At 42.8% G+C, this 266,595-nt stretch overlaps 6 protein-coding genes and 2 long non-coding RNA genes across 23 annotated transcripts; 5 read left to right on the forward strand and 3 right to left on the reverse strand.

Moving 5' to 3' along the window:
• Positions 1 to 2,213: 2,213 nt before the first annotated feature.
• On the reverse strand, positions 2,214 to 129,803 carry SLIRP (SRA stem-loop interacting RNA binding protein). Of its 2 annotated transcripts, none has more exons than XM_068192732.1 (4): positions 129,307 to 129,803; positions 129,094 to 129,152; positions 127,310 to 127,417; positions 2,214 to 5,636 (listed from the first exon to the last, which is right to left on the reverse strand). In XM_068192732.1, the coding sequence occupies exons 1-4, from the start codon at positions 129,398 to 129,400 to the stop codon at positions 5,361 to 5,363; spliced, it is 537 nt and encodes a 178-aa protein (XP_068048833.1). In that variant the 5' UTR covers positions 129,401 to 129,803; the 3' UTR covers positions 2,214 to 5,360. The 2 variants fall into 2 exon arrangements, with proteins under 2 accessions (XP_068048833.1, XP_068048834.1); XM_068192733.1 differs by lacking the exon at positions 2,214 to 5,636 and adding an exon at positions 125,403 to 125,526 and having other exon boundaries at positions 129,307 to 129,757.
• Positions 9,545 to 98,661, reverse strand: ADCK1 (aarF domain containing kinase 1). Of its 9 annotated transcripts, none has more exons than XM_068192718.1 (12): positions 98,117 to 98,289; positions 96,917 to 97,033; positions 95,659 to 95,796; positions 91,231 to 91,314; positions 69,469 to 69,672; positions 49,408 to 49,566; positions 45,485 to 45,643; positions 42,148 to 42,264; positions 33,189 to 33,338; positions 32,761 to 32,958; positions 28,969 to 29,162; positions 26,619 to 27,616 (listed from the first exon to the last, which is right to left on the reverse strand). In XM_068192718.1, the coding sequence occupies exons 3-12, from the start codon at positions 95,782 to 95,784 to the stop codon at positions 27,445 to 27,447; spliced, it is 1,563 nt and encodes a 520-aa protein (XP_068048819.1). In that variant the 5' UTR covers positions 95,785 to 95,796; positions 96,917 to 97,033; positions 98,117 to 98,289; the 3' UTR covers positions 26,619 to 27,444. The 9 variants fall into 9 exon arrangements, with proteins under 9 accessions (XP_068048825.1, XP_068048819.1, XP_068048820.1 ...); XM_068192719.1 differs by having other exon boundaries at positions 98,099 to 98,289; XM_068192724.1 differs by lacking the exons at positions 26,619 to 27,616; positions 28,969 to 29,162 and adding an exon at positions 9,545 to 10,497 and having other exon boundaries at positions 98,117 to 98,290.
• LOC137475434 (uncharacterized) lies at positions 24,362 to 26,891 on the reverse strand. The gene is made up of 2 exons (XR_010999892.1): positions 26,770 to 26,891; positions 24,362 to 26,466 (listed from the first exon to the last, which is right to left on the reverse strand). It is a non-coding gene; the product is annotated as an uncharacterized lncRNA (long non-coding RNA).
• Positions 98,665 to 104,047, forward strand: LOC137475435 (uncharacterized). The gene is made up of 2 exons (XR_010999893.1): positions 98,665 to 98,964; positions 102,798 to 104,047. It is a non-coding gene; the product is annotated as an uncharacterized lncRNA (long non-coding RNA).
• On the forward strand, positions 107,074 to 125,469 carry SNW1 (SNW domain containing 1). Its single transcript, XM_068192727.1, has 14 exons — positions 107,074 to 107,206; positions 108,222 to 108,375; positions 110,758 to 110,919; positions 116,606 to 116,701; positions 116,793 to 116,899; positions 117,728 to 117,832; positions 117,932 to 118,001; positions 118,786 to 118,851; positions 120,131 to 120,247; positions 120,602 to 120,743; positions 122,430 to 122,526; positions 123,347 to 123,464; positions 124,465 to 124,628; positions 124,705 to 125,469. The coding sequence occupies exons 1-14, from the start codon at positions 107,193 to 107,195 to the stop codon at positions 124,907 to 124,909; spliced, it is 1,617 nt and encodes a 538-aa protein (XP_068048828.1). The 5' UTR covers positions 107,074 to 107,192; the 3' UTR covers positions 124,910 to 125,469.
• ALKBH1 (alkB homolog 1, histone H2A dioxygenase) lies at positions 129,452 to 143,740 on the forward strand. 3 transcript variants are annotated; one of them, XM_068192730.1, is made up of 6 exons: positions 129,452 to 129,595; positions 132,335 to 132,443; positions 136,740 to 136,861; positions 140,334 to 140,424; positions 141,505 to 141,698; positions 142,219 to 143,740. In XM_068192730.1, the coding sequence occupies exons 1-6, from the start codon at positions 129,507 to 129,509 to the stop codon at positions 142,637 to 142,639; spliced, it is 1,026 nt and encodes a 341-aa protein (XP_068048831.1). In that variant the 5' UTR covers positions 129,452 to 129,506; the 3' UTR covers positions 142,640 to 143,740. The 3 variants fall into 3 exon arrangements, with proteins under 3 accessions (XP_068048831.1, XP_068048830.1, XP_068048832.1); XM_068192729.1 differs by having other exon boundaries at positions 129,458 to 129,595; positions 136,699 to 136,861; XM_068192731.1 differs by lacking the exon at positions 129,452 to 129,595 and adding an exon at positions 129,948 to 130,098.
• Positions 143,741 to 161,753: 18,013 nt separating this feature from the next.
• On the forward strand, positions 161,754 to 241,552 carry SPTLC2 (serine palmitoyltransferase long chain base subunit 2). Of its 3 annotated transcripts, XR_010999895.1 has the most exons (13): positions 161,754 to 161,910; positions 172,989 to 173,183; positions 180,493 to 180,647; positions 181,689 to 181,837; positions 182,166 to 182,290; positions 188,156 to 188,249; positions 190,886 to 190,991; positions 191,822 to 192,041; positions 193,884 to 194,010; positions 228,327 to 228,462; positions 230,432 to 230,561; positions 235,609 to 237,510; positions 237,959 to 241,552. XR_010999895.1 is itself a non-coding variant. In XM_068192734.1 (12 exons), the coding sequence occupies exons 1-12, from the start codon at positions 161,818 to 161,820 to the stop codon at positions 235,726 to 235,728; spliced, it is 1,650 nt and encodes a 549-aa protein (XP_068048835.1). In that variant the 5' UTR covers positions 161,754 to 161,817; the 3' UTR covers positions 235,729 to 241,552. The 3 variants fall into 3 exon arrangements, 2 of the variants coding, with proteins under 2 accessions (XP_068048835.1, XP_068048836.1); XM_068192734.1 differs by having other exon boundaries at positions 235,609 to 241,552; XM_068192735.1 differs by lacking the exon at positions 161,754 to 161,910 and adding an exon at positions 161,917 to 161,980 and having other exon boundaries at positions 235,609 to 241,552.
• A 2,111-nt stretch (positions 241,553 to 243,663) lies between these two features.
• On the forward strand, positions 243,664 to 263,098 carry ISM2 (isthmin 2). Of its 3 annotated transcripts, none has more exons than XM_068192737.1 (6): positions 243,665 to 243,935; positions 256,578 to 256,838; positions 257,347 to 257,719; positions 258,521 to 258,661; positions 259,171 to 259,242; positions 259,670 to 263,098. In XM_068192737.1, the coding sequence occupies exons 1-6, from the start codon at positions 243,795 to 243,797 to the stop codon at positions 260,185 to 260,187; spliced, it is 1,506 nt and encodes a 501-aa protein (XP_068048838.1). In that variant the 5' UTR covers positions 243,665 to 243,794; the 3' UTR covers positions 260,188 to 263,098. The 3 variants fall into 3 exon arrangements, with proteins under 3 accessions (XP_068048839.1, XP_068048838.1, XP_068048837.1); XM_068192736.1 differs by having other exon boundaries at positions 243,666 to 243,935; positions 259,165 to 259,242; XM_068192738.1 differs by lacking the exon at positions 258,521 to 258,661 and having other exon boundaries at positions 243,664 to 243,935; positions 259,165 to 259,242.
• Positions 263,099 to 266,595: the final 3,497 nt, after the last annotated feature.

The following is a 266,595-nucleotide window of genomic DNA, read 5'->3' on the forward strand; positions in this document are numbered from 1 at the left end:
GGATCAGCCCTTATTTTTAAAATTATTTCTAAAAGTGTAATATGACTTTTTCAAGCAGATAACTAGGGGTTAATGCCCTGAAAAGCTTCACTCTGTGCCCCTTGATCCTACACATATACATGTAGACTTGACTTCAGCATCAGGGCTTTAGACATGAATATGGACAAGAAATAGACAGAAAGGGGGCAAACACCAGAATGACTAAGAGAGCATTCAACATGTTGGTTGCTGTGATTTTTACTGTTTTTCTCCCCTTTCTCCTGTTTTTCATCCAGTTCTCACCCATTCACAGCACGGTGCAGTGGCAGGTGAGTCTTTCCTTGGAAGTGCTGAGAAACTAAAAACCTTAATTTTAGAACTTTAGAAAGAGCCCCTTCAGTAATGCTAACACCACTCAGTGTGATGTTGGAATACAGTTGGGAATTAATGGGTCAGAACAAAAAGCTTTCCCCACTCTGGGAAAAAAAAATTATTGTTGATTGCTTCATTTCTTTCCAAAGTACATGAGAGAGATTTCTTGTCAATAAGATTTCAAGAAAAGACCAAAAAAAAAGGAAAAAAATTGCAGACTTTCTATATTTAGTAGCTTCTAAATTTTGGCACATTTGCTTGCTAAAAATACCTAGATGGTATAGCCTATTGCTGTGGTGGGGGAATTGGTATTCTGCTTTTTACCATCCAATTATACAAGCAACAAGAGAGGCAGACAATTGCAACTTGATATTCCCTGACAGTTGTCTGCTGAACATAGAGCATTTAAATGCCCGTTTGCAGAACATGTCGAGGAACAGAGACCAGTTAGTGCATAGCTGATTTTTGTCAGCACACCCAGCTGTGTCAAGGCTCAGCCCAGAGAGCCAGCAGGCAGGATACCAGTGCCACTCCTCACCTGAGGCTGGGAGATAGAGCCCTCATTCCCCTTGGGCAAGGCACAGTGAGTGGGAGGGACCACAAGCCACCAAAGACAGCAACAGAATGTGCACAAGGAAAGGGGACATGCCTGGAGCAAGATGCCTGCCCGAACTCTCATTCCAGGACACCTCTGAGCAACTGGGATACACAATCTATCCTCATTCCTGGATTAGGATGCAAGTTATTTCCTTAGGGAACATGGGACTATGTTTACTCTGTTTCTTTTAAGCGCTGCCCCAGCATGGTGCGTGTCAGGCAGCCCAGTGTCCAGCGCAGCTGAAGACCCAAGCTGGGAGCATCCACAGCCTGAGGGAGCTTGGTTGTCATAGCCAGCCGTGCTTGGTGCCTGCATCTCTGAGGAAAGCTACTAATGCTGCTGCAGAATTGTGCTGCCCATTGTAACCTGGCTTACTTGAGTCACATTTTTGAACCAAGATCTAGGAGCAAGTTTCTTTGGGTCAGTTCTTAGCTTCAACCTTCTTTATGTGACCAATCATCAGTTTCCTGGGACTCAGCCTTCCCTTCAGTATAAATACCACTAGTAGTAAGTAACTACTTCCAAGTATGAAGTGGATTTTATGAGTACACATGAAGCTGCTGAGAGCCATTAGTTTAAAGTGCCGACTGTATCCTTTAAACAGGAGCACCTTAAACCTAAAGTAGAAATGATTCCTAAAGAACAGCATAATAAACAATAAGTGTAGCTGCACATTTCGGGGGGGACCCCCCAGGGGTGTCCCCGGGGGCCCCCAAGGCTGTGAGTTGGCTGGTAGCAGCAGGCAGGCAAGGAGACTCCACACGGCTTAATGAGGGTGCTCATTAGGTGAGGTTTATTGGGGGTCCTAACCCCGGGGAGGCAGCATGGTTTCTGAGGAAAAGGGGAGAAAGGGGACTGAGGGGGGAAAGGGGAGGGGGAGAGAGGGGCTGAGAGAGCACCGGCCAGGAGAGCTGGAGAAGAGAGAGAGAACCATCCTCCCGGCACACTGAACAGGGAGATTCAAAGTGGGCGCGGAACAGATTGGGCAATGGGATTACAGACACAGGATACTGCAGGGGAGGAGCACAGGCTTGGAATAAACCGTACATTTTCTAGGGGTGAGACAGAGCATACCATTTAACTAAAATATAACACCACAAATGAGGATTTACAAGAGCATCTCTAGTCACAGCGATCTAGTCTCTCCTTCCAACAGAGTAACAGGGCTTGGGAGGCAGCAAATGCAATGTCTCGACACTTTGACATGTGACTCAAGATATTCAAAAGAAGATTGTCTAGGAGAATGTACTGTGGGATAATAACATTTGGTTAGAAAAACATTTCTTTAAAATACTTATCATTATTACATTGCCAAATGAAAGGTGTATTGAGTGGACCTTACAGGTATTCATTGGAGAGTCCAGCACTAGTCAGTGTTTCCATTAATGACTTGGATAATGGAAACAAGAGTATACTTATTAAATCTGCAGAAGACATCAAGCTGAGGGGGGACTGAATACACCAGAGGACAGAAATAGAATACCAGACAATCACACCAAATTGGACAAATGATCTGAGAACACAAGATAAAATTCAACCAGGACATATTCATGTAATTAGACTTAAGCAGGAATAATCAACTTCATTAATAGAGAAAAAGGAACAGCTGTCTAGGTGACAATTCTACAAAAAGGAGTCTGGAGCTTACTGCACACAGCAGTCTGAAAAGCAGTAAAAATCATGCCTCACCACCACAGGACAAACAAATATCATATTGGGACTCTAAAGTCAGTCTGACATTAGAGTGTGATGTAGATTTTTCCCTGAAGGATTATGTCCAGTGTTAGGTGTCCCTCTCTGAGACAGAGGCCAATTGGAGAGAGCCCAAGAGAGAAGGGGAATGGTCAAATGTTTAGTATCCATGGCCAACAAGAGTAGACAGAACAGACAGAGGATGTCCAGATAAAGAAATGATGACTGGGGAAGCGCATCATAACAGTTTTCAAATATCTGAACAGCTGCTACAAGGAAAAAGGTAATCAGTTTTCCATGCCCGTGGTGAATAAGAGGCAATAAATTCAACTTCAGCATGGAAGATTTGGGTTAATCTGTTAAGAATAGGGAAGCACTGGAATAAATTGCCCAGAGCTCAGTCAAAATATTGACAAAGGCAAAGGAGGTGCAGCTGGATATGCCGTGGGCAAGGAGACAGACTATATGATCTCTCAAACCCCCTTCCAATCCTATTTCCTATAGCTTTTTTGATCCGTAGTAGCAAGTTTAAACTGAAGCTGTTCACAGAACTCTGCATTACCCAAATCTCACATCAGATATTTTCCACAATGAAAAGGGAGAGTTTTGAAGTTTTTACAGTACAGCAAAACACAGACACCACTCCCTACCCAGCTTCAGCAAATCTCTTTTTTAAATATGCCAGACACATATTTATGTGCTCTCACCGCTATGTGAAGCAGAGCCTGGAACATTAATCTTTTAGTAACAAAACTATAGTCCTCTTCTAACAAGTCTGTGTAACTGTTCCTAGGGGTGATTACAGAGCCTCAGACCTCCGTGGTTTCCTGCTCATGCCTCCCTCACTCCATAGCCCCAGCTAGGAAAACTGTTTACATCCCAGGCTCGCTGGTCTGTGCATATTCCAAAAATACAGAGTTTTTGGGGGTTGTTTTGTTTATGTCTTCCTGTGTGAACTTCTCACACCCTAAATCTAATGCACCCACCCAACACATTACAGTCACATCTAGAAAGATTATAAAAGCCTAAAACCACTTTCAGTCTCAGACTCCAAGAATAGAACCAAAGGCAACTAATGTTTGTAACACCTGTATTTGAAGTCAGCCCCCCATCTCTTTACAAAAAGAAAAGTCCTTCTGCCAAGAGCTAGAGCTGTTGCAGGATCTGTGGTGCAGGCAGATGCGTCACAATGTTCTGCTGTAGGGCAGAGTGTGCTCATGGAAATGGACAGTGAGCATGTGCTGGGAGCATCATGGCCTGCAGTGCTCCTGGAGGAACATGACACAGGTTATGGAAGTGTTTACTACCAAGAGGAGAAAAGTGACTGCAGGACTGTGACTAGTGGAACGAGGGCAGACAAAGACATAATGCTTCCTTATTTAGTGATCATAAAACTTTCCTGGTGTTATGATCAGGAGTGCATGAAACACCATCTCCCATGCCATACATATGTCTCCATATGGTCCCGTGGTCATTCCCTCCAAATTGAGAAGGTCATGCTTCCTATTCAGTCTGCCAGCAATGAAGATCATTAAGGCCATTTCTTAGATCAACCATAAAGTCACAGACCAGCACCTAGCAAAGTCAAGGAGTAATATATTTTCATGCTGAAGAGTTTCTGAGACAAGCTGTCAGCTGGCCCCAGTTGTCCCAGCTCCTCCTGCAAGGGCTCAGCTCAAGCTGAGGGGTTTTGCTTCTCTGCTGCTCTGGCTGGGGGGCTACTGCTGTTGCACACTGGGTGTCCCCACCTCCTGGAGACTTACAGGAAACAAAGACATCTCCTTAAGAGGCTGCCCAAGCAGGACATTGAGGAATTTTGGTAGAACACAGAAAGAGCTCATGTGCACCTCATCTGGGGAGATGTGGGTCCCTGCAGCCTAAGTGGACGTGCCACAGGGACAAGGCACAACTACACTTTCCTTATCGATGCACTCAAGGGGGGAACGGGGACCCCTGGGGCAGACTATCTCTGCAGCTGCCCATTCTTCCTCTCCCATCTCTCGCCCACGGCAACTCCCAGCGATGCTCCCAACACTGGCTGTGCCCCTGCTGCTTGAGTTAATTACAGTAATTATACCTGTGCTCCTCAGCTCCAGCTCACTTCTGTTGTCACTTCCCTGCCCATTCATTTGCAAATCTAATCACTCCGTGGATTTTTTCAAAAGAAAAAGCGGTAGGGAGAGCAAGGATACAAATGAAAAAAGAAAGTATGATTCCTGCAGCAACAATACAACAGAAATTGAGGCGCCATTGAGCAGCACATGGGGTTTTTTTTAGCGACTCTGTGAGGGCTGCATGCTGCTCCCAGTTCTGATAGATAGGCCTTTGCCGAGTTACAGCACTAGAACAGAGTGGGGAATAAAGAAAGAATTGCATCAGCCTCCCCCAGTGCCTGCCAAATTGCCTCAAGATACTGCCCGGTGCTTGAGAGTTCACTTGCAAAAAGGCAGGAGAGCTTCCTGGGCATCCAGTGTTCCCAGCACAGCAGGATGCCCACATGGGCACAGGCACCATGAACCCCCAGCAACCACTCTGCTTGGTGTGGGTCCTACCCATTTCTTGGGCAGGTTTTATGTGTGCAAGGGGTGCTGCAGGATCTGCAGCTGTGGAAACAGAAATCTCTTTTCATGCCTGGGAGGCTTTCCAGCAGTGACCCTGGAAGAGCTGCAGCTAGAAGCATGCACTTCAGGTCACCTGTCTGATAAGGATAGATTTGAGGTCAATCCTTTGAACACAGAGGGGAAAAAGTGTAACCAGAAAAAAATGGGCAGAAATGGCTTCCTAATTGTTTGCAGGTGCTCTGAAGAAGAACCGAAAGAAAGAAAACGAAGCTATGATGTGCCCTGCCAGCTGACACTGGGACCAGTGTTATATTGCTGCCAGGCAGCAAAGGAGAGCAGATGGGTTTTGTCACCCAGTACTGTGTATATGGTTTTGAGGAGGAAAATACAAAACTGTTACTTTTGCTTTTTACTGCCAATACAGTGAGAGTGAGAGGCAAAGGGACAGCCTGGTTCCTTTGCACTAAATGCAGCAATTTAATTACACTGCACTGAAGCATTTTCACACCAGCCATTACACCAATTGTTCTGTGTAGCCACACACTTCTGAGCTTTTTCACAGTATTATCCCAGATGCCAGAATTTCCCACTGTGTGATGACACTTCAGTATCAGGGCTTCTTTCTCTCATTGACCATGCTGGAAAAGCAGCCCAGGGGCTGCAGAAGTCCAGGAGGCTGACAAGGTTAAGATAAACCTTGATAAAGTACTAGAAGTATTTAAGAAGACTGAAAATAGCTGATGTTTCTCATTACCATAGTAAATGTTTCTTATCACTGTATGCTTTATACACAAAATATTTCTTGTTTTGCATATCTGCATAGGTAAGAGGGCACTTCTCTGGACAGAAGCAGGAGGTAGAAAGGCCTTCTGAACATCATGGGCAGGAAGAGAGGCAGTCAGGGAAACATGTTGGCACTTCTATTTGCAGTTAATATCCAACTGGAATATTTTTGGTGAAGTGAAAGCAACAAATTCATTTTAATGTAACAGATGGGAAAATGCAAACCCCCCAAAGTAATGCCTTATTTCCAGGCAAGAAATATGAAATGAATACTGCACTGCAAAACACGTAACTGCAGCATGGCAAACTAAAGGGCATCCAAGTCCTTTAGGTGATGTGCTCAAAAGGGTTTTCTATCTCCCAGGTGGCTGATTGCTGGGGGAGGACAGAGAGGACCTACAATTAGGTTGATTAAAATAGTGGTCCCAGCATGGTCTGTTCTTCACTGTTGCCAGGAGACTACAAGGCTAAGATGAACAGTTCAAACTTTTTGTAACAAAAATAGGTGTTTACTTCCACACCATATGATCTTGGCCCTCTCTAAGGCTTAGCATTCTCCATTAGCTCACAAGAAAAAAATCCCAATCCAACTCCACTTTCTCAGACTTGTGTTAAGATGGATTTACCATGTTCAACTGCACCAATTCTTCCCTTCCTCCATCATCCCAGCCCAGTGCCAAGCTCCAAGCTCTATGCTAACTGTTCAGTGGCTGTTCTTTCACTTTTTGTGATATTAATCAGGTCTTTCTTTCCAGATCTGGGCCCTAGAAACCAGTAAGCAGGTCAATTCTAGCTTACTTGTCCCCTCCATAGAATCTACACCTGAAGCAAAGGCTGGGCAAGTGGCTCAACTGATGAGTGAGGACACTGAGATGGGCAGCCATTGACAGGTTATTAGGTGGACATACACTACCCTCAGTCAGTGACTTATGCTGGAAGAGGTGACTGTAATACATCAGGAAACAGAAGATCTTAATGGAGAAACCAAGCCAGGTTATCTTACCAACTTGCTCCACTTCCCCCCACTTTTCCCCCTGATACAGAAGTAAAAGAAACACTAAGTATATTGGTGGGAGAAGGTTATAGTCCAAAGTGAAGCCCTACTTTTTTGCTCAAGTCCCTTTTGGTTAGCATCCTAAAGCATACAGAAAAAAAGCACCAAAAGCCAAAACAATAACAAACTAAAAAATCTGCAGTAGTAGCTATTCCAAAGTTCCGAGCCTGCAGATCTTTATGCATTTGAAGAATTTGATTTAGACCCTTTGCTTCAAGGTAGGTCTTGTCTTTTCTAAAGCCAAGTGCATTAATAAAACTTAGCCAATATGCCTTTTCTAAGGCTTTCACTTGTTATATCTGTTACTACAAAAACTGTACATGCCAAGCAATGTGCTTCCTTTTTAACACCCCAATGGGTGTTAAAATCCTGAAGAAAGTGGCAAGGGGCTGTGATGGATGGATAGCAGGCATGACAGAGTTTTAGAAAAGAAGGATAGAGATGACAGTGAAGGTAGAAGATTGCAAAAGTAGCAGCAAAATTAGCTGAAAGCTGAAGTCCCTGCTACAAACGTACTGAACATGCAGGGTTTGAATGCCAAAAGAGAGAAGATCCTTGCTCCTGTTAAGTCAGCAACAATCAGGCATAAGCTAGAAAGAGGCATTTAAACCTCCCTGTGTACCTGTGTTGCAACACAGTACATAATTACTCATCATGCTCCTTTCCACAGCCTGCACAGGCTGCCTGCTGGAATTCACAGAGTCACAGAATGGTTTGGGCTGGAAAGGACCCTAAAGGTCACCTAGTTCTAACTCTCATGGACAGGGGCCGTTCGATTAGACCGGGTTGCTCAGAGCCTCATCCAACCTGGCCTTGAACACTTCCATGGATAGGGCATCCACTGCTTCTCTTGGCAACCTATTCCAGTGTCTCACCACCCTTGTTGTGGTGTGTTTTTGTTATATTACTGTTTTCTTTAAGTGGTTTTGTACCCCCCCCCCCCCCAGGCATTGGTTCAGTCCCTGCTGTCAGTCCTTCCCAATTCGTACACCTTGTTCCAGAGGATTCCCTGTCATTTATGTATCCCTCGATGCCCCATTGGTTTAGTTAAACTGCTCCCCTCCCCTGGAACTCCCTATTGGTTTAAACATTGTAATCCCTACCTTATGTTCCTCCCCTGCTACTCTGTTATTGGTTCCTAGTCCCAAGCTCCACCCTAGTCCTTTCCCTTAAAACCCACCGCTCTGTGTGTTTTGGGGTCCTTGCCTCTGCTGTATATTTGAGTTATGAATGTTTTTTGTTTTGCTCTTTTGGCATTATAAATGCTCCTCGGATAAGCAAGCAAGGCCCGTCTCATCTTTTCCCCGTTGATCACTCGGCGACTGCTTAGGAGATTCGGGGTCCTGGGGGAGGTGTAGTGCCCCCTTCTGTTGCTCACACCCAGCACGCCACTGCGTGCCATTGCTGTGCCCCAACACACCCTCACAGTAATGCATTTTTCCTAATATCTGAACCTACTTTCTTTCAGGTTTGAAGCTATTCCTCTCTTGTCCTATCACTACATGATCTTGCCAAAAGTCCCTCCCTGTCTGTCTTGTAGGCTCATTTTAGGTACTGGAAGGCTGCAATTAGGTCACCCTGATGCCTTTTCTACTCCAGGCTGAAAAAATTCAGTTCTCTCAGCCTTTCCTCATAGGGAAGGTGCTTCATCCCTATAAAGAACTCGGCCATTCACTGGATGTACTCCGACAGGTCCATGTTAGAACAACTGTGTTGGGGACCCCAGAGCTGTACACAGCACTGCAGGTGGGCTCTCACCAGAGCAGAGGGGCAGAATCCCCTTCCTCACCCTGCTGGCCACGCTGTTTTGGATGCAGCCCAGGATACAAACTGTCTCTCTGGGCTCCAAGACCTGGGTCATGTCCAGCCTCCCATCCACCAGCACCCCCAAGTCCTTCCCAACAGAGCTGTTCCCATTCTGTTCATCCCCAGCCTATGTTGATATCAGAGGTTACCCCAGTCCAGGTACAGCACCTTGAACTTGACCCTGTTAAACCTCATGAGGTTTAACATGGCCCGACTTCTTGAGCTTTTCCAGATCCTTCTGGATGGCAACCCCTCCTTCAGGTGTGTCAACCACACCACTAAGCTTGTTGTCACCTGTAGATTTGTTGAGGGTGCACTTGATTCCTTCATTTATGTAATTAATGAAGATATTAAATAACACTGGTCCCAATACAGAATCTCAAGGGACACCACTTGCCAATTGCTGTACTCTGTAGCCACTTTAGCACGGCTTGGCTGTGACACTCCTTGGATACCATCTGGATCAGGCAGAGAGGAATTCACACAAGAACCTAAAAGTCTCCTGACTAAATCCCATCATGTGCATGAGGCCTTCATAGTTACCACACCAAGCCCGCTGCTTCCTTGTACTCTTGTGGAGATATGGCACCATTCACAGGGATTTCTAGCCAGAGAAAGAGGGCAGGCAGCAGCAGTGCTACCACAAAGTCTGGTTTGGTCCTTAGTCTTCAGGTACTTCACCACATTCAGACTGGACAGCAGCCCTGTTAGTGGCCCTTCCTTGCATTTGCTCCAACATATACACCTAGTACTAGGAACAAGGATCTCTGGCAGACACATCCAGGAGTCCTTGGAGGGGCTCAGATGAGAGCATGAAAGCACAGCCACATTCAGGAGGATACAAACCCACTATTAATAGCACTAGAAAAAGAGCCTCAGATTTCTCAACAGCATTTTAATAGGAATGTTTCTGCTTCAAAACCACCTTGACTGGATGTCAAGGACACATTATAAAGGCAGGTCAATCCAGGTGTGAAGCAATGTAGCATAGAGATAGCAGCTGAGAGTGCCAGAAGCAAAAAACTAAAAACCACCCCAGAACCTTAAACCCAGCAAGCTCACAGTGGAATTACTAAATGAATTGCTTCCTGCAACCTCAGATGCTAATTATTTGTGTGTTTTAATTTTTGTACTTAACGTTCTTCTGTCCAAATTAAAGTAAATCTAATTTAATGCCCCCCCACAGACTCCAAGCATTTTTTTTCCTTGAGAGCTTTTGCTGCAAACCAGCACCTAGATACCATAGGAGGAATCGTATCATTTTAACTCCTATTGTGGCTTTTGTCTTCATGTTGTGAAGACATTAAATTGTGTAACAGGGAAAGAATGGACCTTCAGTCATGTCTGTCAACTAGACATAGCTATCCACCCTTCAACAAAAGCTATCGGGAGGGTAACAGCGCCCAAAGAGATTCACTACAACATGTTAACAGAATCCAACAGATGCTTCTCAGATTCATTTCCTGACTCTGCAAGAAGTGAGAGGCAGCCATAGAGCTCAAGGGTGCATTTCTAGCTTAGCCTCATAAATTCCTATCTATTTACAAACTCTTCTTGGATAGCAGCCTCAGAGTCTTGCTTGTATTCCTTCCATCTTGGATATTGCTCCTCTGACATTGTTCATTCCTCAGGTTTCCAGAAAGTCCTTGTGGCTAAGACAAAAAGATTTAAAAGTCAAGATTGCTTTGTAGGGTCTGCAAAACCAAAAGTTGTTATTTAGCATCTTGACATCGAAGTAGGTGGTGAATTTACAGAACTATATATCCAACACCTATTTTGCCACAGATTCCTATCACTTTACAGAAGCTCTTTGCTTCCACCTTGATGACCTTTGCCAATGATGGTAGGAGAGGAGGACATTTGTCTCAGCAGATAAATGGCTTCACAGATACAGAGGAATCTGTGAGGTCATGTTATTGAGTAGCTGACACAAGGGGGATTAACAAGAGTATGGGTTATCTTCATAACAAATACAGCCTGCCACAGACCTCAATATTTAAGAGCAGCCTCTCAGGGTAGGCTTGGTAGCTTTGGTCAGTCAATAAGACCTAGTACTACTGTCAGCAAAAGTCTCAGATACTACTTAGTAAAACATGGTTTATATTTTGAGTCTCCCGGAGATGTTTCTACTGCAAGCTTCTCCTCACATGGCCAAATTCTGTAGAAGACCAGGGAGGAAAACAGAGGTGCTGGTGAGCCAACAGGCAACAATGTTTTTTGTCTTTGTAAGCAATGCATTGATGCCCTCAATCAAAATTCTCCTCAGTGACATGGGGCGAGGAGGAATACAGGCCGGTAGAGACCTCCAAAAACACAGCTCCATCCAAACGTCTCTGCACTGCTTTGCTTTTCTCACGCTTTCTCATTTGTCCTCAGCTGTGATCACGCATCATCCCATACCCACAACCAACATACAAGACAGGATGAAGGTCCCCTCATGGACTCATTGTCAAGCTCACAAAGAAATTCAAGAAGAATTCAAAGAAATTCAATACTATCATATTCAAAAGCCATCACCATCTTCAGGAGCAGCACTTCCATTAGCCACCCTTGCCTTGTTTTTTTCCCAGAAAAAGAAGCAGGCAAATACTTGCCTTTTTCCAGGTCACCAGACAAAACAACCCTGCTCCTTGGGACCTTCCCTGCTCCTTGGGACCCCCCCTGCCCCTTCTTCCCTTACTTCTTCACATTGCCTACATGTCACACCAAATGAGTTACCAAAGCCTTCAGCAGATGCACTCGTTAACTTCAGCAAGAGAAGACGCAACCAAAATTCAGAGCTGCAACCTCATTATAATTTGTAATGAGTTGATGGAAAAATATTTCTGCCTGATTAGAATCTTTAGTGATCTCTTGATTATTTTGAGTGGAATATAGCTGGCCTCCTCTTTGCCCCAGCCATAATTGCAGGACAGCTTCTAGTACACTGCTTGTATCTCTTACCCTCAGCCCAGCAGGAAGAGGTACACTCACTCTTCCCTTTCTGTGCCACACCCTGACAACAGCAAAAGAAAAATACTGCTGGTATTAATAGATCAGCCCTTGCTATAAATCAGGGTTAAGCTTTTTGCTGATTGGGAAAAACCTTTAGTCATCAGCGATGTCACCAAAGACGTCAGCCAAAGACACTGAGTCATGTTGCACCAGAGAATGTGCTGTGGTTGGGGGTTTAAAGACCCTTTAACAAGTGCTTGGAACCAAGATGCTCTTTTTCCCTTGTACTGTACCTATTAAAAAATTGTTTGGCTGAAGCAATGAGTACTGTTGAGTAATTCCACTTACAGAGAAAAACTGCAAAATAGGTATTTACAAAAAAACATGCACTCAATACTGCATGGCAACCACAGGGCTGGGGATTCTCAAGGCTGAAGCACAGCTCAGGAGTTATCACACTTTCCCCAGATATCCTCCTTGCTGGCAGCTTCAGGAGGAGCCAGAGAGGCCATGACAGCAAATGATCATCCCAAGGGGGATCCCTGCAAGGTGGGCTGTGGTGCATCTGCAAGGCTGTTCCCTGAATTACATCAAGAGTTTTCTTGTCTTCTTTCAGCTTGGAACTACAGATGCCCCCACAAGACCCTGTCCCTCCACAGCCTCCACATTTCCCCAGCACTGCAGGCCCACCTGACGACCAATAGAGGCCAGCCCCTCTCCACCCCATATATAAAGTCTAGGACTTATATATATGAAGAGTCCTCCACTTTCATCTCCTGTCCATTGTCTCCAATTTAAGGCCCTCAACTCTTCCTCCTTCAAATTCTTCAGACAAAACCTTTGCAGCCTGCACTCTTGGCTTTCTCTCCAAAAGCCATGACATCAGTTCTTCTCATCAAGTGATTCCTTCTTCCACAGGGACCAGCAGCATCTTTTCTCTGGCTCCCCAACACCAGGCCAATGAGTGGGAGGGGACAGGAGAGGTTCTCCAAGCCCAAATTACTTTCTAACACAACTGATGCACTTGGCATGGCAATCAGTTTAAGTTAGCCCGTTATAAATACACAGAGGTAGATTTTCAAAAAGAGGTGGAGGGAGGGAGGGAGGAAGGGAAGGAAGGGAGGAAGGGGTCTGGAATTTACATGCAGTTGACTGGAGCAACTGAACTGATCTGGGGAACTGAGATGCCTCATATGGTCTTAGTGATTCAACTCCAGCCCACACAACTTAAGTTCCTAAGATGATCTGGTGATGGAGCCAAGTGATTCATATGACTAGGAAGGCTTGGACAGGACACTTTGGTGACCACTGTGACTCAGTCTTTGCCACTGTTGTATCACAAGGAATGCCTGGGCCCAGAAAGACACAGTCAGTTGGTTTGTCAGTGTGCCCTGCATTGGTTCTAACAGTTTCAAGGTACTCAGGCAAAGCTGCAATATACGTAAATACATACATTTATATTCGTAAATGTTAAGAGAGAGAAACTTTCTTGTTATGAGTTTAGCCCTGTTATAAACAGAAGTATAAAGTAGGAAGAAACTGCTCTACTTGGCACATTTTAAGCGTTGTCCATTTGTGTGGCTTTTCCACCACCCTCTGCACCAGCCAGAAAGAACTACTTTTAGAGGCTGCAGGCTGGACTAAATGGAGCATTGGTCTAATCTGGCCATTAAGATTCTGGTCTTATGGTACAAATTGTGGTTTTTAATTGTAACTAGTGCTAATATTTTTAATTACTTTTTTCCATCCATTGTCCTTTAGTCTGTGTAATGCCAGAGGTTTAGAGCATGTGGTTTGTCCTTCCAGCAAAAGAGAACTAGAAGATTTGTGCCTGGGAATAGTGTACATATTTGCTTTATACATGCAGCCCTGGAACAGAGGTGGTGAACAGCCTGCAAGTGCTCTCAGAGACCTCAGTCCAGGACTGGTGTAGATTTCCCTTTGAACTGACATCAATGAAAACCCACAACAAACAGTGGTGCTTACAAGGCTCTCACTTTAGGTCTCTGGACTCTGTCCCAAACCTTGCAAAATCTCTGTGCCATATCACATCCTTCTGTGGCCAAACAAAAGAAAAACAAATTGAAAGACTGTGTGTAGTGGCATCATCCATTGGCACATGCCATGACAATAATAAACTTATCCTGTCTCTTGACACTGGTTATTCAATTTTTAACTCAGGCATTAATACTCAGGACTTGCAATGCTTTCAACCCCTATATATCAAAGCTCTTATGTGAAATGAGAGATGCTATGTAGGCTGCTAGAAGCCTAGAGATAACCCATTAAGATTTGGAAATATACTCACTGACCCAGCTGCAGATCAGAAAAGTGAAAAACCCTCTGCCCAACGTACAGCTGGTTTGGTGTGAGGCCCAGAATGGCTTCCCTAGTGTAATGTAGCATGGAGTTCAAAAACATCTTTATGTGAATGTTGTAGTAACACAGAGCTGCCTTTGAAATCCAAATTTCCCACTTCTTAATATAGTCTGAAGCAGAATCTGTTGTTGGAATCCATAAGGCATAATATACCTGTCTGAGCACTTCTCATTGCCATCCCAATACAGGCAATGATGTCAGAGATTAAACAGCACTCTGCTCCCCAACCTCTCCCATTTGTAACCGTGCAGTGTGTGTGTATTTATGGGCAGAGGCTGCAGTGTCCCACTGTGGAGAGATAGTGGGCAGCGGTTTTCCATTGAACGTGTGAGAAATCAATGACAAAATGAGGGTGCTGGTGGAGGCTGAGTCCTACCCTGCTGTAATAAACCCAGTCATTTTCTGTCTCTCCTGACCAAGCATGAGCCCTTGACTTTTTGCTGTATGCTTTTAATTTCCCTTTTGCTTCCTCCTCCCCTCCAAACCATACTGTTTTCTCTTAGAATTGCTCACTCCCTCCTTGTCCAACTGTTGTCCATGCTCAAAGTGATTAATTCTGCCCCTTCTCTGTGCCTGTTCCTCTGAAGATTATGTCTCATGCTTGGAATGGATACTCCAACAACCAAATGGCCTGCTTCCACCCAGGGGTCTGTCACAGTCCTTTGGCACTGGTGCTAGAAGGTCTCTGGCTGCACAACCGGTGGAGCATGGAGAAGGCAGTGCAGCGGGAGCAAGACCAGCACAGGCCAGAGTTCAGTGTTCCAGCCAGCATGTGCACACATAAAAATCAGCACACATATGCACACTCATACTAGCAGCTCCACAGCCTCAAATACCAGAAGATGGCTGCAAGAGAAGCACAGGAATGAATTAGCTATCAGGAGACAACTTGCCTGCTTTCACACTGCAGTGACCTCTGTTACAAATTCTCCTTGCTAAGAGCCAAGTAGAGTTTTCAGATTATTTATGGAACCTGAATATTCTAAAGCAAATATGGAAGTGAATTGGAGCTGAACATCATGCCCATGCTGAGCCCATATCCTGTGAGCACACAGGGCTCCCTGAGCCTTGTTCTTACAACACTCTAAGACTTCCCTGCCAGAGCTGATACTTCTACAGGATGGTTGACAAACTCCTGGCCTGGTGATGCCATTACAGACTTGGCTTTCCTCATAGCCTTGCCAAAATGCCTCCAGCCTGACTGCTGTGCCTGTCCCAACTGCCCAGGCTGAGCACAGGTCTGAGTTACACCACTATTAAAGACTAAACTATTGGTCTTTGAAGTGATCTAAACCACACTCAACATCCTTCCACAACAAGGACAATTGATAAGCAACATCAGCATCTTTACAATATATCCCAATTCACAGCCAAGTCTCCTTCAGCCTGGGGAGGCAAACCAAGCATGAGAGAAACATCACTGCAGAGTGGGCTAAGAAGGAAGGGTGCAGTAAGTAAAGTAACAGGGAAATGACTCGGCACATGGGTCTACCATGCAGAGTGCTTTGGGCAGGTAGGCTCAGCCCTACCAGCTTCAAACAGCCAAGATAGGGCAACATCTGCCTAGTGGCTAAAGCAGGGACCCAAGGGAAGCTGTGCCCCATGCTGTCAGTCCCTCCTTGTGCCTTGTTTTCTGTGCCCATAGCACCAGCCAGCAATGCCATAAAGTGATGGCACACAGGCTTCCAGCATAGCAGAAACTGGAGAGAAACAGGGCTCAGAAAACCAGCTGCAAGTAGAACAAATATGCAAAAAGAGAGGCAAAGTGCAAGACACAAGCTTCTTGATGGGAGTAGGGCTAAGCTGTCCAGGCAGCTGGCAGAGTGAATGGGCATCTGGCTGTTAAAACAAGCCATTTAAGAAATCAATTTTCCTCTACTTTTCACCATTTTTTCTTTCTCTTTTTTCCTTTGTGTTTCCCTTATTAGTAATTTTTTAAGGGCAGACAGCTTATCCCATCAAGCTGCCCTGAGAGGAGGGACTGGGCTGCCTGAACCTCTACAAGTTTCCTACTGACAAGCATCTATTCAAATCCTTCTCCAGTTTCAACCAAGAGAGGCATATAGATCCCAGAGATAATTAAAATCTTTTAAATGTAATGAAAATAGGTAGGTGGAGACGGGAGAGAGGACTCTCGGAGCACCCCCACGGAGAGAGACTGCAGTGCAAGCTAAAATACCAAGTACCAGCAAACCTTCATAGAAGAAATCCCATAACTACCACAGGCCATAGGAAACACATTTAATTTGCTTCTGCACTCAGAAGAGCACTTGCAGCTGGACATAGAGCAGGGAGTCAGCAGGCGATGGAGGCAGGCACAGCCCATAATGGTTGGATCAGCAGCAGGTCTCTGTTTCTGTGGCCTCTCTCCAGACAGTAGGCACAGCATCTGAGAGCAGATGCATCCCTTGCACCCAGTCTATCATGTGGGTTCCCTTCCTGGCATCATTGGCCAGCCCTGAACTGTGCATTCATGTCTGGGAATGCCATCTCTCACAAAGGAAAGATCATTCTTGTCCCTCTTTACATCTGTCCCAAGGAGACTGTATCCTCTATGCTAATGATACTGGGCCAGCTTCCTAATGAAACCACGCTGTGCCACTAATGCTCCCGCATCCTCTAGGCAGAGTGAGGCCAATGAGTCTGCTCTCTGTGCAAGTCTTCCCACACCGTCTCCACAAATAAGCTCATGCCAGGTCACAGCCTGACTCAACCGCTGACTTTGCTGGCACATGAGTGCCCGACAGTGCCTTCAGAAGTTGCTGAACAATACGAACCAGGCTTAATGATGGATGCGACTCTTGCATGCTCCCTGTGGATTTTCTGTACTCTGCTTGGGAGATCCCATTTCCCCTCTGAAGGAAGTAGGCAGCAAATGGAAGAGCATTATCCCTCCTATTTGCACCGAAACTTTGGCAGAGCCAGCACATAAAAAATTGAAGGAGCCATATACCTTCCTCTTTCAAAACCAGAAGGGTTAGGATGCTTTCCAAGCCTAGAGACAAACTTCAGGCCAAGGTTGACATTTCAGGGATCACTGCCAGTTAACTTAATGAATAAAATTCTCTTCTTCAGCCATGCTCTGTGCATGCTGGAGAGGAGCTAGATTGTTTTCCTGCCCCAGTTCTGGATAATAAATTTTGCTGCATTCACTCAGAGACATCTGTCTGTTTTCATACCTGCAGTGTAAGCTGGAGTTGAAGTTACATCTGCTAAGGAGCCTCTCAGCTCCCTATCCTGGGGGCTACTTCAGGGCAAAAATATCCATTACTACTTACTCTGAAGTACACAGTCAACAAACGCATGAGCAAAAACCATAAGGCTCAAGCCCCGTATATAAGTTGTTGGCTATAGCCATGCCAGGAAAGACGGCGAGGGAGTGGTCAAGAGCAGGGTGGCAAGGATGCACGGACTCCCTAGCACCATGCCTGTGCCATGGCCTTGGCAGCAGGACTTGCTCCTGGGCATCCCAATGCAACCAAAACCTCCAGCATGTGCAGTGCCCCCAGACAGTCACCGTTCCCAAGGGCAGCCGGACTCTCATGGCAGCTCTGCCCACCTGCTTGCTTGCCATGGGGGGACACTGCTTCAAACCCTTGTAGTCCTTCAGACCTGAATCCACATCACATCCACCCTCCTTTCACTGCTGCCGAGGCCCAAGTAGTGCTCCCCTGCCTCACAAAGGGGTGTTCCACCAACCACAACTTAAAGATGCTGAATAAAATAGCATTGAGTTCCAAAACCTACAATAAAAAGAGAAAGGGTGAAAGAGAGGGTTGGGTGTGGTCTGTTTCAGGGGGAATGAATGACTGGAAACAAACCCTAGATCCCTGAAAGCTCAGAGAAAACAAGAACAAAAAGTGGAAGAAAACCACATAAGCAGGGGGGAGGTGGTGAGGAGAAGAGCTCTTGGTATTGATGTTTGAAACGGTCTCTTTAAAATGGAAGATAATGACACTGAAAATTATTCTGAGCTTTTCAAAGGCATAAATGACCAAACTGCCTCCTGACTCCTGAATTACATTATCCAGAAAGAACTTAATAGCATGTTATTATCGCTTCTCCTCGCTGACAGGATTTCGGCACTGAAAAGACAAACAAGAAGTGCATTCATAATCACAACCGCATTCACCTCTGCGACGCACTGGCCACAGCTAATTTCAGGTAAGCGTCTCAGCAGCCAGCCGGGGAGCTCAGCAGTGAGGTAATTGCCTTTGTCACTACTTGAGAGGGAGCAGCTGGCTGTCCCCAGTGGCAGCTAGCGCCAAAACCCTGCTTTATGGGGAAGAGGGGCATGCCCTGGACTGGCTGATGGCAGCTGATAGGGACCTATCTCCATGAGGCTGGCTCCAGCGGGTCACGGTGTGTCCCATTCTGGCAGGTACCTGTGAGGGGCCGGAGGTTGTGTGGATGGGAATAGGGTCCCTATGTCTGCTACAGCTGTCACTCCGCTGGCCTGATGAGAGCTTGTAAGAAAAGGAACAAGACAATAAAGGGAGATATAAGAATATGTGAGGGGTGGGGAGTGTTAGTAAACAGCATAGCCTGACCTGTCCAGAGATAGCCCCAACCCTTAGCATTTGTCACATTGCTAGTTTTCATGACCAGCAGCCCTGAAGGAGACAAAAGTGTTGCTGATTTTTAAAGCTGGACAGTTTGGCCAGCCTCTCTCCCTATTCCTCTACCTTTGCCACCCCATCTCCATGCTTCAGTTGAGAGGTCAGAAGGCAACTTGGTTATATTGTGCTCCCTGCCAACACTCATGCCCTGGCAATGTCCTGGAGGGGCCTGGTAATCATCCTGGTGTAAGCTGGGGATGACCCTGGTACCACGTAACACCACCGTGCCACTGTCGGACAGCAGTTTGCTTTGGGCTATTCCCAAGGCTTTTCTTTTTATCTTCCTTGTGCTCTACCAAGGTGTGCCACTGCAGTACAAAGCACCTCTCTCACAGGGGGTGCTCCATCTTCTCCTAAAACCTCCCCCAATGGCCAGAGATTGGGCTGGCTGCAGCTAAGAAAAGGCAGCATGGGAGCTCAGCCCAGAGGGAAAGCAATAAGGAAGGGAAAGAGGCAGAGAGCTGTGTCTGGCTCTGCTGAGCTGCCACTGCCATAGGATGCATTTGCATGGACACAGATCATGACCCAGCCCAGCAGGATTTCTGTGCAGAAGACCATCCCTGCTATGGTACTGATGTGACAAGGCCAAGCTAAATGCCAGCGGCAGCCTTCATGCAGCACTGCGTCCTGCCCATGATTTATGTCCCAGGTTTAAGAGCATTTCATTTCAGCAGCCATGCTCTGACATCTGCAGGCCCCTGAGCCAGCGAAGAAGGTAACTGCCAATGATAACAGGCGGCTCTGTGCTCTGCCGCCTGCCCGCTACACACGTAGTTGTGATTTTTTCCCCCCATAGCACAGTATGGCAAATAATCCTTCCCCCTTCCCAGCAGAAGACAGGCTGTGGAAAGAGCTTATGCAGTGCACCCAGAGCTATCCACATCATCAGTACAGGACTCCCCAGCCCAGACTTTGCAGAAGGCTCCAGGGTAGGGGCAATAGGAGCATCTGCTCCCGTAATAAAACTTGGGTGCTGCCAAGGACAATGCACATGTCACAGGAGCACCCAAGCAGCTTTGCAACCCCATACCCTCCCATGGAGACCCCTACAAGATCCGTTTCTTGTGCAGCCACTGCTTGGCAGTGACAGCAAATGCAGCAACCAAAGGAAACCTGTTGCATGCTGGGTGGGTTCATTTAGGGGTTTTAATAAATGTTAGTTAGGTCGGTTCTCTGTACCCCTATTTCCCCCTCACAATGGTTTGCTCCAAGCTGTCTGCTACAGGAGCTTTCACCAGTCAATCTTGTAACCACTCCCCTCTTCCCCACAGAAAGTTCTGTGTCAATCACCCCACCTCTGCATTCCCATTTGTCCCAGAACACTGTACCCACCTCTGGAATGTTCCTGTAGGTTGCTGTGGTCCATGTCACTCCCCTGTCGTCTGTCCCCATTGGGCGAGGGGGGCTTCTGCCCCTGTCTGCCCGCCCCCTATTTAACCCCATGCTTCCTTTGTCCAAGTCGCCATTTTGCCCACGGCACACCTGGGAACAGCTGCTCTGACCACCGCTGCAGCCACGCGGGAAATAAACAGTTCTCAGCACCGCGGGGCAGAGTGTGCCTTCTCTCTCCCTTCGTCTCCTCTCAGCGTGTGGCTATGAAGGCGGCAAATCCACGCGGAGGCTCAGCTCTAGAGCTCTGCACACGCGGCAGCCCCGGTCTCACCGAAAGGCAGCGCCACTAGCCAGGCGCGCCCCAGCTGCCTGAGGCCGGGGCAGAGAAAAACAAAAGCCGCAGAAACCATGGGAAGAAGATCTTGGACACAGCTCCCTTCAGCAAGACCATGGAGCAATCTCAAAAATGAAGGAGTTCCATCACTCACATAACCTGGGCAGAATGAAGACTGAAGAGGAAACTGAAGGAAACAGCACTCAGCCAGCAAGGGCTGCAAGGACAATCTGACACAGCCAGCACAGTTCTGCATCACATTCACTGGTTTCAGAAACTCTCATTCCCTGGGAACACAATTGAACAGCCAAGTATGGTTTCTCCAGGGTAAGACTCTTCTCCCATAAAACTGATTGTTCAGCCTGTTGTGCAAAGTTATCAGTGGTAACACACTTAGCTGGCTCCTGCACCTCATCTGTCTGCTTTCCTCCCTTTGTCTTCCTCTGCTGCTCTCTCCACTTCACACCGATGTGTTTTATGCCCATTGATACCCCAGAGTAAATCCTCAGTCTGCATGACCTCATTGCTTAGGTCTCCAAACCAGCTGTTGCAGAACAGCTATTTGCCTACTGACCTTTTGCTCACAGACACTACAGTTACAGGTTTACCCTGCTCCAGTTTCTCTGATGACACAGAGAAGCTATTGCAGTCCCAACCCATACTGGGTGCAGGGCAGGCAGCCATGGGACTCACTGCCCTGTGATGTATGCATCGTATATTGCCAAGTTTTCCTTTCAGCCTTATCAGCATGATGGATAGTTTAGCCTTGGTGAAGTACAAGACAGCAATAACAATGCCCATGATTTTTTTTCACGTTTTCATTAACAGCAATATGGTATTACCAGGCTTCATGCATGTCACTTTGTTTATTAGCTACCATTTAGTAACCTCTTCCATCTTTGCTTTATTAAAGCTAGATGTACTGCTAGGCTGAGGGTGGAAAGGAGAGCAAGGGCTTACTGTACAGCCACCCTGGGGAGATGCTTGCTTGTGTACATCAATGCTGAGCCTGAAGCTGCAAGCCTGCAAACTGCCACCAGCTAATGTGCATTTTACATGCAGATTTGCCGTGCTAGGTCAGGCCCAAGTCCTGTAACCTTCTTAGCATAGCTTCAGTTACAGGAAGAGACTTTATGAGTGTTTTTTATGCTCATATGTATCAGAGTATGGAAAACTAGCCTCAGCAAATAAGACTCTGAATCAAACAGAAATAAAAAGAAAGTAAAACAAAAAACAAAAAAAAAAAAAAAAAAAAAAAAAAAAAAAAAAAAAAAGCCATGGCTCCTCCCTACTCTCCTGTTCATGCAGTCTAGGTGAACAGTCTTTACCAGACCACCAGAAGTCACGAGTACCTGGTTACAGCAAGCAGCTCAAAGGGGAAGCTGTGCATCCCGAGTTCTGACATCACAGCTGATCTGGAGTGACACAGAGGATGGCACAGAATGATGCTCTCTGGGTCACACAAGTCAGCCCAAAAAGGTTGTTAGCATTTGACAAGGTCACCATGAGCTGCACAGGGTCAGCAGAAGGTGTGTGGGTAAGAGTACAGTCAACGTCCTGCCCAGGGCTCCCTCAGGCATTGTTGTGGATGGACACACAGCCATGTTCCCCACAGGGGACAGAGGCACTGATCACTACCCCAACAGGTGTAGCTCCAAATACCTGTCAGGGAAACTTCAAACTGTCTTGATGGGACCTGATTACCATCACACAGAGATCACTAAACATCCTTCCAGCCCATTCAGGAAGCCTTCAGTTGGATATGCATATAATTTATTCCCTCCCAGTTTAAAACCGATTTAAAACCTGTGTTAGCCACACCAGGGTCCTGGGAAGGCACCCACTACCTTCCAGAAGGCACTGGACATACAGGTTTTGCCCAAGAAAGGACACAAGAGGCAGCTGGCTGATAAAAACTGCAAGGCAAGGTATGCAGGCTGGCATTTGCCAGCACAGGCAGGCTCACACCCAGTTCCACAAATGAACCAAGCAAAAACAGTTGATAAGCCCCTGGCCTGGACTTCAAAGCAAAGACAAGACCTGGTCAGCGTTGTTATCTCATGTCTGAGCACAGACAGTGACATAGAAGGAGAGCTGAGAAAGCTGAAACCCAGATCCAACCTCATCCCACAGCACTGACTCAATGGCCACATGAGCCAGCTCCCTGCCTGCTCCATGCCATGGCCATATGGCTTCACCAACAGGCTGGCTGCGAGGGTCCACTGGGCATCTGACTCTTCTGCTCTTGAGGGAGACTCTAGCCATCAGACCAGCTGAGCCACCCTGCTGGCCAGCCAAGATGGAGACCCTTTCTGGGTGACGTGTCCTGGCTTTGCACCACCCTCCCAGTGAAGTTTATTCCTAACTTTGCAAACTCTGACTTGTGGCCATCAGCCCTTGTTTACTCATCTGGTACTGCCAGAAGGAAGTTGGCTCTAATCCCCTTTCAAAGCCTCCAGCCATTATCAGCTCATCCGTTTACTTCTTCCTTCCAGGACTAAACAAGTCCATCTCCCCTACAGGCTATAGGAATAGGTCCTGACCATGTTGTGTGCTCTCCACCAGACTAAATACAGTTTTCCAACATCTGTCTTCAACCAAGAGAACTGAAAGAGGACACAGTTTCAGGTGTGGACTCAGTACCACCAAGCAGAAGAGAACAAGTAGCCCTGGCCATTATTTCCACTGCGAATTTGTGTTGATGTGGGGTTCCCCACAACCCCTTCCGGCAGGGCTGCTGGTCCACTAGTAGGTTTTCCTAGTTTTGTGATACCTCATAGGGTAACGTGAGGTGATGTCACCATCACCTGTATGATTCCTGGAAAGGGTAATTTTTCTCAGGCAGATAATTAATTAATTAAATACCAGTCTCTTACTATCCAGGTCTTTTACAGTCCTGGCCACCATCTGAGCAGATGGTGAAGGAAGGAGGATGACCCACATCCTGCAGGCACCTCAGCAGGGCTGACTGAGGGCCAGCCCTTCCCCTTCCCTTCCCTCTCCTCTCCTTTTTCCACTCCTCTCTCTGCTCCCATCTGAATGCTGGGCATCTTGGCACAGCCCACTGTGTGTGACAGCTTCTTGCATGCTCCAGGACCCAGCAGGCTGCCCATACCCTTCTGGACACAGGGTACAGGGGTGGATGGAATAGTAGAGGGGGATGCAAGGATGCACAGTGGAGGTGGGGGAAGAGCCCTGCCAAGTGATGCACTGGGAGGGGGAGTCATTGTGAAGGGAATGACTTTGACACTGGCCAAGCTGCGCTCAAGTCACAGTTCATAAGACATGTGCTGTGGGAAGCAGCATGTGATTCATTCTGAAGCTTCTCTACTGCAACTGCATGAGGTTTGTACACCCTGCAAGATGGCAGACAGCACGATGCAGCCTTGATCTGCAAACCTAAATGCCACCCACCTGTCATCATTAGTGTTCACTAGATGGGCTAGGCAAAGGCTATGCTGTCCAGTCTGGCCTAATGCTCTCTCTGGCTTTTCTTCAGCTGGATGTGCAAAAGCATGTTCACTTCATACCTGAGATTCTTGGAAGTTTTGCACAGCAACTTCTTTTTCCCTGACTGCCCCATTTTCCACCTCCAGCAGATGTAATGATGGCACATATAAATGCTAGATTAAATGTCCACTGGTTTCCCAACACATCTGAGAGCACTGAGAGCATTAGGACTGGTGATGTCATAAGGCTACAACAAAATACTTCATATTACAGGAGCTAAAAGATGCCCATCAGTTTTGCACCTCGGCCACATGTTCGTAGGGCTCTAACCTCCATGTTAGTCCTGAGAAAGAACTGGTGGGCTGCAAGGCCAACCAAACTTCAGTTCACTCACAGTTGAAGCTGGGTAGACACCAGCCCCTGTGCTGCCTGTAAGCAAAGCAGCAGAAACTGTGTTTGCTGGTGGTGAAAACACCATTAAATGCAGGTTGGAAGGAGAGGCCATGTGCACAGACCTCGTCCAGGTTACCCATGTTTGACAACTGCAAACTGGGATGAGAGTGTCTTTTCAAAATCCTGTTAACACGTTCACCTTTGAGAGCTTTCAGCAAAAAGACAAGGCAGGAATGTTACAGGGTCAAACACCATGTGTTTGCTTGTTCTTTCTTAAGACAAACCTTCATTGATTGACTGTGGGAAGGGTGAGAGCTGAGCACAACTGATGCAAGAGTCTTTCTGCTACCATTGCAACACAGAGCTTCCCAGCAGAGACTAATTACAACAGACAAAGCTCAGCCAAATATTCCCTGTTCTCTGCCTGCTGCACACTGCCAGAAACCAGTCTGAGGAGCTGATGGTTCCCTACCACTTTTAGAGTCAGGACCCTCCTCAGGTAGCAGAACTAGCAGTCATGTTGTGGGATTTTGAAGGAGTGAAAGAACATGCATAGCTGAGAGCATGCTGTGAGCTTGACAGCCAATGTAAATAACAGCTACAGGGAGCCTCTCCACAACATGGGATCCTCTAGAAATCAGAGCCTAAATGTGAGATGAGCTTTCACTCACAGATGAGAAACCCAAACAGGGCTCTGGTCAGTATATCTAGCCATGAACAGGCAACAGCATTTGCAGAGGCAGCTACAAGGTAAGGAGGTGCAGTTGGTGACCATTACTAGAGGGTCTCTGGGACTTCAACAAGGCACACCATGCCAGCTTTCTCAGGACCTCTACTTGTGATGAGAACAAGTCAGGTCCACCCATGCTGGCCAGCATACCAGCTGTAAGTGCCTGAGCAAGGCACTGATTCAGCCAGACTGCTCACATGAGCAAAGATTAGTCATGTTCAGGCTGCATCACCAGTATTCCAGGGCCCCAGTGACTCTTTGTCAACTCAGGAGTCTCCTCCTGCAATTACCACCACTCCATTCCTTGATGCCATCATATGACCCAGAAGTCAAGGGAATCTCTGACCTGTCATTGCAGGGGTTGGAGACAAGCTTTCCAGGGACATTCAGTCTTACCAGGGTTTCTTTTTTGCTCTTAGCAAAGATCAGAGAGCACATCACCCCTGCTGCTGCCCCCAAAATAGGAAGGGCTCAGAGAGCTAATGCCAGGATCAGGTGATTGACTACACAAAGAGACCTAAAACCCACATTCAGTAATACCATGTCCAGAACCCTGCCAATCACACACCACTTCTTGGCAGTCCTGAGCCAGCCAGTTCTGCCTACATGCTTGTCCATGTACACAGCCACTGTCTGCACATCTGCAGTCCCTAACCCATCATGCCGAAGCCCACCAGCAGCCAGGTATCTTTTCTGGATTACATTCCTCCCTTTCCTGCACAGCCAGCAAGATGACTGAATCACCAGGGACTGACACACACACTTGCATTCTGTTCCCTGCTTACCTTTCCAAGCAAATGAACTCACTTCAAGGTGGAGTCTCACACCTGTGCAAGTTGGAAAATTGTATGGAAACAGGGAGATTGAATGGCTTTCTTGTGGCTTGCTCTCAGGCACAGTTTGGTGCCTGAGTAACTCTCAGCTTAGCAAGCTTCCTGACAGTAGATGGCAATTCCCATCCTGTCCTTCACGTCTCCTTTCACCAAGATAGTTTATGAGAAAAGCTGAGATGATGTAAGCAGTCACCTCCATCCACCCTTCCTGGCTAAAGGAATTCTTACAAGCAGCAGAGCTGTATCCCAGTATCTCAAATACATCTCACAGAAAGCAGACCTCTAGGTGAGACTTTCTGGTAGCTGTCCCACAACTGCAGAGTCAAAGCCATCCAACCTGTCATTTGCACCACCGAGCAAATGGCAGGTTTTGTCTGAGGCCAGAGCAGTAAAATGTCACAGGCAGTGACAAGGTGAAATGCTCACTGTGGCATGGGGATGGTGACATCTCACAGATGTGCTGCAGTGCACTTGCACAGGCACGGAGGAGGCAGGCTCAGCATGCATCTGGGCAGAAGGGTGTGAGGTGTCCTGCCAGCAGAAAGATGCCTGCTCCTCCATTCCATCCCAACACACATCTGATGCAGTACCAGAGGACTCAGATGTGGTACAAACCTCTTGGATAGAGAAAAGACCAAGTGGACATTTTGCTTACAAGGAATTGCCGGCACTGCCTGGCATCACTCCCTTGTGGAGAAATGGAAACAGGACTTAGGTTAGAGGCCCAAACATAACTCCAGTGCACAGACAAGCATCCCTCCCACAGAGATCTTCAATACAACACATTTATTTTGTTGTGTGGAAGTATTGTACAGTACATATACATTACCAGCAGTTTCAGAACCCTGAATTGTCATTCCTACTGCCTTCCCTAAATTTCAGAAGAGAGGCAAGATCACTGTCCCCTTCCCCCATTTTACCTGCAAAGAAATAGGCCAGGAGAAGTCCAAAAACAGAGGCACTTGCTGACAGGACTGGAGATGAACCTTAGGAACTCGGGCTCCCAGTCCACCACTCTCACCATTTGAGTTCTCTTTCCCTGGTGCTGGAAGAGAAAACCCTAGTGACAGCTTTCCACAAGGTCTCACTCCTCTGAGAAACATTCTGCACACCTAAACAGAAATAAGACTAAGGAGATTGCACAAACTAATATAAACCCTATTGCATTTTAAAGGGACTTACCGCCTCTGAGGGTCTGAGAAATGTTTTGAGGCATTCTAGGTAGGGCTGGGATTCTCTTAAATTCTTTAATATTGTTTAAGAAAGAGTCGAAGAGGCATTTGCTTCCAGCACAATCCCACTAGAATCTGAGTGGAATTTAACCTGCACAAATGAGGAAAGAAGGTATCCTTTCCTGTCTTTCCTGGCACAAGGTATCATGCACCCACTTATCCTAAACCACAAAACAATAGGGCTCTGGTACCAACTCCACCTCTCTGTGCCACAGAGGAAGCTAATGCTGTAAAAGAAAAGGACAGTGCAGTGTGTAATGTGAAGTAAGACCCAAAAATAGACAGAAATAGTCAGAAAAGCAAATGTGCCATGGAGAGCAGAAGGGAGGGAGGGAGCACCCGGGCCTCTCCCACCAGTTCATGTCAGTACATGAAATGGTGCATCCGTCTCAGGAGAGCAGTGACCCAGTTCCCCAGCTGGGACCCCTTCAGCCACAGAAAGAGTTCATATAAGTTGATCTGCCACAGGCTTAGGGCTTCTGTGAGTGAGATCTGGGCCCTCCTGTAAAGCGAGTGACTCTTGCTCTTCTGGTACCTAGAATGAGAGAAACAGCTGCATTAGATCCAGCAGGAAACAGCCCAGGAGGAAGGAAACCTGTCCTACATCTTCAGCACAACTGACCCTCCCCAGGGGCGAGCAATATCGCCCATCTGGAGAATCCACAGGAAGCAGGGATTTTCTCCAGGAAGCAAGGATTTAAGCAGTGCTTCTGAGGAGCTGGGGACCACCTTTCTAAGAATGAATCTGGCAGAAGAGACAGCCTGCTCTCTTGAGAAATCAGTTGTCTTCCCACTGTGTGTAGTGATCCTGGGTTATGGTATTCCTCTGCTTCTATGCCCAGCTTCACCTCAGCTCACAGAGACAGGTGCATACTCCTATTGTTTTTCCTGGTAGCACACTTTTAAGAGTCCAGGAATCCTGACACACAGATTCCTGGAAAAGTATTTCTCCACCTTTTTTAGCAGGGGCTAATTTGGATTCATAAGTCCCTCATCAGCCCAAGAAATAACTGTTATTTCATCTACAAGGAGGAACAATCTGAGACAGAAGTGCATTGATTCATAAGATTCACAGAAGGAAATCACTTGCACAATTCCCGTTCCTGGCTTTTAAACATCAGCGTGATCTTCAATCAGCCCAATCCCCTCAATCAGGCTGCAGTGAACTTTCAGATCTATGCTACTCACAAATACTGCCCAGTAGTGATGCCTGTAATGGGCAAGAAGCCCCTTCCCCTCCTCTGGGGGGAAAAATCCTAAACCCTTAACCTAAGGCCTCCAACTCTATCTCTGTATCCGGCCCAGGGTGACAGGTTTGTCCTCTGGAGAGGCTGATGGATGTAAGAACAGCACAGACAGTGGCTGAGACGTGTAACTGAGCAGGGCTAGGACCACAATGAGGGGAAGAGATACAGAGCTAACAGTAATAGGTCAAGAGATATGGTCAGAGCCTTGTCAGGCTCCCTGAGTGGGGCCCTAATAAGGCTTAATGGCCCTGACTAGCCTGGAACCACCCCCAACCCTCTGCTCATAGGCCCAGGAACTTCAGTTAATCTCAGACCTGCACCTTCAGTTCCTGCCTGAGCTACATTGGAAGAGTAATGGTCCTCAGTTCATGCCCTGCTGTGAAGCCCCATGGCCTGAACTTGAACTCACATGTTGACCTCTTTGCTTGACCTCAGCCCTGTCTTGTCACCATGGACCTGCCTGACAGCCACTAGACATAATCTACAGATTGACTTTCTGATTTGTTCTTAGACCTGCCCCATCACCAGGATTCTGCCTTATCATGTGGACTTTTGATTGGATCTGACCACCATCTCAGGGTCTGTCCTGCAGCTCTTGCTGCTCCCTCTCTGGCCTCTGATGCCTGGGTAAGAGACTCACGTGGAAACAGCTCTGATACAGCAGCGAGACATGTTGAGGAAGGAGCTGGCACTGGCCCGTGTGTGCAGGGCTGACTCAATCCCCCTTAACAAGTCGTTGGTCTTCAGCAGAAGCAGCATCTGGCGGGGAACATTGTTGAGGAGCTGGGTGATCTGGGGCAAGTAAGCAGCAGCGTTGGACCGGATCTCCATGTCCTGTGGCCAGCCAGGTCATGTCAGGGAGAAAGGAGAGAGAAGGTGAGAGTACATGGGAAACCCAGGTCCAGATGCAGCTGAGATTTGCCATGAAGAGACAGTGTTTTAATAGATCATGACAGTAGGCCAGAAGCTACAGAGCTCTGTCCTGCTTTCCTGTAGACACTGGACACAGCACTCACAGCACAGATCACTCCTGCCATATCCCATCTACCCCTCAGTGAGATAAGGACCCGTCCCCTCACTGGCAGGATTAATAGCCTCTCAGGAGAACAGCCACTCACTGCTGTCTTGGTTCTCAGTCCTAGGCAGCCTGCAGCAACTACATCTCAATACTGCCCTTGGAGACTTCTCACCTCATCAGCCCCAAAACTGGCCGAGTTGTAGGTAGCGGAATTATTCAAGAAGGTGGAGGCATGCTGCAAAGACAACCAAGCTGATTGCTCTTCACTGCCCCATGCAACTCATGGCTGTATGCTATACTGATGAAGCCGTTTCCAAGGCCTAGTTTAGTCCTCTGTCCTCAACACAATTCAGCAGAGGTCAGAAAAAAATTATGCAGTTAAGCATCATGTTAACCCAACAAATCAAAAATCATCAAATTGTCATCTGTCTGATCTAGATCTATATCCTGTATGACAGCAGCCAGTAGCAGATAATTAAGAAAAGAGTGTAAGTTCAAGGGAAACCTTCATTTTCTCTGGTTCTCCATATTCCAACACATTGCCTACTGAAAGAATCCAGTGATAACTTAGGGACTACAGCCTGAGCCATTTAAGATGAGCTCATCTCCAAATACAAGCCACCAGAGCATCCAAAACAGTCAGCAGTGCCTCTTCTTCATGTTTTTAGATCTGAGAGTTCCCTCACCATCCCAGTAAATGTAGCATAGTGTAGCTGGGTGCTGATCCTATATGCATACCATGTACCTACCTCTTCCTACAGAGGCCATGACATGAATCCCAAAGACAAGTCCCTGGAACATCTGAAATCTACAAAATCCAGGAGGACGCATGTAGGGGGGCAGTAAATAACTTCATAAAGGAAGGAGGCTCCTTTCTGGGAAATGACAGCTCTAAAGCCTTCTTTCCTCTGGAATAAGGGATGGCCTATATTGCACAACGTGGGATCTCGCACTCACTCTTTGTGAACTTCAAACTTTAAAAGAACAGACCTGCACAAACTGAGTGTGAAGGTCGTGATGGTCAGAGATGTACACAGCTCACACACCACCATGGTTGCTGCTGACTAACCAATCTTTGTGTCCTCCTGCCTCCATCACTGACTAGATACACAAGGCTTCAGCGAGAAGATGCTTAGCCCTTCTAAATGTTGTTTTGTTCCATTATTTGTTGGCAGAAAATTCCTCCCTGATTATCTCTTATCCCTTTCCCCAGCCAGCATCATTGCAGAGCTTACACTATTTTCCAGACATAGGTTTTCTTTTCTATTTCTTTTATTTTTAGCTCCAGCTGCTTGTCCACATCACAAAATAAGCACACGATCAGTCATCAGAACTGTCACTTTCTGTCAAGGGCAAAGCCTGTGTGCAGAGGAAGAAATAAGCTAAGCCTCAGGACCCAAGAAAAGCCCATTGGCTGCAGCTGCTGAGGCTGCTGCAGGATGCAGCAAAAGACATCATTAAATCAGATGAGATGAGGCTAGCAGCCACCCTGAGCAATCAGCTGCCTGGCCCTGGCTTAAGGCAGGAGCAACTATACCTATGGCAACCCTCTTACATTTGCCAGGCCTGCACCTAAAACTCTCCAGCAACGTGAATCAAAACCTCCCCAGACCATCTGCACTGGCATTTCACTGCTTTGCCACTAGATCTGGCTTTTCTCATGTTTAGGTGAATTTAAACCCATGACTGCTTGTCCTACCAGCAGCACTCTTTAAGAAACTAGAAGATCACTTCTACAACTCTTCCTGACCTGCCTTTTCCTGATTTTTTTCTGACCTAACTTGCTCAGACTTACCCTATGGATTGCATCTGCTTGGCCACTAGTCCTTGTAGATTCCTACTGGACTTGTCCCAGTTTCATCAAACCTGTCTCAAGATGCAGCCAGTCCCAGACTGAGTACAGCACTACAGATAAGATTTTGTTTCAGGAAGGTTGTTTCCTTGTCTCACAGGCTATTGTCATGTTGATACATCCTCAGGCACACTCTCTGGAGCTCTGCACTGATGGTACCTGCCTACACAGTGCTCAGATCTTGCTGCTGATAAAATCTTTCAAATTCACCTCTAAAGTAAGGGCAAGCAGCAGCTCATTTCCTAATGCCAGGCAAATCTGCTCAGCTCTCCATTATCTGCTACAGGATTATCTAGTTTCAGCATTAATTGTGTCATGTAGGCAAAGACAACAGAGCTAGTTCCATAGATATAATTCAACTCAAGTTGAACAAAGTTCATTAGCACACACAGGGTACCATGTAGCTGCAGCTACACCTCTGGTGTAACCTTCACAAGCACATTGGGAATAAACATTGCTCACTAACTCAGATTCAATATTGGCCTTGTAGTATTGGAGTCAGTGCTTTGGCACCGCTGAATATTCTTCCGGAGCTACCAGCTCCAGAACTCACTAGATCAAGCACAAATCTATTAGATAGTCATTATTTTATTTCTGACGTGCAGAAAATTAACTCAGATAATTGAGAGAGAGGGGGTCCATTACCCAAGGTATCTGACCTATTCATTGCTACAGATAATGGCAAGCCAGTACAGCAAATTCTGCCACATCCATCAAAATGAGGGAACTTTTAGAAAATAATTTCATAGGACAATATTATAATGCTACTTAAATGAATTTCATCCGCTCTACTACAGATGTATGCAGATAAAAGCAAACCATAGGATACAACACACTTCTACTTACAGACACTCATCCATTGGCTGAATCACATCACTTTATGTTCTTCTCTAGAAACAGCACAACTGGCAGGGCTGCTACTATTCTTAAGGTGGGGTATTGTGTGTATCAGGTGTGCAAGGAGGCATGAGAAGGATCCCAGCACATGTGGATATGTAAGTGGCAATTTCCCAGATTTGTAGTGATTGAGTTGACAGGATCTGCAGTTAAGCAACCTTGACTCCAAGTTAATAGGGTTTTTGATTGGGAGGTAATTTCCAGGTTTTTTTAGGAGTTTATATCAGTGCTGATAGTGATTTACATGAATAGTGATAATGCATTATCCTTCTCATGTCTTCCCATTAAACCTTTATGTCTCCTGTACCTTATCCTAACCTCCTTGATGGTTTCCTGCACAGCTGCATTCAACAGTTTTTTAAGAAAAGGACAATCCACTAATGTTTCCCCAGCCAGAAACAGTGAATATTTAGGTATTAAAATATAATACAAAATTTAAGCAGCCCATGACAAGTGAATCTGGGAAATTAAATTCAGCCACTATAAAACATTTTGCAGAATCCAGAAAAGTCCTGGATTTTTTCAGCTATCAATGCAGAAATTGCTACAGAGCTGCCTGGGGTTGCCCAGCACTGCTGTACTATCAGTGGTGCAAGTGATTTCAACATAGAAAGGTACTGAGGAGAAGCAAGGGCACACGTTAGGGAAGGACACACAAGACCTACCTCGCTGGCAGAGACTGGTGACTGGTCAATGCCCCTGTTGACAGACTCCCAAGATCTGGCAGTCAGCATGCAGGCAAAGAGAGGATACAAATCCCCTGCCCCAAGCCGCCGGCTGTACTTCTGCACCCTCTTCATATCAGCCTTGATGAGGGCCTGCCAAAGGTGGCAGTAGTCCATGCGGAATGACTCACTCAGCACCTGGGAAGGGAAACATGATCCGCAAAAGCCCACACAGGACAGGAAACAGGGGGAGAAGTCTTCCATCCCTTACCTGTGCCCCATCCTCCATTTCAGAGTCCAAAAATATCATTAGAGCGTTATAGAAGTATTAGGAAAAACTTATTCATATGTGCTTAGAGGGGCAAGGCTGCAGCCTGATGCCCAAAGGCAGCCTCACAGGGCCCCAGAAGTCCCTCATACCTACATACCTGGTAGAGCCCATGATCCAGGAGGATAATGTGAGCCTTGCCAGAGGCTGAGCACTTCTTCACTAGCACATTGCCTGGGTGTGGGTCACAGTGCACAAAGCCATTCACAAAGATCATTTCGCTGTAGAGCTTCCCCAAGTTGCGAGAGATCTGTGAGGAGACAAGAGGTGGTCATACACTGCCACGCACAGTAGGGTGCCTGGCGGGGAGGGGAGGCAGTCTCTGTGTGGCAACCCAGGAAGCAAGGGTCTGTATATGCTCATATCCCCATGCAGAGCTCCTGCAGCTCCTCACACTGATGGAGGCACATGGTGGCTGCTGGCATCTACAGGTAGCAGGGTGGTCCAGGGCATTCAGGGAAGGATCCATGCAGGGAACACCATGAAGGTGTTTGTGGGATCACAGGTTATTTAAAGACACTTGTCTAGCATAAAAAAAAAGAGATAGTACCTGTGGGTAGGAATGGGGTTTCTGGTAATGAGGAGGAAAGTGGGACAGCAGATAGTGGCAGACAGGCATTCACAGGGAAGGCAGGGAAATTGCTGCTGGGGTGGGTGAGACTGCTTGAAGGAAGACTCAGGTGTTTCCATCCACGGATGGCAGCAGGACACGGTGGAGAAGGGATGAGGGGAGACTCAGCCAGTCAGTCTGCCCACCAGCATGAATATGGGTTTCCTCTCCCCTCCCTCCATCACACTGTCCCCCACTTTCCCTCTTCCTTTCCTCAGACCCATGCTGATCTGATTTGCAATGTCTGTGAAGATGAAGCACAGAAAAGCTGTTTAAAACATCTTGTCACTGCTGTGTCCCTCCATACTACTGCTCCTTATCACCAAGAGATGTTATTAAAGTTAAAAATCTCCTAGGAGAAAGCAAACATCCCCAGGGCATGAGATCAATCCCCTGTCATGCACTAACACAGCAGCCTTTCCCTGCCATCCCACCAGCAGCCCTCCCTGCCATCCCAAGAGGCACAGTGCTCCATAGCAGAGTGCTGAACAAGCAATTAAAATACAGTTGTTATAAATTATTCCAAGCATATCTCCAGACACACTCTGTAAGCAGCAAACTGGCAGCTGTCCCCATAAGAAGAGCTGGTAGAAGAGGTAACAGGGATAGTAATGACAGCTCATCCTGCAGAAAACCAGACAGACAAGAAAGGGCTTGCTTTCCCCAACTCTGAAATGTGGCCACCTCTGAGAAGAGCATTCACTATGAAAAGTGGCCAAGTAACTACAAATGAGGAAAAAGAACAAGAACCCTTCCTGCAGCATACCAGCAAAGACAGTGGTAGGATCAGGTGAAACCATCCTCTGTCCCTCAGGTGGGACCTGGAACCACTCTGAATCACATGAATGCTGGCCCACCCCATGATGAATCACCCACACAGACAGAACAGCACAGTCCTGTGATCTCCTGAAGTGCAGCTTCCCCAACACCATGCAGGTGTTATTTTAAGTACTGACTGAGGGGAGTGATGTTTTCCTTCTGAATCACCAGCAGAGATCACCAGAGCCATGAAGTGACTCTTACAAGTCTCCTTGATCGGCAAGCTCTAAAATTAGATAGGACCAAAGTACCAGGTGCTGTGATCTCAAATAAGAGCTGAGTAGCCCTTGCTGACAGTCCAAGGACATGCCAAATAGTCTGTTTTAAACCCATCATGTAACTCATTCACAAAGCCTCCCAGGGACCCATACACCAGAAGGAATGGATTCAGACATTATGACTGATCACAGCATCAACCCTGACACTGGTGCACACACTGGGCTAACCACACTCGGCCCTCACTGTCTCAGCTACTTGTCCTCCAAGGGCATGGAAAAACACAGAATTTTAGAAGATGAGGACTTGGGGACAATCTAGGGCCCAACGTGATGCCTCATACCCATTGAACACAAGTCCAGACAAGGGCTGGCAGCTCTGCAAACCTATTGATTGGTCATGGCTGAAGGGGTTGTGCTATCTCCATCCTTAGAGGTTTTAACAACCTGACTGGCTAACACTCTGAGTAAGCTGGTCTCACCTCATAATTGACCCTGCCTTAGAAGGAGATTTGATAGAAACCTTCCTGAGGTTCCCTTTCAAACCCAAATATCCTAGGATCCTACAAAAATGCCTCTCACCAGGTTATCCATGCCACCCTCATTAACAGCATCTTATGATATCGCTGCAAGTTCCAGATGCAAAGATGGTCCCCCCTCCTGAGTCACCATCAGCAGAAAAGCAACTAAATACATCTATGGTCATAGCCTCTTGCAGCCCGTAATGCAACACAAAAGCAGCTTGAGAGCCATCTTCCCATCCTCCCATGAAAACAGACGGGTCAGAGCTGTGCTCAGACTCACAGGCTGGGTCATGGGTAGAAGACAACGTTCACTGCAAGATCCCCATCCTCTTACTCTTCCCTGCTGTTCTTATATTTACCTATTCCCCAACATACAACCTTGAGTATCTCCAATATCTTCAACTAAACTTTATGACTTCTTTAAGACATATGAATGTATTCTTTACTATTTCATTAGCATAGAGAAGATATGTTACAGGGATTTATGATGCAAGCATATAAACAGTCTTCACTTTCAGAAAAATTTACCATGGAGCTGTGGTGCATAATAAAGTATTTTCACATAATTTTGTCTGTTGTCATAACTCTAAAATAGGATACAAAATAAATAAAGATTGAAAGCAACAATACTGTCAAATTCTAAACAAAATAGGAAGCTTTACACAGTAGGTCTTAAAGTGTAGTATGTGAATAGCGACCTATCATCATAATTCAAAGGGAGTTCACATTTCTTCATAAAGTTTAGTAAAAAAAACATGAAATGTTTAGATACATTAATTCTTCAGTACTGTGCCTTGTCACTTCAGGCCCTTATTCCACCCTTATTGAGAAGGCTGCTGGATAAATAATAACTACAGAATTCACTTTGGAAGAACACGGCTAGGTGAAATGAGAAAACAGACTTATGAAAACCTCTGCTCAGGAGAAGGGAGGAATTCAGCATGCATTTAGGCTATGTAAGACCTCAGGGTGAAGGTGCATCACAAATTAGAAAAAAGGTTGCAATGATTTACAGGAGCAAAGACCACAGTTAACACATAGGCTTTTTGTTATGACACAGAGAGGTCATCAGTCCTTTCCCTGTTTATCATCCAACAAAACAAGGTCTTCATCATTACCAGTGTCTCCCAGCATAGGTCTCCTGCACACCGTAAAAAAATAATAATCAGTCTTGGAATTCTGCATTCACTTCCAGACACCTCATTAACTCAAGAGATGCAGACTACACAGAGGGAGTTCAGAGAAAGCAAATAAACGAGCAGGATGCAGGAGGCATTTTCCTGGGATAAAGATTGAAAGAGCTGAAGATTCCAAAGTTGGCTAAGGAATGGCAGAGGAGGAACAGTCTACCAGTTAGGAGGTTTGAATAGCAAGGAAGCATAAGCACCTCTAGTTCTGTATGTGCTACAAGAAATACAACCAGGAAAAAGCAGGTGTAATCATGAATGGCATAACTTAGGCGTAACTCATAAGAACAAAAACTATGCTGATCAGCAAGCAGAGCTTAGCTTGATATATCAGGATGACATCAGGCTCTGGGTCTGGCGAGGCATGTCCTTGCCTATTGCCAGGTGTGTTATTGCCTAAAATAATTTAAATTTGCCTGTCTGTGCTGCAGCAGGAACATGATGACTACAGTCACCAAGTGAGCCTGTGGTCATACCAGTCATGGCAAATACCAACCTGCCATTGCCAAATTATATGACGTGACCATGACACCATGTCAGGCAAACCATGCTTTTTCAGCCCAATGTTTTCATTTTGAAAACAACCAGACCTGAGGAATAAACAGGTGGCTGACAAAAATCAAGCAATGGAGTGACAGATACACGTATAAGAGCTGGACTTTAGAGCAACCTAAGCACATTAAGTGCTTTTTACCTACTCAATCTGACTTTTCACTTGACATTGCTCCTTTTTTTTATTCCTTTCTACCACTTTGGTCCTCAAGGTCAGCAAGTGCTATTGCTACTCTGGTCGTCTTCTACAATGTCAGACCTCCCAGTTTGGTGTCATCAACAATCTCCTTGATACAGTTCTGTTTGTGTTGAGGTCATCACTAACCTGTTTAATGAGATCTGTTTGAAGAGCAAATTTCATTCCTTCTATGAGTTTCTTACCTACTTTGCAATTTCCCTACTAATCCCCACTTTCTCTTGTTAATGGAGTAATATCCAAAGTACCAAATATTTTAACAAGTACACCTTACTGCATTTCTGTCAACTAACTCAGAGGATCCCAAGCTGTAGCGCAGGTACCAGCAGCAATATATTTCTTCTTGTATATGTATACAGCCATAATATGTTGCTGCTATCAGTTTTGAAAGCCTAGACAACCTGTCACCCTTGACCCTCTATGCAACTCTCCCCCTCAACCAATCAGCACACCTACTGACAGAGCAATGTGACAGTAACAAAACTCTAGAAAGTTCGTCACAAGTGAGTATCTTTAAAAACACCAATACACAAGAGTTAGAAAGAAACCTCTCAGAAAACAAAGAATGAATGCAAATTTGAGTTTATGAGTATCCCTACAGTAAAAAGCACATATATTGTGCTCATGGGTAGCATGATATAATGCAATGTAACATACCAGCCTGGGTTATCTGGGGAAAGTCACTGATACTTTCCTGGACTTGTGAGCAAGCTAGAGTGGTTCTGGCTCTATGCCTCTAACGGACGTGAAGAAGAAAAGAAAAAAACACTGTGTCATGGTCCTGTAGAGATGATCTCACTGCCTGCCCCCAATAAGTCCTAGATGAAACTGCCTGATAGGGCATCATCCTTTCCCATCCCACCTCCATCTGTGACTGTCTCTTTAGATCAGGAGCAGATACTAGTCTCTGGCCTTAATTTGGCTGTAATATTTGCCAATTATTTTAAGAGATGGCGACACTAACTTCTATTGATCTCATTAAAAGTAAAGGTCGTTGTGCAGCTCATTTCTCAGGGCTCAATATTACCTCCTCCAGCCAAAATAATAGCATTGATTTTAGAACCTTAATCGAAGGTTAATTGGATTGAAGACTGTATTGGGTTTTTGCTTGCTTTCATTGTTGTTATTACAGCCATTGTCTAAGGTTTTGCTTAATCCTGCTAGAGCAATTCTGACCAATTAAACTGGTGTCAAACTAGCAAAGGGTGCAGATGGAGAATAGCCACAATTTGAAGCTTTCTCTGACTCTGCTCTGAAATGGCTTTGATCCATAGTACATTAGGGTGGCCACAAGAGATCTGATTTCACACTGTGATCCACTTGTGAGGATCAAAAGTGCTCTGTTAGGCAGTACTATTACTATGCAGCATCTATTACTATCTAGCATCACAGCGAGATGATGTCTGAAGACACTTGATGTCCTGAAGACACAGGAATACTTTTTAGGACTCCTGGAGTACACTCCTAGCATGCCCTGTGTTCTCTGCTGGGGACTCAGGAAATTATTTTAATGCTCAATGCTCCATCTTCCATGGCATGTAAGTGGGGAGAAATACTCTGATTCACCCACCCAGGGAACTGAGGGACTAACTCATCAAGTTTGCACAGATTCTCAGAAGGGCACAGCTAGAGAAGACTAGTCATTGTTTTTTTATTGTTTCTTGCATCTCTGTCAGACCCAAAATGACCATGGGGATCATTTCCCTTGGTTTTAAATGCAGTTTTATTTCCTTGGATTTAATGTAAAGCATCTTGTTGAGTCTTAAGCAATTGATTGACATCGATGCTCAATACCAACTTTCAGTAAGAAACAGGTCTGTGTGTAATTTAACTCTTACCTTGTGTCTGTGAACAGTTCAAAAGCTGAAAATACCAGAGGTCACTACTTCTGCTTATCAGTGCCTTGTGAATTTCACTAAGCTTCAGACTAGATGAAATGTAAGAGAATCTGCAAAGAAACCTCTCCCCAGACTAACTCAGTAAGTGCAAAGAGCAAGGATAGCCATTTTCCCTAGAAACAGTGTTCTTCTCTATGCTCTGCTTCATCTAACACTTGAGTGTTATAAGCACAAATACTTGAGACATGAGAGGTTTCCACTGCTGACAAAAGGATCCCACCCCGGGAAATCCCACTTAAATTTTAGCAGCTACACAGCTATGGCTCCTGACTCTTGGCAGAAGGGTAAATCCCACACTGAAAGCGTATTTCAAGTTGCAAAGCCAACAGCTACAGGAAGGTACTGGGCTTTTTATCGAGCTAAGAGATACTGTTTCAGTGCAGAATCCATTTAGTAACAGAAAGAAAGAAAACAACACAGTAGGATGGAGTAACAGATGGCAATAATTGCACACATTAGCTCATCTTAAGTACCTTAGCTGTTTGCTTTCAATTCTCAGCTGGACAAAACACTTCTCTGACTTCTGAATCAACCATGGCTCGTGACCAGGCTCTTAGCAAGCTGAAGTACATGGCATCGTTTCCTTTCCCTGACTCAAAAGCAAATCAGACTGATCACGGGGACTCTTCACTTGGCTACCTGAGCTGGCTGGTTAGTTTGAGGCTATACAGCATATGCCATGAGCACATCTGGAAGCTCCACAGGTTCTAGAGCGCACTGATACAGCAGCCTCTGCAGAGACAGGCAGAGAACCCACACAGAGGACACAGAGAACCCATGTGGCAGACCAAAGATAATGTTAAGGTCTGTATACAAATACAAATGAATCAGGTATAATCAGAATGGATACAAAAGGAATGTTTGTGTCATTTGGGATCTTCTTTAAAAATCCATGCTCTAAGTAGCCTTGCTGCCCTTCTTTTCCTCCTGTATACAGTATGCTACAAACCCCTTGAGAGCCCCTCAGTCTAATTTTTCTTTCTTCCCTGCTCTACCCACTTCTTTCAAATATACCTTCCCAACCAAGACTGCAAATGTTATTGTGCTTTAAAGAAGAAAGAGCCCCATTTCCAGATGCCCCCTTCTTAGCCCTGCCATGTTCTTGTCTTCCCTTAAAATTCTTGCCAGGTCATTCTTGGTAACTCCCCTCTCCACACTTCCCTTTCACTGTCAATATCCCAGTTGTATGTTCCTCCTCAGCTACACTACAGTGTACAAGTACGCTTGTACATGAATAAGTAACTGTTCCACAGGCAGATATTTCAATGTTTGCACTTGTCTTTAGAAATCAAAGCCTTCTCTGATTAAATGCCATTACAATCCAGCACTTGGACGGATCCAGAGAGATTAATGTGCTTTTGGGCAGCTTTAATGATAATCCTGCTACAGACAGTATTAAGTAAATGTCAGTAACCTGGTTTGAAGGGAGCTTTCACCTCAGGGATCCTTTCCATTTAGAGGAGAGAGGCTCAGCTTGCTTTTCAAGGCTGCATTGTCACAAAAAAGAAATCCTGCTTAGTGAAGACTCCTCTTCCTCCACACCGTAAAACAAAATGGAGTAAAATGACAGAGTTATAAAATAAATATATTCAGGTGATTTATAGGGAGCTAATGCATCTCTTGAAAGCCAAGATTGCTGTCATATTATAAGCCAGGTAACAGTTTTGAAACCTGGGTTGCCACCCCCTCCTCATGCTCCTTTCAGGGTCTGCTGCCTTTTGCTCATCTCCCCACTATGCCATGCAGTCCTTTACCCAGGGCAACAACAGCAGCAGGCAATAATTAACCTAAGCAGTATTTGTCCCCATCTGCTGCACCTTGCCACAGGAGAAGACTGGGATGTGCACTGCCCCTACCTCATCTTACTGTGGCCATGATAACAGATGTCGTTTCCCATCATATGATTCTGACTGGCTCAGTATTCCCTCCTTTCTACCTTGCTTTGTTGGCAATCAGTAAAAGTTAATGATTAATTTGAGGTGGCGGGGAAAGAAAAGGAAGAAAGAAAATTCAGTCCTACCACTGAGCTCAGTAACATCCTCTACCTGATGGATGGCTGGAACTCTTTGAGGCTTATAGTTTGCAGTAGTAGAAGTCTGTTGACAACTTTTTAAAAATTACTTCTTAGCTATTATTTAGAAACTAGCTCAGACTCAGGAAAGTATGTGATTTCACAGCTGCATGGATGTATTGTGCCAAGTCATCACAAAACAACCTTCCCAAAGGCATGGATAAAAAAAATTAGCAGAAATGTTCACCCTACATTGCTCCTATCACAAGCAAAAGCCTCTGCAAGTTTGAAAAACTGAAATTAGCTGTTTCTCTACAACTGTGCTATCTCCAGCAGTCTGAGAAAATTCAAAGAAAATGCCGGGGAGCTACACTGTGCTAACTACCTCAATCTCAAAATGGATCTGCTGTCTGACATCTATGAAGAAGCCCACCTCAAAATCTAAATGTACATATTGCTCAAGAGCACTTCCATTAATGCATCAAAACAAGCCCTTCTGACTCTCAAGACTTGAGGAATATTCACTATTCTATCTGAGCATGTGGGCTAGATTTCACCTCTGTCTATAGCAGAAGTATAGGATAAACTCACTCAAAGAAACAATTCTCTCACTTTAGACCAGTTGACTTTTCCAGGTGAATGGAGCTGACCACATTTTGCTACAGACAGAACTTTTCAAATCTCTCTTAATAACAAAGTCCATGAGACAAAAATAATCAGAAATGGAATTTGTTCCTTTAGGGTAACAAACTTCCATCTTGGAACAAACCATGAGTGGCTTTAATGTAAGAGCATGGTCATCTTTTACTATGTCTCCTTGAAGATCTTCCTAGCTCTGCAGACTACAGGAAAGTGTTCCTCAAAAGGGATTATGTTCTTTTTCAAAGAGCACAAGAACAGAGATCTCTCAGACTGATTGTTCTGTTCACATCTGTGTGCACTTATACTTCTGTCCCATCCCATCCTGTCAGCCTCCATTTTGCATCAAGGTCAAAATCAATTTGGCATTGCTCAGCACGTCCAATTCAAAGATGGCTGAGAAACTACCTCATTGACGTTGATGCCATTCCTCTCCATATAGGCCCTGTCATTCACTTGTCCCCCTTCCATAAACTCCATGAGAAGGACACGCCTTGTGGAGAGCTCCCAGTAGATCCTGGGGACCTGAAACAGAAACAGGTTAGGTCAGGCAACAGCTTGGGAAAGGAAGGAGAATATATTACACAAATCCCAGAAAAGGAGTAAAAATGGAAGCAGCTGAAGTGAGGACTTGGCTTTTTTGATGAGCACAAGGGAGGTAAATCCATCTATCAGCCTCTTCCACAGGACAGCAACAATGTGTAGAAGGATAATACAATTCAACTACAGTAGGATCTGATCTCATGCAACGTTTCTGACCACACTCTACAGAATTCTGACCGCCTCCCATTCCCAGTGATGTCTGAGATACTTTTTTTACCTGCTCTGCAGCTCCTCTACCTGGGCTGATTAACTAGTACCTATTGCAAGTTTCTGAATCATCCACTCAGCTCCTTTAGACAGGAGCTGCATCTTGTTTGCTATGCACAGGGTCCACTTACACAGCTTTAAAAATTATAAGCCATCGTCATAAATTGTATCTCCGCAGTGCCCCTTGGAACATGAATGCCTTTGAGCTGACAAACCCTGCATACTTAGGCCATCTGCAATTGAACTGGGAGAAAAATCGAGTGTCACAAATAAGGGACTTGTCACAGAAACCCTGTGAGACCCTTAATTATCTTATTGCCAACAACACAGTAATGAGTGTAAAATGCCAAAGCAGTTTTCATTCAAGCTGTGGTAAATCAAGCTGAGTGAGGTACAAGAGAAGAGGTCTGGTGTCATCAAGGGAGGCAGTGACAAAAGTGTCACTCAGGCTGACTCCCCATTTTCCAGCCTCCCTCTCCAGACAAATTTCTCCCATACTGAAGTCCCTATTGTCACGAGCTATTTTGCTGAATTCCCTTTCAAAATTCCTCATGTTACTGTGCTGACCAACACTCAATCTGCCCAAATCTGTTTTTGCACATAGGTGAAGCCACACATGTGCATTTTAGCAAAGACATAATGGAGCTCTGCTCTCATTACTGTGCTCCCCATTACTGTGACAGACAATAATTTTGGATCATGCAAATAGTAAGTCAGCTGTGCAGTTCGTCTCCTCACCCCACCCTCTCCTCACCCTCCTGACTCAGCTATGGACTCAGGTCCAGCACCTTGGGGAAGAACACGAAGAGGTAAGAAGTGTTGTCCATCAACTGACCAAAACCAGGGGATGACCAGCCAGGCCACTGTAGCTCATCATAGCTCCTGAACAAGAAGCATTTGTTGCTTTTAACTATTGACAATATCCCAGTCCCTTACAAATTACCTGCTTTCCTCCTGTTCCTGTCCTAGAGAGACCACTTCTACTTTACCATGTGTGTGTCACTTTAGATTAAAGGCTCCTTTGCTGAGCAATTTCAATGTCCCTCAGTCCCATCATTCAACACCCTGGTGTACTTTGCATGCGAACCTTTCTTAGACTTTGATGCCATAGATGCACTATGAGCAAGGGAGATTCAGACACTCACAGCCTTCTCAGCTTGTCTGCATGCCCATTCTTTGCAGTTAGATTGGTGAGAAAGCCAGCTAACTCCGAAACAGTTCCTCATCCCATCTAGCTCACTGATCCCTTAGATCCCTTCTGATGACACTCAGTCTTGTCTCAGGGTTTACACAGGCAAGTCAGTGGGCTTGTAAAGTGCTATTCATGCTGTCAGAGATGCCTCTCTCAATCACAGCCAAATTCTTCAGTGATTTTTTTAATTACTCACAGATGTTTGGCTCTAATGCTTGTGTGTGGAAATAATTTATCTCTGGCTTTAAAAGCTCAAACAGGTTCACAGCACAAAATCTACTTCTCAGCTTTGTGCCATGTTTAGGAAAATTTATGATACAGAAGCCCAATTCTTCTGTTGCTTTTAGGTGATGAACACGTCTCTGAATTGGCAGGTCAGACAGGAGGATCCATTATTTAGCCATCTCAAGTCATTTGTTATTGTTACACATATTGATATCATGATAGCTCCTTATCCCAGCAAGGAGGTGATTGGCCGTCTCCATGGGGATTTACTTCACAGTATGCAACTTACAGCTGTAAAGACACGCTCTCTAAGGTGCATCACTTCTGATAAGCACCCACTCAGCAAAACCATTGGCCTCTGGCCTTCCATGTGGTGGCGTTTAGCTCTCTGTGTCTATGGGAAGGCCACTGCTGCCACTGGGCTCCAAAAGGACTGCTTCACAGCTGCATTAGGCAACATGGAATTGCATCCCTTACATGGAAGGAGCAAGGAAAAAATGGATATATCAGCCTGTGAAGCCTAACAAAAACTCACCTTATTTCAGACCTCTGTCACTGCTGTCTTGGGACTTCTGCGTAAACAGGAGTGGAGAAGCTCATTTAGAAGTGTGTATCCAGGAAGGTCCACAGGATGTGTTTTTTGCTGCCTTTTTGTATGTGCCATGGGCAGAGTCACATCAGTGACTGCAACCATGGCACTATGTGTGTTTCCAGAAAGCACACACTGGAGGCTTGTGTCTCTTGTATGTCAGTAAAAGATTTCTGAACGTGTGACTTTGAAGACGCGACTTTATGTCTTTCCAAGAATGAGATGTGTACATGTCTGGTTGTACTTGAGACATTTACCAGTGACCTAATTATGTGGCAGGGGAGGTGGGCTAAAAGTATCAGGGGGGAAGACCACATGAGTGCAATTTGGTTTTTGTATGAAGTAACATGAATGCATTAGCCATAGATGTGTATAAAGGATAAATGTCCAATTCTAGGGTAAGAATGTGTTTTTTTGCAGTAGAAAGGACTCATGTAAATATGCTTCTTCCTGAGATAGAAGATGTCCTCAATACTACTTGACATCATCAGTTTCAGTCTAGCTTTTCTGTTCTATGTCCATTTCTTGCCCTTAGTTGAGATAGAGCCCAAGGAAAGGTACCACCAGATGGCTCAGTAAAGAATGGCAAATTCACAGTCTCTGAACAAGTTCAAAAAGAAAATGAAAATGAAATTCAGAAAGAAAACTTGGGGAAAATGAGCAGCAGGCTCCAGAGACTGCTGGTCCCAAGCCACCACTCCTGACCCAACAGAGTGCATTCAGTAGGAAACAAAAGAGGAGAAAGCATGTCCTAGAGCATTTTAGTAGATGCAGTCTATATTAGTAGAGCAGTCTAGGATGAACAACACAGAGGAGCTGAACTCCATTCTTCCTCCTTACGGTTCCTCCACTTGGTGAATGAGGGGCATAAGACAGAGAAAGGGAGACTATTAATGCACATACATAGAGAGAAATATGTGTTTCCTCACCTTCAGAAAGTCAAAGTTTTTGAGCATATGAGCAACCTTCTCAGCATTTCTTCCTTCATTGAGGAAATCCAGCTCCAAGGGCAGATTCTTCTTAGCTTCTTCCACCAGCCACATGAACTCAAAATCTGGAAAAATCTGCTTCACAACCAAGAGGAGAACCTGAGAACAAGGAAACAGACAATCAGTTGCATGCTGGCTCCAAAGCCACACAGCTACACACAGATCCTGTTTTGATAGGATTATTCCATATAACTTCCAGATAAGAAAAACAAGTGCTTTTAGGGTTCCTGCAGTATCACAACACAGTGTCATGCCTTGGTCATGTAACATAAATTCTGGCCTACACTTCCACAGAGAAAGGTACATCTAGGAGTTAAATGATGGCGCACACATCAAAGGGAGGCCAGCTGGCTGCTGCCTAGAAGAGAACAAAGCTCTGGAGAAGAGACCACATGGCCAGATCTCACCAAGGGTGTTGCCCTGGAGCAATTATCTTCTGAGTCCTATAATTCTACAAGTCATTCTTTGGCTTCATTTGAACAGCTCTCAGATAATGCAGACGAGGAAGATCTAAAGCAAGATTTGTCACCTCAATGTTACTTCTTCCACTGCTGAGCACAGAAAATCCTCTAGGCAGTTCAAAGAAGACAGTGGAGTTTGGATACAGTAAGTAGGTTACAGATCTTTAAATAACACTTCTGGTGGAGCTCATAGGGCAAGTTGCTCTTGAGCATCAGGCAAAGCCATTCTCACAAGGCTGAGGAGGTATTTCCCGAGTATCATATATTCACCACATGGAATGCTCTTCTTCTTAAAGAGATTAGATATTCAGTGACAGCACCTTGAAAATCCCAGCTAAAAGTTCCTTGAAACTTAGACTGAAGCAACATTTAAGGAGTGAGTGAATCAACATTACACAACTGGATGGCATAATCAAAGCTGCATAGCAGCAAAGTATGCTTTCTGTTCATACAAAGGGATAGTTTCTCTATCAGAGCTGCAAATTTACACAAGCTGACAATTTGGACCACACCTTAAGGAAAATATTTTTTGGCTGTTTTTAACTAACTGAGTAATAAAACAAGTAAAAGAACCATTAAAATAGAATGCACTTTGCTGTCTTTACTTCACCTGTTCTGCACATTCATCTGGAAACAGAAACAGGCTTTTAAGTGTATGTTATTGCACAGTTTCCCCTTCTTGATCTCCACCACTGGGGTGGGAACTCCTGCACTGCAGAAGGAATATTTAAAGTATACACAGGAAACTGCTATCATTGAAATGTATGACAAAAATAAATGTATGAACCATCACTGCTCCTGTTCAGTTGTGTGACAACATTTGTTCTCCTCCCCATCTCAACTTCTCTTATCTAAATGTCAGTTGCAAACTCAATGTTCCTTAAAAAATGTAATCACCAGGTTCCAGACACTATTGAATTGTATTTTTTACTGTTATATCTAGAGGCATAAATCCTTTCAAATTTATGTCACCCAAATGAAACGTAACCAGTGATCTTCATGAACATGAACATAAACTTCATAGGGTCTCCAAGATTATTTCATTGGTGCCTGACGTGAAAAAATTCATGCATTTTTTTCACTTTCTTCAAATGCTCTTTTCAATCAATTTGCCAACTTGACCATCAGCAGGGACATCCTAACAATTATTTTGCCTACCCCTTTCCTGACATTTGTCTAACATATTGTCTTGAAATAATTATTGATATATAGAGAGCAGAGGTATCTCTCTCTGGGTTTATCAGATGCTGTACTGATTTTTAAAGAGTCAGCATTGATGCTATGAAACCTCAAGTGAATTTAGGAATTTTCCAGCTACCTTCTCTTGTTCAGATTCTTTCCCATCAGTCTCTAGATAAGACCATCTCCGTCAATATCTAAATTAACCTCTTTACCTAGCTGCAGTGTCCGTCTGATTCTTAAAAGACCAGAACATTAGCACGTGTGATCCGGCTTTCTATGCAGTCTACCCAAAAACTGTCCCACACAAGGATACAATGATACATGTAAGCCAAGACTCCACAAGAGAGACCTTCTAAAAACAAAACTGCATGTGTCACATTCTGAGCTACTTTCCCATACCTGTGTATATAAAACACGTGAATGGCAAACCAGACTGTCTGTACAAGAAGGACAGTACTAAACTACCAAAAGAAAAAACATTGGTATATTTTCAAGTTTCCCAGAAGTAAAAATTTAAAGCCAGAAAAGACAGGAAACATTCTAAAATAATTTGTTTAAATGTCTCTTACCAGTATAATCAGCAATCACAGCAACATGGTGTGAGGAGGTATATTCCTGTAATAATCACTATTAGAAGGGCAAATGTCCCAAGGTAAACACAGATTTTGGGTCATTCACACTGAATTCTCTTATTGCCCTGATCCCATACCCTTTCATTACCTGCTCATCCTTAATTCTTGACTGCTTTTTTTCTGCCACCTTGTTTTGGGAGGGAGAGAAGGATGTCATAAGCCTCCTGAGAAGTGCTGTGCACATGATGACTCACAGAAGTAAATTCATTGGGCAGACCACAGCAGTGAGTCCTGGAGAAGATCTGAATCAAATTCAAATCTACAGCTGGACCCAAAGCCAGTTCAAACAGTTCTGTGATCTCAAACCAGCACTGAAACAGATAGATCCTATCTTATTGGGAGATCTCTATGGAACCCAAAAGTTTCTTTTACTATGAGTTCAAATTAAATACTCAGCTTCAAACTTATGTGCCGCAGCTGGAACCAGCTGTGCTTCTATGCAGACTAGCCAGGATTGCTCAAAGCAAGGTATTTTAACTGCCTAAAGAAGCTGTAGTTACATGGTACTCTGAGAGGTTGCTGGCAGAATCTTTGATTTCTGATCTTCTGTGATGAAGAACTGTGTTACTGCATCAGCAATACCCTCCAGACACTCATAAGAACTCCTCAGCTTAAGTTTCCCCTCTTTAGTACCATGGGCCTATCTGTCTGCCAATTAACGTGCACTTAGTGTATATACAGACATATATATATATATATGTGTGTGTGTTTGTGTGTGTGTGTGCGCGCTTTATTAGGAGAGCAAAAAACTTTAGTGTTACCACTTACAGACCTAATCCTTCCCATTTCCTCCATCACAGCCCTGTCCATTTCACATTCTATACTATATCACTGGTATCTTTGTCTGTTGCAATGCAGTACAGTGTTGCAGTTTATTTCCATTTCTTTCTTTCCATGGCTAGACTTAGAAGTTTGGGAAAAGCTACAGCACTGCACTGGGAAATAAGAGTGGTACCTACCATTCAGGAGAGGAACAGGAGTTAGGCATTGAAACTTTTTTCCTAGCTAAATCCCTCATTTGTGTATTTGCCCCTGTTAGGTGACCCTCTCTATTTCAGTGTTTTTGTTTCAATCATCAATCAGTTCAGCATTAAGGAGCTGATCAAGAAACAAAACTGAATCATAGCAACCTCATCCACTGTTGAATCCACACTAGAATTTAATTGGAAAACATGCTAATCATGAACAATGATTTTCCTTGACCACACAGGCCTGACTACAAGAGATCAGATAATGGTCCCTTGAGACCAGTTAATGGGCACACAGGCTGAAAAGAGACTTCAGGACTCACTCTCTATTTCTTAAGTCTTATATGGACTTACTATAACGTCTTTCATCTTTACTTGTCTTCTCCTTCTGCCCTCCTTCCCTCTTACCCTGTTGTTCAGTCTCTCTGTCCATACAATCACCAGCACTACAATCCTCACCAATTTTCTGTATTAATCCTGAAAGACAGCACTGATCTCTGTGGAGGTTTCAAAGCCACAGGTTGGTGTTGTTATACCTGCTTACACCACAGATTAACATGATTCCCATACACTTCAATGGCAATTATTCTGTAATAATTGAACTCTACATGTAATTTTACCTCCATGAGCAAAATATCCTTGGAGCTCTGAGCTTGGACCTTGGGGTGCTGGATTTTCACTGCCACCGTTCTTCCATCCTGCAGCACTGCTTTGTGTACCTGGGCTAGTGATGCTGCTCCCAAGGGAGTGTCCTCAAAACTCATAAAGAGCTCTTTTATCTGCCAAGAGAAGAGAAAAAGGCATCAGCTGGGGTAACAGAGGCCATTCTCAGGAAAGCCCTGCCCACAGGCCAGAGAGTTCATGTGCCAAAGCTGGGCAGACTCAGCCCTTTCATCCTTCTTCTGTCCCCTCTCTTAGCTTTGTCATTGTTTGGCCTCTGAGTGAAGCCTGGCAAACACACAAGTGCCCCGGAGATACTCCACTTATGGAAACCTGTGACAGAGTCCCAGCAGCACGCTTCATCTTGGACTTGTAGTGGCCAGGCAGTGTGTGAGAGACTTCTTCAGGCTGTCCTGCAAATGGCTTGAAGCAATTATGATCAGCATCCCGGATGCAGGAGCCAACAGCTGTTCCTTTGCATGTATTTCTTTTGCAGATATTTAATGCCACCCACCATCACCCCTGAAAACTGAGAGTGCATATTCCTGTGCATTACAGGAGCAGCAAGCTTACTTGGTGAAAGCCAGCACATGACTGGGAGCAGTGGTTAAGGGCTGCATTCAGGGCAGGGGGACAAAAATTGCTGTTTCAACCTTGACAGCTTGGCCTGAAATCATGTTTAATGTGATGGATTTTGTCACACCTTCCATAAAAGTAACCAGTGCTCTCAGCTCAAAAGAAACACCAATCAGGGATAGCAAAGCACTTGGCAAGCAGGAGAGGAAATTACTAGAAGCTCTGGCTGAGAAATTCAGGACTGGACTACAAGGAAAGTTGCAGATGAAGTAGATTTACCAGGAGCAGGTCCAGGAAGCAAAATCCAAGGTAGACATGGGTGAGGCAATGGGAGAGGGCAAAGACCCACCTCCCCTGCATAATGTAGCACTCTTGCTAGAGATACTCTTGGCAGCACCGGGCAGCACTCCTGGCTGCCTGGAGGCTCTGCAAACACTACAACCATGGTAATGCGATTTCAGCCTAGCCGATGAGCCAGGGCCCCCCACACAGTCAGTCAGCTCACAGGAAGGGCCAACACAGATGTGTGGCTTCAGGCATAGTGCATGTAATGTTAGTTGAAGATTTTTGTCCTGCTCTGTAGGGCAAGGTGAACATAAGCTCTGAGGTTTCCAGAAGTCAGCAAAGGGAACCTGTCCTACCCTTCTCGCAGGCTCAACTGATTTCAAGTGAGCAGTTGAGAAGCCTGTAATTTATGCAGTAACAAAAAAGAAAGAATGTCAGTGCATTTTCATAACCTGCTTTTTAAAAGGTAATTAAAGATGGGAGCTGCAGCAACCCAGCAATTAAACATGAATAAAGACCTTCTAAGCAAAGTCTTCATGTAAAGCCTTAAACGAATACTCTTTTTGCTGAAAAGGAAGAAAAATACTACAAGGAGCAGCCTGTTCCCTCCTGCAGCTGCCAAGAAATTAGCCCCCTCCCACACCACCCCACCCCTTCTCTTCTAGCCCCTTCCACAGAAAACTATTGCTAGCAACAAACTACAGCATTTGCAGTAATTAGATACCAACACAGACTCAGCTGCCTCCAGTAATTCACTAGGAAGGTGCATTTTATTTATTTAATTAATTCTCTTTGGTCCTGGCGGCAAAATCAATTAAGTAAAACAACTGCATTTAAAAACAACTAGTTATGTGGTTTTTAATTACAGCAGGTCCATAATTCAAACCTATTGACACTTGTGTCTCAAGAGAAAATGTGTTCAAGACACAGGGACTTTTACCTTTGTGTGAAGTTTATGTATTGCCTGAAGAGAGGATCTGTTAAGGGTAAAGATTTAAGGTGGCCAAGAGCCTGCTGGGCTTTAAGATCCCATAACGAAGAAAAAAATGCAGAGAACCGGCCACATGAGGTCAAGCTGGGATTTTCTTCAACTTTTTCACTACCCTACATCCTTGTATCAGAGGGATGTACCCTTTACAAAGTGGTTACTAGTCTAACTGTCATAAGGTGAGTAACATCCCCCAAAGGTTAAAGCACAGAATTGAGAGTTCACTGGCTTGAATCCAGTAAGGTACATTTATATTAAGATCATATATAAATTGGATAAAATTCCATCTGCTCTGGATCTGAAAACCTCTTAATTGCCTACACTGTCAATCCTGCCATTTTCACAAGAACTGAATGCATGCAAGGGGAAAAAAAAAGCTGCACATGTTCCCTCTGGCAGGAATAATATATACCTCATTATCATGTCACTAAGTTTTCTAAAGAAACACAGTTGAAGAAAGCTGTGTCTAGGAGCTATTTTGGATAGAAGAGTTTCATTTAAAAACTTGCTACATAGGACATGGAAGTCAGGTTAGCAGTCATGTCCCATAGAGCCAGCTCAGTGGCCCTCCCACAATTTCCGGGCAAATTTGTGTACATTCACAAGCTGCAGACAAGGACAGCAAGGCAAGGGACTGTGATAGGGCCAGAGAATTGATGGATACCCCAGAAGCAGAAGGGCAGAGTATGTACAGGAGGAGGGAGCAGATCACAGCCGAGCCATTACACGAGCAGGTGTGAGGCTGAGATAAAACAGAAGCACAATTATGGCTGGGCTCCAGGACCCCCCACTTAGCAAATGACTCTCGTTCATTATGGAATTGTCTTTTCTCAGCTTGATGGAGGCAGCTGATGCCTCTGCTGCAGGCTGTGTGTCCCAGACACACAAAAGCGAGCAAGAGGCAGTATGACATGGAAGCAGAGAAGAGGTGAGCCTGGTTCCCACACTGCCTGCCGGGTAGTGGGGGTCTTTCCAAAGGAAGGTGGCTGCATCCATTTCATGCAAGCAGGGAGTTCTTGGAACAGGCTGCAGGCTCTTACTGCTCACAAGCACCCTTAACAAAAACTGTTATTTCCAGGATGGATGATTAGCAAGCAAAGGTGTGGGACAGTCTTGGAGCCCACCTGACTTCAGGAACTCTCAAGTTGTTTCCAGGCTACAGCTGGTCTCAAATGGCCTCATCAAACTTGCTGTTACCATCTTTAATCCTGGCAGCAGATGAAACAAGCATTGTTTCCCAACAGGTTTAATAAAGGTTTAAAAGGAACTTTAGGGCTGCTCTTTCAAAGGAACAAGACAGCCAGCTGCTGGTTTACAGCCGTACAGGTGAGAGGTGTCCCTGCACACAGTGGTTTCCCTCGCTCCTTCTGCAAGCCAGGTCCCCACCAGGCACATGCTCCACCAGCAAATGAATGTGCACTGTACCTCACTTGCTGAAAACACAGTCCTGACTGTTTAATTCTGAAAAATGAAGCTCATTTAATTTTAAATATGCAAAATATGCATGATTGTTAGTATTAGTATTCACACCTCAAGGAATTGATATAAAAGCTCTAACGGGATCTATCTACTTCGACACTTACTAGTATGTATTTGTGCTGAAGTTGCACCTAGAGACCACATTAAGCCCAGAGTGCCATGGTATGAGATGCACAGCCACCATGGGCCCTGCACAAACTTATGCTTTCCAGGAATTCCCAAATGTCAGCTAAAAGCTTCCTTACATGCTGAAGTGCTTTCCCAAAGTACAGCTGCTCTTCCCAAGGTCTGAAGCACATACCACCTGATGCCACAATATTGGGCACTAGGATGCCTCAGTTTTTTTGCGAATCTTGTCCTTAAACACTTAGGAAGATACTGGAAATCAATTGGACTTAAGCTCCCAAATCCTGGGTCCTTTCTGAAAGTATTACCTTATGTGACCTGCCTAGCATGTTCTGAGAATAGAGCTGGGTTTTAACCCAGATAGCGCAAATTCCAGCCTGATATCTTAATCTCTAAACCATAAAAGTTAAATGTGCATGTCTTGCTAGCTAATTTCTTTTGAAATATATTGCCTCTTAATCCCAACCTTTTTATGTCCATGTTTTGCATCAAATGATGGAGTATTACTGCCTGGTTTCAACTTGCCCACTTCACAGAGAGGCATGCTCTCTTCCCTCTCCAGAAAGGCTGCTAGCACGGTACTCTGGAGCAGGAGCCTAAGTCATGGAGCCCTTCCCCAGCCCAACATTATATAACATCATTCTACATGAGATGTGGTGGCTCTGCTCTGCTACTGTGATGAATGTCGGCCATGTGTCAGCAGTTTGTTCAAGACAAATTTAGGGAGCAGCGAGATGCAGGATCACTAATAGCAGAAGGCATCAGGACTTTTGGAATTCACTTTATGAACGCTATTGCTCTCAAATTGAATGCCCTTCCTGGTTTAAGGGATGTGAACCTCATCCTAGGCTGGTCATCTTTTCAACAAGATACACATAATGGCTCATGTTGCCAGGGGCTCACTGATCCCTGCAAGTCTGCAAGACCAGAGCTCTAAGTGTGAGAAAAATGTTACTTTGTTGTTGAGCAATATAAAACCCAGACAGCAAGTGAGGGTTTTTTTCCATCGTTCCAGCCTTCTACAAAAACAAAATGTCACAGTGTTGCTCTGAGAATTATTAAAACAGCAAAAAATGAAAGATTAGATTTATCGCAGTAGACAGTGGATTATGAAGAATAATTCATCAAACATCAGAACAAAAAGCCCACAATTTATAGGCAGCTTTGTTGAGTCAGTGAAATCTGATTGGACTTCTCCTCATCTAATGAATGCCAAGCTTAATTGATGGTTCCTAAATTCATCTGTCAAGAACATGTATTTATTAATACAGTATTTTTAATAATATCGTAGATGTATACAGAAGAGTGGTTTTGGTTTCAATGGATTCACTGGTGTTCATATTACATTTACATATATGTGTGCGTATATAGAGAGGTATATGCTGCATCCAAATTAATGTAGGTAAAGGTATGTGTGTGTTCTCATGCACCGATACAGTTACCTATGGCTTATTACACAAAATCCCTGCATCTTTCAGTGCACAGGATGGAAAAGTAAGGTGGTTCTTTTCAGGGGGAGACATGTAATAAGGCGCCTGCCTGCCTAGAATTTGGAAGAGCCGAGGTCTAACATTGTTTCTCCTTGATATCCCATGTGATGCTGGGCCACACCCTGTAACAGTGCTCATGCTTCAATGAGCAGAATTAGGGCTGTCAACACAGCTAGAAATCTAGGGGCCAAATTTTTAGCTTTGCTTTTAAAAACCTATCTGTATAGTATATATACACAGTCACAAACATGTCACTCCACATGCCAATGGTACACATTTGTTCATGGCATGCCAATCACTGCTAACTTTGTTAATCACTGCTAACATTTCACAACAATAGCACAAAGTCAGGACTGTCCATCAACCATCAGCATTTCTTCCAGAAAAAGGGCTGTGACTCAGGTGGGTTGTGAAGTTCACTTTTTCCTGTTATTTCTACCGTGTACCACTTTGGACCTCTGCAACCCACTACCTGCTAAAACCCTGAGAATCTCCTCTAGGATCCTACCAGCAGCATTTCACAGTTACAAAGGCATATTAGTGTTACAGAAAATGAATTCTGCTAAAGGAAGAGTCCTTGATCCCCCTCAGCTAGAGACTGACGTTCGCTCATTCATTGTCTGATACCTACAATCCTGGATACTTCCTGATCTGTTCATCTATGATCCTTTTTCTCTAGTCTCTTTTGGCTAGACAAGGAGTGGAAAAGCCTACACGAACCCACTCTTGTACTCATTACATCCATCCATTGAGCTGTGCAGCAACAGTATCAGTCTACTTGACTTGCTACAGTACCTTTAATTATTACAGAGCTATACCTTGAGGAAAGCACCTTTTATTCCATCCCTGATGGCTCCTGCATAATAGTCTGTGCTCAGACACATTCATGGTAGCTTCATTTATTTTCCTGAGTAAGTCAGACCCTTAAGACAAGGCAGAACTGTCTGAGACTATCACTCATCCCAGATCGAAACCTGGATCTCAGTGGTGACAGCTACAACGGGCAGTAAGAGCAATGAGCAGACAGAGCAGATGTATGTCTCCTGAGACCCTGTATGTGAGGTGGACCTCATCTCCCATCTCTCTAAAAGGTGAGCAACTTATCCATGGCTCCCACAAATAAACAACATTCAGCCTAACAAAAGCAAGGATTGTGATGGCCATACTGGAACATAACTGGCTCAGGAACATCGTCCTGACTGGCACAAGGAGATAAATGTTTTTCACCAATTAAGCTACTGAATGTCCTACTACCTTCCAGAGACACAGGATGCTAAGATTAACAGATTAGCACAGCACCCAGAGATGCTTTCAACAGCTGGGAATTCTACAGGTTTTCCAATAGCATTTCACCACAGCCTCTTCCATGTTTAGTTTCATTCAGCTGTTCTTTGTCCAGGTGCTGGTTTCACAAAGCACTCTGAAAGCAGAGAAACTGCACAATATACTTTTGATGTAAGGCAGACATCAAGCTAAACTGTAAGAAAGCAGAGTCCAGACATTATCTGCAGAGCTAGCACAACATCTTTGGTAGCACAAGCATATGGATGAAACCAGAGAAAGGAAACAGCAAAGCTTGGATTTCTCCAAATAAGTTTCTAATCCATCCACGTGTGTGGGTGAACATTATTCCTGGTTAAAGTACTACATACAAGTAGCTTTCCCTCATGTTTATAATCTTATACACAGAATTACATTCCAAGATATTCTATTTCTTAAAAATGTCCATTACACCAAGGGAAAGGGTTTGCTGTTGGAAGCTACATCATAATTTTAAGCTGCAAATCCAGTTCACTTCCCTGTGGAGAAGATGGAACGTGAAAGAACCTTGCATTACTGAATCAACTATTTCCTCAGAATCCCCAAGTGATAACAAAGGGATTAACAGTCCTTCTAAAAATGACATGGACATTGAGAAAATGCTTATTTTCTGTCTCTAGATGCAGTTAATTAGCACAATGACCTGTGACCTGTTCAGCATCCCACTTCTTTCCATCTCAGAATATAACATAACATCTTGTGCAGCTAGTCATCTTCCTGATACCCTAAACCATTTCTGCAGCCCAGCCTGTCTGTGACTGGCCTCCAACAGCAGCCAGTGCTTCCTTATCCTAATGGTCAAGCAAGAATCCACCAACAACTATGCTTGTGGAAAGCAAAGATGTAAAACCACAGTCTCTCTATGTGCACAGTAAACACTGTCACTGTGCACTCTATTTTGCACGACATAACTATCTTACAGCCTATGCAAAATGCACAGAACAAAGCAAAATAAAGCCAAGGTGTGTATATACATATATAATCCTGTTTGCTTACCATTCCATCATGCTGAAAAAGAAAATAGTGACTTGTGAGCTACTTATTCACTCCATAAGTGCAGGCTATGGGGCAGACGCTTCCCTGCCCTTCCCTTGCACATACAAATGCCCTGTTAAATTTGCTCTTTTATCTTTCTCCTAGTTGAGCAATGCTCATTAAATCCACTCTCTTCTCTCTTTTTGGGGAAATACTACTTCCTCTGCATCTCTCCTGTTGGTGAGGATGGAGCCACACTGGTCAGTTGCTCAGACAGACTGGAATCACAGTCCTTCAAGAGCACACAATGACGCCACTCCCAGCCATCTTTTTCATTTTAATTGAAAGCATTCTTTCTCTTTCCTCTCCCTGCTAACAAAGGAGGGTCTCATTTGTTACACCAGTGCACAGTGGAAGCACAGCAGAAGACAACTCTGCTGCATCCCATCTGCCCAATGGGATTCTTATTCCATGGCTGATGTAGAGCAGTAGTGGCCCCTTTCTATGAAGATTTTCAAGGCTTTCTGTGTTCTTTGCAGCTCTTCAGCTCCCAAGCAATAGAGCTGAAAGTGCTAACATAGCAGGAATATCCCAGTAGCTCCTAAGGAAGGGAAGAGTCTCTTCAGCCTTCTGCTCTTTTAATTGCTCTCTTAGTATATCTGAGCAGCTGGCTTATCCCTTTCCCAGCTTTCTGGAGATGTTACACAAAGCTCTGCTCACAACCTCTACCCCCATCACTGCATCTGGATAATAGCTCACATAAAATTCCCACTTCCTTTCTGCTGACTTGTAGTTCTGGCTCTGTACTCTACATCAGCCTGCTTCTAGCCAAACTACAATTTCAGCCTGTTTCTCAGTCATCTTCTTTCAGTCATATCTCTGTTCACATTCAACAAAGCTAAAGCACAGCTCCTAATCTTCTCAGTCAAGCCATCCCTTCTATCTCCTTTCTCATCACAACAGAGAATGTCACTAACTTTCTGTCAAGCATGCCTGCAGCCTTGACCTTATCATCAACATTAACCTCATTTTGAGGTCTGAATCTAGACATCAAGTGCTAATGTTCACAAATGACACGTGAAAACAAGCCAATTGACCCCCATTCCCTCAAAGTTCCCATTTCTCTTGAGCCACACATGTAGTAAGATATGTGAAGGTCCCCAACACAGAGAACCCCTTGGCTGAATTCCTGAAGACACATTCCCAAATGACATATCACCCCTACAGCTGCCAGCAGCCTGGTGCAAAGACAGAACATTTGTAAAGAATCATCAACTCACAGAACAGCTCTGATAGGAAGGGACCTCAAAAGATGGCCTGGTTTAACTTTTCAAGGGAAAGGAAGCCTTAAAAATCTCAGTGATGAGGTCTCTACCACATCCCTCGGGAAGCTGTTGCCATGACTGGTAGTTCTCAATGTAAAAAATTTCTTACCTGTACCAAGATGAAGCCTCACTCGAAATGCCACAGAGATGAGGCCCGTTGCCACATAAGCAAGAAGGTCAGAGTTAAGAAAACACCCAGAAGCAAATGAACTTCCAAGACCATTTTGACTCCAGATACAAACACATTCCTGCCATGCACTGGCTGAAACCTGTGTAGGAAAGGGTCAAGGTGCCACAACAAACAAGCTCCATGTTAGTCACAGCCAGGCAGGGGAAGGCTCAGAGAGGACTGCAGAGATGCCCCAAGGGCTCAGTCAGCAGTAAGCCTGCACAACAGCAGCACTCCTGTGAGAAATAACCAGCTGCCAGAGCCTGAGGATATATGGGACACATATCACCTATGCCACCTTGGGAAACACACATCACCTGTGCCTCATCTTAAATGCCTCTGATTCAGCTTTGAGAGCCTGGGGGCTTCAAGAACTATATAAGACAAAGCAGGGGGGTTGGGGGGAATGTGTATGGGCAGTTTTATGTGACTATACAGACTGTGAAGAAGTTGGGTACAAGGATTTGGTCAGGAAGTGAAGCTGTGCCAGGGCTTGAGCACAGAGTTAAAAAGGAAGCATGGAGCAGGGCATTTGTGTACACAGATTGTATGAACAACCTCAACTCTCCCATCCTGTGTTCCCAGGAGAGGTGTTCCAGCCCTCTGATGATCTTCATCACCTGGGACAGAGAGCAGGAAGAACAGAAGCAGCATTGGACAATCCAGCAGCCTGTCACCAGGGTGGACAGAGGCATAGTACAATGATGGCATGCAGAGGGCAAAGTCCATTCCCAGACAGAGTCTGCCCAGTTATAACCTTTCTCTGGCTTTGGTTATAATTACATAGATACAAGCAAGCCTGAAGTCTTACTGAAGCACAACACTGCCCCAGATTAATAGAACAGGGAGGTAGGAGTAGGGATCTGAGGTGGACCTGGAAGTACGTGCAGTCTGGCAGATGTGAGCAGCCATGCCTGAACTGAACTGGTATCAAGAAAGGGATATAATAAGGTCACTATTTGAGAAGAAATATACTTAAAAGGTAGTAAAGTTCTGCTGAAGATGTAAGGCTCATAAGCCAGTTACTGGTGTTAACTGTCTCTTGATGGAATATTGAAACACCAGCACACAAGGCAGATGAGTCAATATGAAAGACACAGCTATTCAGCCGTCCACACCAGAAACCAAGGTGCAGGGACTACACAGAAGCTAAGGCAGAATAACTTACAAAGAGGTCTGGATGAGGCCCTGGAGTTTGTATCCTTTGTAGCCAACTCTCAGGAAAAAAAACAGAGATCAATAGAAGTCCCTCAAGAGGGACAACTGCACGACAAATTAAATCCACAACTGACCTTGCCAATAGTTTCATTGGCACCATACATTAAGTCATCCCTAATGACCGGTCATACAAACCATGGAGCCCTCAGCTCTCTGCACTGATGCAAAGAGAAAAGTTCTATGATAAACCAGCCACATCCTCTCCTGTTTCCTTCTTGTCAATCTCTCCTCTGAATATCAACTTTTCCTTTCTTCTCCTAACCATATTTCCCCTACTTTTCACATGTCTGCTCTGATCTGTCTGCCTCTTCTACAGTTCACTTTATTATCTTTCTCCTCTTCCTCCCATGTTTTTTCTCCTTGTCCCCAGATCTTAGTGCAGGGCTGCAAAATCCCTGCTTCAAGGGTGTAACCCAGCTGATTTACTTTCCTTAAAGCAGTGTCTGCTCTCATGTAAATTACTCTCCAAACCTAGCCTGTGAAACAGGCTTGTTCACTAAAGTCTATGAATAGGAAAGTAGGCACAGCTGGCCTATTCATAATCAACATAAAAAATAGATTAGCACTTTACAGATTAAACATTATTGTTTCAACAGTTAACATAAATCAACTACACTTACAGGCCTAGCATTGCTGCTGCCACTGCAGGGTGACAAGTACTGCAGTGGAAAGGGCTGACAGTCCACGATGAAGCAGGAAACAGCTTGAATGTAAGCTCTTCTCCGGCATCCTCAGTGTGTACTGCTAGAGGTTGTTACCAGGACAAAAGTGGGCTATGGAAACAAAGCTAGGGGGGTAATTTTGATTAATTCACATGCATTTCTAAGCAATCTAGCAACCCACTATTCTAAAGCCAGATTCCAACTGCTTTCTTCCTTCCCTCAGGCTGATGCATCTCAAAAATGGAGCAAAAAAGTCAGCCTCTGGAATAGGAGCAGGACAGGAAGCCTCTAATTACCAACTGGTATGTAGCTCTGTTTCCTATAGTTCAAGATATTTGGGCTTCTGTGGATGAAGATAAACAGTTTGGTGGATTCCATCTATTGTAGCCATCTCAAAAAGCACCTCATTACAGGATTCACCTCACCAAAGAGGGGCCAAGTACTGAGATCCACTTTAGACATATCCTGTGGAGAGCAAAGCCAGGAGAGAGTATCCCAAAGTGGTCAGGCTGCACTTTCTCCCTCATCAGGTACAAGATACTAAGTCACTGGAGACACCCAGTCCACACATTGTGATCAGTGTGCTATGGCTGTGTAGTCATTAGAGAGGTAAGGCCCACAGAACCAGTCTGCTCCATACCTTTCCATTCCTTCCTGCTCACTGACTGAGAACCACCCACTGTCTCAAGTGTTTATCTTGGAGCAGCCAATCTGTAATTCCTGAGCTGGTTTTAATGACTCCAAGGGACTGGCAAAGGCCTTGGCCAGGATATCCCATTAAGAACCAGCCTGACACCTCTTTCAAACAAAAAGGAAAAAAAAATAGAAGAGGAAGAGATTAGGTTATGGTCCAAAGGACAAAAGATGGACCGGGAGGGGGGCAATGGCTTATAGGTTTTCTTGGCAGCCAGGGTAAAGATGTCAGAAGTTTACAAAGGGCAAGGCAGGAAAAGTTACATGGAGAGACTTCTTTACTATAACCCCTCTTAACAAGCCCTGGTAATTTTAATTGCTCTATCCTCCTTCTAGCCTTTCTTGATAGATGGGAATAGCAGTTAATAGACCTGAACCAATCAGCTACATCCAATAAGGTGCTTGAGAAAATTAGCTTTGTTCTCCATGCACAACTGATACCACCTCAGTTTCATTCATTATCCAAAATGAGCTAACTAATGTAAATCTTCTACTAATAATTTGAAATTTGGAAGGATTGGTGCTGAAGAGCCTTTTCCAAGAACTTGCCAATTTGAGATGCAGTGGTTATGTGAGCTTTGTAAGGGAGAAACTTGTAGGTTTGCTTCAGCTGAGCTCTCCTGGCACAAGCAATCAGTCACGTGAGTTTAATTCTTCAGTTGTCACAGACAGCTTCAGAGGTTTGGCTCCAAACAACACATCCTGTAAAACTAAATACTGCAAAGCTTACAGAAAATAAGTGCAAAATGTGCCTAATGTTCACATACATAACTTGACAAAACTTCCTCAGGCTGGTCTGCCTATAAGGAGTAAACACACTTTGCTGACTAATGGTGTAAAGAATGTTGAGACACCTTAGATCCCAATTTTTGCCTCAATTCTGAAAACATAAAAGCATGTTAAGTGTGTGGCTTCTCATAAGGAGAATTTCCAATGCTCCTAGCAGTTTTTTTCACAGGGAAGAAAACTTGCAAGCAGAGTTGAAGTGTTTTTTATGGCTCAGCATCCTTCCATAGAATCAAGAGCTGCCTGTCAGACAGATCCCGGAAGTGCCATAAACCAAAACTTATTAGATCACTGTACATTTTATAAATTCAGAAAAATTCTATGCGACTACTATGTGTGTTAGAAAAATACAGATATGTCAAGGTCAGGCCTGTAACTCCTTATTTCATCTTATGTCATTTGTTTCATCTACAAATAACCTATTGCCAAAAGCTGCCTGACTCACTGCATCATGTTTTCATGTTTCTGATGGGTCAAGAGCCAAGTAACTATGTAGATGTAAAATTCTGAAAGAAATTAGGAGATAATAACTAGGCAGCATCAAGTAGGATATTAAAAGACCAGTGGGCAGGCAGATGATGGGATTCTTCACTCCCTCAGAGAAAAATCAGGCATAGTAAAACTAGCCTGTGTCAAGATGAGAGAATCAAGAATATTTCAGAGGGTATCAGCAGTGGGCTTTGAAACAGAAGTCAGTCCCTCAACACAGCACCTCAATGTTTCTGCCCCTACACAGATCCTGCTGTGTCAGAAATACTTGGAGATTGCTGAGCACACATTTGAAAAAAGAAAGTCTCCATATGCAAGAATAAGTACTATTAATCCCAGTTACAGACTGCAATTTTCAGCAATCGTTTGAAATTGGAAGGGTTACCCACATGCTGAAAAGTGCTTTCTGTCAATGGCTTGAGCATTGCTGTGCAGCAGATGCACCACCTCTGCAGCATGTGGACATTGAATACAGCCTGACACAGCTGCCGCATGAACTGTCAGCCAAGATGTATTTGCTTCAGAGCAACACTTCTGGTATAATCAAAACTCTGAGAAAACTGTACTGAACACAGCTTACCATCTGCACAGACACTGAGCCAACAAATTCCATGCAGGTATGTCATACAATAACCCCCAGGCATCTAAAGAATTTGTAAACTGAAGGCAAAAAATGTCACTAAGCATCCAGTTCAGAACTATTTTTGCCAGACCATTCCCCATTGCACTTTCTATCTGAAGTTTTTCTCTTCCTTACAGAAGGCCCTCCAAACAATCCTTCAGAAAATCTACTGTCCAATTTCCTGTATTGTAAATCTTACTAATTTGAAAGAAGTCAAAAGAGGTTATCCTCTAATCTATACTCAAAACCTTCCCTCTCTTAGACTTAGGGGCCTAGAGTACCCAGGAAGAGGCTGCCATGAGCAGGACCCAGCCAAATTTTCCCAGGAGCTCTGAGTGGAGAGAAAATTCATGGAAAGAGGCAGTACCTTCTTCAAAAGCTCCCCTGGCGGTAAGGACAGCAGGCTGTCCTTGGCACTACAGTAAGGGTCAGTAACACTAGAGCTTGCATACAGAGTGAGCAGGGACACAAGAAACAAAGCAAGGTTCACTACCTGAGCCACATAAAGCTCTATGTTTGCTTTCCCCATCTGCCCTTAGAGCAACAGTTCTGGACAGCTGCTGCCCACACAAGGGCTCAGTGTAGAGGCAGCCACACTGGGATCTGCCAGCGACTGGGGCCTCTCACCAGAGACAAGGCAGGGCAAGCACAGCAGAGGATGCAGCAGCAGCGGGACCTGCACAGGCAGCCACTTGTGCCTTTCAGTTGAGTAATGCAGGACCATTTGTTCTGGGTGACATTAATGCTATTCGCCATCCATCTCAGACTCTTTAAATTACCTTTTTATGGCCAAAATCCTTTTCATAATAGATAAAAATCTGTTTTTTATATCCCAAGTTATTGAAAGAAATGTGAAGGTTTTTTATTTGTCATTACAGTTTTAATAAAAATGTGGTTTTTATTGACGTCTGCTTGGAAGCCCTGCTGGGTGTACTGCAAGAGACTCAGAGTGGTGGGAGAAGGGCCATATCTTCCCATTCCCACTTTCCAGCCCCTAACACTGTCAGAGTAACCGCCACCACAGCTCAGCTTCCACACTGGTGGGTAATGGAGGGTAATGCAGAGTGAGGAGACTTCCTGTGACTGACAACAACCATAGCAGGCAAAGAGGCTCTTGCTGACCTAGATCTGGTTGCCCAGAATCTGTTAATGATGTAACGCATAGTGATGGACTTCACAGACCATCATTGCAGACCATTCACGGCACAGCATTACTGGAGATGGTGTTTTAGGACAGAACCAGGTTCACAAGCTACATGAGACCTGGGTGTTCAGCAAAGCCATTCTGTGTCAATCCACAGCCCCAAGCAACCACAACCAAGCAACTGTGCACTGTGCCATACATCAGTGCTTGTGGGCAGAGCACTCAACCACAAGGCTGTGCAACACTGGAGGAAGCATGCACATGTCCTGGCATCCTGGATGGGTTAGACAACACTGCCCACCTGTGAAAAGGCTTTCTGGAGCTGTAACAAAACCTGCAGCAACCTTCATTATGACATGAAGTACCTTGTGATCTAGCACATTAAATGAAACTTCTCTAGAGCATATGGATCCAGCTACAGAAAGTGGCTCATTTTACCTTGGGAATAACTTGGATGCAGTAGGACATGTAGGGTAATACCCAACAGCCTACTGAAGGGCCTAGCTCCTCTCCCACAGGGCTGAGCATTACTTGAATAATTCTGCAAATCAGAAATAAGCATATGTCTTGCCAGAGCTTAAAGTGCTCATCGACACTTCAAGAAGAATCAGGGAATCAAGTCCATCCTTCTCCCTGTCACTGGTACAGCAAAGGCTGCCATACAGAAATAAAAGTATTTGTTTCTAGTCCTGCAATTTCTCATACTCTCATAGCAGTATGAGGACAAGGAAATCTCTTGCACTGGGGATTAGCACCTTGCTGTGGTCTCATTCTCTATCTTTTCCATGGCAGTAGAGATGGGCATACAATTTCTGTCCCTCCCTGTCAAATGCCCATGCAGCATCACTGCAGATCACTGCAGTGACCATATTGCCAGGTGTATATGGGTACATTTCAACAACAGATGAATAATATTTCATGTACCCAACCCAAAAAACACTTTGGGAACTTTGGGAGTGCCCTAGTTCCAATCAGGACCAGGTTAATTTTGTGCAGTAGCAGGGAGGGGTGTCGCCAGGACGCTAAAGTTGATACCACCTCATGCCATTGCCAGTGGCAAGAGAAAGGGACTCTCTCTTCCAAGGAGAAGGGGTTCCTTCCAATTGAATTAAAGTGGTGGACAGAACAGTCAGGTATTGTTTATTGTCAGGGGCTTTTCACGTAAATTGCTTCTTTGTCTTATACCTTCCGTTATTAATATTGTTGCTGTTATTGTTTGTTTTCTTATCTCATTGCTGTTTCCAGTAAATTGTTTTTATCTTAACCCGTGATCTTTTGATAACATCTGGGACTGCTCAGCTTCAACCATTTCTACTCCTCTGCAGCAGATTCAGCAACTGTTAGATAAATCAAGAAACAAGGAAGGACACTCATTCCCATGGTTAGTCACATGCCTTACACCAGCCCATCACCCCCCAGACAAGGACAGCCTGGACAACGTACGTGGGCAGCTGCACTACACAAGCACCTCATCAACATGGGAAAGACCCTCCTTGGGACCACACCACCCTCAGCTGGGGGAGTGCAAACTTTATCCTTGCCCTAATCTCCAACCAAACAACCTCACACCAGAGACAGGAGCAAAGCCTAGATAACCTGCCAGAAAGGAGCAGGAATTGGGATATTTCTGAAAGGAAAGAGTGACAGATGGGGATGAAGGGAGTGTCTCCCACCAAGGAAAATTACCTCCAACATGAGTTAAGGCTTGGGTAGAGTATGGAGTACACAAACATATCAAGAGGGAGAATAAGAAGCCTTAGGGAAAAGGTCAATAAGTTTATTTTAAAATGCCAGTGTGTAAGGATGGGTTGGAAGCTGATGAGCAATAGGCTGTGAAAAGTGACATCTTGTTGTACACAGGAGAAGTAATACAGTGGTGCTGAGTGGGTAGACCTAGGCTGTGGCCTACTGGGATGTGCAATACGAGGAGGTATTTTGGGACTAGAAAGAGGTAAAAGTGTGTGTTGGCGTAGAGAAGAGTACACAGTGAAGCAAGGAGGTGTCCCAGTATCTCAACTGTGACAGCATTGTGAGGCAGCAGAGAAGTGAGACCCATATTAGGGAATGCACTGGCCAGTAGTGGAGCCAGGCAACAAAGGCACAAAGGATATTTGGAAGACCAGGGTTGTAAAAGCTCACAAGTCCTTCTGCAACCACTCCATCCTATGACAAGGGATGCTGTGAAATGCCCTTAATCAGAACAGAGTGGCATCACCTCCCCAGTATCCCTGTATCCCACAGCCACATGACAGTCGTTTCCAACAAACCTACCAGAGGGAGGAAATCTCCCTAATCCCAGTGCTGTCAAAATTTCTTCTACCCTTTTTAGTTTCTAAGCACAAAGATTTTGTGCTTTTAAGGTGCACCCAGTCTGAAAGTTTTATTTTCCAGAGCTCCTCATCAGTCTTTCTCCCTAAATGTGTGGTGTCCACATCTCACCAGAAGTTGCCTGGCTCTGCTCTGCATGTACTTCGTTGAGTTAGAGCACTTAGCTGAACCAGCTGTTTCTCCCTCTGTCATTAATAGTTCTGCAGAGAAAGAACATATTCAGCTTGCTTTCATTTTCCACGCTTGACACCTTTTCCCTTTCAGAATCTTGTTCAAGCAAGAAAGACAAAAGCAGAGGTACGAGAGACTCTTTCATTCATATCTTAACAGCCATTCTTATCAACACAGCTTTTCCCAACTGCTCCAAGGAATACACCCAGAAGAAGCCCAATCTGCACTATCTCCACTGTCTCCCCAAAAGATTCTTGCTCAGTGATCTTACTGGTTATTGTTTCCAAAAGTTATTGTAAAGATTTCTTTGCCCAGCCTCTCCCACTGCTACTACTTGTGTTACCCTGTGAATCTCACCCCACCCACCTCAACTTCTTGCATATAACACTCCAGAGAATTATCACTTCCCACCATCACTCATCCAAACCACTGTGGCTGAGATTAAAAAGCCAGCATTTGCTCACTTCTGATTATTTTTATCCCAATGACCCCAATGTGATAGGTATACAAACTGGCCCTGGACTTAAAATAGGGTTGGACAGGACAACCCACTAGTCAGCATATATGATGCTTCTGCTTCTGTGCCAAAGCAACACATGCCATTTGCCTTTACATCAGAGCTACGTGCTGCAGCTCCCAGTCCTCAGCCATGATGCTGGCCTAAAATGGGAGACCCCCCCATCAGCAGGGTATCAAGTAGGTTTGTGTGAGGACAACAGAGTCATGGTGAACGCCATAAATCCACTTCACAAATGCTCTGTCTTTGCTCAAACATCTGTCCCATTGGTATGATCTCCATTTAAGCCAGTTTTCCCACAAAATATTTTCCCACAAAACATCCAAGCCCGTGGCAAGATTCACAGGAGTAGGTCACATCAGAAGGGAGACTATTTCTAATTGACTGAAAATATAATGCTTCTGTACATGAAATTGGTTTTTTTTGATCTTCCTGCCCTTTTGCAAGCTCTTGCCTAATTTGTTAGCTTGTCACATTCCTCCCTAGGTATGTCTGTATTTCCAGTTGCTCTTTGTCCCATTTGTTCTGCACTGATCCAAGCTGTATGTAATTACTTCTTGCCTACACTTAAGATTCATCTGAAGAGCCCAGCTCTTGGGCCTGACTGGAGAACTGGAAGTCTTACCACTGAATTTGACAGCAGCAGGACTAGGCCCAGGCACTCTGAGCAGGTTCCCTCATTGCCATTTTTTCTTCTATTTGAATTCATCTGCACATTCTCAGGTGTAATGCTGGCCCCAGGAGGGAAAATTTCAGGATACCTCCCTGCACTCTTCTCTGCCCTGATACTCCACCTTGCCGCTCTGCCACCTATATTTCAGGTAAGTATATCATATTTAAAATATACTGAGGATCTAGCTACATTGGAATTAAATTTGTTCCTGAAGCAACCCTATTAAACCCTCTAGGCTCCAGCAATGACAGCTTTGGTGCATTAGGTTCCCAGATCCCTTCTGGTTTTATGCATCTTGATTTGGTACCTTGTAATTATTAATACAGGCATTTACATCAGCTTTTAATACTGCCCAATTTTACAAGGTCCTTTATTTTTATACATGTTATTCTCTTCATTTATCTCTTTTATCATTGCTCTCTTTCTCTTGTTACCATTTCCTCTCCATCACTTTCTTACCATTTCTACCTTTTTTACCCTCCCTCCCCTGGGAGGGTAAAATTAAATATTGCCTAGCACTGCCCATGTAAAAGAAGTGAATGCTATGAGGTAAGGTTGCTGCGGAGACTGTATTTGAGCTGCTTCACTGGGAATCAATGAGGCACGGAGCGTTCCTCTAGCTCCCAAGAAGCACAAAGAAACCAGGGATTATCAGTGGCAGCTGAACACACACTTGAGAGAAAAGGTCCCACCTGCAAGCACCAACTTCAGTCTTTAAGAGACACCACACAAATAGTGCCAGAGGTGGCTACTGTGGTAATTTAATGTGGGTTAATTTTGGGGTGGCTTTCCACAGCTCCTGTGGAAGGGAATTGCCAGCCCGTTCTGCTCCATCTATCCACTGAGCTATGAAACACAGCTGGTACCAGCCTTGCTACAAGGATGGAATGCTGATAGCAGCAGCATGTTGCAGTCTGAGGGCTGACATTAACCCTGCCATTGAACTGTAGGGAAATATTAATGGTCATTCCTGGCTAGACAATATGTAGACCCTTAAACTACACAGACTCACTCCATTCAAATTGGCCCATAATATATCTTCTAGGTGCAAAAGCTTCACTTACCTCATGTTTCCCCCACACCTCCTTACCACACAGTCAGACAGGCCGGAACAACCAAAACAGCCCCAAAAACACCTATATGAGAAACAATAGATGTACACACTGCTTCCCTTCTTCAGTCTTCTGTATTCCTCCCCCTCACACACACTTTCCCTAGCATCACCTCTGGGCACTCTTTCCTCCTGCCTCCGTGTCCTTATGTCCATTGTGATCCTTGAAATGCCTCTCCTCCACCTGGGCTACAGTGTGAGGGGACATCTTGCAAAGAGCAAGATGTAAAGTAGCAGAACACCCTGTGTAATTTACTGTGGTTACTTCCTTTATATCTAATGAACACCATCACTTACCTACTGATCTTGGTGCTGTGGGCTGCTGAGGGTTAATGATGGTACTGACTCGTGAGCTACTGCGTTACCTGACTGCAGCACCAAAAGTGATTTATGCCATTATTTTCTTTGGGGGTTAATTAGGGGCTTGAGAAAGTAAAGGGCTGTCAGTGCTAGCTGGAATTGGTCTAGTGCAGCCAGGGGAGAGCAGTCATCCCTCACAAAGCTCTGCCAATACATCTTTGTCCTGAACATCAATACCTCCAGCTCCCACTCCTCAGTGTGGCAGACAGCCCTCCATCCTGACCTCCAGCAACCCTGTTCATCTTGGCATACAGAGCATACTGCTCTGCTGAGTCCTGCCGTTTCCATCTGGCACCTTTCACAACCTTACTCCTCTGGTATCTTCTCCTCAACAAAGCCTGCCAATAATGCCCATGGATGGACCGGTAAAACTTGTATGGCCTTCACCCAGAAGCAAGGAAGAGGTATCTCCCTTCGGTATCTCTTACAGCTGAGAAACAGCAGTTTTCCTTCCTCTAGCTGTCCAGGGCTTGCTGAGGCCTGAGAAGCTGACACAGGCTATGGCTGCTCCTACCTCTTTGCCCAGATCCTCACGGATAACTTGCTCAATCTCCTGCCTGGTGCTCTGCGGGGCCTGGCTATGCAGCACCTTGAGGGTGCGGGTGTACTCCTCAGGCAGGAGGTAGTCCAGCGCTCCGAGGTGCTGTCCCACCTTGATGAAGGTGCCTCGGTTGGAGCAGCACAACTCCCGGAGGCGCTCAGCAGAGCGCAGGTGCACCTGCAAAGAGACCAGAACATCAGTGAAGCCCTTTTGCTGTCTGTTATGTGCATATGTGCACACACACTTTTTTTTTTTTTGTCCAGTATTTAAGCAGACCAAGGATTTCCTTTCTTGATTCTGGGCATCATCATCTAACATGTCAGTTCATTATTAGGACTCTGGCTGGATTTAAAGGGTCTGAACCAGACCAGAGCAAGATGCTCCAGAATATAAAGGACTTCAACACTTGTTTGTATAGGCACCACGATCAGTAACAGCACATTAGTTTTTGGCCCATCCTTGCACAGAATAAAATGTCTGGCCATAGGACAGCATTAGTTTGTCACTGTGTTTCTGCACTATGGATGCACAGTTTGGAAACTCCTTGTCAAAAGACAAAAATCACAACCACAAACATTATGTTAGACTTTTAGTATGAGTGCAGTGAATTAAAATGAGAAGAAAACCACAGATACCATCCCAGAGACTTCCAGGAACTCAGAAGAAGAGTCTGTTAAAATCAAAATTAAAGATCTCTCCTTGGCAGGGAGGAGGACAGTATATGGGCAGTCCTTCATCTTCCTCACCTCGCTTTTAGACACACAAGGGGAATTACATCCCTCCAGTCCAGTCAGGTCTTAGGTCTTACTGCTTACATTGCCAACAAAGTCTGCAATGACAGTCATTTGAGCAACTAAGTGTTAGAAGACTTGCCGGCTGTGCTCACAGTGGCCAAAATGCAGTACCAAATGACAAAACCCATTGCCAACCACTTGCCTGGTCTGTATCTCAGCTCTTTCAGTTCATTTTGCTCCTCAAAAATATACCAGCCACCACATTCTTCAGTGACAATGATTTATTCTTCCTTTGTTACTGTCACTAGAAAAGCCTCCTGCCAAGGACACAGCTATATTGAATAATATTTAATGAACTTCATATAAGTTTACCCTCATACATTAATAAAACCTATGCTGATCAATAACAAAAAACTGCGCACCCATCTCCTGTTAACGCCTGACACCAATCTGCATGAAGTCTCCTCATTCCTCTGGCTTCTGTGTTAGACATTATTGAAGGTCAAATCCTGTGTCTACAGCCCTCATCTGCACAAGATCCTGTGGTAATGGACTCCAGCAAATGCCTTGAAATACGTGACAAAAAGGAACAATTCCACAAACATTCACGAGCACCAAATACACCCACACCATTCAGTAGCTATCTTTGCTCTCTGTGCAAAGCAGTGTCGTGTCACATCATGGGACAGGCTGAGTGTCTCGCATTTGGAAATGTGTCAGGGACAGACTGAGTGCTGAGCTGCAAGTGCATGAAACACAGGCCTAGGGGAGTGTGAGGAGAAAGCCTAATGTGCAAGTCTTGCCCTCAGTGTGAGACTTGACAGTATGATGCACACGTGCTCACACACACGTACATGCGCATTTTCCTAAGTGGGCACATACGGGCAAGTGTAACTCATGCTAGGTGGGTGAGCTTCCCCAGCATGCTGCCAGCTCAAAAACTCACACATGTATAGGCTGCAAATAACACCCATGAGTGTGCCTCAAGTCTCCCACATCATCCTCCTGCATTTTACACAACAGCTTTGAAGCTCATGCTGTAAAAAGCCTCTACTCTGGCTCTTTCCCTGTTCTCCTTCCCGGTGTGCAGCAAGGACAAAAGCAGGCCAAAAGGGAACAAGGGAAGGAAGCTGTAACAGAAGATGAGAGAGTGAGAAAACCAGGGTGGGAATAATGGGATAAAAGAGAAAGGGAGAGAGGGAGCCAGTGCAGCTGGGTTGTTTGTCCCAGCACCGGGAGTGCAGCCCATCACAGAGAAACAGCTTTTTCGTAGCTCCAATAGTCACCCCCTACCCACTGCTTCCAGTTGTGGAGGAGAACCCCTGCCAGCAGTGAAGTAGAGTGGTGGCCAACCACACACCTCAAGGTGTTGGGCAGCCATAGCCAAAGGCACTGGCAGGAAACAGAGGCAAGGTTCTTTACAGATATCTTCCAAGAAACCCAGCACTTAGCTCCCAGCACTGAGCTCAGGCCAGCACAGGGTCCTGCCATCTCCCACGCACAGCAGGAGCCCATCAAATGACTCCAGGCTGCAGCATGACTCAAGGCAGAGCAGCAGCAACCCGGGCTGTAGTGCATTGCTGGGTGTCAGGACAAGCAGCCCAATTCAGGGTAGCTGAGGTGCTGGCTCCAGTGCATTACCCACACCACATGGATTCCCAAGGGAGATGGAAAAAACAGGCTGGAAAACTCATGTAGCTAAAAATGCAACTGCTTGTAGATACACTTGCATACAGGGTGTCTTCACATCCGGGTCACTGCTGGGAAGGAGGTGGCAATAGCCCCTCTTTACCACAAGGTGAGAGGAAATGTTTGCCCTCATAAATTTATCCACACTATTGAGAAGCTGGTTGGCCTCATGAATGCAGCAGTCCTGGACAAGATAATCCTTACTGAGGGCTCCAGGAACAAAACAGAACAAAATCCCCTGCAAAGCATCCTCCACAATGCTCTCACAACTGCCTTGGCTTAAACTCCTAAGAGATAGATGCCCTGGTTGGCTGGCTGGACCAGGGAATTCCAGCTCCTGCACCTCTAGAGAGAAAAGATGACTAAGCAGTTTGTCTCAGAAGAAGTAAATCTGTATCTCTACATCTTACAAAACTCCAGTCTGCATTAGAGGCAGAAGTACTCTGAGTATGAAGCAGGACTGTGAATGCAGCTTCCAAGGACTCTTTTCTTATCAACCAGATCATGTTTTTTTAGCAGAAAACTTTCTTAATGATTATCTATTATTTTCTTGGATCTCCCCAAGATAGGTCACAATCCAGATGCAGCACTTGCTCCTCTGACAGACTACATTCCCCTAATCACAGACAAAGTAAGACTGTCACATTCCTACTATGGTGTCCAGTAGCAGTGGCCCACATTTCTGTTCCACCTTGAAGAAAATGCAAGGTAAATGGAAATCCCCAGAATGGCTCAGAACTTTATTTCAAGATACTGCTCTTTGTTGCCCAAGAAATACTTCGAAGACTGTTTTTATCAGAGGAAAGAGCTGGAAACAACACATAGTTTTACACAGATGTACTTGTATGCATCGCCCAAGGAGCACACTACAAAGAAAGGAAGCATTTCACATACTGAGGAATATCAAGAATAAGCTTCTGTCAGAAAGCCCTTCAGATCACAAATGTTGTCTGTGTACATGGCTCTTTCCTCAGTCCACATGGGCATCTCTTTCTTTCTTAAATCCCATCTCCAAATTTCAGCAGGATAAATTCTACATTGGCCCACATGGCTATCAGACTCCTCTGCTTTACCTAAACCCTGGTTAGACTAGGATTAACACTGATTATTAAAACTGTGAAAATAACAACTCTTAGGTGTGGAGAAGAGGCATCTCTGGGATGAAGCACATGCTCAGCAAGCAGAGCTGCAAAGGGATATATTTTAATCTATGTTTGATGTACAAGCAGATCTGGCTTCTCAAGTAATGTGGTTGCTTTTGAAGGAGCCTTTACTCACACAGATTACTGGCAAAGAACTGCTCATCAGAACACCAGATGTGCAGATGTCATGAACTGGCAGGTGCTAATCTGGTCTTAAAAACAAAGGAATTCATTTAGAAGAAAATAAATACTCAGACTAAAATCTACCAGTGAGAACTTCAGACCTGGTGGCGAAAGTGCTCAGAAAGGCCACTGAAGACAGTAAAGTAAGTGGTGGAAGCAACTCCTCATATGAAATCCCTCAGAAAAGATATCCCAACTGTGCAGGGCATACTCTTGGCTGGCAAAATGTGAAATAAGGATTAGGAATGCAGAGAGAATAGCCTGCCTATCACTGCTTACAATGTAGATACACTCTCCACAACAGTATTTCAAGAAAGGCGTCTCTAGAAAACACATGGAAAACTTCAATCACATAAAAATTAGAGATTAATTCAAAAAGTAGCTGAGATGCTAATAACCACAATAAAAGGAAATCTCAGATTAAAACTGTTAACTTGCAGAGGACTGAAAGGGAATAAGTGTTGCCCTGTTTTTAAGAAAAATCTAGACTAATATGGGAAACTATAGTCCTGCAAGCTTTAATTCTGTATCAACTAAATTACTTGAGACAATAATTACAGAGAGTACTAAATATCATCTAGCTAAATGTGATATGACTGATAAAAAGCCAACACGGATTTTGAGGGGAAAAAATAATTCTTCACCAGTCCACCAAAATACTGTGAGCTTGTTCATACAATAGCCAATAGAAAAGAGGTATTTACTGGGACTTTCAATAAATATCCTCACAAAGAATGAAAGGAAAACTCAGTAATTATTGGAGATACAAGAACATCACTTGCTCATTTTATCCCATTTCCAGCTCAGAAACCCAGAACTACAGACAGCAACAATGGAAGACGCTCCAATTAGGACAAGGCTGCAACATTTAGTGTGGTCTTCACCATAGCTTCATTTCAACCTGCTCTGAGCATTTTTAAACCAGATGATCCAGCAGAAGCCTTGTCTATCTTACCTGCATTCATTGTTACTTCCTGGGAGGATGAACTAGCACTGGAAACAGAGAAACACAATGAAACGGGGAAGAGGTCCAGGTAGTGCAAAGAAGGCAGAAGGAGCTCCCTGCTGTAAAAGGATTGACCTGCATTACAGTCAAAAGCAAACAGCAAAGGGTCCCATTATTCCTGTTGCTACACCAAAGTTTAATTTTCCTGCCAGTGATGTGGCAAAAAGAGAATAGTGCAGTGACAAAAATTTCATGAGATATAAGAGATATTATTCACCACTATGGAAAAATTAGCCCTGCCAAGTCCTTACCAAAGACAGATGAAAAATTAATGCACCGAGAGATCTCACCCTCAACATGGATGGCTGCAAGGTTACACATATTGGGACTGCAAATTGTGCACTCTGTCCTCTTCACACACACTGCTGGGCTTTCAATTAGCTGCAACCATCCAGCACTTGGATCACATTCTTGCGGATGGCTCAGCCTGCTCAATGCATAGAGCGAGTCAGGAAAATAAAAAAAAACGGTTTGACTGTGATAAAAAAGATTAAAATGTTAAAAATATCAAAACACTATTGTATAAATTGAATGCACAACCCCACCCTGGATTCTAAACATCCTATCACAAAAAAGAGGTAGATAAATAAAAAAGGACAGAGAAAGACAAGGGAAATATGACCACGTCATATAAAAGAGTCTATTAAAAAGAGATCTGAAATGTTAGGAGACTGTTTAGATTACAGAGAGTTGATGCATAAGAGAGAAAAGTTGCATGCAATAATGAAAAAAAAAAAAACTCCCATTCCTATTTTCAACTCTCATAAACACACAAATAGGGCATTCCACAAAGCAACAACCAATTTTAAGTTGGTTTTTTTTTACATCCCATTTTGCACAATACAACATTAACCAGTGGCACTCTCTGTCAGAGGATAGAGAAGCCAAGAGCTTAATGGAATTCAGAAAGGCTTTAGATATTTATGATAAAACAACCATACCTGATTTTATATGGAGCTTTTCATCTCTAAAAGTGCTTTTACAAAGCTCTTTACAGAACTCAGGACCGCTATTCTCCATTTTACAGGCTCATAAGAACATTACAGCTAATAAAATGTCTAAAGAGCTTTAAACACTATTGCTCAAGGCATCAAGACAAAAATTACCCTACTGTCTATCCACAATGAGAGAATGCAAACAGGGTGCATTATTAAAACCTTTAGAGAACCTATTTGGTGTATCCAGCTCCCAGATTCTGGTTAAATCTTCTGCTGAGGACAATCTGTTTCCAAGGGTCTTCCATATTCATTAAATTACCTGCCATTCACAGGACTTGTGACATTGGTGATGAACTCTTGCTTTCCTTCCACAGAACAACAGGACTGCTGCTTATGGTCTTCCATATTAAGCCTTTGGGATGCTGGGAAGAAACTTGTGGAACACAGTGGGTGGAAGCATCCCAAGCATATATGCTATCAGCCATCCTGGACAAGAACACTCTTCCAGAAATGCAGTAGGAGATTGGACTGGAAGAGCCAAGCTGTCCTTTGGACTCCCTACAGAGGGAAAAGAGGATGTCATCACCTCTCCAAAACACAGTTGGGTAGGGGAAAAAAGACATGTCAGAGAATATAGGAATGAAATCTGGTCATAGTCCTTTTCTCTTCCATCCCCGATCATGACAGGGCCATATTCACAGGACTAGTAAAACTGCAGAAACAGCTTTAGATGACCCAGGACAGCACAAACCAGAGAAAAATGTAAAGATGTCCACCTCAATTTAACTCAGTGAGAAACTGAAATCAGTGGCCACGCCAAAAGATCTGTAAAGATGCCTAGGGAGGACACAGCTACTGGTGATGTGAATAGGGTACTTAGGTGCTTTAAAAACAGCAATACAAAACATAGAACCCATTTCAGTGACAGTGTAGTTCTGTCTAAGGGGCTGTTATCTCCTCTTTCAAGTAATCTGAATAAGCATATGGTATATATAAACTACTACAGCCTTCAGTGACACTAGCAGCCTGGTAATCAAACTGACTGGCAGCAAGGATGCTGCAGGAAGACACACAACTCTAGGCGGAGTTGTTATTGCCTGCTTTTGGTATTATCTTTCCTACTTACCTTTTACGAAAGCTCATTCCTAGGCACACTAGATATTTGCCATTCAAATGCTTCCTTATACCAACACTACCTGATCATACTGCCGATGATGGATAGATCCACGCCTTTGGAATTGGAATAAGTCCTGGTGCAATGTACCTCACTACCTAATAATTTGTTATTTGTGTGAGTTGTACGTATGTATAACTTAGTAAGATCCTTCAGAAATTCTGGAACAACCGCTGGTTGCCAGTGGGACAGAAAGGAAGTGAGAAAGAGAGCTTTATAGTTTGGGAAGGATTAAGGATGGAGATGATCCCCCTGAAACAAGGAGTCACACAACTAGCAGGATGGCCAGTAAACTCAGTACTAATGGAATATAGACAGTAGGCCTACAGACAGCTGAAATCTAGTGTTGGTGCTGTGGCATTGTATCAGTAGTGCTACAGGTAGCTGAAATTAAAGCAAACACATTTCATAATTTGTGCAAAACTTTCCTGGAGATCACAACGGACTCTTCCAAACCTAGGCCAACACATTTTACGCTGAACAGATATGCAAGCTCACACCCTCTGAGCCATCAGGAATTTCCACATACAAGTGCACGCAAGTGCTGACATCCCACCTGTGCCACACATACTCCCAAGCCTTCCTGCTAAAACACCTATTCACAACTTCCTTCATATAGTGATTGAAGGCTGGCCTAGCAACAAACATCTAGTATGAGATGCCACTTAGTTCAGAAAACAATTTTACACTAGACTGAGGTCCACCTCTTTGGCCAGTCATTCCCCAAGCTGCTCTGGAGAGTGGGAAGCAGTGTTTCTCAACGGCAGGCCAGAGCACCAGCAGTCACCTTGCTTAACCCTGCCTTTGCTGTCTGGTGCATGCACAACCAGCACCAATCGCCTGCTTGTGTTCCATCTTCATTTTACTCCAAGCTCGGTCATTTGTGCTCTGATTATCTCTCATTACTGACGACCTTGCTGTAATGAGTTTTAATCTGCCTCGTATTAATTAGAAACATTTTCATTAGCCAGCTCAATTTTAGGTAAATAGCTAATAGAAGCAACTGAGCTGCAATTAGTTATCTGTGGGGCAGTTCAGGATAAAAATCTGAAGAGACCAGCTGTTTCCTCTCTAGACACCCCTGTGATATAATCTACTGTTCTGTGTAAGTCTCCTGAGACAGGAAAACAAGGAGCACAGGGAAGGGCTGGTCAGAGACAAAGGGAAAATAACATGCTAAAATAACTGTGCTGTAGAATTTCTGTGCCTGTAGTAGGAAACTGTAGCAGGAAACAAGTTACCTACAACCAGCCACCCCTGCACTTTACCTCCAGTGAACAAGGTTCTGCTTTTGAGGTTGTTTTACCCTGTGACTATTCAAGAGGTCCTTCACACAGGCTCTCTTGTGGGGCACATACATTATCGTGAATGGTTACTTACACATGAGGATAAGATCAGACCAGATGTGCCCAAGAAAGAAGGACCAGACCCATGTATACACAAACATATAGTACTTGCAAAGAAAGCAGGTTCATAGAAGTGCATTCAGTGCCTTATTGTCCTGATAGCTGATATACAAATAGATCTGTCCTGTGCTTCATTGCAGAGGACACAAGGAGGATAGAAAGTAATTCAACAGCATGTCTGCAGAAGGCACGGAGATATTCACAGAAGCCACAATGAAATGAGGCACATGTCTTGATCCATTGATCACAGAGCCTGCAGCTCCATGGAGGCAGGTGAAATGATAATAAATTTGACACAGCACCTCTCAAAATCTGGCTAACAAAATTAATTCACTTCAGCTTGGATCAAACCACGTGGGATGCCAGTGAAAACTGTAAAGACACCATGTTATTTAGCGCTGTGTTTAGCTGTGGGGGGGCTCACACACCTTCCCATCAGTCCTAGGAAGCCGTGTTTCATTTGCTGTTTTCAGTTGCTGTAAGCAACAGTATCAACTAAGATGCGTATTACACTCCGAAGTGTCCCCTAAATAGGAGCTGCTGACACGCCCTGCAGAAACCGCATACTATTGACGGAATAGCAATGGATGATGTGCAGTAAAAATGACCTGAAGGAAGAACACTCCCCACACAGCTATTTCCATGTAAGAAGACTGTGTAAAGGCAGTAGCATAGGAAGTGAGGGCTGGTCTTGGACCATGGGTGGGGGGAAGAGCTCAAGCAAGGCTACAGTAGCAATTAGCTATCACTCAAGCTCATACAGATTTGGCTACACTTTCAAAGCTGAGTGAAGAATCCTAGACGAAGGAGCGAAGATGGAGATCTGATAGCCTCTTCCCCGAGTTCCCACACTCCATCCTGCAATAAAATAGAACTGGAAAAACCATGAACTCCATAGGAAGTCGTAACATGCAGAAGACAGACTGAAAGACACACTGAAAGGTAAGTCTTATGAGGATGGATGGCCCAAGCACCACTGAGAAAGCTCAGCTAAGTCTCATCTAGTTCAGCTGAGAGTCCAGACAGAGAAGCTTCAGAGTCTGCTCTCCTTCTGTGGGTGTGCAGAAAAGTAGGAAGCACAGAGGCAGCTGCTGCAGCTGGAGGGGAGAAATCATCACATCCACTTTGTCAACACTGAAGAATCTGGGCTGGCATTTTTCTCTTCCCAGCAGTCAAATCCCACCCTACCAGCTGCACGTCACAGCTGACCTCCAGTCAGGACCTATCTGAGTCAACATCAGGCAATTAAATCGTGCAACAGCAGCTTCTCCCCCTTGTACATATGTAACTTCTCTCCTGGCAGGTCACTCCAACAGCCAGGGGAGCAGAGCATACCCGCTCCCTCTCTTACAGCCATGCAGACATACACCAGCATTCACCTTGATGACAGACTCCAGAAAGAAAGGGTTTTACTGCAGTGGCTCTAAAGAGAATACAGCCCCTTACCAAAATGACAGAGACAGATTCCTTCCCCCTTCTTTAATCTGAAAAGTTCTGACCTTTAAAGCACAGACCTCTTCCCACAGGAACAGGATGCCTGAAGAGGAAAGAAACAGTAACACATGAAATACCTACAAGTGATTAAATTGGATTGATGAGGAAGTCAGGAAAGATAACAACCATGGGATTACGCTGTCAATTCCAAAAAGCTGCAGTGACTGTCATAGCACCACATCCAACAGAGAAAGTGGCTGCAGTGCCAGTAAGTCATCACCAATAGCAAAGTGCAGTTCTATGTTCAAGAAAGAAAAAAAACCACAAGGAATGTCCCTTCGTTACTCAGCAGGTCTGTTCCTTTCTGAGTATCCATCAGTTGCTGAATTCAGTGAAAAAAACATACATAAATAACTCCAGCTTTTTCATCTAGTTGACCCCACACAGCTCTGCACCAAGAAAGGCAGCTGGTGTCTATTAGCATCCCATCAATGTCACCAGTATGGGAGACTGATCTGGTATCTCTCCTGATTCATACGCAATAGACTTGTTGAACTACATTTAGAAGGTCCAATCCTTTCTTGCAGCCAGTCTTGTGCTTTTTAACTGAAAACAATAGGTTTCTGCAGGTGTCAGTGGAAGCAGAATTTGGGTAAAACTGGTTTAGATGGGTGCTAGTAAAGGTAGCATTTGATCTACTGAATCCTTTTGGCTGCTAGGAACACAAGGAAGAGAGAGCACCTATATTGACTATGAGAGTGCCACTTTAATATAGCATGAGATAGCAATTTAATGAAGTAAAACACTAATATCTGACATGGCACCAAACTGAGATGAACAAAAGGAGAGCCCAGGTGAGGCCACATGTTACCCAGAATAGATTACTTTTGCTCCCACAAAAAGCAGAAGGAATTACTTCCAGCAGTACCAGAGGCAACTGCCTTTACTACAGCTGGTGTCACAATGAACAATATTGTCCATGCCTCCCCTGCACTTGGCTGTGGCTCATCTAAGTTGTGAAGGGAATAAAACTGAGATCATCTTTATATAAAACTACATATTCAACATTTCTCCCTCAACAGGCTAATCAAAGATAGCCCACGTCTAACCTTGGCTAGAAGGCAAATAGTAAACTCAAGAGAAAAGATTAGTGCAAAACCTGACAGAATGATAATACTGACAAAGATCCTCCAAAGAATCAGATCTTGCTGGCCAAGTACAATCTCTGTGTATGTTCCCAAAGACAACATTTGCATGGCAAAAAAGGATATTAAAGAATTTGCACAACACAAGATGGACATGAAGCAAAGAAATTAAAGCATTTGCTAATAATCCAAAACTAATACTATCTATGACTTCTAGCCTCAAATATTTAATATTAAAGCATTTACATACTCCACGCAGAGATTCCATGAAGAACGAAGTTACAGTGAAACTGGGAGTTGATGTCAGCAGGCAGGAGAAGATAGAAAATGACATAAACATGGTCTTGATTCAGTCTCTGGAAAAGAATGGAGCTTCACTGTTCTCTCATTAAGGAGATCATGGCATGAATGGGTGCTGTGCACTGATCACCTCTGAAGATTTGCTCCTTTTCTGGACAGAGTACTGCAAGGACAAACACTTAGCTGGAGATGGTTAAGAGGGGACTCAGTGCCAACTACAGAGATCCTTTGATCTGTAACTACATGACAACTTGAGGGAGACATCAAGGCAAAGCTGAGAACATGAACAGACCTCATCCAGGAGCTTCTTTAAATCTACGTGATTTCTATTTTGAAGTCTATAATTGGCTCCCTCTTAATGGTTTGCTCATCAGCACCTGGCATCCACTAGCACCCCATAGTAGCCAGTCAGCCATGAGACTGCCTAACTGCCTCTTTGAAAGCACAATTACCAAGTCTACATGGATTGCTGTCCAAACAATTCCTACACTGCGTGAGCTTTTAAACACAGCACTGAGAAATACAGGTATTCCAAAATCCTCCTCCTCTGAGCATTGACAGAATGGTTCGGTCACAGGGAGGCAAGGTTCCTCAGTCCCCTCTACTACAGGAAAGCAGACATGTTTGGGCCACATCACAACAGCTCACAGAGAACATACTATAAAAATAATTTGGAGCAGATAGTCTGGAACTTCCAGAGGGACAAAAGCATACTGGCCACTTAAAATTCAACCAGCACATCAGTTTGGCCTCCCTTACACAGAAAACCCTTAGTGGCAATAAAGCAGTCCAAATAATGACTTTGTGTCTTATTCTAAAATCCATAAAATTCACAAGTCCAGCATTCTTCACTTCAAGCCTTCATGATGCTGCTCAACCATGACCCAGACAGAAGATGTTGGTCCAATACCAACCCTGAAGACCTCCCTGCCATATGGCAATGCCCCCACCCTAGATCATTTTGGCACATAATGTTGGGAAACCAAAAGCTCAATAAAAGCAAGCTTGGAAACCCATTCTATACTCTAGTCCTAGTATTTCAAATCTCCCATCTCTAAGAAAAAATCTGTTGGCTTACAGGGAAGCATGTGTTTCTAGCAGTTATATGGGAGCTGTTAGATTTTACTACTCAGTTGCCTGAAAGAAAAAAAAAAGAAATCCCCTCTGTTGGCCTATTAATCTGTCATAACAAGATTCTTCATAATTAGTTTGTCCCTAACAGTTGCTTTGTAATGGTAGCAAGAGAATATTTCAGGAATGGCAATTACCTCTGGTGTCAAAATGATGAGGAAAACAAATGTTCAACCATCAACAAAATGCAGTCCCTTTTCCACTCCCACCTAATGGTGGGTGACAGCACTGCACATCAGAATTACAGTGAGGGTAATTACTAGGCATGTTGCTATTGAGAATTCACTTCCCCTCTTGAGAAGAAATTTGTTAAGCAATGCAGGTGGAAGGAGAGGAATCTGTCACTGGGATGGGGGTCCTGTAGGTAAATGGTCTTACCAATACATTGCTTCTTTAATTTACTACACATATGCCCAACAATTATAAGCAGTGAACACTATTTAAAGGAACTTTCCTTTATTAGTTACATATACATCTCACCATTTCAAAGATTTTGCAAAAGGACAGAGCTTGACCTCTTTATTGTTACTTTATTTAAATTTAGTATCCTTCAAATAAAATTCACATGTCTGCATTAGTCGCTTCACTCCATCCATGCTAATAGGAAAACAGTGGGGTTTTAGGCTATTTGTAAATGGAAGAGTTCCTTGGGCCGTGAGCTCATTGGATTTCAGCATATTGTGAAACCTGACATCCTACTGTCTCTGGAGTAAGATTTACAAGAATGAAACTAAAGGCACACACACTGTGGAGCTCATCTTCTTAGATGAGGACCAAGTTGTGCCAAAGCCAGGAATCCTCCTCCAGAGAGGGACTGGGAAGGGGAAACCTGCTGGTTTGGCTGCCATTGACACAAGTGTGCAAAGACACAGACTGGGAGATCTGTCCTCCCTTGCTTCGGAAATGTATCCTCCCAGCACTTAGGTCTCAGTTCTCAGAAAATTAGGATTGTGTCAAATCTTTCCCACATGAGTTACCAAGGAATGCAAGGCCAGGTGGGGTAAGCCTGTATCCAATCTGCCACCAGGGCAGAGGCAAGGGAGGTGGCAGCCAGGGCTGAGGCATAACTGGGCAGAGGTAAGGGCAGAGCTGGAGCAGGCAAGAAGCTGATTCAGGCCTGGTACAGGATGGCAGTAGAAGTGAACAGAGAGCTCAGCTGTGTCGGGCCAGTGTGGGAAGCTGCATGCATTCAGATGGGGATACAACAGGAGACATACATGCATGAAGCTGCTTCTGTGTGCGTTTTGCTCAGTACTTACCCACATTACCAAACACTTGTTACCCTAAAATCAAAACATAGGTTTAAAAGAATCGAACATCACCTTTAGTTCTGGTACAGACTCAGTCCACTTTGGGAAGATTGGAAGTTAAGGAAGTTGCAGAGGATACAACTCTGCCAGTCAGGGCAGCAGGAGCTGGTATTGCTCTTGGGAGCCCATCACCTGCATCAGATTACAATCACCTCTTGTCTTCAAGCACACAGTCCTGAACTAGCAACAGCTCAAAGTGAAGAAAGTGCAGTTCCAGCTAACAGCCTTGCTGTTTTCTCAATCCCCATCACTCATGATTTCAATTTAACATTCCCCAGGCAAGGATCACCATTCTGTATATTGGCATGGAATAACTCCCAATTCAGATTGACACAGCAAAACCTCAGCTTACTACAAGAAATAGAAGCAGGGATGTCATCCTGGAGAGAAAGAAGAGACACAGAACAGGTGATACCAGGACACTGCAGAGATGAAAAAGCTCCTGCTGAGCTCTGGAAATGCCTGGCTGTACTGCCTGACTGTGAATGCAAAGGAAAGGGCCCAAGGGAGAAAAGCTTATCTTCCCTACTTCTCTTCACACAACAGTCCTAAGATAAACAAAGCCTGCTGCCCTTCAGTGGTTCTGTAAAAAACAACTTGTGTTCAGAAAAGCCCTACAATAACAAACAGGCTGCACAGTTACAGAGTTCACAGGCAACTCAAAATGAGTACATTTTCAAGCAAAGACTGCACAGGCAGTAAAGACATTTTAAGAGATGGGGTTTTTTTTGAAAAGTAATTCTGCTAGTGACCTTTTCAGTGAATTTACCTCTAAATTCAGCAAAACTAGCAACATAGTAAATGGATTTAGGCTTGGCAGAAGGCATTTCATAAAATACTGGGCAGTTTCATATATGTGCAAGCTCACATGCAAATTCCTTGTTAAAGTAGAGCTCAGAACAGAGTAGAGATTTTATAAAGACAACCCTTGTTTATCTGCTGGCTGTGGCCCTCTTCCATGTCACATCGACTCAGTACACTGACAAAAACAAGTTGTTACTGGTGTCAGACCTGCCAAAATGATGCCACTGCAGAGGAAGGAGCAGCAAGCTGCTCTGAATGGTGCACCATCAGCAGAACTTGCAGCCACTGAAACAGAATTCTCAGCCAAAAAGATACAAAGTAAACAAAAAAAACCAACAAAAATAAAGACACCCCAAGCCAGTTCTACAAGACCAAAAGTAGGCTTAACTAGTGTAGCAGTGAATATGATTACCATCTTGGGCTAACTCTTCCACAGCCGTCTTTGAACCTTTGACTCGGTTTAAAAAATGGCTACTTTAGTATAAGGACTCCCACCTGAACAAACTGGCTCATGTCTACAGGCAAGCAGATGAGCCTGTCCAGATGTACAAAAATGCACATTTCTAGGCAGGGCACCTGAACACTAGTAAATAAAGCAAGGGGTAGCTTTAAAACCTGACATTGAACAATACTTTTTGGTTTATTCCTAGAACTAAATCATCACCTACCCTAGTTCAAGAAAACAAAGCTCCCTCTTTCCTAGTCCACAGGCCTTCCTCAGGCCTGACAGAGTCCTGCCTGGCCCTGGGACACCAGATGGAAGAATATAGCAGTTCCTTTCAGAGACACCTTTCCCTCAAGTATGCAAGCAGTGCAGCCCCCACATATGTTAAAAGGATTTGCCTGGAACCTACTAAGATGCCTCCCACATTACAAACAAGTCCAGAGGAGTGTTTGCAAGACACCACCCACAACAGCAATTCCCTCACCACTGACTTAACTAGCTAAATGAAGACACTGGCTTGACAGGTAAGGTAATTGTGAGCTGCCCTCTAGCACATTCTTTTATCAGATCCACTTTGGGGAGAATGTGATAAGGTCACTGCTTTAGCAGAGCAAGTCTACAATATTTAGTCCTGCTCTGAAATTCCAACCTGGACTGATACATGAAATATCCTCTGCATGCCACCTATTCTCTTCACCCCTGATTTTACATCTAATTTTTCCTCCTAATTTGGAGTCTTTCAAGGTAGTGTTTCACTACAAGCTAACTATAACTACCTCAGAAAAGGGAAGAGAATCCACAATATCGGTCTTGCTAAGGACTCAAAGGGCAAACAAAACAACACTTCAGAAGTTCACTTTGACATTGCAAGTACATGTCTCTATCCCCAGTGAAACTTTTAGGTATCTATTTTTCCTAGCCTCAAATAAGATTATTTTTACTCTCAAGCCAGCTGTCTTCCTGTTCTTAGAATAGATTAAGTACTGGCTACCTGTCAGCTCTACTGATTTTACAGGTGTCCTCCAACAACCATATGGGCCATTCCCTTTAAAGTTGGACTCAATGATTCTTGTGGGTCCCTTCCAACTCAGAATACTCTGTTTCTGTGTTCTGTGAACCATATAAACTGGTCAGTAGTTCAAGGCCACACAGTCCTTCATTTAGAAAACATCCCTAATCAGAGCCTGATCCAATGTAAATGGGATCAGCGTTAAGTGACTTACAGTGGAGCCCTAAGTGATTTCTGCTTTTTGTCTCCTTCCCTCTTTACACAGACCTTCCACCACTGAGAAATCCCACGTTTGCATTTATTTGCACCACTCGCATCTAGGGTGAAAATCTAGGCAAATCAACCATGACCGTGAGCTCTTCTGTGGCAATACCATCTCTTGCCATACCTCTTGACTTTGCACTGCTGAGTGTTCATTTCACACTGGGACCAAAGGCATAGTTAAACACTAAATAAAACCTGATTATTTATTCACTTGTCATTTTTTCCTTTTATAATGTTTCTTATGATGCAAGCTCCTTGCAGCCTGCATCCTCCCAGGGCTTTTTAATGGTTTCCCCATTGTACCAGATGAGATGTTCTTCAGATACTACTCTGGCTATTATGTACCTCTCCAGCAGCTCTAAAGAAGCAATGTCATGACGTCGTCAGGGATTCAACTGAAAAGGGATAGCCCCACCTGGAGGAGAGAGAACTAAATGCTCCCCAGGCATATTGTGTCACTCCTGGAAAGCTGAGAGAAGACGGCTCAGTCAAGCCGAGCACATGACAATTCACACTTAAGCTCCTGGAGCAAAGCACTTCAGGGACAAGTGTGCACAGCCAGGAAAAAAACATAAAATACATGAGGCACTGCCTCCTTACCCTCACTTCTCTCCTTCCTCCTCCTTCAAAAGTGTCACAGTAGATGGGCCATTTCTCTGAATAAATCACTGCAGATGACTGAAGAACATCTACTTTCATAGGCACAGATCCCACAAAAAATGGACCTTTTCAATGCTACAAAATTAAAACCTAAAGATACTATGGCCAGAGCATTCAGCTGACACCACTCCAGAAAGCACAAGGAGGAAAAGGAAGTGTGTTATAATTATAAGATTTATTTTACAGCTTGTTATGTTTTCAGTGCAAAGCTTTCACGCTTTGTGTTGGCAGGAAGTTTGCTAGACAGCAGTGCTCAAATGCAGAGTCATCAAGCCACCAGCTGGACCTGTTAGTAGCTTTTTTTAGACTGCATTAGTGTTGACCATGCCTTTTAGATGAAGAGATATCCTAGGGAGCACATAATAGGGCAACCAAACATGATCAACTCAGGGATTGTGGATCGACTCTGAACCTCTTCACCTCTCTATTACTTGCTCCCATTTAGTTTGGTGACATAAAGTCACTGCCACTTAATGGCTATTTTGTGTCCCATAAGAAAGTTCATTTGTTTCTCACCTCAGTTCACCAGAAGCTGAAGCACAAGTAGACACACCACTGCACACACTGGCTGTAGTGGAGAACAGCCCATAGAGACCCCATTCACAGTTGCCTTTTTGAAGGAATGCCATGGAGGGTTCCTGAGGACTTCCCTCTGCAGATGCAGTCCACTTCCATCAGAAAGAAACTATTTTAGGACATCACTTAATATTTAAGGCACATAGTGTTACTGAATCACAACGAAAGTCCAAAGACACAGGCTGTTTCATTGGTCTGAACTATCCAGAAATTGTAGATTATTTTTAAAAACACACACACATATACATTCATTCCTCTTCTTCTCAAGATCCTTCCACTGTGCAACTTCACAGCAAGACAAAACTCATTTTGAAAATACCCACTCCACTGTGAGAAGTAAACATAGCAAAGCCAGGAAGAGCGTCCAAGGAGCAAGAAATTGTATTCTGTATAATGATGGCACAAGGTTATGCTTTCCAAATATTTGCCCAGGTACTGACAGCCCAATAACCATAAGTTTGAATGACAAGAACATCCTCATTCTGCTCTCAAAAGGAGGACATTTAATTAACCTCCCCAAATGGCTTGTCCGTGATAAAGCAATCTTTTAGCCAACAAAGTTAATTCAAGAATGGATTCCCATTCTGAGATACCTCAACCACAGGTCCTATTTCTCTTTGCTGTCTTCTCTTCATTACAAAAAAAAAAAAAAAAAACCAAAACTCACAGCAGCCTTTTGTCTTACAGAGGAAAACAACAAAAAGATGTCCTGCTCAAGATTTTCAACTGTGGCCACTTGTGCCAAAATCTGGAAGACAACTGACCCATTGCAACCCTCTTACTACACTGACAATTCAGAATTCCACTGATACCAGCTCTTGAACAAACTGCATATTGTGACACACCTCCTGACTGACAGCAAGATCAACAGAAATTGATGCCAGCAATGAAGAAATGTCAGCCAAGACATCCAGATGCTACACTGAGAGAAACTGGAAATGTCACATGGTAGGCTGACTTGGTACTGAGGAGAGAAACACTGTGAAGGGCCAACATTCATTGAGGCAGAAGAATGTCAGAGAAATGTAGCCTTCTATAGAATAAAACCTTTTGTTAAGAAAACAATAGGTAAGGGAATGGCATTGAGCAGGCTGCCCTCCTTCTTCCTCTGGCCCAGTGCAAGCAGGAGTAGAAATGAAAAGAAATGCCCAAGCTTACATATGCAAAGATGTCCAGAATCATTTAATGAAACAAGCATGAAATGAAGAGAGATCATACCTCCCTTAATACTCCTGACACTAGACCTACAGACATACAATGTCTTGGAGCCAACCACTAACAACTGCCCTTGACATCAGTACACTGGCAGTACCATCATATGCAGGAAAAGGGCCCATACACCAGGAAAGGACCCCTAACTTAGGAGAAAGGTTGAATTTCCCATGTGGTTGAGCCATCAGTGGTGAAATGAAGCAACCATTGGGAAGGACATAAAACCCAAGCACATAAGGATGTTGATCTCTGCCTCAGGCAGGGACAGGAATGAGAAATGGCTGTTGCTGAGGGACAGCTATGTATGACATCTGGCAAGTGGGTTCTCATATCTCCTAGTTGACAGAAGATCCAGGGAGAGACAAATTAACCTCAGGACACACAGTGAATTCCCATCGACTGCTTGCCACCTCATGGAAAGTAGTAAAACTTTGGCCATAGTATGACCCATCTGCTAGCCATAAAAAAATGCAGGGAACTGAGAGGCTTAGAGTATTAGCATCAAAACTGGTCCACAAGGGACTGAAATATATAGCAAAAGTGAAGATAATTCCTTGGAGCTAAGCAGGAACCTGGCTAAAAGTCCCTGGGGAACCCATTTCCTTCTTAATCTGCTTTACATTTAATTGTTTCCTAAGGACTATGTTCCTGTTTGGCCCTAGTAGGCTCAGGCACTCGTGCTGCCACTGAACCTTCCCATCTCTCATGCAAGGCCATGGGTAATTTAGAGACCCCAGTTTAATGTCTCACTGGGAATCCATGGAGAACAAGGTAAGCATTATTTGCACTGGAGTAGCATCACCAGTATGCTGAGTACCAGGAGGAGATCCACAGAAAAAAAGTGGTTTTCCACTTTTAGCTGCAAGCACATGACAGACGTATATGCACTTGCACCCCAGCACTGGAGACAGAGGCACAAAAACCAGATTCAGACCTCTTGGCACTATTAGCAGTCCCACGGTCACCAAATTTCATACACACACACAAAGAACACCCTGCCTTACAGAGTCTCTCTTCTAGGCACAGCACCAAAACTGCATTTGGAAATCAGCAGCTAATTCATACACATACTGACAAGAAAATTACAAATTCTTGGTATGTGAAAAGCAGGTTAAGCTGGTCTCACTAGAAGGACAGAAACAAAGAGAGTACAATGAAGGGCTGAGAGTACTAGAGATCTGTCCAGTACAGAAGCTAGCAGGAGCAACATCTTGATAAGTATTGTTAAAACACAAGACTTATTTGGGGAGGGCATTCACATCCTCTAGGCCCTATCCAGTGACTAATCTTAAGCACCAACTCCAACGGGGTAACTTCTTACAAGTCATTCTGAGCTAGTACAAGACCAAAAAAATCAGCTGCCACAAAGAGTTAAAAGAGCTGCAAGGTGGTAAAGACTTGGTTGCCATCCACTTAAAACTGCACCGAGATAAATTATGGTGTGCAATTGCCCAGGTCCAAAGTATCTCCCATGCCAAACTAGCACAAGCTCTACAGGGATGTTGCTGAAGAACCCACAAGTGTTGCTCCTGCCTCAGTGGTGGCACTCCATAACACCTCTCAATAGCAGGACCGGACTCCACTGGTCAACGAGTTTCACCAACTCATGCTATGCCTGTGCTAACTTCCTCCTATTTCCCAGCTCATGCCCCTTTATGCAGCTGAAGGCTATTGCTGGCCATGCTGGCATGCTGTGCTTGCCACTGGCTCTGCCACATGCAGGGGCTGACTAAGTCCTGGCAGCTAGTCCTGGCTGCCAAGCAGGGAGGCCACAGCTCTGTGCAATGCTAGCAAACAGGGCCCTTTCTGGCTGTTTGGGGCATGGATTGACAAATCATCAAAACCCACATAATGAAAGGTTAATGGAAAGGTTCAGAGGTTAATGAAACCATGGAGATGCACGGCAAAAGGTGAGGAATTTGCAACAGCTGCTGTAAATTCTGCTAATTGATAAGCTGTCCACAGTACTGGTAACTCCACAACTTGGGTGTCACTCAAAGAAGCTACATGCAGCCCTTCTGCAAACCAGGTTTCAAAGGTTCAGGGCAGAGACATGGGCAGATGGACAGTGAAGCTCCAGATTCCAACAAACCCATCTCCATTTTATACCAGGGCATCAGTGCCACTTACTTGGGATGGGGAGCAAGATTAGAACAGCTTTGCGAATTTAGACAGCAGAGGATGAGAACAAGCCCAAGGAAGCCATTCTGCAAACCATTCCAGGTACACTAAGACCATACTGATGATGTGGTTTTTCTGCCAGAGGAATACTAAAGCATGCTGGAGTCCAATGTCACTGATTTCTACCTTAGTCAAGGCTGAGAATCCCTGGAGAGCACCACTCCGTGCATTATAACCAACCACATCAGTGGCCTAAATCCTACATGCACCAAGAAGAAAAATGAGGCTAAAGACCTTTCTTCAAACACACTATGCAGACTGGCCTGATTTGGCACAAGCACTACTTCCCACTCCAAAGAGGCCTTGAACTCAAATAGCAGAGAAACCCTGGCTAACCTACATCACAAGCACTCAAATAAAACTGAGTGTCATTCACAGCTCAATGAACTATAGGGCTATAGGCTGGAATGAAAGATGCAGCATAGGACTTGAGAGGAGCAGTGGGGGTGCTTGTCTTCCTTCTCACTAGAAATGCTTTTGCTATTATTGTTAATTACTGATATCAAAACACAACAGTGTGTTTTACAATGAGATGTACACTACTTTGCACAATTTTCATTTCCTCAGAGATCTGCAAGTTTGATGTATCTCTATTATTTCCTTTTCAACACACTCCTTTTACTTAAATCAGTCAGCCTTCATGTTATGGCCATTATCAAACAACATGCAGAATAAGAAAGCACTGCCAGGCCACTCTCAGCAGCTGACAACCACACAATCAGTCTGGGCAGCAGAGATCTGGAAGCAGAGCCCAAATGCATACACCAAGGACTTGAGTCTCTACTGGACTTAAGTGAGCAATGAATGCATACGGCTACCTTTGACAAAGGACCTTCCCCAATGGGCAATGCAAGTCCTGATATGGAGTTGTTATCTAATATTGCTGTTAACAATCTGGTAGAAACATATTGAATTATTAAGATTGACAGCATGACAGCAGCACATCCAAGCCTTGCAGTTGCCAAGGAATGCAGTTCAGTGCTATTACCTACCTGTGATTTGAGGAATTCATACTCCTCTGATCCGTACGGAACACTCCGAAGAGAGGTGAGGTAGTCATAGGTGATAACTGCCGTCTGCAAATGAAACCAGAAATGCTGAGCAAGCTCTATGGTTACTAAAACAATAAGACTTCTGTTAAAGAGAATGCATGTACCTTAGGCTTCAAAGTTCAAGCACCACAGTGAAGCCTATGGCAACAGACTCATTAATAAATTAAATGAAAATAATTTAACTTCAATGAACACTTATAAAAAGAAGTGCAGGGGCCTCATTGATATGTAGCTATGTGTAAGCAACATTTGACACTCCTATACTGTCTTGTATTTGAAATGCTCAAAGCATTTTCCTAATGTCTGTACAGCACCTTGCACAGCAGACTCCCATGTTTAGTCAGCCATGTGGGGCTTCCACAGTAAGGTTTGCTGCTAGTAACAGAGGTCATCCAGACTCTGTTTGTGCCCCATCAGTTATCCCACACTTCATAGCTCCAAACTGCCTAACCAGCTTGCTCTGGGTAGAGGCTCAGCAGGGAACAGAGTGACTGAAGACAAACTCAGATTAGCATAAGCAGCAGCACTTTTGGGGATATTCAACTGCACAAAGGACTGTGGGGCCAAAGGGTTGAATACCCAATTACAAAACCAGGATCCAGCTCAATGGGATCCACCTCAAGCCTGTTAGTTAAACATTGCCACGGACAATGGAATTATATTCTTAAGTGACTTCATTATTTCTGAAAATAGATCTTGGGTATTTCACAATTCCTATCAGTGGAAAGTTCCTCTCTTTCCACAGTCAGAACATCAGTGAATGGGAGAGAAACATACAGGTCGTGTTTGGAGGGAGAGAAGGGAATGTACACCTAGAGGAGCATGTCCACTAATGTGCCATTTGAACTTCAAGATCCTTGCCATGAAGAATCATTTGTGTAACTCCCACTGAAAGGCACTTTTCCTCAAATCTTCCTACTGAAGGTGTAACATTCCATTCTGGCACAGGATACTAGCCCCACCTTTCACCATAAACATGTCCAGGAAGAGCACAAAGTACAGTCAATGTATCATGAAAGTCAGGCAGGCAAGGGAAGCAAACCTGGTCTGAGACAAAGCCAGTGGAACTGACAATAGGGAAAAAAGTCAAAAGCTCAGAAATGCATCCAAGAATGGACCAAGCCAGGAATCAGTAACAAACAGACATACTCCCTCCTTGCAGAGGTTAAGTTTCTCATGTTTCCTGATTTCCAAATTGTAAACTGAACACAACACTTTTTTTTCTGGCTTTTCAGGCTCTCTTGCCCCTGGTGAAGTGAGGAGCTGCACAGCTACAGAGACCATACAGAAGAAAAAATTTTCAAAGCATCTTCACAACCTCAAAGAATAACTTTGAAGTGGAGGGAGGTTTGAATCAGTCTTGCATCAAGGCGTGAGTTGGTTCTTATTTTATCTCTGGTCCACAAGGGTAATTATCACCTCCAACTCAAAAAGAAGCAGCTAACAGATTGGCCTGTATTACAGAGGAAGAGGGAATTAATTAAGCAGTTGCTAATTACACTGTAATCTTAAACACTAAATTAATATTATGATGATCCTGATAGGCAACTCTGACATTGCCAAATCCCTCCCAGTGTCTAGCTGCTGCACAGAATGTTCCTTCCACATAACCAAAACAACTGGTATACTCTCAAAAGAATACAGCAAATGCACAACGGCTCTGCCAGTTTCTAATTTTACCAGAATACAGAAACGCTCTGCAGCGTGATGCTGCCCACGCCACTGACTTTGTTTTCATCCAAGACTAGTGCTGTCATTCATGTTACAGTGTGAGACTGAAGCTCAGAGTTATAAAAATATATACAAAAACAACCAATCCCTCCCTTTACAAATGCCCAATTACTTTCACGGAGCTTGCATCTGGCCCAGTGTTAAACGTCCCATTTGGTATCAATGAATTCTCAACACTGTACACTCTTCCACTGCTCCTAAACCTATCCTCGGATCTTACAAAGTCACAGCACAATGTTCCCCCTGAACAGCTGTCTACCCATACGTAAGAGCCAGTTCACTAAACAGAGGCTTAAAAATAAATTTTCCACTAGTGAGCTTCATCAAGTTTCTTATGGAGTCTGAAAAGAACTACAGAACCAACATGCTTAAAATACAACCAGACTCAAATCTCTCTAAACAAACTCAGATGAAATCTGTCCAGAGTCTCATAGGTGTACCTCAGGTTCCTTGATCCCCATGTGCTCTTTTCTCCAGGCTTTTGTTTTGTTTTGTTTGACCCACTGTAACTTGTCTTAAAGTTTTGTGCCTCCTGCTGCTGAACTTATTAGCTCTTAAGAACTGCAGTCTCTTCATTACAGACTGCTTTTGCCTGGCTATGGTTCAATAATGAAATCAAGCATCCAGGTAAGAAGCCAGGGCAGGGCTAGATTGAAGGACAGATACTTTAGGTCCAAGTAGATGTCACTAATATCCAATATCCAAAATAATTTGTTTGCTACAGAGATTTATCTTTCATTTGCAAAAAGAATAATCCCAAAGCTGACATTCTTAGAAGTAAACATGTCTGCTCTTTTGGCTTCATCTGGTCCATGGCTAAGGAATGACAGCAGTTCAAGCTGCCTGTGCTCAGATGAGAGCTGACTTCTGACTGTCCAAAAATGACCAGGGAAGGCAGAGGTCACTGGTGCAGCAAAACTAAAGAATCTCTCAGAAGCAACTCAAACACATGCAGTCATACATACCAGAGAAAACTGAGAATTCAGAAAGAGACAGAACATTCTTCTTTAAAAGTATACACACAGATTTAAACACATGCTGCCCTCACCAAGTTACCAGTGCTCAATCTGTGCTGCCTCCACAGACTGAGCACTGGTAACTCGGTTTTGGGGTCACTGCTTGCAGCTATGGGTGCAGAACCCTCTAAAATATTTAAGAGCAGGACCAGTGAAGCGCTTTATAGCCAATGACTTGTGACCTCCCTGAAGGCAAAGAACATGAAAGTCAGGTATGTCTGTGATTTGCCACCATCTAAAGCAAAGAATATTTCCTTTCCCCTACTTCCTATTCTTCAGGAAAGTAATCTCTTACCATCACTCAAAACACAGACCAACTGCACAGCCTCATCACTGGAACATCTCACTTATTTTTGTCTTAAACAGTAAATTACCACAAAAACAGTGGCTTAAGAAAGACTGAGAAACACTAGTCAAGCAGGCAGAACTCAAAGACACATTGGAGAACCCAAAAACACGCTGAAAAACAGATTCTCCTCCAGCAACAAGAAGCTGCATTCCTCTCCATGACTCAGTTTCCTGTGCTTTAAAAGGGAAAGAGCTGCTCCCTGCCACCAGACAGCACTACCTTATGGTCAGGGACAGAGCATGAAGCTTAGCACTTGTTAAGTAAGAAGGAAAGATTACAGTTTGTATTTCTGCCTTCACCCTTTCAAAATAAACATCCATTTTTCACAACAGTTTATGATGCTGCACACACATGGCACCTGAGCCAACCCACAGAGCTTGTTTCTTATTGCATCTGCCCTCAGGAGCTGACTCCTTGTAAAACTCATTAACAAAGTGCTTAAAAGTCACAGAAAATGCAGACAGACAGCTGCTTACCACTGGGGGTCTGTAAATGATGGAGATTGTGGCCTGAAGTGACAGATGTATAATGCAAGTGAGGTACAGGGAGACTGATACCCCCTCCAGAGTCTCTGCTCTCCATGTTCCTGGCTGCTCATGGATTCATCAGTGAACACTGTCAAGGAGAAGGCAGCAGTCTCCATTCCCAGTTTTATGAGAAATATCAGTGATGCTAGGCAGACATAGCATTCATTTTACACTTCTGGAAACCACTCTAATCTCAGAAGTATGTAAACACCAATCCTCACTTTACTCTTGTTTGAGAATGATCCACAAAACACCAGTCCTTCTCTTCCCAAATCTCATTCCAAGGGTCATAGTGCAATGGTTACCCTAGTTTATCAACACAACCAGGATACTTATAACAAAATGTAAAAATGGCATATGCAGAGAAGAGGGCTCGGTCTAAGTCACTCTTAAAAGGCAGCAGGACACTGCACCTGGGCAACTGACCTTGAAGGGTGGCTGATGAAAATGTGGGCCCAAAGCGAGCCCTGGCTCTGAAGGTCCCACCCTATCCAGTGAAGCAGACACAGCTCTCAGTATCTACATTTTTCTCTTTACAAAATGTGCTAACAGCTATATTCCTTACATGCTTCCACCTCCTTTCTCCCCACAGTGTCAAGAACTTGAAAAGCTCCCCACAGACATTCTGATTTCCTAAGCCAGCTGAAAATGCAGACAGGGAATGCAGAAAACCATAAGTTCTTGTGAACTTCAATTCCCTTACCCATCTAGGAATCTTCCTGCACATTGCTATGGTAGAACTTACTGTGGCAATGGCTCGGCCCACACGAACAACTCCAAAATCATTAGGATCCAGGAACTTGTTTCCATACACATAGATGCCAGAAGCAGCTGCTGTCAATGAGGCAAATTTCAAGGCCCGTAGTGCCATGACTGATGAACTCTGCCAAGATACAAAACAGCAACTGTAACATCTGATAAGGACTTAGTGATCTGATGCCCACAGCCCCAGAGGACCTGACAACCCAAGTTTTAATTGCTCCTTTCCTAATGACACTTTACTAGCACTGCCCCCAGCTAAGAGCTCAAGCAATCACCCAGCAACTGAGGGTAAGTTGCTTATTGCTATTCTTAACTCAACAGTGTCTACAGGCCACAAATCCAGAAGTAACTCACTGCTAGACCTTGCATAAATGCAACAAAACATTTGTTTAGGATCCCAGAGGCTTTTCAAGGAGACACAACAGGTGGACACACAGAAGGAAGCACAAGATGACCAAAAGTCAATTCTGATCCTATCAACAGGCACTTCTACAACACAAATTTTTGAAGATATCACAGCATAGGCAGATTTTAAGGGGACAACAGATGATATAAAAAAACCCAAGTTTAAAAAGAGCTCTTGCAACATCAAGAACACTCAAAGCTTGTTAGAAACTTTGCCAGCTTAGTTCTAAAAGTTCCACACTGATGATGAGTGGTCTAGGAAAAGGTAATATATTCCAGGAGGTTGTATGCCCCTCCAGCAGTCGGTGCCAGACAACCACAGAGAATGCAGATGGGAGACCTGATCAGTGACCAAGTGAGATTTGTTTTCTCATCGCCATCGCATTCAAGTGCCAGACAGGGAACATACTGGCACAACAGTCATCTGCAGGAATCTACAGCCTATCCCTAGCTCTGTCACAGGCTCGGTACAGGCCTGGGGTGAGACATTTCTCAACCACTTTTTTTTCTGTGGGACAAGGGTGGGGAATGAACACATTTCCCACACTAAGCACTTTGGATCACTACATTCATTGTTTGCAGTATATCAAGTAGCATAAACATGTAATTAATTACATTTTAATATTTATATTTTCCATTTCTTTATGACACCGTAGAGGACTCAGATACGAAAAAAAGTAACAACGAATTAGGTACATTTTTCTTTCCTTTCCCTGTGGCTGGTATTGGGCAGAAAGTATGATTGACCATTCCTTCTGCTTCTACCACAAATCAAAAGGTATTGTCACTTCTCTGCAAGCTCTCAAGAGCACCCTTGACACAATCCAGGCTCTTACCCCATCAAGATGGAGTCTACTAATCCTCCTACTCCTAGGCTTGACTGAGAAACTTGCCTACTTCTCATTGTGATGCTTTAGCAGGGTCAGTCTGGCTTGTGCCTTTTCTCTCAGAGCCTTGTAACCAAAAAACACGTGCAGTGACACAGGTCAAGTGTTTCAAAAACAGTTCACAAGAACACAGTCAGCAAAATAAGCTAATATAACACAGGAGACCCTTGTACATGAACCTTAGCTAAACTTTATTATTCCCTTTTATTTCCTTACAAACCTGAGGTAATTGAGGCAGAAAAGCTGAGACATATTCTGTCAGTGCCTGTCACAGCTGCCTGCAGCAAGCCAGCTCTTTCTCCTGTCAGAATGGGTAGCTGGCTGACTAGGACTCCTTTGAATCTATGATCAAAATCAACAGAAAATAAACCTGGGCTCTTGACTGCAGCCAAATGTACACGCACTTTTCAAAAATAAAAGTCGCCCTCCCTCCCCTGTCTCACTGGAATTCTAGAAATTTTGGGGTTTCTTTCAGCAGGACCAATCTTTTTTTTTGTACAGAGATTTCTGTATCCTCTGCCACCTTCAAAAGTCATTTTTTGCAAAGTATTTTAATTAAACCATTTTTGCTCCTTGTATATTTTTGTAAAATTTCATTTATTGAAAAGTGAAAGGTGCAGTGACGTTTTCTTAAGAGAAAATATGCCTCTCTTTTTCATTATTTTTTCCTTCACTTTCTCAATCACTAAAAGAACATTTTATTGAAAGCAGGATGCAGACCCATCTGTTCTTGCATCTTATTCCTACCTGAAGCTATAATCTGCAGTTTGTTACATCACATCTATTGCCATACCCGCCAGCTGTACGTCACAAACAGAAGATGGGAACTTTTAGGTAGCAAATAAACAGGCAGCAAAGCTGAATTTTTCAGCAAGAAAGTTCCTGTTTTCATGCTTAGCGTGCCGTAGCAATAAAAAGGGAATAACTAAAACCCCTCCAATAAGAGGTACAGAAATAGAATTCTCTAAAGTAAATTGTATTTCAAAGTCTTGCATAAGGTATAGAGGAGCCTTTTCCATGTAAATGAGCCATTATGACACCCCTAGGGATATCTTAAGGACCCTGTCAGCTGTGAAAAAAGCATTGGGATGTCGCTGCCTCTCGTTATTAAGCCCCGCGTTGATAGATCACCGCCAGGTCTTTTTTCACCTACGAGAGGTGGCTTCTTTGACTTTCACCCAACCTGGCGCTCCTAAGTGTCCCTCGCGTTAGAGCTAGGCTTCTCCTGTTCCCAGCAGGGGCAGCCGGGACGGTGCCGGTTCCCCGTCCGAGCCCCGAAGGTGACCCCACCGCCACCTGCCGCGGCCCGGGGAGCGGCGGCGACCGCTGACCGCCGCGAGAGCAGCGGGACCCAGCGCCGCTCAAAGCCCCGGCCAGGCCCCTTCGGCCCCCAGGCCCGCGTCCGCCGCCGCGCCCGAGATCTGCCCGTGAAGGACACAAGGGGCCGGCGCCGGCTGCTCTCGGTTCTTCTCCATGCCGGGCCGGGTCTCCTGGAGCAGCGTTCGCGCCCCACGAACAGCCCCGGCCTCGCCGAGCCCTGCGACAATCGAGTGCCCGCCGCCGGGGCCGCAGCCGCGGCCGGCATTCGCGGCCTGGGCCCGGAGCGCCCGGCACGGGCCGAGGCGGCCGCGGGGGCTGTGAGGGCAGGAGGGCTCGGGCGCTCCGCCGGCGCTCGGAGCGGCACTTACCGACCGCCTCGCGGCACTTCAACTCGCGCGCGCCCCACGCCGCTCCCCCCTCCACCTGCACACGGTACGGCCCTGGCCCGCGCGGCACGCCGGGAAGCGTAGTCTCCCGTCGCGGCAGCTCGGAGGGGCGGGGGCGCGGTGGGACTGCAAGGGGCGGCCGTTGGACGAACCCACGGGGGACTAGCGGGGGGAGCGCTGCGCTTCCATGGGGCCCGGGCTGCGCTGAGCCTCCGCCCCTGCTGCGGGGAAGTGCGCAGGTTGCGCCCTGGATTGCAGGATTGCAACCATCTCCCGTTCGGTAACTTCAAGGTAACGCAATCTCACTTTGTCAGTGGGGCTCCCAGAAAGCCCATCTTCTGTGCTCTTAAAAAAAAATCACACTTAAATTAAATTTCACACTTAAATTAAATTTCACATTCTATTTCACAGAATCAACTAGGTTGGAAAAGACTTTTAAGATCATTGCGTCCAATCTGTGACCTAACACTACTTTGTCAATTAGGCCATGGCACTAAGTGCCACATACAGTCTTGTCTTTAACACCTCCAGGGATAGTGACTCCACCACCTCCCCGGGCAGCCCGTTCCAATATTTAATCACCCTTTCAGTGAAGAACTTCTTCCTAATGTCCAGCCTAAACCTCTCCTCCCTCAGCTTGTGTCTTCTTGTGCTATTGCTGGTTGCCTGGGAGAAGGTGCTAACCCTCTCCTGGCTACAACCTCCTTTCAGGCAGTTGCAGAGAGTGATAAGGTCTCCCCTGAGCCTCCTCCTCTCCAGGCTAAACACCCCCAGCTCCCTCAGCCACTCCTCACAGGACTTGTGCTCCAGAGCCTTCACTGGTCCAGGTACATAACATCCACAGCCTCCCCCTCATGTACCAGGCAGGTCCCCTGGTCCTAAAAGGAAATAAGGTTAGTCAGGCAAGACCTGCCCCTTCAAAATCCATGCTGGCTGGGTCTGATTGCTTGGGTGTCCTGTAGGTGAAGTGTGATTTTACTCAAGATTATCTGTTCCATAAACTTGCCAGGCACTGAGGTCAGGCTGACAGGCCTGTAGTTTCCCAGATCCTCCTTTTGGCCCTTCTTTTGGATGGGTTAACATTGGGTAACTTTGAGTCATCTGGGACCTCCCCATGGAGCCAGGACTGATGGTAAATGATGGAGAGCAGCTTTGCAAGCTCATCTGCCAGCTCCCTCCTCACCCTAGGATGGATCCCATCTGGTCCCATAGACTTATGAGCATCTAAGTGGCTCAGCAGGTCACTAACTGCTTCCTCCTGGATTACAGGGGGGCTATTGTGCTCCCTGTCTCCATCTACTAGCTCAGGAGACCACGACATTGCACTCCAGAAAACATCCTGATCACAAGTCTCTCTTCCTGGATGAATAGGTTTTCCATCCCTGTGGAAAAGTGCTGTAAAGGTGGTTTAACTACCTTCTCCCTGGCTGTGGGACTGTGGTTAAATATTTTCCTAAAAGATCAACATAATATTGGGAACATTTGATGGGTACCTTATTGGATTTCTGTGGCAAGGTTTTGTTGGGGGGGGGGGATGCTACAGGGTAGCTTTTGTGAAAAGCTGATAGAAACGTCCCCCATGTGTGACAGGGCTAACACCAGATGGCTCCAAGGCAGGCCCGCTGCTGGCCCAGGGTGAGCCTGTCAGTGACAGTGGTAGCACCTTGGCGATATGCTAGCATAGTTAAGAAGAGAGAAAAGTTATTGTGCAGAATTAATTGCAGTCAGAGAAGAAAGGAGTGGAAATATGTGAGAAAAAAAGCTCTTGCAGACACCAAGGTCAGTGGAGAAGGAGAGGCAGGAGGTGGCTATTTTCAGATCACAGAATATCCTAAGGCACCCAGAAGAAACATCAACTCTTCAGTGAATGGCCCACATTGGGATCAATCCCACAACCTCAGTGTTATTAGCACTATTCTCTAAAGAGCTGAGCTAATCTCAGGGTACTCCAGGTACCAGAGCTGAGATTCCCCTGCAGCCTGTGATGAAGACCATGATGAGGCAGCTGTGCCCCTGCAGCCCTTGGAGGGCCATGGTGTATCAGATGTCCACCTGCAGCATGTGGAGGACCCCACACTGCAGCAAGTGCATGCCCAAAGGAGGCTGTGACCCTGTGACCCCCTAAAGAAGGACCTGACAGGACCTGTGGGTCTATGAAAAGAGGAGCCTACACTGGAGCAGATTTGCTAGCAGGACTTGTCACCCTGTGGAGGGGCTATGCTGGAGAAGTTCATGAGGAACTGGAGGTCATGGGAATAACTCACATTGGAGAAGTTTGTGGAGAATTCTCCAGGGAAGGGACCCCACAACCGAGCAGGGGGAGAGTGTGTATCTACCTTGTGATAGAAGGAGCAGCAATATACATTTGTGTGAGATGAACTGACTACAACACCCATTCCCTGTCACCCTGCTCTTCTGGTGGAGGGGAAACAGAGAAAATTGGGAGTGAAGTTGAGCCCAAGAAGAAGGGAGAGTTGGCTATAGTGTTTTTTTTTTTTTTTAATTTGGGATTATTTCTCACTATCCTACTCCGATCTGATTGGTACTAAATTAAAAATAAATTAATTTCATTTTCCCCAGTCCCCATGTTTTGCCCCTGACAGTAATTAGCAAGTGATGCCTACCTGTCTTTATCTCAACCCATGAGGCTTTTGTTATTGTCTCTCCCTGTCCAGCTGAGGAGGGGAGTGACAGAGCAGCATTGGTTGGCACATGCCATCCAGATAGAGTCAAGCTGCCACAGCACCCCTTTTGTTTCCATCCAGCTTCACTGCATTTTTGTTTTCCTCACTTGTACTCTGCTGCAGACCCTAATGTCAATGCCTGCACAGTGAGGGCTTGCTGCTAAATATCATCTCTAAGAAACAAAGCAGCTACAAATTATGCAGGGCAGAGATAAGGGTGATTACCCTGCTAGCACACTGAGGATACAGGGCCCACGTGGCCAGTTGCTGCATCAGCCATATGATGGCTAAACTGGCTGCAATCCCATAAGTTTCTTTCCCTTCCAGGACAGATGGAAGCTTTTGAACTGATGGGGAGCAGCGAAGCATCGCAGCTTAGTCTTGGACGATTACAAATTATGTAGGAAGGACTATTTTTTGGAAGGAAGCTTCACGTTTTGGAGGGAAAAGAGGAAGAAAATAAAAAGTCAGGGAGATGTGCACCTGACATAGTGCTGAGGAAATGAGAGAAATAAATACAGATTGAACGTGAAGTAACAACTCTGAATCACATAATTTAAAAATCTTAAAAATACAGGGAAAAGGTCTATTGTTCTTGTGTCTGCTAAAGTATATGTAAGTTTTGCAATAGATTTTTGGTTTGCAAATTCACAACCTCCGTGGCTCAGGCTGATAGTGGGCATAATAGTGGGGTGTCCATTTAAAGGTACTGTGCTACTGCATATAAAAATCAAAAATAGCAACTCTAACCTCAGCACAACCACTGTTTCCTGACCACAGCCCACTGCTTCTAACCGGGATGCTTAAAAGACTGCTGCCTGGGCTATCAATCCTCTGCTTTAACGGCCAGATGCTGGCAATGCTCCCAGCACAGGGAGCAGGTCAGCATCTGCTTTTTGCTGGCCTCTCCTGGGAAAGCTATGGGAGGTTTCTTCAGAATTATTTTGCTCCTTGCATCTTTCTCTTAAACAGGCTGATGACACTGGGTCTGCTGCAGAGAGGGGAATAAAAAAGAGGCTTTTGTAGCATAACAATGCCGTGTGCTGATGTGCAGTGGGCAATTATGTAACCAACGCTAAATCTTTCTATAATTAGAACAAGCACCTAGTTAGAGTGATCAGAGCTCTTTTGTGTGTGCCTGCACGGGGCTGTGTAAGAAAACCCTTGGCTTGAAAGAAAGATGCTGGCTTGATTTCCCTTCCCTTTTCAACTGGTGAATAAATTAAATCTCAGATTACCCCAAATTGCTGTGAATGACAAACTGTGAAAAGCGTTTCCTTTTCATTCCCGTTGAAGACATTTGCATCCCAGGTGTGAATCTCATGAAACCCAAAGACTCAGCCTCTTTGTCCCAAGCACTGGAGCAGCAAGAGCAGCCAGACTGCCTGAAGAGAGGACAGAAGGTCAGCATCAGCCCTCCCTGTTGAGAATCTTTTTCAGATTCACTTTGATGAAGAACATGAAAAGATATCTGCAAAGGCTCACTTATACTAGATATTCCTCATGTATGAAGAGGAGGCTTAGGAAAAGAGAACAAAACAGTCCCAGAAAGCAGATGATCCTATGGTTTTTTTGTTTGGTTTGGGTTTTTTTCCATTCTTGGTCCAACTTAAATGGATATTGGCAGGTTTCACCTTTATATTAGCAAAAGAAAGTTCAGAGCTGACTCTGGAAGCCATAAAATTTTAAAATAGCATCTTCTTACCAATCATACTGTACAGAGCCAATATTTGGATAAAACATGTCTTGACAAAAACATGCCCATTGCCCAAGGTCATTCAATCCCTGTGACTCAGTAGTCACCAAAGTCTGAATGTGACAATGGAACTGATGTGCTCCTTGGAGAGCAGGGCTTTACACAAGCAGCAAAAATCCACTTCTACCAGTATTTTGTTCCTTCAAGGCCTTTGCTCAACCTTGTTATGTGGAATCAGTTTAGACAATTGCATGCCACCTCCGTACCTCTCTCATAATTTATGTTGGCAAAAGAATTTCCCCTTACTTCATTTGCTAAAGCTGTTGGTGCCTAAAGAGCACTCCACTTCTTCTTGCAGATTGTTGGGAAGTATCAGTGGCCAACATGTCCTGTGTGAAATGATCTTATTACCTGGAAGTGGAATGCTCCGAGACCTTTGCAAAACACCCCCAGAGTCTGTGTTTTTTACAGAGGTGCATGAGAACATTTTTGCCTTAGAAAGTTTACTTTTCTACAATATGCAACAAATAACAGAATTTAAACCAGCCTTCATTTCAGTCGTTCCAGAGAACATAGACATAGCTTGAAGAATGTAAAGATTTTTTTTATAAAAGCACTAATAAACCTTGTGATCTTCTTCCCCCAGCTATAATTATTCCTTCTGAGTTCTGCCTGTAAGGCCTAAGGGAATGTGAAGTACAGGGGTTGCTGATGTGTTTGAACTTTTCCATCAAGTTAAATCTCTTCTCTTTCACTGTTTAGCATTTTACTTGTCCAAAATTTATCCTTTGAGTTAAGAAGTGTTGTTTATTTTGATCATTTTTATCCAACTATGTGCAGCAACTGGTAGGCATACAGATATCTGATATTAACAATAGCTTATTCCATTACTTTGTATCATCATCTTCATTTGTTATGAGATATTTTATGAACCATTTAATTCTGGATTTGCAAATGTGAAAAGTGCTGAACTAGATAAAAAAGGTACAGAGGATTTAATAGCCTAAACCTACCCCAAAAGAGTTCTCAGATGCATCAGAAATATGTTCTTAAAACCAGCTATGATATTCTCATCAAACTAAAAATGTCCCTGCTCCCAACCATGCCAAGACCTCCACAGAGCCTGAACTCCTTACTCGCCCTACCAAAGATCATTTTGCCACGATCATTTTGTGAATAGAGATGCATGTGGAAATCTGATATCATTATTGTCCAGAAAGATACTGTCCAAAATATCCTGATGAAAACAGAAAGGAATTAATCCTTTTTGTCTTAGAGAGAGATTTATATTTGGGGAAAATACGTTTCAGATTCTCAGATCCATTCCTTGCCTAATGTTTCTTTTGCGAGAAGCACAGAATAAGCTGAGTTGGAAGGGACACACAAGGATCATCGCCAAACACCTGGCCCTGCACAGGACACCCCAAGAATCACGCCATGTGCCTGAGAACATTGTCCTGATGGTTCTTGAACTCGGTCAAGTTTGGTGCTGTGACCACTTCTGACTGTTTCTGTATGGGCCCTGGTTGCTCAGGCTTGCCTAAAGCAGATCTGGTAATAATGAAACTGTCTCTTCCCAGAAGATTTCATCTTTGATTAGAAGATAATAAGGGATAGAAAAGTGAGCACCTCCCACAGTTTTTCAAAGGTTAAATACTCTCATTGTTAAATATTTCAATCTAATTTTTCATTTGAATTTCCCTAATTTCCACTTCCACTCACTTGTAATGGTTTTGCCTTCCTCTATGAGATTAAGGAGTGGCTTAATATCTTGCATTTCTAATTTGTACAGGTATATATACAAAATGCTCAAATCTCCTCTCAATTTTTTCTAATGAACAAAATATACTAAACACTATACTATTTCATTTGCTCAAAAAGGTAATTTTTCCTTGTAATCTAATTGTCAAAGAGCAGATAAATGGAGTTAACCTCATTCTAATCTGGCAATAGTAACGTTTACCTCTTAAACTTCACCACAAAACAGATTTACTTATTGTATTTCCCCTACACTTCCAATTAATGATAGCCTTATCTTACCTTTGTAGTCTTTTAACCTCTTCTACCTTCCAGAATTGTTTTAGAAACTTGAAGACTGGGACAAGAGTCCCTCTAGAGTTCACCATATCCCTTCTTCTACATCCATGGCCTGCATGAGACTTTGTTACTTCATAGTACAAGAAATTTGTTCTAAGCTGCTTGTCTCTCATGGGTCCTTTTCAGAGTTACTGGTTCCCAGCACAGCCTGTACTTAACCCCACATTTCTTACTTATAGGTATATGAGTTTGCACAATGTGATGTTGAAACACAGCTCATTTCAATGGGTTCTGCTTACCAAGTCATCTAGCTCACACTGTATGACTCTCCTCCCAGTATCCCTGAACATTTTGCCACTCATTTTGAAACAGACTTTATGAATAGCAATTTCATATTGATAGCAAGCTGATAAAAATGGTGACTAGCATAAATCATAGTGTCTGCCTTCCTCTGTAACTTCCTTAGAAATACCTTATGCAGCATTGATCCACTGCTGATGATTCCTTTGTACTTTGAAAAGCCAGCCTCTTCCCAACCCCAGTGGCACACCTCTTCAAGTGTTGCACAGTGATAATTCTTTAATCAATAAATCATCATAAGCAGAAGATAGAAGTAATGGTGTGGTGAGGCATTCTCCCTCCCCCCCCAGCATTAAATAATACTCCACAGCAAAGAAAGAAGGAGAAATGTCAAAGTAGGAAGGATAAAACATAATTTTTTCACTGAGACTAGTATAACAGCTGGGCACAGAAGCCTTGGCAACTTCTAAGGGGGAAAGAAGGCTCCTGAATCAGGTGGCAATATTGCCAGATATGACAACAGCAATACTGTTACTAAATGAGTGACAGAATTGGGTAGAAGGGATGACAGATGAGTTTTGCTTATGAAAATAATTGATAAATGGTGGGTGACAAAGTCTTGTATCTTTACCTTTGTATGAATACGACACCAGCTATCTCAGAGAGAAGGGGAAGTATCTGTCACTCATAGAGGTGGTGACAGAGCTGCTGTCACCACAATATTGAGGCAAAAGCTGATTCCCACTGGAGATGATGAGTTCAGGCATAGAGTGACTGCACAGGATTGCCCTTACCTTCCTCCAAATCTCCCCAGTCCTAAAAGTTGTAGCAGATTAATTTATCCTCAAGGAGTAGTTCACCCTTCAGACTAGGAGATGATAAGGCAGACAAAATGACTAGAGGACTGCAAGACAGTTACTCTGCCGTATCGTATTCCTGCCTCTTAAGGTGTGATTTTTAAAATCTCTAATAGATCATGTTTCTTTCTTTAGTCATTCTACCCTTTTCTTCCGTGTCTGGCTTCTGTTTCTCTTCTAGATGAACCATGCCTGGCTCAGTGGGACTCTTCTGCCTCTGATTCACTAGAGGCGACGTAACAATAGCAACTTAATTAATAACTGTCTTTGGTTATATATGGTGCTATGTATTGCCACTTTAACTCAAATAGTTTATAGCTTTACATAGGAAAATAGATTTTCTTATATAAAGCTCCACCTAGTTCCCATGTATTACAACTCCCTGAGAAATACTGTTCCATATTCCAAATTTTAATTGTACTCTAAAGAGTGCATCTCTTGATTTGATTTAAAGAACACCTATGTAACATATGGATGCTTATTTAACATAGACAGCACAACTCCTTTTTAATGCATAAGTTTTTCTATTTTAAATCAATATTTTTACACCACTTTAAGTCTCTTTTCTTCCCTTCACTCCCATGTTCCAGTTCAACGATTTCTAAGCAGCAGATATATCAGAATAAATTTTATTTTGATCCATTTGCTCTATATTTTCTGCTTTTTACTTGGACATAGTCAGCTGGATGAACTGTGAAGTTACTGAATTTGTTGGAGACTGTGTGAATAGTGCAGGGGAGCGGAATAGGATGGCTGAAGAAACAAACGGGGATACTGTAAAACTACATCTCCCAGGACGCCTTGCGGCCCACGGCGTGCGCCGCCGCGCCGCGAGTGACCTTACGGAGACTACAACTCCCAGGGCACGCTGCGGCTACTGCGCATGTGCAGGTGTCGCCGTCTTCCCCCTGCTCGGCTGCCGAGCGGACGGCGTACGCGGTCAAGATGGCGCTCACCAGGTGGGTCGGGCGGGCCCACTCGGGCCGTGAGGGCGGTGCGGCCCCCCTCGGCCGGCTCGGCCATTCCCCGTCGTGCTGCGGGGCTCCGCCGACGGGAGCGGCCGCGGTTAGGGACTGCGCTGAGGGGCCGCGGCCTCTCCTGGGCAGCGCGCCCGCCGGCCGGGCCGCGGCCCCAGAGAGTGCGGCGAGGGCCGGTCGGGCCTGGGGGAGCCCTGGTGGGAGCGGATGTTTGGCGCCTGGTCGGGGCTCTGCTTCTTTCGCGTGTTCACTGCGGGTGGAAGGAGCTCCTGCGCCTCGGTTGGGTCCGTGGGGTTTTGTCGAGGTTTCTTCAGCGTCAGAGAGGGCGAGCGGTCTTTGTTAGGAGTAGTAGTGTCTCTCGCAGGGCAGGGAAGTGCAGTTCCGGTGGCTGCCCCGGAATCCCGAGTTTCTCTGGATACTTGGTAAATGCACAAAAGGGCTGTGTAGACAAGAAGAGCTGAAAAGGGGGAAGTGAAGAATTGGGGTTCGACTTGCCCTTGGCCGGGAGGTGTCAGGGGTTGAGAGGGGAGGTCGTTGTCAGATCTGTCTGTGGGTGTTTGCCTTGAGAGAAAGGAAGAGCGAATCATTGGGACTAATGACATAGGAACATAATATTTCTTTTTTATTCATAGTAGTGTAAAGAATACCAGTGATATGTGACATTCCTGTTGGAAAACGGGCATTGCCACTCTTCTGTTCAAGAAAGATGTGAATGTGTGTGAATTTAGCATTTATTTTTGTAGGAATCTTTCAGAATGCTGAGAAAGCACACATTGCAACTCTAATCTCAGAAGTTACTGAATCTCAGAAGTTGCCCTCACATTTATGAGTGAAATGCTTAAGTTTCAGAAATTGTTTCTTAATCTATAGAGTGATTGTTGAGAAAGTATTAACTTAGCAAGAAGCTGAGTCAAGCATAGTTGAGTGTCTGTGAGTGAAGTTACCAGAATGAACTTTTTATGTAATTTTCTTTTGGTTGCTGTCCATGGATGTCCAGTTTTTTGCCAGCTCCAACCCAGCTGTCCCAAGATCAGCTAGAACTAGAAGAAAGAGCAAGAGCTCAGAGATCCAGGCAGGCTGCTCTGGTCTCCTCGAGAAGGGAACCTCCCCCATATGGTTACCGGAAGGGATGGATACCACGCGTACTAGAGGTAAATATTTAAATTGATACAGTAGTAATGTGTCTGCTAAAGGGAAAAAAAAATCTGGAGTAGAATTAAGTTCTGAGTACCTTGAATGTTGCTGAGAATTGTGCAAAGCCTTACAACGTGCATCACCCAGACTGATTGATAAATTCTTGTGTTAGGAGAGGTTCTATCTACCAGATTCCTTAAAGCGTTTGATGGTAAACAGGATGGCCTATGCCTAGTTCTGTTCAGAGATTGTTGTGCTGTAATGTGGAAATACGTCTGTGGTCCTTTGGGTTTACAGTCTGTGAACACAAGGTTCCCCTGAGAAAGACATCCATATTGTTCCTCTGTTAGTGTTAAATACACATTCTGGATTATAGCTGAAATAAGTGAATGTGTGTATCAGAGAAGAGAACATTCATGTGTTCTGTTCTAAAAGATAGCTGCTATTGGGGGACAAAATTATTACAGTTTGAAGGAAAATAAAAAATTAATCAAATATTTGTTGTTTAAGTATGTTACTGGCTAAAGACTTTTGGGTAATGTTGTGTGTTACTAGGTGTAACCCTTGCCAGTTTAATGTAATCTAAACTGGAACTGCTAAAGGTAGAAAGAAAATACAGATGTGGTCTGATTGCAAAACTGTTTTAGTACAGTCTCTCACTGTGAGCCAGAAAAACCTTGCAGTTTGAAGTGATCCTTGACAATAACTTCAGAGACCTGTTCTGATGAGTCGCAAGCCAGTGCTCTTGCAACAAGCATACTGTTGAAGTTTTATTACAGTAGTTCATGTATGATCCCATGTTGTTCCCAAATACCATAACTTCATCAGCTTGTAGCAACGTTGCCCTCATTTATGTTTGAGTGCCATTTTTGTAAATCCAACACTGTTCTGTGGTGATCCATGTACTTCAAATCGTAGTTCCAGTGGTTCACTGAAATAAAACATTATTATGTGGGTTCAGCATTTTGTCATAAGCTGCATATGTATGATGCCAAAAATTATACTTTCATTATACCCAGTGTAGGTTTCCCTTCCTACACTGTTGAGTACTAAAGCTAGTATTTTAGTACTTATTCTTTCTTAATGTTAATAAAGAAATTTTTTAAGAAGCCGGGTGCTGAAGGTTTGCGAAGACTTTCCAGCACCACTTGGCCACAAATTAATACACAAAAAGCCTGTTAAGGGCTCCTTTCCACTTCATAAGCAAGTGCAAATTGCAGTACATGATTTCAAAGCATAATCTTTGTCCAGTGATCCTGGACTGCCATTGCTATTCTTAATACGTTAAGAGTTACCCAAAGAAAAAAATTTAAAAAAAAATTGAAGAATGACTGAATTTGGTTCTGGCTAATACTTTAACAACTAATTGTTGAATATGGGACATCCAGTGGAAAACTTCAGATAACAAAAACTATGTTTGAAGGAGCATTTGCAGATGGGATAAGCACACTGTCCTTGTTTGGAAGTGTTCTGCTTGGTCATTTCTAGTCTCAGTCCACTGCATCCTAGTGGTGGTAACTACTTAGTCACATAGTGAGTATGGAGGGAGATTGATCTGCTCAAGGCACCCATTCTTACTTTTTGATCTGTTTTGTTACCAGACTCCATGTAAGCCATGCCATTGCAACAGAGAAAAGGATAGATGCTCATGCTGCTTTAAGCAAATGCTTCCTCCAAAGTGTTGCATTTGAAACTGCAGCCTGAAGTTGTTTTATGAATGGTACCACTGCATCCTCTGTTGTACTGAGTCAGGATGATCTGGTTTAAGAAGTCTTTTAATTATGTGTTTATTAAATGCTTTTACACCAACACTTTGTAGGAGAGAGGAATAAACTGTAAGAATATTGGGCTGTTGGGTGTTCGCCCAGTTTTCAGTGTGTTTACACATCAAAGTAAGGGAATGTTTGACTCAGGTAACATTGTAAAGCTATGAGCTACAGGCTTTGAAAAGAATGGAATGGTTTTTTTTTAATCTTCTTCATTGTGGTGTGAAAAGCAACAAGTAACCAGTAGAAGTCTTCATAAAAATGCTGCTCTTGTAATTTTAGTATCCACAGTTGCTTTATTTCAGAAGGTCAATTTTTGAAGTTCTAATTAATAACTGACATGAGAATTATATACTTAATTTTGTATTGTCTGTAGCATAGTATTGCCTGCACATTCTAGTCAGTAATATCTGTTCCTACTTTATGCAGGGAATAATTACTACAAGATATCTCTCCGTTTCAGTGTATTTTAATAACTGTAAGTTCTCTCATTAATTGCTCCCTTACCAGTGAAATACTAAAGTTACTGGAACATTCTTGCCATGTTAGTTTTTGTTGAAATCAATCTGCTCTTCATTCAGTTTCACTTTTTTTCCTGTCTTTTGGACATTCACTACTTTTTCTTTACTGTAGGATTTTGGAGATGGGGGTGCTTTCCCAGAAATTCACGTGGCCCAATACCCATTGGATATGGGCCGAAAGAAGAAAATGTCCAATGCTCTGGCTGTTCAGGTGGATGCAGAAGGAAAAATAAAATACGATGCAATTGCTCGACAAGGACAGTCAAAGGACAAGGTAATGTTTCTTCCAATATGTCAGCTGGCATGTATACTTGGAAAAGTTGTATATACACATTGCATATACTTGGAACTCATTGGTCTGGCATTGGCCACATTGATTGTGTCCTCTTTTCTTATTTAAGAGTTAAAATAATGTCAGACAGAAATTGTGATCTTCTCTGTAATGTAATTAAAAGATAAGACAAAATTGGGGAAAATCTCTACACATAACTTACCTGATGGCTTAGCAGTTTTCATTTTCCATTGAAGGCGAGAAACTGAAAACAGTTCTGCAGCCTCATTTTAGTGTGTAGAGAGAGGGGGCAAAAAACTGTACAGAAAACACAGGTCAGCTTTCAGAATACTGCACCTTGTGTCTTACTGATCCAATATTTGACACTGTGGGTTGTTTTCAGTGGTTTTGGTGCTCTGTTTTTGCTATTGTTGTTTAATTGCAGCAGAAAATATTGCCAGTGGTTATACTGCAAAAGTTTTGTGCTGAGTTCAGAGATAGCAAGATTCTCATGGAGTTTTTTAGGGGGAACTTCAACTCCCTGTATCCAGTAGCCTTTCTAAAACCAAGAGATGACACTTGAGGTCCTAAATAGTTTTGAGGAGATCAGGTACTTGGGTCTCCTAAGTCTACTTTTAGGAGTATTTACACCTGCCTTTTCAAGTGTAACCAGGTGGGTCACGTAGACTTAAATTCTCTAAAGCAGCTGTTGGGGGCTGGAAAACTGCTGAGGCCTGACAAAATGTGTGACCGGCTGCTTCTTCCAGCAAGCTTCTTCTATAAAGAAAGTCTAAACAGTGTTAACTACAAAGAGTGTTTTAGCTAATAGATATGAATAGTTGTTGTCAAAATAATTTGACTTCTTGGGCTTTAAATTAGGGTGCCTTGAAAGGCTTATGATTATGTAATATGCCCCATATCTTACTACATTTGAGGAAGGGAGGAAACCAAAATACAAACTTTACCTCTCAATCAAAAATATAGGATGGGCATTCAAAGAACATCAGGGAAAATACTTTTAACAAATAAATTTATTGTTTTAAATAGATTCTACAGCCAGTAGGATTTTATATTTAATTAATACTCTGAGTGTCAAAGCATCACATCTTGCATATCCGCATCCTATGCCTCATACGTTACTGCAGTACCTTTGAAAAAAATGAGTGCAAACTGGACTGCATGCTGTCATGTGGAAGAAAGTAGTTACACTACACAGAAAAAAAACAGCAGTGGCAATATTTTTATTGAGGGGACTTTTCTTGAAGTTCCATCAGGCTTTATCTAATACCTGGAAATATTTTTCAAGATGAAGGTGTTAAAATATTAATTCTATTTGAATAATTTTTTTACTAAATATTTGGTACTTCATGCTAAATAGAAGTGTTACTTTGTCAAAAGCATACAAAATAATTTCAAGCAGATAATTAGACAAGAGATAATCATACCAATTTTGGGGAAGCTGCATGCCAAATAATAAGAAAAAAATTAGTGTAGTTAAACCTTCATTTTTATAACTTGTCAAATACATCTTTACTTGTAGGATTATCTTTAATTTGTATGTAATAGAATTGTTCTGATTGGTATCTTAGTATGTTTGAAAAATAACTAGATATGATAATAGGCTTGAGGCAAAAATGACCATAATCTTTCACTGGGTCTTACTATTTAAAGTTAGGAAAATGCTTCTTAACAGGTAGAATTAAATTTAAGCTGTTAATGTTTGTCATATTTAATTAATGAAGATCTGTACTTTCATTAACTTTCCATATGGTGTCTATAGTGAAGGCAGTAATATTCTTTCTCATTCACCAAGATGGAAGAGATATGGGACTTTTCTAAAACCAGGCTCTGTAGAACTTTAGAGTTAGGGTTTCCTAAATCCTGAGCTCTGCCTTCTGTGTCAGGTTGATCTTGATTGTATCCAGCTGGATGTAAAAGCTGAGAGTAAAGATTAAGTATTCTGATTCAAAGGGGAGTAAAATTTAAGATTAAGTATTCTGATTCAAAGGGGGAGGGAAGATGAGATCACAGATTTGTAGAATGGTTTGGGTTGGGGTACCCTCTGCCAGACCAGGTTGGTCAGAGCCTCAGTCATTCTGGCCTTGAACACTTCCAGGGATGGGCTATCCATAGTTTCTCTGGGCAGCCTGTTCCAGTGCTTCACCACCCTCACAGTAAAGAATTTCTTCCTAATCCTGATCTAAACCTGCCTTCCTTTAGCTTAAAGCCCTTCCCCCTTGTCCTCTCACCACATGGCCTTGTAAGAAGTCCTTCTCCAGCTTGTAGGTTCCTTTAGGTACTGGAAGGCTGCTCTAAGGTCTCTCTGGAGCCTTCTCTCCTCCAGGCTGAAACACCACCAACTCTCTCAGCCTGTCTTCATAGAAGAGGTGCTACAACCCTGTGGTCAACTTAGTGACCTCTTCTGGACTCATTCCAGCAGGTCACGGTTGTCTTTGTGTTTGGGGCCTCAGAGCTGCATGCAGTACACCAGCTCGGGTCTCACCAGAGCAAAGTAGAGGGGCAGAATCACCTCCTGCAATCTGCTGGCAACGCTACTTTTGATGTAGCTCAGGATAAAATTGAGTTTCTGTGCTGCAACAGGTATTTGAAACAATTTCACTGGAAACAGCAGAACTACTATTGCTTGATTTGATTTGCTTTGCAAGAGAAAGTATTGGCAGAGGTGTCATAGGAAACAGTTCTTCAGTGATCTGTGTTGAGTTGAATATTTTCTCTGAAGAGCTTCTGATAGTCCAGTGTCAGTAGGATTCGATACAGAAGTTTCATTTTCCAGAGAGCTGCAGCCATAATTCAGTATTTCTTCAACTTAATACTTAGAGCTAAAAGAAACAGATACGTAGCAGCCTGCCAGAAATGAGATGGATTTTATGAACCTATTCTAGGAGCTACTTGTTTGGCCTGAGTTAGGAAGCAAATTACAGATTTTTTGAAGTTGAATTTAGTATTCTGCCTTCTTGTAGAGGCAGCAGTTCCATCACCCAGTCCCTATCTCTAGATGACTTGTCAGCAGTTTCTGCTATTGCAGTGGTTCGTCTCCCTTGCATCTGTTCCCTTATGTATTTAAAAAATAGTGGATTCAGAGAATTTTCCTTGAAAAATACTGACATCAATGTGATAGTCTGACAAGCCTCCTGTTTGGGTTTGGCAGAAAGTCTGCTAAAGAAACGCTGGATAATGTTGACAGGCCTGGGTGCATGACCTTATGGATCTGCGGATGGAGTTCCATCTGGTTGTTGAGATGAAGGATTTCTAGCCTAGCTGTGTGATTAGTTCTTGTGCTGCTGTAAATTATTTTAATACTTTCTCTACTTACATTACTAAAAGCCAGGCTAAAATAATGCATCAATAATGATATATTTTGATGAGACTGGTGCTGTCCCTTTATTAGGAAAATGAGAACATGTAATTGCATCCTGTATTTTTATGAAGACAGAAGAAAGAGAGAAATCAAGGAATGGAACTGTTTGGTCTCTTACTTTTTTCCAGCAAGAATAACTTTATATGCTGGAGTTAGATTTTTTTCTTCATGGCCCAAGGCTGTGGCTTATTTGTTAAAGGAGAAAAAAAAACAATCATGAAGCTTATTTACAGGTTTTATTCCCAAGATTGTCAATTCAGTCAAAACATTTACAAGAGACTAGTTGCATTGTTGAAGGAAGTCCTGTCACAGGTATGGGACAGGTCAAGAGAACATGAATCCAACTCAAATAATCAAAAGTGTTACTTACTCACAACTTATTTGCCTTTGTGGCAGGGCTTGGTTTGAGAGTTTGTTACCAGCTTGTTTTCTGGGGTGTGTACCAGGCTTACAACCAGGTCATTTTAATGACTTCTTAAATTTTATATGCTTCATATGGAGAAACCATTCTTTGACAAGGAAGGCACTCATGCTGCATTGCTTGATAGTAAATTCTTGATTTACTTACAGGATTGATGAGCACTGTACAGGGCTGGTTGAAATATACAGAATAAAAGATGCTGAGAATTTCTGTGTAGCAAATGAAGAAATTTCTGTTAAGACACTTGTATCTGTCAAGTGCCTTGTGGGACTCTGAATGTGATTGATGTCTAAATCCTCTCATGTGGTACAGTATCCTAGCCAGTTAGGTAATATTATTCTCTTTCTGATTGTGGTGGCGTGTGGATTTCTAATTGCTGCCTGTTAAGGCTGCCCCAGCCAGGGAATCGTGCAATTATAGCAAAACTTGAGTTTTTTTCTTTCTGCCTAGAAGGAAATTCTGCTTTTCAGTAGCAATCAGAGTGATTGCTCAGGCTTATGCTTCCTTTCAAATTTTGTAGATTGAAAAATGGTAGTGGATGGGCACAGTACAATATCAAACAATCTTAGTCTCTTCTTTAGCTTAGATGAATGAAATATCTCAACGTTACTCATATAATAAGATAAATGTCTAGAAAAACAACAAAAAGAAATGTAAATTCTTTATCTGCCTCTTTTTAGCACTTCAGAAAAGGACTACAATTAAAACATGCAACTGTATCAAGTTTCTGATGGCAACAGAAATATTTGTATTTTCAGCATAGTTTAGTCTATATTATATATTTCTTCCATTATAAAGCAGCTTGCCATTTCCATGTGGTACTTCAGAGTTTAAATAGTTCATATAGATCATTTGTACCTCAGTGTAAAGTAGTTTTTAGATCACTCTTGGACCACCACAAGGAGTAGCTTTTTTATTTTCTTTTTGTTTTTTTGTTTTTTTGGGATGCTCTAAAGCTCCTTCAGCATACTTTGTTTTTCATATTCTTCTTCAGCAAGACACTTGGACTTGGACTTGTGAGTTAATTACCTTAGAGGTTCATTTCTCTTCAGATGTCCTTCATTCAGGATTTGGGAAGCTAGAATATTACTGATACTAATTCAAATTACTAAACTTTAGGTGTGAAGGCTGATAAGCAGAAAATGGCTCACATGTGGTTAATTAATGCTGAGATTAAAGGTTAATTTTGTAGTTGGACATGTACTGTATAATGAACTTGAAATAATAGTTCTTGACTTTTAACTCTTTGAACTAAAACTTCCTATTTTATTGGATACATGTGAAGCATTAATGTAATACAATACATTTTTCCATAAAGCCACCTTAGTGTTCTTTCCCTGTATTTAAAATTGGGACTTAGAACTGCCAGGAGCTAGCTGCATGCTGTGTGAAAACTCAAGTACCTACATAAGGGAAAGTGTTAAGACCAGATTTCTCAAGTATGTTTTTGGGTTTTTTTCCAAGAAAACAGTAAACATAATGAAATGAAAAAATACAGATTGTGGAAAATACTTGTATCAAATTCTTGAGAAATCCTTGAAAACAGAAGTAAAAATGTGCAGGGTTTTATCAGTTTGGGATCCCTAAAAAATAAAAATACTTGGAATGAGAAGCAGAAAACTGCTGTCTAATGCCAGCTCTGAAAGCAACTTATACAATTATATTTAATCAGATTGCTTTGTTTCTTTGTTTACTCCATCTGTAAAAGGGAGTCCAGAGTATATATGTAAACAGGTCTTCTAATTGAACAATATGTAATTGTAATGCATTTATAGTTGTATGTTAATTTTAATTAGTACCCAAAGTATAGTCTAAGCCTGAAACATTTCCTTTGATATATGTACATTTATTCCTGTTCACCAGCACTAGTAGAATCTAATGTCTTCCAGGTTATTTACAGCAAGTACACAGATCTTGTGCCAAAAGAGGTCATGAATGTGGATGATCCTGAACTGCAAAGACCAGATGAGGAGGCAATTAGAGAGGTATTGTATGCACTGATGTGCCTAGTTAGCAGTGATATGCTTTATGTCTTGCAATGGGATGAGATGTACACTGGTTTTTTTTTTTCTTCAGATAACAGAGAAGACAAGAGCAGCCTTGGAGAAATCAGTCTCCCAAAAAGTTGCAGCAGCCATGCCAGTTCGAGCTGCTGACAAACTAGCTCCTGCACAGTACATTCGGTATGTAGTGCTGGTGTTTGTGTAAAATGGTGTGATCAACTAAATGGATTAAAATTGGCACATTTGTTGAATTTCTGAGAACAGAAATTCCTCTTGAATTTTATTCTTCTGTAAGGAATATGAAACTGGCTTCTGTATTTTGAATTAACCCACTAATGATCACCTAGTTTGAAGAGTGTAGAAATATGTCTTTAACATGTCATGAGTTATGGAACTTTGGAGGGGTTATTATTTTAGCAAAAACACCACAGATTTGCCAGGGGTCACTATTTATGATGCTGCCCTGAAATCAAAGTATTTACTGCAAGTTTCAAGCCACAACAAGACATATAACCAAGTTCTTCCTTCACAGAAAATGAGTAGTTGGAAACAATTGGAATTATGAGGAGGCTGATACTTACTTATGATGATTTTTCAGTTTCAAACATGGAAAAAATTCATGGCAGGGTTAGACTTTGCTTGAAGTTAATTCTGAAAAAAGGTATGTGAAGAGGTACTTAATGAAGAAGACACCAGGGCTTCACAGACATAGGTTGGGAGTATTGTAACAAGCTATGTGTACTGTACTTGTTTTTCTTGTACTTCAGAATCTAGGTTGAAACAGGGGAATATAGCCCTGAAAAGAAGTTACATTCGCTCTGGTGTAACCGAGTCTGCACTCAGTGCAGTATCATCTGTGCAGTTAGATGCTGCTGAGATTCATAGTGGGGTAGTCTTAAACTGTTGTGGATAAAACTAAACCACAGCTAGAGCAGTGAACTGAGTGAAAATGGAGGTGGGAAAGGAATATCTATCTATGTGCAGAGAGCTGAGCACTCTTTTGTTCAGGTACACACCATCTCAGCAAGGAGTTGCATTCAACTCTGGAGCAAAACAGAGAGTTATTCGGATGGTGGAAATGCAGAAGGACCCTATGGAGCCTCCAAGATTCAAGTAAGTATTCACAGCTTGTTCATGGCAAATAGAAGATTCTGAAGTGTATTTCTGTGCAACATGCTGATTGTAATTGTAATTGTTTTCTTAATTGCTCAGAATTAACAAGAAGATTCCACGAGGACCACCATCTCCTCCAGCACCTGTAATGCACTCTCCAAGTAGAAAGGTATGAAATGCCATAGCTGTTCTCCGTTTCGAATGCTTAGGCGGGTCCACAAATTCTTTTTCGATCTAGTTAATTTCTGCGTACCTTCTCATTACTGATCTTTTGATGTGAAGGGATAAACTTGGTGCCCAGTGCAGTCTTTTTGTTTTTTTTCTTTTTTTTCATTTGGGCAGCTCTGAAGGTAGCTGACTTTTCATTTATCTTGTCAAAGGTTGAGTAGATGTCTCATATATTTTCTTCAGGGATGCATTGCTGAATTTGTTCATGGCATGAATGAGTTGACCAAGGCTTTAGCCTGGGTACTCTTACGTTGCTTTTAGACAAGACTGTTAAGCTAATCCTTAATAACAAGGACTTGTGTCATTAAGGAATAGCTCCTTCTGAGAGATGAGTGTAGTTGTGGTTCATCAGTTTGGTACAACTTGAATAGCTGCTAAATGTGCGGATGTTAACAAGCTGGCTGTGAGTTAAGGCCTGTGTGATGAAAGCTAAGAGGATGCTGAAGAGCTGTCAGGACTTTATTCAGTGCTGGCAAAGATACAGTGCAAAAATAAATCTCATGGCAGAAGGTTTGGAAACAGCTGATCTCTAAGGTCCATTTCAATCAAATCATTTCTTGATTCTCTAATCTTACTGCTGCTAAGAAGAGCTGGGGTTCTGTTGTGGAGTCCTGAACTTTCTACTCTAACTTATTTCAATAGTTTCATAGCTGCCTTTGAGAAAGAAAACAGTATTTCCTTTGACTATAAATCTGAAGATGACTTTGCTTATTCTTTTAAATCAGATGACTGTGAAAGAGCAGCAAGAGTGGAAAATTCCTCCATGCATTTCAAACTGGAAAAATGCAAAGGTAATTAAGTTGTCATAAATTTATTTTTCTAATGTTGCATCCTGATGGGAAACTTAAATAACTGATTAATAATTAATAACTTGAATAATACTGATATTAAACATCTAGGGTTAGGTAAACTGGCTGTTTCTTGCATGGAGAACACATGATGATACAGTTCATTTTTCTTCAGTTTTGTATGTAAAGGTTGTCCAATTGAGAAGTATAGAACAGAGGGCAAATATATTACTTCATGGCAGAGATTATAAATTTTGAGAGGAAAAATTTAGATTAGTTAAAATCCCCATAATTGTGCAGTCCAGAGACAAAATCTTTCAAGGCTGCAAAGTGAAGCCATCTAAACTGAAAAAGAGCAGACTATCAGTGACCCAAGCATGTTTCTTTTTAATACTGCAGTCCATATTTCTGGAAAGTTTTCCTTGTTGCATTCTTTCAGTAAATAATTTTTATCACTGGTCAGCTAGCTATTTTTGTTCCTTGTTTGAGTAGATATGTCCTGTCCCTTTGATTTTTATCAGTTATTAAGTTTATATTCCTAGAGAGGGGAGAATTTATTTGCTGCAGTAACTGGTCTGATCATTCTGAAATATACTAAACTGTTGTCCTGAGACAGCCTCTTCAAATGGAGGAAGGAAAAGCTGTATGTTTGGATGTCTCTTTTTTTCCCTACCCCAACACAGCTGTCTAACTGGGACTGACTGATTAGGAGATGAAATTTTAGGTTACAGATGCTAAAACCGAAGCAAAAATTTTGTAGAGCTCACTAAAAAAAATTATTAAATGTAATCTATAAATAATTTTGAGTTTCAGCTTTGGAAAACAAAATTGGCATTTAGCATGTCTTACTTTTGCTGGCTGCCTTGTCCCTTACTTTCTCATTTTGAATCAGCTAACCTCTTAACAGGTATGGAAACAGTTTAGGTAAAACAATTTTTAAGCAAAAAATTGTGAAACCGCTTAGAGACTGGAGAAGCTATTATCTGTAGTTCTTAACACAAAGCAAAAAGTGGACCTTGTCATTTAAAAACTGTCTTTTGTCCTACAATGAACCTTGAAGGGAAGCTGTGATTTGGATTTGGTGGGCGGGTGGAATTGGAGTGAAGCTTTGTATTACCTGGCAAGAATTTGAAGTAAATATAAAAAGGAGATCCATTGAGGCATAATAATGACAGGCTGTGAATTTTTTATTTGTTTTGGTTTTTTTGCACAACAAATACAATAATGTTTGTTATTACAAATACTGTTTCTGTGATTAACTGCCTCTCTGTTTCCACTGTAGGGTTACACCATTCCATTAGATAAACGTCTGGCTGCAGATGGCAGAGGATTGCAGACTGTTCATATTAATGAAAACTTTGCCAAACTTGCTGAGGCGCTCTATATTGCTGACAGAAAGGTCAGGTAGTTCTTCACACTGTTTTGTTCCATATAGTTTTGCCATCTTTGTATGTTAATTTCCTTCAGAAAATCAACTGTGAATAGGCTATAGCTTTTTGATTTGTCCTGCTTCTTTGGTAACGTAAGACTTAAGGACTTTTCCCCACTCTCTCTGAATCATGGGCTCAGCGTGGGTTAAGTTAATGGAAGTCATGGGTCTTGTCTCTTAGCTCTAACTGCTGTGGCTGATGTGCTTTAAGCTTCCTAATTTTGGCTTCATTTCTGTTCTGTTTACCGGCTAACTCCATGACAGATCTGTGTGTATCCCAGGTGCTACGCTTTCTGTATTTTTAACCGTGTCTTTTTTGTGCAGGCTCGTGAGGCAGTAGAGATGCGTGCCCAGGTGGAGAGGAAGATGGCTCAGAAAGAAAAAGAGAAACATGAGGAAAAGCTCCGAGAAATGGCTCAGAAAGCCAGGGAGAGAAGAGCAGGGATCAAAACCCATGTTGAAAAAGGTACATTTCTTTGTTATTAAGATGCTATGGCTTTTTTAATACTCTGAAGTGTGGGTTTGGAGCAATAATCTGAGAACATAAAATATCTAAATACTAGTCGAAATTTCTGTGTATGACATCAGTTTGTGTCTTTATTGGTGAATTCACTGGCTGGTTTGATGGGATGCTGGTTTGAACCTCACATCAGTATGTTGGTGTATACAGGTTTAAGACACTGAGAATTTAGAAGTTAATAATGCATCTGTGCAAGTGATGGCTTTCGTGGACAGTTCTAAACTAATTTTTTAAGCTTATTGCAGGTGAAGGGCAGATTTGTTTAGAAGAATTAAACCGTCTTTAAGTTATCAAAGGTGATAAATACAATATTCTGGCTCTTGCACTGTTGTAAGTGATCTTGCAGAGCTGCAATTTTGTTGGCCAGCCCAAAAAAAACCTGCTGCCAACCTAACTAAATTGTCTCCATTGTGACAAGACTTCTGTTCTGATTGAAATTACTCTTCAAAGATCAAGATGATGAACTTAGAGAGCAGTTATGATCTCTTCAGAAGATGGAGGGATATGGTCATGTAATGCCAAATCCTGCAGCTGGGATGTACTAACCTCTTACCAACAGAGTGGGGACTGTCCAGCTGGAGAGCCACTCTGCTGGAAAGGACCCATGAGTTGTAGTGGACAATATGCTGAACATAAGCCAGCACTGTGCCCTGGCAATAGTAATGCTAAGGGCATACAAAGCTGCATCTGCAGGAATGTAACCAGTAAGTCAAGGAAAGTAATAATTTCCTTTTATTGTTGACCTGTTAGACTTCATCTGGAGTACTTTGTGCAGTTATGGGCCTCCAGGTACAAGAAAGACATTGATAAATGGGAGTCAGTTCAGTGAAAGGGCGTCAGAATGGTCATGGGGCTTGAGTAACTGCCTGTTCAGGAGATGCTGAGAGAATAAGGCTTGTTCTGCTAGGAGATGATGTGCCATTGGGGCCAGATAATGGGAAGGTTACCCAGAAGATCTTAACAGTGACCCCTAAATGATTATCAGAGTGCTTCACCAAGTTGCACGGTGGAAGAATGAGACAGTGGTCAAGAGTTGAAACAGGAGGTTTCAACTATGTGTCAAGAGAAAAATTTACACCATGAGGACAAACAGCAGTGGAACAGGTTGCCTAGGAAATCTGTCAGTCTCTATCCTTGCAGGTTTTCCTCACCTGAGTGGGAAAAAGCCCTGACCAACCTGGTTTGAATTCAGCATTGATGGCAGGTTTTGAATTAGACTCCCTTCCAACCTGAGTGATTTTCTGATACTGCATCACATAATGTTCTTCAAAACACTTAAATCCCTGCATGTTTCAATGATACTTTTAGGCTTAGAATTAGGATATAATGATCTGTAAATGTTTTAGGATATTAATTTATAGACAGACAATTACTCTAAGCTCTTGAAAGATGGAAGTACATAGTTGTTAGGATGTTTGCTTTGGCTTACCAAGAACAGTCACTTACTTGGGGCATAAGAAAGCCATGGTGTTCATGTGTTCAGTTTATTTAAAGTCTAACATTTTAAATCGTGCTAAGGGTCACTACTCTTCTGTGGAATAATACTGAATTGAATTACTATGCCAGTGTCTATGGCATAATTAATTCAAACTTCAAATATTTGTCTATAATGAGCAATCTTTACTTGTTCAGAGGATGGAGAAGCTAGAGAAAGAGATGAAATCAGACATGACAGGCGCAAAGAGAGACAGCACGACAGAAATCTTTCCCGGGCAGCTCCTGATAAAAGGTGAGTCACAAAAAAAAGCTGGTTTATTCCTGTACTGGCACTGGCTTCCCCACTAGGGAACCTACTACTGGGCTTTCCTTTTTTTGATATAAGTGCCTGAGTTATATTTTGTGGAGATAGTCGCTGGTATGAAGCACAGTTTGTTCATTGTATGAAAAGGCATTACTGTGTTAAAATACTGTAGTACTTTCTTCAAAATGTAGAATTTTCCACATGAATGGGAAAGAGGTTGTGTTGGTTTTGGGTGAGTTTTTCTTCAGTGGGACTTCAGGTTTAATGTTTAATGTTCAGGTTTAACTAACATGTTGACAGCAAAGATTGAAACCTGAATCTTCTAATTTTGGTGAGACCAGAGTTATCAATAGTGGCTTTGTTTCTTGAAACTATTCATTTTAAGTAAGCTTAGATTTATGAAGGTAGGCTGAAGTATCTTATTAGCTGAAGCCACTGAGATTTCTGAGTGCAAATGGTTTCTGGACGCTTAAAATCTCTAGTATGTTGAAATTGGATTGCTCAGCCTTTCCAGAATATACACTAATTCTTGCAAAAAATAAATATGACATTTTAGACCAAGTCAGCTTGATGTGAATTGCAGATAGTGGAAAGCAAATTTAAATGTCATGCCCAGCTGAACATAACTTCTCCAAATGTTTCCTTTGCCAGGAGACAAATTTTAAATGTTACCTAGTAAGGAGGAAGAACAGTAAAAATCTGGCTCCTGAGGCAAATCATTAGTGAGGAATACAGGATCAGGTTGCAATTGACCATGTCAACAAGTATGGTTTACTGACCTCATAAAACTTTTAAATTTTTAATTCAGGTCAAAGCTGCAAAGAAATGAGAACAGAGATATCAGTGAAGTTATTGCCCTGGGGGTACCAAACCCCAGGCCATCCAATGAAATCCAGTATGACCAGAGGCTTTTCAACCAGAGCAAGGTAAAATATCTTTTCACAGCTGTGTAGCTTTCTGTGAGAACATGTTCATCCTTCCTTTGTGGGTACAGACAGAATACTAAAGAGAGGCTGTTCTCATGGTTGGTGTGGATACATTCAGAAAAAAATTCTTTACATAATTGTTTAGGAAACTATTGATTTCCTTTATCCAGAGCCCATGCAAAAAAAAAAAAAATTAGGTGTATAGCTGGATTAAAGTGTTTTTGTTGTGATTTTTCTCGCTGGGGAGTGGGGAGAGAAATTATTTTGCCTTCAAGCTGCAGTGACCTCATTTTCTTCTCTTGAACAAATGTACTGACTGAATAGGAAATCTTTCAGAGAGAAGCAAGTAAATACTTTCTATTCCCATTACTGCTTGTGTTAATAATTCTGAAGATACAAAGAGTTAACAGCAACATTTATTTTCCCTGAATTTGATACTATTCAGAGATAACAAAATGGATTGGGCTTCAGCAAATCCCTCAATAGACCTGCAGTTTGTCAATCACTCTTCTTCATGTCTCCAATGAAAGACTTGCAGGCATAGAGGGAAAGCTGATGAACCAAAACTGAACAAGCAGATACTTATACTTTCAGAGTTTATATAAGCCTCTGTGTGATTTGGATCAGTCAGCTTAAATCGTTTTCCAGAAATTCTGAATAACACACATTTCTGTATGGTTGTACTTAGCTATTACAGACAGCTGTACTTGCAGGGCAGACTGAAGTGATCTGTTATTCTGAAATGCGGATGGCCTGTAATCCTTCCTGTTGCTATCTGGAAAAGTAGGACTGAGGCTTGTAATGTGATATTCTCTGGACTTAATCCCAGACCCAAACCCAGTCATATCCTCATTAAGTGCTTGGACTCATTTGAAATCAATAGTAAATCACACCATGTCATCTTTGTGTAACTGTGTAACATCATCAGTGTATTTTGTTGATAAAATAAGTTAGCTGACATTTTGTCAATTAACGTATGCTGTCCTGCTGTTCCTCACAGGGTATGGACAGTGGCTTTGCTGGAGGAGAGGATGAAATTTATAATGTTTATGACCAGCCTTGGAGAAGTGGCAAGGATATGGCCCAAAACATCTACAGGCCAAGTAAAAATCTGGATAAGGACATGTATGGTGATGATCTAGAGGCTCGAATAAAGACCAACAGGTGAGGAAATAAATATAAGAAATATTCTTAATTAATACTTTGAAGATAGTAAACCGAGTATCATCTTCTCCTGCAGGTTTGTTCCTGACAAAGAGTTTTCTAACTCGGATCGTAACACCAGAGGCAGGGGCAGAGATGGACCAGTTCAATTTGAGGAGGATCCATTTGGTTTGGACAAGTTTTTGGAAGAAGCTAAGCAACATGGTGGTTCTAAACGGCCATCAGACAGCAGCCGCCCTAAGGAACATGAGCATGAGAGCAAGAAGAGGAGGAAGGACTGAATGCCTCTGCTCCTTGAGAGGTAGGGAAATAGACTGCAAGCTTGGACTTCATGCAAAAGGATTTTTAATACTGGGTGTACAGGAGGATGGCGTTGTATCACAGCAGTTCACAACTCTGGCCGTGTGGATATATACACACACTAACTCTTCTATACAGGACAGCTACCCAAGGAGAGAGAAGACATGGAGACCACTTTGAAACATTTCATAAGGGAATCAATTATTCTTTAGCAAGTTCTCTGACTTTGCTGATTCCCCATTGCCCAGCATCTCAGGGTAAGAATGTAGCTCCCTTCCTACAGCTTTAGTTTTTCTAGGTAGCTGAAGCTTTGACTTCATCTGTTAAGAGCTTTCCTGCTGTATATAATGATAGTCTTATGCTGTAACAGATGCTGGGGTGTTAATAATTCAGTGTTTTAGTGTGGCTAGACAGTTTATTTGAACAAGGGAGGGGAAACAGCTGGATTCTGTTTTAAAACAAATACTCATTCGCAGTTTCTCAGTAATCTTTATTTTAGTTTCTTTACATTTAGTGAAATAAAGCCTCCTTCCACCACTCACTCACTTTGACTCTTTCTTTGACTGCGTCTTCTACGCATCTGCTGTTTGACAGTGAGCTGAAAACAATGGAAATTATTGAAATTAGCTAGGCAAGAAAGTTTGTTACTTTCCATTTCTGGTCACTGAGAACATTGATAAATAAAGCAGAAGATGTATTTATAACTGATTCAGTTTCATAAGCCCCAAGCCAGAGCTTTCCTGCCAGGAAAGTTGAATATATATCCACAGCAATTGCTAGTTGTACCAGCAAAATGCATCTTAAAAGCCTGTGATTTCAACTGGAATTAATAAAAAGTAACTGTCTAAACCTAGCCTATAAAAAAGTGGGAAAAGTGCTCATGTATTCTAGAGAAGCCTGCATTTTTTAAGAAATGAAAATAACTACTGCTTGCCTTCTGCTTTTTACTTCACTATAAAGAAGCCTCTTAGCTTCCACCTCTTGTGGGAGTATAGTCTTTGAAGCCTAGGTAGTTAAGTGCATGTGGCTATCCTTACAGCTTCAAGAACAAAAAGCAGCAAAAGTTTCCAGGAAATTGACACTAAATACTATGCTATTTCTAGTACCTAATTTGATAATTGCATACAGATAACATCCTAGTTCAGCACAATTTATGAAGGACCAACCTACTGCCAATCTAATCACAGTTTAAGAAGTCTTAATTTCTGCCCCCATTTTTGTACCACAGTTGGAACTCGCAGGTTGGTTCTTCTTGGGAATAGGTACTGAAGTAACCACAACCAATGATGACTTAGGCAGTAATATGAACCATGGCAAGCGAAATACTTTACCACAATCAAAATACTGCATCACTGAAGTCTCTCATCAATTCCTTTTACTATCTCCTAGCATTTAAAGTCTCAAAATAAGAAATTAGTTATCAAAAGGATATTGAAGAATTCTAATAAATTAATCAAAGGCTTGAACTGATTGTGTCTGATATACCAGCCTGCCTGTTGCTCACGCTTTCACTCTCTACTGCACTGAGTAGTTTTATCAGCTGAAGCACATGTAAATCTGCAAGAAAACCCCCTATTTAGGGAACATACCAGATGTGTGTTTCCAATTATTTTGATATGAGAACTGTTAATAAAATGGCTTTGGGCAGCCATCAACTCACTGTTCTTTATTCCTTATCTGTCAACACCAATGCACACTATATTGTTGGTAAAGCGGTGAGATTGCTTTGCTGTGTTTCTATGCTGAAATAAAGCTGGAGGGATACAGTTGTCTCTGGCTCTGTTGTCCTCAGTCAAGGACAGACACTTCTGTATGTGTACTAAACCATTACACTGTCTCAATGCCATAAGTTAATGCACTGAGATTGCCAAAGTGTTGTTTTTTTTTCCTTTACTAACATTTAAAATGTTAAAGATGGAGAGAACAAGACCCTACTCTAAAGCGATTTTTAGAGTTGTCTTGAACACATGAAAGCAAGCAGCAGATTTCTCCTATATGAAATGACAGCTGGAGAAAACAGAAATTTCACTGAAGTTCGAAGCTTAGCATCATTTTCTTTATCATGTTCCCCCTGCCACTCAACATCCAGATCAGATGTTGGAACCCACCTGCAGAAACCTGCATTACAAACTGCAAACTAGTTGCACAGCAAATCCCAACCAGTTTTACTGCATTCACATTACTTCAGCATGGCAGGAGTTTTTGGTCTCTTGAGTGTGATCTCTCTGGTATCTCTATGATCTTGACCCCTAACAACTCAGGTTGAGAGGAGGGACTAAACAGAAGTGGTAATGATTTAAAAAACATTTAAAGTATGCTGAGTGACAAAATTCTTAACCACACTTTGAAAGAATATGGTAATAAAGGAATTAGCACATTACCTTGGAACCTTCAAGAATGTGGGAGTCCTTCTGTAACACATTCTGAACTTCTTCTGCAGTTGAGAATTTAATCCAGCAATAACGTCTGTGAAAGCCTGTATCTCTGTCCTAATTACCAGTTAAAAAAACAAAATGGAATTACTATAGGAAATATTCACATGGGCTGTTAAAAACGTTCTACAGATACTGAATTTAAAGATTCAGAAATTATCAGAGGAATTGGCACACTTGCTGTTTCAGAAGCCTTTTCACACTAAGACATTTGCTGTCAGTGACAGCATGAGGGGTCTAGCAAAGGCTGTTCTACATCCCTTTCAATTTGAATCTAGCAATAATAACAAAAAGCACAATCTTAAGATATTGTTGAAGCCTGGAATACTGTGTAGACAGTAGTTTCAAATTGCAGTATTTATCTACTAATAAGCCAGTCACAACAGAACTGACATTTTAATGGCCACAGTACTTGGAACAACATTCAGCAAAATAAAGCAGCTGCTTAAGAGACTATGAAAGCAGAGTGCCATTCAGAATGACAAGCACTAACTGCACTGAAAAGAAAAACGTTATTTTTAGAAATAATTTGCCAGTCAGAAAAGACAGTTGTCAATAAACAGGTGATAATGAGGAAAAGCCCGGTGTATCCAAGTGCCTTCTGTCCCTACGCTGATCCCACTCAGAGCTCACAACAGCTAAGCCACTCTTACCATGAGGCATAATGGCAACACTTCCAAACCACCTACAAGGTACTGCCTGGTTTCAGTATCACAGTGATGTCTAAATTAGGCTGTCCTACACTGGTGATTTTTGTACCTCTGGGTTTTAAGCATTAATGAAACTCCTCAAGTAATAACTGAATCTAAATGTACACACATGCATCACTTAAATCAGTAATGGAGGTGGGTTTGTGGTAAGCTACCAGACTTTGCAACAAAACAATGCAGTCTGACCTGAGCTTGAGGAAAAACATGACAGGCAAGCACCTAAGCTTCAAGTGTTCAAAACAACCAGCATGTTTCAAACTTTCTCCATTGCCAAACTAATACTCAACAGAGAGTGAACCCATCAGCTCACTAACTGAAGTTCACTACACACTGAGCTTAATTTAACAGGATTACTTCAAGTGGAGAAACAAGCAGACAGAACCTTTACACTTTAAGCGCTGACCTGCAAAGGAACTTTTTTTTTTTGATTGTTCATCTCTAAAAAAGTGCACTAGATACTACAATCCCCAATCTATACACTCAGAAGATAAACAGCCTAAACGACAGGCACTGGCAACACCCTGCAGAGGTTATGGGTTTTGTGTTAGCCCTGCACTCTGGATGGGGTCTGAATCCAGGGCAGAAAAAGACGGTAGGTTCATACCTACATCTTTAGTTTTTAGCCAGTGAAACCAGGCACACAAAAATGTTATTCTCTATTAGAAGAATGGCAACACGATGATAGAGAAGCTCACAGCACTTAGATTAATTATTCAGAAATGGCAGCATCAACAGGATGTGAAGGATGTACTTTGTAAAGCTCTTTGAAAGCCCGTGGAAACCACTAAGCTTCAGTAAGGCCGAGCGCTGGCAGACAAGTGGTGGCGCTCCGGGAAGAAGGAGCTAAGTGTAGAGAGCGCTGAAAACCTCACTAGAATTCAAGATGAGGCGTCCAGACTGCAGCTCCAAGGAAGCGGTGAAGCTGCTTCGGGGCAAAGCCTCAGCTGCAGGAGCAGCCGGCGGCTCTTCCCCGCTTCGCCAAAAAGACACGAAGTGCGGCCCGGAGGCCGTGCGGGTACTCACGAAAGGCAGCTGGCACCTCTGCACCAACCCGAACTGGGAGAAGTACTCCTTCAGCTCCTCTGTGGGAAAACGCAGCAGGTTACGCAGGCCCGGCGCCTCCGCGCAGCCGCGCCGCCCCGGCCCGACCCCGGCCTGTGCCGTACACGCGGCGAGGCCGCCCAACCCCGCCAGCCCCAGCAGCGGCGAGGGATGGGAGGGGGTACGCAGACTCACTGCTCGACACCGTCCAGGGAATCTCAGCCACGAAGATGTTGAAGAGCCGCCGGGAGCGGTTCCCTGTCACCCGCACCGCGCTGGCCGCCGCCATGTCGGGACTGCGGCGAGAGGGAGGGACCGGGAGAGGGAGGGGCGGCCCCGCCCCGGCCGGCCCGAAATGGCGGCGGCGGCGGCCCTGACCCGTGAGGGTGGGGAGGATGCGTTCCGACGGCTCTTTCGCTTCTATCGGCAGCGCGACGCGTCTGACCTGCGGGGCGTGGTGGACTTCTCTGCGCCGGGGGGCCAGGTAATGCTGGGCTGCTTCTGCCCGTGCCCCGCGGCGAGCGGCTCGGAGCGCTTTCCGCCCTCGGCGCGGTGTCTCAGTGCGGGGCTGCGGCGGTGTCGCTGCAGCCTGCTCTCTTCACCTGTTGTTTCCTTTCGTGCCCGACGCCGAATCCCTAGTGCCGCTTCGTTTCTGTCCAGAGGACGCTGCACTCGAACGCTGAGCCTCTCACGGGTCCCTGTGCTGGTTTAAAAGTGAGACCGCGACCCCAGGGGGCAGCTGGGAGGGGCCCGGGGCCCCTCTGCCCGCGGGCCCCAAAGCCGGGTTCGCCCGAGGTGTCCCTGAGCCGTGGGACGCTGCCCGGGGGCACAGGGTGCCGTGCAGCCGCCCCTGGCCAGCGCGGTGCCTAGTCACAGATTTGCTACTTTTGCTTATATTTACTTTCATAATATTTAATTAGCTCCCTACACTGCAGTAGGGATCTTCAAAGCCTCTAGCAGAACCACGTGATACTTAAGCAGCAGAACGTATGGAGAGAAAAAACGCCGAGTTTCACTCTCGGAACGGACGCTGTTTCCTGGGCCTGCTCGCCCCTGTTTTGGCCCTGAAATACCTGGCTGAGCTGGAATCAGCTTCCCCTTCCTGTACTGCCTTCCCCCAGTCAAATGTCTTCTCCTTTCTCGCGCCTGTATAATAAATGCTTGGCTTAGTCATCAGGACGAGTTCAGCTGTTACAGTGGGTTGGGGAATACAGTCATCAGCACAGCTGAAAGTAGTAGCCATCCTAGTAGTTTACCATGTCTTCAGTGATGAAGAAACGATCCTTAAAACTTGTCTTCTGTTTTTTCACCTCACAAAAGAATGACACAAATCTGCTGAAGTGTTGTCATCCAGGGATTTTCTACTTATGAGCTTATGTCAAAAAAAGGAGTGAGGAATATAGTTAAAATGAAACTTTGCTTAATTTTTCAGTGTTTCAATGCTTAGTTTTTTCTTTGTAGTGTTCTGTTAAGCTATTTATTTTTCTATCTTTTTGGACTATAATTTTGCTGCTGCTAATGAAACACAAAACCTGACCCATATGAAATTGCAAGAGGCAATAGAATTAACCAAGGAAGTTGTTAACATCTCAGCCTGTCTTGAGCTTGCAGGACTCCGGTACTTGGTAAAGGATTACAGCATTATGGCTTTTCTGTGAAATTCAAAGTATTTAAAAACATCACAAGGATCTGTCTTCTCTCAATATGACTCTTTTTTGTGCCTGTTACCTTCTAAGATCAGGTGATAACTTACTAGTGAAAACATCTTTTATTCCTCTTTCCACCAGGTTAAAAGCATCTGGCGTTTCTCTTTAAGACCTACGGGCCGGGCAGGTTGGCTTAGATAATATTGCTTCTTTTTTCTCAGAAAACTGCTTCATGCAGTTAAGCTTTTCAGTGAAGTGTGGCATACCCCATCTGTCCTGTTACCAGGCTTATTTAACTGATTCAGCACATGTAATTCTTCAGCTCAGAAACACCTCCTGTTCTCCAGAAGCCCAGGCAGTAGCTGGTGTGGAAGCACTTTGGGCAGGCAGGGAGGTGGCAGAGTTTTGGTGAGAGGATGAGACTTCCTGGGGACACTGTGTGGACAGGACTGTGAAGTAAGCTCAAGGCTGACACTCACAAAGCTGCTTTTGACAAAGAGCTGAAAGATTGGTAAAACTGACTATATTGCCAAAAGATGCTGTCCAGCAAGACTTCAGAGTTTCTTAGAAATTCTATGTATGTAATTTAGTCCTGTTGCTCCGAAAATGTTAACTAGAACTGTCAACTGCAAAGAGATTGATTTACACATGCACCACTACAGAGGCTGTGTGCAAAGGCCTTAATTTGATATACATTTTAAGACTCTTGCAGTCTCTGCCTGTTTATTCCTACTGTGCCTGGCCATCTCTTTCCTTATATGAGCCTGTACTTTTCCACTGCTGCATGGAAAGCTGGACTGGGGAACTAAGCCAGAACAAAACCAGCTTGCTTCTGCCTTGCCCTCCTCAAGACAGTTCCCTGTCCTAAGGGAAGAAGGGAGTAGGAACACAGTAGAATGAGTTTGGTACATTTTTTTCCAGCAAATGTTATCTTAAATACATGTGTTATTGTAACTTAAGGGTGTATGTCAAGTAAATACATCTTGCCAAGCCTTGAGCGGTAGATCCTGCTGTTTGGAACAGAATTGGCAGGGTGGCATTCAGAATTGACTGAGTTTCCGTAGTCCTTCATATCCAACAGCTTTAGTTGCTTCATTGCTATACTGCTTATCCTTCTGTAAATTAGAGATGAGAAAAGTCATCTACCCTATAGGATCATGGGGTAGCCTGTATTTGGAATGTTCTTTAAAATATAAAATGTTATGAGTATATTACTCTCTAATGGAGGTTGATAATTGCCAGAATGTTTTATAATGATGAGGCTGTACTGTGGAAGTGGACAAATCATGATGAATTTTTTTCTCATTGGTATATATTGTTTGGGTTTTTTTATGAGTGGGGGACATCTCATCCCTAGATAAAACCTGTAAGTACCTTTTGATTCTTATGTTCAATGTGTACTGGCTCTGTTCGCCCTGTCCTGGTCACAGCTGTTTAGACAGTAGTTTTTTGGTACATTTGGCATTTTCACAAGATTGACCTTCAAGCATCATAACACTCTTCCTTTTAGATGCTATTTTTGGATGAGTTTTGTGTTTCTCACTCTTTTTTTAACCAGATCTGTTTTATTTTTCTAGGTGTTCAGATCACAGCTCAGTATTTCTTCAGTCAGTGATCAAGATGCCTACAGAGCAGGATTACAGCCAGTTAGCCAGTGGAAAGCTTATGGCCTCAATGGGTATCCAGGTAGGTACCTCTGATTTCAAGAAAAATTAAACACAACCTTGTTGCTTTGAATTCATGCAGTTTCAGTCTTTTTATTTTCTCTTGTCCTGCCTGAAAAAGCTATTTTGGTTTGCCTAAGTGTAATTTAATGTTGTCCTAAGTGCAGGAGGACAAACAAATCAGCTAAAGGGTGGGATACAGCAATATTTATGAGGGTGAGAAGAGCCAGTTGTTTCACAGTGAGATCAGCCAGACCATAGCTCGTGAGAATGAACTCCTCTTGCCTTTGGCAGAGACTTTATTTCTGTAGAATCTGTTTTTCCTCAATATACATCATGCTCATTGGGTACATGGCTGAAATACAGTAGTTTCACAGTTGAAGTGTGGCATCTACTTGTCAGTGTAGGACATGGACTACAGTAAGTGAATAAGAACCTTTTGGCCTATTCATTATGCAGAGTAATTTCATTAGGCAGGTTATTTCAGAAGTGGAAATGTGTTTTAGGTTTGCAGTTTACCTGGTGTAGTCACACAGAGGTATTAGGTTGGAAGGTACCTCCAGAGGTCTAGGCCAACACCCTGCTTAAAGTAGGATGAAGTTGCAAGTTAAATCAGGATGCTGAGAGCTGTGTATGGGTAAGTTCTGGAAATCTCCAAGGAGAGAGTTTACACACCCTCTCTGGGCACCTGTACCAATGTTTGGCCATGTTTTTTTTCCTAAACCTCATATCTAATAAAAATTTGTCTTGCTGTTACTTGTGATTGTTGTCACAATCTTGCTGTGCACATCTAAGAAGAATTGGGCTCTCCTCCTCTCTCATGCTTGTGGATGGTGCTCACCAATACCAGGATGTGTCACTAGCCCTCACTGCTGCTCACAGTTTGTCCTCAAGACAGCCTGGCCTTGGTTTGGAGCTGCTCTTGACCCTTGGGCCATACTGTTGCATGGTGTTATTCTGCCCCGGATGCAGAATTACCGCTCTTGAACTTCTGAGGGTCTCTTTAGTCCATTCTTCATTTGTCAAAGTCCTTTTCAGGGGCAGCACTAGCCTCCAGTAGATCCACTGCTGCCCCAATTTAGTGTAATCTGTAAGTGAAATGAGGGATGAACATCCCATCATCCACGTTGTTGATGTAGATGTAGTTATCTTTGCCCCAGGATCAAAGAATGCAGCTCATAACAGCTGCTGGTTAGACTTTGAATCATCAAATCACTGTTCTTTAAGCCTGGTGATCCATCCAACTTTCGCTTACCCTTTCAATTTGCCCAAAAAATTGTGGCTCCCAGTTTGGCTCCAGTGGTGCTGTAGAAGACCAAATGGAAAACTTTTCTTAAACCAAGGTAAACATAATCCCCTGTTTTTCCCTTGTCTGAACATCTCACTTTAGCAAGCAGTAAGTTCGGTTAGACAAAATTTGCCTTCCATGCTCTCCGTTTCCAACCACCATGTTTCTAGAAGTTGCTGCCATGAAAGTTTGCTTCAATATTTTATCAGGGGTTTTGATAAGGCTGATGAGTTTGTAGTTCCCCAGATCCTCCTTATTTCAGGAATTTTTGTTTGATTAATTATGTTTTTTCTCCTATTTATTTTCATTCATTGGGACCTCAGTTTCTGTGTGATTGCTTTGAAGCCAGCCTACCATTTCTGAAACTGAAGCAGCCATGTAACCCATCTGGCATGTTTAATACACAGGGAATTGAAATCTTCAGGAGAAAGGCTTCTGCCTCTTCTTGCCTCTGTAAATGCTTTGTTCCACTTAATCTGTCATATTATAGCTGCCCTCGCTTGGTCTACTTGTCATTTACTGTCTGTCTAAATGTCTTTCCTAGTAATTACATAGGGGGTGTGGGGAATCACAGGTGTTCCACTTAACTGCTTTTCTCTTCTGCTTTGGCAAAGGAAACCTTTTACTAAAATGAAATGCAAATACATTGACAAATTATCTGTCCTGTTTAGAATCAACTCATGTGTGGACTTGAGGAGAAGAGTATTTTATCATTTTTCAGCTACCTTTATCTGGACATCCTAAAACAGTAGGAGATGTGTAACCAGCTGTCCCAATAGCCTTCGAAGTGAAGTAAGAATTTCTTTAGTTTTTCTATGAGCATGGAAAGGAAGTAATTTGTTTTTTTCCCCACAGTAAGAAATGAAATAGAAGACAAAGGAGTCTGGGTGAATTTCTATTGTGGTATCCGGAGTTGTGTGAGAAGCCTGTGATGCTGTCTTTGGGTCTTTGTAACTGACACTTTTTTTTTGAGCGGTTTTTCTTGTTATTAGACATCTGCATGTCTTATCCTTCCTTTGACTGAGGTTGGAGACTGCTTTCATTAGGTGCAAATTAATTTGTAGTACATAGCAAGATAGTGCTGCAGTAAGAGAATTGCACCGGCTTCCTCAGGGCAATTTCCTTTAGTATACAGATTCACAAAGAATAATTCTTTTACCCTTTCCCCCCACCATCTTTCAAGGGCAAGAGGTTCAATTATGTTGTCTTCAAAGTTTGTCTGTGGTGTTCCTCAGTCAGTTCAGAAAGATTGCTACATAAATATTTCTTACTTCTTACTCTTCTCCCTCCTATATGTGCAAGTCACTGATTTCTAGCACTATTAGTCTTTGTTCTGTGTTTGAACAGAATTTTTTATAGTAAAACTCTACCACTGTTAGAAATTCAGTTTCTGCCTTTCTTGACACAATAAGCATAGTAGTAACCCACTTTTTAGTTGTTACTGCTTTTGTAAATCTAGACCAATCTAGTTTCTTAAGAGAAACCTAGGTCAAGGAAAGGTTTGGAGAGACATATGCATGTTCTAAGTTTGTGAGATAAAAGCCATAAAATCTGGATTCTTGTTCTCATCTCTGCTTGTAACTAACTCTCCAGGCTTCAATGCCTTCATTAATACCTGGGGATAACACATACATAGTAGAGTGTAATTTCATGAATGTAGTAAAATGCTTCAAGCACCCCACATCAAAAGCTGTAGACAGGAAGGGCAGTATTATTATTCTGTTCTATGAAGATGCCAACAGAAAGTAAATATAATGCTTCTGGCAAAGCAACTTCTTGTAGCCAAACCTATCAGAAGGCTGCCATAGTCTGAAAGTGCAGGGAACAGAGTGACGTGAACGACCATATGTTATTAATACACTGAAGGCTTTTTTTCTAACTAGTTACTTTAATCTTGAGTCTCTGAGTTACGCTGGCAGGTAGCTCTTTTTGTGTTTTTATTACCACTTTCATAAGGCCACAAGGCAAGTTTGTATCCTACTGAGACTCCTAGCTTTGCTGCTTCTTTTTTCACCTATTTTTGTCTCTGTTAACTTGATATGACTGAGAAGTTCAAAAAGACACAGTAGGCCAAAACCTTAAAACCTCCTTTTCCTTTGTTCCTCTTATACCCTTATCTCTCTTGATATGTGGATTTTATGTTGGTGAGTCTTATTGAATTGACAGTCTTTGAGAGAATGCCTTGATTCTCAGAGTAGGTACAGTACAGATTAATAGCATCTCTCATATGGGCTGCTGCTTGAACCCTGCCTGAGGTGCCTGGCTAAATGAATGTGCAGAATAGCTGCATGTTTATTTTGTTTTGTTAATTAACAATGCCTGCAAAGTATTTGCAGTCAATAACAAGTGGTTTGGGATATCATTTGACTTTCATGCCCATTTCTGAGTGTTACCATATTAAAATGCAAATATGGATACAACTAGACTTACCTGGAAATAAGTATGAAGAAAAGGGGAGGACACTTTACATTAGTAGACACTTGTTCAGCCCAGGGACTTCTTTCTGAAGTAGCAGTAGGAAGACCGTATGAGTTCAGAGACAGGGATAAAGTTAGTTTGAAGCATAGAAAAACTAGGCTAGAATTGCTTTAACTCTGCTAGGCTTAAGAGAAAAGTCATGCTGAATAATTAAAAAAATAAAATTTACTCCAAAACTATTAGATTTCCACATTCTTACTCCTTTATCTCCTGTAATCAATATGCCTTACACAGATATGTCCTATATTGTAATTTTTGTTTAGACTAGTGTTGGCTGCCCTTTCTGCCTCCTACCTTGTGCCACCATTTGTTTTTTTTCTGAAAAAAGCCCGTAAATTTTAACTTAACTATAATAGATTTCATCAGCTTATATGCAGAGTCAATGGTTGTATGTCTAAGGATTTTTAACTACCTCTGGGTCCTATCCTTTGCTCTAGATTCAGAAAAAAAAAACCAGGGAAACTCCTAATCCTACTTTGTCTCCATCCTCTCCTTTTTTCTTTGTGGTCAGGGTTTATTTTCATACCAAACCCTTTCCTTCCTGGCTGCCAGCGTCACTGGGTGAAGCAGTGTCTCAAGCTATACCCTGAGAAACCCAATGTCTGCAACCTGGACCTGCACATGGCTCCTGAGAAGACCACTGACCTGTGGGGACAGAGCAAGGAGCAGCTGAGGTAAGTCCACTATCGCCCGTCATGGTCAAAACTGATGGAGCCAGATCTTACCTTTGAGAAGATCTAAGAAAATTGAGCAGGGAAGGGAAGCTGAAGAAGATTGTGTGCATGCTGGCAGAATACAGATGGTGTCAGACATACCAAGATAAAAATGGGTATTTCATGGCTTCGTGTGCATCCTTGCGAATTCTCTGCTTTCATTCTCAGTGGGATTCTCCAGTAGCATATTGTTCTAAAGCCATTGGTGAAATGTTACATAGTGACCCTGGCTGATGTGGTGCTTGAAGCTTGCTAAGCTCAGCTCCATGAAGTCCCTCTAGGCCTCAGTTTTCCTGAGGCAAAACAGATCCTTTCCAAAACTCCCCACTAATGGTAGCACTTCTTCCCAGTCAGCTCTTACACCCAGTACACTGTAATTGAAATGCTGTTAGCTCTACTTTCTTGAACTCCTCAAATCTAACAGTTCCCGTGTTCTTATTTTCTAAAGTATTTCTTTTGGTTTGGTTTTGTTTGTGGTTCTTCTTAATTCAGCATGACATTGAATTAAATTTACCATTTTAATGGCAATCCTGTTTAATCTGAAAGATTCCATCAGGGTTGGAATTCTGTGGCTGATGTAGCTGCCTTCTCTCTACCTGATCTGGAATTTAATGGAGAATTTGTCCCAGTTTTGAAGTCAAGTAGAAAGTTTAAAAAAAGGAAAAGTCTTTTAAAGCTTGAACTTTATCAAGGTAACCTGTAAAAATACATATAAGACAGACTGTTTACAGTACACAATCTTTTAGCTATTTGGATATTTATCGTTACCTTATTGATTTCACTGCTCATTTTTCATAATGATTGTTTTGTGTGATGGTGCAACCGGAGTTCTCTACAATGCTCATCTTCCACCTCAGTCTCTTAATGAGGTTGACATGGAGAGATTTTTCTTAAAAAAAACTCTTGACATCTACAAGATATAGAATGGCAAAAGCAAGATTGGGACTTCTAACTGTTTGCACCTAGGAGAGAAGTTACAATCTCACCTGTAGTTTCCAGGCTCAGAATTAGTTACAGAAATGTTGACACCATTATTGTGTTCCATCAAGAATAAAAAATTGTTCTGTGAAAGGATTGTGCATTGTGCCCAATGGCTGAAAAAAGTGGGGTACTGTTTCAGTTTGACAGGCCTCGCCCTGCAGGACCGCCTGTGTGCAGAGAATGATCGGAGCAGAGGTTAATTTGCAGCTGAATCCAGTTCAATTGAAAACAGTTTTTAGGAAAGTGATGGCTGGCAGCAACCCTGGCAATTTTGTGAAGGACTTACCTGAGTCTTCAAGTGAGCCAACTGCTTATACCTAGAGGCAGCAGATGGAACTAGCCAGCCTCTCTAGTATCTGGAGTGAAAGCATTTTGGAGAGGCAGGAAACATGCTTATCTGTAAAGAGGTCTACTTCCTGGGTCACAACTTTAATGCTGTTTAAAGCCATCAGGATAATGCTTGCATGTGCTTGGGTCATGGCCTATCTGCTCTTTTCAGGATGCAGGAATCACAAGGTAGGGTGAATTTATACAACTCCTAGACATATATGTTATGCTTTCCTTACAAACTGGAGCCTGAGTATTTTCTCTGGTGCTGGGGACAATTAAAATCATAAAAGGTAATAGAGCATTCCAACAAGGGAGATACAGATATGGAGATTTATAGGTATGTCCATCCTTGTGTATAAGGAAAATGCTGCAGGGCTTTTACAGATGCAATCATTACCAGCAAATAAAGAAACAAGGGATCTTCAGACCAAAGCTCCCATGCTGTTCAGTCTTTTTCTAACATAGTTATACCAGACCTTTTCTGTGCTTTCTTGTGAGACCTCATTGTTTCCAGATATACAACACTCATATTTTTCCCTTCTTAGCAATCACATATGAAATCACATGCAAAATACCAAGTTCCGGGAATAAGGACTTCCCACACACATTTGGGTTCTTGCTGTTGCACAAACTCTCTAGCACTGTAGCAAAAAAAAGGACATTTTTGAAAAGCACACGCTAAAATTGTTTCATTATGAACATTGTTTGTCAGTTGAAAGATGTACAAGAACAAACTGTGGGCTCTCCCTTTTCTAAATGCTGTGTTGCCTGCTTGTGGGCTACACAAATTGTTTCAAGCAGCAAGTATTTGACAGTTACTGTGTTGGTGTTTATGGTAATTGCAGTTGCTGTTACCCTATGACATGGAAAATGGAAAGACTATTTTCAGTAATCAGTGAGCTAAGAAAAATTTCTAAAGGTAAAGAAACTTGCCTTTTACTCGTGTTCCTGGTTTATCTTATGAGCTATCAGGATGGCATAGTTGAAGGGCAGGAACAAGCTGTGTATCCAGGTAGAAATGCACATTAAATACAGAAGTTTGGCTGAGACTTGACCATGGCAATACAAATATCAATCTTTTTTTGTAAAAGAGAGCATGTCATGCTGAACTAATGAGGCTATAAATGAGAGCCAGCTGTCTCGTACTACCGTTTATCTTCTGAATATATTTCCCTTTTCTGTATTTTTCTTTTTTTACCATAACATGTGACTTGGCTTGAGAAAAGTATGCTGCATTGCTGTAATGAGTAGACTAGAAGATAGATGTGTACCTTCCTTTTTCTATTTGTCATTAACATAATTCTATCTGATTTAGTTACTTTGTAACTTTCCAAAGGCTTTTCCATAGTCTGTCCTAGAAGCTTCTCCTTGAAGCCGCTTTTTGCTTTCATCACCTACAATTAACCATGGTAAATTGGTGTGTGGCTTCAGACCACTCAGCCCCTTTACTTCAGGGCTGTCACTTGAGAAGAACAGTTCTTTGTCCTGCATAGCAGTCTGGATATGGGGACACCTGCAGTCTAAACTTCTTGACGCTGTGGTCATAGGTAGAGAAGTCTTACTTCTTACTGCAAGTCAGGCCATCCTAAGGACATTTTATCAAAGTACCAAATAGTAGAACCAACCATCCTTTGCAATATTAGGCAGCATGCTAAGTTTCACTGTCAGGCAACTCATTTTCCTTTCTTGTAATTTTCCATTAAGTGCCTAGAATATTTTTTTCCTTGAATTTGCAGCTTTCAGATCTTCAGATTCTGGTCTTTAACTTTTGGGTGCTCAAATAGAACATGTTTAATTCTGATTTCTTAATCTGTGCTACTCATTGTGTTTCCATCCGATAATCTCTTAGATACCATTTGAAAATACAAGCTTTCAAACTGACCACACTTAGCAGTAGGCCCACAGCTTCCACACATTCCATGAACTAAATTTTGAAGGTCTTTGGCAGAAGAAAGTATTGGCACTGAAAAAAAAAGTTTAGTATTGATCAGTTTTAATAGCATTGACTGGTTTTAATAGGCTGTGAAATGGATGAGTGAATCTCATTTCTGTATACTGTACTACCAGAAGACCCCCTCAGAAATTAACACATATCCCATTTATTTCTATTTTGTCTTTGTAGAAGGAAAGGTTCCAGTAAATGGGAGCCCAGGAGTCTATTGGAGAAGCTGCGCTGGGTGACCCTTGGTTACCATTATAACTGGGATACTAAGGTATTGAGATTAAATTCTTCTCCATTTTTCTTAGCCAAAAGCACTCAGAAAGGCAAACAGAGAAGGACATCATGGAATAAAGACAGTCTTGAGGACAGGCACTAACAAACTGTGCTTTTAAGAACATTTTAATCTGTATTGGTTGACTGTGAAGGGTTTAACAGCAGAAGTCCATTGCTGCATTCTTTCCTTTGAAAGTTAACATGATAGCATATACTCAGTTCTAAACCTACAACTATTTCAGGGTAAGTGGCATTTTTACCTACCAAAAGGGATGATTACAAAAGCATTGCTAACTATTAAGCTGAGTGTGACTTCTGGGAAACTACTCTTTGGTGGGGTGAGTAGGAACAAGAAGAAACTGCTGCTCATGTGATTTTGAACTTTAATGAGTCTGAACCACTATAGTGCATTCTTACCAACTAACAGCTGTTTTGAGGATCCTGATCAAAATAAACTTTTTTCATGACACTGAGCTAGATGGAGGCTAATAAACACTGGCAGAGTGAACATGCATCTTATCTGTATATAGCAGATAACCAAATCTGCTTGCAGCCTTTTATTCACCAGATCAACCTGTTATTGGATGGTCTTAATAAAAGTCTGGTTATTATCTTCCAGTCCTCTCAGAATGACTTATGAGAGAGAGAAAAAGTAGGTTTGCAGTTAATTTCTGCTTATTATTAATGAAGGAATAAAGATGCTTGTTTTGGAGCTCTGTTGATGAGCTACAGAACTGTCTTTCCATTGGCAGCTTCAGGTTGTGACTGAGAAGATCCTCAGGATGTTGGTACTAATCTTGCTGATTTCAAGTTTAGCATCTAGATATAAGGATTAACTCCACAATTAATTGTATCTCTGGCAATCTCAGCCTAGGCCATGAATTTAATGGTAGGAGGTAAATTGGCTGTGATTCTGCCTGTGTTGTAGTCATTTTCTAGGTAAATGTGGTGTCCTTCAATACGACTATCAGCCAGGATTTTGAGTTCTTTTTCAATGTTTGTTTCTAAGTGTATTTGCTGCTCTGATGTGTTGGGTGTGGCTTTCTTTTTTTTTCCTCCCCCCCTCTCCTCTTTCCAGAAGTACTCAGCAAATCACCACACTCCTTTCCCCTCAGACCTTGCATTCCTATCTGAACAAGTGGCTGCAGCCTGTGGGTTTCGGGGTTTCCAAGCCCAAGCAGGGATCTTGAACTACTATCATTTTGACTCTTCACTGGGAATTCATGTGGATGAGTCTGAACTAGACCATTCTCGGCCCCTGTTATCATTCAGGTGAGTCAAGGAAAGCACACTTGACTGTTATGGAAAGATTGGTGGCTTTTTTCCTAGGGTTGCTTATGGTTATAGGATGGCAGTATGGTGTAGTTTGCTAATTGGGTATATAATCTTCACTCTCAGAAGATTTGAATAGCAGAAGGCTGTAGGTCAGGGATATAGGTTTTTCCTTAAGGACTGCTTAAATAGCCTGGATATAGTGCCTGGAGTGAAGAGTTCTTTTGCAGAGAGCACATTTCTGTTCTAAAGCAGCAAAGTGCCATTTGGGTTCTAAAGAAGTATCTCAGCAAAGTTTCAAACTTGGCAGGGCAATTGCTCACACTGTGCCTATCTTGAACTAGGTCTCTTAGTCTGTTTGCCATGTTCCCACTTCTAAGTTATTCTTAAGAGTCCCTCTGGTTTTTGTGATTGCTTGGGGTGTTCTTTATGAAGGAGTTTAACTACTGATATTTTCTTACTGTACAGAAAATTCTCTACCTGAATTTGTTTTCTCTCTCCATCTTTATACCATCTCTAGTTTTGGGCAATCCTCAATATTTTTGCTTGGAGGCCTGAAGCGGGAGGAGGCCCCGACAGCAATGTTCATGCACAGCGGAGATATCATGGTGATGTCTGGCTTCAGCCGCCTGCTGTACCACGCTGTCCCCAGGGTCCTCCCCAACCCTGAGGGGACAGCTCTGCCTTCGTGCCTCAACCAAGCTCTTTCTTCAGACCTTCCCGTTGGCTCAGTCATTGAGCACAGCTCTGATGAGGACTGGCAGGTGTGTGCCAAGTACCTGCAGTCCTCCCGCATCAACATGACTATTCGACAGGTGTTGGCTGAGGGTCAGAAATTTCCAGAGGAATCTGGGACAAACGGAAAGAGCCAAGCACCCTCTGAAGACAGTTATCATGAGAACAGCAAAGCCAAAAGACATAAACCAAACAGAGTCAGCTGAGACCCCGCAATCATACCAACATGGACCAGGCAGGCAATCTCCATATGGAATTAGGAACTGGTGTAATACTGGAAGTCACTTGTCTGTATTGCAGTTAATAAACTTGTGCAGAATAAATATAGTCCTTCTTGCTGTAATAAATAGGTAGGAGGAGAAAAAGAATTCAAAAGGAAAAGAAGGACTGGGACTCAGGAGATGAACTCTATTGGCATTTTGTTGTAAATGTTTACTGTACTCTGTTTCCTTTAAAATATCTGTATGTCAGAGAACTTTAAGCTTGGTTAAGCTTAAATGGTTTAAGCTTTTGGTGAAGCTTGGTTAAAGCTTTAGGAGTGATGCTTGTAAAGTATTTTGAAATCATTGGGCAGAGAGTGTTAGCAGAAGATACATAATTGCTATGTGATAGGGAATCCTGTTGAGCTTGTAAAGCTCAGCTGAAGCTAAGTAACAAGTATGAATGAGAATGGGGTGCTATGGGTGTAAGACCTACCTGCAGCATTTTCAAGATAATTACTTCTGCAGCAAAAATGGCTTCAGTGGTCAAAAAGTGGCAGCTCCCTCAAGCAACACCTGCTGTAAGCTTTATATAGTCCTGTGCTCTCCTTTTGCCTGTTTGCATCCCCTCAGCTGCAGTAGAATCTGCTTTTATGAATGGTACTGAACATCTTATCCCAGATTTGAGAGAGAAACAGTTGGGAGTGATATCTGCTTAGAATATCTAGCAGCTCCCAACTGGGTCTCCTCCCAGCAGTATGTGACTGAGCCCAACATGGCCATTCTTTCAAAACTGCCCTCTCCTAAGTGCCTGTGTGTTACAGTTCTCCAGTCCCAAGCTAGCATCTGTAAGGAACAAGATGACTTGCAAATAAAAGCAAGCTGTAAATGAAATACCTAAAAAATTAATCGGTGACTATCTCTGTCACCCAAAGATAAATATATTGAAACAAAGAAAAGCACTAGCTTTTGTGCTAGTTCTTTTTAAGATTCAAACCTTCCTATCTACTTTTTAATGCAATTTTAATTGTTTGAGTGGAATGCACTATCCCTGGGGTATTTTGTTGCACTTTCCCAATGAATAGACTTACTTGGTTTTAAATTAAAGATCTCTATCAGTTTTGGGCTGGCTATTTTCTTCTTTTCTTTTTCTCCCTGTTAGTTGTTTCATGTATTGTTAATGCTGCTGTATCTCTTGTGCAGTACCCTCCAGGCTTCTTTTGGATCTACTCCCTCTGCAATCTGCCAGCTCCTGTGGAGGAGCCCTGCATATGTCTGCAGGGCTGCTTTGCCTGCGGGCAGTTCAGGGTTTGTTGGGCAGTTGCAGAGGGGTGTTGCTTGCAGTATCAAAGTCCAGTTTAATACATATGTGGCAGCTTTTCCTCATGGGTAAAGTGTCTGGTCTGCTTACCTCATAGGAGGTGAATGTGTGTTTGCATGCAATTAATTCCTTATGCAATACTGCAAGGAGTTCCAGTAACTTAAGGTCTAAAATAATCAGATATGAGTTTTAATGTCTTATTCTATGCTAGATGTGCATCCTTTCTGTAGCCTGGGCCTGGTATATTTATAGCTGAGCCCTAGGAGAGTGAATATATTACGCAGAGAGGTTACAACATGACCAGAAAGGAAAGTTGACTGAGTCAAGCCCAGAAAACAGCAAAGCTCCCTTAGTGGCAGCTGAAGATGGAGAAGGATGGAGAGGAATATCTGTTTTCCTAACTGAGAAGGCTGACTGTTCTTCACTCTGGAGAAGGAAGCAAAGATTGTCCAACTCTCTCATCTCTGATGATGAGACAAGAAGGTGGTGAGTAGGAGCTGGTTTCTTCATCTCACAGGCTGAATTGTAAGTCCATGGTTTTCATGTCTTTTGTTCCCTATAAATATATATGACAAGCAGTCATTTATTCCAGGATTCAGTTGTTCCTGTGATTCAAGGACAAGAAAGCATACTGTTTACCCTCTGCAGTTAAAAATTGTAGTAAATGCTGCGAACTACTGATAGCAATTGGTCATGAGAAGTATCCAGTCCATTGAAGCCTTATGTTTAGATGTGACTGAATTGAGAATTTGCTGAGTTACTTGCAGTCAAGCTTTTTATCTAATGCCATTGTAAAACAGCCCTGGTCTAATTCTGTATCAGACACCCAGAAAATGAAAAGTCTATGACCCAGAAATGGACATACAAGAAATGACCCAGGAAAAAAAAAGTATCAGTGTACCATGAGAAATAACAACAAGAAGAGAGAATTTTCTGAACTGCCAGCCTAGCAGGATTATTGGTTCTGTGACCAGAGCAGAGGGGAGTACAAGTGAGCAAACCACAGGACTTCTGCAGGCTCTGCAAACTGTGCTTCCAGAATATAATTTCAGAGAGGCAGTAAGTCCTGGGAAGAAGGCAGGGAGTAGGGCTGCATCCAGTAATGTACTCAGGACCCATTGACCTATTCTACACAGCTTTCAGAGTCTGACATTTGCACCACATTTGCTTGGGTTTGTGATGACCTAAAAAAGGATTTTTCCATAGCACTGATCAAATTTTTGTATCTTTAGGTACCACAAATAATTGCTTGTGTTCATATAGGTGTGTGCTAAGATAATCTCTGTAGTTTGTAATCCCTCTAAGGGAGAGGAGGGAAAGAACAGGACATCTGGACCAAATCTGCAAGCAAACGTATGTAATGAGTTGATTACAGGAAGGTAAGCATGTGTTTCTTTCAAAGCCACCTGGAAATGAAGCACATTGTTTACCACATGTATGCTGTTCATTATGTGATCTATAGAAAAAGCTAGCTGTCCAACAATTGGTGCTTTTTTTTTTAATCAAGAATAAAGGGAAAATAAATCTCCAGTTAAAAGACAAAGTGCAGTGGGGTGAATACTGGAAGCAGAAGAGGAAGCTGCCTGTACAAACAAAAAATTTTCAGTCCTCTTGAGAGAACTGTGCTAGAACAGTTCAGTGTTACAACTGGACTGCTGGCTGGTGCCCAAGACAGATTTACTGCATGCTCCATGCGTCCAGGCAGTAACTTATGGGCAAGGTAGTCCCTAAAGCTGTGCCTGCTGCTTGAATGATTCTGATCTTAGGTATTTTTCCTTTCTTTGAGAGCTTATAGACATTTTTTTCCTCACTGTTTCGCAGCAGATATTTCTACAGATTGCAGTAAGGTGCACCTAAGCTCCTCTATTTTGCTGTGTGCTCTGCTGAGCTAGTAGGTAGAGAGAAGGAAGCTGCGTAAGGACTGCCAAGACAGCAGCAACATCACACTGCCATGGCTGGGGTGAAGCTGGCCAGAATCTTATGTAGTGCAGACAGCAGCTCAGATCTGTCTTGTTCTATTCATATAAGTATTCTCTGCATCACACCTGAAACAGGATTGATGTAACACAGAAAGGAGATTTGTCAGGGATAAGATTGTCTTCCACTTTAATTAGGATGCAAAATTAATTGAGCAATAATTCAATGTGCTCTAAGCGTACTTTAGTTCTGATGAAATTGTAAAACTTGCCTGAGTCTGAACACGTTACCTCAAAAAGTTAACAGAAGTACATGGCCTGCAGACATTAATGATCCAGAAAAATACGTCGATAGAGGCCTCAAAAGACCCATATATAAAAGGCCTTTTTTTAGTTAATAATCGTTATGGAAGAAGAGACTTAGAGAAAACCAGACAGTCATCCACAGTCTGCTGATGCCTCCATAAATCCTAACGACCAAAGCTGGTTGAAAACAGTCTATAGCATAAGGTTATAGATATGGTACAAGGAGGCACAAGATGTATCTGACACAAGTTTAGCACAGTACAAAATAAGTTTAATTATTTATAATCAGCAAATAATAATCACAAGTACCTTAATAAAACCATTTTTCTATCCAAGGAATTGAACAATGACTAAAAATATGTTCATATATCCTCTGGTAAAATTGAGGTGAGATAAAAGCTGCTATAAGTAACAGCTTTGCTCATACAAGCTGTTTTCTTGCATCCACATCTGGAGAGAAGGTAAAGGACCATAGAAATGGTGGTTAAAGGGATCTCTGGAGGTGTCTAGTCCAACCTCCCACTAGGAATTAGTGCTGTTGTCTACATGACACTTAGAAACCTCCTGTGATGGAGACTACCATTTCTTTTAGTAACTTGTGCCCAGTGCTGTCACATTCACCTTATGAAGAATTTTCACTTGTCTGAGTTTCCAAGGATACAACCTCTCTCCATTCTCTCTGCCTTTTTTTGCCCGTCTATTATTACTATCAGGAGTTTGCTTCCACTTTCTTTGTGACATTCCTACAAATAATTGAAGTCTACAGTTAGACCATCTCCCCTTAGTCTACTCTGAGCTTCATGGAAGGATTCCAGGAACCACAACAAATCTAACAGTTCCCATGTTTTTATTTTCTAAAGTATTTCTTTTGGTTTGGTTTTGTTTGTGGTTCTTCTTAATTCAGCATGACATTGAATTAAATGTACCATTTTAATGGCAATCCTGTTTAATCTGAAAGATTCCATCAGGTTTGGAATTCTGTGGCTGATGTAGCTGCCTTCTCTCTACCTGATCTGGAATTTAATGGAGAATTTGTCCCAGTTTTGAAGTCAAGTAGAAAGTTTAAAAAAAGGAAAAGTCTTTTAAAGCTTGAACTTTATTAAGGTAACCTGTAAAAATACATATAAGACAGACTGTTTACAGTACACAATCTTTTAGCTATTTGGATATTTATCGTTACCTTATTGATTTCACTGCTCATTTTTCATAACATTTCCCCATGGGTATGTGGCCTGGACCCCCACCTTCCTTCAGTTTACCCCTGTTCAGAACCTTGTCTGATTTCAGATGCCGCACCACTCTCTCTGCTAAGGCTGGTTTTTGTTACAATCAGGAAGCCAACAACAAATTTACTTCTAAATCCTAGTTCCTAAATCTGCTAGATGCACTAGATCCACTTTTTTTACAGTGTTTCCTAAATTAAATATTTTTTCCTCCCATCTACATCATAATAAAATAAAAGGAGTAGTTTCGTGAGGTGCAGAATGAATGAGCCATAGTCCCCCATGGATTTTTGTTCCTGAAAAATTGAGTTCTCACTGAAGCTTTTCATCCAGATGAGTACTTAATATGTGATATTTTCCTATGTGATATCCCCAGAGTTTAATATATGCACAGTGCACCATTTTCCTGACTCAGGATATTTATAGGGTCCCTCTCCTCTAACTGGCTACCTGCAGAAACTTTGTGTGCTGTGAAATTTATCAAATCTAATTAAAATAGACCAACAGGTTTCAAAGTTACTGGAAAGAAGTGGGAGGACACACCAAGTTTAACACATGCACAAGCCATAAAAACATATGCTTTCTTCCTTTAGGAAACCAGTCTCAAGGATACTTTCATGCTCTTAATGCAAGCTGATCTGGACTTCTGGAGCAGGTCCTGCTCTGAAGGATTCTGCTCTTGACCTCCCAGAGAGGAGACAAACAATCTGGAATATCAGAGTAATTTTAGTCCAGCAGGCACAATCCCCATCTGGTTCCTGCAATTATATCACCCCCTCCGTAGAAGAAGCTGACTGTGCACAGAGACTGAAGTTAATCAGCTAAATGCTTATCTCTCCAAGATGGTAAATAAGTCTCTGGAGTACAGCAGGGAGTCAGACCTGATTTTTATTTGAAGCTAGGGCTCATATTCAGATAGGCATCATGGAAAGTACCACTTCCACTGGATCAGGGGCGAAGGAGAGAGGGGATAAAATCTGGAAAAGCCTGTAGTAGGTTTTCCTCTTTTCAGAATAGAGGTGTTTATTCTTCTGGATGAAGAAGTAAAAGTTTTAACCTTGTGGACACAATTCCCATCTTGTTTTTTACCAAGTCAGTAGAGATTATTCTGTCTCTGACCTTTTCCTGTGGGGCTGTTGAATGTCCTCTTCCACAACATCCCCATGTGTAGTGGACTCTCCCCTGAGCCTCTCTGTGTAGCCTGACCCTTTTTGTCCATGTAATCATGCATCTCAGCACTGGGGTTTTGCCCTCCTTCACCATCGTTCAATGCTTATTTCCTTAATTCAAGAGCTCAGTGCTGCTGCCACCTGCCCACAATAGAGCTTTTCTAATCTGCTTTGTGATGTCAAAGCTCTTCCAAAGTATAGGTCAGGACCATTAGACCCTGGAAGTTCAGAAGCAAGGCCAGTTTATAACAAAATGTGGGGCAACTGAAATAGAGGTAACATGAGGTGGCATTCACACTTATGTGTAGAAATGGTGCTTTGTCCACTACAGCCAAGGTTTAGGTTTAGGTGTTAGATTTATACTTGGACTTGATGATCTTAGAGGTATTTTCCAACCTAAATGATTTTATGAATCTGTGAGGCACAATGAAACACTCTCCAAATACTCTTGTTGAACTGTGTATAGAGAATAAAAAGTGAGTCAGCCTAGAAGACATACAGTCTCTTTCTCCTCTGATGTTGAGAAGTCAGTATTATACATTAACTTTTAGCTTCCTTGTAGGTGAATTTAAAAAACTCACTTTGTATTTACTGAGGAAGGCCAGAAGAATCAATAAAGGCCTTGGCTTTCTAGAGGTGATCATCTCACCAATCATTCCTCCTCTGTGCTAAGGGCTTAGATAAGAAGATTTTGTTTTTGTTTTCTTTCTCCTTAACTGATAAGTTTCTTAATTAGGGTGGGGGGAAAATGACTGCAATTTTGCTGTGGCAAATTAAAACCAAAATGAGGTAGCAAAGAGCAGGATCTAGAGGGGAGGGGGGGCAATCAGAGACAGCTATTGATTTGGAAATGACTGAGTAGACAAAACAGAGCACAGAGCCTGGAAAGGAGACTCATCTTTCAAAGCACTGTTCTTGTTGAAAACAATCAGTCCAGGCAGAGGTGTTGGTTGATGCTAAAGCTTTGGAGTTAGATTTGTTTCCAGATAGAATTTAAATTTTGGAAAGGCTCACTGATTCATAATGGGATAACTTCTTAGACAAATTCTAAGAGCTAGGAATCATGAAACGGAGCTGAAAAAAAGTAAACCTGAGTGGAGCATCAAAACATTTTTAGCAGTAACAAAAAAAAGTTTGGAAATAGCTTCTTCCAAGGACAAAGTGTCACTGCTCACCACAGCCTGGGCAGGCAGCGAAATGGAAAAAAAACCAGACACTGAATATGAGACAAGCACTAAAATCTAACACACCCTCACTACCAGGTGTTGAGTAGCATGTCCCATCTTTTGTAGAACAGATAGAATTGATTTGGCATCATCTTATCTGGTCCCAGTGGCTAAGACCAAGCTGAGATACAGCTTTCTGCCACTCCAGTCAGTACATTTTCATTTTCACTGGCCTTTTCCTCCTTTTCAGACAACATTCCTCTAAGATTACAGTCAGATGTTAGCCTGACCTTTTGTCAAATATAGCCAGCACCTGGAAAGGCTGTCAGAGAACTGCATCAATCTTATGATGACTGGTTTGAGTTTGTCAGCTTGTTCTCATTACTATGATGAAACCTGACTTGGGAGAATTGCTGATTGTCAGGTGTCTATGACAGGTCAGGAAGATTTTAGCAACTCTACTGCAAATAATCTGCAGCCATTCTGAACCCTGCTGAATGCTGCACACAAATAAGCCTCTTTCCAGTCCACATAGCTGAAAACACACCTCAGGCCTTTTTAAAGCAAGGCTTTTGTTCCACCTTGTAGGAGAACTATTCTTTGCAATGACATTGCTCCATCAAATCCTCATCAGAAGGCTGATGAAAAATTGGCATCCCTTTTGCTTTTGGCATAGCACATACCTTAGCATATCTTCTAGGAGGATCTGCTCCGTGATCTTCCCAGGCACAAAGGTGAGGCTCACCAGTTGTCTAGTCCCCGGACTTGACCTGTCAAATGTGAGTGTAGGGATATGATTGCCTCCAAGCCCTTTCTGGCCCAACAGTATAACTATGCTCCAGGAAAGATCTGCGTTTGGCATGCTGTTTTGATGGTTCAGCATTTACCTGAGTGCAACAAGTCTGCAGACAGGTCCTGGCTTGCATAGGAGTCTTAAGCACCCAAGCAAGTCTTGCATAGTCTTATTACTACCACTGTCAAATTCACTAACACTTCTTCCCTTGTCCTAGATCGAAATGATAATGAAGAAATTAAAGGAAAGAAGGATGCCAGGTGAGCAAGCATAAAGAAATGAAGATATGGTATGCTCTTTCTGTCCCTGTGGCCTATGCAACCCTGCCTGCAGCTGCAAGCATCACTGCACATCATTCTGGAAAAGCAGAGGGGCTCAGTGCTGAAGGCTGCAATCTTTGGTTCCACAGATGTTTAATACTTCCTTTCCCTGAATTTCACACTAGAAATGCTTTTATTTCACATGCATGAAACCTACTGAGAAACCATGGGTCCCATCTGGAGAGTGACTGTGCAAGTACTTTATGTTTGGAGTCCATGAATATTATTTTCTGCAGCAGAAAAGTGGAAGAGAAAGAAGCATTAGTCACATACATGCTTAATTGAGATCTAATAGCCAAGGTCAGTGCTCAGCCCAGAATAGATAGCAGAAGCCTCCTGTGATATATTTTTGTGATGAGAGGTTCATGGCACACAGACTGATCTATTACTGGGTTTCACTATGAAAAATTTAGCTATCTCCTGGAATATGCTCAAATCTATTTTGCATCATTTCCTTGCTTTTTCATTTAAAAATATCTTTCCAATGAGACCTCATGACCATGCAAATTAGCAAGTCTGTGCTGTGTGGAAAGATTGCTGAACCTCCACTGAAGTGCAGCTATTTGTTCTTTTGCCAGCCCTCTGCAAGATGACAATACCTGTTTGTCAGTGTCTAGAATGCTTTTCAGTGATTTAAACAAAAACCCTTACAGGGAAAAGATGAATACTCAAGGGAAGATGCTGCAATAGGCACATCAGTGAGGAGAAGCTCTGGACCTTTGCCTTGAGCTGTGTTTTGCATCTCTGCAAAATACCAGTGCAGCAGAAGTGACATGACTTACTTGCTGGTCTACAGCACCTCCCTGGTTTCTTGTGGTCCTTCAGCCTACAGGACCAGCATGTCCATCTCCTTGGTTTCTTCTTTCCAGCATTTTCATGCAGGGCTGTGCAAGATACATCAGTGTTGCTTCCCAAACCAAGCATCTCCAAACATTTTTAGTCCACAAAGCTTTTTCTCCTTCAGGTTTTCCTCACAGACCACAAAGTAACCATCTCCCCAAACCTCTAACTGAGAACATATGAGAAATATAATTTATAATAGCCTCACAGACCACTTAGAATTAGAGAAATTATGAAAGAAATAAGGCTTCTGAAGATGAAAGGAGTAAGGTCTCTGAAGATGAAATATAGAAGTCTTCGAGAAACACACCTTAGCACCTGTGGTACCTGAAAGATGCAGCTGTATTTTATTTGCCAGGAAGACAGCACAGGACATTATTTGATCCAACTAAGTAAGAACAGAGAACATGTTCCATGTGGGCACTAAAAGCAAGTGTGAATACACTAGGTGCTAAAACACCTTATGTTCTGGTGCACATTTGTCTTATGTCTGTCCTTGGAGTCTTGCAGTACCTGTTGCTGGTGAGCTCCAAGCTCCTGGTAGCACCAGGATTGGAGTTGTTCACTGTGATGCTCCCTGGAGCACCTCTTGCAGCACAGGTGTGATGTCCTCCAACACACAGCTCTCTGCTCACATGCAATTTGTGCCTAAGGGCTGGCAGCTGGCTCAGACCTTGCTGCTTCTGGGGACACTAAGTAGACACACAGTGCAAGAACCACACTGTATCACAGTAATTCGAACCACAGCCCTTCTGTCTGTGTACTGCAGTAGTGACCAGTGTAGGAGGTACCCAGACAGTGGCCTCTTCTACTGAAAGAAGGAGTGTGCAGAAACCACTCCATATCCTGGTGTTTTCCATTCTCCCAGTCTGGAGACAAGGCAGCATGGTCCTCATCCTTTCCAAAAAGAGGGAGAGAGAGTTGGGGGTTTAGATCAACACACAAATATTATTGCTGGGAATCCTGGCATCTGTCAGGGAGAGGAGTGCAGTCACCATGGTAATTCTTTGCCTCATTTAACTGCCAAGTGACCTCATGTGGGTACTTGTAGCCATTCCCAGCACAGCAACCCCCTGCCCGCAGCCCACAGCTGTACCACACATCCCTGCTGGGCAACACCACTGCCCATAGATAATGCACAACATGTATGTGCTCGGCAATTCACACTCCTTCAGCTCTCTCCCCCTCATATCACCTATGCCTCTGGATAACAACCCCGTCACTGCTCCTACAACTACAGGTCCCTCTGCTGCACAGACACAAGATGTGCAGGAGCTTTCTGGGAGCACAAGATCAGCACGTGCTCAGCCAGGCACTAAAAGATGCACCCACCCTGTCTCCCCTAGCCTTGCCACCACACAGCTCTTGTACAGTTAATTCTTAGATGCATTTTGTTTTCATGCTGTGGCATGAACAAGGAATAAATTCAGCTCTGTCCCATTCATTTTCCTCCCTTCATTTTCTGCCTCGGGGAAAAGAAAAAAAAAAAAAGTCCCAGAGAAGCAGATCTGTAAAGAGAAGCCTGAATGCCTCTCTGCAGAGCCAACTTATGGGAAGCTGGTGATCCGGTCATTTGGTGCTCCTGACTGGACCCTGCTGCTCACATTTCTTGGGCAGTAACTACAGGAAATCAATCTTAGTACTGTTTCTCCTCAAAGTACCCTGTGGGTCCCTGCAGGATCTCCAGGAGGCCAGCAGAAACTCCTCAGCCATACACACATGGCAGCTCCAGCTAACAGGGTCTGTGGGAGCCAGCAGGCGCAGACTTGGTGAAGCCTCAAGTTCCCATATTACAAGGTGTAAGTGTCCTTTTCTGCCTTGTGCAGTGGTGAGTTCTAACAAGCATGTAGCAAAGGCACGCAGTCAGGGATGGCCCATGACTGAGGGTAGCAGTCACCTGAGTCTGACAGGGCTGCTAACAACCAAGACCCATTTGTTACTGCTACACCCTTGTGTGCTCTATTCACGTGGCCAACAAAATGCTATTAGAAGTGCTTCAGGCAAAATGTCTCCCTTAGAGAGCTAGCAGGGTTGCCTGTCCATATCCTTTTGGACCTTTATTCCTCTTTGTAAATCTTTCAAGCTTGCTGACTTCAGCTCTCTTTCTCCTGAGGTCCCCTACTCTTCCTAAAAGCACCTCAATGTCACCATCCTCAAGCCTGAATGCCCTAATCTGAGTATTATCCAGCTAGTACAACCAGACATCTGTATATGTGTGAGGAGAAAACTGAAATGAGATTTCCCCACCTGACTGTCCATCATTTCTGGACAAGATATCTCCAGTTCTCTCAGGACTGCTCAGGGTTGCACATCTCATCCTCCCCTGTCTCCAGGAAGTGACAATTCACTTTCCCACCCTGGCTCCCCTCTCACCCCATCCCCATCATCACTACCTGCACACTTGGCTGTGGCTGAGCTCACATGCCTCCAAAGGCACTGGCCCTGTTTTTAGTCCTGCAAAGGAGGTGTGACCCAGACAGATCCATGGTGCTTGCAGAGCCCACAGCCAACACAGCTGGGGCTGCTCCAGCCCAGAGAAGCACCTAATGCCTGAGCACACACTTCCCTCTTATGGCCATGCCCGATACAGCACCTACGCAGGCCAGTATTTTCACTGGAGATGTGATTTTCCTATGAATATTTATGAATTTCCTATTAATTTATACCTATGAAACATTTCCCATGGTTTCCTCTCACACTTGTTTGACACAGACATGTCTCCCCTGCAGTCGAGTCTCAAGCACAGAGCAAGCTTTGTAGCCCTGGCTGGCTGCTGCTGAGCAACACTCATTGAGCAGTGTGAGTGGGAAAGACGTGAGTGCTCAGTCCTGCCTGCAGCATCACACTGTCTCTCTGATCGAAGGCCAAGTATCAATCCCTGGTCCTGGGGTAGATTTTCCCTCTTGGTAGTGCACAGCCTCTAACATCTTTCATTTCCTCAAGTATGTCTTTTACTTCCTTTGACTTTGAAGGGAAAGTTTTTAACTAGCTAGTTATGGGTAGTTAAGGGCTCTGTTAAATTTCTCCCTTGCCCCATTTCACTGTATGGCAAAGTCTCTCTCTCCTATCTATAATAATATGCATGCCAAAAGGAGAGACAGCAGGCTTCTGTTTTCCTGTATTGATCTTTTTCTCTGAACTGAACTTCAAGTTCTTTCTGTGCTCCCATCACCCCTAATATTAGATTTTGTAATTCAAAAGCAGTTTGCTGCACAGATGGGGTACTTTCCCCTTATGTCTAATCTATGGCCACCTTCTTCCAGCTACCAAGTCAGTTCAGTTCATAAGCCTGAAGAAAATTTTCCATGGGATAATTTTCTGTTGGATGAGTTGAGTAAAGTAGATTGTTAGACGAGTTAAGTAGAAAGTTGAGCACTAAACCAAAAAAAAAAAAAAAAGATCCTTTAGCCATGTCTTTTGCCAACTTGTCCACCTTCTTCCTCCATTAATTTTTTTCTAAAGAGAGGCATGAAATTAGAACCTGCAAAACTGTACTCAGTACTGGAAAGGTGGCAAATTTCTCCTTCCTTCCTTCCTCTCCAAGCTAAGATTTGGTCACTGCTCAGGTACTAGAGCCTTGTCCTCACTGTCTCTCTTCTCTACAGTATGCCATCTTCTCATGTGCCACCTTTGTAATAGCATCAGTATGGATGCTATTGAAATGAAATGAATGAAAGGATGAAATGAAAACTATCAACAAAGACATTTTCAAGGAAACACCACTTTTAGTTCTGTTGCTCTCCCAGGAAGAGGTGAATAAGGAAGAACCTGTCCAGTCTCCTGCAGTACTAACAGCACAGTCAGAAGCAGCAGCAGGAGTTATGTTGCCCTTGAAGTCAGTCATAGCAGTTTGGTCATGCTCTGCTGGGCTCTGGGCTCTTTACCAGAGTTTCTCAGAGCACTCTGCAGCCACTGATAAAGTGAGACCACATCTGCTCTGAACCTGTTTGCCAGGGTTCTGATGGAAAGAGGGCAACTTGCATAGTCCCAATAGATAGGTGCAGATCCTCAAAAGTATTTAAGCACCTAGAAAGTAGTTAGAAATTAAAATACTATGGGCCCTGAGGTCCTAATGAGGATGTAGTTATATTGGTATTCAGTGTTTTTGCTGATATAGCTGATGGTGCTCAGTAAAGTTCTGCTCAAAAAAGAGCCATTCTGCTGACATAAGCTGCCTGCACACAAGGAGGGCTTCACTGCTACAACTCTGCTGCTACAGCGATATCATACGCATTTACATGTAAATTAGGGCTTTGTTTATACTGCACAGATGCAGCCTTTCACTTCATCCTGGATGGGGAGGTGGGGCGGGGACAGTAATGGTCTCACTACTCTCATTTTATGTACTAAGAAAGCAAGGCACAAACAAAATGAACTCACTAGTTCACCCAACACGGGTGTCAAAAAAGGCAGAGATCCTGATCATAGTTTACAACCATGGGACTGTTTTACTGCAGAGAGGGGGAGACAAGTGAGTCATCACTTGGCTCACAGAAGCCTCACCATTTTGTGAGGTCAAATTCCCAATGTGTTTGTGTTTGAGTTTGAGATGGAGGCATTAGGAATGAATGCACCGGGGAGCCCTGAACACTGGGCATGGAGGCCTGTTTAGATGCACCATCAGAAACTAACCTGAAAACCTAAAGTTTCTATTATCTGCTCCTCCACTTATCAACCTGAGTGGAAACAGGCATGAGTAACAAAGAATGTCCATGGAGGATGGACATGAAAGCTGAAGCAGCACGGGTGATTAACTACACACCACAGGAACCAAATACAAGATCAGAAGCTACAGGGGTTACCTTGCTTCCAACTGTTGCTCCAAGTAAATACGCACTGACTGCACCTCCATTCTGCCAGTGCTCCTGTATCTTGACATCAGACCCTGTCAGGCCACATTTCCATTTACAAAAGGCAACATAAGCCAAGAATGATGAAATAACTGATCACATTTCAGCCATTAATTCCCAAACATGCCACTCCAGTCCCAAACGCTGCTGTACTAAACTATGTATCTGACATCAATATCAGGTGAATTGCATGGTAGGACCAAATTAATGATTTTTTTTCTGGCAAGGTTAACTTGTATCAGCTTCTCTCTGTGGCAAGTACAAGGTTCCCGGATATACAGCCTTTGTCGGCCCAATAGTGTCAGTAAGCAACCTAAAAAGACACAAAACCACAGAGTTCTGGGATGATGGCATAAACAAAGATCAAAAATTCAGGCTCCAGAAAAAGCAGGTGGTGTCATGAGTTAGTGTCACATGAAAAGGGGAGATTTCCTCAACCCTTAGTGTTTATTTGTCTGTCAACACCCCAGGGAAGCCAAGATCCTTGTGCCTGACCAGTCTGTCAGAGTCCTGTTAATGGAGACCCTTCGCTGAGCAGTCCTGCTGGATTGTAGGGTGGCTCCACTGACTTAGCCAGGGACACACACACCAACAGCATAAGGGAGACCGCCCAGTGGGTCTTTCTCTTTATTTGAGTACAATACCCACTGCTGGCAACTTCCAGTGCCCGCAAAGGACTCTCACAGTTTATGGAATAACACTTTATAAATATAAAACTGACAGGCTAAAGTTTGATGAGTGCTGGTGATAGTATCTGACTTGCAAAAACGTATTCAAAGCAATACACAGACAAGCTCTAATCCCCAATAAAATATTCAGCATGCATAGAGTTCGATTCTTACCCAATAAGTGTCTTCACAGGGGAGAAGACAGGTTCAGCCTATCAACTGATAGTTATGATGGAGTCTTCCCTAACTTTTCCCTCATTCTCCACTTACTTCTATACTATTTCTCTACATTTAGGTGGAGCTTTGGTGACTGCAGTCATACAATACCTTTGTTACGGATTGGTGTAAAATTCTCTCACTTCATTTTTAAACATACAGTCAAAAATACAGAGCACATGCCCAATGAGAGGTGGTTGTACCTTGGGGGTGGGTAACTTTGGAGTGGAGGTGTGTGTTAATGTTACAATTAGGCTATAATGAACCAAGTTCACCCAAGGAGAATGATTTCACCACAGCTGTTGGCTCAGCAGTAGGACATCTCCTGTCTCCCTCAGCTGACAGGTTTTATGCAGTTTCTCAGCTGCAAAGTGCTGTCGAGTTCCCCTCCCTGCAAGGATTTCAAAAGAGCCCAAATGAGGTGTCTCCACTCCACCCTCTGCTCCATCCCCCTTAGCAGGTGCTGTGGTTGCAGACTGTGGGTGTGGGGAATCATCGTGGAATAGGTTTTGAGCACACCAACCACATTCCATCTGGGGAGCAGCAACTGTGTTTTACTCTATAATTTCCATACTGTTATAACCTCTATTAGGCTGTGAATATAACCTCTCAGTTTCCTCTGATATTACCCACAGTCATCTTTCCACAGCTTGGTGAAATGCAGTGAAAGTGGATGGATGTTACTGCTGGTCTTAAGTTTGCTGTAAGATACAGTCTAGTTCCATTGCAGAGAAACAGCCATCTCCATTTCAAAACACTGCACAAGTCACTGTCCAAAGGAGGGCCAAATATCCAGAAAATTGAACTGATGAGGGTGGGATGGGAACAGCTATGACAGTTCTAAGTACTCTTTTGTACAGACTCATGGGGACAGGGAACATAAGTAAAAGCAGGTAAAGCACAGGAGGCTCCAAACAAAGCTAGGACAATCTTGGTAGTCAGCCCCGACTAAAGCCTAGAGAAAAACAGCTCTTTGGAATGGTCTGAAAAAAGGTCTGGTGGTGCATGCTCCCTTCCTCCCCACCTCTGGATGCACTACAATGTAAGAAATGCTTATCGGGCCTCAGCCTTGATGAACAGCACCTGGGCTCAGCTCCTCTTGAGCTTATCAGAAACACTGTCTGCTCCCAGGAGCTCATGCTGTCTAATCAGCTCCTGCTTTTCAACAAGCAGCCTTGGAAACTTACTTTTCTTGCCTGAATAACAACCCAAGTGTATGTTTTCTTTGAAAGCTTGATAGCAAAAACAACTGAAATTACAGGCAGGATTGAAAATTACTATGGCTAAAGCCAACTCTCTTGTGACCCTACAATGTGCAGTCCTAAGTGAGACCCTTTGAGCTCTCCAGGACTGCAGTGGGCTGTGACCAGCAATCTTGCTCTGACTGGGATCTCTCTCAGAGCTCACAAACTTTCAAGTCTGCTGCCCAATTGTTCCTTCCGGAACTTGCCCTTCTTCCATCTCCAAAGTTCACAACTCACCTCTCTGATCCATGCCCTACGTTCAGGGCTCCCTGGTGCATTCATTCCTAATGCCTCCATCTCAAACTCAAACATGAACACATCAGGAATTTGACCTCAAATAATGATGAGGCTTCTATGAGGCAAGTAATGACTCATTTGTCCCTCCCGCTACAGCAAAAAACAGTCCCATGGTTGTAAACTATGATCAGGATAGGATCTCTGCCTTTTTTGACACCCATGTTGGGTGATATTGTTCAGTTGGCAATGTAAGGCAGTTTGCTCTGCCGGTTCACTGGAATAGTATCCTTGAGACTTAAAATGTAATTTAAAACTGGAATTTGCTCTTTAGATTTCTTCTGGCTTCCCTATTTTGTAACTGCCTAGTCCAGAGGCACAAGCTGCAGCCACCTGTGTACACACGTGTCTTGTGCACTGCACAGAGCCATATCAGAGTTGCCTGCAGGCGTGATTCCAGGAGCTCTGTGGGATTTGTTTGGTGCTGCCTGTGGCAGTAGCTGTGCCCTGGGATGGCATCCCTATGCTGTGACTTGTCTCCATGGATATCCTGGACTCTTCTGTCACTGCAGCTCCAGTGTGAGCATGGCCTCCCTGCACTGTGCTGGAAGGGACCAGATGCCCCTAAAACACCAAGCTATGCTGGCCCCATGCTCAGGGCAGGGTGAGGTCCCTCTGTGCAGGGGAGCACTGCAGCTGCTGTGTAAGACTGTACAGTCCTGCATGAACTAACCAGTTGGTCCTTTAATGCCATTTACACTTCCTAAACCAAAACTGAAACCAACTCATTCTAAGAGTTCATGTTAGTTGGGTTCAAGGACAGATGAAGTGACCAGTCTCTAGGTACCTATATGTGAAAAGGGTTTGTGCTTTAATAGAGAACACAGCAGTGAGATTCTGTGCCTGGCAGGTGAAGCAGCTTATCCTCTCTAGGAGTAAAACATTAGCAGGTGAAACTCATCCCTGTGCAGGTGGGCAGGCAGGGAGTGGAGAGTGCTGCCCTACATATGCCTTGTGAGTGTAGACTGATGGACAATCTGCACCCCATAGGCAAAAACTAGTCAGTATAATTCAATCTGTTTTGTTCAAAGGGAGTGGAGGCAGGAGGAAAATGCTTATAGCCAACTGTGGCAACAGGGGGAAAAATACTTCAGGAAGTCTACAGTATGTGGTCCCCTAATACACTTCTCTTTCTTGTTCATTTTTTTTCCACTATATTTATTAGTTTCCTAATAGATTACTTGAACTCTGCAAAAGCCCTCCCCTGCTCATCCAGAAATAAATCACCTGTGCCTCTTCCCCACCAGTGCTCTTCACTGCACCCACACCGAAGCCAGTCCACTTGCACAAGTTCTCAAGTGCTAAGCAGGGGTGTTTGCTGCTATGATCCCAAGGTCCTTCCTAGTAACACCAGTCTCCTCCATGGTCCCAGCCTGCAAGACAAGAGATGGGACATGGCCCAGCCCATCTTAGCTGGTGGCCCTCTCTCACTGCACATCAAAACCGGGCAAAGAAAGCTTACTGCTGAGGCAAGTGCATACCTGCTTCAGGGGTAGTCCAGATATGGGAGTGGCCACAGACAGCAGAAGGAACAAGGTCAAACAGCCACCCTGCACTTGTTACTGCTGAGGCTGTGTTTGTACCCTCATTACAAAAAGCCCTCTTTGTCCTCCAAAGGGGACATGGAGACATGAAGCAGACTGGACACGCACTGCTGCCTACAAATAGGCTGAAACCAAGCTGTGAAGCTTTCCTGTCTTCCTGAGGGAAGAAAAATGACCGTCTTTCACAGAAGCTAATTCACTTGTTAGGTACTGCATACCAATTTTGCAATATGATCCATGACAAAGGCTCCAAGATGTGACTATAATACATAAAAATAACTATCAACAGTAGCAAATCAGAGAGAAAAGGATGAGACTGTTCTCTCAAATCCATATGCTTGAACCTCATAACTCTTCATTTTGTTTTTCCCCTGTTGCTGAGTGCAAAGAAACACCACAGTCCTTCCCTCTAAATTACACTGGGGAAATCAAAAGTCATACTCTTCCATCTTTTCAGTGTGATTAGCTGCGTCAGGCTGTTTACTTTGTGCCAATTAACACTCCTGCAGTTCGGGAACCGCTCCCTACTCCCTCACCAGGACACAAACAGGTGTTTAACAGTGCACAAGTGCAGACACTTTGTGGTTCCCTTCTGGCTGTGTCTGCCCGATGCTTGGTCACTCAAACTGCACTGAGGTTGGTAACATGCACTCCCGAACTAAATACATTTATTTAGTTTACCTGGTCTTTGAACGAAGCACATCTTTTCAAACCCGTTTGTACACAAACCTAGTACGGTTTTTAAACAGAGCCGTGGGCAGAACGAACAGCCGGGCAGCTCCAGCTGCCGGGAGCGATACAGCTCAGCAGGGCGGCCAGGCTCACGCCAGTCTTCAGCCCCAGAAGGGTAAATGCTACCGGAATTAAGCTCTGCCCAGGCTGGTCTGCAGGCTGCCCTGCGAGGGCCTTCGGCGTCCCGGCGGACTCCAGCCAGGACGCATCTGTCCCGAGCTGTGGCGAAGGCGTCCCTCGGCCTCGCCCTGTGATTGGCCAGCTATTCCCCTTCCCTTCGCGCCCCGTGCCATCCCTGCCAAGTGATTGGACACTGCTCAGCCCCTGTCTCCGCCCCCAAGGCGTTTCCCTTCGCGATTGGGGGAGCCCCTGCCTTCCCCTTGCTCCCCGCCCACCCGGGTGCCGCGCGGGCTCTCATTGGGCCGCGGCCGCCCGCCTCGCGCGCGCGTCGGCGCGTCCGGGCGGGGCCCGTCCCCTGGCGTGACGCCCGCGCCGGCGATTGGGGGAGCGCGGGCCGCGCTTCCGGTGCGGCGCGGCCCGGCCGGGCGGGGGCGGCGGAGCGGGCGCGGCGGGGCCGGCGCGATGGAGCGGCCCGAGCGGCCCCGCGCCAACGGCTGCGGCGGCGCCCACGGCGCGCTCCGCAACGGCTTCGTGCGCCGCCCGCCCGGCACTCAGGTGTGCGCGGGGGAAGGGGGGAGCTGGGGCGGGCGGGGGGCGCGGCGGCGGGGCCCCGGAAGACACCGAGGTGTGGCTGTGAGGGGTGTCGGCAGAACCCAGTGGTTTGTGTCGTCGGCTCTCGCATGGGGAGGGAGGGCAGCGCCCGAGGGGTGCTCCCTCACCGCACTGGTGGCGGCGTGGGAAGCGACTGTCCCTCGAGTCACGGCTGTAACTTTGCTGCAAGGCTTTTACTGGTGCCAGAGCTTTGAACTTAACCTCGCTGTAGCACAGCAGGTCTGTGCTTTAGAAGAAAAGGTTTTAGCAGTTCTTCGCCACTGTGTCGTTGTTACAGGTGCGACACGCGGGGCTGTGGGTACGAGTAGCCTTGAGCAGGCACTTCCCTCTGGAGCAGAGTTGGAGCTTGATGCAGCGCTTCCCATCTGGCTGTATTAACACCCTGGCATGCAAGCGTGTGTTGTGCTTGCAGACTCCAGTTGTTTCTTTGCAAAACATTCAAGCTTTGTTATAGTGTAAAAACCTTAATGGTTGTCATGAAGTTAGCCTCAGCAGAAGGCAATAGGTTGTGTTTCCTTGAACGCCTCAAGCTGCTTGAGAAAAGCCTTCCTGTGTCCTCATCTCTCCTGCTGCTTCTGTTTTTCAGTCCTCTGCTCTCCCTTCTGTTTTTTCCGTGTAGGCTTGTGCACTCACTGTGTGAACTGGATTGAGGGTAAAATGAAACTTATTTTTCCCCGAGTTCTTTAACTGAGGATACTTATTGTATTTCTTTGACTGCATAGATGCTCACAGTCTTGCTCTGGCCCTTGGGAGATACAGCACAATACTGGAAGTGAACAAATGGAGGGAGGTTCAGTACCTTCATTTGGCAGCAGTGTCAGCTTGTACTGGTTTGGGGAGCCATAGCCTTGGTAGTCTTGCCTTGCAAACACCAAGCACTGCTGGCTATAAAGCCTTACATGTAAATCTTTGTAATAAGACAAAGTGTGGTGCTGGAGAGTGTTCTTCTGTGAGAGTTTTGCCCCACCCTGTGCTTTCTAAAGAAGGATGTCTGAATACAATTGTATTCTTCTACTTCAGAAGAACAGAAAGTGGGGTAGGGAAGCATTGTCCTCTAGGGCTTTGTTTACATGTGTATCTGGAAAATGTGGGCGATGTAGCACGTGAATTGGAAAAACCATAGATGTCAAACTGAGGAAACTTTAAAAACCTTGCTGGTTTATGAGATGTTCTGTTCACTTAGTAGCTTGCACATGATACTATGTTTTGATATACTATGATATCAAAACTGATATGTTTTGGAGACCTGAAGCATTTGAGATAACTATTTCTAAAGTGGGTTACGGTTCACTGGAGAAGTGGTCATGAGAAATCTTACCAAAAATGCAAAGTGTAGCAGCAGTGTGAAATATAAGAGTATAGGAAAGCTTGATGTCTTTCTGGCAGCTGCTTGCTGGTCAAACATTTATAATTAGGAGTATTAAATTTTTTTCCATAATTTTATGTGGGTTAACTTTATGCTAACTTTCAAAGTGAGGGTCTGAATGTTAGAACTGGACTGGAAGAAGCAGTTATTTAGGGGAACTAATTATGTCCAGTTTTCTCAAATAGCATCCGTGGTGGTAAGCTGCCAAAAGATGTCTTTGCTGATATATTACAGATTTGGCTACTTGATTGGTATTTTGCCTTTTCAGTTTTGTTTTTTGTACCTTTCTGCAGAAGAAGGGAAACATGTGAATGCTCACTTTGTCTTGAATATATTTGCTGAGTATGTATATACTACATACTTACCACATATAGCACTTGAGAATCTGCAGCTGTAACCAAGTACCAAAAAGGAGGCAGCTTGCACAAAAGAATGTGATTGTTACTTAATAGGAAAAATAACAAACAGAAAAGTAAGGATGAGAAAAAGAACTTTTCAAGAAGGCTTTTCACAGGTTTTGTGTGAGAAATAAGAGGTAAAATGAGATCTGAATTGATGGGAAGAGGAGAGGAAAACCATCAGTTTAAAGAAATGTTGCAGCCATTGACCATTTACTTGGAAAACCATGGCGTTTCTGAGGGGAGAGTTTAGAGACAGGGTAGTGCTTTACCATGTCCCCCAGTAGGGCTTGATAGTACAGGAAAACTTTACCCACTTTTAACTATGTGAAAAAAGAGTCCTCTTCTACCTAGGACATTTCTGCTCAGATTATCTTTATAAGTTTGGGGTTTTTTTAATTCTTGATTTGTTTGTTTATGTTGTTTTGGGGGTTTTTATCCTAAAAAATAAAGCTTAAATTCAAATGTTTCCTTATGATACTCCTTCTACGAAGGGTGGTATTTGACATATAGAGTGGGTTCTTTACTGTTACTCCAGCATGCCCAGAAGAGGGTAAAATTGTTTGCTTAGTTTTCAAAGTGGTTGTATTTGTCTCCTTCTGAACTGCTAAACCTCTTTGGCAAGAGGAGAGGGGAAACTTGCTGCCTACTAAAACTGTGCAGTAACAGACTCTGGCTACCTTGGAGATTAATGAAATATCATCAGTGACTGGGAAAGTGACCATTTGAAGCTAGGGTTCGAGCATTAGTAAAAACATTCTGCTGAAATACTGAGATAAATAACAGCTCTTAGCTTGCCTGAGATATCTTGTGTTCAAATTGCTGGGCTCCTGCTTGAAGTTAATCTATTTAGAGATTGTTGCATTCACTGAATTTCAGTCTCATTATGAATAGCTTAATTAAAAGAGGTTGAAGAACCATATAGAAATTAAAAATTGTGGAATGTTGAAGAAAAGTCACTTTTTTCTGACTGTATACAGTTAAGGGTGTTAATGGTCAGAAAGAATAGTAATTTATGGATGGACTTAAAACTGATTTAGAACTGGTGTAATACTGCAGTATGTAAGATAAAAGCCTGACATCTCAAAGGGTATTGTCGTGATGTGAGGAGTTGAACATAGATAGGAGAAAGAGAGCAACTGTTAGTAAAAGAGATGTGAAGTTACCTCTTCAAGTTGTGCACGATTCTGCTTTTTATGCCCTTCTGCTGTTTTGGGGAGAGTGTTGAGTTCAATATAAAAATGGTGTTTAGGAGCTATCAAGACACTTGTGGGAATAATAAATGGGGGAAAAGTGCTTTTTCTTTCTGCAATGCAATTTTAAACTGGAGTGTATTTCTCCATTGGAATGTTTTGCAAATGACTAATGGTTTTCCAATGCTGCATCTGAAAAGATTTTTCTTGCTTAGAATAGGGAGATGGTACATCTTTAATGGGAGAAGATGCCCTTATTTTCCAAGATAATTTATTTGAATCCACCTATTATTGTAAACAAATTCTTAGTAATGTGATTTTTTTTTTACTCCTTAATTGAGCTTTTCACATTAGAATGGTTCTGTTGTGCTTCTAGAAGTCAAAGAAAAAGTAATCTCAACCTAAAAAAATTAAATTGGAATATAGGTTTTAGATATCAAGTTCCTAATTTCTGTTGTGTGCAGTATCTCCAAGTCATTTAGATAGGAGCTGGAATTATATAAAAAAAATTTAATTTCCCTGATGTTTTTAGAAGGTTTTCAAACACCATCCTATAGCAACTTCCAGATAACATACATGCCTTTGTAAACAACATCTTGTACTGCTTCCTCAGGAAGACAAGGAATAGTTTGGTTGAGAAAAGTGGGAGGACTGTGGGATTTGCATTCCTTTAACACTGTTACAAGTCCTGAATTCTAACAGCTATTAAAATGGGCAGCATAGATATTTATTTCCTAGAAGTTTTGGTGTGGATATACAGAAAACAGTTTGTGTAGTCTTGTGATTGTGCTTGCTCTTCTTAAATAGCACAAACTGCTTATAGGTTCATCTTGTGGGATTGCTACAGGATGCAGGGGAACAATAGCTTCATCCTGATTTCTAAGATACTTTTGCTGGAATTCAGGTTAGTGTAGTTTCTTTCAGAGAGCACACTTAAGATGACTGCAGCAGATACTGCAAGTTCTTGCTACAAGTGATTTAGTGGTAGCAGTGACGTGAATCATGTTTCAGGTGAAAGTTAGGATAAGATAAATGTAATAAATAACTACCCTATCCACTGGTGTAAAAAGGAATTGGAGTACAGAATTGTGAGGTTTTTTTCACATCTGTGTGCAAATTTAAAATTCAAGTATTTCTGACAGGAAAAAAAAAGATCCTGAGAATCTAAATCTCATTAACTTCTTCTTGAAGAAGTGGTTGTTCCCTTTACTCAGTTTGGGAGACTGCATCTTGCAAATGGTGTCCACTTTTGAGCTTCTCAGAAAGATGGTGACATAACCACATCAATCTGTGAATCCAGTGGAGGGTCCCCAAGAAATGAAAAGGCTGTGAGGGCTGGGTTTGCTCAACGTTAGAAAGAGAGAAGGCTTAACTAGCTGGCTGGAGGATATAGAGAAAATGGGGCCAGGCTCTTGGAAGCATGTGACCATAGTAGGAGAGGCAACACATGTAATTTGGAGGAATGGGAAATTGTGATTGCACATAAGGAAAATAACTTTTCCCAGAAGGGTAGTAAAGTACTGGAAGAAGTTGCCCAAAGAGGTTGTGGAATCTCCATCCATGAAGGAGTTGAGGACGGTTGGACATGGCCTTGACAGCCCGTTGTAATTAGCCCTGCTTTGAGCTGGGGCTCGGAGACAATGGAGGTGCCTTCCAGCCTTAGTTATTCCATGGTTACAGAGGTGAACTCATGGACTGCAGGAGAGTCTGTCCAGGTTTAGACATTAGCATTTAATCCCCGAACCCCTGTAAAGATGCGCGCCTTAGGGCTTATAGCAGGTACTCTGAGGCTTACATCAGACCTGAGGAAAGAAATTACTGCTTTCTGACTCTCTTGCTTGGTTTTATGATTGACTGTATTTATTGTGTCAGTAATATAAAACTGAAGTGAGAAGAAAGTTGTGTGATCTAGAAAAGACTGCAACCTTTTTCAGATACTTTAATTGACAAAACTCCTCTATTTTTGAAAAAGTGTACCTGTGCACAATGATCTTTTTCTACTACCAAGTTCAGTTATAAAAGACTGTAAGCCTTTGTGGAAGTAACAGCTACTCGACATTTTCCCTGGCTAAATGAATATTTGAGATCATGTTAAATTAGTAGGTGTAATGCCAGTATTGTGCTTGTTGAGAATTTGTGTTTCTGTGCTGGAATGAAAACAAATGCCCATGATAGCTGCTGATATTATGAGCTTCTCTTAGAAGCTCATAATTTCTCTTGAATATATGCTACTGAGAAATTAGTTTGGGTGAAGTGTTAAAATCTATGGATTGTATTTGGACTGCCTTTTCAAATTTATCTGGTGGTAAGCCTTAAATGCTCTCAAGAATGTTATAGATGTATACAAGTTAATTTATTTTTACTGCATTCGCTTGAGTGATATGTTGTATTTTTCTGTCTTAATTGTACAACAAAACCAGTGTTTTTTTCTAAATTTCATATGTTCAGTTTGTTGGGGGGACAAAGCTTTGTCTAAGTTATCTTTTGACTTCAATTTTGCTAGGCAGAGCATAAAGCATTGGCCCATCTTCAGTGAGGTTTCCAGTTTTTGTTTTGCCATCATAAAGAAATGAATCCTAGAAAAAGAACTGATTTTAATTCAAAAGTATAGTTTTGAATAATATTTATAGTTGAGCAAGGGTTGGAAAGTTTAGGAAGTAATGGGGTTTAATGTCTATAAAAATGAGAGCACATTCTAAAATATGCTTTCAGAGGTATCTGAGAGCCTGGAGATTGACTTTTTGGGGAAGCACTGCAGACTTGTTCTGTCTTTGGAAATCTTTATTGTAAATTATATTTGGTATTCTATGTGCCTGAAATCTACTGAACATAATAAATAAAGTTACATGTAAGGTTTAAGGTAATTTAAGGTAAAGAATTTAAAAATTCTTTTAAATTAAAATTTTAAAAATTAAAATATTTTCTTAAATTAAAACATTTAAGAAAAAGAGTATATTCTCAGTAGAATTCAAATTGTCACCTATATGTAGTAAGCAAAAAACCCCAAGTTTAATTACATCCTTTTCTTGCTAAGGGCGGGACAGGGGAGAACCCAAACCCAAACAACTTTTAAATGTTACGAAGATTCACACTGTTTTTGTAGATGTGGTAAGTGCATCTAATTTGACAAAGACTGTCAAATTTGTTGTGACTAATTGTAAATAAAAATATTTGATAATACCTGTCAAAAGAACAAATCTTTAATTAGAAATATACTCTTAAAGTCTGTTTTATAAAACACGTTTATCTCCTGTGGGGTTGTTTTAAAGCTTAAAATGTGATCCAAACCAGTTAATTCTAACTTTGGCAGTAAACACTTTGTCTTTTTACCCATGCAGCAGTCTGAGATTTGAAGTCTAAGCAAAGCAGTGCAAGGAAAAGGGCTAGAGGTGACAGTAAAATTACCACAGGGTATCTAACATTTTAGAGCAGCTGCCTTCATGGAATTCTCACTGCTGTGATTTCTGTAGTGCTGATTTCCTCAATCCTTTGTGATGAATGTGGCTACTTTTGCATACGGAGGCACACTTTGGATGTGGTCTTTCACAGTGTGTTTCTAAAAATAGAAGCAATAAACCTGTTAATAAAATTTCTGCAGCATGTGTGGTATGTGGCAGTGAGAAGCTACTAAATTTTAATAAGAATTTAGCAAAGTTGTGTTCCAGCATAAATAATCTTTTTTATGTGTTTATATAAAGTCTGCCAGGTTCATCTGAATTTGTTCTTCCTGTCAGCATGAAATAAAATGGCCTCTTTAATACAGACTGCTGGATCTTTCCTGGGGTAGCAGCACTAAGCAGTTACCACGTACTGCTCTCAAACTTGTGCAGCATGAATTGCACTTGCAGCATCTTCTCTCCCTAAAGTACATGCCTGCCATGCAAGGTGTGTACCCAGAGTCCTGTGGTAAATCCTGTGTGTTGTCTGCAGTAGCATCTGCAAGTGTTCCTGTGTTTGCACATTGCTTTTGTCTTCTCACTCACAAAGGATATAGAGAGCGTCCAAAGCAGGGCTACAGAGGTGGTGAAAGGATCTAGAAGGAAAGCTTTATGAAGAGTTACTGAGGTCACTTGGTCTGTTCAGCCTGGAGAAGAGGAGGCTGAGGGCATACCTTTTTGCAGTTACAGCATCCTCACCAGGGGAAGAGGAAGGGCAGGCACTGATCTCTTCATTCTAGTGACAGGACCCAAGGGAAGGGCATGAAGCTGTTCTGAGACAGGTTTAGGTGGGATATTAGGAAAATGTTCTTCACCTGTTGGGTGATCAGGCACTGGAGCAGTGACCCTGGGAAGTGGTCACAGCACCAAGCCTGACAGAGTTCAAGAAGCTCTTGGACAACTCCCTCACATAGGTGGTGTGACTCTTGGAGTTGTGCTGTGCAGGGCCAGGAGTTGGACTCAATAGTCCCTTGTGGGTCCAACTCAGTACATTCTGTGATTATCATCAGCCTCTCATGTGTTCTGCTTAGACCGGTGTAGTCCTTTCTAGCAGCAGCTGTGTGATGATGCTGCTGCTGCTCAGTAACTGCTGCAACACTGTTTCGTGTTTGTTTCGCCAAGAGTTTGGCCCAACACAGGCATTACCTGTGGCTGGTTCTTTGCTGCCTTTTGTAACCAGCTGAGTTGTGCTCTCTGATTCTCCTGCAGCTGAGTTCCTTAATGTGATGGTGCTATTGTGCATACATGTAATCTGCACAGTGCAGGAAAGAGAATTGTAGGTGAGCACACATGTACTTTTTTTGATCCCTGTGTTTAAGTGAACTCTGTTCTTCGTACTTGCATATGCCTTATATTCTACTTCAAAGGTCATGGCTCACTTTATGATCATAAGGCTTGTTGAAATCATAAAAGTCATAATCTTCCATGCCTTTTTTCTCCTCCCGATAAAAGGAAATTAGACACGGAACTGTAGCCACCTTCTTTCTTGGTCTCTGGAACTGAAATTGCTGTTCTTTTGCAGCAGCTTTGGAGCTTGCAGCATGTAAGCCTTCATTTGAAGGCTTATGTGTGGATTTATAAGGCATTCTTAGAAAAACAAATAGGCTTGTATTTAATGTGTACAAATGTCTCTTATGTAGTGAAATTCTAGAGTTTTTTTAACAGTCATATGCTTCATGAAGAGTTTGTAGAATTGCATTCAGTCTTTAATTTTTTTTGATTCAGCTAGGATAACACAAGCTTCTCAGCTGATGTCACAGGTGACACGCAAATTTAAGGATGTATTAGCGCACTGATGGAGGAAAACTGAGAGGTGAAATTGATTTGAGTATGGGTTGAATCAATACAGGTATTCCTAAAAAGCCTTTTTTAGTGAAATGTTGGGATTGACCATAATGAGTAGTTTTTTTAGTTTTAGCATTTGTTACAAGCACAGGCGCCTCCAAAGACCTGGAAAAATTGGTATGTTTTTATTGTGATTAAGTTTGCATATAGATTGGGGTGTCTTAGTTGTTTTTTCTTTTTTCAGTAACTTTTTGGTGCTTGGTAACCTCAGATCCATTATCTTAGGATGTAGCCTTTCATCTCTTCCAGATGAACTTTCAGTTACCTGGGAAAGACATTAGAAGCTTTGATGGGATCTCTAGCTCTTCAGTACTAGGTAATTTGTGAAGTAGTCACTACCAGTGTTGTGTCTGCTTATCCAGAAATCAGCTGCTGGTACAGTAGGCAGGCACAGGTGGCAGGCATGTAGTGTGCCTGCTCTTGAACAGCTGCTCTTCACAGCCTGATCTGACAATGTGAGGATGCAAACTTCAACTTGTAATTCCCCAAGCTGTGAAACTGTGGTGGTTGGAGCTTCGGTCCATGATCTTTCTGGTATCTGGATGCAACAAAATTCTATAGTTTTGTGTACAGGAGCCATAATGATACAGTTAAGCAATTCTGAGAGTAATAGAGATGAGGTAGGTGGCTTTCATGGTTTTTCCTTTGCAGTGTTGGCTCACTGTGATTGTCAAGGTGCTGCTGCCCCTCCTCTCTCTCCAAAAGCTGCTGCCTCTTGTTTGCTGAGCTCTATTGAATGACTTTGTGGAGCAGTGCTGTAAGGACTATTAAGGTCTAATGAATAACCTTCTGTAAATGATTATATTTCCAACACGGATCAGTTTGGTGTTGAAGGGATGCTATGCTGATAATCAGATGTAGTTGCTTTAGTAGTGCTAGCTGGAGGCTGGTGCAGATGGCTTGTAATGGGAGTGAGTGGGGCAGGGACAGTTTCTTTGGCTGGTGTTGTTCATGAAGAGAACGGTGTGTGAACCTTTGGCCTGCATTAAAGCCTTAAATTGCCAGCACTTGAGCTGCAGTGTGGTAAGTGTTCCTACACTTGTGCCAAAGCCATAGTAATTTTCTACCTTAAGCCACTGCTGTATGCAGTGTCTTTTTGCTATAATACTTCAGTATTAAACCTGGCCTCAAAGCACTGCACGCTAGTTACCTGCATCTGTCTTTAAGTGCTGCTGCTAAAAAAGAAGTTCTACTCTGTCTTTGCTATTTTGTTTCCATATATAGACCTATTCTTAAGACTATTCAATAGTCCACAACTATTGTGACCAGATGAAGGATGTGCTTTGCTTAAAACTGTGTCAGAGGAAGGGAAGAGGTAGAAATGGCTATCAGGAGGAAAGGTGCTGTTGTGGTTTATACGTGGTGACTGCATAGCTATAGCCTAATTGTATTGCTAAGAGCAGCCCCTTGCTTCTGAAAAATTGCTTTCACTATATTAATGCAGACATAATGAAATACAAACTTGCTCCAGCAGATATCACTTTCCAAATAATTCAGTGTCTGATGATGCCAGCAAGTATGTGTGCCTTATTGATTCATCAACTGTTGTAGAGTTTAGTATGATTCTACATCACTTTCCCATATGATAATATGAGTGATATAGGTGAATAGCTGGTTTTATTCTGTCTGCTGGCCCACACCCCTCAGGAATTACTTGCCATTGTCTTTTTTTGATGAATTTAGGTTCAATCTCTTTCCTAGGTGTTGAGGTTTCTTTGATTAGTACATTTTAAGAAATCTATTTCTTATTTTTATATATATTTGATGCTACACAAATGTCTTATAGAGTGTTCTTTCATATGTAGCTATTATTGTGCAGCCATTCTATAACTTAGCCATGCAGATATCCATTTGCATCTAATGGCTAGATTTCTGTGTCTTCATTCATTAACTTATGAGATCTGATCTTTAACTTAACCATTTGAAAAAGTAGTCTAGTTAAACCTAAAATTATATTTTCCCCCAGTGTTAATATTGGGTGAGCATTTGCCTTGTAGCTGTGAAGGTTTTCTGTAATAGTTGCAAATATTGCATACTCTAGTACTTGAGATAGACCTGCTGTGTGCACTAGGCAGCTAGTAAATCTCCTACCTTCAGATGACATGTAACTAGCAAGATGACTTTTACCATGGATTTCATGCAGAAAGCCATGCTTTGTTCTGTATGCTGACATATATGCCGTGTTGAGACTCTATATACAATGACTTTTTTGTCTGTGGTGTCATGTCCGCCTCATGGATGAGTACAGTGTTTATGTCAGCATCTTTAGGCTAACAGCTACAGAGACACGTGGATTGTGATTGTTTTGTTACACTAATATAGGCTTCCAAGTCTGAGGATGTATTGTTTAGATCAATAAAACTATTACTTTCTGTTTTGTTTTTCTCTGTAGCAATCCTGGGACGCATTGCTGTTCTGTTACTTGTACCCTCTTGGTGAAGGCACATTTTTCATTTTGGTTTGCCTAGATGTAAGCAATGCTCTGTATGTAGCTTTGCAAACTAAACAGTTTTAATTGGATGTTAGATTAAACTGCCCTAGATTGGTAACTGTGACTTGGGTTATATCAGCAATTTGGCAACTTCATGTATGGAGGCTGGCAGTGTTTATCAGTAATGACTGAACTTACCTGGAAGCAGTTTTTGCTGAGTGATGGGGGATGCAGAGCCTGCAACTGACCACAGGGCTGGAGGCCCCTTTGAAATGTCTATCTGCCTTTTTTTCAAATAATACTTGAAATAATAATTTTTTCAAATAATACTTCTTTAACTTTTTACTGTAGATAAATCATATTGTGCACAATGGAGGACTATACAAAAGGCCTTTCAATGAAGCTTTTGAAGAAACACCAATGCTGGTTGCTGTGCTGACCTATGTAGGCTATGGTGTTCTCACTCTCTTTGGGTATCTGCGAGATTTCATGCGGCAGTGGAAGATTGAGAAGTGTCAAAATGCAACAGAAAGAGAAGAACAGAAGGTAACCACTGGGAAATAATGTTCTGTGGGAAATGATGTGGCTGAGGCTTGAGTGTTTCTTTGGGGAAAAGTGGTGTTCAAAATTTTCTGCTGTTTTCCTTGTTTTCTGGATCCCCCAATTACTATACAAGTAGTGCTGTGTCCTAAAAAAATGATATTTCTTTTGAGTTATTTTTCCTCAGAGTAATTTTCTCATCTGTCTCAGTGCAAAGCTGCATCAACAGTTACATCAAGGTACTGAAAGATCCCCCAGCTGCAGAAACAAGAGTTTGAGGAAGAGAGACTGCATATTCCAGCATCAGTGCTTAAAGAAAGGCTCCTGGTTTTAGTTTCACACCAATGGGAGGCTTTCTGATGCTGATCTGGTGGCTGAGTTTTGATTTAGAAATGTTATAAATTCCCTTTATCTGAAGCAGTTGTAAAGAGAAGCTTGTGGGTCAGATCCAGAGCACAGGCTATATAACTTTAAGTTCTTTTGGAGTCTAGAACACAAGCAGGTTAGCTGGTGAGTAATTTGAGGTGCTGACTTGTGGTTCACTGATATAGATTAGAAAGAATTAATTCATGTTATGACCTACTCACAAGAGCTTCTGTTACCAGGTGAAAGGTCTTGCCTGCTGCAGCAGTTAGACTGAAATGGATAATTCTGATTTGCAGTACTTGTAAATTATTTTTAGAGATCTTTATTCCCCACAGGAGTTAATTGTTTTTAGGAAGCTACCGTTGAAACATGAAGTTGACAAGGTATTTTATTTTCTTGCTAACTCTTAATGTGACCCCTTTTAGAAGAGTGTGACTACCAGTGAGCTGTCTCCAAACTTCTTACTCTTGCTGATTTGGGCTCTCTCAAGCTGTTTTTCTCAACCACTTTGGAGAGCCAATGTGGCTTATAAAATGTTCAGGGAGTTCCTTTTCCAGTTGCTGGTTTCCAGTTCTCTGTGCAGCCACACAAGCAGTTGGCTAGCAGAAAATAGTGGGGGGCAGAAAGGACATCTCTTTGAGGCAAACAAATAATCAAGGGTGTCAGGGAGGAACTAAAAAAGGGAAGGCTCCTTTGGAGCCTTTTTTTGGAGACAGCACTGGAGTAAAGTGCATGTCTTTTTACAGTAGATTAGCTTAGGACCAGTATCTAAAATTACCTCACAGTAGCTTCTTTCTGTGAATATTGTGAGGTAGAATTAAGCAGATTCATAGTAGGGCACTAAATTCCAAAACAGAAGCATTCTTACAGGAGTTTAATGAGTAAAAGGCATTTCATATTGGTTGAAAGTACAGGAGTTAAAATTTACACTATTGCCAAAACTGACTTCTGGAATATGAAAGTAAAGATCTTGGATCAGTTAAAATATCTGATTAAAAACTGCTGGTTAAATCTCAACTTGAAGCTTGATGTGTTCATTAATGCCTTTTGAGCTACTTTGGTTTATGACACTTGAGAACGTGACACCCTTATATTTTTCTGTACATAAAGCAGAAGTTGATACAGTAGAGAACAGTCAAAACAGTTGCAGAAAACTACCAAGACATTAAAATAAAAGTTTAAATTTTGGTATGTATTCATGGTGTTGAGGATTATAAAGGAGTAACTGCAGTGTCGGTGCAGTGACTCTATACTGTAATTGTTACATTTCTGTTGCAGGGTTGTTGTGTAAGGCTTGTTCTGTCAGTGTGTAAAAACTGCTTACAGCAGCCCTTTTCTGTGGGAGCAGTCCTTGCTCTTACATGAGTGAGTGAAAAAAGGGGGCAGTAGGTCTAATTCAATAACACATTATTGATATTAGGCTGTCAGTAAAGATTGCCACAGAGGACCTTCAAGCACAGAGGTTGTTAGCAACAGGTTATCCTAGTCCTAAAAGAAATGTAGCCTTGAATTTTTTTATAAATTAACTCAGCATTGCATCTTACCCTGAAAGACATCTGCTTAACAAGTATGCCTTCTGGAGAGCTGAATTGAAACTCTTTCGGTTTCTGTGCTGGCTTCCATGAGGAGGTGCACATATTTTGGTTTTGTTTTGTGCATAGGATGTGTGGATGGAGCTAATAAGAAGTGCCAGTGAATATTGCGTAAGAATGAAAAATAGGAAATCCTGTTTAAAGAAGTTTTGGTGTTGGAGAAATCTCAGCCTAGTGTACTTCCCCAAATCATGTCTCTAGCACTTGGATTGTAATAGCTGCTTCTGATATCAGACAAACAGAAAAGTAATCATGTGAGATCTAGTACATACGGTACTTATCCTCACCCTTTGCTGCTTTAAGCTTTGTTTGCTTGCAAATGAATTGATGAGAGCATGTTGCAGCATGTCTAGTGTGGGAGCCAGGGGTTATTTTGGTGCAGCAGGTAGAGGGGGAGGTGTGTGCTCAATTACCTGCTTTGAAATTATTTTCTCCAGTATTTGAGTCTCTCTGCTGGATGACAGCCCAGTCACCTTTTGGTAATGGAGTGCAGGTACTAGTGTGTAGAAAAGGCTCAAAACTCACCTTTTAATTTTAATTAATATGTGCAAATCAGAGAACCCCTGTGATTACACTGGGGTACTTTCTGGCAGATTTTTGCAAATCTTTCCTATGTGCAGATGGTAACATTTTTTATTATTGAAATTCTCAAGAGTCAACTAGGTTATTATGATTTTCTTAAGTATCAAGCAAAAGGATTAGTCTTACCTTTTTGAAATAATTCGTAATTGCATAGGTGAAAAATGACAAAATTATGTAGTGTGAGGAAGTATTTTGTAAAGGGCTGAATGAACCAGTTCTGAAAATCACAGAATTGAAGTATGTGGATTTTCTGTGGTGTGTTTCTGAAGGTGTTTACATTTGAAAGTATAACATAAACTTAGGTCCAAAATAGTATGCAAAACAAACACAAGTAAAAGACTCAGTTTTTCTATGTTATGGAGGGCAGTTTATTTCAGTAGAGCAAGTTCTTCCTTAAATTGTCACTTAATAGTATAATCTTATTCTGCATCATTACTAGAAAACTGCAAGTGACCAAACAAATTTAAAGAGCAGAGCAGAATTTTGAACAGGTTTAAATTACAACTGTCTCTGATGGCAGGTAAATTCCTTGGAAATTATTAGAGCCATGCATTGATATGAATGGTTCCAAGAAAACCTAGTATTCACTCACTGTTGAAACACAAAAGGGTGAAAAGGGGCAGACTTTGCTAGTACTGATTTCCAGGAAATAGTTTAATAGGTTTTGCCTTTGTTTAAAATATATCCAGCTAAGCTTTTCCTGGAAACCAGTGTTGTGTAGCACATCCTCTTTGAAGCATTACTGGTCTGTTTTAGGCATGGGTAAATGGCAAGATTACAATTCTCAATTACCCTGGAATCAATTTATGCATACCCAATTTAATGTGCTGTCTGGTCATAAAATATAGTTGAATTTGCAAAATGCTTCTGGGATTTTACAGGCAGGATGAAAATCACTTTTACCTTTCCTCTAGTCTGATTTGCCTGTTGATTACCTTAGATGTTTTATGTTTGGGAGTGACTCTGAATGGGGCTGGTAACTCTCTAATATACTGCTTCATGCTCTGTAGCTTGCCCATCTAGAACGTGTTTCTAGCATGTGAGGTTTTCAAACACATGTTCACAGGAGTCCAGCTGTAGGAATATTTCAGGGGCAGCAAACTGGAGTTGTTTGTTCGATGTTGTCTTAGCATCTGTGTAGTTCATCAGGGGCCTCCTGATGATACAAAGGCTACCCACAGTTATTGCTCCACTTTCTTGACTCACGTAACAGCGAGATGAAACTAGTCTTTCTGCTTCCTTTTAGAAGCCTGGAATTTGTTGAAATTGTCTGCTGGATTTCTGTTCAGAGTCAGTTATGTGTTATCAGAGAGCACATTATGCAAATTACAGATAAGCCCTGCTGGTGCTCATGGCACCATTTGTTAGCTTAGGTGCAATGCTGTGAAAACTTGGCTCTAAAAGTAGCGTAATCACTGCATTTGCATGTCCCTGTGCCCTGAGCTAAAGGCTACAGAGCTCTCATTATGACCTTCACTTGTTGCAATATTAATTTAGAGTATGATGAAATAATGGATTCCCAAATCACTTATGCTAAGGTGTTGCACCCCAAGGGAGAATTTATTCTTCCCTTGACTGGCTGTGCTTTTCATTGAAATTGCTATGCTGTTTAGGTTTCTAGGAGACCACTAGTACTTTCTTCATCAGATGTCCCCTTAATACGGGATGTGTTATAGGCTGATATTGACAGGAACAGAGCTGTTTAGGATGTTTTTAGCTCCATAATTGAAAGAACTTGCTGCTTTTTCTCCTTCTTTTGGGTACAGTGTTGCAGTTGTTTGACTGTTTACTCAGAAGATTGCTCAAAGAAGCAATCCCTAGAATATTTTTCCTCTGAATGAAACTGTTTAATTTCAGATATTCTTAGGGACCCTTACAGCTAGGAAGAGTGTTGGATCTGAAATAAGATGAGAACTTGATGGAAAAATAACAAGATCTGAAGGCAGTTTAAAGGCGATAGTGGTTGCTTCCAGCTCTAGGACACTGTTGCAGCACAGCACTGTGGCTGCATGTGTCAAAAATTTGAAATCACGTAATATGCTAAGTTGGAAGGCACCCACAAGGACATTGAAGTCCAGCTCTTAGACTTGCACAGGACATCCCAAAGAGTCATACCTTGTGCCTGAGAGGGTTTCTAAACTTCTCCATCTCTGTCTGGCTTGGTGCTGTGACCACTTCCCCTTGGGAGCCTCTTCCAGTTCTCTCTGGGTGAAAAGTTTGGATTCATAGAGTTCATCCCTCCCTTCCTCTCCAGGTGTTTATTTTTTATGGTTCAAAGATTGAAAACATTAAATTAGCATGCGTAATTCAAGTGGTCTTTTTGTTGTACTATCTACTCTTCATTTGGAATGCCGCACTGTAGAAGGATGGAGGAGGTAAACAAACAAACAAAACAACCCCCAAACCAACCAGCAGACCATATGCTCCTATATGCCAGCTCCAAAAGAGGGCTTTGAAACTCCAAAAGTAAGTATCAGTTTATAAAGGCACAACATCCTTACCCTTTGTTTTTTACATTCTCAGATGTGTGGGTTGTGAGAACCCCTCAGTAGGGTTAGGATCACTGAGGAAATAGAAAATTTGTTTTTGCATTATGCCAAAATAACACTTCCTGCTTGCCCTATTTTTTATGAGACCTATCTGAGGATGGTTTGTTGGAGGGAGCAGTACATTTATAGATAACGACGGAGTTGACAGTGTGCTGATACCTACATTTAAAGCCCTTTACTACAATCCTACAACTTGATACTCCAAAACCTAAAGCTAGTGTCCCATATTAAATCTTAATTCCCTTACCCATAATTTATTCCTTGAATTCTTGTTGACTTTTAAAACATATTTTTTTCTCTATCATAATCCAGTAGGTTCGGAGAACTTCTCTTCCTCACAGTAACTTTAAACTTAGTTCTAATGCTGGCTTTTAAGATCATGCTTGTGTTACATATACTGGTGGTGCTAAACTGTTGTGAATGATTGTCCTTATGTCACCAGTTGAGCTTGTTACTGTTCTGGCTTTGTCAGCTTGGGTTTCAAAAGAAAACTCATCTGATGAGTAATCTGAAGTGGGATTGGGCTGTATCAACCCAGGCATACCTGCTTGAGTAGGTATAATGACTCATTTCCAGCCTCCCCCTACTAGCCAAGGACCTTGGCTAAAATACCAGTTGTTTCTTGGCTCACATAGCTGATGTGCTTGGATAACTGTTGCAAAGCTGAACTCTTGTGTGTAGATGGTTAAGAGGAGTTGAAAATACCTAGAAGCATCTCAGTAGATTATAATTAGATTTAACACATCGCTCAACTATTGATCTTCTAATGTGCCAGGGTTTCTTTTTGGTCTCACTTCCCCCACTCCTCTACAAGTAACACAGCAGAAGGTTTGAAACAATTGTATGTAATTATTTGATTTTATGTCATGAGCTGGGACAGGAACATGGAAGAAACAATTGCCCTTCTGTGCATCTTAGGACCTAGAAATTTTATTCCCACTGCCTGTCTTTGAGAAAGGACACACTTATGATTCTCTGAAAGAGTGATTGCTAGCTAAGTTTGGGTTGTTTTTCCGTAGTTGAAATGATGGAAATTAATACCTTTGTGCCTTTTTGACACAGGCAGATCAGAAGTGGGTTTAGGTGCAGCTGTATCTGCTTAGAAGTTGACACTTTTAGGCTTGGTCTTTCTGTGCAGCTGCTGGTAGGAGGATGCAAAGGTGTGGACCTAAATGTTCCTTTACTCCAAACTGCAAGGACAAGGTTGTTAAATCATTAAAATAGGAAGGTAATTAAATAAGTACTCCTCCTGCAGGCAAGCATTGTAAGTAAGGGCTTGTAAGTGCCTGTGTTTTTATTAAAAATCTGTCATAAATGCTCCCAGATTTGCTTCCATGGTACAAATGTCTGACATTATAGTACTTGGTGAGATACTCTGCCTTTCTTATACTGTCACCAAAAATAAAATTCCCATCACAGTGTTTGCATTTTTCTTCTGAAAAACAGGAAGAAATGTTCGGGTGGCTCATACCTTTGTAAGAAATTCTGCTTTTTCCTTCTGTAGATGATTAAAAAGGTGGTGATTTTTTTCCCTGCAACAGAAGCAAATGAATTATGCATTCTTATCTCCACTAAATGTCAAACTTTCTTTAATTAAATAGTAAAAAGGAAATCTTGTGACTTTGGGGCAAGAAAAAAAATGTTCTTGAGTGCTCAGATGTCCTTGCTGCCACAGTTAGTTTGACATTCTTGTGTTATCCATTCAAGGCAGTCACTTACTTTTCCTGGAAAACATTGAAAGGGAAGCTAAAATTCAGGAAAGGCTCATTCATAAAAATCATGTGGGACTTCAGTGTTGATAAGCTTTGCAGAAGAGCGGTACCATAATGCAGCTTATTAGCTTCTATTGAAAACAAAAAATTGTAGAAGGTTCTAATGGTAATGTGTAAAGTAATGCTAGGGGTGCTATATTAAATGCATTCCTTATGCACAGAATAAAATATGGTAGAGCACCTTAGTTTTCAAAGTCTTTGTGTATTCAGTACAGCAATGTTTGGTGCCAAAAAGCCATTGCATGTTCCCTTGCTCTGCTTAACTCAAAGTCTGACTATACCTCTCCTGCAAAGCTTATATGCCCACGATTTAATGAAGGGGATTATTTTATCTTTTGTGGTTTTTTGAGTTTTTTCATTACACCAGAATGACAGAAAAGAATTATTCCTGCTACTCTTATTTTACTGTCACATATATTTTCCTTTTACTTGGAGTGCTTTTGATGTGTTTCAGGACTTTGTCCCATTGTACCAGGACTTTGAAAATTTCTACAACAGAAACCTCTACATGCGCATTCGGGACAGCTGGAACCGTCCAATCTGCAGTGTGCCAGGGGCCAAAGTGGACATGATGGAGCGAGTTTCCCATGACTATAACTGGACATTCACGTGAGTCAAAATTGAAGAAAACACTTGCAAGACCTGTCTTGAAATATAGGGTCTCTAAGAGCAAGTTGCAGGCTGTGAGGTTAAAAGACCAGTGAATTATGAGCTTTATTATGAAAGTTAGAGCTTTCTAGCAGCTTAAATCAATTAATTTTGCTCTTTGGAAATGCATTTAGCTACCAAGGTGATGATTTGTATATAATCTTCTGTCTGCTTTACTGTATTAAGATTTCCTGGGCATACACCTGTAATAAAATTAATACCTTTGTGCATGATGACAAGTGCTTGGTGTGGATACATTGGATTGCACTGCTGTTTGTGATTTAGTCTTGATTTAGAAGAAGTTCTGCCACTTGAAGTAAATGCTTCTGTCTGAACTGAATTTAACATGATTGTTTTGTGTCAGAACTGAAGTAGTCTGTAGAAACAAAATGAGAAATACAATAAAGCATTTTACAAATTGGAAATGACATATCACAGGTTTGATGTGAAGAGGTTTGCAGCACAGTACTTGGTGAAACTAGTTATGTCTCTTCTTGGCTTTCAAGGGCAAAAGAATTAAAATTGATTTTTTTCTGCTAAACTGCTTCCTTATTCTCCTTGTCACGTATTGTTAGCACAGAAGTGCCAGATGTGTTTCCTTTCTGTGGTTAGAGGATATCCCGCTTGAGGTGCTGCCAAGTTAATTGATCTAGAGATGTTATTTTGTAATTGAAAGAAAAGTTGTATGTTTCTGGGATGGAGGGAGAAACATGTCAAAGCAACAGATGGTTTGAGAAGCCTCAAGCGGTTTCATATTTGATAGCAGATTCACCTGTAAATGTAAACTCTTCTGGGAATTAATTTGAGATCGTAAGAGAGAGAATCTTTTAAAAAGATTGTTGCAGTTTGATGATGAGAGGCAGTACTGAAATAATTTAATGGTTGGCTCTATGGAGTTTTAACATTTTAGTGAACAGTCTAGGAAAGTGAAATAATAATTTTCTGGTGTAGATAATGTTTAAAATTTTGGGTGCCCTAACTTGTGCTGTTTTTAAAACACAGATACACAGGGAGAGTGATAAAAGACATCATAAATATGGGTTCCTACAACTACCTTGGGTTTGCACAGAAGACTGGGGCTTGCCAAGAAGCAGCTGCTGAAGTTCTGTCCCAGTATGGAGCTGGGGTGTGCAGCACTAGGCAGGAAATGGGTAAGTTGGAGGATGATAGTATGTTCCCTGAATGTTTATTTCAAAGTTTGTATCTTATTGCAGGTCTTTAAAACATTAGTTGTTTCAGCACTGAACTTTAGTCTAACTGATAAAGCTTTTACTTCAGTGAAGACAAACTGACTTCCTGGATTTAGTTTATGTTGCACAGCAGTTGTCTTATTTATGTTTTCATGTATGGGGTTTTTTCAGTGGTCCCTTATGGGCCTTTAAATAAAGCACAGGTTAGTTGGTGGAAATTCTCTTTGTAGAATTTAGCAATAGTGAAAGCTTCTCCTTACTCTGAGTTTCCCATTTGTTTTATGTGCAGGAAACTTGGACAAGCATGAGGAGCTGGAAAAGCTAGTTGCCAGGTTCCTAGGTGTGGAATCTGCAATGGCATATGGAATGGGATTTGCAACCAACTCTATGAACATTCCTGCTTTAGTTGGCAAGGTATGGCTTAAGTCATGGACAAAAGCTCACCTAACAAAGATTCTAGTGGTTCATTTTTCTAAAAGCTACTTGTTTGCTTTTGTTTTTTCTCAGTGGCAGCCCCTGCAGATATTCTCTGTGGAAACTGTAGGTCACAGTTTGTAGTATGCATCTCTAACCATTGCAAAAGTCTCTTTGGGAAGCAGCATCCATGGGACCAGTAGCAGCCCAGAACTTTCTCTTGGGAGAAAGCCTGCCATGTTAAGGCTTGCTTCCTCAGGCTACTCCTTGGTGTGTGAAATGGTGGCTGATTAACAGACTGAAGGTATTTTGGTGCTTTTGAAACGCTAAGAACCGACTGTGTCAGCTACACAGATAAGCTGAATTGCATGTTGGTACATAGAGAATTTATTATCTTCGAGTGACAGCTAAAAAATCCTTCCTTTGAAGAAGTAGAAAGGTTGTTTGAGGGAAATAAGGTTAACTGTAAAGACTCATGATGTTCACTGTGTGCCCCATAAAACAGTAGACAATTAGTCTGAGTGCCCAGTATCACCAACAGTGCTATTTTAGTTATTGGAAAATGAAATAAAAACGAAATTTTTCTTTACCTCTTCTGATGCAAAATACACATTCTCTTAGCTCCTCCTTAGAGTAAAATAGTGCAAGTGCTGGAACAGGTCATTTTTTTGGCAAATGATTCACTGTCAGACTAATACTGCTAGTCTATTAGAATTCTTTGCCCATGTGTAGTGCATTATTTTCCTTTTATTTAATTAATTTATTTTTTCACTTCCTGAGATGACTTCCTAAATCTTCCATGTGTGATATCTACAGATGATAAATTTGCTGCCTTGTTCTTCCTGGCAACTTTTCTTCCTGGTGATTGATTCTCTTTTGCATTAGCTGCAGTGTCTTCCTGCATGGTGGTTTTTTTTTTTTTTGTTTTTTTGTTTTTTTTTTTTTTTAACAAGGAAGTAGCACTGCCTACATAATATGACTTTTCTTTTGGTTTGTTAAGTTTTAAATATCAAATGCTTTGCATACTAAAAAAAACTTTTGAGTCTGATGCTAGAGAGAAATTTAGTGCTTCAAATCTAATCTTTCTGGAGTCAAATACTTCTGCAGTGCTATGAATCTGAGCGACATATGTTACTTTTATAAATATCTTTTTTTATAAATATTTTTTTATAAATATCTTTTACATGCATTTTTTGGCTCTTTGTCTTTCCATATCTCTCCAGTTTTATGTTCAGCAGAAAAATGATTAATGATTTCTGTGAGACCTTTCAGATTCAGTACACACTGTCAGGTACATTTAAGTAGATTGCTCATTGTCACTACAAATTACTCGTTCCTGCAAATTTACTCAATCTTTTTTTTTATGTGGAGCCCACTGTATATCTTCAATACCTTATGAGAATACCCTTGAGACACTTTACTCAGATCTTGAGTTTTCACCTTGGAACTTCAACAGGTTTTACAACCATTGAGAGAATCTGAACAGTAAATTTCAAGGCGTCTAACATACCTTTTTTATGCTGCTCACTTTAGTAAGCCAACTCTTGTCATAAATGGGTACAGCAATCCCTACTAGGTTAGTCATGAGGATACGTAGTTTCTTGTACACTTGAAATAAAATAGTAAGAAGCTTTTGCCTCATGACAATACAAGTGCCCTTATACTCAAGTGAATAGTCCAAACAGAAATTGTGCTATGGTAAAGAAGAGAGTTCTTGTCAAATGAACCATTTTGCAGTTCAGAATGTTCATTAAATTTTTTTTTTTTTTGGCTGCCTGAAGTTGCTTCTCACTGCACGTTTAATTTCTTCATTGTCTGCAAATAAGGACACATAAATCCTGAATTTTGGCACCACCCAGTACACAGTTAATTGCGTGTGCACTACCTGTTTGGCAATGCTTTGATAGTCCTCAGTAAAGCTTAGAGATTCTCATGCTTGATTAAACTCTTGGGCTTTTTTTTTTTAATGACTGTTTGTGTTTTTTTGCATGTCCTACTTATATTTTCAACTGTAAAGCTGCTTGGAATACAAGATACCTTCCAAGTTAATGGCATCTGGGTTCCTCTACTGCTACTTAATTAACTAAAAACAAGCTACTGAGTACAGTTGCTCACATATACTGTACCACCTCTTCTTTTTCTGCTCTGTGGAATCCTGAAGCACTCAGTTTATGTTCCTACTGAATCCTCTTTTAATAACAACATATACAGTCTGATTAGATTCATCTCTATGCCATAATTTGATCAGTATTAGTCAGCAAAAGGAATTCAAAAGCTTCATCATTATTTAGTTGATCTTTATTCACTATGTCTTGTTAATAGCAGCCTCTACAAAGCAAATGCTTGAAATAAATGTAGTTGGTGTAGACTGAAAGTTGTATTTCAGCAGTTAAAGTTAAAAGATGCAGTTAAAGCACCACTAAAATCATGTCTTTCTGCACCTGGTGGTTTTCAGCAGTAGGGACTTTCTGTTCACAGCCAAGCTGTCATGTGCCTGATACAGTCACTGCCAAGTATGCTGAGTCTAGACCACAGATAACGTGACTTTGAGGGTTATGTAGTCAGAAGTTGCTAGACCATTTGATGCTAAGCTAGACTCTCAAACGTGCCTGTTTTGGATTAAGTATCATTAATATAGTCAGTATAACTAGGTAATAACACCATTCTGTACTGCCTTTAGCACAAAACTTTTCATCATATCTCTGGATGGAGAGAGACTAGACAATTGAGTTAGAACAATGATGCTTGAAGGATATTTTTTTGGTTGTAAGAAAGCACATTAATTTCCACATACAGGTGAATTGTAAAATTAAATGCTCAGGACTGAATTACACAATTCATGTACGTAGCACTCTAGTAAAATGTGGCATTCACTTAAATTGGCCTCGCAGGATGTGCTGGTAAGGTGGTAAGCCTGAACTTCACTGACATATTTTTCTAGAGCCCAAGTAGTGTTATCTCCAGTTCCTGTTAGCCTTGTCCTGGATGCTTTCTCAAATGTCAATTTGCTGATAAAGGCAAATGAAATCTTACCACTGTAGTAGTGTAGTGTCACCGAGTTTTACATATAGTCATCAGTGATTGCTGTACTGTGCCAGTGCTTCTTTCCAGTGGCAGACAGTACTAGACTAGTTACAACTTCTTCAGTTTCAAATTAATTTCTTTCTAATTGAATGTCCTGTTAGCAGAGGGTGAAAAGAGGCTGCTGCTGCTCATTAATTTGTTAAATCTACTTTCTCCACCAAAAGCTCATCCTTGTGTGTATGGAAAAAATTGCCTTTTCTTAGGCAATTAATCTTTATTTTCTTCTTTTTTTTTTTTTTTTTTCTTTTTAATCTATTACTTTTCCTGCTTTCTACCGTTCAAGAAGGTTACTAGTACTGTGTGGGAATCCAGGGCATCCCTCTGGCTTCCCTGGAAGGTCTGGGATTCTGGCAGGGGGTCAGGAGCCCCCCTGTGCAGAGCCCCGAGAGACACTGTCTCTGATCTCTGTCCATGGAAAAGAGTTTTCAATCTTACAGGATGGATTACAAGCTCTGAGTGTTTGATATAAGTAATAATTAGTGTGGCATGGGTGCAAAAGTAAAATTTTAGGATTCTAGATAAGGGTTCAAAGGGGGCAAGATGGAGGAAATTGGGCGTGCCTTGTCCTTTTTCTTTTTCTTCATGCCCTCCATGTTTCACTGTAGTGTTGGCATTTTTCTATTGGTTTAGACTGAGGACACACTGTTCAACATGGGTGATAGATATTGGCACGTTATTGTAAATATAGCACATGTAATTTCTAGTATATAATGTTTGTAACATCCCACTGAGAGGCAGAGCCCCGCACACTGTCCTGCCAGACAGACCTGCTGCAGGTCAGAGAGAACTATTATAGATAAGAAAGAATAAACAACCTTGAAAACCAGCATAGACGAATTATGACTTCTTCTTTGGCAGCGGGGCTGAAAGACTGAGACTTTCTACAATCTCGGGATCGTTTAAATATCACAGATTCCGACAGTACTGGATTATTACAGTCACTTTTTTTTGATACAGTAGTGTTTAACAACAATGTTCTCTGATGTATACATACTCTGTCTGATACAGTAGTTCCAAAGAGCAAACACTAGTTGGAAATTTCCATACTTCATATGCCAAAGTCTATGAAACATGTAGTGTGGATTGTAGCAGGCAGAGGCCCTGCAAGGCCTCCCTGGCGGTCACTCGCCTAAGATAAGAAATGCAGAGTCATGATGAGTGGACCAAAGTAGCCCCTCTTCCACCCTCGGACCTTCGTTATCTCTCTGTAAGGCTATAGGTGATATTCTCCTCAACCCTGGCCACTGGACAATTCCCAACACCCCGGTACCTTATATAAACCCCCATCTCTGCCCAGTTCAGCAGAAGAGCTGTCTCTGGAAACCTTTGCAGGAGCTGCCATTAAAAGACACCGCTGAGGAACTCCACACAGACTTCTCCTCTCTCTATCCCTGCGTTTGCCGAGGCACTTGCAAGCACAGAGCAAAATCACTAAGAGCTGAACTCACAGAGCTGAAATCACTCCAGAGTTGCTCGCTAAGTTGCCTGCAGCTGGGAGCTAGCCCGAGGGACCCAGACAGGCTGAGCTGATTAGCACAGCGCTATACGGGACACCCACGGCAGCGGCTGCCCAGGGGGCCAGACGGACCCCTGGGACCCCAGGCCACATTAGTGAATGTTTGTAGCAGCAGTATGAACACATGACATTTGTTGCAGTTTCTGGGGAAAACCAGTCTCCAGCTTTCTCAGAATGTAGAATGTTTCTACGTGCATCACAGTTCTAGTGCAGAGTCTCCTTTGTTCTGGAGAAATTACTCCTGTTGTCTGTGACACTCCTTGTATAACTACAGGCAATGCTTTTTACAGTCCTTTCTAGTAATTCCTATTGCAGAGAAGAAATCCTCTTGATTCCTCCCTCCATTAGCTGTTATTAGAGAAGCATGGAATGAGCATGTTTCAGTGTTAGATCTTCAGCATCTTGACACCCTTTCTAGATTTTTAACTGAGCAAAGTCACTTCTAAAGTTGCAGCATGTTTGCATAGTATTTGGAGTGGGCCAAGGTTATTTAGAGATATTGTTGCTTCCTTATATATTAATCCCCCAATATACATACGTTCCTGTAGTCCACAGTGATAATGCTGTGACTGAATGTTCAGCATATCAGTTATTGACCTGCAATCATCACTGCTCTCAAAACATACATATCCTGTTTTAATGTTTGTCCAAGGATTTATCTTCAAAAGCAAATTAATTCAGTATCATGTTTAATGGCTTCAGAAAACTTCTCCAGTTCACCATGCAATTCTGTTTTCCATTTTCTCTCTCTTGTATATTACCTGCATCTACACGTGGGTTAGTCAGTGGTTGCCTCCTAATGAGAATAATAGTGCAACATTGATAAGGCCTTTAACCTAGGTCTTCAGTGTCCTGTTTCTCAGCTGCACTGTCAGCTTGTTGACTGAACTGTGGCAGGCTGCTCTGCTCCCTGTTTTAACTGACTGCATAGGAGGATGAGTACACATCAACAGCATGAGATATTCAGGCAGATGCAGCTGCAGGACTTCCAGGAAAAGTGAAACCTAAGTGTTTCTTTCAGTTAAGAGCAGTTCTGTATTTTTATTTGGCGTTACTAAGGCTGCAAATTGGATCTTAGCAAGTCTTGCCTGGACTAGTTGGAATTTGCAAGTAATTGGAGTTGCCTGCATTTATGTTGGATTTTTTTTTCTTAAATGATCTTGAAGCACTTCAGAGCTGAAGTACTAGTACCTGAAGTACTAGTTACATGTTTGGCTGTGAAACATAACCTTTTCAATATATTCCCCTTTCCCCTTTTAATTCAGGGCTGTCTGATTCTGAGTGATGAGCTGAATCATGCATCCCTAGTGCTCGGAGCAAGACTGTCAGGAGCAACTATTCGAATCTTTAAGCACAACAGTAAGTATCAGATGGTGGATTCTGCTTTTCTGCAGATGCTATAGATCAGATGCAATATTTTCTATCTTATAGTAGCTGAAAATCCAATTTCATTCAAGGAAATAAATTGCTACTTATGTAAAAGGTCAGAAGACTGCTGCTACTGGAAGTTGAATCGTCCTGAATCAGATTTTTTTTATGTGTTCAGTCCCAACTAATAACACATTTATCCTGAAGCTGTTCTGGCATACATCTTCTGCGTATGGAGGAGAACATACCCTTTGGCAAGTCTAGGGACACTGGTGTTTTAACATGGTTTCTTATTCTACCATGCTTGGGTAGCTCGGCATGGTTAGACTATTCTAACAGCCTGTCACATAATGATGCAGTCTTGTAGGGGTCTAAGCTACAATTTGGGGGATAAGAAAGTTTAATTTTAGAACTAGATGCTGACATGCTCCTACAGTAACAAAAGCTTATGACTGCAGATGTCCTAGGTAAACTAGACAGTCGTGAATTGGCACAATGTAGTACTAAAAGAATTTTTGGGATATGAAGCATAGGTTAAGTTCAATGAATTACTTGCTTTAAGTATTTAAGTATTTGTTTCCAAAATATACAGATTTTTAAATCTCCTAGTTTCATCTTCCTCCAAAGGAGGTATTTATAATAACTTTCAGGTTAAAACTACCTAGCATTTCCTTCTGTTACTCCTGATGAAAGAGGCATGTGGTTGTTCTTGATTAGTAAGAACTACTTTGATTCTTCAGGTACTCCTAATGCTCTTTGTAGTGTCAGTCCCTGAGATCATGATGACTCTTGCTCTCTTTGAAGTGCGTAGTAGTAACAGCAAAACTTGGGTGACTGCAATTATTTTTCTTTCTTTGTGCTACTTGATAGTGTGGATTGTCTCTGCTGTGCTTACTGTTTCTTTTGTGTTCGCTCTTTCTTGTTTTCTATAATTTGAATAATTTTTTTACAAAAAGGTAGAGCATTTGGTAACTTTTTTTTCTTTTTATCTCCTTATAAATTTTGGTTGCTAGGCAAGATCACAAAAGCTTTGCATTCAACTTCTTGTATTTGTATGGACATACTTCTGAACATTGCATCAGTTGCAGAATTTCAAAGAACTTTGGTGACAAACATAGTTCTGGGCATGAGGAGAAGGACTTAGAAGCTGCTGTGATGAAAAATAGATGATTTGTGGGAATGGCTACAGTAGATGATTTATGGGAATGTGCTTTCCCCTGGTGAAATTGTGGGAAATTCTAGAAACATTTTTGATGGTGGGGTTTTGTGGAAGAGAATGTAGAGGCAAATTAGAATCAAGGCAAAATGTAAACAATGGTCTTGGCCTGTCAATATGATGTTTAGTTCATATTTCTGTATGTGTTCTCAGTCCTACTCTTGTTATACTCTCTGCTGCCTTTTTAATGTGATTCTCTTGAGATAGTAATGGCTTCATTCATAGGCAGATTTTTAGAAATTGGGGGGGAAATGAAAGCTTCCCCTGAAAGTCCTTGTTCAGTGTTTTTGGTTTTTTTCGTGCCTTATTGTGTAGTCTGTCCTTTTTATTAAGCTCAGACTCATCTTCCTCTCCTTCTTGAAAAATTAGAGTAGAAGTTTATTTTCCATTGTTCTCTCTGACTGCATTAACCTTGTCTTTCCTTCATTGAGAGACCTGTTGGAGACAGGGACTACACTGCAGATTTCTTCATCATTGACTTTCTGAACATTAGCTGTCTTTTAACAGTACATTAACTGACCTACTTTGCTGTTTAGTTTTTAGTCTAGATCTAGTTCACAAGCTCCTTTTGCTGCTACAACTGCACTAGTCTACCACTTCTCTTTCCATTATTAATTTGTGGTCTTTTTCATGCCCTAGTGTTTATATCTTTCTCTTGTTCAGCACTTGGCTTTTATGCTTTGATTAATCCCATCTTCACTCCTTTCCTTGGAGTTTTTTTTTTTCAGGACTGATTCCACGTGTATGTATTTGTTCACATTAATTAGATCTCCAAGGATCACATCAAGTGTTTGTAACCAAAGCTTGTAAGATTTCAGAATATGTTTCTACTAACAGTTTCATCTGTCTGGTTTCTGATATGCTGAATATTGTCCTTTTTCCTGCACTGGTGGTTCTCTTTTTTCCTTTTCTCCTTTGGTTTAGAGGCTTCCTGTTCCCACTTCCAATCCCTTCAATTTTAAACAAAGAAATAAAAAAGTACACTTGCCCTGCTTATTTTCCTGCACTTTGGTCTACCTTCTACTTGTCTTTAATTAATTATCCTTGAACTTGTTCTATTCTGAATTATTTCTATCTGCAAGGACATTCTTACTACTAAATTGCTTTCTCTTTTCATCAGAATGAGATACCTTCCTTTTTTTATCCCCCCCCCCACTTTCTTTTTTTGTGCCTAATGCTCTAACTTGTGCTTTTAGTTTAGAATGACGAAATTCTTCCTTGAAGTTCATACAGTCACCTATTCCCTTCAGTCTCATCCATAGGCCTGTAGGTAGATGAAACCTGTGCTTATTGACTTGTATATGGTCTGTCCTCCATGCTGGAGCAATTTGTGCCTATTGCTGTCTTTAGTCATGTCAAAGTTGAAGCTAGTAGCTGTTTTGGTACCATTTAACAGTAATTTCTGGTGCAGATATGCAGAGCCTGGAGAAGCTGCTCAAAGATGCTATTGTGCATGGGCAACCTCGTACACGGAGGCCCTGGAAAAAAATTCTTATCTTGGTGGAAGGAATATACAGGTACAAACTATTCTTTATATTCCTAGGACCCTCCACGTGAGATCTAAATGCTTAGTGTTTGGGTTTCTTTGCCAAATCAAACAATGAATATTATCACTTCATAGTTATTTCATTAGTCTCATCTGTTAATTACATTACACTGTGTATGTCTCACATCCTGGGCTTTCTGTTGCTAGAACTGTAGCTGCACCTGGTGTTATCACAATGTATCCCACATCCTCATTATATTGTAGAAATTAATTAATCAAAACTGATTACTTATATCAGAGCTGAGGTCTTAAGTTGCTTGTCCATTCCATTCTTTCTGTGCTTACTGGATTATGCTAGTGTGATCGGAATTGCACAAATTTAATGGTTTTGCTAAGAGTGAGTAGAAGCAGTAGGCATAGCTGTGTTAGGCATTTAAATCCTAGTGACTTTCAGTACAAAATGTGGTGGTTTGGAGCGTTACAAATGAAAGCCTAGTCAGTTCTTAGACACATCAGGTAAGTAGATGTCAAGTCAGATACGGACGTTAGGGTGGAAGTAAAACTGAGATAATTTTATAAATGAATTATCACTGAACACACTCCTGTGCCCTAATTTCCTGTTGCTGCTACTGTTTAGTCTGTGTGTCATCATCCCAGAGATGTTGAACAGGTAGAAAGCAGAGATCTGGGCCCCAGGTGCAAGGAGGAGAGGTGCATCTCTGCAGACTGGGATGGGTCTAGCAAATTTTAAGTGTTTGTAATTACTGAAAGAGTGAAGAAATGAAAGCTTAGTGATTTTAGTCTCTATGAGGTGGTCCCAACAATTAAATCAACTTATACTGAATTTTTGTTTCTCAACAGTATGGAGGGATCCATAGTCCGTTTGCCTGAAGTGATTGCCCTTAAGAAGAAGTACAAATCCTATCTGTACCTTGATGAAGCTCATAGTATAGGTGCCCTGGGTCCCAGTGGCCGGGGTGTAGTGGATTATTTTGGACTCAATCCTGAAGATGTGGATGTTATGATGGGAACATTCACGAAAAGCTTTGGAGCTGCAGGAGGATACATTGGGGGCAAGAAGGTAAAAAGCTGAGAATCTCATGGCTGGTGGTAAAGTCCATTTCAGGCAGGTGGTGGAATTCTTCATTAAGCATTTCAGATTTAATCTACTCCTCGAGTACCCTATTGTCCATTTGTTTCATAATTTTACATGCTGTGTAATACTGTGAAAGTCTACAGTGCAGAAGAGTCTAGTCTAGTAAAATACCTCATAATTGTGTAGTTCTCACATGGCCAGTGATGATCTGAGTTTGCAGAATGTACAGTAGTGATGTAATATCTTCCTGGGAAGGGCTAGGAGCCAGGAAGCAGGGATTTCTTGATGTTACTTTTAATGAGACTTGAAGGAAAAATGCAAAAAGCTTAAGTTTTTCTACCTGTTTGGAAGAAAATCCTCTTAGGTTTGTCTGGTAGAATTGATTTCCCCCGGGCACAAGCAGTTTGCTTTCTGAAAAGACACTTCTTCTCTTTTTCTTTTTTGGCTGTTTGATTGTTTTGGTTTTTGTTTGTTTGTTTTGGCTTTTTATTTATTTGAGGTTTTGGGGCTTTTAGGGTATTTTTTTGGCTACTAACTCTTCCTATTGGAAAGTACAGCTAGAAAGTGTTGTACTTGCCAAACCTCTAATTCTCAGAGGGATGGTGTAGACAATTCTCTGTATCACCTTTCTCCTATCATAAAATATCTGATCTCACAGATCAGGCTTATAAGCTTTATTGGAGGGTAAAATTCCATTTTCCTACCAGGACAATAGTTTTTATGTATTAATTGTGATAATTACTTCTACCCATAAATGGAGATGGAACTTGGAGATATTTCTTGTAGGGTGTTTACTAAGTTAGATTAAATACTTCAACAACTTCCCTAGGGAAAAAAAAATCATGTAAATCTTTTTCCAAAGGTAGCAAGCTAGTGGGATTGACTCCATGGCATAAGGTAAAGCAGCTAAGAGGCCTTTGCAACTGTTTTAGCTACTGATTGAGGGATTGCTTCATAGGTAAGAGGCCTTAAATCTTCTTACCTAGTTAATTTCAAAGTCCCTTGACGACTTCCTTTCCTTCAACTCTGACCCTAGGCAGACAGTACAGAATACTTCCAGAGGTTTTTATAATACATTTGTAGCCTGTGATAGCTACAGAGGTGTCATTATTCATTTTATGGTTGCAAAAGACAGAATCTCTCCGGGCATGCATACTGATGTTTATAATATTTTACCATGGTATTGTTACAGTTAACAAGCAGCCTAGGTGTAAGCTGTGTTGGTCCTTTGTTCCTATATGAGCTGCTTTTGCCCTCTAAGAGAAATAGGATGTGTTTAAGTGGGAAATGCAGAAAGGATTAGGCTGAGGTTCTGCATTCTCAAGTGACACCTACTGCTTTATTTATATTGTGCTGATGAACGAGAGAAATTTTGTGACCTGTTCATTTCTTTGGTGGTTTTTGTGGGGAAAAAAGTATACTGAGCTTGATCCATAAACACCTCTGGATCGTGCTCCCCACTATTTCATTTTCTTTATATTCACACTGTTATAATAAACACTTTTGAAACTCACCCTGGGCACAGGTCAAATAATGCAAACATAATGCAAACCCTTGTTGCAATCCACTGTTGATGGTGTTAGCTAAACAAGTCTGTCATAGACATTTGTCTCTGTTCAACACACATTCTTGCACTGTGACATTATTATGAGTTGTCATGTGCCTGTTTCTTCTACTGTAAAATTAATCCTTGAGATACTTGTTCTCTTATGGGGCATTCTGAAACAGTTTTTTGTGGTGCCCTGTTTTATTGTGATTGAAGATATGACAGAAGCATTTCTCTGAGTGCTGGGAAGGCTATGTCTCATGCCTCTTGTGTTTTGCTAGGAACTGATTGATTACCTCAGGACATACTCTCACAGTGCTGCGTATGCAACATCAATGTCACCTCCTGTTGTGGAGCAAATCATCACCTCTGTGAAGTGCATTATGGGTGAAGATGGTACAACTATTGGTGAGTCGTTCTAGCAGTAAACATGTAGAAAGGGGAAGCAAAAAAGAGCCTCTATCACTTTGACAGATAGCACATTCAGTGGACACTTCCATAATTATCTATTAGTAATTCTGCAGTTGGAATTTCTGGGTCAGTAAACCAGTTTACATTTCTGCTTGGCGGATCAGCCTAATAACAGCATAAAGACTTTTCAGCTAGAGGTAAGTAATTTTAGTCTTGTCTAAGACACACTATTTTCTTGTACTGATTTTTGTTTTATGTCAAGCTATTCTAGCTACCTTCTTTTTCTTTCCATTGTCTGTCCTTTGTTATTTGCCCCATTTAAACATTGCTTTCAGAGTATTTTGCTGTTGTATCTTTTAAAGTGGTGTGCTGGACAGTGCTTTCAGTTTTCATCTCAATTAAAGTGAATGTGTAAATGTTTCTGAAATCTGTTTTTATTTGGGAAGCTGGAGGCATTTTTCAAAATCAGTGAACTTAATGGAGTAGAAGAAATTCAGCATATTTGTCTTTATAGTCTTAGTTTTCCTGTTTCATTATAGAAGTAAAAAAGGTAAAATTTGTACTACTCTCTGGGCATTCAAAGTAATAATGACAGATTCTTGTGTCTCATTTGCCTGTGGGTAGCAGCCTCCTTCAGTAGTTTGTTGAGGATCACTAAATGCCAACAGGTGGCATTTAGTTTGGAGGCTCTTAGAATTCTAACTGCAGTATATATTGAATTCTTGGAGCTTGAGGCATCTGGCCACGAGGTGGTGGTGGTGTATGCTGAAGAAATGAATTGGCTTTTGAACATGCGTCATCTGACCAACCAACCTTTTCGATAACTTACAGTGGAAAAGCTCACTGGAGATATGACTCGAGAACTTTCCTGTTATAACAGTTTTCATATAGTTTGCTTATATTATCTGAGAACAGACTTAAGTGCCAGCAGTTGGTATTGGTGGTTGCTCGGTAGAGACATCATCAGTGAGGCAAGTACAGCTGGACAGCAGCCTGTGTCTGTGCTAGCTTTGAGTGCTTCCGAGTGGTCCGTGTGAGAGACCTGTACTAAGATACAGGAGTTGACTCCCTGCTCTCGAGTACAGGTATTAAGCAAGTTTCACACTACACAAAAACTTTTCTTGCTGTAGTCTTAAAAGTAATTGTTTGAGGTTTTTATAGCTGATGATTTGGCAACAATCTGTGGTCTGCTTAGGCGTTGCTTGTTTTGGGTTTCTTCCGGTTTCTGTTTTGCTTGATGAAGCAGGAAGTAAGGAATGTGTAACTGATTTCTGTTTGCAGTATTTAAACTCAGGCTTTTTTGCCTCTTTCTGAAGCTACTGTGTGGTATTTGTTCAAGCCAGGAGAATGGAAGTAACTTCCACACTGTTCTCTTGTCATTAAGCCAGCAAGATCCATCCGAGCTGAAAGGCAAACCAGATTAGGAACCAATATGGCCAAAAAATAAAGTCAATAGATTGTTTCTGTTCTCATGTTGCTTAAAATGCATGTTGAGCTACATCCTGCTAATTTGGTGCCAAGAAGTATCAGAATTCCTAGGCATTCTAACAAGAAAATGAGTGGTTTTGGTGTTTGATAGGTGTCTTGTTTCCAAGAAGTCTCTGTATGTCCACTTTCTAGATAAGCTTTAGTACTTTTCATAAGTGATGGGTATAACAGCTGGATAGTCACAACCCTGTCAAATTTCAAAGGATTTCTCTGCTGCAGGTCTTGTGAAAGTGTTACTGGCTTTTTAAGCATCTAAGTCAACTTTGAGTTAAGATAAGCACCTCATAGGATGATTTCTGCATAAAAGTGCTTTTCTGTTTATTTTATGCAGTGTTTTGTTTCCCAGTCATGCATTTTTAAAATTTCCTTAAGGCTTTAGAGATAATACTGCTTTGTAGACATTTGCTGTGGACAAAGTTGGCCAAAGTTCAGTTGGGTGAACTAAGCAGCTGATTAGGGATAACATGACAAAACCTTTTCTTTGTTTAAAGGTTTTGACGGAAAAACTTCTGTTTGGATTCCATGGAATTACAAGTGGGGCTCTGGAGGACCACTGCCTGCAGCTGGTTTGACTATGAATAAATAAGGAGTAGATGGGTGCTGGTAATAGCTGTTAACTGTGAAAGACAAGTGGAGAAAGAGTGTTAAATGGGGTCACTGGCAAGAACCTCTGAATTGACTGTGTACTACAGAAATTTCATTGCTTTTAAGTTAGTCAAGCTGAATGAATCGGTAGAAGAAACTGAGATAGGGCAATGGTTTTACAACAGCACAGGAGTTGGAGCTGGAGTCTGAACAGTAGATGGCTAGCTCCCAACCTTATGTTTTGGACCACAGCTAAATCTTTTAATAGCTTCAAGAGTGCTTTCTTGAAAAGAGCCTTTGTGGATTCTTTGTCTGCCTGCTTCTGTTTACCGCATGCTATTTGTAAAACCTGCTGTCCTCCACGTCATCAAATCTTTGTGGAAATTGTCATGTCAGATTGAGATAGTCTGTAGCTGAGGAATCAGTAATAGGAACCAAGTAGTTTTTGAAGATGAAAGGGTTTTTGTAAATAATTTTGCAAGAATATGTTAATTGTCTAGGTTATTTCTAAATCTAAAGAATCATCTGAAGACTCTCAACTTACAATATAAGGTGTTGTAATTACTAAAACTTCACATAACTTAAAAAGTGAATGTGTCCTTTCAGATTTTTCCAGCAAGTTGTCAGTGACTAAATAGGATATTGGTAGGAGGCAGCACAGACAAAATTCAGATGCTATAAAAAACTTTCCATTGAGAATGTAAGACATGTGATTATGTGTAAATGTGCTGCCTTAGTTGGCACAGTAGTTTTCTTGTGTCTTGATTTCTATTCAAATTAATCTGTTAATTCTTTGTAAGGTGTATGCATGTAAGTGACTAGCAGACTTCAGTCACCCTGAAGACAGTTACAGCAGTATAATTATGTACGAATATATTACTTGTTCCTTCATCAAGATTGCAAAAACTATTCTAACAGCTAAAGCAATGGCAGAGCCACCTTACAGGTTCTTGGTAGGGGTGCTTCTGGTACTGCATCTCCTCTACATTACCAGATCAATACTCTCTCTGTCTTATTTTACTTTGCATTACTTGTCTTGTACTGTAATTGGCTAGAAGACCATCATGGGGTCTTAAACGAAACATACTTGATCTGTGATCCCTTTGAGAATTTCTTCAAAGGAGCAGTCATCCTCAAGAGTGTTGAGCATGTTGAGCATATAGACTCTCTTCAGAGAACTCAGGTGACAATGTACACAAATATCTTGTATACCATCACATTTGGCTTTAATATATATAGTAGAGCAAGGTGAGCAGAAGAGATGGAGAAGTCTTTCTACAAAAACAAACTTTTGGAACTGTTTTCCAATTCAAAGTCTCTATGGTTGAAAACGTTAATGAGAAAGTGTTGCAGATACATGTCAGCAGTTTGGTGAATGTTGCTCTTGCTGTGTTCAGCCATAAAATGAATGAATGTCAAATGGTTTTGTAGATAAAGGAGCTTTTTAAACAATGATAATGAAAAGACACAATAAGCAGACTTTTCAAGGTCATAGTATACATACACAAAGATGACAAATTGATTCTTGGAATGGAGTTCTAGAAAGCTGTAGCACAGAGCCACTTGATTCTTGCTGTTACTTTAATGGACTGTAGGGAAAATGAGACAGCTTGATTCTTTTCATGGTAAATGAGACATTGTTATGATTTATGATGTTAAGTACTTGACCTGTCTTGGTGAATTTTTCAGCATCAATTATTTGGTTTGAGTTGAAAGCTAGATTTTTTGCCGCTACAATTTCACTAGGATTGAGAATCCAGCTGGCTCCTTTCTGTTATTTACATAAGAGCCAGTGATGCATCCTGTACAGCTGGAGTTCTGTTAGCCTTGTAGCTGTTCAGGACCCAGCCTGTTTGTTGCCCTGATAACATTGCTGGGGGCAAGTGGAAGAAAATCATAACTAACCCAAGTGAGATACAGGCAAATCAAAACATGCAAAGTGAAACCAGTCTAGGGACTGGTTAACCACCTTCAGAGGTGAAACTTAGTTTGTTGTCCTGTGTATTGAAAACTGAAGATGAGCCTTAAATCCAGGAGTGTTTTAAGTTTCAGCTAGAGCTGGCAGTACTAATGGCTTGTAAAGGAGATGAACTATTTCTTTCCACAGACCTTAACTCAGTAATAGTAATTATAACTCTTGACTTTTTTAACAAGTTTGACTGACTTCCATGGGAGGCAAATATCCCACACCTAATCACAGGGCCATACATAGAATGTATAGAATAAGTCGTGGATAGATCTTGCCCAAGAAGGCTCTTATATTTTGACGGAATGTTGTCTTGAGCATTGTATAGAAACAAAGCATTATTATGCAGCATAGTTCAGTTGAGGTAGCAGTTGCATTTGCCATCCCAGCTGCTAAACTATTGGAAACAAATAACTGCTCTTTGAAGGCTGGTCAGTCAGTTAGCAGCACAGAGTCAGATTGGTGTTTGTCTCAGCACCTCAGTTGTGAAGAGCCAGTAATTGATTCCATCTCATCAGTGAAAACTTTTTTTTTTTTTTTAATTTCTACTCTTGCCATTGCTATGTGCAACACTATTGAGTGAGTTAAATTAGAGAAGGCAGTTAAACCAATTATAACCAGAAGTAATAAGAATGTACAGCTGTCTTGGCAGAGAATTGAGTATAACTGAGCTGTTCAGAATTCAGGACCATTGTTATACTGTTAATATGACCAGGGAGAAGCATGCTGGGGAAAAAAAGAAAACAAACCAAATTTAAGCTTAGATTCTGGAGGAGAAAAGACTGCAATTAGTATTTTTATTTTCATGTGATTGATCAGGGCCTCAAATGAAGATAGGACCTCGGCAATTCAATCATCTGCCTAATCAGTAGGTTTCTTGAAGTTGGACATTTTTTAACATTGCCTTTTTCTTTCCAAAGACAAACCAGAATTATATGCAAGTATAAACATAAGCAGTAACGAAGGAATAGGCCATGTTTCAGCATCTGGAATTGAATTTTAAGTAGCTTATGGTATATTTATAAATAAAGTCAATACTTTGCCATTCATTGCCAGAAGTCAATCCACAAATGGAAGCAGTGACTGCTGTTGTACTCCAAGAGGGAAATACTCCTTCTGCAGGCTGAGGCTGAAAACATTTAATTATCATTAAAACCTGTTCATTTGAATTTCCTCCAATAATGCACTTGTTAATGAGGTGTTAAATTATCACCTTGGGAACCTGGGGACCAGTCAAAACTAATTTAAGCAAAGTGAATTTTTTTGTTGTTGCTGCCCTTGAGAATCTCAAGCTGAGCTGGGAAACTGTTGGAAAAACAAATACTCTGGGGGTCATAAAGAGAGTTTCCTGCTTCTCTCCAGGGGTCTAACAGTTTTAAACATCATTCTCTGTATTTGTACTTCCAGCTGAGGATCTTTTAAATCCAGCTTGTTGCTGCACCCCTATCTCCCTCCCACAGAGCATGGCAAGCTTCCAGAAAAACTGCATTAACCTGGACTGAGCAGGGGAAATCTTTCAGCCTTTGATGCTTTGAAGAGTGTTTACAGACATTAGCAGAGTTGTGCCCTTTGTGTTGTACACTGAAATATGAGAATTCTTCAGTGCCTCTTCTTTTGGGCTTTATTCAACATTGTAGGGTTTGTATAGAGCTTATAAACCTTTATAAGTGTACACCTGCTTTGTACTTGTAACATTCTGGTTCTTTCTATTTCTGTTATGGTAGGAGCTGTCATCCTATGTCTTCATAGACTAAACACTGATCTGTCATAGCAGAAATACAACTAGAAATGTTGTTTTGTTGAAGTAATTTAATTTTTCTTAATTTCTTGTACTATATTTGATTTAAAATGCATGTCTCACTTTTTACTCTCAATAGCATATGAGATGCCAGGTTTCTACAGAATGCTGGAGTGCTGCTCATACAGGAAAAGGAGAAAATACTGGTAGCAGGTTACTAGTATATATAGTATATATTGTTAGCAACAGCACAACTAAAATGCTTCTAAATCGTTAACATTAAAGTTAAGCATTTCAACAGCACTAGTCACACGAGGTGATGGGCACTCTTTCTCTGGATTAGTGTGAAATAGAGTTCATGGTTCCTGATGTGGTGCATGATTTACTAGAGCAGAGTTTTTAGAAAATACCTGAATGACCCCCACAAGCACTACGTCCTATCATCAGTCCTGGTGGCTGCACCAATCTTCTACATAGAAAAAATAATACTAGTACTGCAATAGTGTCTGCAGTACAGAGACTTTGATGAAGACTGTATCATATTTGTTTCTATCTTCTTTGGAAACAGGCAGTAGTCAGTATTGAAGCTTTTCTTTGGTCTGTGTTAAAGGCTATGTGGGACTTGCAGGCCAGCTGACCTACTGTCCATGCTTACTTTAGTGAGTTCTGATTGAAAATATGTTTGGCACAAGATCAACTCATGCTATTTCACATAAATGCAGTTGACCTACCACAAATTCCCAAACACAGACAATCTTGACAACCTACAGTGTGTACTTTTGTCCTGCTAGAGTGCAGATGTTTATTAATGTTTCAGAATTAATAAACTTTCTTAGATAGTACAGATTTAATTTTTAAAGGAAGAAGCTGTCTCAAAAACCTGCATGCCAATTAATGTGTTTTAAGAGCTTATGGCCAGAGGAGAGATTTGAGATTACTTATAAAATTGAATGGATTCTCGATTTCGGTATTGGGGTTTAGTTCAAGACAAATTGACTTGTCAAGGACAGGATAAACCAACCTGTAGGGCTTCTTTCTGCCACAAGAAGCTAAGCTTCGGTTAATGCTCAGGTTATTGCCTAATTGTTGCATAGTGGAAAAGTTGTGGTTACAATACTGCCTACATGGGGGAAAATGTGTTACAGAGTATGCATGCTTCTCAAATTCATGTTGGCTAGCAGCTCTTAAGATTTCTTAACTGTTGTCCATGGACACTGGGATTGCAAAAAAGAAAGAAGAAAAAAGGCGCCAGTACAATACTTCTGAAGCTTTTTAAGACTTTCAAGCATGCCTTCCAGCTGGTCAGCTTAATGTCGTATCATATAAGTGTGTTGGCAAACTCAGGCTCTAAATGGGCGGTGGAGAACTCATTTGTCCTGCAACTAGCATCTCTAAAACGAAGTGCTCTGTACAAACAGATGTGTCACTCTTAGAGAATAACTATACCAGGAGCTGGAAACAAAATGTTCAGTACCTCCAATCTGAAATACAGCTTGTCTTTTCTAGGATTATAGCTATATTCCTGACAAGTATATTTTTGTTCAAGACATGGCAGCATAGAGGCAATTGTGAGTTTTATATGCACAGCTTTGATCTTTCCAGGATCCTTGGAAAACAGAGCAGTTCAGGAAAAACAAGTCTGTAAATGTCAAAGGAGAGACAAGGTCCCCAGGGTTTGGGCCTTTTCAGGCACAAATCCTGCTCTTCCACCTCACTGCAGTTCCAGGTGGCAGGATACCAGAAGCTTCTTGCCAAATACAACTTACTGACATGGGAAAGCTCAATACCCTTGCTGTTGAAATTATTGCAGAATTTTAGGGTAAATCTGAGAGCACACTGTAGGACAAGTATGGCTATTATAACAGATATACAGACAGATGTGGGCAGCTCTGACTTGGTGGGGAATTTGCAGGCTATAGTTTTTATCATAAGCTGAACTTAGCTAGAAGCATCTTTGATGTCAAAGGAGAAACTTGAAATGTTGTAAAGGACCTCTTTTTGAATAGATCAAAGTCCTCACAGAAAGATGTATGAAGATGTGTTCTGTGAAAGATTCAGAGAAGATGTATTCTCAGTGATTTCATACAAAAGCTTCCTATTGGAAAAAATACCCAAATAACCAAACCAACTCATTTGGTGAAATACCTTAATTTTACGACGCGTTGGTAAAGAGCACATACACACTTGCAGCATCCTGTGTCTCCCATTGTGCCTTGTGTTAGGTGAAATCTGTAGCAATATTATATTGGGAGGTTCTATTGAAGGACAGAAAGCACTTCAGAACTTAAAATGCTTCATTCCATAAGGCCCCATTTAGTACCACTGATGAAAGTAGGTATTAAGGACTGTTCACTTTCTTTAGCCCTTAAAGGATTCTTCTTTGAAAAGACATAGTACAATGAAGTCTGTCTGCCAGGGTAGTTTTCTGGATTTTCAGACTAACACAGAGATAAATACTTCTCATAGTACCTTACAGTATCAGTTACTGGTCAAAGCATACTTCTGTGTAGGATCTCATTATTATCTTGAGCTCATGGAGCCTGTTTCATAGCACTCTTGGTATCATTTCTTGATAGAGCTGGCTTGTGTTCAGTTTGGCCAGAAGATGGTACTTCAGTGTTTATGGCTGACACCTCCCAAAGGAGTTTGCCAAAGAGCACAGTAGTCAAACACATCCCATCCCTCAGATGGTAGCCCCTCAGGGATACTTCATTATCCAGGTGAGAGAATGGATGCCCCAGCTCTATTTCTTGCTTTCTAGATGAAGCTGATTATTTCTAACCAAAGCAGGCTATTTCTAACCAAAGGTGGACACCTTATAGGTGGCTGGTGTGTCTTTTCCAGTGGATGACAAGCCTTGCTGTGCTGGAACTTCAGCATTAGTCCAGCTGCTTTAGCAGCAATGCTGTTAGAAGCTTTTAAGGTGTTGACATGGAGTGTAACCAATCAGCTGACTTTTGCTGAATACTGTTTCTTGCGCTTAGAGCGTTCCTATGTGATTTTAAATTTAAGAGCAGCACTTCAGTATGTGGCTAATGCTGCTGAGGGAATGAGGGAGAAGACTGTTGCTAGTCATCTGCAGTTAATTTGCACTGTTTCTTAGTCTACCTTATTGCCCGTGATTTATGTGACATACAGATCCCTTTGTTTCGCTGAACTGGCTTTGAGTTTTAGAAGTATAGATTAAGACCTAGGGATGTTATAAAACCTTGTGCTTTTATACTGGTTTAATGTAAAATTCAAAAAACAATGCAGGAAAAAAAAATCTAATTTTTATGACCAGCTAGCAAGAGTTCCATAGGGAAGCTATTGTATTAAAGCTCAGTCAGAAGAGCTACTGAATTATGACTCTAAAGCTGAGTACTTGGTTATCTTATCCAGTCTGTGGATTCTATTGTGAACTCCTTAGAGATGTGCCTAATGGCAGGACAAATATACTGACTAAATGTTAGTACTGTTAATAAATAATAACTTTACCGTAAAACTGCACAGACTACACTACATTTCACTTCAGTACATTCTCAAATACACTGTTCTTGTATTTGAGAATTTTAGGGGAAAATTGTTTTGCTTTTTTCTCTGAACACAACAGAGGTAATTCTTTTTTTCCAAGTTTGGTTTTGGAAGGTGTTTCCTGTAAACACAAGTCATTCAGTGACATTGGATATAGTTGTCAGACTCTTAATCTTTTCTAACCCTATAGTTTTGGCTATAAACTGTGTTTTATGCAGTCATTTTTATAGGATTTTAATACTTTTCATTTTTATAGTACTTCATACTTGTACCTTCTTTCTTCATTATATTTTCAGAGAAGCGAGAACAGTATGGGATAGAAGAAGGCTACATGGCCACTTCACGGTTTTTGGTTGGAGTCTTTTTTTGTGGGTTTTTGGGTGCTTTTTGGGGGTTTTTTGGGGTTTTATTTTTTTTGTTTGATTTTGGTTTTGTGTTTTTTGTGGATTTTTTGTTTGGTTTTTGTTGGGGTTTTTTTTTGTTTGGCTTTGGGTTGCATTTTTTGTCTTGGTGTGGGTTTTTTTTTTGGTTGGTTGGGTTATTTGGGTTTTTTTTTTTGGTTTTTGTTTTTGGTGAGATTTTCTCCATTAAGAAGAAGGCATTAGTAGTTTGTAGCCCGTTGATTATGGACATGGCACCCTAATGTCCTGATTGAGTCCATCGATTTTGGTACTTAATTAACTTGGAAATTTTAGTACCAAGGGAAACCTTTGGAAAGTGTTATGTAGATTAAAAAAATCTGCTACAAGTGTTTGTCTTGTGTAGGGATTAGTTCTGACAATTCATCATGAAGTGAAGGATTTGCATAACAGTGTCTTCATGCAAGCTCTGTAGATACCTGGTAGCCACAGGGAATTACACTGGGTTCCTGGAAGTAGATGTGTAGGGGGTTTTGATAGTTCTGCTGTAATGGCATTTATTGGAGTGATGGGAGACACTGCTGCTGCTCAGGCATGGTCTTGGATCCATGTAGTGGTCTTCATAAAGTACCTGAAGTTTTGGATTTGATATGTTCAGTGGGATTGAAGGCTCATATGGGGGACTTCAGGAATATTTTTCACAGCAGGATTTTTTCTAACACAGGGTATAAATGTTCGATGACTTCCCTTTAGATTTGAGGGTAGTCTAACATGTGGTCACAAGGGCTGAATATTCCATACACATTTGTTTTTCTTACATAATAGTAATGTACTGTGGAGTGTTTCAAGCGCCTTTTCTTCTAAAGTGTTGTCTGTACAGATCACACCTATTAAACTTAAGCATTGTGCTTTTTCTTGGAAAAGCTGGTGTGCACTGTGTTTTTTTTGTGTTCTGGGAAAAGAAATACAGTTTTCTGCACTATTTCCTGTGGTCTGTGCATGGAGAGAACAGCTATGCCATATAACATAGGGTGAACTCCAGCCTAACAGTGGCAGAATGGCAGAACTCGGGCTAATAATACATGAGTACAATAGATGCTTTTTGTTATTTGTTTTATCTGTTTTAATGTGGATAGATTCAGAAGAAATTTTGTGCTATCACTGTAAATGAACTTTGGAGATGGAAGGAGTACTTCCAATACTGGTATTTTTGTTTTCCTCTGGAAGAAGTACTTACAGTGTTGTCCTTTTTGATCTCCTCATGCTTCACCTAAAGCTGATTTCATGTTTTATACTGACTGCATATTTCCATTTTTTATTATAGCTCTCTTAAAATATGGAAAGGGGCTCCTTTGCTGTTCTTATTGCACATGTTCAACTGGAGGTGATAATCTGTCTGGTTCTTTAAGGTTTTTTGATATCTGTATGATAATTTACAGTTAATAAACAGTAATATTAACTGAAACTAGGTGATTGCTACATTATGTGTAACACTTCCTGCTTGAAACAAGATGTCTTCATCACATATTTTTGTATATATATTTAATAGCCATTCATATCCTCCATCTTCTCTAGTACTGCGTAGGAAAAGATTTCTTTACCCCTTTGTGTTGCTGTTTAAAATCCCATGGAACAATTAGCTTTGATACTGACTTCCATTGTAAAAAAAACAGTCTGCACAAAACAGATGGAAAATATAGTTCACGCTCTTTGTTGCTGTGTTGTAAAGCTACTGAACTGTCTCCATGGAAGTAGATTATAAACATCCTTAATAGAATATGCTTTGTCAAAGCTTGCACATTCCTTAGCTTCTAAAGAAGTGTGGTGTTTGTATGTGTTCCTGATGTTTTTGCTCTCTGTGGCTTCAATCTGTCATAAAGGCCTGCCAGCCTATTTGTACTATACAAAAGTTCGAGTCTTTTTTTTTGTTCTGTCTCTTCTTCACTGGTGCTTTCTCTTGAGATTTTTAAGAGCAAAGATGTGATTTTTAAATTTCAGTGCCCATAGTATCATAATAAAAAGAAAACATTGGTTTTAAATGCTTGCTTTTTTCAACAGTTCAATTAACTTGGCAAGGTAAGTTTCATTGAAACTACATAGAGATAATTTTTTTCGTGGTTCTAATTTATAGTGAAAGTGCCATAACTAGTTCAGAAGAACAGCCTGACGAGCACACATTTATTTTCTTTCTTCTCAGCAAGATACAAGAATAACTGTCAAACAGGATATGTACATCTGTCTTTTTAATGATTATGAATGCTATTATGATGACTGCACTTGTGATATTACAAAATCTGTATGAGCTGATGTGTAGGTAGTGTTAATACAGTCCCACAAATCCTCCCAGTGATTAATATGTACAGTTAGACAATACATTTACCCAGGCAACACAAACTTAATGTCTTAGTTCTGGAGGGGTAGCCCTCATCACATTCTTTAAAATTACCTCTTGATATGAACCAATGCTTTATAAGTTCAGTGACTGTAAATCATAATTGTTAGGCTGCAGGGCATTTTAGTCATATGACAACAGTGCAACCAGGTACAGTGAGCAAGGTATAAACAAACAGGAACAGCTATTGTGTGTTACATTTCAGAAATTGCTTTCTGAATTCCCTAGGAGGGCCAGGGGGGAAAATTCTTGCAGGCAGTACTGCTATTCTTCAGCAGATCCTTCAGCTAGTGTCAGAGTGATGCTGGCTGGTAATTGGTGCTTTGTTCTCACTTTGTTTCACAGTAGATTTTGTTTTTATGGCTAACCTATTTGGCTGGATAACTCTAGAGAGAACTTAAACTGCTTTCAGTAGAAATTCAGCCTCTAGAAAAGTTCTATATCAAAAAATACAGTGGTGCATGTTAGGTTGGAGTTAGGGAACCCATCTGGGTCTCATGAGCCTAGTCTCTCAGTGCAACAGGGCTTAAAACATATCAGAGGAGACGAGTACAATGTGACCATGAAATGAAATTGTTGTTCCTATGCAATTCTTTGCATATGAAATAATTTTGTGTTTGGCCAGTCTTAATAATTTTTAGATACACAGGCACATGCTATTGCTTTCTTGTTCTTTTTTTTTTGATGGTAAAATAGAAGTCATGGATAATTTTATCAACTTAGTCAACTAGGCATTATCTTGAATTCTCCTTTAAGTGGAAAGGACTGGTGTGTTTCTGACAGCCTTCTTACAGGAGACATTGTTTCGGTTTGGTTTTGTTTGTTGTTGTTGCCTTGGACAAGATCCACTCTTCATCAAAGACATCAAATCCTGCTTCTGTCTAGGTGAATTTCCTATGAAGAGTCACACTAAACACAAAACGAGAGCATGGGATCTCTTATTCTGTGTGGCGTGAACTTTAAAGTAGAAAAAGTTGCTGTTTCTGCAGTGTCTGCTATACCATTGGATTAGTACTGAGGGAAAAAATTTAAAAGCAAATTACCAGATACACGTGATTCTCGTAGTCATGAAGGAATCCAATGGTACCAGCAACCAGCAGTCTTTTTAGACTTTCCTAAGTGTTTAAAAAAGCAGGTTTCTGTAATTCAAAGTGCATTTTGACTGAAGAGAAGTGGCAAGAGATGGTATTATGACTTTCCATCTTTTGAAACTGAGTTATTATGATTAAATTGCAAGTTGGCATTAAGTTTGAGGACGTGGTTGTCTTTCACATGGATAATTCCAGTAGATAAATTATACAAAGTGGATCATCTGTTTTATAATTTCTGTATCTTTAAAATCTAGGGGCTGCTGAAGCTAAACAATGAGAGCAATTCCATTTTACTTTGCATGCTGTCTTGCATATGATAAAAGCCTGCATAGATGTAAATTGGAATTGTGGTTATATTTGGGGCCTGGTTTTGGAGGGGATTGGATGTTTTTGTGGCTGGTTTGTTTTGTTTCTTCCCTGATGCTAACTTCTTAGTCATTCAGACCTAAAGAAATCAATGCTTGCTGCATGACAGGTTTTGCATGTTTGGCTTAAATAAAACACTGTTACACAAAGTCTGTTCCACAGCAGTCTTTAAACATGCTCTATAACCACAAGTTTTCTGGCAGCCCACATTTTTTTTTTTGGTTTAGAGAGATCTACTCGTCCACTACTGGAGAGGCAGGCCTATGGGCATATATGTGCTACTGAATAGTCCTTCCCTCTTCTTTAGGTAACGTTTGTGCAGACTTCAAAGACTGCTTGAGGTCAGTAGATCATTTCCTCTGATTATCACACAGGGAGTCTGAGATGGTAATGACTCCATATCCATGTTGTGTGTCATTTTCTTATCTATACAGAGGGAAAGGGCAATTTTTAAAATTAGGGTAAAAAGCACTGCAGCTCAAGTGTTATACCTTGTGAAGATTGCTGCTACAAGCTCAGTGGTTCCTAAGGTCTCTTTTAGAGGTTGACAAATGTAAACACGTGCATTTTGTTGAATTACAGCCAGATGAGGCTGTTGGGATCCCTTTAGCTGTGAATTCCTGAGGGCTGGATGTGCCTTATAGAACAAATAAATGGTCAGATGAAAAACTCCAGGTTCAGAGAGCTGATCTCTTCAGCATCCTGAATGTGTGGGAGGAGGTACTGTTATGGCCAAGGCATCAACTGATGAGCCTCACATAACAGCACAAAACTTCACACACTTCAGTGACAAATATGTAGCATGTCTCAAATGCCAGACTTGCGTAGGAATTATGCTGGTATTAAGACAGCTGAAATGTTTCCATATTAAATTACAAATAACCCTGTCTTTTGGATGTACTAAAGAGTTGTGTGTTGTTCCTGTTGTGGAGCAATATTTTAAACAGAGGGATTTGAAAGTTCATCCGTTGAAATGGTAGGTGTATTCTATTGGCTGCATTTTTATCAGAATGCTAAAAATATCTGGTATTTTAAAAAATGCTAGTCAGTATGCAAGCCATGATGTTGCATACCAGTGTAGCCTTTAAAAATCTGTATTCCCCAGAACTGTACTGAAATTCACTTCATTACAGCTCACACAAAGTTCAGCAAAATTGATCACTGGTGGCCTCTGTTTTTTATTAGTTGTGGGCTTTTCTAGGGCGTGACCCCCTGTTTCATTTAATTGCATCTCAGTGTAGATGCCAGTTCATCAGTTCATTGTGGGTGTCAGGAGGGATTAAGGTGTTTCAGTTAATAAAAGGTTAATTCAGTTCCTGGCTCAAGAAAATCTGGATTAATTAGGTAATCTAAATTTCAAACTAGAAGGAAGAGTCATAATAAAACCTACATGAAAACTGTTCAGACGTGTTTGTCCTCAGAGTTGTATTACATGATTTTAATATGGTATTAATTAGAAGGTGATATCACTTCTTCAGTTACTTACTGGAGCAGGAGATTTATAAAGAGGAAGATTCTGAACATGCAGCAGTCTGGTTCTGTCTTGGTGTAAGTGCTGACATAATTAGCAGTTGATTATCTGTGCTGTGGTGTAGCCTATGTTCTTTGACTTTATTTTTCCAAGTACTGTGCATCAGTTGGTACTGGGGATTCTGAATGCATTTTCTTCATGTAAAGATTATTGCTTTCAGTTGCATTTAGCATGATTGGGAATTGACTGGTTTCTGTCTTCTCTACTTTTTCACTAACATTGCTTTAATAGTAGTGGCAATATTAATGCTTTATAGCTGTCGGGGAATCTCAAAAAAGATGATTTTGTAGTATACTCTCTGTGTAATATGGCAGAGTTGGAGACAACAGCATTATACAAAACAACAGTAAAAATGTTTTGTTTTCAAGGTGAGACTAATTGTCGTGTGTTCGAAAGCAAGCAAAAGCCTCCAACTTGGGAAGAGCATTGAGCTTTTTCGTGTGTGCGTCTTTGCACGCTGAGTATGAGTTGCTGCACACCTGTGTCTGGACTTTGGAAAAGCCTGCAAAATCTCCTTTAATGCTACTGCATAGATGCAAGAAATGTTTAGTAAAAATAGATCTGTATCTGCATGTCTGGAAGTTTATCGGTTGCTGTCTCCACTGTGTTATGCCCCCACTGCATGTGCTTATTTAGAGTGAATAACAAAGAGTTTTTCCAGTGATATGTTAAGTTCTGGTGGGACTGGACCCTGATATCCTAAGGTAAGAGCCACCCTTGCTCATTCAGACAACTTACTCTTTCTCTGTGAAGCTTTTTGTTAATGCATATAACTGTGCTTCTTGGGAGAACCAAAGAATCATGCTTTATCTTCTACCCTTTTTTTAATGAGTTGTGGTCTTCTGGATGGTAAGTCATCAGCTACTTACTGCAGCTTCTGGAGGTGATGAGCAGAAATTTGTCAGCTGAAATTTTTGTAAAGTTTTAGATGCTGTTCAATTGTTGTGGTGGTTTGGGTTTTTCTGTTTCCTATCATGTTCTGTTTCAATGTATTTTGCTTCTAAGGCTGTAAATCACAAATATAATAGAATCTATAATAGTGTCCTTTAGGCAACTGCAACATGAAGAGAAGAATATACTGATTTGATCTTAGCCAGAGAGAAGGTCAATCAAAAGTAAACTGAGCTAAAGCATCTTTTAATATATTTGTTACGACTGTGGAACTGAAACTGCAGGAATATTTCTGTTCTATTCTGTTAGATATAATTCCTGGAAATGGTCACACTTGGACTTCTAGCTCATGTTTAATTTCCCAAGTTAGATGGTTATTCTACTTTTTTGAGGTGAACACAATGTTCTGGTGTTATGAAAAAAAGGATATGTTTCTTAACCACTTCATTAAATATGCACTGTTGATAGAAGGACAAGTTCAAAGTCAGTTTTTGGCGTGGAAGTAGGCGCAGAAAATGCTTTGAGTGTTCAGATAATTACTGCTTTTTATTTGGCGGGGAGAGATAGTATGCAGTGAAATTCATCCAGTTTCTTGCATTGCTCAAAGTGAAGATACCATTTGGTTGCATTGTAACTTGTTTAATTTCCCTGCAAGGTCCAGTCCTCTGAATTACTCCAGAATGATTGCCATGTGTTTCCAGATGTCAGAGGAGTGTCAACCTAGTAGTGTTTTGGTGTGTGACACAGCCATTCTTTAGCATTGCTTGCTAGTTAATTTTAATTCTCTGTGCTTTACAGCCTTTCCTCCCAGAATAAATGTCGCTACTCCAGCTTCTGAGATGCAAAAATGCAAAGCAGAAGAGGTGCATAGTAGAGCAATGAATATCTTCCATAGATTACCTAAAAAGCCTGGGACAGAGGTGGCATTTTAATGCAGTACAGCTACTTTTGCTGTAAAATTTGTTATGAAAAGAGTCTATGCAAAAAGCTTTAAAGGAGATTCAAAATGTCTTTTCTGTTTGGGGGATTTTTAAATTGTGTGTCATCAATATCCACTGAGACACTTGTGCTGTGTTTTTAACAAATGGTCTCCTTTACTTCTGTGAGTCTAATGAATCCTGGAGCTGCACAGTGGGAGTCTTGACAGACTGGAAGTTGCATTAAACAGCTTTGGGTTTTTATTGAAAACATTGTCCTTGGTTCAAAGGAAAGGTAATTATTCTGCCCTGGAATGATAGCAGCCCCTCCTTTATTGACAGCACACCATCTGGTTGTGATAAATGACATGGCTCTGGCAAGGCTGCAGCTCTTTGGTACCAATAGGTGACGTAAAAGCTTTATGTCCAGATGGTAAAAAATAAGAAATAAAGATTGTTTATATAAATGACACACTTCCCTGTGTTTGGTGTCATGGTTTAACCTTCAATGAGTCACTAAGTTTTTGGGGTTTTTTAATGTCTTTTAGATACATCTTTAAAGGAAGATTTCAGAAAGCAAGGTGGTATATAGCATTTTTTAGGAACTAGTTCTTGCTGCAAGGTAAATTCCACTAATCTCTTGAGGGAGAACTTGAAGAAATGATGATGGAAATCTTGAGTATTTCACATGCAATTGGCACCATTTATTTTATTTTACCACCCAAGGACTGTTAGTGTAGTTCTCACCTAGCAGTAAGAACAGTGCAGATTATTAAAGGTTTTTTCTCAATAACTGGTTGTACTTAAACTTGTTTGTTGCTGTAGCTTCAGGGTGGTAGGTGCTTTTTCTGAAAGCTTGCCAAGTAGTCAGTTCACATCTATAAGTAAAAGTTCAGAGTGCTGTTAGGTAGTTTGCTAGCAAATTTGTTCTCCTGGCAGCTACTTCTTTTTCTTGCTGTTCTAGCCAAAGTATTATTTCTTCTTCTAACTTGTTTAATTTTATAATACCATTTAATGATACATTCAGGCTCAGTTCTTGTGCCCTGTCACAAATAAACATCTGAGCCAATGGTTATTATTAAACAGAAATGTCTGCAAGAATCTTGGAGGATAGAGGCTGTTTTCATTCTCATAATGCCTGAATTAGAATTGTAAGACAGGTTTAAGTGTTTGTGAGTAAAACATACTGCATGTGACTTCCTATAGTGTCTGATTTGTTGAGAATGTTGTCTGATACCTCCTTCTAGACTTTATTTCAGAATGCAATTTTAAATTCTCCTGACATATATTACTGTTTAGAGTTAAGAATGTCTTCCATTTGTTGTTTTTATTTGTTTTTAAAACAATCACAGCACACTATGATGACGCTTATTCTTGACAAGTTCTTCTGCTATCTTTTGTGAGGCTAGTTGCTGCAGAGGAAAGTGTCATCAACTAACTCGGCAAAGCATTTCAATCTCTTTTATTTGGGCTGAGGTAGCGGTAATACCACTCATTGCAAGTTCTTCCTTTCCTACTACTGCTGCTTTTGGAGTTGGATCCTTGCAGTTATATTTGCACAATGTGGCACGAATAACATTTATCTTAGATTTAGATGTAAAGAGGAAACACTTTGAACCTGACATTGCTATGCTTGTTATTTCTGTGGCTAGGCAGTTTGGACGTGCATGTGGGGATTGGCCACAGGTTAAAATAACTCTAAAGCCACGTTGAGTTGTTACTAAAATTCAGTCAAGAATTCTATGTATAATGAGCAAAGTGCCCTGGCAAGTTTTACTCACTGTTTAGCTGCCAGGGTACATAAGAAGCGGATGCGTATTATTCTGGGGCTTGGCAGCTTAGACCTTCACCTTTTGTGGGCAAAATGCCTCAGCAGCTTCAAGCTATTTAGGCTAATGCCTCATATCTAATATGCACAGTTTGTGGATGAGTAAAAGTTATAAAATGCTCATTATTATTAGTCTCTCAAACCAATAGACTTGAAATTTTATCCTCTGTTGTGGAAGACAGCTTAAAGTACAAGATAGAGCTATATGTATGTAATTGTAGTTTGTATTAATTAATGTGTGTAATGTTTTCTGCACCTGGTAAATTGTGAGTCTTTGATAATTTTAGGATTTACCAAAGAGGGAAAGAGTTCCTGAAAATGCAAACTATGAGGGTGCTCAAGAATTGGAACACACTGCTCATGGAGGTTGTAGAGTCTACATCTGTGAAGACAGTCAAAACCCCAGCTAGACACAGTTCTGGGCAACCTACTCTCTCAACCTACCTCCTTCAACCTGTACACCTACATCCTACTCTAGTTGATTGTTCTTGAGTAGGCAGATTGGATTGATTGATTTCAAGACATCTATTCCAACCTAAAGAATTTGTGAAAAGCGAAAGTGGTCAGTAACAGCTCTTTTCACCACTTGGGACATTTTATATTTTTACACAGAGAATAATAAATCTGCAGAGCTTCTTTTACATTCCACCAAAGCCTTTTTCAGGGCCATAGGAAAGGTGCAGAGCAGATGTTTCCAGAGTCATTGTCTGTGCAAGATGCATCCTAAAATGTTGACCTCATTGTATTGACACTTGTAATGATACCAGTTCCTGATGCTTCATAGGTGATTTATATTTGTTTGCTTATGGCCAGTTCCAGCCTATGGTCAGAGAAGCTGACTTGTCCTCTGATGAGATTCCTTCTGATGGTCTTTGACAAGCCAATACAACATGTCAGTTAGCCCATCCTACTACACTTGGCCAGGTGAGGGTCATTTCTTGGAGAGACCCTAGATATATTACATACTCTGAGATCTGATTGAGCAGATTCACATCAGGACATCATCAAAGCATTTGGAGCCTCTGCCTGGAGCTGAATGATGCCCATGTGTAGAACGCTGTCACACTTAAAAAGGATGTGCTAATTGGTTAGCAGGCAAGACCCAAGGGGACATTCTTACCATGCCAAGTAGGCTGTTATGTGCCATGTACGAGCTGTTACATGTCCCTTGCTCAGCAGTTCTGGAGTAGCTGTTTGATTCCTGTCTTTCAAATGTACCCATTGTTTAGATGGATTTCTTGTATTTGCCTTGTCCACTTACTTCTTTGAGATGCCATTTTCTCTATTTAGTCACCCTGTAGTCCTGAAGTACCAAAGCACTCCAATAAAGGTGTTTCCTTCATTAAAAAAACTTCTCTATGGCAAATTCCAATTTTCATTCCTACTATACTTACACACCTCATGAGGGTCACAGTCAGTTTCTCTTCCTTCCCTGAGGACGACTATTTTGATGATCTTGCTGCAAAGGAATGACTGACAGCTTCTAGGGTTTTGGTTTTAGTTTTTCTTTCTAATAATTGACTTTTATCCAAATCTTCTTGCATTTTCGATTTATTTAAGCTTTGTACTTCAGACTGAAATTTCCAATTATAGAGAGCAATCAAATCTTGTTAAAGGCTTCAGTTTATCAGTGGCTACAGTTACTCCATGAACTATTAGGATTGGTTACAGAAGTCTTGTCTAGTAATGGAAGCATGCTCTGCTAAAATATTCTAACATAGCCCAAAATAACTTAAAAATGTCTTTCAGACACTGCAGGTCCATCAGTCTTACATTTCAGTCGTGGCTTCATCAGAATCCCTGCCACTGGTACAGTAGATGATAGTGACGCTACATTTCATAAAGTAGCCCTCTATTCATATATGTTTTAAAGACTTGGACCCATTGTTGGCTAATTGTAATGATAGGGACTGAGTGGAGTCTTCTATCCTGATTTTTAGATTTACCTTTCTTAACACTTGGTATGTTATTTTCATGCATAATAACCTTCCTTTGAGTCCTTAGTAGGTTACTGAATTCTGTAGTTGAGAGACTGTAGAGGACACATGTAAGGCTGAACATTAGCCTTGTCTCAGTCACATGGGGGAAGATGCAGGTTGCTATACAGTTGTGCCAACTACAAATGCAAAAAGTATAGAAGCTGATTACTAATGATGTATGTGGACCTGGAAGATTACGCCTACATGCATACAAGATAATTAAAGAATTGGGTTTTCAAGAAGTAATTTTTCTTTCCAGTTGAATGACTATGAATTAATAATTTCCAAGTTTCAGCTATCAGTATTTCCAATGGAATTTATTCATTTTATGTATTTGCAACTATTACTAAATATTTGGTGTGTGATTGTTTTAGGAACCAAGGTAGACCAGATTTGAGGCAAAATGAACTCTTTACCCGTTTTGTTTTGTTTTTGTTTTTGTTTTTTTCTGTAGGATCAGTAGAATACTACTGGTTTAATTTCCTTCTCTTTCAAGCTTGAATTTTCAGGATCTTATAAAAAGTATTTTTGTTGTAGAAAAGCTGACTCCTGTAGTTCGATAAACATTGGCTCAGTTTACATCAATTGGTTTCAATACTGCCTTTACTAACTCCTTAATGTTTATTCATGCTGGTCTCCTTAGCACATGTATCTTGTTTCAAAGTCTTTCTGCTCACTTGATGAAGCCTGCTGTTTGATGCAGATTATGACTTATCAAATAATTATAATACTGTCATGGCTGTGCACAGAGGATCAGCCATTTTAGCTGATTTTATTACAGTGTCATTTTGTAACATCTTTGTGTCCCCATGCTGCAGAAACCCTTTGACATGAGCTAAGACTGTTGTGCTCACTCCTGTACACATATTGTCACTGCTCTAGAGAAGTTTAAATGATACAGAGAGCAGGGCAGTATGAAGAAATCAGGCTTGCAGATACTGCTTCATTGGCTACAACAAGGTTGGGCAATGCTACTGCTGTGATATTTGAAGTGCATATGCAGCCAGACCCTTCAAGCTCTTTCATGGTCACCAACACAGATATTCTATTAACAGAATAATAAACTGTGAAATGTACTATTTTGAGCAATTACTATGATCCTCTGGCAAAGTGCCTCTGTTGTGGTCTTTCCGTAGTTAAAGGGAGCTTATGAGAAAGATGAGGACAAACATTTTGGTAGGACCTGTTGCAGTAGGACAACAGGCAATGTTTTTCAACTAAAAGAAGGTAAATTCAGACTAGATATAAGAAAAAAAAAATTTGTTGTTGTGGTTGTTTTTTTTTGTTTTGTTTTGTTTTCAAGAGTGGTGGAACACAGGCTCAGGTTCCCCAGAGAAGTGGTGGACGCCCCATCCCTGGAATCATTCCAAGCCAGGCTGGAGGGGGCTCTGAGCAACCTGGTCTAGTGTTAGGTGTCCCTGCTTATGGCTGTGGTGTTGGAACTAGATGATCTTTAAGATCCCTTCCAACCCAAACTGTTCTGTGATTCTAACAGATTGCCTCTTTCCAGTCACATCAAGCAATGTGATCTCTTCTTGATGAGAGCTGCATCTTTTTATGATGAAGTTCATTGGGAGAGCAGGCTGCCTTGGAGTTCTCTAAATGCAGCTGGTAGTTGCAAACAAAATCAGAAAGTGCAAATATAAAAATACTCCTCAGGGCTCTGGAATATGCCAAAGGCTTCAATCTCACCAGTATATATAAACTCAGTGAATACACAGTACATGCACCCAGCTGTTTTTTGGCATGCCTTTAGACTCCACTGGAACTATTTAGTTTGATAGCAAATGCAATGACGGATACTTTATATTAGCATAAATTTTGTTTCTCTGAGACATTTTAATGCCAAGAATATCAGCCATAATTTTTCTTTCCTCCTTCTTCCGTTTCTGATTCTCTTTGGCTTTACCATTGCCAATTTTTAAAATCAGATTTAGCTGTTTTCCTCTCTCCTTTAAAGCACTGAGCATTTTTACCATCACCTCTACAGTGGCTCCATACTGAGTACCCACATAATCCAGGCAAATCCCCTGCATACAGTGTTGTTAAAAAGCCACAGTTATAGGGTTAACTCAGAATGGTCACGAGCCTAGCCCTTCACTGCTTGTCCTAAAATAAATCATTGCTTTTGCTGCTGCCATATGGCCAATGAACATGAGCTTGCAGCCGTCTTTTGATTTCCTCATCCATGCTTTCAAGTGCGCTGAATCTTAAACCAGTCTTCTCCCCCCATGTTATTTGTAGCTTCTCTCCTGAGTGGTGAACTCGGGAAGCATGCAAGTATGTCAGAAGAATAAATAACTTGACTCAGCTGTCCCGTTAGCATCTCCTGGGTGAATTAAGCACAGCCTTCCCGTGCTGCAGTGCAGCACTTCAATGGGGAGCACAGTCTGCGAGCAGGTACCGTGGCCAGGGACTCCTGGGGTGCAGCGCTGGCCTCTTGTGGAAGGTGCCTGCTCCTTCAGGTGACCTCGGGCTTGAGTCTTTGGGCGGAAGAGCCCAAAGACTCTTCCCATTCCCACATTTGCTTTAAACCTGGATTCCTCATCAGCCCTGTGAAAAAAGCCAGTGAGTTGATTCTGTCTTCAGACTGGTTTGCTGAATACTACAGTTTGAGCTATTAAACAGTAATATAAAGGCACTGAGTTAAGGAATTATTCTAATTACTTTCTTTAGGTTTCCCATTGTGCTTGGCGGTTCTCTTGGCATTTACTGATGTGAGCTGGTTCTTTCTAATGTAAAAGTGGGGGAATATAGTATTCTGGTTCATACATTTTAATATCTCTGTGTGCAATCTCAGGTTACGTTGTATAATTGTATATAATACTTTTCTGAAGATCTATAATGAAAATTTGCAGACAGCATCTGAAGGGGAGGATGTAAAATTCTTACTGCAAATATTGGCAGTGATGCAATGTTCACATAACCAAACTTGGAGGAAGCAGACTAAAACATGTGGAGTTACCTTGTTGCTGGACCTTAAATCAGGAAAGTGTTCTGAAAGATAAAAAACTGTAGGTAATGTATAATAAAATTTTATTTATTATCATTTATAGAGGGATCTCTCAGAAGAAACCAGCAAAACTTTGCTTTATATCTCCATCTTGTTTATGAGCTGTTGGAAATGAATTTTTTCAGCCTGGCACAATAGGCTGCTGTAGGAGGTCAGCTCTCCCTTACTGTGTGGGTGAGTGATGCCTTTGGGTGAGTTGTGCAGGGGAATCACTGTTGATCCCTTTTTCTGCCTTGAGGTGTAAGTTCACGTCATGAGTCTGCTTTCTGACAGATGATGTTACAAGTGTCTTAAAATCGGCTCGAAATCAGCACATGCTTGGTCCTTAAACATCCATTACAGCATTTTTAACAACACTGTGCTCTCCCTGTTTCTTAGTTCAACTTTTCCTTAAAAGGTAAAAGTTTAGGCATTTATTCACTGTTGAAGTGGAATTTTGTTTAGTGTTCTTTCTTGGTTTAAAATCTCACTCTACTTTCTCTGGTTTTAAGTTACTCACTCACTATTAATAGTCCCTAATAGGTACTACTTTGTTTCTAACCTGACCCTTGCTTCCAGTCAGATATTCATAAGCTGTGCTTGTCCTTTCTGCTAGTTGGCAAATCCAAAAACATTTTGCTATTTTTTTTCATCATGCATATATTATTAGAAGTCGTGCTTGACTTGTGCTTTTCAGGAGAAGCCTTCAAGAGGAGAGTTTTCTATATCTTCTATGAAAAACGTGTTTATGGCAGTGAGACGGTAGTAGTGCTTTTATGTCTTCTCAAAAAAAAAAAAAAGACATTGGCTGTTGTGTTGGGGTTTTTTTAATGTTGAGGTATTTACAAGTATAATGTCCAGAAAACAGCTTGTCTTATTATGTTAACATTGCAAAAGATCTTCATAAGCCCTTGGGAGGCAACTTAGCTTCTGAAAGCTTAGTGGAGAATCTGTTAAATCAGCAGAAGAATATTGAATTCCTGGTTGAGATTTGAAAAATGCTTGTTTCCAAAACAGAATATGCTGAATTATGTCTTTCACTGAAACAGCCAACCAAAAGATGGAAATGTAGGAATAATAAACAAAATGAAAGTATAAGCCTTTGCAAAAACAAGGGGGTTTTAATGTGGAAAAATTTACAAGCTTGATTGTATAAGAGCATCGCTCTGACTTGAAGAAACAAACTTTCAGAGAATGATATATGTAACCGAGTTTTCCTTGCCAGTTTACTTTGATTTAAGCACATCACAATGTCTGAAAATACAGATGTTTTGAAGAAGAAATTTTATCTTATTTTCTTTGTTTGGCCCATTGATAGCAAGGTATATGGAGAAAAAACACTATCCATGTTAATGAAATTGTGCTTTATCTTCTCTGTCATTGATGCTGGTGCTCTCAGAAAAGCAACCACAGAGTATTGCAGCCTGGTCCATATTCTTGCTGTGTAGGTTGTATGTTGCCGTGGTCTCTTTGGGAAAACAGGACACAATGTTATCACATTGTTCTCTGTGCCATTGAAGTGGATTGTGATTTCCTTCTCTTTCTCTTTGTTTGTTTGTTTTCTGTGATGGAGGACTTTTCATTGTATACAAGTCTGCTAAAAAATTGTAGTAAGCTTACATGGTCCAGGATTTCTGTAAAATCGGGTTATAGGTTGGTCATTTAGTTTGGGAACAATGGTGGATGCTACAGAACCTACCCTTTACACAAGCTCTTTTTATTCCACACAACAGTCAGTAAACAATAATGCTTAGGTTATAAAATGCCTTTCAGCATTATTTCCTGAAAAAGTAGGTTGAGATCTGCTGCTTTGATCTCTTTTCACACCATATGCATGCTGCTTTCCGTCTGGGCTGACATGCTGGGCAGCAGCTCAGTGGAGAAGGACCTGGGGGTCCTGGTGGACAACAAGCTGCCCGTGAGCGAGCAGTGTGCCCTTCCTTGTGGCCAGGAAGGCCAATGGTGTCCTGGGGAGCATTAGGAAGAGCACTGCCAGCAGGTCGGGGGGGGGTGATCCTGCCCCTCTACTCAGCCCTGGTGAGGCCACAGCTGGAGTGCTGTGTCCAGTTCTGGGCTCCTCAGTACAAGAGAGACTTGGAGCTCCTGACACAGGTCCAGTGGAGAGCAACAATGATGATTAAGGGACTGGAGCATCTCTCTTGACGAAAGATTCAAGGAGCTGGGCCTGTTCAGCCTTGAGAAGAGACAACTGAGAGGGGACCTTGTCAATGTACACAAGTATCTGAAGGGAGAGTGCCAAGAGGAAGGATCCAGGCTCTTCTTGGTGGTGCCAAGGAACAAGGAAAGGGGTAATGGGCAGAAACTGATGCACAGGAAATTCCACCTGAATATGAGGAAGAAATTCTTTATTGTGCAGATGAGTGAGCACTGTAACAGATTGCCCAGAGAGGTTGTGGTGTCTCTCTCACCAGTATCACAGAATCACAGAATGAACTAGTTTGGAAAAGACCTTTGAGATCATCAAATCCAACCTATGACATAACCTAACACCTCCCCATTAACTAAACCATGGCACTGAGTGCCATGTCCAGTCCTTTTTTTAAACACATCCAGGGATGGTGACTCCACCACCTCCCTGGGCAGATGATTCCAGTGCCCAATCACTCTTCCAGTGAAGATTTTTTTTCTGATGCCTAACCTAAACATCCCCTGGTGCAGCTTAAGACTGTGTCCTTTTGTTCTCTCAGTGGCTGCCTGGGATAAGAAACCAACTCCCATCTGCCTACAGCTACCCTTCAGGAAGTTGAAGACAATTACAAGGTCTCCCCTGAGCCTCCTTTTTCCCAGGCCAAACATCCCCACCTCTCTCAGCAGCTGTTCACAGGGTTTATGTGACAGACCCTTCACCAGCCTTGTTGCCCTCTTCTGGATGCATTCAAGTATCTCAATGTCTTTCCTAAGCTGAGGGGCCCAGATATTAAAGAAATGTCTGGATACAATCCTGTGCAAAGTGTTCAAGGGCAACCCTGTTTGAGCAGGATCGTTGGACTGAATGACCCACAGTGGACCCCTCCAACCTAACCCAGTGTGAGATTCTGTTAGGACATAAGAGATATTTAAGCACATTTCTTCTTGAAGTAGGAATTGAGTTGATATTGAGTGTAATTATCAGCAGGATAAAAAGGGAGCTGCACATTCCACCACAGTACATCTCAACTCCTTCTACCAATGACACACATCAACAGAGGAAGTCACCTGTATTTAACCTCACTCTCTCATAAAAGCTCATGCTTAAACTAACAGTCCAGATACTTAAGGATTCTCATACAACTTATGTTTGCAAAATTATGTATATTAATAAATAAACAATTGCTCAGCAATTGTTAAAAATTTTTGCAAGGCCAGGATGAACATAGCCTTTGGGGAAAAAAAAACGGTTCTTAGAGCTAATGTCCATGTAACTTCTCAATTCCATGTTAAAAAAATCATCTCTACAAAGAACTGAAGAATTTGTGGAAGTTACTCTCTCACAAAAACATTGTATTAGTATTCATAACATTTCTGTCATCTATTAAGGTTGATAAATAAGCTATCATAGATAGTATTGGACACAAAAGAAAATTCAGTTCAACCAGGATGTACTTGTTTCCCTCCCCCTGCCTTGATCTCTATGCAGTAGTTGGAGAGCAATCACAAATACATTCTAAACAGTACAACACTTCATTAGCACGGCTTCTTGAGAAATAAAAAGCATGTTGTATTATACACAGACAGACTGCCCTCTGACACTGAAATCAAAAGGGGCAAACCAACTTCAGATAGGCAAAACCACACACAGACAGGATTTTATCTGCTTGTCACACTAGGGATCACTGCCTCCTGGATCTAAAACAGAGATACTTACTGCAGTATAAAGACTTCAAGGCAAAATAGTAGGACACATCTTGAAAAATTACTCCTCATCAGTGGTATGCAGAAGCTCTTGGTCAACAAATACCAGTTCACATTAGGCAGCTATGTTGAAGTCACTCTATAGTCTTTCATTAACCAATCTTGTAGATGCTCAACACTAATATTAGTTTTATTATTGCAGCCTTAATTTAACCTATTTACTTCGTTGTCAACATGGAAAGTGAGGCTAAACTAAGCAGTTGTATGCCTTTGCCTTACGTACTGATTGAAAACTAACATATTTGTTATTAATGATGAAATGAAAAATGTAGAATTAAAAAAACCGTCTTGATATAAGTAGATTGGAATTCAGTACATGCAGAATCATTCCACTTGTGATACATATTTACTGGCCCAATCACTCAGACCCTCAATAACAGCTCATGCTGTAACGCAATCAAACACCTTCAAGTTCAGTTTTCATCATGTGATCAAGGAAATTAAAACATTTATTAGCAGAGATTTGTAAGATTTCTGTAAGAACTTGTGAAGATGTAGTCTGACAGTAGCACACAGCCTCTGGTAAGACTCAGTATGTGTCTAAAAAGAAATAGGTTTTGTTAACAAGATTAAAGATGTTTTAAATCACCCTAAGAAAATTACAGCAAATTAATATCAGATCCATTAGGCACCTTTAAGATGAAAATACTCTATTAATTCTTTGTGGAAAAGTTGCTTTTAGTCTCTATTGTAATTCACTTCACACTGTTTTTTAAGCTGATCCCATCTTAGGAATTCCTGCCAGGTGTTGGAGGTGAGAAGCATTATATTAATTCCTGATAGATGTGCCATCCTTAATTCATGGCAGAATCGTTTACCTTAGTAGAGCTTCTTTAAGTCAAGGAACAGGTGTATCCAGCAATCAGTTTATCTTGCCAAATACCACAACTTTACTGATGTTAGCATGACCTCAGCAGATACACTTTGCTAGGAGGGCTATAAATTTTATAGGACTGCTTACCTCAGCAGGTTTCTTGTCTTCTCTCCTGATAGCCACAATCCAGGGAACATAATAAAACTTTTCCCTTTTTTGTACAAATGCTTTCCCAGAACTAAACAAGTTTTGGTCTTAGAATTAAAAACAAAAATCAAAAGAAAGTACTTGGTCGACTAAATGCTTATGGGGATTATGACAGCTCTGAGTGCATGTATACACAAAATGGGTAAGGAGGGGACCAAGTTGGGTCATTCCATCAAACCTCCCCGCTCAAACAGGGTCAGCCTAGAGCACTTTGCACAGGATTGTATTCAGACTTTTCTGTAGTGTCTCCAGTGAGGGAGACACCACAACCTCTCTGGGCAATCTGTTACAGTGCTCACTCATCTGCACAATAAAGAATTTCTTCCTCATATTCAGGTGGAATTTCCTGTGCATCAGTTTCTGCCCATTACCCCTTTCCTTGTTCCTTGGCACCACCAAGAAGAGCCTGGATCCTTCCTCTTGGCACTCTCCCTTCAGATACTTGTGTACATTGACAAGGTCCCCTCTCAGTTGTCTCTTCTCAAGGCTGAACAGGCCCAGCTCCTTGAATCTTTCGTCAAGAGAGATGCTCCAGTCCCTTAATCATCATTGTTGCTCTCCACTGGACCTGTGTCAGGAGCTCCAAGTCTCTCTTGTACTGAGGAGCCCAGAACTGGACACAGCACTCCAGCTGTGGCCTCACCAGGGCTGAGTAGAGGGGCAGGATCACCCCCCCCCCGACCTGCTGGCAGTGCTCTTCCTAATGCTCCCCAGGACACCATTGGCCTTCCTGGCCACAAGGAAGGGCACACTGCTCGCTCACGGGCAGCTTGTTGTCCACCAGGACCCCCAGGTCCTTCTCCACCGAGCTGCTGCCCAGCACGTCAGCCCCCAGACCTTACCGATGCACGGGGTTATTCTTCCTCAGATGCAGTACCCTGCATTTGCCTTTGTTGAATTTCAGACGGTTCTTCTCTGCCCATCTCTCCAACATGTTGAGGTCCTTCTGAAGGGCTCCACAGCCTTCTGTGATATTGGCCACTCTTTGATGTCATCAGTGAACTTGCTGAGGTGGTATGTTATGTCTTCCATCAAGTCATTGATGAACAAGTTAAACAATACTGTGCCTAGTATTGGACTTTGGGGGACACCACTAGTGACAGGTATCCAGCTAGACCTTCTGCCACCCTTTGGGGTCTGCCATTCAGCCAGTTCTCAATCCACCTCACTGTCCACTCATCCATCCGCACTTCCTGAATTTACCTGTGAGGATATTGTGAGAGATAGTGTCAAAAGTCTTGCTGAAGTCTAGGGAGACAATATCCATTTTCTCCCAGCATCCATCCAGGTAGTTGATTCATCGCAGAAGTCAATCAGGTTCATCAAACATGATTTACCTTTAGTGAATCCATGCTGACTATTCCTGATCACCTTGTCATCCACGTGGATAGAAGTGGTCTCCAGAATGAGGTGCTCCTTCACCTTTCCTGGGATTGAGGTGAGGCTGACTAGCTGGTAGTTTCCCGGGCTCGCCTTCTTGCCCTTTTGAAGTCTGGGGTGACATTTGCTTCCTTCCATTCTTCAGGCACCTCTCCTGATCACCAGGACCTTTCAAAGATGATCATGAGCTAGCTGCCTTGCTATGGTGTCCACCAGCTCTCTCAACAGTTGTGGATGCATCCTGTCAGGGCCCATGGACTTGTGAATGTCAAGTCTGCTTAGGTTTTTTCTAACCCAGTCCTCCTTTACCGGGGGTCAGTCATCTTTACAATACTCCTTTACCCTTCCTGGTCTTCAGACCAGGGTCAGAGATTCCTGAGGAATGGTCTTGTCAGTGAAGACCAATGTGAAGAAGGCATTCAGTAACTCTGTCTTCTCTGCTTCCTGTTTTCATTATAACTTCTGCCTTTCTGAGCATTAGGATCTCTAAAGCCGACACCTTCCCAAGTGATGAAGAATTATTCACAGAACCACTGTATACCCTGAGTTGGAAAGGACCCACAGAGATCGTGAAGTCCAACTCTTACATGAATGGCCCATATAGATATTGGACCCACAACCATGGAATTATTGGTACCATGCTCTAATCATCTGAGCTAATCTCAAGGTCATTGTTCTAGCCTGTGGGAACCTGTTCTGGCAAAGACAGTAATTTACTTCCAGTGGTTGCAAGGAGTATGCACCTCATGTGCTTTCAGATTCATAATGGAGTACTTTCTCTAGGGTATTGGAATTTTTTTTTTTTTTAGGTATATGCTAGCTAAATTTTTTAAAGAATATTTCTTACATAGTTTATTTGTGACAGGAGAGTTTCTCCCCTTTAGATGGCATGTGACCTTTACTTCTGATACCATGGCAGCATGTTCTTTAGGAGATATATGCGTACTTGAAACTAAATGATGCCTAGGCTACTACAAGCAAGGAATTATTTTACTAAACTGTAAGACTGTAGTAAATTTGCAAAAGGGTACAGAAGTACAGGAAAAGTGATTAGTTATCCTCTAATTTCAATGTTCTGTCAGAAGCTAGTTTAAGCCATTTACAGGACCCATGAGGGACTTGAGATGAGTTGATCTGATAAACAGTTCTAGTTTTTTTAAGCTTTTGAAGAACTCGGTTCCAGTAATCATCCCTTTTTTCCTCCCTTTCCTTCCTTTGCTGAAGGTCATCACATTCCCGTTTCCTAGATGAAAGGACGTTACCAGAATCATTACACAACTTCTATGCAAGAAGAATTGGCAGGGTGGTGGCTGATCTGGCCTTTTTTGCGTGGTCTTAAAAATGCAGCTGCATACTGCCAAAAAATCCAGTTACTGGAGAATTTATGCAGTCCTGACAATTTTTCTAGGCCTACAGTTGAGCAGATGTGGACAAAGCTCTAACCTTCAGGAGATGCTTGGGCTTGGAAGGAATTTAGAGGTCCTGTTTTCAGTGCACTGTTTGGGTTGCGAATGGGATTAGCAATGATACCTACTCACTGCTGTTTCCAGCACTGCTTGGTTTGTCTTTGGGGTCCCAGAAAACGTGGTGGAACTGTACTAGCAGTTAACAGCCTGCTACACCAGTGGGTACCAATGGGGCTGAATCAGCAAATGTTGGTAGAGCCGAACACTGGATATATGCTTGTTGCATAATACTGCTAACCCTATTCATTTAGCATGTAGAATCACTCTTCCAAGTGTAGGATTTTATAGTGGAGTAGGAGACTAAATATGTTGAAGTACAGAGAAGAGTACTTGCACTGAATGCAGGGAGAAAGGCAAGCAGAGGACAAGGAGCCTGTGCTCAATTTTTGTTTGATTCCTGGTGCTTTGCTTCACCACAATTACATTTCTCTTCAGATGGCAGTAACATGTGATGAGTAGTGAGCCATTGGGTAGAGATGCCACTGAATATACTTTCAAGTTCTTGGTAATATTATTGTAAGTTTTTAAATAAGTAATAATTTCATTAAATTACTTGATGGCTCTAGAGTGAAATAAAAGCTGATAGACTTTTGAGACCTACAAACCTAAAGAAGGCAACATCTTCCAAATCAGTCAGTTGCTTTTAATAGGTGATTACATCTCTGTAGAGAACTGAAAGACTCGTTCTTGAGACTTGTTTACATCGCAAAGCATTCTTCAATCTATAAGGACAAATCTAGAATCATAGCCTGTTTTTATTGGTAGGAGTTTAGGGAAGACTGTGAAGCAGTTGCCAACTACAAATTAAGATTGCTCTTTAATCTTTAGTCTGGAAGGCTCCCAAGAACATGGAAAAGGGTGTGAATGTATAGAGGGGAAAACCATACAGGTGATGAAATTCCTTCTGCTTCAACACTGTAAACTCCATGCTTCATGGGAACACAGAGAAGATGTATGTATGGCAAAAGCTGCATTCCTTGTCCTGGGAGAGGGGCTGATCACAGCAGCTGTGTATGTTACCTTAGTACTTGTGAAATCTGGTTTGTATTTTGTACAATTGTACATCACTGACCTGACAGATCAGAAATTGTTGCATTTCTGTGTAGGAGATGATGCAGATGCAGCTTTCTCAGAAGATACCAAAATAGCTTTTTTTTCTGCATGTAGTTTGCTGTGGACACTTGTGTATTTATTGATTGGCTCAATATTAGAAATGCAACTAGTGGCTTTTGGCCCACTATTTTTAGTATCTTGCAGTAAGTTTGGTTCTTTCAATTTTATTGAGTTTGTTTCTTCTTCTCAACTTCATTTTGCAGTCTGGATTATTTAAAATTACCAAATAATTGGTCTGAAAACATAAGAGAAAGCTTGGTCTGCAGCAGAGGATCTGATCTGATGTGAATAAATTAAAAATGTAGTTTCATAAGTTCAAGAAGCCTTTGTGTTTTACTGAAATCTTGCTGCTTTTTGGGGAAGAGGAATTAAGCTTCTGGAGAAACTCTGGGGGAGAAAAGATTAAGAAATAATACTGTTAATGAAGAAGAGATGTCTTAAGTGGCAGTCAGTGCTATTAAAAATGCCAGCTTCTATCTACTAATGATGGGCCAAGTTTTGCAAACTTAACAGGTTTCACCTTTTTTTCTTATGCTATGCCTTTGATGGAGTTTTGCTTTTGATTGCCTGGTTGTGGGTGGAATGTCTGATACTCTTGGCACCAAATACTACATAGGTTCTTAAAATTACATTTGTTCTGGCCTCGAGCAGAGCTGTGTGGGTGTTGGATATTTCTTTGAGACCTGGCATTCCTGTTAATCACCTTATGTTATCTACAGCTTTAAAGACGATGAATGTCTAGCAGCCACCTTCACTATGTGGCACAGATCTGCATGCTGTACATTTAATAGTTCTGTTTATGAATCACCTGCCTGGGCAAGGCAGTGTTTGGGTAATCAATTATCCAGAAATATACTTTGTGGACCAGAGACAAGTAAGTCAAGTGTTAATTATTATAGTCTCATCAAAGGTATAGTGCTTAATCTCGTAAGCACATTAGAGTATTAGTTGATCAGAAATGTATTATGATCTGCTTAAGTGAGATGATGTGAACCTTTTTCTGGGCTATACAGGAACATAGTACAGTGTGCTAGGCTAAAATTTAATTAACTGATAAATAGGTTGTTCTATACATATATCTGAACATTAGAAATATTTAAATTGTACTAGCTGTCTAGTGTCCCGTGTACTAATTTTGACAAATATCAAAGAATCCCTACAGAAATGGCTGAATACATGATAAATTGGCTGCTGCCACTTAACTGAAGTGAGCAGGATTATCAGAAGTAATCAGTTTAATTTAAACCCAGCTCATTTTAACTGGAAAAGGTTAGGGAGCAGCCACGTGATAGTTCAGCAAAGAGATCTAAAGAGGAAAGTAGTAATTTACAATAATGCAGATAAGCAGGATAAAACATGGTGAACAACACCAACTGATTCAATAGGTTTTCCATTAATTATTCAAAGTGTAAGCAAACTCTTTTTCAATATGCAGTTACAAGTGAATTCTGAGAAAACTTTGAATCTTGTTTAAATGTGGGTAACTGCCTTTTTTTTGCCAGGTACCTCTTAATTGAAAGAAAACCTGATATAGAAAAACTAGGCAGTGCTTGGACTTGATAGTTGTGCCTTTCTTGGTCTGTTCAGACTTGTCAGAAAATGCTTGATTATTCTTGGTTACATAAAAGAGAAGAAAGTATAAATCCCAATTTGCATTTATTTTTAACGCTTCCATAAGTACAAGCAGGACATTAATGTCTTGTAGTTTAGTTTGAGGGCTTGTATTGCAGTTATGGATGTGACTTACGACAATTGAATTCAGTCTCACCTTCAATTCTTTTCTAGGGAGAGCACGTGTGCAGCAGCTAGCAGAGAACACAAGATATTTTAGGAGACGACTGAAAGAGATGGGCTTTATCATTTATGGAAATGAAGATTCCCCTGTTGTGCCTCTGATGCTGTACATGCCAGCAAAAATTGGGTATGTTTGACAGCAAAACTTTTTACCCATCTTCTGTAAAGCTAGGTTGGTGTAAGAATATGAAGAGTTTTCTAAAGATAAGAAAATATTTGTTTGATTTTTGCTTTTATGATCATTACTGAGTCCTATAAAATATGGAAACTTCTATAAGTGATCTTGAGAAAATCGAGGCTTGTAGCTTGGGGCATCAAGAAAGCACTTCGGGGAAGCAATTTTGCATCTCTGTGTCATGTTTTAAAGGTTGGGTTGTGTGTTGGAATGGAAATTAACATTAAAAGTCACTGGAGGAAGTCTTTCAACTAGCTCCTGGATCAGAAGGAGCCAGCATTTTCATTGATGAACTTTGGAAATTAGAAAAGGAAAAACAGTGGGGATGGGACATGATGGGACACAACAACATGTATTTAATGAATCCCAAGTTTTTAAGAGGTCTAGATATAATCACTCAGGTATTGGTATTGTAAATACTAAAACAACTGTAGCACATAGGTTTATAAATTCTTGCCAATTTGTGGGGTGCTGTGTGGATAATTAAGGCTAAAATTCTACAAAGAGGATACATAAAGTATATACTGAAAATTTTTTCAACATAAGCAAAAACCTGATTTCAAGGATGGCTTGGCTTTGATTGCTACTTTTCAGGGTCTGTATAATGCAGTGCTCAATCAACACTTTCAAATTTGGAAAACATAATTTCATTTTACACTGTACTGAACATCTCTAGTGCTTGACTAGCTGAGGCTTCAGTCTGGCACTTTTTTGAAGCCAGATACCCTTGTTCTTCATCCTTCTCAGTGTAACAGAGTTTTAAAAGGCCTGTTACCTTTTTAGGTGCTGCAGACTACAGGTCCAGCACAGAAAGGCAGCTGTTTCCACTGCCCAGCTTCTCTACCAGTAAATACAATCTTTTCCTTGGAAATGTTCATGGAAATATTTATTAGCTGAGCAGTTGGGCCAGTATCTTACTCAAAATGAGCAAGGAACAGAGAGCTGTGATGAGAGTTGGCCCTTAGGATCTGCATCGGATTTACTTGATCTTTTCTTTGTCTCTTGTAGCCTGTTTTTAAAATAGTTTGAGAGTAATAAATGGATACAAAATGAAGTGTATTGGGATGCACCTATTTATAAGGAAAATAGTTGTGGCAGAAAATATAAAGACCTAGTAAAAGAATGTTATTTTTATATGTCCTTATGAACCTCTTAAGTTCATTGCTACTTCTCACAACAAGGTCTGGTCAAAAAGGATTAACCATTTCCTGTGGCCTGTAGAAACACCCCCAACTGCACTGCCATTACAGATCTAATCGAGATCTTTGTGTCTTTCATTGTATAAGTCACAGCCACTACTTTCTTTAATCTCGTTAAGAATTTGTTTTGTTGAAGATAGTGTGTGACAGTTGCATGATATTTTTACACCTTCCTTAAGCATATTAGGTGTCAGATTAGATTATCTCAGTTTACTGTGGTGATTCAGTGGTTCCCGTGATACTTATAAAGTGGTGCATTCTGTGATACAGTAATGTACTTTAATAAAATTAAATTCATGAAAACAAAACATCTTGAAATTGCAGAAACATCCGTTTTGGGGCATTGCAGCATGAGGGGTTCCTTGTATAGTCAAACTTCTGAGCCAAAATCACTCTTCCCTTTTGGAAAGATTTCCAAGCTTAGGTTACAAATCCATTTAGAAACAGCCTGCTAAAAGACCAGTCTCTGCCACATATAATCTTTCATCTTTGTTAGAACTTAATACACTGAAACCTTTTGAGAACGACCACCTTGGGATTTAATTTAAAAAAGGCTTTTGTGAGCAGGCTTTTCTGCCTCTAAAAAGAAAGCACTGGAAGTTCCAAACTGTGGTGTGACAGCCTTGCTGCAACAAAGGCCTGTGTGGGTTACCATACTGAGTCCTTCATGCTCCTGCTTTGCCACCACTGGAATAACTGTGACGATCTCGTTCTCTCCGCAGCGCATTTGGGCGTGAGATGCTGAAGCGGAACATCGGTGTTGTGGTTGTGGGCTTCCCTGCCACCCCCATCATCGAGTCCAGAGCCAGATTCTGTTTGTCTGCAGCTCATACCAAAGAGATGCTTGATACAGTAAGTGTCTCATCATGTCTTCCTTCTGCTTGTGCCTGCTAATAAACAGATACAACAATTGTCTGGTTTTGTATAGTGGGTCAATGTTTGGTACATGACATAGTTTATCCTAAACTTCAAAGCCCTTTGCAGTAGAGCTGGCAATGACTCCATCTCTTTCCTTGCTTTAACAGTGTAGAATGGCTGCTTAGAGTAAATCTCAGGACTTCTCTTGTTCTATTTTTAAAGGAGACAGTCTCATTCCTGTGAGACAATGTTTTTTACTCTCTTTAAAGGCTATACTTTGCATTGAACTGGTTAGAAGGAAACATTTTGCATCTTCTGCCCCTAGATGCTAGTGGTATGAAAAAAAATAAAAAGGCCTCCAAAGGCCTCTTTTGGAGGAGAACCTCCAAAACATTTATATTCCTCTCAAAAGGAAGCACTTGATTGCTAGTGAGAATTTTTATTCCAGAGATTACTATTGCTGTTCTTGTTTAAAGCTTCAGAGCACTGTATCTTAAATGACCCTGTCCTAGTGAATCTGTACCACATGCAGTGCCTTACTTACTCCTACCAGCACTCGCAGAGGGAATGGAGGTCCCGTCGAAGGAGGCCTGCATCACAGTTAGGACATGCTTCCTTCAAAAAGTAAGGATGATGGTTACTCTCTGACTAACAGAGTTGAAAGAGGATTATATTAATAAGTCTGACTATTCTTACTATGTCTTGGTGTGGTAGCTACATTCAATTTTGAATCTTCTGAATAATCTTTTTTGATGGACGTGTGTACATGGGCTGTCTTAGGCACTGCCAAAGTTTGGCATTGCACATTTTTCCCCACTTTGAGGGTCTGTGACTCAGAATATAAACTAGGTTGAGTCATGAATTTGGACTTCATGAGAGTAGACTCAGTCCTATTCAGAGACCTACTTGAAATAATCCCATGGGATACAGTCTCAAAGAGCAGAGGTGTCTGGGACAGCATATTGATTTTCCCTCCCCACTTCTTCCCTGAAGAATGATCTATCCTGACTTAAAGGAGAGGAAATGTGGTGGGAAGCCTGCATGGATGAACAAACCAACAAAAATATATCATGACAGTGTATAAGAGGTGCAGGCACAGACAGGTGACCAAGGAAGAATAGAGACAGTCTGGAGCATGCAGGGATGGGGTCAGGAAAAACAAAGCCCACCTGGACCTCAGTCTGTCAAAGGACATCAAATGTAGCAGGCAGAGCTTTTATGGGGCATTAATAGCAAGAGAAAGAGTAGAGAAAATGTGGAGGACTGCTGCTGAATGGTACAAGGAATCAGGTGAGAAATGTGTGCAAGAGGTAAGGGTACTCAGTGCCTTTGTTGTCTCAGTCTGCTGGTGAGACTTAGGAATCCTGAGAGTATGCGATTAGTGGAAAAGTATGGAGCAGTAAAGACTTAGCTTTGGTTTGAAGGAGGCTCCAATAAGGGAACATTTAAACAAAATCAACATGCACAAGTCCATGGGACCTGATGAGCTGCATCCACAAGCATTGAGGGAGTTGACTGTCACTGCAAGGCCACTCTTGATTATCATCTTGGTGGCTGGGGGAGGCTCCTGAAGACTGGAAGATAGCCAGTGTCAACTTCTTCTTGAAGAGGGGCAAAAAAGTGTAAGGAACTGCAGGTTGAAAAGCCTTGCCTTTATCTTGAGAAGATTGTGGAGAAAAAAAAATCTTGAAACTATTTTTGAACATTTTGTGGACAAGGTGACTGGGAGTAGTCACTGAGTTAGGAAGGGGAGATCATGCCTCATGTCCAAATATGATCAGGTGCTAACACTTCAATATGTGAACAGCAAATAGGATATCTAACAGATATTTACTAATGTCTTATAAAAAAATAGACTCAACCTTTTCACACTTGACTGCTACAGAACTTATATAAAAATCAACAGCTTAAAATTACAAGCTTTTAAAATTTAATTTCTGTTAAAATAGTAAGGTAGTGTGTGATGTGAGCAGTTTCATAATGTATGTGTAGTGTCATGGAGTAGTATCACCCTGCTGTGTATCTGTGATGCTGTACTTGCTGCTCCTGAGTTGTTTCTGCCTGTGAGAGATTCCCTAACACTCCAACAACAGACTGTTTAAGGAATTCCTGCCCAGCTACTTGACCCGCTACTCTTCCCTTAACTATCTCGATTTAGTTGTTTCTGTTCCAAATAAAGGTTTGGAACCAGTACATTCAGAGCCCTCTCCTTTGCTTCCTTTTGCCCTGTGTACAATAAATAGTATCAGACTTGGCTCAGAGTGTGGTAATAGACCTGAGTTCATTGACACAATGAGGGAGCAGTAACTTCTGGGACAGGTGGGCATGGAGTAGGGATGAATAGATAAGAGATGGAAGGAAGGAAAATAAAGAAAACTGAAGTCTCTGAAATAATACTGCTGCAAATTGAGCTAAAACTGAAACTGTACAAACTTGATGTGCAGGCACTACCTGAGCAATTGTGCAATTTTACAGTTGGTTAGGTTCTTGGTCTTCTCTTTTAGTGACTAGCTGGGGCCTTTGCCATAATAAGCTGCTTTTGTAGGGTCTGTATAAATACCACATTTGTGCTCTTCCAAAATCTATCTGTAACTTTTATTACTCTGGTTTAAAAACCTCTTTTCCTGTCAATTCTTTCTGCATTTTCCAAAAAATGTTTCAAATTTTGTGCACTTAACATAAGACTCACTGCTAGAGCACCTTTGCAAGTGTTAAATGTACTAAATTGAGGAAATGCTTGTTCAATATATTAGAGCTTGTCTGCTAAGAAAATTAATCCAGAGCAAAATGAGGTGTGAGTTTTGAAGTGAATGAAGAAATCCTGACTTAGCTTAGTATGTGGAGGCTTTTTTCCAAGTTAGCATAACCCCCTTTATGGTTCAAAATAGCTGCATGCTCAGAACCCAGAACATTGGCAAGAGGAGTTAATAAGGAGCAAGTCTTCGTGTCAGTGACTTTGTGCAGTGTTTTCTTGTGATGCAGTGAAAAGGGATTGATTTCAGGCAGCTAATCATTAAGGCAGACCTCAGGTCTAATCCCTCTTGCTAACTGTGGCAACAATATGCAGGAGGAGGAAGAACTAAAATGAATGGACTTGGGGAGAGCTGGCAGACAGCTTCTTTAAGTCACTGAGAGAGGAGACAATTTGGTATCCCATCTATGTATTCATGGATGCTAATTAGGGCTCTTGTATTTTTTTAAGCAAAACTTATTCAGGTTTGAAGCACAGGGAAGAGAAGCTTGTCTTGCAAATAGTAATATTTGTAATGCTTCCTTGTTCTTATTAAATACACCCACATGATGAGGAACAGTTCTTAGTTAAAATTTTAACTGTTTTATGTAAATAAAACTTCCTTGCCTAAAAATATTTGGCTTAGGATCAGAGTGAAGTCCCTTATAACCTGCATTGCTGTGGGCTGTGCTTTCTTTTCAGTGATGAAAATTATATTACACTCTCCTAAAGTCAGAGTACACCAATGCCATTTCCTTTGTAGTCTTTGCTGGTCACATGGTCCTTTTTGTTTTAAATTAATAAAATCCTAAATCTGCATTCAAGAATAACAGTTAACATACTCTTTCAACAGAAATTCAGCTTTAAATTGCTTCCATATGGGATCTTTACTTAAGGCTCTGGCAGACTGTGCCCACACTTTTGTTTTGTTTTGTTTTTACCGAGGTCCAACTTCTGGGTTTGTCGTTCCCCCACATTTTAGAGTGCAGAGGTTTTTGCTGCCAGATACAACAAGCATGAAGGGCCATTGTTTAAAGAAACAAAAACTTGAACTGTCCATCTAGGAAGGGAAAACATGTAGAGCTATTAACCCCCATCTTCCAGCTGTCCTCAAGAGACAAGCATTTGACATAGATTGGAGCATCAGTGTTGAATTAGTGACATTCTGAAGCAATGCTGAATGTACCTATTTCAATAAATTTATAATTCAAGGCAGTGAAGAATGCCAACCGTTGAATTCAAAAAAATCATATTGGACTTGGAAGTGATCTTCCGAATTAATTTTTGTCACTTGCCTATATAAAATAACCAGCATCACGTGCTATCACAGATTTGTCTGCAGCAACTGATTTATTTTGTACTTTGATCTAGGAGTGTTCTGTAGAGAAATGAAGTTTAGGATTTGGCTTTTAATAGACCCTATTGTGTGTGGACCAATGTCTTATCAGAGATTGCAACATAATGAAAGTATGATTAACTGCGCTGGGACTTCCCTCATTTCTTACGCAAGCAGATGTTTGATCTCTGGTAAACTTCATAATATTTGAGTTCAGGTCAAAATGGTGAAAGGCTGTGCTAATTCAGTAGAATGTTCTGGGTCATCAGTTGCTTGAGTGCAGCCTTTGTGGTAACCTCAGTGGGACTTGCTTTCCAAGGAGAAAATGCTTAGGGTCCTACCCAGAATAACTTTTTATTTTTATTTCCTTGAATTGTCTGGCAAAAATCTCCTGTGCCATGTTGTTTATGACACATAGCTTTCATCTGTAGCTGTATATGGACAATGCAAATTAACCAAATGTAGATATAACAAAGGCATCTGTAGAACTTGTTAGCTCACTATTGTAGTTTGTCTTTGCTATTTTGCAGTTTAGAAAATGCAATACATCAGGTTTGGTAACACAAGTTGTTTTCAAACTGAATGATGCATAAGGAGGAGTCAAACCTCAAACAAAATGTACATTTTTTTTCTATTTCAGTTTCATTACCTCCAGGAAGGGAAAAACATTATTCTGTTTTTCTGTCTATGAATACCATGGGGTTTGCTGGATATTATAATTCTGTTCTGGAATTGGAATAGTCAGGTGGATGCATAGGCATTCTCAGTTAAGTGACCAGTGTTGTTTATGTGGTCTCAAAATTTCTGAACACTTAAAAAAAAAAATCCTATACACTTCTGAAGGTACTGGCTTCTAGCACAGTAAAATCTCAAGTAAAATGGCTGTCAGAGTAGTCTGCAGGCATGCGAAAAGGAAGATGTGTGGATAACTTGCATCTGTCTCCTCTGCTGATCTATTGTGGTCTCTTTGTCAGGCTTTAAAAGAAATCAATGAAGTTGGGGACCTTTTGCAACTGAAATATTCCCGTCGCCGTTTGGTACCTCTCTTGGACCGGCCATTTGACGAGACAACATATGAAGAAACAGAAGACTGAACTCCCTCCATGTGCCTCAGTGGGAGGGACACACCCCATGGGACACTCCGTGGCACACAGGCCACAGCATCCGTGAACAACACACTTATGACTGTTTAGTATAAGAGACATTTCCTCACAATACTGAAGTGGCCACATCAGCTCTAAATGGCATTTTGTAAATAGGGAGAGGAGAAAAAAAATCTTTGATTTCTGTGTCTTCAGGGTCTGGCCCTAGAGGTGCTTGGCTTTATTTTTTTCTTACTGCTTTTTTTTTTTTATTTATTTGTCTCAATAAGTTCACAGCAACCAAAGTTGGCTGTGGCTGATTAGTTCAGACTTTGTATGCACCATTAGCCTCCCAAATGCTGGCTGAGATGTTCTGAGCATGTGTGACGCTGGCATGGCAGCATTTTCAGTGTCACTGCTAGGTGTCTGATCTTCCCAATAAGGAATGAGCTGACCTGTTTCTGGAGTCTTCCTAGAGAAACTGTTGATTGCTAACTTTGGCATACTTAACAAGATGGATAATCAACCAAAGTTGTTTTTTTTTCATTTGCAGTTACTTATGTTTAAAACTTGAATTTAGCCTTTTTAAAATAAATGTGTTGTTGACATGTCGCTGACAGGACCATTGTTCCCAAACATTATTTAGTTTCGTAAGCCACAGGCAGAAGGACTTCTGGAACTGTAGCCTCTTTTCCTTCACAGTATGGATACCAGATTGTCTGTTTTGACACTAATTGTCCCTTTGATAGAGGGTAAGTGATGGAGAAGGATTTGTTTTGTTTTGTTTTTAGTACTTCTGTTAAAAAAAAAAGAAAAAATATGGGTTGTGTATGTGTTGCTTTCTCATCTTCAGGTTAGTTTCTCTTGCTTTAGAATTATCATCAAGTCATGAACAAGTCACTAAGTCCTAGTAGGGAGCCTTAGGGTTTTAACAAACTAGAGCAAGTCTCATGCTTAGTCTCAAGACTAAGCCCCCTCAATAAGCAGGCCTGTACAAGGAGTGACTATTTGGAGAACCATCTATTCCATGCAGAGCTGTGAAAGACTGCTGCCCTTGGCTATGCTAACTCACTGTTTCTTCTCATCTGTGAGGTGTTCTTCACTGGCCCTGTTATGCATATGGATAGCTTGAATCTTGTAGTCATACATTATGTTTTGGCTGGCCAGCAAGTCCCCATTGGCAGCTGCATATCTGTAGGTCTTCCCTGAAGAGAGAGAATGTCCTCACAATTGCATTTAGTTTGATGTCTTTATTCTTTTGTACTTCTGTTACTGATCAACACTGCTCAAATGAGTGTTCACTGAGCCAGTTACTGTTTGGAGTTTTTATCTGCAAGTTTCATACTGTCCCTCTGTTTCAAGTAGATGCCTTTGCTCTCATACACCTTGGAACTGGTCTGCTACTTAGTCTTTACATGTTGAATTCTTTCACTGAACAGAATGGATCAACAAAAAGGTACCAAAAGTTTTAAATATGAGTCAATTGCAGTATAGTTTGTTTCTGTATTTTATATTTAGACATACATGATTTCTGCAAAGATAGAAAATGTTAACATTGTGTCAGTTGGGTTGGGCCAGCTCTTCAGTTTGGGTTAGGAAGTTACTTTTTGCAGGTTACTGGGGTTTTAGAAACAGACTGATCATCATAATACTAAAGCAGAGAGCAACTCAAAGCTCTTTGTGTGGTGCTGAAAAAAAAATTCATTCTTTTAAAGTTCTTTAATGTTCACTCTGCAACTAACAGGGAGGGAGTATTTTGGCCACTAGAACCAAGCAATTCTGCAAATACATGTGGTGAGTTAAAGCAGAATTGACTTCTATTTTATAGACTATCTAACTTCATGCATTTATAGATCTTGTAAAATTTTAATATAATGGAACTTCAAAACACTGGTTCATTTTTTTACCATTGAATTTCAGATATTTAATTATATGAGAAGAACTGAAATTGACTGTTTGAGAATAGGTGCAGTTAACTGTTTCTGTCATAGTCCATTCATGTTGGTTGGCTCTTCTTCTGGAGCTGAGTGAGTGCAGAGTCTGAGAAGTCTGTATGTGCAGCTTGGATAGCCATGAAATAGTTTCATGTCTTCAGGCAGAGTTTATAAACAGCAGTTAGCTGAGCTTACTTTCTCACCCATCTTCTGCCCAGGACTAGCTCTTAACATTCCAGCAGATTACCTGCTTTCTGACTTCAAGAAGCTTTACTGATTTTTTTTTTAAATCTTCTGGATTGTACTAGGGAACAAGAGAAGGTTAGTACAGGAAGCCCTGACATCAGCCCTGATCCTATTAACTTGATCATGAAATGGTTTAAGAGCAGACAAAACTGATCAATTTAAAGGCTTGGATCATTTGGTAGCTGTTTTTAAGCATTCACAAATGCACAGTGTGTTTGTCTGCTGTGTAGCAGTTTGGAACCTGTGATGTATTAAGTTAGAAGTAGGTTATCATAGATTCTACAAATGTTGAATCTTAACCTTGTCTCAGAATCAGTTTTAGAGCAGCTTGTCTTTAGAAGGGAGAAAAGCATCTGGGAAGATCTTCATAATATAGATAAATCCTGTGTAATACTTCTGAAATAGTCAGTGTTCAAAAATTACTAGTGTCCATTTGGTTTCTAGTTGCACTTGTTGAGGAAACTGTGTTCAAGCTTCTGCCTTTTAGTATCTTTCTACTGTGTCACACTGTGCATATAACTTTGAATTTTGAGTTGCAAAGGCACTTCAGAAATAATTCTGGCAGTTAGCATTTGAAAAGTGCTTGGTTACATTTCAGCCTTGCCATATCCTTTTTGGAAAGCAAATCCCCCCCCACTCCTCTCTGAGGCCTTTCGTTCAAGAGAACCTGTTTTGCCAAAGTTCGGTAAAAAATTAGGAAACCTGTTGAAACTGCTTCTGAAAAAGTAAGAGTTACAAGTCCAAGATTGCACACTTTTAATTCAGTAATTCACTGAGCTTGAAAGCCAAGAAAACCTTTTTGCATCTACTAAAAAAACTCCAATAAGGGTTTGTGCTAGGCAAACCTACAGCATGTATGCTGTCAAAGTATGCGTAGGATGGATTGCTGCTTTGATATTTATGTACTGACCAGAAATCTGTCTCCTTTTTCTCCTGGCAGTAGAAATGAATGAAAGAACCAATCTTGAGAGATCACAAAGGAAGAAAAGCTGCTTAAGAAATAAAACTTCAGTCCCTGCCAACTTTTCAGAGACATTCTAATTGAAAATGACTCCTGGTATTTCTTAAGAGATGCAAAATTGGAAAGAAAATGAAGGCTGCTTTTGAACAAAGGGTTTTGCTCAGTACTGTATATTGGCTAAACTTACTCATAAATATACAATAGTTACCTTCCCAGTACCTCACTGAAGAACTAAGCAAGCAACTTTTTGCCTCTGTTGAGCAGAGTGAAGAGTTTAGAATCATTACTGTTTTTAAGGCTAATGGCCATATTCTTTCACTCGTAAGAAAATTGAGAAGTTCCTATTACCAAGCATCAGCAAAGAGTGGGAGATCTGCTTCTTGTTAGAAACCGGCTTTCCCAAGTAGATCTTTGTCTTAAGGAACCTGATTCATAGTTTTCCTTTAGTTCTTTGGCAGAGAAGAAACCAGTTTTTTTATGTCAGAATATTCAGGGCCTTCATTTTTGTTTTTCACGCGACACAAACTTTTGTATAGTATGTATATGGTTTATTTAACTCTCTAGTTATATCTTTTCTCTTGTAAGTAGCATCCTTAGTGAACAGTTCTGGTTCTTGAGTTATGGGTGTAGTATGCTTCTGCTTTAGGCAAAGACTCAGGAGTGAGTTGACCAAACATCTGAAGGATGGTCAACATCCATCCTCCTCTTGCTGTTTCCTCTAAGAGTGCAGATATGATTCTCACTATCAGAGCTGCACCTTCACAAAGAACAGGCAAGGGAAGTGTGCCCATAAAATCAGCAGTTCTGTGCTGTGTGGAACAGAGATGGAGAAAAGGGGTAGTCAATCATTGCTTATTTTCAGCTGTACAGAGATCTTTCATGTGTACTTGAACAAGTGTCCCTAAATCAGGAGTGCAGTTTTCAGTGCCTGAATAGACACCCCTCTACAACTTTTCCACACCAAGTAAGTCTTCTCCTTCTGTGCAAATTTTGATTTGTTTTCCTCTGAAAAGCATTGGATTACATGGTTGTTCAGAAGCCATGTTATCCATTCAGGGAGATCATAGGAGAGGTTGGAAGAAAGTATGAGCATGACTCTTCATTTCATCTAAGAGAACACCTTGCAGCACTGGATCTGGAGCACTATGCATGAGCCCCCTTGCTGCATCACAGAGAAGGAAACTTGTGGAAATGTATCCCAATATACAATGCTCAGTCAGAATGTATGTAGTTTATATATATTATTTTTGCAGTTTATATTCAGCCTATAAAACTGTCAAGCATGCTGGGATCTGTGTGGATGGCACCTTCTGCATGGAGATTTGGGGCACCTGAAGTCTGTTCTGTTTTAGCACCAGTGAAGCGCTGAGCTGTTCAGGAATGCTTAGTATGACCCCTCGGCAGGTGCACTGTTGGCTTTGGTGCTGGACCTGACACCCAAGTGGCATAGGACCACTATTTGGAAAAAGCACAAGTCATTTGACCTGCATAACCTGAACCTTTTCTTTTAAAAGAAAAAAAAAATCTCCAGTGCCATTCTGATTGCTCTGTAGTCCTGTAAACATTCCCAGCCTTACAGCTGTTCACCTGTTCAAGGATTCAGATGTAGTACTAGAGCACAAACATAAAAGTGTTTATGTGAAGTATTGTGCTTTATCTTTCACTAAAAAGAGAAGCATTTGTTGCAGACATTGGAGCTGTAGTGCTTTTATCCCCAAATGGGGTTGGGTGAAGCAGATGATGACTGAGGTGTGTGTTGAAGGCCTTAAACTGTGATTCTTGGTATGAAGAATTAAAATTAAGACTGACCTTGAAGAATGCGGTGGATTTTAACCCACGGAAGAATACTCAGTGCTCTTAGTTAAGCAGTATGGACTGCTGTTTTCTTGGGAGGGAGATGGTGCTGTGCAGCTTATGTAGTTCCTGTGTAGTTCCATGGGTAACTTGCTCCTGGGCTGCTGAAAGTGGGAGACTTACTGAGACAGTCATGGACTTCAGAACCAGTGGCAGCTAGCAAATTCATTTCCTCAACGGTAGGTGAACAGGTCTCAGTTGAATATGCCAAGGGTTGGTGCTGTTCCAAAAATACCCGCAGTGAGGTGAAACATGCACCAAACCATGTGACCTTCATAAACATTCTTCTTATTTTTTTTGCCAAAGCTCATCGTATTCAGACAGTATTTCTGCTACCCTCTAATGGTATATTAAGCTTAATGCATCTCTAGCTTCCCAATGTTAACTTCAGCCCCACTTGAGACAGAACTGAGGAATGCTGGAGCCTGAGGCTTTAGGCTAGAAGCCCCAAAGCCAATGGTGGCCCACATTTCCACAAGCCCTGGGCAGAATTACCAAGTCACAGCACTTCATCTTAAATTGCACTGTATTCTTATGCCTCTGTGTTGCTATAATGTACATATATATTGGATTTTTTTGTAGATAAGACATTTTAGATAAAATTTTTAAATGGGCTCCCCCTCAAAATATTTTATGCCAGATGTCTAATTTTTTTTACACTTGTGATTAACATGAATATGGATGCTCTGTGGGCAGGGAAAAAGATAAATGAGTGGTACATTGGCTTTAAAAAGGTAACAATGCATGTTTAAAAAAAAACACCAGAGAAAAAAATGCTTGGGAAAAAAATCATTCAAATATACTCTATGTTCTGCATAATAAAGACTTTAAAAAAACAGTATATCATTATTTTGGCCCTTTTTTTCTTAGTGAGGCTTTTCCCTATTTAGGAGACTGAACTCTCTTTCTCTTCCTTCCCAATTCCTCTCCCACCCATCCCCAAAATAAAATCCTTGAAAAAATTCAACACATGAGTTTTATACTTGAATGACTGGGTAAAACCATAGCCTGTTTGAGAGCTCAGGCATATCATTGTTCCCCTCTAAGCTTGTACTCTAGAGCCAGGAAACCTTGCCTGAGAGATGGATGCTTAGCTGGTTTTTGGCAGTCTCTGGTCCATCGTACAGCAGGAGCTTTGATGTGCAGTCTAGAAAAGCCGCTGCTGTTGTGGAAAGACGCCTGCAGTCGTAGCTGCTGTTCCTGATGTCAGCACTCCCACGATGAGTGCCTGCTCTAGCTCAGTGTTGGCCCCAAAAAGCTGCTGTGCTTGAAAGCTAGGCTGCTACCCTTGGGTGCTGTTAGGAGTGTCAGGCTGCTCCCAGCTGCTGTGCTGCTAATGAGATGTTTGAAAGGGCTTCTTGATCCATCTTGCATGGGATTCTTGACCTCACATCTGTCTTGCAGTTTGTGTCTTGTTTTAAACATTTCCTTCCATTCATCTCAGTCCTAAGTCTGCATAAACCAGATGTCGGTATTTGAAAAGGAGGTGCAGGTCCTGATTTTAGCTGTGGGTACACAAATGGGCCCAGATGATTTGCAGCTTTGTGCTAAGGCTGCTGTAGAAATGTTGGGTTTTCCCTTCTAGGTCTCCCTTTCTGGGACCGTGCCACCACTGGCACTTCTCCTCAGTGGGCAGCAAAACCTCCTTTCAGTGTCCTTCCCTAATAATTTTTTCATAGTCCTTTCCCTAATTTCCTTCATAGGCTCATGAACGCCTGTGGAAATGATGGAAAAGATACTCTCTACACCCCAAGTAAACAGCCACTCCATGCTTCCAACAGGCTTTGAGGGCTGGGTAAGATGCTGCCGGTGCAGAAGACAACAGATCATGAAATAAAGACTTCTTTTGAGTGGTAGAAACTTTCTCCCGCAATTCGGGAACAGCCGGAGCTTTCACCGAGGAGCACAGAGCCCCGTTTCTGCCCGCTGGGGACCGGCTCCAGAGCCGGGGCTCCGTCCCCCATTCCCGTAGAGCGGCCCCAGCCCTGGCGCTCGGAGAAGGGGGAAAAGGGGCAGCTTTTGCAAGCTCTTTTCCCCGGGGGCGCGGCGGGAGGCTCTGAGCCCCCTGCCCGGCCGCGTCCCCGCTCCCGCCCCTCCGTCCCGGGCGCCTCCATCCTCCCCGCCTCGTGCGGCCGGGCCGGAGCCGCCGGGGCCCGCGGCCGCCCCGCCCCGCCGGGAGGGCGCTGCGGCGGCGGGGCTGCCCCGGCGGGAAGCGCCCGGTGCCGCGGGGCTTGTGCGAGGCTGGCGCCGCCGAGGCGCGGAACAAAGAGCCCCGGGCCGGGCGGGCCCCGCCGCAGGGGCAGCGCCCCGCGGGCACCGCCGGGTGGAGGGGCGGCCGCCGCCCCGGCCATGCAGCTGCCGGGAGGGGAGGAGCGGAGCGGGCGGTGGCGCCCCGGAGGGGGCAGCGGCCGGAGGGAGAGGGGGGAGGTCTGGCAGCGCCGGCAGCTTCCGAGCGGGCCAGGGGCGCGGCGGGGCCGTGCCCGGGGCAGGCAGCCGCGGCGGTCGCCCGGGAGGGGCTGGATCGCGCTTTATGCGAGCAGGAGCCTCTCCCCGCCGAGCGGCCTCCCGTCCGCCCTCCGGTGCCCGGCGTCGCCTGCAGAGCTGCGGCAGCACCGGGGAGTGACTCGGAGAGGGGAGGAGAAGAGGAGGAAAAGAAATCGGATTGCCGAAAGGATTAGGAAGTGGGGTGGGGAGCCGAAGCTCTCTCCCTCCCTCCCTCCCCGCAGACATTTGTGAAGCTTTTCAGAGTTATCCTTCAGCATCAGTACCGGCAGGCGACCCGGGGAGCCGCGACAGCGGAGGGTGCTCGGCAAACTGCAAGAGCGATCAGAGGGAGCTGAGTGGCCCGGGCCCCCCGGCCCCTGCCCGCAGGGACACCGCACTTCCCGGCTCCGGTGGTATATATATATATATATATAATTTTTTTTTTTTTTTTTTTTTTTTTTTTTTTTTTTTTTTTTTTTTTTTTTTTTTTTTACGTTTTTACTGCTCCTCTCGGAGGACAGGATTTGGAGCATTAAAGGCGGGCGTGCTGCCAGACCGCCTGCCCTGGACGTGCGAGGTGGGAAGAGAGGAAGGGAGAGATGCCTCTGATTAGAGGGAAAGTCGTGCTCATCCTCGGATTCGTCTTCCTGACAACTTTCTTGGCTGCGGTGAGAGGGCTACCCGTGAGGGGAAAACAGCGCAGCAATACCCCGAAGGAGAGGAACTCCAAGCTGGCGGAGGTAGGGCGATCTTTGGGGAAGTACGGAGAGCCGGGAGGGTGCTAGGGCGAGCTCTTCCTCAGCCTTTGCACCCCCTCCCGTGCCCGGGAAAGCTGAAGGGGACAGCCGGGCACCTTGGCGGTCACTGGGGCTCCCTCCCTTGGAGGCAGTTGTGCACCTCGGACGGGAGCAGCATCCAACACGTGTCCCGCTCGGCCGCCCAGAGCTCCGGGGAGAGAAGCAGCAGCGGAGAGAAGCAGGCCCTCCCCGCTCTTTTCGGCTGTTTCCTCGCTCGCTGAGGGGCAGAGCCCATCCTGCGGGATTCTTGGGAAGCCTCAGTTCTTCGCACTGCACAGAGGCTGAAGGAAAGGGGATGCTTTAGGCTTCCTGAGTTCGGGGCCGAGTGCCGCGACCCAGTGCCCGGGAAGATTCGTTGCCTCCGGCGGCAAGCATCCCAGGTGGGAGAGATGGGTCCGGCTGCAGTCAAATTAGCAACTGGTGCCCTGCCAGGAATGCCAAATCTCCTCCACCAGAAACCTAAGACACTATAGATTTCAGTTACCATCTCTCCTCCCCTCCCCGCCGAAACGCTCCTGGGGCATGTTCCGGAGCGGCCATGCTCCCTTCCCATCCCGGCAACCTGCCCCCTCGCAGTGTCCCCCGGGACAGGCGGCCTTGGGAGCCCCTCGGCCGGGAGGAGGGGATGTCCCGGCACTGCGCCTCTCGATCCTCTGAGTGCCGGATCCTGGCCCGCGCTGAGTGCCGAGCGCGGATTGTGGAAGGGGGAGCTTCAGTAGGCAATGAGAGACTGGTCAGACCGGGAACCAGCTGGTGGGACCTGATGAGGATGACAGGAATGGAATGGGAAGGAAACCGCGGGGAGAGCGGGTAGTAAGGAAGACTATTGGATGGTTAAAAGAAGCTGTTTTCCATCTTGAAATTGTTTCCTGGAGGAAAAGTTATTCAGGCAGCAGAGCTGTGTTTAAAAAGTACTTTTTGAAAGAATGCTGCTGCTAAAAGTAGGTGAAAGGAATGATTGAGAAAAGTGACAATAGGAGGATTTTGAGCAGGATGGTAAGAGTGCTCAGTCCTCGCTGGCGATACGCAGCAGTATGGAAAGCAGATTTGATCTCCAGTGTCAGTCAGACTGGGAGAGGAGGTGCAAAGTGATGGGAATATACCGTATTGCAAGTTAATGCCAAAACGGGGTCTGATCTGTGGAGGAGTCATGCTGGCAGCTCCTGTTGGGTGCACTAAACTCCCTTCCAGCATGAAATCCAGGGCACAAGTGTGAGGAGGGAATCTGCCACATGAATGCTTGGCCAAGGGGCAAGAGAGGGCACAGGCTGCATCCAGCCAAGTACCACTAGTCAAGCCTGGTGATGGTTTTGAGTGGAGTGTGGACTGAGCAGGATGCAAAGAGAACTGCTGGGGATGAGGTGCTGTACTGCTGGTAATATCATGTTAGTGCTGCACTTTGCTACTGAAACTATAGACGTAGATGCTGCTTCAATTGTCAGACAAATGTCAGGCAGAGTGACCTCAGACTCCAGCTGCAGAAGGAATAGGGATTTACACTTGAAATCCAGGAAGGTATTGCAGCTCTGTGGCAGCGACCAAGGATAGGTACAAGATGTCTGTTAGGAAGTTGTGCATGCTTTCGCTACAAAACCCTGCAGTGAAGTCTCAGGCTCCTTTTTATCTGACATCTAAAATACATGGGAGATCTGTGAGCTGCTGTGAGTCGCGGTTTGTGAATGGCTGTGAATGAGCAGCGTTGTGTGGCCAGCCAAAGATCACACACGGCACTTACACAGCGCGGCCTCTGTCCCCGGGACCTTTGCTTCTCGCAGAAATACAAACATGCAGGAAGGGTATAGGCAAAGGTTTGAGGGTGGAGGTTAGGAGCAAGGAGGAAGTTGAAGAATGGATTCCTCTGGCAGTCTGTTGGTGCACCCTGCATCCCTCAGAGTACTGGGGCACAGTTCTCATGGCAGGGAGGAAGCAGTAGGTATTGGCATGTGTCTCCTGGCTGTGTTTTGCAATGAAATCCTCTGTTTCTGGTGCATGCAGGGGACAAAGTATTCATGCCCAGCTGTTTGAACTAAAGCAGAGAGCACAAGCACAGCAGCATGGTGGTTAAAAAAAATCCAGAGTGATTTTGGGTCATACATACAGATGGTTCCTGTTGCAGCACTGATACGTCCTGTCTCTATGGCAGCAGGGCAGCCACAGCTGGAGTATTGGTTACACTATGGGTAATGCCCTACAGATGTGGGTAGAATGAAGGGGGCTCAGAGGAGAAAAATAGAAATGACAGAGCAGAGCAGATAGACAATCAAAACCATTAAACAATTACATAACTTGGACTTTTTAAAATTTAATAACTTTGTTTAAAGCAAACATTTTTCCTTGGTTTAGAATTGAATGGGATTTTTTGTAATCTGTGCTGAGCCTTAGAGTTGCACTTCTATACTAAAATAGTTTAGAAAAATCAAACAAATAACTTTTTCAGTAATTTTTTTGAGATAGAAAGTGTTCTTACTGTTGTAGGAAGGATGTAGGGCACACATGCTTTATTTTTGCGTCTTATTTTTATGAGTATGTCCAAAGTCCTGTACCTCAGTCAGGATCCAGTATTTCCAGCCATTACCAAAGGAGCAAGTACTTGTGTTTACATGATCTTAGCAATGACACAGGTCAGCAAAGCTTTGCCCAAATTATACTGTGCTCAGCATAAACAACAGATGCAGTGAGAATATTTTGTTATTTCTTCAGTCTATTTGACTAGAAGTTGAAAAGGTAGGATGGAAAAGTTGAAAGGCAGTTTTCCTTCCAAACTGTGACTTGACTCTAACAAGAGAAGATACCTGCTCTTTTGGACGTTTGTTGGTGATATTTGGGAGGGCAGGTGGGTTCAGAAACAGTAGACAGGTGTACAGCAGGGGTTTAAGAAGCACTTTTGCAGGTTGGATGTGTCGTACTTTGATGTGGGCAGAAATGTGGCAGGATGGAGCACCAACTGTTAAGTGGCTCTTCAGATTTGGGTAACTCAATATTTGGAAAAGCTTGTGTCCCTTGTGGAGACAAGGTACAGCTCATCACATCACTTAATTGTTTATTTATTTATGAAGTCAAGAGGTATAAACAAAAAATATGTTTTGATAAACTCACTGGATTTCAAAATATTGGCCCTGAACATTGTTTATAGATGTTTGGATTCTTTCCAGCTGATACCAATCAGTTACAGTGCTCTTCTGGTAAACAGAAAACAGCCACAGAACTGACATGCTACAAATGTAAATGTTCAGAGTGATTAAATCTGTGTGAACTGACACAAGAGTTTCAATAGCTGTGCATAGGAATAACCGGGAATGGTGATGGGCGTGTTAGAGCATCCCGGCACTGCCAGGGTGAGGCAGAGCAAGCCGACAGTGTTTTGTGGAGGGTCCAGGCCATCCAGTCCAGCTCTGGTGGGCTTGGTGAGTGCTCTTTTGCAGGAGGAAACCACTCTTGAGAGAAGAGCCCAAGAGCAACGTCAGCAAACTCCCCAAATGTTACTGCAGGGCTGGGACAGGGGGCAGATCCAGGCTGGAACTTGCTGTTGGATTTCCCCTGGTCTGAGGCTGTGAGCAAAGCAAACCTAGCATCTGTGATAACAGATAATGGAAGGCAACAAAAGCAATATCAAGCATAGCACAAAGGCTGAGTTGGCTGCAAATCAGTGGGTTTGCGCAGCACCTGATATGACTGGCTCCTGGCCCCTGAGAAATAAGGAAACAAGTAACAACACTACACATTATTTACTGGTTAAACCAGGCAGTGAGAAAAGCGATGGGAAGCTACTTGTAAAACTGAAGGTCTACACCTGATTAAAAATCGTTTAAGAATTAAATGTATAGCAGAGATGTGATGCCTGGCCAGAGATACCAGCAGAAAGTGAAGGAGCTCCAAGGTGATGTGGTGTGGCTGTTCTAGATTAAGAAAGTGTTAAAGGGAAAGAAATCTCAACTGGGCTTGAGTGGAGTTTGCCAGGAGGCTGTAAGTCGGGATAGCCCTGTCATTTGGGAGCCCTAATGTAGCCTAGACGCATTGGTTTGGGGAGACCATTGGGGTGATGGGCTGCACAGGCACAGAGGTCTGCGGGGGCCTGCCCTATGCCTCCCGCCCAGCTCTTGCTCCGTCTTGACTCCTCTAGGGCTCTGGCCAAGAAGAGCATCTCGTTTCCCCAGGCGTCTCGCCCTGCTGTGGATGTCCAGCTTGTGTCACCCGTGTGTGCCCTGCGGGAGCACCCTGCCGGGCTGCCGCCTCCTCGGGAGAGCCCAGCCGCGGTACGAGCGGGCAGCTGGCTCGGTGCTGGCTGCCTGCACAGCCAGATCTCCGCCGCCGCTGCGGGCTGTGTCAGTAGCAGAGTCATTTTGCCTGAGGATGTGCTTTTTACCTTTTCATTTCTTCAGCAATTAAGCGTTCTTGTCCCTGGCTTTGTCCTTGGCGGAGGTCGGATTTGTGGGTACAAAACGTTCACTGAAGCATCCTTCCGCTCTGAAAGGGGCTCTTTGTGCGCAGGGAGGTACTTCGCCCTTTGTAGCAAATTCCCTTTTGAGAAGTGCCAAATTATCTTAGTCAACACAGTTGAAAACCCTCCCGCCCTGGGGCTGAGACAGCAGCAGAAACAAAGGAGAGCCGGGTGTAGGGAAGCTGCCCAACAAGGGGGCTTCTTCCATTTTCACTGCACAAATAGGTCTGCTGCGTTCCCATTGTTACAATCAAAGGGGTTCCTGTAAAAGGCACATGTAAGGGGAAGAGAGTAGGCATCAATCGCCCCACAGGGTATTGCCCTGCACTCTCTCTAGGTTCCCAAAATTGTCCAACTCGTGCAGACTCTTTCCTCAAAGACAGTCAAACTGGGGGACTCATCCTGCCTCCAGCCATGGTTCTTCCCAGTGGGGTGATAGAGGGAGTGTGCTGGAGAGTAATTCCTGCTTTCCTCTTGTCAGTGTTTTAGGGGTAGGGAGTGAAAACTGTTCCACAATAGAAGTAAGTACTCTTCCTCTCAGAATAATCCTCAAAACAAGAAGTCTGATACTTCCCTTAGGGAAGCCTGAGGACAGTCTGAGCTGCAGACAGGCCAGCAAGGTGTACCTGTGCTGTCCAGTTCCTTCAAAGCAAATGTTATCAGCCAGAGGCTCAGGTTTTGTATAATATACTGGAGCAAGGAAGAGATTGCAGCATATTTCAGTGTTAGATCGGATTTGTTTCAGAAAGAAGCTTGCAAAAATGCAGTGTAAGGACTATTTTTTGTTTGTTTGTTTTGGTAGAATGTTTTTTCAAGGAACCTTCATTGGACAGCCTGATGCTTTTATGTGGCTAGCTATAAAAGTCAGCCTGCATGGTGTTGCTTCCAAGTAATTCAGTTTCTTCATGTTCATTCTGTGTAGGGACTCTGGGGGCTTGTCTGAGAAGCTGTTTGAGATGTACTTTCATCTCAGTGCTTATGAGATGAAGACACCAAAAATACTGTGACCTGCATGCCTCTGAGTCCTAGGTGGCCCTTGGCATGAAGGGCACCAATGCCTCTTGGGGTTCAGGTTGGTTTAGTCTCCAGGGCAAGGATACAGCTTCAAAGGGAACAAAATGCACTCCCTCCTGCCTGTGATTCCCTCCCCACCTCTGCTAGCCGGCAGGGGGACGCTGGTGTTGATCGGGTCCTGTCCGTTTCTACACCTGCTTTGCGATATTTGGGGTTTTCTTCCTCTTGCAGTTCTGCCTGGGCTGTGGCAGGCAAGGAAGCAAGGAAGCAGAAGCTGGAGCAGTGGGAGAGTTACAGTGTGCAGACTAGCAAATGCAGCTCATTAGCTGGAACAAGTTAATGGTTACTGAAGCGCATGGGGTTTAGAACTGGAACAAGTTAGCAGCTACTCCCTCTGATGCATTGGGAGCTTATTTGTATTAGTGCTCAACTACGTTTGCAGAAACCATGTGCCCTAGCAGGAGCATTTGCCAGAGAGCACCAGAGGATGTGGATGTGTGCCTGTGTGGTTCATCTGTGTAGAAAGCAGACCAGTTCCCCCTTCAGGGCAGGTGGGGAGAAGGAACTGAGCTGTGGTGAACCTTCTTGAGACCCTTCTCCAGGAATGACATGGGAGACCCACACATATGCCTGGCCTGGCCACAGGCTACCTGAGGAGCATGTAATTTTCTTTGCAAAATGGGAGCCTTGCAGACAAAGCAATTTGTCTCAGTGTTGAACAGGGAGAAGACGTTTATGGTAGAGAAACATCTGCCAGTGAGACAATCATGATCTGCGTGAGGTCGTCAGCAGCTTGGCATGGTGACGTGAAAGGCTACAAGGCTGCTGCTTTTCCTCCTTGTGTCACAAGTGATCAGGGGAGTGAGGATGCCATGGGCAGGTTACTCATGAGCACACCCACAGGAGAGCTGACTGGTGAGAGGAGCTGGGTTGTGCCAGTGGGATACATGGTGAGAAGCATTCTCAGTAGCCTGGACAACCTCCTCATTTTTGGTCTTGCACAAAGTCAGCTATGCTGTGTCCTTGCTCCTCATGGTGCTGCGTGCTGCTGCTTCTCCGTGCTGTGGTGTCTTCTGCTCCAGGGCTGGCTCTGCCTCAGGGGCAACTGAGTCACCGACCTTGGAAAGAGTTCTGAGATTACAGTTGTTGCAACTGTGAGACATGAAAATAAATGTGAAACACGAGTAAGCCTTTGATGCTGCCTCCTGCAGCTCTCTGCCCAAGACAGTTGGAATGAAGCTAGTTAGAAAAGAAAGTGATACCATATGATCTGAAGTATTTTGATAACTGAATGAAAATTATAATCATGAGGGCGTAATAATTATCTGCACAGCCCACAGTTTGCTTCTGGCTCCTGCTGCTCTGTCATAAACAGGATCTGCCCACGTAAGCATGATAACCAAGTGCCTTGTCTGTTCCATGAGCACTTGTAGAACTCTCCTACAACCTAAAGGGAGTCTTTATTAAAAGAAAAGAACAAACCAACAAAACCAAACAAACAAACCAATATCCCCCCCCACAGCACCCATGTAAGTTGATCCTGAGGTGGATGGGATAGTACAGCATTTGGGAAATCTCATTTCTGCTCTTCACCTGTGCCACAGCCCCTTTGCGGGCAGGAGTGTTACCCAGAGCACAAGAAGAGGGAGGCAACTAGAGGTGTTAACTTCTTGAAATTACCTCTGGCAGATCTTCCAGAGCTCACATGTCAAAATCCTGAGTGACAGCTCCTGCTAAGCCACCTGCCTGTAAGTCTAAATGTGTTGGATCTGATGGCTGGGATTGTGGCTCAGAAGGTCTAACAGGAACTGAGTGGCATGTTTGCCTTCCCTGTTATCTGGTAGGTACTCACCCAGCTCTTGACACCTCTGAAGATGCTGTGCTCTGTCACAGCTCTGGGAAATCCCTTAAGTGGGTGATGAGCTGATGGGTGGCAGAGGTCACTTGCCTAATGTGTGTCCCATGGATTCTCCATCTGGCTGAAAGCCTGCCAGTAGACAGGTTTTGTGCTGGTGGACAGGTTATGAGCCAGGAAGATCAAACTACAGCCCTCAGGAGGCCATGGTGGTTTCAGCTGGCTGGGCTAAAAAAACCCTTTATTTGGGCAGTGCCTCATAGAGGAGAAAGCATGTTCTATGGGAGGGAGGCATCATGGCACACTGCATTTGTTCCTGGTGATCACCCTGCTGTTCAACCTTACTTTATTTTAAAGAGACAACAGTGTTACCTGTTAGCACTAGAAAAACCTCCCTTTCTCCCCATCCCACCAGCAAAAATTGTCATGAGCCTTTCTTCAAACTGCAGCCCCAGAGCTAACCCCAGACATGCTGGGCTTCCTTCTAATGCAACCAACCAGCCTTCTCTACTTCCATAGCTTAATAGTATGGCTTTGTAGTAAAATCCTACTCTGGAGTTGTTCCTACCCAGTTTCAGTCCAAAGATAATTTTTTTTAATACTTTCTCCAGATCCTTGCAGCTCATTTAGGTAAATATAAAAAGAAAAGTTTTATGGTTTAAAAAAAAAGTACTTGACTAATTCATAAGTGGGCAAGTTTGCAACAGACAGATTTTAAAATAATGTTGGAAAGCTTGGGGGAAAGAGAAGGAAGGTCTATTCAGGAAAAGATCAATAGTTCTTCTGGTGGTTTCTTGTTTCAATACAGCGTGGTAAAACTGTTCAAAGGAAACCTAACACAAGCAGTAATGATTAAGCAACAAAAGCCCCCATTCCTTATAATTATAGCTCAGTGTGATACTGGCCTTTAGCAAATACGTCATTTTCTTCACTGCAGTGTTAACAAGCCCAAAGCACAGCCTGAATGTTGCCTCTGATCTGACTGCCGTGTGCACAGGTTTCTTTGGTTCAAGTTGAATGAGTTTATGTGCTCGATAATTGGCCTGGGATAGGTGTGGGTAGAAGCTGCATCCTCTGAGCTTGTCCTGTGCTGGTGACTTGCTTGCTGAACTGGCTGCTGATGCACAAGTTCTAGCAGTGCTTCACTGCCAGGAGAGTTCTCTCAAATGTGCATGGATTGGTTTAACCCCATGATGAGGGGCAGCTCTGCTCAGCAGTGTATGTAGTTTCAAAGAGCACTGCTGTTGGGTGCTCTGGCAGCTTACAACTCCGACAGAGATGCTGAGGAGCGTGCTGCAGGGACAAGTACCTGTGGTTGTGTAAGTGGCAGTGTGGTGGTGTCCCTGGTTGCCAAAGTGCAGTACAGCACAGGAACTAGTCTGATAATGTTTTCAGGTTTTAAACTGCTGTAGGATCTGAAATGTCATGTCTGTAATGGTAAGAACTGCAGCACATGAACATTGGTCATTTGCTTCCTTAACCCAGATTTCGTTCAAAGCCTTACAGACATTTCTAGCAAAATCACAAATTTTAAGAGCAGAAGAAATTACTAGAGCCTTGAATTTCTTCCCTAATGCAGTTGCAGTACTCATGGGTTGAGCCCAGTGATGTGGGTTTGGCAGTCTCCACAAGAAAAATTGTCACTTTTCTTTTTAATTGTTCCTGTGGTTAATTACCTATGGCATTAAAAGCATGATCCTTATTCCTCAGTTAAATTTGTTTGGCTTTGACTTGGGCACATTGCTTCCTATTATGTGTTTCTGTTCTGGATTATAGTCTCTGGTGCCTGATGGATTACTGCCTTAAAGAACTGGAAAACTGAGTAATTGCTTTCTTTTTTCAGCATGAGAAACAAATTGAATTGTACGAGTCTTTCACTGGAAAAGTCTTTCCATCCCTTGAAATGTTTTTGTGGCTGCTCTCTTCATCATCTCCAGATTTTTGAGCAATTCTTATAGAGGTGTATGGACTAGAAATGGAAAAATGTCAGCTTTTGGTCTCCAGAGCAATGATGTGTGGCCTTTTCCACACACCTTGTTGCCCGAGTTATGTACAAAGTAGGCGTGACACTGGAGTGAATTGTTAATGAGTTATTTCCCCTTCCAAACGTCTCTTCTAAGCTTGTGCCTCAAGATGTTTCAGTAGTCAGCCCTACACATGGGACAGCCTGGACTATGTGGGATGGGCTCCTGGGCTTGTATGTAGGCAGTTATGATCCTGCTTACAGCCTTCAGTCAACACATGATCTTCACAAATGGAAAGTCCATGCTTTTTCCTGAGTGCTGCCCCAGAGTTTCTCTCAGATTCCTGCCCTGGGAACCCTTATTCCCAGCCAGGTAGGATATGCTAAGTGTAAACAGGAATAGCTGTGGCAATTCCTTGTTCAGCTTTTTCCTTTGCTTGGTGCTGGCTGGTTGCAGGAGAAGGTTGGAACTCAGCTGGAAGACACTGATGGCTTCCCAGCACTGCACTCTTCCTTCCATGGTGGTGGAAGGAGAAGGGAGCTGCTGATGACCAGATCTCCAATAGTTTTCAGGCTTTCTCCTGTGCTCCACAGAGAGCAGAGGAATAGAGTGTTCCCTCTGCATAAGTAAAGTCTTCTCTTCCCTTAGCCCAATGCAGTGGCTGACCTCCACCCTTGATGGCTTTATCCAGCTGCTCCTTGGACAGTGCAGAGGAGAGGATGGGTGTCATGCAGCAGGAGTGCAAACCTCAAGGGCAGCTGCTTCTGTGGCTGTCAGGGGACCCTTTATGACTTGGAGAAGACACATCTGATGCCATGGATGCTCTGACCTGGAGGGAGCACTGGGCCTTCTAAGAGCTTGTTAAATCCATTGATTGATTGTCTAGGGCAGGGCACTGAGCCTTAGATGGGAGGGACATCTGATGCAGGGACAGATTTTAACCCAGCAAAGCTTCAGAGTGATGCAGATGCCAACAGGAGGGAAGCGTTGGGTGGTACATTTTAGTGACCAATGCTGAAGGGCTCTTGGCCATCCAGGGTGGTCACCCCTGTTATGCTTATGCCTCCAGAGTATCTGGGAGTTGAGGGAGTTCTGTTTGCCCTGCAACACTTTTGCAGCCAGTTCCCCTGGAGCAGTTTTACATTTTCCCTGTGGGAACAGTACTCTGAATTTCTTGAGCTTGTTTGGGCGTAAAATCTGAATTAGGCACTGAGTGTAAATTTGGAGACTTTGAGTCTGTTCCTGGCTTGCTTCCTCTGGTGTCCTTGGGTGAGCTCAGATCTTGTTGCTAGAGGAGACCTCGCTTTCCATGTGTATTAAATTTGGGTTGTGTGTGACATGAGCTTACCCAGCCCAATAAGCTCTTTGCAAATTAGGCAGGAACGCCAGCCTTTCAGGGCTGTTGCCATTCTCTTGTGCAGGGGTTGTGTTGGGCATGTGCAGCTGGCAGCAAACCCAGCACCAGCAGGCAGTGTTGTGCAGCCAGCACTGGGACATGGCTGTGTTTGCCTGCTCAGCCCCCTTTGCTGTTTTTGTTCCGCCTGGGCTCCTTACTTCTTGTCAAGGACTCCTGGGACATGACAGGAGACCTATCAAGGGGTTAAGGCACTGGGAAATAGGCTGAGGCAGAGCCAGGCATCATTCCCATGCATTCTTCCCAAAACCATTATGGTCTGGATGGGGACAGAGGGAACTGGGATGGGAAGGTGTATGCAGGGGTGTCTTTCTGCTCAGGTTTGCTACCCGCAGTGCCCCAGGAGTCCTCCAGGCCAGGGAGAGGGGCAAGCCCCAAATGCTCTCTCCGGGCAGCACAGGTTCTGTCCTCTCTGCAGCCCTCTCTCCTCCAGGCCCATCTGGTGAAGTCTGTCACCGGCCCTTCCCTGCGTTCAGCCTGCCCTGGGCAGCAGCCAAGGGACCAGCAGCGTCCCTGCTGCTCTTTTCCCTCCCCCGGGGATGGAGGGATCGCGGGCTTTGATGTACAGGGACAGGGCTGGGGACGGGCTGTGTGCGCTCATGAGAGTCTGGCTAGGCTCCAGCTGCCTTTGAAGTGCTCCAGTGATCAGGATGAAAGGGAGGGGAGTCCTTCCCCAAACCATCTGGCTCTAATTGCAGGTAGAAATGCCTCTCTGCGTCCCCCCCCCGCCCGGCGCTGTGGGGAGGGGGCACTCCATGCTCTTCGTTAATCCCACGGCTCTCAACTGGGCTGACGCGAAGGGTGAGAGCTTGGGAACAAAAGGGGGTTTCAGCTGGGCAGCCAGAAAAAGGCAGACACTGGCGGAGATGCTGGGAGTTCGGGAACCTCTGCTCTCAGCCTTGAGCTGCGGGGCCCTGCAGACCTTCCCAAGGACGCCCGTGCCTCAGGGGGGCTTTGCCAGTTGTTCCCATCTCGGGTTTCCTGGGCACACTGGAGCCTGCTGGCCCCTGGAGTCACGCTCTTTCGTGCCAGTGCGCACCGGGTGCGGGACGAGGAACGCGGGAACTCGGGGCAAGCGCAGTCATTTGGCAGCATTTGCCGGCCGCCTCCCCGGATGGCTGGTGCTGCCTCTCGGGCAAGGCTCCCTGTCTGCTACCCCTGCTCCTCCTGGGACTGGAGGGCTAGCCATGTGCCCCGGGAGTAGCAGCAGCACTTAGAGCCATTGGCAGCACTCGCAAGTGAGTTTTGTTCACTTGTTTGGCTGGGCATCTTCCCTTTCCCAAAGAGCTAAAGGTAGCTGGGTTATATCTGCCAGCAGTTTCTTTGCATCTTTGTGGTGGCCTTTGGGCACCATCAGAAATTTCAATTAAACCTGTGCAGCTTGAAGTCATCTGCCTTAATACCAATACCACAGAACAATGTATTTGGGTGAGGTTTTCCCCTTTGTCATAAAGCCCTGGTTGTAAACTTTTTATATAAATATATGAAAGTATTAAACATGACTTGTGGTAGCTCTGTGACCAGAAGCAGCCCTTGCTGTTAACCCATTTCCAGGGACTGAGAAATAGCTAAAAAGGGAGAGTGAGAAGTGGAAAGCCAGATAAGATGGGCAATAGGACAGCAGAGGGGTGCAGGGAGGGTGGTCATGGGGTTGGGAAGTACCAGTCTGAATAGACCTGTAGGTTCAGGTGCAGCAGAACTGAGCACTGGCACAGCACAGGGCACTTGGTATTAACTTGATTGATTAACATGTTAATTGCTATCCTGATGCTGCAGTAAGATGGGGGGGAGGAACTGTTTAGGGCAGGAGACCAGACCTGTCTTTGCTGGGTAGTGGTTTGCTCCCTGCCCCTGCACCACCGCCATCAGGAGATGTTCTCTCTGACTCTTCCCTCGCCAGGTGTCAGCATCATCCAACCCCCGTTCAGCAGGGGACGAGGAGCTGCCACCATCGGGCAAGGCACGGGGGCTGAGGCGGAGTGGGCATGCTGGCCCGCGGCGGCACAGGCGCAGAGGGGTGGCTCAGCAGGCTGCCAGGAGCCCAGCACTGCCCCAGCCCAGTGGTGCTGGCCAGGAGGAGAGCCTGCCCTTCATGCTGGACCTGCAGAACTTGCCGGGACTGGCCAATGTGGACCTGAGTGCCCAGAACCCCAACATCCAGGTGGGGAGTGGGGCTGGGAGGGCCAAGGGGGGAAGTGGGTGAGGGCTGTGGGGTAAGTGGTGCTCTCCAGCCTCATTTGGTTCCTTAAGAGAAATGATCTCATGAGCAGGGTCTGTGTGGCCGCTGTCATCTGTTTTCTTGGTGACTACCAGCTACAGATAGCTGGCATGGAGAAGCTCCCCGACTGAGGAATTTGCTCACAGTCTTTCCCCTGCCCCCCCGCACCCCCTCTTCACAGAACAGGAGTAAACCATCCTTACATGGGGGACCTCTCAATTTCTGAGGGTGGTGTTGGCCCCTGTGGGTGACCACCAGCCACCCTGTGCTTCCCACTCTGTCCCTGCTCAGTCCCTCTGGATGAGGAGATACCATTTGTGCTCCTCATATGGTCCTACAGCCCTCAGTGCCTGTGGCCTCTTGGGCTGGGAGCCAGTGCATGGTCTGGTAGGTCTGTCCAAGGGCTGTGCCCCACCTCACTGCCTTGCCTCACCTCATATCTGCCCCCCAGGTGACCATTGAAGTGGTGGATGATCCTCAGGCTGAGATGGAGATGGACTTGTTGAAGGAGACAAGCAATGACTGGTCTCTGACATCCTCTGAGTGGTTGTCTCACAAGGACCTCTTCTGGCCCCTCTTCTGGGAATACAGTGACCCTGCTGAGGGGGAGGAGGAGGATGAAGATGAAGAGGAGGAGGAAGAGGAAGAAGAGGATGACAACCTGGATGTAGAGGACAGGGAGGAAGAAGAGGATGATGATGAAGAGGAGGATTTCCCAACAGAATATGAGGAGGAGGAGTCTATGCTTAGTGGAGTAGGTGGTAACTGGGACCAGCGATGGCCTGGGCAGAAAAACTGGATCTTTAAGGAAAAATATAATTACGGTGAGTTCTCTTGGCATGTGCAGCTGCCCTGCAGACCAGCAATGCCCTCCCTTGTCCTGCCTGGCCTGCAGCCCTCCACCAGGGATCACAGCACACTAGTGCTCAGCTCCTGCATACAAAATAAGCAGGCATGCCAAGGAGCAAGGCCAGCACACTCAGCTGGGGCTGCCAGCAGTCAGTCATACCAGTGTCCCAGCAGGAATTGTCCTTGCATGTGATCACACTGGAGCATGGGCTCTAGCAAAGGCATGTTCGGACGAGTCATACAGTATAAATGTTTAATGACAAGTGCTGCTGCCATTGACTCAGGTCCCTGTAGTGACATCAGTGCCAGAAGCCTTTTCCACAGGCCTGGGTTCCCCCCAGGAGAGGAGCTGCAGAGAGCTAGATGACAGATTCTCAGTGGGCAGATGGGCCAGGGCACCACAGCAGCTCCCGCCTGCAGCTTCCTGGCCATGACCCCAAAACCAGACAGCCTTTGCTAATACATGATGTTCAGCATCATGGCCAGTGTGCTAGGTCATGTGGGGGTGGGCAGTGATACCTGTTTGGGTTGGTATGACTGGAGCAAAGCTGTGAGAATGAGAGCCTTTGTTCAGGGCTGCTTCCCTGGGGTTGGCAGTGAAGATGGAGTTGGTCCTTGGCATTGTGTGGCTGGGCACCTCTATGTGCCCCAGGCAGCACTGTTCCTGTTCAGGGACGGAGGCAGAGCTGAGGGAGGTCCCAGGTGGCTGCTGTGTCCCCTCCAGCTAAAGCTTTGCTGAGGTCCATCACTCTTTTCCTCTTCCCTGCCGTGCACAGACTATGAAGATGAGGAGGAGTGGAGCCCATGGTCCCCTTGCAGCATCACCTGTGGCAGTGGCAACCAGAAGAGGACCCGATCCTGTGGCTATGCATGCACAGCAACAGAGTCGAGGACCTGCGATCTGACACACTGTCCTGGTGAGCCCCTGGCCAGAACAGTCCTTGGGTGCTGTCTGACTTTGGTGCGGGCTCATCCCCCACTGCTGCAGGCTGGGCATTGCTCATGCTTAGTTATGTTTAATGTGATCAGGGCTAATGACCATGGGGCTTTGTTTTCACAAAGAAGCTATGATTTGGCTTCATGGCTCCCGAGGCGGTTGTGTGGGGCCCAGGGGTGGTAGAGCTGGCATTAAGTTTGGTGTGTGACTTCTTGCACCTCTCTCACATTGGGAGCTTTAAATCCTCTCCTGAGGCATATTGAGAGCCAGCTCTGTATGCTGTGATTTTCATAACTAACAGCTTCTGTTGGGCCAGTCTTGCTGCTGGCCCTTCCTTCCAAACACCGGGCATGCTACCAAAGAAGTGGCAGGAGAAGGGCTGGGAGATAGGTGGTGTCTGGTGTACATATACAGAGGGAAAAAACCACCTTTCCTCCAGTGTTCAGCTGGGCTCTTTGTTTTGGGTTTTTTTTCTGTCTCAAGGATCAGAAGGAGAGATGGTCTTCCCCACAGAGGAGACACCTTTCAAAAGTGACAACACCACAGAGCTGTTCAACTCAGGTCAGCCTCTGCCTCTGCTTTGCACTGGGGCTTCAGTGAGAGACCTTGGGAGGGTCGTAGCTGGCTGGTGGGGAGGGTTCAGGGTTCAGCCAAGGGATCCTGTGTCTGCTGTCCAGACCTAAGTCACCCAGACCATGGCCATGTGCAGTGGTCACGCTGCCAAACCCAGTTGTCCCCACAGCCCTGGTACAACACAGTCCTGCCCTCTCTCATGAGGGAATGTTGCCAGCCTGGCCCCAGCACAAAACCCCTTCCCTCTGTCACTGCCTTGGGGGTGGAGCCTGGCTCTCCTCCCAAGAGCCGGGCTGCTCCTGCCTGGTGGTTGCAGGCTCCACTGGTGGTGTTGGCATGGCTTCAGGCAAATGGCCGCTGGGTAAAGTGGGGTGCAGAGTGTGCGTGCCCTCACCCTTTTGGTACCCTCCCCCAGAGGTGGACAGCTGTGAGAAGTGGCTGAACTGCAAGAGCGACTTCCTCACCAAGTACCTGAGCAAGGTGCTGACGGACCTGCCCAGCTGCCCCTGCTCCTACCCGCTGGAGGCCGTCTACAGTGCCGTCAACCTGCGGGATGAGCAGCAGGGCAAGAGCTTCCGATGGCGGGATGCCAGCGGACCCAAGGAGCGCCTGGACATCTACAAGCCAACGGCACGCTTCTGCCTGCGCTCCATGCTGTCCCTTGACAGCACCACCCTGGCTGCCCAGCACTGCTGCTATGACGAGCACACCCGCCTCATCACCCGCGGCAAGGGGGCTGGTGTCCCCAACCTCATCAGCACCGAGTTCTCTCCGGAGCTGCACTACAAGGTGGACATGCTGCCCTGGATCCTTTGCAAGGGTGACTGGAGCCGGTATCACGCCGTCCGGCCCCCCAACAATGGGCAACGCTGTGCTGACAACCCCACCGAGGAGGAGTACCTGTCCCAGCTGCAGGAGGCCAAGGAGTACTAGCCACAGGCACTCTCAAAGGTGCCACGACCACCACTGGCTTGCATCCCTGCGCAGCCTGGCCAGCCCTGACCCTGCTCATGGGCTCTTCAGTGGTGCCAGGCAAAACGGGAGGATGCACTGTCCATCTCATCCCCTCAGAGGAGTGTCTCCTCCGATTTCTGAGGGTGCTGGAGGTTATTGTGGTGAAGTCCCTGCCGTGCCACCCAGGGCAGCCCTGCAGTCCAGGGCTCCCGGCCTGGCATGTGGAGAGCAGCAGGGGCTGGGAGGTATAAAGGGAACAAGGGGCTGCTCCTGTCTGCTTTTATTCTCTATGACCTTTCAACGCAGCCTGAAAGCTGAGCACAGGGTGAAGTGGGCTCAGCTCCTGCTGGCTTCACACCACATGTGAGGAGCTGTCGCAGGCAGGGCTGCCTGCTCTTGTCTGTACACCTTCCCTGGCACACGCTGGTTTATGTCTGAAACTGGGGTTAGGTCTTCCTAGAGAGTGCAGAGCTGTTCCAGCCACGCATACAGAGCAGGGCCCCCCATCCTTGGGCTTGTGCATGCACAGCTGGGAAGGAGCCGGGAAAGGCTTATGGGTCTGTGGGTCTGGGGGAGTGGGCTGTGGGGCAGAAGGAGACTGGCTGCCTGGGCTTCCTTGGCAAGATTGCATAGCCACCAGGGTTTTGGCTGCCAAAGCTACACATAGGTGGACCTCAGAGGAGGTCAGCATGGGGACACACCACCTTGTGTGCATCTCAGCCACTCTGCCTTGGTGCTTGGGGAAACAGGGTGGTAGCATCTGTACAAGTCACAGCACTAGCCCTCTACCAGACCTTGGCCCCTTGGCAGTCCCCAGAGGGTCTCAGGAGCACCTGTGACACAGCCCAAAAGAAAGTCCTGTGTTTCCCACTCACAGCCCTGCCAGGGGCAGGAGGCACCTCGGCTGCTGCTCATGCCATTGCTGGTGAGGAGCAAAAAGCACTGAGCCAAGCTAGGCCCTGCTCCATGCTGAGTCTGCCCATGTCCCCAGCTGCTCCATTCTGTGTCTGCCCAAGTCCCCACCTGGAGGCAGCTCAGACAAACCAAGCCATGGACCCATCAGGCTCGCTTCCAGGCCAGGCTCCCACATGTGGCTCCAGAGGAGGAAGACACACGTGCTAATAATGTCAATACCTGGTGTCCACAGATCAGGGATTGTGATGCTCTCTGTTGGCACTTTGATCTTGCCTGGGTTTTATTCAGCTTTTCACAGGTCCATGGCAGTGTCTCCCAGCATATTTTGGAAGCTTTTCTGCAGAGAAACTAGGCTGAGCACCTTTGTCCCTGGACATTCAGTTGCTGAACCGACAGAAAATTTAGAGCTTTTATTTAAGAAATTTTATGCATCAGGGGAAATAAAAGTGAAGCACACATAAAGAACAATGGAGTCATTTCTACTCTAGAAGTTTCATGCAAGGCTGCTAGCTACTCCATGTACTTCTGCAGGGCACTGTTGAACCAAAAAGCTGGTTGCAATGGTCCTTAGTTGACCATCCTGTACTGTCTGTAGTTTTTACAGGAGCTTTCTCCAGCTTCAGTGAATATTCTGAAAGCTCCTTGGAGAGTCTTTCTGGGGGTGTCTTTTTATCTGTTGTATGTATGTTGATCCATTTGCCTTGGTTACTGATAGAATATTGCATCCCTGGTCATCCATACCTAAGACTTCATAGCTGGTAAAACAAAAGTATTAATGAAGGTATTTCTGAATTATTCTTACTCAACTATTATTACACCCTTGTATCCCTAGACTGTGGTTATGGGTTCTATCAAAATACAGGCAGACATCCATTTCCCAACTGACATGCAGTCTGAGATGACCAGTGTTCTGTAAATGGTGAGAAGGAAGAGAACCAAATAAGCATGGATGGAGACCTAGACCTTGGAACATTTTCATGATCACTGCATGTTCTCTAGCCCAGATGGTCATTCACTCGCTAGTTTCTGGCAAAGAGGTAGGTCATATAGAGGTAGTCAAGAGGGGGTGACAGTGATCTGGTGGCTTGGTTCTGGGAGCCAGGGAGCCTCAGCAAGAGACATGGAAGCAAATGAATTGAGCATCTGAAGCCATGGAAGGATGAGCTTGTGAGCTGCAGTCATTCAGCAGAGCATATTTCTACTCCCATACCATATGCCATCATTAACATGATCAAATTCTCAGTGGAGTTTATTTACCATCAGTGCAGACTTCTTTAAAACAACCTCCTATTGAACATGCCCAGTGTTCAGTATTGGACCCACGCATGGAAGCAGGACTCCTACAAACAATCTTTCTTGAAGAAGACTTGCAAAAGCTCAGCCAATTTGTTTGTTAAACTGGCTGCTCTCTAAGGAAGTGCTCTTACAGTAAGAGTGTTACCCAGGATTTTTACTCTCCTCTTTATTCTGGCTATGTCAACCAGTCTAACCCCCAGAAAAAAAAAAGTGTAATTCCTGTAAGAACTGGAGTTCCTGTCCAAGGGCAAGTAAAAAAATTTATTGCATTGATACTCTCCCGTTCCCTGATGTCCCCACAAAAGCTAGTTGAGAGCCAAGTAGCTGTTCTGCTTTGCTGTCTCTCTGCTTTGGACAATACAGGCACAAACTGGAGCATGAGAAACAAGCACCTCTGTTCCTCATACAAGCACCTTACGCACCGTGAGGCTTTGCAGAGCATCATGAGAAAAGCAGACATTAATCAAGTGTTTATTTTTATATCCTGTCAAAGATTCTGTCCAGCCCACTGCTATTTAAGTAATGAATCTCTAAGCTTTCACTCCTTAAGTTTATTGGTTTTTTATATATATAATATATATAAAATGTCTTTTATTCCTACAAAATTTCACAGAGAAGAATTCTTTAACCTGATGCTGCAATAAAGCACTTTATATATTTATATGTCATGCTGATGTCATTCAGTTGTGACTGAAGCATGTGTTGCTATTTATTTTGGTTGAGAGGGATGATACTATGTTTAACGCTGTATGTCTTGGGTTCCCAGCCCCAGCTGGGGCCCTGGTGGCTTTGCTTCCTTACCTTAACATTTGCATTTGAAGTTGTCTGGCTGCAAGTCACAGGTAAGAAAGACTATCTGGATCCCATGGGATATGTGAAGTTCTTCTTTCAGGGAAGGAAGCCTCCTACAAGAAGACCCTGAAGGTCAGTGCTGAGAAGCAAATGCATTTCCTGTGCTCCAGCCCTGACCTTGGGCTTTATTCCATGGTCGGCCTGGCCAGAGCTGGGTACTGGCTGATGGTCGAGCACACCACAGCAGGGGGAAAAAACCCCAGCATCATCCCAGCTAAAAAACTCTTTTGGCAAACCACCTCCAGAGCCAACAGCTAATTATAGCAGGGGGATTTGCAAAGCTTTCCAGGGATCACAACTTCTTTTTGCTGTTAATTTAGTGTGTAAATCATAAACACTTCCAAGCTCTTGCTGTTTCCAGCTGTTTCCTCTCCTCTGTTGCTCCTTTTGCTTTGTACTGGCTGCACATCTGTCAAGGGTTAATCTGCTGCTCTAGCATGAGACTGCTTCACAGCTGCCTGGCACCATTGCCGGCCCCTGCCTGGGGGGAGCAGGTGACGTCTCTCAGTGAAGGATGCTAGGGGCTTCCTGCTGGCCTTCTGCGACATCCAAAACATTGTTGCATGAAGCCCAAGCCAGGGGGTAGCAGGATGAGCTCCACTCTGCTCAGAGAAAATCACTCCTTCCCTGGAGGGGCAGTCAGCAGTTACTGCTATGTTTATAACATGCCTAATGTGCTTTTATCCTCTGCAACAAGGTCCTTGCTGTGCTGGATGATGGCCCCTGCTGTGAAACTCCTGGGATATAGAAATCACACAGATGGAAGCAGGAAGAATTCCTGCCCTAATTCTGCAGGTGCTGAAGACCTGGAGATGTCACCTGAAATCATACAGTCCATGACAGTCTTAAACTGCAATTTGCCTGCTGCTTTGAGCACAAAACTTCCTGACTGGTTGCTGTTGAGTTGTCTCAGTCTGCCAGCCTGGACTGGAGCTGAGCTGGACCAGTCTCCTGGCATCCAGCGTGCAGTGGTGTTTGTCTGCACACAGAAGGAGCCGTACCCAGAGTTTGCTGGGGCACAGGGGTGAGGAAAGCCCATCTCTCAGGGATGAACATGAGATTTTGTAGGAACATGTTTACAGCATGGAGATCCCATTACCTGATTTTTTTTTTCAGGGCTCCAGCTCCAAGAATCCAGTTGTAGAAAGCACACAAAAAGCCCAGCTGGGCCCAGAAGGATCTCTGGAAGGAGAAAAGAGAATGATAATGCCAGGAGAGTTTAGCCAAAGCCTGTGCAGCAGGCCTGAACTGCAATGCCTGGTATTAACCTAGGAAAGAGCAAGGTGTGGTTGTGGTCTGTGGATCATGAGTTAAAACTGTAGTTCTAGAGAAGAAACAAACCTTTCAGACACCCCTGTTCTGGCCTGTGAAGGGACACACTTCACTGTGTGGCCACATTAGTCTTCTGAGCTGGTGGCACACCTCTGGAGCAGAAAACTAGAAAAAACAAAAAAACAAACCCCAGCACACTGCAGGTTTTCAGCTGTAGTCCTGCTGACCTCACTTTTCCACTTTGTCAAGATAATTTTTGATTCTAAACTTGTCTCCTGAACTTGTCTTTTACAGCACCAGTGGTAAGGTAATTTTTTTGTTTTGTTTTTAAGTTACCAAACATATTATCTTCTATACCAAAATGTACTGTACCTGTACCTAATATACCTGTACATTACAGGTTTATTAGGCCTTCCCTTATGTACTATTAAAAGTATTATACAGAGCATTGCCTACAGTCTTAAAAAATTCAAAGACCCCTTTTGGTTTATTGTTTGATGGTTGCTTCTTACTCATCTCTATGTGCCTCATAACAGCATGGTCAGTGAGGATCCACCTCTGACTTCCATCATTGTGAAAAAAACACTTGTTTTCTGGTTTTTTAACCTTTGTTTTCTTTAATTGACAGGACTTCCCCTCTTATCCTGTGTCAGATTCTTAAAGAGCTTTTGGGCCAGAGTATACTGAACCTTGCTTTTTTCCCTAACTTTATACATCCCTTCCTTCCCCAAATAGCTGAAGGACTACTAAACTGTGACTGTTTTCCAATACTTCCAAATAAAGCAGAGGTCTGGGGTTTCTCATTAGCATCGTGTAGCTGCACTGGAGGTCAGCTGTAGCTGCAGGAGTGTGTGACTGCTGGCAGTAGGCAGATGTAGTGCAGTGACCTTCTCTAACATGACTTAAGGCTCAGATCTCCTTCACCAAGTAAATGTCTAAAGTGGTGTAAGGCCTTAATTACCATTGCTGTGCCCCATTAGAGCTGGCACAGCCTGGCACACTCTGCCTGAGTGCACAGCTGGGCCTTTTAGCACAAGCTTTTCTTCACTGCTGGGTTAGTCCAATAGATTCTCATGTGAACGGCAGCCAAGGCATGGCTACATTACACAGCCTGTTCTGCTGCTGTGGGGATGGTGATTTCCAGCCTGTGGGGCAGGGAGCCAGCTGGGGAAGCACCAGCATAACTCAGGGTAGTCAGTTTTGCTGGAAGAGCCCTCAAATGGCCTCCGAGCAAAGCCCTGAGTCCATGAGCCCCATGCATGTGGGTTGCTGGCCGAGGCCAAAGCGTGCCCTATTAGAGTAGCAGCAGGATGCCTGAAGTAAACCCTGCTCGTGATGAAAGGAAGGCAATTAAAATTCCACTTCAGTTGCCTTCCTGTCCCACTTCCTAACCTTCCAGCAGCAGGTGATTAGCAGAGCCTGCCTTCTGCTCCCCTGGCCCAGCTGTGGCAGCAGAGCCTGCAGCCGGCGAGCACTGCTACCGCGGCAGTGCTGCCGAAGCACAGCAAAGACATCGCAACTCAGCTGTCACCTTTGTCTCAGGCTGACTTAGAACAAGCTCATTTTTTTCAGTTTTTAAATAATTTTGCTCTTCTTTTACCAAATTTTTGGCTGTGAACTTACCTGCTAGCCCTGCTGTTTAAGGTTTCCCACATTGCTGTCCAGGATTTCCCAACCAGAAAACCAAGCATACAGGCTGTACAGTGAGATCAGTGTTTTCCATCATGTTACCTGCCCCCCTGCAGAATACCAGCTGCATACAGTATTTGTGCATAAAAATCCTGGCAAAATACCTGCATCCATTTTCCCAGCCAGACACTGCTTTAGGGAAGAGAACCCTGCATGGCACAGAGAAGCTCTACAGCTGCCTCTTTGTACAACTTCCTTTGTTCTCACAGGTCAGCTCAGGGATGAGTACACACTACAGAATTTTGTTCATGCTGCATTCTTGATGTCTGTCTGTACACACTTTATCATGATTTTTTTATACTTCAGCACTTTGAAGTAGTGAAAACAGACTGAATACTCTTTATAGTTTAAAAGGAGACTCCA

The sequence above is a fragment of the Anomalospiza imberbis genome, chromosome 6, assembly GCF_031753505.1.
Source record: "Anomalospiza imberbis isolate Cuckoo-Finch-1a 21T00152 chromosome 6, ASM3175350v1, whole genome shotgun sequence".
NCBI lineage: Eukaryota > Metazoa > Chordata > Aves > Passeriformes > Viduidae > Anomalospiza > Anomalospiza imberbis.

Bases quoted from the DNA above. Each gene is read 5' to 3' on its own strand.
- ADCK1 (XM_068192722.1), bottom strand. From the start codon at position 95,784: ATGGCACTACGGGCCTTGAAATTTGCCTCATTGACAGCAGCTGCTTCT. The intron at 45,644-49,407 runs GTAAAATTACAT...CCTTGTTCTCAG, and splicing joins AGGATATTTTGCTCATGGAG to GTTCTCCTCTTGGTTGTGAA. The intron at 27,617-28,968 runs GTGAGTCTCTTA...CTCTCATTCTAG, and splicing joins TGTATCAGAGCTGTTTCCAC to GTACCAGAAGAGCAAGAGTC.
- SNW1 (XM_068192727.1), top strand. The intron at 108,376-110,757 runs GTAAATATTTAA...TCTTTACTGTAG, and splicing joins GGATACCACGCGTACTAGAG to GATTTTGGAGATGGGGGTGC. The intron at 124,629-124,704 runs GTGAGGAAATAA...CTTCTCCTGCAG, and splicing joins GCTCGAATAAAGACCAACAG to GTTTGTTCCTGACAAAGAGT.
- SLIRP (XM_068192732.1), bottom strand. From the start codon at position 129,400: ATGGCGGCGGCCAGCGCGGTGCGGGTGACAGGGAACCGCTCCCGGCGG. The intron at 129,153-129,306 runs GTGAGTCTGCGT...GTTTTCCCACAG, and splicing joins TCCCTGGACGGTGTCGAGCA to AGGAGCTGAAGGAGTACTTC. The intron at 5,637-127,309 runs GTAATGTGCTAA...GTCCCTTTGCCT, and splicing joins ACATTCTTGAAGGTTCCAAG to CTCACTCTCACTGTATTGGC.
- ALKBH1 (XM_068192729.1), top strand. From the start codon at position 129,467: ATGGCGGCGGCGGCGGCCCTGACCCGTGAGGGTGGGGAGGATGCGTTC. The intron at 136,862-140,333 runs GTAAGTCCACTA...TTGTCTTTGTAG, and splicing joins CAGAGCAAGGAGCAGCTGAG to AAGGAAAGGTTCCAGTAAAT. The intron at 141,699-142,218 runs GTGAGTCAAGGA...TACCATCTCTAG, and splicing joins CGGCCCCTGTTATCATTCAG to TTTTGGGCAATCCTCAATAT.
- SPTLC2 (XM_068192734.1), top strand. From the start codon at position 161,818: ATGGAGCGGCCCGAGCGGCCCCGCGCCAACGGCTGCGGCGGCGCCCAC. The intron at 173,184-180,492 runs GTAACCACTGGG...GATGTGTTTCAG, and splicing joins CAGAAAGAGAAGAACAGAAG to GACTTTGTCCCATTGTACCA. The intron at 182,291-188,155 runs GTATGGCTTAAG...CTTTTAATTCAG, and splicing joins TTCCTGCTTTAGTTGGCAAG to GGCTGTCTGATTCTGAGTGA.
- ISM2 (XM_068192736.1), top strand. From the start codon at position 243,795: ATGCCTCTGATTAGAGGGAAAGTCGTGCTCATCCTCGGATTCGTCTTC. The intron at 256,839-257,346 runs GTGGGGAGTGGG...TCTGCCCCCCAG, and splicing joins CCCAGAACCCCAACATCCAG to GTGACCATTGAAGTGGTGGA. The intron at 259,243-259,669 runs GTCAGCCTCTGC...ACCCTCCCCCAG, and splicing joins CACAGAGCTGTTCAACTCAG to AGGTGGACAGCTGTGAGAAG.